At 44.4% G+C, this 243,793-nt stretch overlaps 1 protein-coding gene across 2 annotated transcripts; it reads right to left on the bottom strand.

Annotated features, from left to right (window-relative positions):
- Window positions 1–1,773: 1,773 nt before the first annotated feature.
- PPP1R1A (protein phosphatase 1 regulatory inhibitor subunit 1A) lies at window positions 1,774–178,632 on the bottom strand. Of its 2 annotated transcripts, XM_030198306.1 has the most exons (7): window positions 178,091–178,625; window positions 73,974–74,034; window positions 38,502–38,539; window positions 22,057–22,120; window positions 17,059–17,301; window positions 11,430–11,555; window positions 1,774–2,133 (listed from the first exon to the last, which is right to left on the bottom strand). In XM_030198306.1, exons 1-6 carry the CDS (start codon window positions 178,169–178,171, stop codon window positions 11,434–11,436), a joined length of 609 nt encoding a protein of 202 aa, XP_030054166.1. In that variant the 5' UTR covers window positions 178,172–178,625; the 3' UTR covers window positions 1,774–2,133; window positions 11,430–11,433. The 2 variants fall into 2 exon arrangements, with proteins under 2 accessions (XP_030054166.1, XP_030054167.1); XM_030198307.1 differs by lacking the exon at window positions 11,430–11,555 and having other exon boundaries at window positions 178,091–178,632.
- Between the last annotated feature and the right edge of the window lie 65,161 nt (window positions 178,633–243,793).

Here is a 243,793-nt window from a genome sequence, read left to right as displayed (position 1 = left end):
TATGCACCTGGGAGCAATTTGTGAAGTCCACTGCAGTGTCCAGTTGGTGTCCTGGCATGTCAGGGGGACCAGTGCACTACAAATTCTGGCTCCTCCCACGACCAAAGGGCTTGGATTTGGTTGTTTTTGAGATGGGCGTCTTCGGTTTCCATTATGGCTGAAAACCGGGGACGACCATCTCTAAGGTCAACCATCTCAACATTTAGATTGACCATCTCTTAGGTCGACCTAAATGTTGAGATTTGGGCATCCCCGACTGTATTATCGAAACGAAAGAAGGACGCCCATCTTAATTCGATAATACGGGTTTCCCTGCCCCTTTGCAGGGACATCCTGCGAGGATGCCCTCATGAAAACTTGCACGCCCCATTTGATTATGCCCCTGTATGTCATGCACTAACCAGTCTTTCCACAAAGAAGTGTTCTCTGTTGCCACTTTTCTTTGAGGTAGTCCTTTTCTGGCCAGATGAACCTGTCTTATGCCTTTTGGAAGTGCACTTTTCAGAACTGGACAGAGCTCAGAGAAGGGCTACCAACATCTCAGTTTCCACCTGAAAAATTGTGCTGTTTCTGTATATCAATATTTTGGACTGTACCAGGATGGGGACCAAATAAATAAGAACAGCCTCCACAATTCTTTTCATTTTCTTTATTTAAAGTAAATGTTCTCATGAAATCCAGAATTAGGAATGCTACTCCCTTTCTGAAATATATTTGCCCATATCAACAATAGGCATCAAAGTCTTAAACAGTAAAATCTACGTAGGAACGACATCAAAGCCAGAACAATTTGAAGAGGATGAAAATTATGCTGGTTTGTTCTTAGCATAGGGGCAATGTTCAAAAAGCTTTTACCTAGGAAAATTAATGTTTGCCTGTGTACAAATGTGGTCTGAAAGTTGACCCCCTTCCTCCCAGTTGCAGGAAAAAGTATAAGCAATTCTACTTCAATGTACATAAAAGAGTGGGCGGGATGAGGTTGGGGGAGGGTAAGCATGCACAGTTAGTCCATTTGTCAAATCTTCATGTGTATTTCAGGCGCACAGCTTGCACCTGCTTCACTGCAACTGCAGAATACCCAGGGTATGCACACCACCCAAGTTTTCAAAGGGAGACTCCACAGGACACTTATCTTTGAAAATGAGCTTGCACATCCCAAAGTACAAAGTTAACTATGGACATTTTGCTGACTAAAACATGGTGGCTTTGCTTCTTGCACTACATTGCTGGAGTGAAGGTGTGGCCTAATGGTTAGTGCAGTGAATTTGTGACCTTGGGCATGTCACTTAACTTTCCATTGCCCCACATACAAAAACTTAGATTGTGAGACCTCTACGGACAGAGAAAGCACCTACATATAATGTGTACAGCACTGCATATATCTAGTAGTGTTATAGAAATGATTAGTAGTAGTACTCAGCAAGGACGTGGGGGTCAGGTGTTCAAGAAAGCTACAAAAAAAAGTACATTTCATCCTATTCCTCATCTATAAATATACAAATGTCTAAAGCAGACATATGTTATGGAAATAAACAAAAGAATAGGCCAGAAATGTGATGAGACCCCCATTTCTAGAAAGACTTTTATACCCAATCCAAGAGTTCTTGCTCCTGCCAACCTGACCTCAGAATCACAGGTACTGTAATGCACTGGGTAGAGTATCAGATCCTCCTCCCCCCTCCCCAACACAATGGTATTGCTGAAAATGTTTCTTCTGAAAAAGACAGGTACAAATCAAGGTAAGGTATACACAAAAAGTGGCACATATGAGTTTATCTTGTTGGGCAGACTGGATGGACCATGCAGGTCTTTTTCTGCCGTCATCTACTATGTTACTATGTTCTCATGGATTGGATTATATTTGTCCCTCAGGATGTGAAGGCGCTCTCCTGACTGTCCACTGGAATAAACCAAGGCTGAAGGAGAATGGAGGGTTTGCTGTGCTCTGCACACGGCCATTTCCCATACAGGGCATCTCTAAAGAAAAACGGTTACGGACTACACACAGGCACTCAATTACAATGTCTTAAAATCTATTTCCGCAAAACAGGACACGTGTGATCTTCCTTCCTGCTCTGGTGGCGTAGCTTCTGCTGCCCTTGACAGAAAGAGCCTTAGCTTGGGTAATCAGTCCTGGAAAAAGAAGAGAGACAAAAAAAAAAAAAGGCAGAAATGAAAATTAGGAAAGTGAAAGAAGTAGGGTGATTATTAACATTTATTGCTCAATAAATCCATTAATGTGAGACCTTCCAACTGACCTGTGAATTCTCAAGAATAAGACCCCCTCGTTTAATCAATGCCATATTTGCATTAGCAAATGGATCTATTTATTAATAATATATAAGCCACTGCTGTAAAGAACAAATTGATGTGCCCAAGCTCCCTGTATACACTTAAGTAAAAACAGAGGGGTCAAAATTCAAAGCGATTTAAACAGCCAGAAACTGCTCTAGACTTCTTAAATTGCATGTGTAGGGCTACCCTTTGATATTCAGTGAAGCATAACAGGTTGGTGCTGCTGAAATCATCACAGATCACTAAAGTAAAAAAGCCAGATATTTTGGTCTTGGGCCACGTCAGCATTTATGTGGTTAAGTGCCAGTATTCAGCGCTTAACTGTCTAAGTTAAGCAGCATAAAAGTCAATCCTATCTTTGGGCTCCTTTTACAAAGCTGCAGTACTGATTCCCGCTGCGGCAAATGCGACAAAGCGCATTCAACTGCTATGGGCTTCGACAGATTTGCTGTGTGGGAATAAGTACCGCAACTTTTTAAAGGAGCTCTTTATGTGATATTGCTCAGGACGTTAAACACTGACTATTGCACTTAACTGTATGAGAGAGAGCTGGCCACATAAACCTGGATATTCAATGTCAGTGCCCGGACATGGCCTGGCAGTGAATATTTATTTTATTTTGCTTAAGATATCGCAAAAAGGCCTCACAAGGCTTCAATGCTGTTTACAATAAAATAGTAAAAAGAAGGGGAGATTAAAAGGGGGCGGGCAAGACAGTAGAACTGGTGGGGAAAGTAGGGTGAGAAATGAACAGAAGTGAGGCGAAATGCCTCAGAAAATAAATGAACCTTTAGTAACCTCTTAAACAGGAAGGTTGAGGGCTGCTTCTTGATATGAAGGGGAAGTGAGTTCCAAAGTTTAGGTCCTAAATAGCTAAGGGGTCTTTTTACTAAGCTGCAGTAAAAGGGGGCCTGCTGTAGTGTCAGTGCGCATTTTTGATGTGCAATGAGGCCCCATTTTACCACAGCGCAGGGGCATAGCCAGACAACAGATTTTGGGTAGGCCTAGACAAGAAGTGGGTGGGCACCAAGTGTTCTTCCCACCACCACCACAAAAATATCCCAGCTGGTGGGAAAACGCTTCTTTCCACCTTGGCAGTCTGCAGCAGGCATACACTGAACACTGAGCATGTGCAGGTGCCGGTATCATGGAAAGTAGTGTTTTCGTTACCATCAAGGGGAAGTCTTCAGCTGGCGGAGCTTGGGATCCCCATCAGCTACTGCTAAACATGTGCTACTGTTGGGTGGGCCTGAGCCCTTTGTGGGTGGACCCCATAGGCGCCCCGTATAAGAGGCTTGGGGAGGCTAAGCCTCCCCAGCCCAATCATGGACTTCCGTTTGCGATGCAGTCCTCCCGCTGCCTCGCGCGTTTTGACCTTTTATTTCCGTGGCAGTGACGTCAATGAAGAAAAAGACTACAGGCTCGCCGCCAGCTTCTCCCTTCTCTCTGCACAGTGTCCCGCCTTCTTCGGTGATGCATTTCCTGTTTCCACGAGGGCGGGACACTGTGTGCAGAGAGAAGGGAGAAACTGGCGGCGAGCCTGTAGTGTCTTTTTCTTCATTGACGTCGCTGCCACGGAGCATATGGAGGTAAGCTCCGCCCCCTTTAACCTCCCCAAACAGTTGGGCTACCGATCGTCTATGGTGGACCCTGGCCCACCCAGGCACACCTGTGGCTACGCCACTGCCACAGCAGGTAAAAGGCTGTCTTATTTTCTGTAAAAGAAACGGCCATGCGGTAAGTGAACCGCTTGCCGCGCGGCCGTTTCAGGTGGAGCAATTACCGCCACCCATTGAGGTGGCAGTAAGGGCTCATGCGCTAACCCAGCAATACAAAAATAGAAATATTTTTGTAGCGTCGCAAATGGTGCGCACTGGGGATGAGAACTACTGCTGGGCTCCTGCGGTAGCCTGGCGGTAGTTCCAGATTGGCCCACAGCAAGCCTGCTGCCGTTCTCCAACCCTTTAATAAAAGGGCCCCACAATGCAGTTTCACGGGAAATTGTTAGATGGAGGACAGAGAGGGAGGGAAGGGGGGGGGGGGGTTATTGTTGGCAGATCATAAAAAGCAGAGAGAGGTATATAGGATGACAAGGTTGCTTATGTAAGATGGTGCAGATGGAACCTGGCCCTTGCAAACCAGGAGGAGAATTTTGAATTTAACGCAGTAGGAGTAACACCAGTGACAGCTAAAGAAACAGCTCACTGTCACTGGATGAATAGCGACCCCTAACAGATTAATATTCAAAAGTACATATCTGTATAGCAGCAGTCACTATAAAGATAAGTGCCCTATCTGTCAGTCTCCAGGTACATTATCCAGACAGCGCCACTGAAAATTCTTATACATTACCACAGCACTGTTCAGATAGGGCTTAGGCACAGCGAGCGGAATTGCTTACATGTAACGGGGATACTCCACAGAAAGCAGGCAAAGGCAGTCACACCTGTTGGTGATGTCGCCTGATGAAGCCAGAGTGGCTAGAGCTCCCCTTCAGATATAATGAGTTTGTCAGTCCTTCCAGAGCATAGGCGATTGGTAACTCAGATGTTTAGTGAGGCTAAACTGGGGTGGGTCTACGATGGTGTACGGTATGGTAAATTAAAAATCCTCGGTGTGTGGTGGTGGATTGGAACTCATTTCATCAGAAAACTGACAGCGGGGGCACTTTTGAATACAACAGGGAAGGGCCCCTTCAGTGTGTTGCTCTGATGCAGCTGTATCAGCTGCCCCCCCTCCCAGTACCTGTGTCACTGATGATAATATGCACACTGAATACACTTCAGTAAGTTATGTGCCAAAACAATAAAAAAAAAAAAATCAAAACAATACACCAACATAATACAGCACATTAATCAGAACAATATTTACAGTATTCTGGAAATATATACAGGTACTTTAACACTTGGCTCCCAGTCAGTCCTAGCACCACAGTCCAGCATCTTATTGATTATGTGAACAATGATGTTCAGCAGCACTGTAACAGAAATCCTATAGTTACTGGCAATCATAAAATGATTTACCCTGCTAAATGACCACCAGGCTTGGCTTGTGCAGGTTCAGTCCTTGAGGGCTGCAAGCAGACCAGATTATTAGGAGATCCCTAATAAATATACATGTTGCAAAATGTTTTAAAAAACATTTTAGTGCTGTATACAAATCATCCTGGCTGCCTTTGCACTAGTATAGCTTAAACATTTTAAACCACATGGCATTCACACCATCAAGGGATTAGAAAAAGTCTGATCAAACAGTAATGTAATTATCCCAGCGATGTTCCAACAGTCTGTCTTAAAAAATGCAGATTAACTCACATCATGGTGCCGAGATGTAATAATTAAATATCCAAACACTGCTCTGTGGTCACTGTAAGGATTAGATGAATCAACCTTACGAATCGCAATAATTCCCAAGTGTGGTGAAGTGCCACACTGTTCTACTTAAAGCGGACAATCATGTCCAAACTTGAACCTGTTTCTGCAACTTGCCGAACCCAACATGGTCCGTGTTTTGCTCCACTAAGTGTAATCAGGGGTCGGACATCTTATACTACTGTAAAGGCTAACAGGCAGAAAAGAACTCACTCCAAGCCCACACGCCACAAGGCAGGTCTGCTGCAAGACGCCCACACATGCGCAACTTGGGAGTGGAAGAAGTAAGAAGTTAGTTACTTCTTCCATTAAAGGCCTAGTTGAAGAGCCAAGCTTTCACCTGCTTCCTGAAGTACAGATAGTCTTGTGTTAAGCTGAGCCTTTCAGAGAGTGCGTTTGCAGGTATCACATCATGTAATGTCTTTTGGAGAGGGTGTGGTTAGGGATACCCCTTGGGAGGGCCTTAGTGTCCTTGGAGGTATGTAGATAAATCCATTATGTCAATTATCAAAGCAGGTTACATTATAAAACACTCCAACTCACAAATAGAACACAGAATATAATGGATGTAGTAGGTATGCAAATCTTTCTCATGCACATTCATTAGGGATAGCCTGAACACCTGGCCTGTTTGCACCCTCAAGGACGGAACTTGTTCAAGCCTGTGCTAGCCTTTACTTTACTGTTTAGTTACCAAACATGTTTGGACTATGTATTATCTGTATTTGTTGAGACTAATGGTTAAAACAGGAGCCTGAGAACCAGGAAAGTTGAGGTTCAAATCCCACTGCTGCTTGACCCAGTCACTTAATTCTCCATTGCCTCAGGTACACATACAAACTAAGCCCTACTGAGAAAGGCATGATCTAAATCCAGATCCAGTACCAGGCCTATTGTGAATTAATAAAACACCCTACAAAAGACACTCAGAATCAATAAAGAAATTCTACTGTATCATAACATAAACTTTCAGAAGTCACACAAAAAGGGCCTACCTAGGATAAAGGCAGCACTGTAAAATATTAGAACATCAATACACCTATTAGAAAACTAAACAAGATGGATTAATACAAATCGATCCTACAAGGCATTCAAATGCTAACAGAATACCTGGCCTCTTTCACACACTCTGAATACAGATGGATCCTCACCCAGTATATTTAAGTAACCATAAACTAAGAATAGAAATACGTAGACAAAAAATGAACACCCAGAAAATCATACTCTACATATATAGTGGAACACCAGAGAAACAGTGATGCAAGTTCCCTCTACTGTGCAAAATGTACTGTAAAGATGGCAGATGTAAATTTTAAAAAACTGACATATTTCACTCATTAAAAAGTAATAAATACAAATAAAACAAAAAATGGAAAATAAGGTGACACCATTTTACTGGACTAATGTAATACATTTTACTAGCTTTCAGAAGTCAAAAGATATATGAGAAGAGATTTGAAGATCTGAATTTGTATACCCAAGAGGAAAGGAGGGCCAGAGGAGATACAATGCAAACATTTAAATACCTGAAATACTATATTTTTTTTCCAGAGAAGTGGAAGTGGTAGAAGTAGAGAACATGAATTGAGGTTGCAGGGTGGTAGACTTAGGAGTAAGCAGTAATATCAGGAAAAAAATTATTCATAGAGAGAGTGATGGATGCCTGGAATACTGCCCCCCCCCCCCAACAAAAACAGGGATTGATTTAAAAAAAAAAAAAAAAACAACACAGGAGATCCCTATACAGAAACAGGATGGATTCAAAGTAAACCTTAACTGACTTTAAACAGGGCATAGAGAATGTACAGAGTGGATAGATTATATACAGGTCGTTATCTGCCAACATTTACTATGTTACTATAATTCTTGTAAATCAATGGTGCTCATTTTCAAAAGAAAAAAACGTCTGACAAGCGTCATAAAGTGGCAGAAGGACGTTTTTCTTGCAAAAACGTCTAAGTTGCGATGTTCTAAACTTTGATTTGAAATATTTTGCTCCACAGTGCATCTAAATTTCAAGGGGGCCGTGTTGTGGAATGTCTTAGGTGGGAGTTAGACATTTTTTCTGCCATAATGGAACAAAACCAAAATGTCTAGGGCAAAAATTGAGATGGTTTTGTCTACACCTGTTTCAAACACGACTAAGTTACAAAAAGGTGCCCTAAATAACCAGACGACCACTGGAGAGATAGCATGACGCCCCCTTAACTCCCCAATAATCACTGAACCCCCCTCCCACCCCCACCCCCAAAGATGTGACAGTGACAGTATATACCAGGATCTATGACAGGTTCCGATATGATGGCCATTCCTATTACAGCAGCAAGCTGGTCCAAGGAGTAAGCTTGTGCTCGGTGCAGCGAATTGCAGAGAAAGGGACCCAGGGCCATATCCCACTCTAACTGCTACATTTGTGGTGGAAATTGTGAGCCCTCCAAAACCCATTAAACACCTGCTGTAGCTACATATGAGTGACATGTGCAAGCTTGAGAGTATTTGTAGTGGTGCACAGTGAGGTACAGTTGGTTCCTTTCTGTTCCTGGAGGGCTCACAATACAATATAATTTGGTTAAGGTGAAAGTTGTACTTGGGAACATTTATGTGAAGTGCATTGCAGTGCTCCCCTAGGCTGCACCACTGCTCTGCTGGGATGTCTATTTGGCCAATCTACTAAAAATGTTGGCCCCCAGACACCCCAATGGTTTGTTTTTCTGCGTTTTTTTCCTTAGCGCAGATCAGTTGGCACCATCAGTAACTGGGAAGCAAAGCCAGTGCCCTCATCGTGGCTGGACAGGTTCAGCTTCAGAAGTTGGAGAACAAGGCCACTGTCGGGCAGACTTCTACAGTCTGTGTCCTGATCATGGCTGAACAGATTTGGATGGGCTGGAGTGAAGCTCTTCAGATACTTTGATGACAACTTCTGAAGTTTTAGAACAAGGACCGTGCTAGGCAGACGTCTACAGTCTATGCACTGAAAATGGCAAGGACAAATCAAGATCAGGTATATATATGAAGTGTCACATCATACATTATGTAGTGAGTTTATCTTGTTGGGCAAACTGAATGGACCGTACAGGTCTTTACCTGCCATCATCTACTGTGTTACTATGTAGCTAGGACTAAATTCTATAAATAGCATCGAAAAAAAGCGTTAAGCACTATTCTATAAACGGCGCTCAAAGTTAGGCACCATTTATAGACTAGTCGTAAGTGCCAGGACCTGTGACTACATTTAGGCACAACTATTTACACCAATGAAACTTTGGGGTAAATCCCCGTACCTAAATTTGGCACAGATACCCCTTATTCTATAACAATGCGCCTAAACTGCAGGAATGTCCTTGATCCACCCATGATCCTCCCATGGCCGCACCCCCTTTTTTGATCTGTGTGTAAAAGTTGCGCAAGTAGATTTTAATTAATGCCAATTAGCACTAATTGATTATTAAGGCCCAATTATTAGCTCTAATTGGCTTGTTCAATTAAATTGTACATGCAAATTTGTGTGTGCAAGTTGAAGCACCATTTATACAATTTGGGGATAGTGGATGAATATCATTGCTATCCACAGAGCTAGCAGCAGTCACCATGTCCACCAGTTGCTTACTGGACAGCAGTGTTGAATACATAGAATAGATTTAAGCAGTGTGACCAGCATTTTATAAAAATGCTGACCATGCCGTATGAACACGGACCCATAAATCTTGCATTTGTAGCCTGGATTTGGAGGGAGTGTGTAAGACTAAGTGTGTTCACCGTGTGCCTACACCCAAGCTCTCTGATCTCAGAAATGCGGCAGGGTCAGATGTGACCAGTAACTGAAAAGTAGATCTCCATGGAACACAGTGCTGTGGGAAAAAATATGAATGAATCAACAGAGGGTGTGTGTTCTTCTGAGTCTGTACCGCCTCAGCATCTAGCATGCTGTTAGGGGACACTGTTCCCTCTGAGCCAGTGCTGATTCAAAGAACCAGCATGATTTTAGGAGACACTCTTTCACTGCAGTCAACGCTGGTCCAATGCCCCAATCTTCCTACTGAGCCCATACCGATGCAATAACCCAGCAGGTTCTAATAAGATATTACGGTTCTGGATATTATAGATCCTAGGGAGAAAGCTTGCCATACCTCAGAAGTCAAATTTATAGGAAATAAGACCAGATATGGCCATGTTTTGAGCTCTGACTACATCAGAGGTAACATATGACATAATCTTAATAACTCCAGATACTGACAACACAATCACAAAGGTGATAATCAAATTAGACAACAATGTCAAATTCAAGTGGGTGAAGCTGCAAAAACAACCCCCAAATGACTCTTAGCAATTCGTTGTCAGTTTCTGGAGATACTTAGATTATCTCATCTGTTACCCCTTAGAGCTAAACATGGCCACACTGGGTTTTACTTCACAATCAATTTGACTTTTAATGATTCTAAGCAGCTTTGCTGTTGGTCTTGTGATCTTCCTGCGTTGTCCAGCCTCTGCGTGCGTGTGCCCTATTCTAGATCCTAGGACACATTAAGGGCCTTGTTTACTAAGCTGCATTATAGGCGCGTTAGCGTTTTTAATGTGAGTTAACCATGTATGCGCGTTAACCGTGTACACAGCTACAATATCTTTATAGGTGCCTATACGGTTAGCGTTAAAAATGCTAACACACCTTAGTAAACAGAGCCCTAATAGTTTAAAATGCTTGATATACCACTCTTCTAACATAAGCCAGAGTGGTTTACAATCCAAAATAATCAACAAAGCCAGAAAAGCACACCAATCATAATAGGATAATAACCATTCACAAGACCTACCCATCCATTCAATCTTTACAACAACTCTCAGCAATTCTCAACAGTTCTGCAGGATTCCAAGCGAAGCACACATGAGTCAGCTGACAGATCCAAACACTTCCCAGAAAAAAAAATTTTTTACTTCATTTTAAACTGATTAAACTACACTTTCCCCAGTAACTCCACACGGAGTTGATTCCATAAAAATGGAGCATGCCAAAAAAATGCGCTCTCCCGTGTTACCATGAGGAGAGCCTGAGACACAGCAAGAAGGGTCAACAGCAAAGCGTCGACAGACCTCAGAGCTCTAACTGGAACATAAGGGCGTATCATAGGAACCAAATAAGAAGGGGCTCCCTTATGCAATATTTATTCGTCAAAATTAAGATCTTAAATAATGGTCTATATTCTGCTGGTAACCAACAATAATGAACGTACAATGGTGTCACATGATCTCTCCACCCTACACCCCCCAGTAGTTATATTCCTGTGTTCTGCAAAGTCCTTAACCTCTTCCAAAAGAAATGAGAAATTCCCAAACTTACCACATTGCCATAATCCATCTTTGAAATAACCAGAGAATGTAAGAATACAAAGTAGCATTATCAAAATATGGTCTGATCGTGTGTTACATCTGCAGGGTACAAAAACCTGAATGCACCATCTGGGAAACCTGTTGCTCAAATCGCAACCTGGAGTCCAAGAGAACCCTCAAATACCGGAATGTCTACACAGGTGACCGTGACCTTCCAAAAATTGTGGCATCACCGATGGAACAGGCAAATGACCAGACAACCAACAAGCCCTGATGTTGTCCATATTATGAAAAAAGGCTACACTTCAACCCTGGATGAGAAATCCCACTTACACTCAGAAAATTTCTAAGCCCCACTTTTCAGTGCACAGCATTGGATAGCTGCATTATGCCGATGAACGAAAACTAAATTTGGAAAGTTGCCATGATATGACATGTCACCTGCTCAGTCAGCACTTTGCAGGTCTGTGGAATCCCGCCATGGTATGTGCCTTGTCTGCATGTCCTGGCACAACTCCTCTGTCTGATTCTCTTTAGCCTTTTGTAAAGACCCAGCTGATATGTCACCTAAAAGAAAACAAGATACGGGTTTTGAGTCTCTTTTACATTAGAGACGAGGATTTGTGATAAAGTGTGGCACAACTGCTTAGATCTATTCATACAGTGTTTCTAAATATATTTACCAATATTAGAGGGAACTAGAACTTAATTCCATGAGAAGCCAAAGAACATTGTCTTCTCATGGAATTAAGTTCTGGCTTCCAGAAGTTCTCATCCTCTATTATATAGGACTAGGAAAAAATGCCCGTTTCTGAGCGGAATGAAACGGGCGCTAGCAAGGGGCCCCCTCCCTCCGTCCCTCCAAGCTACTTGCCTTGTTCGCTGTGGCGGTTCCGTTTCGGCCCTCGTCGAGTGTCATAGCTCCGCCCTCGACGTCATGACGTTTTGACGCGAGGGCGGTGCAGACACTTCAGTGCACACCGGATATCTCGGGCGCCTCAACTTCCGTGGAGGCTTCAGAACGTTGGGGTTGCCCTTTTATATAGAGAGATAAGTCCCCCTAAATTCCTGTCATCCCTTCTTCATTCCCCTTTATTTGTGCCACGCCAACTCTCTAATTCCTTCCAATATGTTCTTCCTGCAGTACTCTCCTCCTTCCTCCTATTATGCTTTCCTTCCCCTCTTTCAACCCTCCCCGTAACTGCAGCAGCAGGAGAACTGGGGTGCCACTTCAGTGTGTGTCTCAACCCAATGGTGCAGTCTGACAGGTCTTGGTAACACCATGAGACCGACTGAAAAGTTCTGCTGCTCTTTGGCTGGTGGGAGATAAGCAGAACACTTTGGGGTCCTTTTACTAAGCCGCAGTAAAAGGTGGCCTGCGGTAGTGTGAGTGTGTCTTTTAGGCACGTGCTGGACCATTTTTTTTTACCTCATCTAGGAAAAAGGGCCTTTTTTTAAGGAGCTGGAAAATGGACGTGCACTAAAATTGAAACCAGCATGCGTCCATTTTTTGCCTGAGACCTTACTACCACCCACTGACTTAGCGGTAAGGGCTCACGCGCTACACGTGCAGTGGCTGGTTGGTGTGCGCCAACTGTCAACTAATGCCGGAAATGCTGCGTACAGTAGGAAATAAAAAAAATAATTAATTTGTCCTGGTGTTATGGGCACGCACCAAATCCCATTACTACTGCCAGGGGGGCATGCTAGCCTGGTGGTAGCCTCGTTTTGGCGTACGCTGCACGCATGTAGAGCCTATCGGGCCTTGGTATAAGGGCCCCTTTATGAGCAATGGTGTGCAGGGAGGACAAGATGAGAGGGAATACTGAGAGCGTAGCAGGAGAAAAATGATGGCCGCTGGGGGGGAGGGGAGAAGACGATGGAATGAGAGAAGAGGGGAGGATGATGGACAGAAGGAGAGAAGTACACTCTGGGCCCCGACAGCCCAAATGATACTGTGCTATGCTACTGCTCCACTTACCCCTTCATTTTATAACTTGAACCTAAATATAACTGCTATTTGTACACTAAAATTATGTGGGTAAGTATACACTGAAGTGCTGTGTGTGCATTCAGCACTATTCTATAAATAATGCATACAGCTTGCTTACCCCCCCCCCCCCCCCGCTTACTAAGCCATATGCTAATGCAGACACGGCTTAGAAAATGGGGGGGGGGGGGTTAGTGTGAAAAATGCAAGGGGGGTGTACATGGACAGGGTCCCACTAACAGAATACTGTAAGTTACATGCTAAAGGGCTACATTTAGGCACAAACATTTACGCCTGCTATTGACATGTAAAAGTGGGCGTGACTAATTGCAGGTAAGTAGATTCCAATTCATGCCAGTATTCTAGAACAGAATCTCGGTGCTCAGATGCCTTGATAGAATTCATACTCAGCACATTGTATCTAAGCACCTAACACAGTGCTTCATTAAGGCCTTACTGAATCTTTTTAAGGAATGGGCATCCTGTTTTTGGCACGGTGCAGCTGGAAATCCGTATCTGTCTCTCTTATCTTTTGCTATTTTCTTCCCGACTAGTATTTTCTTTTCTAAATTGGGTTGTAGTTCCTTTTCCTGATGTGTTTCTTGAATTTACTGTAAACTGCTTTGGGTTTTTGTAAAGGCAGTATATTAAATTTTAATAAATTAAACAATTGGTGCCTCCTTAATGTCCGATCAACAGGAAGGGAGGAGAGAGGCAGGAAGCTGCTCCCTTGCCAGCAGGCCAGCTCCACTTCACTTGTTCTCTTGCAGCAGGGGAAGTTCTCTCCGGCACACAGAGCACAGGCTACACATGGAGCTTGCTTCCAGCTGCATTAGCACAGGACTCCCCAGGGAAATGCAAACCCTGATTGCTGGACTGCACTAAGCTACCTGGAGCCTGGGGCTCTCTTTCATGCCTTTGGTAGGAGGCTGCTGTATGAGGATTACCAGGTACAGCAGCACCAGGTCTTCAAGGAGAGACCGGGTTACCCATCTTGGTTATGCCTCAGTGCCATCTATAGATGTAAAGTCCTGCATTTGTTGGAAACCTGAAGCTACAAATTTATGGATGGTATATAGTAAAAGAAAGATGGGCTCAACCTGTCCCTGGTGGCCTGGAACCATCTCATTGCCCTAGCTGCAGTTCAGTGGCTGTCTGTTTCAGTGTTGCCCTCTGCTCTTAATGACAGTGGATGTCTGGTTTGAATCATTGAAGGGGCCACAAAAATAGTTAATTTCTGTCTTGTGGAAGGGCAGCTGCCAACAACACTAAAAAGAGTTGTGGTGTGCCTCCTACTGAAAAAGACCAGGACAAGCTCATAAACTGCAGATCAGTCTCTAACATTCCTTTCCTGGCAAAACTGCATTCGTCTCAACTACTGGCTAATTGAAAGTAATTGACCAGACCTATGTCAATCTGGCTTCAAACCTGGGTATGGAACAGAGACAGTTCTTGTTTCTCTTTTTGATGATCTGCACTGAAACGGTGACAGGGGATCTGCCTCGATACTAGTGCTGCTGCCTTCGACACTGTGGATCATAATATCATGCTTACAAGACTGGCAAAAACAGGTATCAGTGGCGTAGTATTTACATGGTTCCTATTTGTCAGACAAACGACAATCAGTTCTCTTCAACAGCAGAACACTATTATCTTGGGCACTGAACTGTGGGGTGCCACAGGGATCCATACTGTCTCCCATTTTATTTAATATCTACTTCAAGCCTCTGGCTGAGCTGCCTTGGTCGATTGACACAAAATTCTATATCTATGCTGATGATGTGCAACTTACTCATGCCCATTGAACCGGGTCTATTTACAGCTTTGAATAAACTGACTGCAATTCAGGAATGAGCAAAACACAATAAACTCTGCCTGAACACAAGCAAAACAGAGATTCTTGGGTACCTAACACAAGTGGACAAATACCTGACTTCAAAATACCTTTTGAGAAGCATGAACTCCTCCCCCTAAAATCACAGGTCAGGAATCTTGGGATACTGCTAAATTCATCCCTTATCCTGATCCTACAAATTCAAACAACTTTTAAAAATTGTCTCCATCACCTGCAGTAACCATGAAATCTTTCTCCATATATTGAAAAGACGAGTCTGACCACAGTACTTCATGCCATGATAATGTCACAACTAGACTACTGTAATGCCCTAAACATTGGTCAAACCAAAAAGAGTTTGCATCAGCTCCAAATAATTCAGAATGCTGCAGCATGACTAATTGAAGGCTGCAAGCGGCGTGACCACAGCACACCCTTCCTGCAAAATCTACCCTGGCTACCAGTACCTCAAAGGGCTAATTACACACACACACACACACGACATGTTTATCCACTCCTACCTTAGCTGACATAACATTTCATTCTCTCTCTGACCTCATGTGCAACTTTCTTTAAATTAGTCACCTCTCTCTTACCTATCTATATGTTCCATCTTTGCTTATACCCTACGCTGTCTATTAAAATGTTCTATTACGTATTACCTTGACACTGTAAGTGGTATACTATGCCATACTTTGTAGTGATAGTTGAATATTTTTACTGCTGTAATTGTCTATTGCTTATGTTTGATTTATTTTTACTGTACACTGACGAGTGAATTCTTTCAAAAAGGTGGTAAATAAATCCAAATAAATAAATAAATAAAATGTGCCAGAGTACTTAAGTTAGCCCTCTACACACCTTTCAGACCTCTAAGGCCCTCTCAAGGAGCATCACTATCTGTACTCTCATCAAAAGAAATTGTACAATGAAATACCCGCCAGCAAGCCTTCTCAGGAGTAGCTCCCACACTCTGGAATTTACTCCCAGAGGGACTATGTCTAACTTGACACTACCTGTAATTCAGGAAGCAGGTGAAAGCCTGGCTCTTCTCCCAAGCCTTTAATACATAGGGTGACTAAATACACACTCACTCTGCACCTGGACTAGCTTGCTGCACACCATGCAACCTAGACCATTTCCAGAACTGGTCTAACTGTAAAAAGATTTTGACTTCAGTTTAGCCTCCCATCTATTTATCCCAACTGACTCTGTACAGCCCATCTTGTCCCCATCTATATATCTGCATTTGGCCCCTCAGCTACATAAACAAGCATTAGCATCGTATCTATGTTATTTGAATGTTCTATTGTGTTGCTTATTAGGTGTTTCATTGGTGTTATACCTGTTACATACCTATGTTATTTGAATATTCTTCCATGCTGTTATGGTATTGTTTGTATTGTGCTGACATATTTCCAAGTTTTCCTCATTTATTGTATTTATATTTAGTCATTTTACTATTGTTATGTTGTTAACAAAACTGTAAGTTCTATGATAAACTGGGCCTGCTGTACACCACCTTGGGTAAATCTGTTCATAAAGTCAATGAATAAATCCCAATAAATAAACAAACAAACACTGACATCTGGTGGTTGTATTTAGAGCCCATTATCGCAGGGTCCTGGAATGAGCCATGATGCATATTAATTTATTACTAATAATTATATGCCACCTCCTTTAAGAAGCTTGACATGATTTACAGCATAGAGTAAACAATAATCAACAAAACAATTATCATTGTAGTACTTAACCTCTTTAACCACACCATATTTAGCCTAGGCTAGTGAATGTGTGGAGGAGTGGCCTAGTGGTTAGGGTGGTGGACTTTGGTCCTGGGGAACTGAGGAACTGAGTTGATTCCCACTTCAGACACAGGCAGCTGCTTGTGACTCTGGGCAAGTCACTTAACCCTCCATTGCCCCTGGTACAAATAAGTACCTGTATACAATATGTAAGCTGCATTGAGCCTGCCATGAGTGGGAAATGTAACAAAAATAAATAAAAATAAATGTAATATATCACTATTGTCAGCCTTAGTAAAGAGCCTTGATTCACATAATTTTCAAAAGCCTTGGCAGAAGGCTGTCACTGCAACGACAGGATAACAGTCAATGGGAAAGGGATATAACAGAAGGGATGTAATCCACAAGTAGTTGTGAATAAAGGTTCACAGTACCAGATCCCAGCCTTAGTTTCTATTTAACATGTCAGGTCAAAAAAACCATTCGCATTTATTTACACACATTTCAGAGGTCCCAGTTCTCCAGTTTCTGTTGCAGTCAGTCTGTTATCTGCTTCCGCATGGCCCTGCACAATTTGGCTGTGTACATCAGCCTTGGTGGGGACAGGGCTGGGATCCAAGTGACCCTGGCAGCAGCTCTCTGGGCTATGTATTTCCGTCAAGCTGTCCTGGGGCTCTGAGCACCCATCACCTTCGAGGTCCTGCTGTTGTTTGCACAGGTGGTGCTCCACCAGCAGCTGCAGCTCTGCAGAGGACAAAGACAAGGTAGAGAGATTCTTAGTATTAAAGTAGCTTCTTACAACCTGTGGAACCTTCCACATAATATACAGCAAAGGCACATGGCTACTCACACAAATAGAAAGTAGTAGTTAACTCAATCTTGGAAGATAGTTAGCAGCTGCTCAGGAGCACATGGGGGGGGGGGGGGTAGGTGGTTGGAGGGTGATCCCTTCTCTGATTTTTGCCTATCTTTCCTGGTTTGGTACTGGGTTTGCTCTTGCTCATGAGGTGTTGTTAATGCTACAGTTTATGAGGAGGACAGGTTGTTATCTGTTCAACAGATAGTTTTGATAAAATGAATGTTGGAAAAAAAATGTCCTGCTCATTTTCTGTACCTGAACAAATATTTAAGGAACTGCAGTACTGGCCTTTACTACGAGGTGGTGCCCTCTAATCTACTAAAAGCAGGTTTCTGGCTACAGATTAGAGCTGGAACTGCAGCAAATTCCTAAATTGATATAGTAATTCAATTAAAGGTATAGTTTTAAACTTTATTTTTGTTGTAGTTTTATTTACAACAGTAACCACTATACAACATTGCAGGCTACACTCAAGAATGTTATTCTTCATACAATGTTGCGCTGTAACAAAATCCTTGCAATACAATTGAATGTAACATAGTAACATAGTAGATGACGGCAGATAAAGACCTGTATGGTCCATCCAGTCTGCCCAACAAGATAAACTCATTGTATGTGATACTTTATATGTATACCTAACCTTGATTTGTCATTGCCATTTTCAGGGCACAGACAATAGAAGTCTGCACAGAGCTGGCTTTGCTTCCCAATTACTGGTGTGGCCACCAAATCTCTGCTAAGCTTCTGTGGATCCATTCCTTCTAAACAGGATTCCTTTGTGTTTATCCCATGCAGTTTTGAATTCCATTACCGTTTTCATCTCCACCACCTCCCACAGGAGGGCATTCCAAGTATCTACCACCCTCTCCGTGAGAAAACATACCGGCAGGACAATGTTTAATGTTTAAAGCACAAGCAGCTGTGAAGGAATAAACAATTCCATACCTATCACTGATATAATATTATGTTGGATTGTTTGATACCCAGTGCCCACATCATCATAGTTACAATTGCCAACTGGATCCAGATTCTCCCAATAAGGTTAATCCAGTCCTGGGTTTACCCCATTGCATGCAGGGACTTGTAGTCTTGCTATTCTTGGGGACTTCTCTACATATATATAATAGCAAGTTTGACTGATTGTATGTAGAGAATTCTTTTTAGCAAGATATATGCCATATAGTGTTTTCAATATTTGTTGGGGAATGCAATATGAAAATCAGGAACTACATGTCTGCAGAGACTTGTAGTTCCTGATTTTCATACTGCATTCCCAAAGAATATTGAAATATGGTTGACTTGCTTTTATAATTTTATTGACAGACAACTAAAAAACTATAAAAACACAACCAAATTTCCCTTTGCGTTTCCGATAACATTAGCCAATTGGGAATTATTGGGTATAGGACTGAGCTTTAAGATGTTTTAGTGGGAATTAAACCAGCCTAAGACAGATAAAAGCCTTTTTATTGAGACAATTCTCCATGATCTGTGTGATATTATAAATTACAATAGGCTTGTCCAGCCTACATCCTGCAGGCCAGAATCCCGTCCACGAAGTGCTTTTTTTCTGGCCCACGGAAGCTTGGCAGTTCTTGTGCTTATAAAGCAGGATTCCTGCTTCCCCACCACAACTCAGCTCTCTGTAAGCTTGAGCCATGTGGTGTCGGAAGTTCAGATTGGTCTCGTGGTTTCAAATCTTGTGAGACTTGAAACTGTGAGATCAACCCAAACTTCTAGCACAATGCAGCTCAAGCTTGCAGACAGCTGTGTCACAGTGGGATTTCCCCACTGTATCTTCTGCAGCTGAAGCCAGGTGAGAGACTGGGTGAAGACTGGGGGTGGGGTACATGAGAGCAAGAGTGGGTGAAGGCTGGGGGGTATATCAGAGAGAGCGAAAAAGACTGGGTGAAGGCTGAGGAGGGGACAATGCACTGTCATATTTTGCCATTACTTGATGAAACATGCAGCAAAATACGATGGTGCATGTTTTGGCCTGCCGAATGTTATAAAATATAAAATGTGTCCCCCGCTAGAAAAAGGTTGAACAAGCCTGAATTATAGGGATTAGGACTTATATAGGAAGTCAGAGTTGTATTCATTCAATGAAAAGTACTCTCCTATACTGAGAGGGGTTAAGGTATGGAATATGTAGTTGACTGAGACAGGCTTTAGAATTAGACTGAATGGGTTCCCTGAAGCTAATGGTGCAAAGCAAGAGACACAACAGCACTTCACCACTTTGCTACCCCTCAGTTTGCCCAGTTGCTTTTACCTATTGAAAACTATTTCATCTCCAGTCATTTTGCTCTCTCCCCTTTACCACCACCAGCCTGCGCAGTTCTCCCAGCTATGCTTACATTCTGCAGTGAGATTATCTTTGGAAGGAGTTGGTGCAAGGCCGTTGCTTCAATTGTTCCTTGCTTAGGATCAGAAACATGTTTCTTTTTTTTCCTACAATGTATCACAAATTGCTGAATTTCTACAGGGATGATTCCTTCACCTTCATCACTATTGACACAAAAATTTGCCCAAATATGGAAAGCCAAGGAAGAGTTAGACTGAACAGACATCTTCTCACAAACATACTGTTAAAACACTGGAAAACTGAAAGAGCAGGTACAATGCAATGTTCTAATACAGAACACCATAGGTGTAGTTTGACTGTTTCATTTGGGGGGGGGGGGGGGGGGGGGGGGCAAAGAATGGACGGAGCATATTAGCATATCATTTGCATATATACATATGCAAATGAATATGCTAATATGGAGGAAGGAATTGAAATTTACAGGCAAAACATCACAGATGCACATTTCAAAAAGCTGACACATTTCAATTAATAAATTATGAATAAAATACTTTTATCTACCTTTGTTGTCTGATCATTTAGTTTTTCTATTCGTTTTGGTCTCAGTGTCTTGTTTTATGCAGTGTCTTCTTTCCAGTAGGCTTCCCTCTGCTCCCCACCCTCCCAGTCCCATCCATCTCTTGCTCCTTCCCTCTGCTCCCCACCCCTCCCAGTCCCATCCATCTTCTGTTCCTTCCCTCTGCTGTGCCTGACCTCTCCCAATCCCATCCATCTCCTGGTCCATCCCTCTGCTCCCCACCCCTCCCAGTCCCATCCATCTCTTGCTCCTTCCCTCTGCTCCCCACCCCTCCCAGTACCATCCATCTTCCCTCTGCTCCCCACCCCCCCCGCGAGGTCCAAGATGGTGACTCCGTTTACCCCCTCTCTTCCTCCCTCCCTCCGGCGCAGGCAACAGTCTTCAGCTTTTTCAGCATTCCTGGCAGCGGTAGCGATGTACACGCTGCCTTCGGTCTGCCTCGGAAGCCTTCTCTTCAAGTTCCTGTTCCCACCTATGCGGGAACAGGAACTTGAAGAGAAGGCTTTGGGGCAGAGCCGAAGGCAGCGTGTATATCGCTACCGCTGCCAGGAACGCTGAAAAAGACTGCTGCCTGCGCCGGAGGGAGGGAGGAAGAGAGAGGGGTAGACGGACATGCTCCTCTCCGTCCGCTTGGCTTCCCTGCCCTCTCTGTCTGTGTCCCGCCTTCCTCTGACATCAGAGGAAGGCGGGACGCAGACAGAGGGGGCAGGGAAGCCAAGCGGATGGAGAGGAGCGCGTGCCTGCATGTGTTTTTTTTTTAACTAATGGCGCGGCGGCACCTCGTAGTCGTTTGGGGGGGGCATTGCCCCCCCTCGCCCCCCCCAGTCTACGCCTATGGAGAACACTGACATTTTTGCAGGTCTGTGACACCTTTTATTGGACCAGCATAAGAATCATTCAAAGATGGTGATGGGTCGTAAGAGCACATAGGGCCAATTCCATAACTTGGTACCTATGCTTCAGTGCTACGCGCTGAGTGCCATTTCTATAACAGCATCTGGGCACCAAAATGCCAGAGGTTCTCATCTCAGTCGTTGGGACACACCTAGCCATTCAGGATATCCACAATGAATATGCATGAGATATATTTGCATAGAATAGAGGTAGTGCATGCAAATTTATCTCATGCATATTTATATCCTGAAAAACCTGGGAGTGTCCTGAGGCCTAGGTTGAGAACCCCTGCATTATAGAATAATAGTGTAAGTTAGCATTGGTGGTGCCTAAGTGCGCCAACTGACATACTCAACTTACAGTATTCTGTAAGTTATGTGCATTACAGGGAGAACCACCCATGCTTCTCCCATATGTACGTCTCCTTGCATGTATGAACAAGCGATTTGTGTGTATAAGTTAAAGAACAGCACCTAGAACATATAAATACAAGTGATAGTATTCTAAACTTTACACACACAGGCATTAATATTCTAGAACTTACACACACAAGTGATAGCATTCTAGAATTTACATGCACAAGCGCTTAGCATTCTAGAACTTACACACACAAGTGTTAGTATTCTAGAACTTATACACACAAGTGTTAGTATTCTAGAACTTATACACACAAGTGTTAGTATTCTAGAACTTACACAAGCAATTGGTGTCTAACTTTAGGTGCCAGGTTATAGAATGAAGGGAGACAGGTTGCATCTGTAATCTGGGGAAAGCCCTGTGGTCTCGCCGGTTCATACCAATGTTAGTGCCAGAAAAGATTTGGCATGAGATAAAATACCTTTCCCATTGGTAGCTCTTTACCTTTCATGGTTGGCGTGATCCGGGACACTTTTGTTCTTTGTCTAGGGGACATCATCAGGGTGGACTGCAAGAAACAGAGAAGGCGTTATAACTGAAACTCCAAGCGGTATCATGCTGACCATGAGATCTGATACTAAACTGGATCTGGAGTACACCACTTTTCATAAAGGCAGTTAATAAATCCCAAATAAATGAATAAAGCAGGGCTACTGAAATTATTTATTTAGAAAAGATTAATATTACTCTCGGCTGAGGAAAATATCCCACTCTCAGCAGGATTACACAACATTCAACAAAAGATACAACATAAAATACAAAGGACAGATACAAACAAACTACATATTACATCTACTAAAAACACCCCTAAAACCCATCCTGAGAGAGAATGTTCCCAATCAACCTCCACATCCAAAGGCTTCAGTAAACAGCACAGCTTTAACCTTCCTGCAGAAAGACATGATTTCACACTCTTCTGTTAGGAAGACAACCAGCTCCTCAGACAGAGCTGGCAGCTGAAAAGACCTTCGCCCATACTGAAATCAGTCTCAACTCTGCATAAAATGGGACCAGGCACAAGTTCCCATCAGCTGACCAAAAGGAATACCAGGAGACATGCGGCTGTATGGAATTCTTCAGCAGGCATGGCACTTCTCCTATATAGAGCCCAAAAAATCAACAGTGTCTTAACTTCTACCCAGTGCAAAACTCGCAGATAGACAGAAACATGCTCCTGCTGCCACCTCCACTCCATAATCGTTTATGCTGTTGAATTCTGATTAAGTTCAACCAAAGCAGTTGGCAACCCCAAAATACAGCGTTACAGTAATCTAGCCCCCCCAAAACCCAAAGCAACTCTTCTCGTAGTAAATCATACCACAACTGTGGAACAGCCATAGCTTAAAAAACAGTGCCTGTGCTACGTAACCCATAGGATTGTTCAAAATGAGAGTGGAATCGAATATTACTGTCACATGTTCTACCTGCTCTTGAACCACTCAATCCCTTAATTTGATAGAACTAAGATTAAAAGTGCTGTTTAACTCCAGGAGAAGCCCGATTCTGAAGAGCTCAAGCCTAAACAGACTGCTGAATGTGATTAGCCCTGTGTAGGTAAACCCCCCCCCCCCAAAAAAAAAAACAATAGACAGGATTATCAGCCTGCTGACTCAGCCCATGTAGGGTTAAGTATGCCCAAGTCCTCTCATGAGATGGGAAACAGCTTTCAGGCGATTCTTCAGTTGAGAAACCTGTGAAATAGGTATGTCCAGCCCCCCCCCCCCCCCCCCGTAACCCATCAGAAATTGGAAGTAGCGTCAGGGGGGCAAGGCATGTCAGAAGGAATGCTGTAGGGCTGGCCGCAGGCAGCATATGTGAATTGCTGACGCTGCTGGGGACCTCTAGAGGTAAAGACAAGTTTTAAGGTACCGGGGTGGGAGGGGGAGAGAAAAGGAGAGATAGCACATTTTGGGCAGAGGGATTGAAAAGGGGAAGGAGAGATGCTGTACAAGGGGTGGAGGGGAGAGAGAGAGAGAGAGATGCTGGATAATGAAAGGGAGAGAGGAAATTGAGAGAGAGATGCTGATTCCAGGGGCAAAATGGAAGAAGGGACAAATTCTGGACAACAGAAGGGAAGACAGGACAGATGTTAGACCACAGGGGGCAGAGAGGGAAGGAAGACAGAATAGAGATGCTGGGGCAGGAGGGAAGAGAGTGTGAGAGATGCGGGACCATGGGGGAGGAGGTGAAGAAGAGAGAGAGAGATGCAACTCTCCTCACCCTTGCCTTCATGGTCCAGCAACACTGCTATCGTCTATGCCAGGTTGTCATGAGGATCTGGAAGTCACAGGGCCAATGCAAAAAGGACAATGGCTCGAGTAGGTGGTAGCATCAAGACGTGCAGAGGCAGAAGACAGGGTAAACAAGCCCCAGATGTCACCACCGCGGCTAAGGTGCTGTCCGACGCGGCAGCCTGGACGACTGGTGTGGCACCAGTGCGGCTCCTTCCCACTTGACTTCCAGGATCGGTGCGGCGGCGTTGGCAGCTGCTGCAGCAGTTATGCAGGTCCCAGGCGACTCCTCTATGGCGGCGGGGGTGGCTTGCGGCATTGATTCGGGGTTCTGGGCTGCTCTTCTCTGGTGGCATGGTTAGCTCTCTTGGCTCCTCGGCGACACTCCTGGCTCCTCCCCGTCTTCAGACAACTCCTTTCCGGTGGGGGCATCGCTTTGCCTTCTTAAGGGAGAGCCATATGGAGATTCGGGGTCTCAGCTACTTTCCTGTAAGTAGCATTGGTGCACTTCTGCTTCCTTTTGGAATCACTGTTTGCCCATCTGACCTGTAAGCCTGAGCCGGACCTAACACTGTCTATTTGCCTGCCTGACCTGTAAGTCTGTACCGGACCTATACATTGTCTTCTTATCTGCCTGACCCTTAACCGGACCCTGACCTTTCTCCAAGCGGTACCTGGATCTGATCATGCTCCTATCCTGCCCAGGTAACATAGTAGTATAGACATAGTAACATAGTAGATGACGGCAGAAAAAGACCTGCACGGTCCATTCGGTCTGCCCAACAAGATAAACTCATATGTGTATACCTTACCTTGATTTGTACCTGTCTTTTTCAGGGCACAGACCGTATAAGTCTGCCCAGCACTATCCCCTCCTCCCACCAGCCCCGCCTCCCACCACCGGCTCTGGCACAGACCGTATAAGTCTGCCCACCACTATCCTCGCCTCCCAACCACCAACCCCTCTACCCCCTACCGGCTCCGCCACCCAATTTCGGCTAAGCTCCTGAGGATCCATTCCTTCTGCACAGGATTCCTTTATGTATATCCCACGCATGTTTGAATTCCGTTACCGTTTTCATCTCCATCACCTCCCGCGGGAGGGCATTCCAAGCATCCACCACTCTCTCTGTGAAAAAATACTTCCTGACATCTTTTTTGAGTCTGCCCCCCTTCAATCTCATTTCATGTCCTCTCATTCTACCGCCTTCCCATCTCTGGAAAAGATTTGTTTGCGGATTAATACCTTTCAAATATTTGAACGTCTGTATCATATCACCGCTGTTCCTCCTTTCCTCCAGGGTATACATGTTCAGGTCAGCAAGTCTCTCCTCATACGTCTTGGAACGCAAATCCCATACCAATCTCGTAGCTTTTCTTTGCACCGCTTCAAAGACGCCAGAACCCAGCTCAACTGCTAGGGAATGGTGTGTTTCATCTCCTGCTGCATTAGAGAGGGGAGATGCTGCACTTTAGGGGTGAAGTAGAAAATGGAGATGCTGTTGGGGGAAGGGAAGAGGGTAAAGACAAATGTTGGACGAGTGGGAAAGGGAAGAGAGATGGGACATGGAGATGTCAATCTACAAGAGCTGGGGGGGGGGGGTGATATAGTGGTAGAGGGAGGGAAGATGCTGAGAAAGGTGGAACCATATTGGAGAGGCCATGGGGGTTGCAGTGAAAAAAGAATAGCAAGTACAGAGGGTAGAAATGTGAAGGCCACAAAAACAATGGAAGACCTAACTATCTTCCGAAGGCTATTGAAAACTGATCTGTTCAAAAAGGCATACCATAAACATCCATCTTAAATACTATATAATAAGACTCTACACGATCTAGATAATAACGAAATCTTAACACTTCCTCTTCGCTACTAATGAACAACCATCAATAATTCAATCCCTATACTGACTATGATATCTATAGTCGAAGACCTAACATATGTTACAATCCAATATACCATTCAGGAACCTTCTTGCTCTACCATAATGTATTCTTCTTTGCCATGTATGTATGCATATGTTATATACATATATTATGATCTGTTCCATGTAAGTTACGTTCCGTGTATATTACCGTGTATGTATGCACCTTAACACAATACCATTTGTAATTCTGCTACCCGGAAATGGCAACAGCCATTACGGCAAATGTAAGCCACAATGAGCCTGCAAATGGTGGGAAAATGTGGGATACAAATGCTACAAATAAATAAAATAATGCGAAGTAGATGAAAGACAGAAGGGAATGCGAGGCTAGAGAAAGAGTGAAATGGAAAGTGAGAGAGTTAGGGGATAAGAGAAGGAAAAGGTGGGTGAAAAATAAGGAGATGGAGGACTGGAAGGTGAGAAAGAGGGTGAACTTTTAGTGGCAGAAAATAAAGAGAGTAAAGAGCTAAAAAGGGAAAGATCAATATTTTAGAGACAGATGTAGGTTGGGAATGGAACAAGGGAAGAGTCTGAGGTCAGGGGCTACAAATTTATTAGTGGTTCCAGGGAATGCTCAAGCTAGGTTAATAGTTACCAGAGAAAATGCATTTTACTGGAAAGCACCAGTATTATGGAATCAACTCCCTCTGGAATTAAGGCAGGAGAAATCATTTTTATAGTTTAAGGGGAAATTGAAAGCCTATTTCTTCCAAAAGGCTTTTAAAAAAATAAGAATTGTAATATTTTAAGGGTTGTCTTGTGCTCCCTCTTTATAGTTTGTCGAGTGTGGAGTGCTTGGTCTTGTTTGATTGGGTTCTTTCCTATTTTCTTTTCTATCTGTTTTTATATTGCTATTGTAAACCACTTTGATAATTGTTGAAAGGTGGTATATCAAGCTTTGATAATTGTTGAAAGGTGGTATATCAAGTTCTTTTAAACTATTAAGAGAAGAGAAATAACAAATGGACAGCAGCCACTGGAAAGACTTACAGAAGACAGACAGGACAGTAGACAAGAGAAATTGGGAACAAAATGATGGAAAAATAAATTGTCCAGACAACAAAGGTAGAAAACAAGTGTCCTATTCTGAATGTATTAACTGAAAATTAGCATTGGGAAATGTCATGGAAGTCTTTGCATTCTGTTCAGTACAAGAAGAAATGCATTTTTCTCCAGTGTTACAGAACATACCAAGTTTGACTCCTTGGAGTTCCCAGTTCAGTTTTTGTGTTCATATTTCTATTTCTAATTTGTTGTATATTTGGTGAGGGTCTGTCTGTGTTTTGTGTGTAATTGAAGTGTAGTATTCTATTTGCATGTAGTTTATTTGTAGAATTATGTAGCTGTCCCACTTGTTCTGTTTTACCTGTAGTAGTGTTACTACAGGTATTTACTGGTGTTCTAGGACCCTGTGTAATATTTATAGTGCTGCCTATTAATAGGTAGGATTCTTGCTGTTTGAATCATAGGGTTAGTCCCTCTGTTGTTTGATATGCTTACTAGTGTTGGATTATTTGTAGTAAATAATTAGCAGATTTTAGTACACACAGCTTCAGCTTTAGAAATGTTAATTTCTTTCTTCATCTCTCTCTCATTCACCCCTGAATAATTCACTGCTGAGTCACTTTAAAGTTGAAGTAACAAAACATCTGTTTACTCACAGTTTGCAGTTAGATTATAATCAGACAGGCTTATATATACATATTACTATACATTTGTATTATCAGCTCCTTCCATGTGCTTAGATGGTAATGGATGCTCACACCACCATAGATCCTCTCAGGTTAGGAGAGATCATGAGCTCCATGTGCTCCATGTGCTGCATGTGCTGCATCTGATGTGTCTAACCCCCACAGGAAGTTGCATAGCTGTGTGACCTCTCTAAATAATTCACATCAGAGGTCACAGAGTAATCACAGAGAAATAATAGGTGACAGGCAATGCATGTAAAATACAATTACATTCCAACAAACCCCTTCTCATGCATAACTGTCATGCAATTATTTATTCATACAAAGTCCAAGCTTTATACGCAGATTCACAAAATGTTCTCTGGGTAACGGTTTGGTCATGATGTCAGCTGTCATCTCACTGGTGTGACAATAGTGTAGACTGATGACCCCTTCTTTCACCAACTCTCGCACGTTGTGGTATTTCGTTGCGATGTGCTTGGTGCGTGACTGAACCTTGTCATTCTGTGACAGTCGGATGCAGCTCTGATTATCTTCCATTATCTGGATTGGTCTCTTTTCAGCTATTCCGAAATCCAGCAAAAGTTTTTCAATCCACATCAGTTCTCTGCACGCTTCCGATACGGCCACGTATTCAGCTTCTGTAGAAGACAGACTCACAATACTTTGTTTATGACTGGCCCATGAAATTTGTACATTTCCATACATAAACACATATCCACTTGTGGATTTATAATCAGAATGATCCCCTGCCCAATCTGAATCACAGTAACATATTAGTTTTGGATTACTATTGGCTGAAATCTTTAATTTACAATCAATGGTACCCTTTAAATACCTTACCATCCTTTTAACTGCAGTCCAATCTGATTTGGTAGGTGAGCTGACCCTTCTGCTCAAAATTCCTACTGCATTTGCTATATCAGCCCTGTATGTGGTAGCTAGATATAAAAGCTTACCTATGGCTGATCTATATTGGATGTTATCTGGTAAAGGTTCTCTTACTGTTTCATCCTTCAGAAAATCAGTGATCATGGGAGTGCTTACAACTTGGGCATCTTGCATACCTAAACTTTCAATAAGCTCATTTATTTTCTGCTTCTGGCTTAGAAGATAAGAACCATCATTTTGTTTCTCAATTTCTATACCAAGATAGTATGACACATTACCAAGTTCTTTTATCTCAACATTGTGGTTTAAACATTTTACAATGTCCTTGTACTCTTGCTCACTTTTGCTTGCAATGAGCAAATCATCAACAAAAGCTAAAATGTATGCATATTGTCCATTTGTGCACCTAGTGTACAAGCATTTATCTGCTTCACCTTGCTTAAATCCTAAATTTGTCAATATTTCATGCAATTTATCATTCCAACATTTTGCACTTTGCTTTAATCCATAAAGACCTTTGTTTAATTTACACACTAGCTGTCTTTGTTTTGTATTTATGAAACCTGTTGGTTGTTCCATATACAAGTCTTCAGTTATATCTCCATGAAGAAACGCTGTTTTCACATCAATGTGGTTGACTTGCATGCCTTTTGAGACTGCAATGCTCAGAAGTGTTCTAATTGTCGTGTGTTTCACTACAGGTGCAAACACTTCATCAAAATCTTCTCCATATTTTTGAAGATATCCCTTTGCCACTAATCTGGCTTTATACCTTTCCACTTTTCCTTGTGCATTCCTTTTTAACTTGAATACCCATTTGCATCCTATAGCTTTCTTGCCAGGAGGTAATTTTGTAAGAATCCAAGTATTATTTTTATCCAATGCATCAATTTCTTCTTGTGCAGCTTTACGCCATTCAGCAGCTTCTTCTGCTGGCATTTTCTCAATCTCATCCCATGTTAAGGGCTCTTGAGCTTCTGCTGACTTTGTTAGGTAAGACAGTCTTGGGGGTGGAACACCTTTGTTTTCCCTGGATGAGCGTCTGACAACAGGTTGGTCTGACCTTTCCGCATCCTCTAAATCTGAGAGTTCTTCTCCAATTGATTCCCCTTCTCCAACTGTACTGTCTTCTTCAATGATCCTTTCTGTGTCTGCTTCCTCTGCCTGTTCCTCGTTAGATACAGATGAGTTGCTTTCAGACATCTGCCTTGGTATGGCATTTATATACACTGGCATGTCTATTATGGTTCTAGTTTCATATTCTGGATGATAAGGCTCATCTGGGATAATCCAGCCTTTATCAACCCTTTTGTTTTCATCAAAATATGTAACATGTCTTATGCCAACAATGCCAGTTTTCAGATTTAAAATTCTATATCCTTTGTGTCCTGGAGTATAGCCAACTAAAATGCCCCTTTCTGTTGTGGAATCCAGCTTATGCCTTCTTTGCTTTGGTATATGAGCATATGCTGTACTTCCAAATGTTCTTATGTGTGACAGGTTTGGCTTCCTACCATGCCATGTCTCATGTGGTGTGCGCTCAGCGCCTTTAGTTGGCATTCTGTTTTGTAGGTACACTGCTGTGAGAATGGCTTCCCCCCATAGTCTTTTAGGGAGATTGCTATCTGACAGCATACATCTGGTCATTTCCACAAGTGACCTAAATTTTCTCTCTGCAACAGAATTTTGCTCTGGTGTATAAGCTACTGTTGTGATATGCTGAATGCCTTCTTGTTCTAGAAATGTGCGCATGCTTTGTGAAGTGAACTCACCACCATTGTCGGTCTGAAGAACCTTTGGTTTTCTTTCAAATTTATTGCTCACCATGGCTACGTATTTCTTCAGCATGTCTATGACTTGACTTTTCTCTTTCAGCAAATAGGCCACACAGTATCTAGAGAAATCATCCAAGAATATTAGCACAAATCTGTTATTTCCCAATGATGGGATATTAAACGGTCCACATAAGTCACTGTGTATTAAGTCCAGCACTTTATTACTCCTATTTCCTGTGTATGCAGGAAATGAGGGTCTCACACCTTTTTGAGTAACACAGTCTATGCATTTCTCCATTTTACCAGCATCTGCACTTATCTGAATGCCGGTGGCCAGTTGCTTACTGTAAAGATCCTGGATCACCTTAAAATCACGATGTCCCAGGCGGCGGTGCCAGATTTCCAGACTACATTTACCATCATTCTTCCTTACTTGCGCCATATGTGAGGCTTCACCTGAAATGCTCAGTTTATAAACATCATTATGCATAAAAGCTTCAGCATACACTTCATCATTTTTAGAGATTGTGCACTTACTGTTTTCAAAATGAATCACAAATCCCTTCTTATCTAATGTAGATACACTAAGCATATTGCAAACTGCTTGGGGAATATACAAGACATCACTTACAGGAATTTCTTTAACTTCATTAGACACTTTGCATTTTAAGAATCCAATACCTTTTGCTTGGATCTTAGCAGTCCCTGCGTTTGCAGTTTTAAGAATACCTTCCTCTGGACACATTTCCTGAAAGAAATTCTTACAATTGGTTAAATGGCATGTGCTCCCCGAATCCAAAATCCAAGTACTTTCATTTGAATTATTATTTACCATAGTCAAAGATTTTTCTGCCATTAGAAAGCCCTTGTGTTTATCTTTGTCCTTCATACATTTCCTGGTTTGAAAATTCTTTAGTTCCATTGGCTTAGGTGAGCTAGAGGGAGTGTTTTGTGTTTCCTTACACCATTTAGATACATGTCCCTCCTTTCCACATGAGTAGCAAATCAGCTTGCCCTTGGGTGGAGTTTTCCCATAGCTCCGCCTTCCTCTGTTCTTTGCCAAGAAATTTGTTTCATTTCTCTCTGACTTGCTTTGAGAACACATCTCCTCAGAATCATTTATTATGCATTCCTGCCTTAGTTTTGATGTTGTCTGTTCAAAAGATTGCCCTTCAATGGCCTCATTTACAGACCTAAAAACATCAAACTTCTTTGATAGTGAGGTAAAAAGAAATGCTCTTTTCAATGCATCACACATGGGAATTCCAGAAAGTTCTAACTTTTGAAATGAAGACATAAGATGCATAATGTGATCATTACATTTACTTTTATCCCTTAATTTGGTTTCATTCAACTCTGCCAGCCAAATTGGTTGCTGCTTTGCATATGTAGTTGCATACATAGTTCTCAGTTTATATAAAATGTCCTTTGGTGTATCTTTTCCCTCCACTAATATGGCTTGTTTCTCTGAGAGAGCTTCCAAAAGCATGCACTTCACATAATAGTTTGCATTGTCCCATTCAGCCATATTTTCAGCTGTTCTGTCTTGGTCTAAGCATATATTTAATCTTTTTGCTCGAAGGAGACATATGAATCTTAGTTCCCACTGCCGATAATTAAACTCAGTTAATTTAGGCACCTTGAGAGAATAGAAAAATGGTGAATTTCTTCCCTCAGCCATTTTCTTAGCCTTCTGTCTGCTGTGTGGGGGGAGAGAGAGACAGACTGAATCTTTCCTTTAAAACTTAAGAGAAAAAATGTGGCCTTTTTTTTTCTGCCTGGTAATATTTCTCTTCTTTTTCAATTCCTGGCCTGGGCCCATAACCCTTTTGTTGGATTATTTGTAGTAAATAATTAGCAGATTTTAGTACACACAGCTTCAGCTTTAGAAATGTTAATTTCTTTCTTCATCTCTCTCTCATTCACCCCTGAATAATTCACTGCTGAGTCACTTTAAAGTTGAAGTAACAAAACATCTGTTTACTCACAGTTTGCAGTTAGATTATAATCAGACAGGCTTATATATACATATTACTATACATTTGTATTATCAGCTCCTTCCATGTGCTTAGATGGTAATGGATGCTCACACCACCATAGATCCTCTCAGGTTAGGAGAGATCATGAGCTCCATGTGCTCCATGTGCTGCATGTGCTGCATCTGATGTGTCTAACCCCCACAGGAAGTTGCATAGCTGTGTGACCTCTCTAAGTAATTCACATCAGAGGTCACAGAGTAATCACAGAGAAATAATAGGTGACAGGCAATGCATGTAAAATACAATTACATTCCAACAACTAGTTGTATGTTGAGGTAGGATTTTTTTCAGGTTTTGCATTATTTCACAATGTGCCTGGTAGAGGAGAGATTTGTGTTGCTATTGCTCAAATTATATGAATCAGAATGTTTGTTGTATGATGACTTCCATGGAGAAATGTGCTAGTTGTTATCTGTACCTGTTTTTGAGGGGATGTTGGAGGAGTGGCCTAGTGGTTAGGGTGGTGGACTTTGGTCCTGGGGAACTGAGGAACTGAGTTCAATTCCCACTTCAGGCACAGGCAGCTCCTTGTGACTCTGGGCAAGTCACTTAACCCTCCATTGCCCCATGTAAGTTGCATTGAGCCTGCCATGAGTGGGAGAGCGCAGGATACAAAAATAAAATAGATACTATTAGAGATTCTACATGGAATGTTGCTACTATTGGAGATTCTACATGGAATGTTGCTATTCCACCAGCAACATTCCATGTAGAAGGCTGCGCAGGCTTCTGTTTCTGTGAGTCTGATGTCCTGCACGTACGTGCAGGACGTCAGACTCACAGAAGCAGAAGCCTGCGCAGCCACATTGGTGATCTGCAAGGGCCGACTTCTACATGGAATGTTGCTAGTGGAATAGCAACATTCCATGTAGAATCTCAAATAGTAGCAACAGTGGAGGAGTGGCCTAGTGGTTAGGGTGGTGGACTTTGGTCCTGAGGAACTGAGTTCAATTCCCACTTCAGGCACAGGCAGCTCCTTGTGACTCTGGGCAAGTCACTTAACCCTCCATTGCCCCATGTAAGCCGCATTGAGCCTGTCATGAGTGGGAAAGCGTGGGGTACAAATGTAACAAAAAAAAAAAAAAAAAACAACCAACGGTCCACAATGGTCATGTAAGCAATGTGCCACATATGCAAGCATTGTCTTTATGGTGTACCCAATTGAAAAAATGTTGAGACCACTGCCCTAAAGCCTCAGTAGCATTTAGAAAGCAAAACAGTGCAACTTTTTTTTTTTTTTTTTTGCAGTCTAATTTGGCTGCTTAACTTAGGTTGAATATTGGCATTTAACTGCATAAATGCTGATGTTATTTTCCCAGACCCACCACAAAATCATAGGGTTAGTGCTTCTGTTGTATGATATATTTACTAGTTGTATGTTGAGATAGGATTTTTTTTTCAGGTTTTGCATTATTTCACAAGGTGGAGTGGAGGAGTGGCCTAGTGGTTAGTGCACCGGTTTTGACATCCAGAGCTGGCTAGTTCAAATCCCACTGATGCTCCTTGTGATGTTGGGCAAGTCACTTAACCCACCATTGCCTCAGGTACAAAATTAGATTGTGAGCCCTCCAGCAACAGGGAAATACCCAGTGTACATGAATGTAACTCACTTTAAGCTACTACTGAAAATGGTGTGAGCAAAATCCAAATAAATAAATAAAATAGACAGCCTTCCCTTTAGTGGTCTGTGGTGATACTCAGTGGCACTAACCAGTTACATGCCCCACACAAGTGATTTAACTGGCCTGCAGCCTCTCCTTGCTGCTTAAATCACTTTTAACTTCCACACACATGTAAATATTATAATATTGCTATACCAGAAAAAGTACTGGGTCACAACCCAAAGAAAACTGTGGAGATGAAAGAGTTACAATCACCTGATACTTTCCTATTCTAACTGATGAAAATCTTAATGCAAGAAAACAGAACATAGCAGCAGTTTCATCAATAGAAATGTCAGCATCCAGCAACTGTTCTGTACAAATTGTAGCACGAGCTCAGTTTGGGTATGCACCTAGGCGGCTGCCTAATCTGTAGTATTGAGCATAAGCATGGCATGGTACACAATAATATTTGTTTAGGGACATGGGCTGGGATTTAAGATACTTTCAGGAGGCCGAAAAGGCAATGCCATACACTAGTTCTCCACACTTTCCAGAAATAATATACATTACACCACTGCATTTGCTCTGAGCCACTTTACTTGAAACTTCAAAAATCAATGCAAATGGCCTGGGACAGTACTTTAGCAGAGGCAGCACTAATTACAAACAAAATTTAGAAAGTCCGCAACTGCCCTTTGATGACTTTACTTTTAGTGAGAACAGAGTGTTCTCCACATCTCCTCTTCACTCAGTACAACATTTAACATCAGCAGTGCTTAAGATGAAATAATGGAACACACTTAAAGTCTGATGATCTCTCTCTCTGGTGTGGGGATTCAGGGTTATTAAGTCTCCCTTTCATAGGCGGTGGCACCAGTGACGTACGCACGGTGGGAAGGGGAGGGGCAGCACCTTCTGGTTTGGGATCAGGCCCCCTCCACAACCCAAATAAATCCCAATAAATAAATAAATAAAAGTACCTGTTCAATGGCTGGTGGGGGGTGCCCAATTCCCCCGCCAGCGGATGAGATCCGCTGCCTAGAATTGCCCCAGTGCTGCCTCAGCAGCAAAGAAGTTGGTGGCCTCCTTTTCAGTTTGTGCATGAACTGAGCATGTGCAAGGAGTGCTGGTGTCAGTGGCTTGAAAGGAGTCCACTGACTTCTTCACTGATGAGGTAGCACTGGGGCAGATCCAGGCATCGGATCATCAGCTGGTGAGGATGTGGTAAAATTATTAATGCGGCCGGGTGTGTGTGTGTGTGCAATGCATTGCCCACCCCTGGACACCCCCAAAAATTGAATGCTAGTTATGCCCCTGCATGGCATAGATGTCCTCTAGGATGGAAATGCCAGGGCTCTGTGGTAGGGTAAGTGTTCCTCTCCTCAGCCTCAAGGTAGCACCAGGGACCAGTAAAAAGGTAGCTAGGATCCCTAGATTTCACCCAGATGGAACTACCAGTGGAAACAGCATTTTTTCTATTTCTCCTTTAGTCTGGCAGAGAGGTGAGGGGGCTTCTGGTTCCCAAATACCCAGGGCAGGCAGAGGTTTCTATGGCTTTTAGTTCCTGTCGGGCTTCTGTAAGGGGTCCTTTTACTAAGGTGCACCAAAAAATGGCCTGCGCTAGTGTAGACGTGTGTATAGGATGTGCACAGGTCCATTTTTTAGCGTGCCTGCAAAAAGGGGCTTTTTCTTTTAGGCCGAAAATGGACATGTAGAAAAATAAAAATTACCGCGCGTCCATTTGGGGCCTGAGACCTTACCACCACCCATTGACCTTGCAGTACAGTCTCACGCATTAACCGGGTGGTAATGGTCTACACGCGTACAATACTGATTACTGCCCAGTTAATGATGTGCCGGAAATTTTCCGGCATGCCTAGTGGATGCTCATAAAAAATGAAATTACTGCTCGGGCCATGCGGTAGCCGGCCATTAATTCAAAATTGATGTGTGTAGGATGCTCATGCGTACGCACCTATGTGGCTTAGTAAAGGGGCCCCTACATTTGTTAGTTTTAATGTACTTGCTGGGTTAGCAGAGCAAAGCTAAATATAAATGTTATTTCTAGCTGGCTAGGGCATAAGACATGAGAGTCCTCCCTCACAAAAAGGGTCCTGGCCAGGAGGATAATCCAAAAGAACAAGGATTTGAATTTTGCTTCTGGCTTTATAGTCTTACAAAATTCCCTCCAAGAACTAACTCCTCTCTTAATCTGAATACTGGTCAAATTGAACATTTCCCCTTCACAGGGATAGAATAGGGCTTTGAGAGATCACCAGGGCACTGCTTTACTTAGTGACCAGTGATGTCACTGCATACATAATTCACATTTCTATTGGTTAAGACTGTGGGGTTTTTCCAGCACACAGCGGAAACGATGTGAAAATCCCACAGACTCTACAATAGCATGGGACCAAAAAGAAAAATGGCAGAATTTTTTCCAATCGTATTGGGTACAAAGCAGACTTGATTAAAAGCAATTTATAAGCACAACTTGCAAGTTCCATATACATACTAGTGCTAGTTTTTAAAGCACAGACTTACCAAGTTACGTTACAAAGTTACGTGGCGGGGTGTTTTCTTTACAATGTCTAAGTCCGACTTTGGACGTTTTGCTCAAAACATCCAGAATCCGAATAGTAAATATTGTGATTTTCAAAACAGCAAAACGTCTACCTTTTTTTTTTTTTCCTGAAAATGGTTACTTGCTAGACGGCATTTATCCTTTTGGTCCATTAAAAAAAAAAAAAGTCCTAGTGAAAAACGCACAAGATCAAGCCATAGTAGAAGGAGCCAGCATTCTTAGTAGCCTGGCCACACAGACATCCCAGCAGAGCTGTGGGGCACCCTAGGGGGCACTGCAGTGGACTTCACCTAAAACCTCCCAGGTACACATCTTACCATTGCTCCCTTATACTGTATAGTAAGCCCTCCAAAACCTACCAAAAACCTACTGTACCCCACTACAATAGCCCTTATAGCTGCAGGCAGTGGCGTTCCTAGGGGGGCGGACACCCGGGGTGGCGCCCCACCCCCTGGGTGCAGCGCCCCCCCCCGATGCAGCATGGACCCCCCCTGGCGAAAGAGCCCCCCCCCGGGTGCATGCCGCTGGGGGGGGGGGGGGTGCCGCAGCGCACGCCTGCTGCGAGTTTACTAACTTTGCTCGTTCGCTGCAGCTCCCTCTGCCCCGGAATAGGAAGTAACCTGTTCCGGGGCAGAGGGAGCTGCAGCGAACGAGAGAAGTTAGCGAACTCTCGCAGCAGGCGCGCACCGCGGCACCCCCCAGCGGCGTGCACCCGGGGCGAACCGCCCCCACCGCCCCCCCCCCTTGGTACGCCACTGGCTGCAGGCATTACCTATATGTGGGTACAGTAGGTTTTTGGTGGATTTTGCAGGGCTCACACTTTCCACCACAAGTGTAACAGAGTGGATTGTGGGCATGTGTCCCTTTCTCCACAATGCACTGCATTGACCACTACGCTGCTCCAGGGACTTGTCTGCTGCTCAAATAGGATTGGCTATAACATCTGAGGCTGGTATGTACTGTTTCTTTCACATCTTTGGGGGGATCAGTGACCACTGGGGGAGTAAGGGGGGGTCATTCCTTTATTCCTCTAGTGGTCATTTAGGGTACTTTTTTGTGGCTTATTCGTTCTAAAAACAGGTCAAAACATATTAGTTTTAGTCCTGGACATTTCTGTTTTGTTCCATTATGGCTCAAAATGTCCAAATTCTGCCCTTAACATGCTCCCAACATGCCCCCTTGAGATTTGAACACACTGCAGATGAACAACATAGAAAAATATCTGGAAAATGGGTTTCAAAAATACCAATTTGGACATTTTGGCGAGAAAAACGTTCAAATGCTGCTTTATGCCACTTTTTAAATGTCTGTCTCTTTTGAAAATTAGCCCCTTACCGGCTCATTTTCAAAAGAGACATAAGTCAGCATTTGGACATTTATCTCACAGAAACATCCAAATCAGTATTATCAAAACCTCTTTTTGGATGTCTTTCTCTGAAGTCCATGAGAAGGACGTCCAAATCTCAAAGGGGTGTGCCGGGGCGTGTTCAAGGTGGAATTGGGCGTTCCTAAGACATGGACATCTTTCAGCAATAATGGAACAAAACAAAAACGTCCAAGACTAAAACTTAGACATTTTGAGCTAGACCTGTTTTTATAAAAAAATAGCTGTAGTGGGAATTGAACCCACTTCCCCAGGATCAAAGCCTGCTGCACTAACCACTAGGATACTCCTCTACTCTACATAAGAGGTACCCCAAATGCCCAGATGACCACTGGAGGGACATGGGGATCACCTCCCCTTACTCCCCCAAATCACAGAACATTTTTCCAAACAGCACTTTCAAAAGGAAAAGATTTTTTTTTTTTTAGAAAATGACCTTTCCTGTTTTGATTTTGGACTGCGCACAGAAAAAATAATACACCTAGGCGTATTCTCTAAAGTCTACCTAAATTTTATAGAATAGGCTTAAATTTTCACACTGTATATTGAATATGCCAAGCGCCTCTCCACATGACCAAATTTGCTTGCAGCCATTTACGCCATGTTTTACTTGGCGTACATCCTGATGCCTAAATTAGGCACAAAGTGGGTATATTCTATAATACTGCGCATAGATTTTAGAAACACTCATGCTCCACCCATGGTCACACCCCCTTTTCAACTATGCGACTTTTTGATTATACTACTAGAGGGAATTTGGCTTACCTTGTGTAAAGGGTTACACATCCTGTCTTCATCAATCTCTGAGGGAAGAGAAATAAATAATTATTATTCAAAACTGTGGTGATGATTTAAATATCGATGCATTGGCTTTTGATCCACTTTATTCCTGTCTTCCCACTTTTCCCTGCATTGTGCAGAACGTACTATAGCTAAAACCAATGAAAGACCAGACATGAAAGCTTGAGAACTCCAATCTAAGTTCTACTGCTATGTGTGACCTTAGTGCAGTGGTCTTCAGGATATCCCTGATAAATATGCATAAGAAAGATTTGCATTAAGTGGAGTTGGTAGGCATGCAAATCACTTTCATGCATGTTCATTATGAAGTTGAACTATGAACTATTAAGGATACTCTTAGAACCTGACCTATTGATGGATGGCCTTAGAGGACTGAGAGTGAATACCAAGGCCTTGGTGAGTCACTCTAGCTTTTTGTACATCAGTTCTAATCCCTGCTTTGTCACTGGCTCTCTGGGCAAGCTAATTTATCTCTCGGCGCTGCATTTCTAATTTCAGCTTTGTCCTTGGGTTGGTCACTTTACCTTCCTGTGCTTCCATTATAAACCCTTCACAAGACAAATTATCCAGCTAAGAAAAGTAAGGAAATATCAAAAATCAATATCCAAACAACCCCACTCTCAAACTCTCTAAACCAAACTATTTGGAAAAAGTTTTTTTTAAAGGATCAACCGTGTCCTGTATGAAGCAAATACTTATTTTATCATTATTGCTTCTTCAGTCCAATTGTAAGTCCAATTTTTCTTCTGTATTATTTGGCATCAAAAATTCATTTGAGTTTAAAAATGGGATTGTTTGGATATTGGTCCTTCATAAACCTGACTCCGCTACTGGTTTGTTCAGAAGGCGTGCACTGCTATGTGTCAAGCTATAAGGGTTTTACTGTATATGTGTCTTATACACTGGTTGCTGCATTTTTATTTTTTTTTTACTATTTTATTTATAGAATTTAACATTATATTCACTTGTTGCTGCATTGTGATGCCGCATGTTGGCGTCTCTTATGTCAATCATTACCTAAGCAGGATTCTTATAAAATTGTGACTCCTGACACAGGTGGCGCCATGTTGAGTCCCTTAATGATCTGCTCCTATAGAATTCTGATAAGGTTGATATTTGCCAATAAAGCCATTTTTGACGTTTAAGTGTATCCCTTGTATCCTACTGGAAGACCACTCATCCATCCTTACTTTTTTCTGCCTCTATGGACAAGTCATCATATTTCACTATGCTTCAGTTCTAGGCCCAGCTCTGTCAGTGAATCTCTGTTTTGTCCTTGGGTGAGTCATGTGACGGATCATTTTACACAGAACATTGAAAATGCCTTTTAAAAAATACATGTAAGGACACATTGACTTCTGGTTCACTCGCATATTAAATTTAAAATAGCTTGTATGGCTTTTAAAACTTTAGTGAGACAAAATTCAGTCTGTGTATCAAAATATTTGATTTTATGTCTGTTGGATGAGATTTTTGTTCTAGAATTTGAGAATTCAAGCTTAAGAGCTACTGGAGTAATTCTTTTCAATATTTAGCTGAAAACATTTGGAATGGTATTCCTTATCAGATTAGATATATTTTCTTTTATTTATTTGTTTAGAAAACAGTTGAAGGCTTTTTTTGTTTTCAGATATAGACTCAGTTCAATTTAGATTGAATTACAAAATAACACACTAAAGTAGTACAATCTGATTGTGATGCTTATTTTCTTGTAATCCGCAATGAATCCTGTGGAGATATAGCAGAATATAAGTTATGAATAGGATAGAAGTTTCACACGCAAATACAGAATACAACTGTATTTGTGCGTGCAACTTGTCGCACTATATAGAATCCAGGGGATTGTCCTTAAATCTCACTCTTTTGGGCAGTCTGTCCTTGGTATCTCTAGTTTGTATCAGAGGCAACTGAGAATGACAGTGACTTGCCCAGTTTCCCTGGTTCTCAGCCCACTGCTGCACAGCTGCCAAATTAACCAGGTCCAGGAGGAAGACTTTTGGGCAAGTCCTATTTTTGAACTTATATCCCATTTCAGTGCTCTATTTGTAATTCCTGATACCACCACTGAAATCAGCATTTCAGGTCCCATAATGTACCAGGACAGGATTGCAGAAAATCCAGGACTGGCTCAAAATTTCACTTTTTGGAACTGGGTTACTTGGCAGCTCTCCAGCTCTAACCATTAAGCATGTGCTTACATAGTCCCCATGCTCACTCACAAACTATAATGTTATCATACCCACAGCTAGGCTGTGTACTTTTTGCTGCTACTTCTGTAGAGGTGAAATGATGATGGGGGATGGAGTCCCTCGTAGATGGGAAGGGGGCCCAAATATATGTTTGTTAGGGAAACCAAACCAACACACACACAGAGTTTGTGAGAATACAGAGGGGCTCATTTTCAAAGCACTTAGACTCACAAAGTTCCATAGGTTACTCAGCACTAGGTTTTGCATTTCCTCCATTAGGAGGGGATCGGTGGTGGTGGTGGTGGTGGTGGGGGGGGGGATGTAAAGATAGCTGGGGGTGTCTGTGAAGGGGGGAGGAGTCTCAGCGGGTGACTGGAACAGGAATCAAGGTAAACAGGGTACCTATGGCTGGTCCTGTCAGGGCCTTTCCTCTGCCTTATCCATCCACAGGAAATACATAACAGGAAGCGGGACACCACAGATGAAAGGCCCTGGCAAGACCATTCGCAGATGACTTGTTTTAACTTGCTTCCTCTGCTGGTCACTCGCTGGCACTCTGGATGACCGTGGTGGTGGTGTGGGGGGAGGGGGGGGCAAGAGAGACCCTGAACCTACAGGGAAGGGGGGAAGGGAGAGAGTGATACTAGACACCGAGGTGGGGTTGATGATGGGAGAGAGAATCACTACAGCGGGCACAGAGAGCAGAGGGCAGCAGCCCTTGGTATTTTGCCGGGCTCGCTCATGGTAGCTATGCCCCTGGCTTAGAAATAGCTCAGCAGCAACTCCATGGCTAAGATGATTGGCTCCATCTCAAATATGCAAAAGAATAAAAATGGGCTGTGCTATAATTGTATCTTACAAGTCCCAGCACAAAAGGCCATGATTTATGTTTTAAACTTGATTCACCAAGCACAACTGATCTGAGGTCTACAACAGGCAGTTAATTACCTGAAACCTTCATTTACATATAAGCCATTAATTAAAGTTTAAAGTAATGGCTTGCAAGGACAAGTGATTGATGAGCGGGAAAAATGTATGCTCCCTTCTGAACTGTGAATGATGTAGGAAGCACTATAAAATTTCAAACTTATGTTGACAAGCTCTTACAATCAGTCTGAGCACTCTAAAGATACATGGGTTTGTTAAGGTCACAGCTCTAAACTTTAATCACTTAGACTACACTGTCTACACAGCCAGGACTGGAAATTGCTGGGCATGGTGCAACCATATTGTGACAGTGATTATGTTAGCAATTCCACTGGGTAAACTATTTCTTTTTTAACAGAATTGTGGCCTTAATGGGTGAAAAATTACCAAGCATCTAAAATACCCATTATAAGTAGATTAGCTTTAAAATGTTTTCAGCTGCACCCTGGACCTGGAGTTGACTGGGAAGGCGCAACCAAGAGCCCAAGACACCCCAAATTGTCATACTTCCCAATACCTAGGCTGCAGTGAGCCTTGGAACTGCACAGATCATTGTACCCACCAGGACATGATTGGGCAAGTCATAAGAAAACCATCTGGATATACTGAAACTGTTATAGAGAGGGAGATGTGATAAGTCATGCTGGCTGTTGTGTAAGTCTCTATGATCTCTCTAGGAAGTGGAAGGCACACCTGGGTAGAATATCACTTCTTGTTGTTACTGTGAGTTATAACCATGGAGGTTTAATGACAGGAGATGGCATGAGTCTATCTGGCCCCTTATCTGGGCTGAAGGCAGTGGGCGGGGCTTGCCGCCATATGGAGCAGATATAGCAGCGTTAAAGGAAGAGAGTGTGTATGAACAACTTGAAAATCTAAAGGTGGACAAAGCCATGGGACTGGACGGAATCCACCCCAGGATATTGAGGGAGCTCAGAGAGGTTCTAGTGGGTCCTCTTAAAGATTTGTTTAATAAATCCGTGGAGACGGGAGAGGTTGCGTGGGATTGGAGAAGAGCTGATGTGGTCCCTCTTCACAAACGTGGTGATAGGGAAGAAGTTATTAGAAAAGTAATGGAAGCGATGCTGAAAGAAAGGATAGTGAATTTCCTGGAAGCCAATAAGTTACAAGATCCAAGCCTACATGGTTTACCAAAGGAAAAGCTTGCCAAACAAATCTCAATGAATTCTTTGACTGGGTGACCAGAGAATTGAATCAAGGATGTGCGATTGATGTAATCTACTTAGATTTCATCAAAGCTTTTGACACGGTTCCCCACAGGAGGCTCTTGAATAAACTTGACAGGCTGAAGATAGGACCCAACGTGGTGAACTAGATTAGGAACTGGTTGACAGACAGATACCAGAGGGTGGTGGTTAATGGAATTCACTCGGATGAGGGAAAGTGAGTAGTGGAGTGCCTCAGGGATCGGTGCTGGGGCTGATTCTGTTCAATATATTTGTGAGTGATGTTGCCAAAGGGTTAGAAGGTAAAGTTTGCCTTTTTGTGGATGATGCCAAGATTTGTAATAGGATGGACACCCTGGAGGGAGTGGAAAACATGAAAAAGGATATGCAGAAGCTAGAAGAATGGTCTAAGGTTTGGCAATTAAAATTCAATGCAAAGTGATGCACTTAGGGAGCAGAAATCCAGAGGAGATGTATGTGTTAGGTGGTGAGAGTCTGATATGTACAGACAGGGAGAGGGATCTTGGGGTGATAGTATCTGAGGATCTGAAGGCGACGAAACAGTGTGTCAAGGCGGTGGCCGTAGCCAGAAGGTTGCTAGGCTGTATAGAGAGAGGTGTGACCAGCAGTAGAAAGGAGGTGTTGATGCCCCTGTGCAAGTCGTTGGTGAGGCCCCACCTGGAGTATTGTGTTCAGTTTAGAGGCCGTATCTTGCTAAGGATGTAAAAAGAGTTGAAGTGGTGCAAAGAAAAGCTACAAAAATGGTATGGGATTTGCGTTAAAAGACGTATGAGGAGAGACTTGCTGATCTGAACATGTATACCCTGGAGGAAAGGAGAAACAGGGGTAATATGATAAAGACATTCAAATATTTGAAAGGTATTAATCTGCAAACAAACCTTTTCTGGAGACGGGAAGGTGGTAGAACTAGAGGACATGAAATGAAGTTGAAGGGAGGCAGACAAGAAAAATGTCAGGAAGTATTTTTTCACGGAGAGAGTGGTGGATACTTGGAATGCCCTCCTGCAGGAGGTGGTGGAGATGAAAACGGTAACGGAATTCAAAAATGGGTGGGATAAACATAAAGGAATCCTGTTCAGAAGGAATGGATCCTTGGCAACTTAGCGGAGATTGGGTGACCGCACTGGTGGTTGGGGGGTGGGGCTAGTGGTTGGGAGGTGGTGCTAGTGCTGGGCAGACTTCTACGGTCTGTGCCCTGAACATGGCAGATACAAATCAAGGTCAGGTATACATATAAAGTAGCACATATGAGTTTATCTTGTTGGGCAGACTGGATGGACCGTACAGGTCTTTTTCTGCCATCATCTACTATGTTACTATTACTGTTAGTAGGAGCAAAACAATAGCAAACTTGTGAGGTTTATATTATTTTATTAAACCTCCTAGGCTTTGCATTCTCTCTGTTAGGACAGGATCGGGGGTTGGGGGGAGGGTTATATTCAAACTGTATTTGTTAGTGCTCCAGAGCTTGCTTTGTAGATTTCAGTGCTGCACTATATGCCTTTATTTTTGCTTATGATGACAATAAAAATATCTCTCTATATAAAAAAAATAGAGAACGCTTATGACTGCCTATGTGTGTGTGTTTTTTTTTACAGGTTTCTTGTTTATTTGAAAGCTTCCCATATGTAGATATATATCATGAAATAAAATTGAAAATCAGAAACAGCATTAAAAATGATTGTACTGGTAGAAACAGCAATAATAAACTCTGTATTTTGAGCTCATTTTTCTACACTGTTATACAATACAGTAATGCATGGCCAAATCTCAGTGAGGATATCCTGTTTCCTGATGGGCTCATCTTAATTTATGTAATCTGCCTTGGGAAGCCTGGTGTTATTAAGATGGAATATATTGAAATTAAATGGAAGTAAAATTAAACTCTCCTTTCACTGGGGTACATGGAATCATATCTCACTTCATCTCTTTTGTAGAAGTTTACATTTTAGATACACAAATGGATTTTTCTGTTTTGAGCATGTTTCAGGGACACATGTTTTTATAAGTCAAAATAATAAAAATAAATATTTGGTTTCATGCAGATCATCTATTTGTTGAAACAAAACTAAATGGGCTATAATGCAGTCCATTGGTTTTCTGATGTTTTGTTCTTGTGATGACTTGTGTAGTGTACCAAAACTGAAAACTCTTCTCTCTTATTTCTGGATGATAACAACATCATGGGAGCAAGTCAATGGATATGTCTGAAACATTTAACAATACTGAGATTAGTATATATACCCAAGCGGGCATTTAAAAGCCTGTCCTTTAATGATGCTGCATGTTCAGAAATCATAGCCATAAGTATAGAACACACATTGGAAAAGTAAACATCAGCTTCAACAGAGTACATCCAAAATGTATTTTTTTATTTCCTCTTTTCCATCTTCCAAAATTCCAGACAGCAGTTGTACAGATCAGTAGGACCCAAGGCAGTCAGAAACAAAGTCAGAAACAACACAGTTTATACTGTGAGAATCAGAGAAGCCACAGAGCCCAGAATGCAGGGGGGAAGAGAGAAAGGCCAGAGTGGAAAAACTACAGATCCCAGAATGCATTGCGGGAGGGGAGGAGGCAGGAGCGTAGAGAACACAGATTTCAGACTGCCTGGAAGAATAGGAGAGAGGAGGACAAACGAGTACCTGAGCCACATGAGAGGAAAGGAGAGGGGGCTGATTGGGAGATGGAATCAGCTGAGGAGAGGATGGAACACCTGAGGGAGGGGGTGGAGAATGGGGGGATGGAATGGGAGGAGTTGGAGCAGGTAGGAGGAGAAGGTGTGGAAGAGGAAATGGAGGTGGGAGAGGAAGTGGCTGGAGAAGAAGAGTGACTTCTAGAGGAGCCCAAAAGTATCAGAAAAGAGTAATAGTCAGGAGAGATCCGGCGGGTGGTTGTCAAGAGGTAAAGTGTTGACAAATGAGGGTGGTGGATCTTTAAGGCCTGGCTAAGCCGTGCTGTGTAAAAAGCCTAGCTAAGCTGAACTGTTTGAGGCCTTGCTGAAGAGGGCGGTGTTTGAAAGCTGGGCTAGCTGAACTTTGGAGAGAAAGCCTGGCTAAGCAGGGCTGTGTTTAAAGCCTAGCTAAGTTGAACTATTTTGAGGCCTTGCTGAAGAGGGCGGTGGGGGGAAAGCCTGGCAAGCCAAACTGTGTTGGAAGCCCGGCTAGCAGAACTGTGTTTGAAGCCCGGCTAGCAGAACTGTGTTTGAAAGCTGGGCTAGCTGAACTTTGGAGAGAAAGCCTGGCTAAGCTGGGCTGTGTTTAAAGCCTGACTAGCTGAACTTTGTTTAAAAGACTGGCAAGCTGAACTGTGTTGCCCCGCCTTGCTAGCGGAACTGTGTGGTAGTGAGAGCGAACTGCACGGACGAGTGTGGAGTCGGAAGCAGACAGCACAGATAAGGGAGAGAGACAATTACGCGGCCGAGAGGAGCGGCTGACAATACCCAATTGTTCAACCACTCTTAGGTTTCGTCTTTGGGTTTAAAAAGCAATACCGTGTGCATGCAGGTCTGGATAAACGAATTAAAACCATCACATTTTTAAGCAAAATGCTCCAAATATGTAATACTTGTAGCAATAACAAAACGGTGATGGAATTTCATATAGGAGGCAGCCAACAGATTTATTTTCCATTGAAAATAATTAACTTTGTATTAACTTTGACAGCTTAGGCCATTATTCAATCTACTTCGTTGTTCCTCAAAAAGGAGGTTCTTTCAGGCCCATTCTCGACCTCAGGAAGGTGAATGAGTGTCTGCAAGTTCGTCACTTCCACATGGAGACAGTGAGGTTGGTGATCGCCTCTGTTCAGTCAGTGGAGTTTCTCACAGCTTTGGACTTGAAGGAGGCGTACTTGCATATTCCCATTTGGCCTCCTCATCAAAAGTATCTCCGTTTCGCTATGTTGGGGCGCCATTTTCAGTTCTGTGTACTTCCTTTCAGCCTTGCCACGGCGCCTTGCACCTTTTCCAAGGTGATGGTGGTGGTGGCGGCCTCCCTCAGAAAAGAGGGCATCAAAGTTCATCCGTATCTCGACGATTGGTTGATTCGGGCGGATTCTGCCCAGGAAAACGTTTTGGCCACCTCTCGGGTCCTGGAGTTTCTGCAGTCTCTCGGTTGGGTGATCAACTTTTCCAAAAGCTTGTTACTTCCCTCCCAGACCTTGGAATATCTGGGAGTTCTGTCCGATACAGCTCGGGGACGCGTTTTCTTACCAGAAAGCAGAAGGGTCAAGCTTTGCTCTCAGATTCACAACCTGTTGCATTCCCCTCATCCCCGGGCCTGGGGTCGATGACAACCACTCTAGAAGTTGTTCCTTGGGCGAGAGCTCACATGCGCTCCCTTCAACGAGCCTTGCTGAGTCACTGGTCTCCAGTGTCCCAGGATTATTGTTGCCGTCTGATGTGGCTTCTGTTGGCGAGAGACAGCATGCGCTGGTGGCTGTGTGCCGACAACCTTCACAAGAGGATGGCTTTCGCATCCCCTCTCTGGATAATTGTAGTGACAAATGCCAGTCTCTCGGGATGGGGAGCCCATTGTCTTCAACGGGTGGCGCAGGGCCAGTGGTCTCTAATGGAGACGAAGTGGTCCATCAACCATTTGGAGTTGAGGGCAGTCAGTCTGGCTCTCAGGAAGTTTCAGGATCTGCTAGAGGGGCAAGCAGTTCGAGTTCTTTCAGACAACACCACTGCGGTAGCATATATCAATCGCCAGGGCGGCACTCAGAGTGCAGCCTTAGCTTCGGAAGTGACCGATCTTCTGCAATGGGCGGAGGCTCATCTGCTTTGTCTCTCAGCGGCTCACATTGCAGGACAGAGCAATGTGCAAGCAGACTTTCTCAGCCGTCATCACTTGGATTCGGCGGAGTGAGAATTGGCGACGGAGGCCTTCAGTCAAATTTGCCTGCGGTGGGGCACTCCAGTTATAGATCTGATGGCGACCAGACAAAATGCAAAAGTACAAAAGTTCTTCAGCAGAAGGCAGGAAGCAGAGTCTGTAGGTCTAGACGCCCTGTTACAGCCTTGGCCAATGGTCGGTCTTCTTTATGTCTTCCCGCCTTGGCCTCTCATCGGACGTCTGCTGCATCGGATCAGGCTTCATCGCGATCTCGTGGTAATGGTAGCTCCAGACTGGCCACGTTGACCATGGTATGTGGATCTAGTGCAGCTTCTCAAGGAGCCCCCTCTTCAGCTTCAGGTCTTTCCCGGGCTGCTTCATCAGGGCCCGGTTCAGATGGAGGATGTCTCTTGCTTTGGTCTTACGGCCTGGCTCTTGAGAGGGCGAGTTTGAGGAAGAAGGGTTAAGAATATTCTGTAATTGCCACCTTTCTTAGGGCTCGTAAGTGTTCCACAACCTCTACTTATTCCAGGGTTTGGCGTACGTTTGAGGCGTGGTGCGCTGAAGTGTGCCTGGTCTCCCTTTAAGGCTTCTTTTTCACAGATTTTGGCCTTTCTGCAGGAGGGTCTTCAAAGAGGGTTGTCTAACTCTCTTTGGGTACAGGTCGCAACTCTTGCCTGTTTTCGGGGGCATCTGGCTGGTGCTTTCCTCACTGCCCATTTGGACGTGGTGCATTTTTTGAGAGGCTCCCTGCACCTTCGTCCTCCCCTTTGGCGTCCTTGTCCTTCTTGGAAGTTGAATTTGGTCCTTAGTGCATTGCAAATCCCTCCTTTCGAACTGTTGCGTTCTGCTTCGGTTGAAGATCTCACGTTGAAGACAGTGTTCCTGGAGGCTATTTCCTCTGCTCGAAGAGTTTTGGAATTGCAGGCTTTGTCATGTCGAGAGTCTTTTCTTCAGTTCTCTGAATCTGGTGTCTCTTTGAGAATGGTTCCTTTTTTTTTGCCCAAGGTGGTGTCTGCTTTTCATCTGAATCAGCCTCTTTTTCTTCCCTCCTTTCGGAGAGCGGATTTTCCTGAAAATTTTGCTCATTTGCATCTTTTAGATGTTTGGTGTTCGCTGCTCCAGTTTCTTCACGTGACTAATGAGTTCCGCGCGTCTGATCATCTTTTTGTTCTGTTTGCTGAACCTAGAAGGGGTTGCGCAGCATCCAAAATGACCATTTCCTCTGCGTACCTGGTGAAGGGCTTGGTTCCTCCGGAGGGTTTGCTAGCTCATTCGACTTGGGCTCAGGCTGCTTCTTGGGTGGAGACAGGAGTGGTTTCCTTGGATGACATTTGTCGAGCAACTACCTGGGCCTCTCGCCATTCGTTTGTTAAACACTATAGGTTTAATGTGGAGGTGAGATAGGATGCGCGTTTTGGGGCTACGGTGCTCTCTCGGGGAGTGGTGGCTTCCCACCCTATTTAAGGGATTGCTTTGATACATCCCACCAGTTCCTGGACTCATCTGCTGCTTATGCTAAGGAAGGTAAAATTATGTCCTACCTGATAATTTTCTTTCCTTTAGTAGCAGCAGATGAATCCAGGATCCCTCCCTTAGTCTTTTGATAGCTGGATTTCTAGCCTTATTTTCTGATTTTTGCAGGGGATCCTTTAAGAAACCAAGAGGAATTTCCTTTTACACAAGTTGATGGATTCCGATGTTTGACTCCTTTGTTTTGTTGAGTCATTATTGTTTGAGTTTCGAGTTATTTCTTTGGCTGTTCACTTGTTGTTGTGAGGAGAGTATTTTCTTCTCTTTATGACTCCTTTCATCTGCTTTGGAATACGATCTATACTGAGGAGACAAGGAGCTGGGCGTCCAGTGTCACTTCTTTCGGTTCAGTGTTCTCTATCTCCACCTGCTGGTAGGTGGATACAACCCACTAGTTCCTGGATTCATCTGCTGCTACTAAAGGAAAGAAAATTATCATTAGGTAGGACATAATTTTACCATAATGCATAAGAAAGTAATTTGTTATAAGAATCCAATTTTACAATACAGTATCAAACATACTGGGATAGCTATGGATGTTTAACATTTAGAAAATCTATTATGAATTAGAAATTGTACATGAAGCAAAGAGAAAGTAAACAGGGCCCTTTAAACAGGACCCTATGTTTGTGAATGTGTTAAGTAATTTTTATTCTTTATAATAGTTTCAACTATACTGCCTGATATTCATATCAAGCTCACTGGTCTGTAGTTTCCTAGATCACCCCTAGAACCCTTTTTAAAAATTGGTGTTACTTTGGCTATCCTGTAAGCCTCACATACCATAGACGATTTTAATGATAGGTTACTAATATCTAATTTCATTTTTGAATTCTTTCAGCACTCTGGGATATATATCATCTGGTCCAGGTGATTTGCTGCTCTTTAGTTAGTCTTCCAGGTTCACTGAGATTTGTTTTCAGTTTCTACAAATCATCACCATTAAATACCATTTCTGGCATGGGCAGTCCAGTAAAGATTGAAACATAAAATTCATTTATGAGTCCATATTCAGCCGGTGATCACCATTTTAAGCCCAGAACTGGCATGGCAGGAGTGAATGGGGTTCGGGTAGGGGCCTACAGGTAGGTGGGTGACACAGGTGTCATCAGGAGGAGGGCTGCTCCTTGGGGGGTCTGGGAGGGGTCTGAGGAGCATAGGCAGGGCTCCTATTTATACATGTAACTTACTAAATGGCAGATGACGTTTAATGTGAGCAAGTGCAAGGTGATGCATGTGGGGAAAAAGAACCCAAATTATAGCTACGTCATTCAAGGTTCCACGTTAGGAGTTACGAACCAAGAAAGGGATCTGGGTGTCGTCGTCGATAATACACTGAAACCTTCTGCTCAGTGTGCTGCTGTGGCTAGGAAAGCGAATAGAATGTTGGGTATTATTAGGAAAGGTATGGAAAACAGGTGTGAGGATGTTATAATGCTGTTGTATCGCTCCATGAGTATTCAATTCTGGTCGCCGCATCTCAAGAAAGATATAGTAGAATTGGAAAAGGTGCAGCGAAGGGCGACTAAAATGATAGCGGGGTTGGGAAGACTTCCCTATGAAGAAAGACTAAGGAGGCTAGGGCTTTTCAGTTTGGAGAAGAGACGGCTGAGGGGAGACATGATATAGGCATATAAAATAATGAGTGGAGTGGAACAGGTGGATGTGAAGCGTCTGTTCACGCTTTCCAAAAATACTAGGACTAGGGGGCATGCGATGAAACTACTGTGTAGTAAATGCAAAACAAATCGGAGAAATGTTTCTTCACCCAATGCACAATTAAACTCTGGAATTCGTTGCCGGAGAACGTGGTGAAGACGGTTAGCTTGGCAGAGTTTAAAAAGGGGTTAGACGGTTTCCTAAAAGACAAGTCCATAAACCACTACTAAATGGACTTCGGAAAAATCCACAATTCCAGGAATAACATGTATAGAATGTTTGTACGTTTGGGAAGCTTGCCAGGTGCCCTTGGCCTGGATTGGCTGCTGTCGTGGACAGGATGCTGGGCTCGATGGACCCTTGGTCTTTTCCCTGTGTGACAAGGCGGGGGCCGTAGCTAGAAGGTTATTAGGCTGTATAAAGAGAGGTGTGACCAGCAGAAGGGGGTGTTGATGCCTTTGTATAAGTCATTGGTGAGGCCTCCACCTAGAGTATTGTGTTCAGTTTTGGAGGCCATATCTTGCTAAGGATGTAAAAAGAATTGAAGCGGTGCAAAGAAAAGCTACGAGAATGGTATGGGATTTGCATTACAAGACGTATGAGGAGAGACTTGCGGACTTAAACATGTATACTCTGGAGGAAAGGAGAAACAGGGGTGATATGATACAGACATTCAAATATTTGAAAGGTATTAATCCGCAAACGAACCTTTTCCGGAGATACGATGGCGGTAGAACGAGAGGACATGAAATGAGATTGAAGGGGGGCAGACTCAAGAAAAATGTCAGGAAGTATTTTTTCACGGAGAGAGTAGTGGATGCTTGGAGAACTCTTTTATTTATAGAGACGGAAATCAATAGACAACCGTACATTAAAAATACATAAATACAAATCAGCCCACTATATACATATTCACAAGTCCCCCCCCCCTACCCGGGAACCCTAATAAAACCAATACCCATCTGAAACCAAAAAATCATGACAGTTTTAACTTAACATGCTTCCACCAAATAAAAAATTTACCAATCCCTACCTCCGCCCTTTCCCACCGTGCTACCTCCTGGACCGCCCTTACTATATCCCAACTGACCCCCTCAACAGACCTGTACTCCTGACGCAGGGAAACCCCGCAGCGCGCCATCCAAAGACAGAACCTGACAATGACAGAGATCAGAAACCCCGTTACCGGCTCCAGCTGCCCTTTCCCCTGCTGTCTCCCATAAACCCAATCCGCGTAGGTGTAAGATCGAAAACTAGGAATTTGTAACAGAGAAGCCACTCTGTCACACACCTGAATGGAAAAAGGGCATTCCTTTAAAAAATGGTTCATGGTTTCTACCTTTCCAACACATTCCCCCCTCGGACAGTCACGGTCCTTCATGTTCCTGTCCTTCAGATTTCCCCTTACATATAGCTTTCCATGCAAGGACAGCCAAGCAATGTCCCTGTACTTGTGTGGGATCCTTTCTGATGACACTAACCGCAAACCCCGCTCCAATACCGGCCCAGGAGCATCCCTAAGTACCAGTGGAGAAGAAAATCTCTGAGTGCGCACCCTTTCCACCCAATCCTCCCTCCTCCCTTCCTTTATTTCCTCTACCATAACACCCCACAACCGTACTAACTTGACCAGGGTCCGATAATACCCTACCCCCTCCGGAAAACCTTTCCTCAAAACCCTCACCCTCCCCCCTCCCAGCCAGGGGACCCAATATTCCTTCCACCACTGAATAACACTCTCTGCCCACCCCGGGGGTTCTTGATCTACTGCCCGACCCAAATTAAATTGAAGAAACAAAGAACTGAAAACTAACACTGGGTTAACCATACCTACCCCTCCCTCATTCCTTGGCAAGTATGTGATGTTTCTTTTGACTGGATTCATCCGGTTACCCCATAACATTTGAAAAAACACACTGTAAAGTGCCGTGTAACAACGCTCTGGTAACAGACAGATGTAACTTAAAAATAAAAACATTGGCACTACATGGGATTTGATCAAACGAACCCGATCTGCCATCGACATCCTCCAGCCCTTCCACCTCTCTACCTTTGCCCTTGCCTCTTCAATCTTCTGATTCCAATTAATCAATCCATAGTCCCCTGCCTCAAACTGTATCCCCAGAACCCTTATCCTCTCTGTAGCCTGTGGGAACCCACCCTCCAATTCAAACCTTGCCCCTGCCGGTCCCACCCATAAGCTTTTACATTTCTGATAATTCACCCGCGATCCTGACGCCTGCGAATACCTTGAAATCATCCCTTGCAATTTCCTGCCTTCTGTCTTATCTGCTACCCAGACCGTAATATCGTCCGCATAGGCCACCACCCGTAGTTGCTTCCCCTTGCTCACCTCCACCCCTTGCAATCCCTCTTCACCACTCAACTCCAAACGCCGCACAAATGGGTCAATGGCGAAGGTATACAGCAGAGAGCTCAAGGGACACCCTTGTCGCACTCCTGCCGTAATCCCAAAATCCTTCCCCTTCCAGCCATTCACCAATGGAAAACACCGCACATTGGTATACAATAACCGAAGCTGTTCTACCCATCCCCTTGGAAACCCATAATGAATTAACACCTCCCATAAAAAATCCCACTGTACCCTATCGAAGGCTTTGTCCTGGTCCAGGGCTACCAGTAACCGCCCTTTCTGATCCTCCCGACTGCGCTCCAGACCCTCCCGTACCCATGCCACTGCCTCCAACACCCCCCTGCCCGGAACCCCACAACCTTGTGAGATCGCCAGCACCCCCCCAGATACCTGTCTCATCCGTGCTAAGAGCATATGCGCAAAGACCTTCCGGTCGCTATTTAACAATGCTATAGGCCGCCAATTAGCCATAAGCCGAGAATCTTTGCCTTTACTAAGGAGAACCAGTGCTGACTCTGAAAAAGACTTTGGCAAGGAACCCGTCCTCCGTGCCACCTCCCAGACCTCCAACAAAATCGGAGCCAGCTGGTGTTTGAATGCCTGATAAAACTCCGCTGGGAGCCCATCAGGTCCCGGCGAGGTCCTGCTCCGCAAGGCCCCGATGGCCTCCTCCACTTCCTTCAACGTCCAGGGCTGTTCCAGAACCTGGAGATGAGGCCCCCAGTTTCCCACCCCCGGGGTCCCTTCTACATACTTCTTCATGACTTCCTTGTCCAAATTCTGATCAGAAAAAAACTGCTCAAAATGATCCCCCACCACCCCCAGGATCCCTTCCCTTGAATCTCTGATGACCCCCCTTTCATCCCTTAACCCCTCTATTATCCTATGTTCCCTTCTCTCCTTGCAGCATACGAAAGGATCTGGGCTCAACAGTTTCCCAAAATCCCTTTCGTACACCAAAGAGGCGTACCTGTTATATTGCACCTTCTCCATTTCTGACTGCACCACCTCTATATCCTCCCTCCTCCCCCCTCTAGAAATTAAATTATCTCTCCTCTTCTTTAATGCCATCCCTAGCCGGGTTACCTCCCGTCCCTCCCGTCTCGCCTGACGTATGAAAAAGACCTTCGTGCGCCGTTTCACTTCCTCCCACCAATCCCCTGGAGATGAAAAAATACCCTGTAAAGACGATTGATCTATCAGAAACTCCAAAAATTCCCTCTGTACCGGCCCCTCCCTTAGCCATTTTAAATTTAGTCTCCACATACCCCTTCCTGACCTGTGAATTCCCGCACCTCCTAACTTAATTAACACCAACTTGTGATCTGAAAAATCCACCTCCACCAGTCTAGGCCCCTGCCCACATGCCCCTCCCCGAACCAAAAACCTATCTATCCTACTTCTACAACTACCCCTGGAAAACGTAAAACCCTCCCTTCCTGCAAAATGTTCCAAAAACACGTCCACCAACCCTGCTCCCTTCATGATCCCTGCCAACCTCACCCCATCATAACGCACCTGTGCTGACCTACCCCCACTATCTTCTTTCCTCAGGATCGTATTAAAATCCCCTCCCCACACCAACTGACGGGACGTATACAGATATGGCCTGATTTTCCCGAACAACAGTGACCTCCCCCTCTTACTCTGGGGCCCATAGATATTAATAATTCTTAAAGCCACCCCGTGCAATAACACATCCACCACCAAACACCTCCCTACCCCTAACTCCACCACCCGTTGAATTACCACCTTATGTGTCTTGAACAAAATACCTACCCCCCCATACCTTTCCCCTGCCAGCCCCCAAACTGAAGGACCCCATCTCCATGCCTGTTTCGCCCGCCTGACAGCATCCAATGTTTGCAATCTCGTCTCCTGAATCAAGAAACAATCTGCCTGTATAGCAGAGAGGCCATCGAAGGCCACACATCTCGCCCTCTGGGAGGAGACACTAGCCACATTAAGCGTGGCAAAGAATAACAGCACTCCCGCCATCACCTCTATCTAGAGAAACGCCTCCCCTGCACAAACTTCTCCTTCTTCCCTTCCTTCTGCTCTAACCCGCCACCTAAATCCTGTACCTTACCATCCCCCACATCTTCCTCCTCCGCCCAGTCCCTCACTCCAAATTCAAAAATCCTCTCTTTCCTTCCCCCCTCCCCCCTTATTTTCTTCCTCCCCTTCTTCTTCTTCTCCTCACCTACAACCCCTCCTCCCCCTAAGGCACAACCATCTCCCCGCTCCCCCTCCTCCCCACCCTCCTCCCCCTCTCTTTCGTCCTCCGACCCTTCCCCCCCCATATCTACTGCTTGAAAAACACTATTTCTTCCAGATTTCCTCTTCCCCCCTTCTCCCCTTCCTATACCCCCTTCCCCCCTCCCCCCTCCCTCCTCCACACTCTCAACTTCCATATCCCCCCCTCTTCCAAGCAACCCTCCTCCATCCTAACCTTTCCCCCCTTCTTCCTACCCCTCACCTTTCCCCCTCCCTCCCTCACTGCCTCCTGCCTGCTTCCTTCCCCCTCCTGCCATCCTCTATTATCCCCTCTTCCCTCCTCTACTATCTCTTCCTCCCTTCCTTCTACTTCCAAACCCCCAAATTTATTCCCAACCTCTATCCCTTGCTCTAACCCCCTCCCAGCAGCTACCCGCATCCCCATCCCCCTTCCCTTTCCCTTTTGTTTCTTTGAGACCCGTAACCATCCTTCGTCCTCACCCTCCTGCCTCTGAGCTCCCCCCCGTTTCTCCCCCCCCTGACTTGTCAACTCTTCCTCCACACCATCCGTACCCTGGACCCCTGTCCCCTGTCCCTCCTCTCCCCTCCCCCCCTCCTGCATTTGACTATCCCTTCCCGTGCCATCCTCTCCCCCATTATGAGAAGCCTGCGGACAATCTCTAAATGCGTGCCCCAGACCCCCACAAAGATTGCATCTAACGGAGGTACAATCCTCCGTGGAATGCTCCTTGGCCCCACATTTTGCACACTGCATTACTGGGCAGGACATGCTAAAGTGCCGAAAGGACCCACACTTAAAACACTGCCTCGGCTGTCCTTTATAGAAGCACAAAATTCTGTCCCTCCCTATGAACGCCGCTGAGGGAATGTGCTGTATCACCTGGTCCACTTGATTTAATTTAACCAAAGCCCCCCATCCACCCGCCCATACCCTACTGGGGTCCGGGAGTTTAGTCAACGGAGTTCTCAACTCTGCATACCTCTGTAACCAGAAAGCCAGGTCTGCCCCTGAAATGGACTCGTTCCGCACCAACAGAGTCACCTGCACCAGGTCAGGTCTGCTGATCGGGACCACTTTATAATTTTTCCACTCCCCTCTCCCCCTTACCCCTTCATACCTCTCCCAGAAGACCTCCATTCCTCTCTGTGTCAAGAAACTGACATCGTACTCCGGGATGTTCACCGGATGTATGCATGCATAAAGGTCCTCTGGGATAAACCCTAGCCCCAAAACCAACCTCAATACTGTGTCCCTGGAAGGCATCCCCCCCTCCCCCACCCATCTAACTTGTACCACATTCCGCCTCCTGGGTACTTGCCCACGACCTCTCCCCTCTTCCCCAAAACCTGCCCCCGCCCTACCACCCCATGGAAACCCTCCCCCCTCTCTTCTCCCCCCACTACCTACTACAGCAGCAAAGGACTTAGCCCCCTGCTCCCACCGCCCTCTCCCACCTTTCCCTGAACTCAGTGCATCCTGCCCATCTCGTACCGTCCCCCCCTCAGATTGCCCCCCTGCTATCCCTTCACTTGCCTCCCCCTCCCCCCCCTGCCGTGCCGTGCCCCCTCCCCCTTGATCCCCACCTCCCTTTTCCCCAACAGACAAATGTATCAATTCAGAAAATACCCCTTCACCCCCCTCCCCCCTCTTATCAATACACATATTTATCACATCAGATATGCCCCCCTCCTTCAAACATTCTCTATCCATAGCAACCCTCCCCCCCAAGTCCAAACTCAATCCCCCTACAGAGCTGTCCTTATCCTGCAGCAAAACCCCACAGGCCTGGGCTGAAGATCTGGTGTTTAGTTCTGTCTGCAGAGCATCTTCTGACCCCTGCTGGCTGTCTGTATGCTGTCCTCTCCACACAGGCAGGTCTTGCAGGAGACTGGTAGTTGGTTTCACCTCAGGCTTTCCCCCTTCTCCCTCCTGATTGGATGGGAACTCCTGTCCATCCAACCCTCTGGGGCATAGCTCCTCAGAACCTGGCTGCACAGCAAGCTGAACTCCTGCAATCAGAGAGTCAACTGGCTGCCAGGGTTGCCAGGTAGAAATTTTTTTTCCAGCCCAATCCGGGCCAGAAACCAGCCCAAAACCCGCCCAAACACAAACCCCGCCCCTGACACCCCCACCCCCGCGTCACCGGCCCCGCCCCCGCCGTCACCGGCCCCGCCTCCCACGTCATCGGGCCCGCCTCCCCGTCATCAGCCCCGCCTCCCACGTCATCGGGCCCGCCTCCCCGTCATCAGCCCCGCCTCCCCGTCATCGGCCCCGCCTCCCACGTCATCGGCCCCGCCTCCCACGTCATCGGCCCCGCCCAAAACGTCACTAACCCCGCCCAAAAACGTCACTAACCCCGCCCCCCGCGGCCGAAAAAAATCAAAAAGCCGCCCAAAAAGCCGCCCGGAAGCCTAAAAAACCGCCCAAAAAACCGCAACCCGCCGCGGGCAAAAATTTCCCGCGGCGGGGCGCGGAAAACCGCCCAATTGGGCGGTAAAACCGCCCACCTGGCAACACTGCTGGCTGCACCTGAGCCAGCCTTCCAGAGTACTGCAGTCCTCCTGCCATCTCTGCACAAGCTGTATCCATTCCTTTAACATGTAAACTGCTTTCCTCCTCACTGGATGTTGCTACTAACACCTGCTTGGAAAGCAGACTGCCTCCCAAGTCTCCTTTCTCAGTTTCTACAATGTGCAACAGTTTAGGAATCAGTCTTGTTTCAGATTCTTGTCCCTTAGGTGGTATCACAGGTTCTGAAAAGACACCAGAACCAAGTCCAACCACCTCCTGTCTGGAGTCTTTTTCCACAGTGAGTACATCTGGCTGGCTTGCCAAAGCCTTCATAAAAGTTAAAGTAGCTTGATTATCAGACCCTGACAAGTCCTCTGTTACAGGCTGACGTTTAAACATACAAGCAGAGCCAGACTCTGCCTTTTCTCCTGCTTTCATAGACACTGTAGCCTCTTTCTGGCACACTTCTCTCTCAGGACACAAATGTTCAGAAGCAGAGGCCATTCTTTCCTGATTCAAATAAAGCTCCCTCAAGGGATTATCACTGCCCTTTTTTAAGGAGCCCAACAGCTTCTCTTTCTGCTGTAGCTGTTTTACCAGTCGGACTTCCTCCTTCTTGTAAGCCTTCCTGTGTTCAGCTGGGGCTAACTTGCTCAAAGCCTTAGCCATTTTTTGCTTCTTCCCCAGCTCTGCACACTCCTTTTCCAGGGCCTTGATTTTCCTGACCCTCTCTACCACGCCTTTAGCCGTGTCTTCTGGATCACAGCTTTCTAACTGGACCTCCTCCTCTTCCTCCTCCTCTGACCAGCCATCCTCGCTCTCTACCTGATCAGGAACAGGCAGAGGCTCCTGGCTCACCTCCATTCCCTCCTCTCCAACCATCCCCTTAGAGAGTTTTTCAGGGGTCTTTACCAACTTCCTCCCCTCTCCACATTCTTCACGCTCACCTTCCATGAGCAGCTGAGTCGTGGAGGGGGTAACGATCCGGCTTCCACCCCTGGACTTCTGCACTCTGCGGTCCACAGGACTCCTTTCCCTCCTCTCTGGGGCTGATCCAAAAAGAGAGCTACTCCTCCGGGCCTTCTGGTCCCTGGCCCCAGTAGGCCCCATGGCCTGGGACCTTCCTGAGGACTTCTCCCCAGGGACCCTCCTCATTGCTGGGGAAGGAGCTAGGCCCCGCTCCCCTCCCTCCTGGTACTGGCAGAGCCTCCGGCAGCACTTCCTCCTCTGTCAAGGACTAGCCAACAACTGAGCTGGAATGCCCTCCCGCGGGAGGTGGTGGAAATTAAAACGGTAACGGAATTCAAACATGCGTGGGACAAAAATAAAGGAATCCTGTTCAGAAGGAATGGATCCTCAGGACCTTAGCCGAGATTGGGTGGCAGAGCCGGTGTTTGGTGGCGGGGCTGGAGGTTGAGAGGCGGGGATAGTGCTGAGAGAGACTTATACGGTCTGTGCCAGAGCCGGTGGTGGGAGGTGGGACTGATGGTTGGGAGGCGGGGATAGTGCTAGGCAGACTTATACGGTCTGTGCCAGAGCCGGTGATGGGAGGCGGGGTATACACATATGAATTTATCTTGTGGGCAAACTGGATGGACCATGCAGGTCTTTTTCTGCCGTCCTCTACCATGTTACTGTCCAGCTTATAATCGAAAGTGATCGCCGGCCATCTTCCGACACAAATTGGGAGATGGCCGGCGATTTCGGAAAAGTGGTGAAATCGGTATAATCGAAAGCGGCATTTTTGACAGCATCGCTGCTTTCCCGTCGCTTCACCGGCGAAAGTTCAAGGGGGCGTGTCGGTAGATTAGCGAAGGCAGGACATGGGCAGGCATGGGCGTGGCTACCAGATGGCCAGCTTTTGCCAATAATGGAAAAAAAAAGCGGCGTTAAGCAGTATTTCGTCGGCTTTACTTGGTCCTTTTATTTTCACGACCAAGCCTCAAAAAGGTGCCCCAACTGACCAGATGACCACTGGAGAGAATGGGGTATGACCTCCCCATACTCCCCCAGTGGTCACCAATCCCCTTTCAAACTAAAAAAATAAAACTAAAAACCTTTTTGCCAGCCTGTATGCCAGCCTCAAATGCCGTACCCACCTCCATGACAGCAGAATGTGTTGTATCCTCCGACAGCCTTTTCCTGGTTGCAATGTGGCTCTCGGGTGAGTGTGACACCTTTTCTGTTAGGTGCCCTGCAGAGTCACATTAGCAATGCATTGTGGTGTGTGTAGGGTACTGGGCTCTACTCCCATGGTGCTTTTTCCTCTGCTTACTGGGTCAGAGTGTGCCCTGTTTTGTTTCCGGTAGTCCATGAGGTAGTGGCCATTTGTGTAAGACACTTTTAGATCCCTTTCATGTGTTAGCCACGTTACAGCACTTAGTTCTTACCTTGAATGGTGCTGAAAGAGGGCATTGTACACCGTTGTGCCAGCTCTGACCTACTGCTAATCTTAGTACCAGGGGACTCTTTGTACACCGTTGTGCCAGCTCTGACCTACTGCTAATCTTAGTACCAGGGGACTCTTTGCCAGTGGGGCACAAACTCTGATCTGCAGTTAAGTGTGAGTAAACGTGGTTATTTCAAGAAAGGACTTTTTTTTAGAGAGATTAGTCTTCAGGTGTGAACTGGTGTGCCAAAGTTATACAGCAGCAATAAGTCCTAGAGGCTGTATGCAAGTCCCTGGAGCAATTTTAGTGGGTGCAGTACATTTGTGGGTAGTGGGTTTGGGGGGGCTCAGCTCCCAAAGTAAGGGAGCTATGAATGTGGGAGCTTTTCTGAAGTCCACCGCAGTGACCCCTAGGGTGGCTGGTTGGTGTCCTGGCATGTCAGGGGGGCCAGTGCACTAAAAATGCTGGCTCCTCCCACGGCCAAATGCCTTGAATTTGGCCGGGGTTTGAGATGGCCGACATAACTTTCCATTATCGCTAAAAAACAAACCTGGCCATCTGAAACCCGGCGAACTCCACGGCATTTGGCCGGGCTAAACCGTATTATCGAAAAAAAAGATGGCCGGCCATCTTTTTCGATAATACGGTTCCGGCCAGCTGTAGCACCGCCGCCAACATAGATCTGTTTGGCTGGCGACGTTCGATTACGCCCCTCAATGTTACTTATGTACTTATGTAGAATACTGTAAGTTACATGCTAAAGTGCCAGATCTAGGTACATGCATTTATGTCTGCTATTGATATGGTATAAGTGGGGCCCCCTTGCATTTATATGCTAAGCAAAATTGTGTGCCTAAATTATAAAAAATATTGCTTAGCGCTCAGCTAACACATATAGGTGCAAATGTACATTCATCTTCTTAAGTGCCAGTGTTCTATAATTTTAACGCAAAAATGGCACTTATATTTAGGTGTTAAATATAGAATGAGGGTAACTACTTAGCTAACTTTTTGGGCCTCAAATCGCCAAAAGGAACCGATTTTCCTCTGCACATTTGTTCCCAAAATGACCAGTTACACAGTGTATTACAAGTTGTTGTTTACAGTATACAGAGACCTCACTGAAGATTCAACAACAGGATTTATTACATTTTTTAACAATGTTGAAGATTCATTTGTTTACGTTGGCCTCTCTAAGTTGCTCTTGAAATCAGATTTTAAATGTTAAATCTGTACTAATTTAATATTTTCTTTTGTGTTTTTGTGTGAGCTGAGTGATTTTATTATTGATGTTAACTGTAACTTATTTAGAAGCATAGGAGGTAATATTCAGCCCGCAGCAGTTGGCAGTTTTTTTTAAATGCTGACATTTGCTGGCAGAATTAGCCCCAGGTATTCAGTACCGGGCAATGTCTGGGTACTGGCACTGAATATCTGGGGCTAATTTAAGTGGGGGAGGACGCTGGAGCTTATTCAGGTCCCGGCCGATATTCAGCCAGGGCCTGCATAAGGTGGTTACGCAATCCCTGGCTGAATATTGGCCGGGACCCTCATAACTAAAAGATATATGGAGCTGTGGGAGCAAAGCCCACTCACTTCTGTCCAGTATGGCTGCCTGCAGAAAATGGCTGCCACGACCTCTCACGGCAGCTTTGCGGTACTGGGAGGATGGGTAAGAGAAGCAGGGGTGGCTGTTTTGGGGGCCTGGAGGGGGGGGGGGCTCCCAAAGCTTAAGGCATCTTTTCAATAATTATGCGGGTCCCAGCCAAAATTCAGTAGCAGGGCCCGCATAGCTTTTGAGCTGTCCTAATTTTGGTTGCTTAGTCACGTGGGTCCCCGCACCGAATTCTGCCGGCACCCGTATAAACTGCGTGCTTCTTCCCAACGCTGTCCCCTGTACCACCCTGACCTGCCCACTTATCTTTGGGCCGGTCAGAGTTGATTTTCAGTGGCACTTCCCAGTTTAATGTGTTGCTGAATAATGGCAGTTGGGTGACCTCTGGCGATTTAAGCGGGCAGGAGCCTCTTCTACCTGCTTAAATCACTTTGAATATTGGCCGGATAGTGTGATTGGCATGCTTTTTAAATGGGAAAAAATAAAAAGCAAACTACTATGGAAGAATAAAGGTGGTTTGATTGGAACCTAGGGTGGGCACAGCAAGCAGGACAACATTTTAATTGATTCTCAGTACCTGGTGCAAATGGCAATAGCAGAGATTTTCATGCTCTCAATAGCTCCATAATTTTCTGGATGTTCTCTGATTTCTGTCCCATACTTTCTGCACCTTGGTCGGGATCGCTGGCATTGTCAACATTTGAATTCTCCATTGCACCTGATTCCCTACCTCTGTCGACATCATCATTCTTTTCAAGTTACCCCAGTGATTTTAAATGCCTAAACATTCTTCATCATGTATGTGAGTCTCCATGATAATCAGCAGTTCTCTGCGTTTTCAACAGATCCTGAAAAGCCTGGGGAGTAACTTGACAGAGACGACAATGTGTTAACCACAGCACCATTTTCTGTCTGACTTTCTTAGTGTTTTTGGAGGTCATTGGATGCTTTGAAAGATTCGCAGTGCACACTAGAGTAATAAGAGAAAGACACAGCTTCTGTGTGGATGCAAGATAACCGGATCAAAGAACAACAGGGATGTAAGAGAGATGAGAGAGGATCAGGAACAAACAGGAGGATGAGAGGAACAGAGATTGAAAAAGAAGAAAGAAATGCCTGTCTGAGAGTATAACAGCAAAGGAGAGAAAGGAAAAATGTGGAAAAGAAATCCACAAAATACCCACAAAATACCCAGGGAAAACAGGGTCAGCATTTTAAGACCCGCAAATTAGTAAAGACATTTTAAAAGTAATGTTTCCACCTGTTTTTTCAAGACAAAGCCTGAAATGGAAAGAGCCATCATAGTGGGGGAAGATTGGGACATGCATTGCATATGTAGGTGGGGGTACAGGGAAGTACGTGTATCTGTGTGGTGGTGGTGGTGGTTAGAGGTGTGGGGGGATATGGTGTAAGTCAATAAATATACAATTGTTGGTATCCTCATCCACTCTCCTCACTTTTTGTTTTATATCCCACGGTTTCGTGAGGGTTTTCACCTCCTTTTTTGTTTTTGTTTTGTTTGTTTTGTTTGTCAATATCTTCCTTCATCCTTTCTCCATTCCTTCCCTTCTCTTCCTTCCTCCATTCCTCCCTGCCCCTTCCCTTCCTTCTTGCTGTCTCTCTCTAATTCAGCTTTTCTCCCTCCCTTTACTCTTTCCCTTTTCCCTACAGAATGCATCATCACCACTGGGAGCTGGGGACTCACTATGCATCTTCACTGCACTGAAGTCTGGCCCTGATCTTTATCAGTGGGGACTGAGGACTTCCCTGGCTCTTACTGGTCTGTGCCAAACTTTGCCGGTGGGAACTGGGTATTCCATAAGAACATTAGTGCAGCAGGCTTTGATCCTGGCAACCTGGGTTCAATTCCCACTGCTGCTCCTTGTGACCTTGGGTAAGTCACTTAACCCTCCATTGCCCCAGGTACAAAACTTAGATTGTAAGCCCTCTACGGAAAGGGAAAATACCTGCATATAATGTGTACAGCGCTGCGTATGTCTAGTAGCGCTATAGAAATAAGTAGTAGTAGTATAAGTGTTGCCATACTGGGACAGACCGAAGGTCTATCAAGCCCAGTATCCTGTTTCCAACAGTGGCCAATCCAGGTTACAAGAACCTGGAAGATCCCAATACAGTAAAATAGATTTTATGCTAGAAATAAGCAGCGGATTTTCCCCAAGTCCATCTTAATAATGGCTTATGGACTTTTCTTTCAGGAAGTTATCCAAACCTTTTTTAAATCCTGCTAAGCTAAACTGCTTTTACCACATTCTTTGGCAACGAATTCCAGAGTTTAATTACACAATGAGTGAAGAAATATTTTTCTAGTTTGTTTTAAATTGTACTACTTAATAGCTTCATTTCATCCACCCATTCCATTTCACTCATTATTTTATAGACCTCCATGATATCTCCCCTCAGCCGTCTCTTCTCCAAGCTGAAGAACCCTAGCCGCTTTAGCCTTTCCTCAGAGGGAAGTTGTCCCATCCCCTTTATCTTTTTCGTCACCCTTCTCTGTACCTTTTCTAATTCCACTATATCTTTTTTGAGATGTGGTGACCAGAATTGCACACAGTATTCACGCTGCGGTCACACCATGGAGTGATACAAAGGCATTATAACATTCTCATTTGTGCTTTCCATTCCTTTTCTAATAATACCTAATATTCTATTTGCTTTCTTAGCTGCCACTGCACACTGAGCAGAGGGTTTCAAAGTATCATCAACGACGACACCTAGATCCTTTTCCTGGTCGGTGACTCCTAATGTGGAATCTTGCATCACGTAACTATGGTTTGGGTTCCTCTTTCCCACATGCATCACTTTGTGCTTGTTCATGTTCAGGGCTAGATTCTATATATGGCACCTGAAAATTATGCACAGAAAAAAAAAACACGTCTAGGCGTATTCTCTAAAGTACACCCATATTTTATAGAATAGGCTTAAATTTTCACATGGTATATAGAATACACTGAGCGTCTCGCCACATGACCAAATTTAGTCGTGGCCATTTACGTCACATTTTACTTGAATAGGAACAGAACGGGTGTAGTCTATAACAACGCCAAAGATTTTAGAAATGCCCACACCCCTCCCATGGCCACACCCCATTTTCAACTATGCGACTTATAGAATACGCTTAGCGAGTTGTGCGCATAAATGTTAATTCCAATCAATGCTGATAATTGCTTGTTAACATCCAGTTGACTGCGCTGATTAGCTAGTTAACCAATTAAGTTACTCGCAATGCTATAGAATACGCTTCGATTTCCATGCAGATATTAAGGCGCGATATATATACAATCCGGCAGCAAATGTCATCTGCCATTTGGATGCCCAGTCTCCCAGACTTATAAAGTCCTCTTGCAAGTTTTCACAATTCTCTTGTGATTTAACAACTTTGAATGTGTCATCAGCAAATTTAATTACCTCATTAGTTATTCCCAAGCAGCAGTCCCAGCACAGACCCCTGCAGAACCCACCATCTACCCTTCTCCATTGAGAATACTGACCATTTAACCCTACTCTCTGTTTTCTGTCTTTTAACCAGTTTTTAATCCACAATAGGACACTACCTCCTATCCCATGACTTTCTAATTTCCTCAGGAGTCTTTCATGAGGTAAGCTGTCAATATCGACCAGCTCACTTTTAACCACATTCCAGTCAGTGCTTGAATCTCAGCTGTCATGGACCTAGCCCCAATCTTTGCCAGTAGAAACTCCCACTAGAAACTGAATCTTTGTCACTGCAGATCCAGCTGCGGGGATCCTAGTCAGATTTTTGTTCAGCCTCACTGCCTCAAGAAGTGAGGAGTAATGTCAGGAAGTATTTTTTCACAGAGAGGGTGGTGGATATACAGAATGCCCTCCTGCGGGAGGTGGTGGAGATGAAAACGGTAATGGAATTCAAACATGCGTGGGATAATCACAAAGGAATCTTGTTTAGAAGGAATGGATCCAAGGAATCTTAGCGGAGATTGGGTGGTAACGCCGGTAATTGGAGAGTAAAACCAGTGCTAGGCAGACTTCTACGATCTGCGCCCTGATCGAGGCTGAATAGATATGGGTGGGCTGGAGTGTAAATTTTAAGGGGCTTCGATTAGCTTCAGAAATTTTAGTACAAGAGTGCTGGGCAGACTTTTACAGTCTGTGCCCTGAGAAAGGCAGGGACAAATCAAACTCGGGTATGCATATAAAGTATCACATACCATGTAAAATGAGTTTATCTTGTTGGGCAGACTGGATGGACCATTCAGGTCTTTATCTGCTGTCATTTGCTATGTTACTATGCAAGTTTCATTTCCGTTTTGTCTGCTTTTTCTCATATTTCAAACCTGTGAAGCCGCCAGCCACAGACAACGCTGAGGAACACACAGCAGCAGAGGCGACTGTGTCCACTATTAATGACAGAGCTGGGAGCAAGAGGTGAAAGGGAGCTGATGTGGGGGCTGGGAGCTGAGAGAACAGGGCTGATTCTGATACTGGGGTTGAGGACTGATGCTGGAGTTGGGAGAAGGGGGCTAATACTGAGGTGGAAGAATGTAGAAGAGGACAAAGTATGTGTGTTGGGGAGAAGCAGGGACACATGCAGGGAGAGGACGGGGAGAGGGATGGATGCTGGGCTAAGGAGAAGGAAGCATAACACAGAGAGGCTTCAAAGTACAGAACAAGGTCCAAGTATCAAAAAGAAAGCTTCAAGGGCCTCCAAATGCAGGGCAAAAGTTCCTTTAATCACATAGCTTTTTCTTTTGAAGATTGTTGTCTAAGCTGTGTGATTAAATGAAGTTTTGCCCCATATTTGGAGGCCCTTGATGCTTTCTTTTGATACTAAGGAGAAGGAAGAAAGGGTCAATGAATATTGAAGAAAGAAGTATATGGATGGATGGTAGGGTAGGGGAGAAAAGGGTATGGGGGTTATCGGAAGGACAATGGATGCTTAACAAAGGGGAGAAAGAGGCAAGAAAGCACATACTGGGATTTGGGGATGTGGGAGAGCAGGGACTGAAGTATTTGCAGTAGAGGCTGACTAGATTTAATCCAGGCCTTCAATGCAATTACAAAGCTACCAAGGGGGGCCTGATTTTTTGACAGGGAAATTTTTAGGACATGTCCCATCCCACCCAGCCCCACCCATTCCACCTCCTGCCTCCACTCCCAGCACACCAACAAGCTACATTCACCTCCGGCAGCGGGAGACACCCTAATAAACCATCATCTCATGCTGCCATGGAACCAACTTTGTGATCATAGCTGCAAGAGTTTGCAGCTCTGATCGCGAGACTGGTCTTGTGGCAGCAAGAGATGACGTCTTATCAACACATCTCCTGCTGGGTTGAGGGTTGGGGTATTTTTGGAAAAATGAATTTTTGCTACTGTCTCTGTTGTATTATGTTGTTTGACTTCAATAAATATTATTATTATTAAAAAAAAATCTCCTGCTGCTGATGGAGGGGGAGGCTGCTGAGCAGTTCTTAGTTCCCCAGCAGGAGTATGGGAGATGACCTGCAAAAGTGGGAGTCTGACTGAATACGAGAAACTTGGCATGTCTGCATTCGGTGCACAGCAAGAATACTTTTAAGAATGGCCTTACACAGAATATCAAACAGATTATGACAATAGGTAAAAACCATGGAACTGCCATGTAATCTGACCTGCCAAGCCCTTTCCCACCCAAAATCAGGAAACTCTTGCAGAACATGGGAGATTTGGGAGCCACCTAGTCAGTTTTTTCTTTGCCTGCACACAGCCACAACCAGCTTCAAATCTCACAGTTTACACCCTCTGCTGCCAGATTAACAGGCAGGAAGTGCCAACTGCAAGATTTAAAGCTGTTCACATTCGCAGTGCTGACAGTTTTGTTGGGGTGGGGGGGAGTGGTGGAGTGGCCGCAGGGTCTGGTATATTCCAGAGTTGACTGATACGGCACCTAGGCTAACTTGGATTTGTCCATATTTTCTGCTGTTGGATTTGATTTACAAAGAATTCTTCAGCAATTCTTCAGTAAAGCAGCTTTTGTTTTGAATAACCAAAATCTGTCTCTGCAGGAATTTCTGTTTATTGATTTTGGATTTTGTTTTGGCAAGATGCCCTGAGCCAGGACCCTGGAAGAGTGCTTACTCCTTTCCACTATCCAGGAAGGGGGTGCAATATTTATTTGTTACATTTCTTGTATCCCACATTTTCCTACCTATTTGTAGGCTCAATGTGGCTTACATAGTACCGGAGAGGCCTTTGCAGGCTCCAGTGTGAACAAATACAGGGTGATGTTGTGGCAAGATCAAGTTCATGTGGCACAGCCACATTAGGGAATTGGAGAACGGAAGAGTTGTGTTATGTCCATTACGTGCTTTAGTTTGGTTGTGTTGCAGAGATTAGGCATTTAAATTGGATCGGCAGGGTATGCCTTTTTAAACATGGCCTCCTAAACCCCCAAGTGGGCCCAGTGGCATCATAAGGAGGTGCCCCAGGGGATTTCAAGATTCAATCTGTGCACTTAGTTTACTCCCCCAACCTAAGCTCCTCTCCCGAAGCATCCGTTTTTGAGCAGTTAAATATAGCCACTTAGTAGAACTTGATGGCTTTATATAAGGAGGAATAAAGTGTTTTATAGCCACTTAGTGGTATTTAATGGCTTTATATAGGGAGGAATAAAGTGTATCAGAAATATAACTGCGTCATTGCATTAAAACTGTCTGCATCCCTCAGGGGTACAAAACTGTTATTCCCAGCGATGGAGTAACAGGTTACATGGTTAACAGTAGATGTGATATTTCTGTTTAGCCAGCAGAGGGCAGCATATAAACGTACATAAGGGCCAGGAGGTGTTCTTGGCTCCTAAAAAAGGAAAGAAAAAGGGGATGAGAACAGAATGGTAACCTCAGTTATCAGAGCCTGGTTTAGGCCTCAGATCCTCTGAAAAGAGACAAAGTGGAAAGAGGTAGTAAAAGAGCCTGAGAAGTCCAAGACTGAAAATATTCATCAGTGTTCTTGGTTCCATCAAGGAGTGAGAGGCTACGTAAAGAAGGGCCTGGCAGTGACAGAAGAAGGATAGACCCTTTTGCAGAGACTGTAATAAATTTTCTGGGTTCCCCAAGATAAGAGAGAAGCTTGGGAGTGGGGGGAGTTTAGAACCGTGCTACACATTCCAAGTTCAACTATACACCTTTAAGACCTATAAGGTCCTTTCAAGGATCATCACTATCTGTACCTTCATCAAAAGAAACTGTACAATGTGATACTACTACTACTTGACATTTCTAAAGCGCTACTAGGGTTACGCAGCACTGTACAATTTAACATAGAAGGACAGTCCCTGCTCAAAGGAGCTTACAATCTAAAGGACAAATGTACAGTCAGTCAAATTGGGGCAGTCTAGATTTCCTGAAAGGTATAAAGGTTAGGTGCCGAAAGCAACATTGAAGAGGTGGGCTTTGAGCAAGGATTTGAAGATGGGTAGGGAGGGGGCATGGCGTAAGGGCTCAGGAAGTTTATTCCAAGCATAGGGTGAGGCGAGGCAGAATGAGCGGAGCCTGGAGTTGGCGGTGGTGGAGAAGGGTACTGAGAGGAGGGATTTGTCCTGTGAGCGGAGGTTACGGGCGGGAACGTAAGGGGAAATGAGGGGCTGCAGACTGAGTGCATTTGTAGGTAAGAAGGAGAAGCTTGAACTGTATGCGGTATCTGATAGACTACCTTTACTTCAGGAAGCAGGTGAAAGCCTGGCTCATCTCCCTGGCCTTTAATACAAAGGGTGACTGACTATAACTTATTCTGCACATGGACTAGCTTGCTACACACACTGTAACTTTGATCAGTTCCTTATTTCTTGCTTAACTATACAACGAACTTGCCTCGAGTTTAGCTAACCATCTAATTACCCCAATAACTCGGTACCACACATCTTGTTCCCATCGTATATCTGCTCTTGGTCGCTCAGCTATATGGTAAGCCGTATTGTAGATAATCTTTAGCATCATATCTATGTTAATTGAATGTTCTAATGCATGCTTATTAGGTGTATCATTAGTATTATGCTAACATTGTATTATATCTCTGGTATTTGAATTTCAGTGCTGTTAAATATGCATATTTTTGATACTGTTTCATGCTAGATCTATTATTAGGTTTCAATTTACTGTTTTCAAGTTTACCTAATTTATTGTATTTTATGTTTATTCTTGGTTATTTTACTATTGTTATGCTGTTAACAAAATTGTAAGTTTTATGTTAAACTGTACCTGCTGTACATCGCCTTGGGTGAATATCGCCATAAAGGTGGTTAATAAATTCCAATAAATAAATAAATAAATAAATGCATAACTAGATTTAGGTACAGCAGAGCTGCCAAGTCTCCCACATTGTTTGGAAGACATCCACTTTGGAAGGCCATCTCCTGCCTCAAATCAAGAAACTCCCACAGAACACAGGAGACTAAGAGCCAATCAGACAATGTATTCTCTGTCTCTACTTGTAGGAGGAGTAGCCTGAGAACCAGGGGAATTGGGTTTGATTCCCACTGCAGCTCCTTGTGACTCTGGGCAAGTCACTTAACCCTGCATTGCTCCATGTACAAAATAAGTACCTACATATAACATGCAAACTGCTTTGATTGTAACCCAGAAAGGTGGTATATGAAATCACAAATCTCATAACTGACACTTCCTGCTGTAAGATCACCACAGGTGTGGCAACCAGATATAAAGCTGGCAAAGAAGTGTTTGAATGGGGGTGGGACATAAGCTGGGTAGGAGTGTGGCCCAAAACTTCCTGCTTAAAAATTGCTTCCCCTTGACATCTTTGGTATAGGTAATCACACACTAACTCAGTCAAGAAATTTTATTGGACAGACCTGACAGTCTGCATCAGCAGGCCCGTGCCAAGGGTCTGTGCCGCCCCCCCCGCAGACGAACAGTTGGCGCTCCCCCCCCGCAGATGAACAGTTGGCGCGCGCGCCCCCCCCCGTGAAGATGATCGCGGCGCGCCCTGGGGGCCTTTAAATCTTTTACTTGCAGTCGCAGCAGCGTCTGTGAAAGTGGAGCGCTGCCGACGTCTCCCTTCCCTTCGCGCTGTTGGTTCCCTCAGTGTCCCGCCTTCTTCTGACGTCAGAAGAAGGCGGGACACTGAGGGAACCAACAGCGCGAAGGGAAGGGAGACGTCGGCAGCGCTCCGCTTTCACAGACGCTGCTGCGACTGCAAGTAAAAGATTTAAAGGCCTCGGCGGCGCGGGGCGAGGGTAAGCACCGCGGCGGCGCCCTCCAGAGGTGGGCGCCCTCCTGCGGTGCTTCCCCCGCTTACCGCATCGGCACGGCCCTGTGCATCAGATGTATAGTGTTCTAGACTGTGATTATTTATTTATTAAAAAAAATTATAGACCACCTAAAACTAGGTAGTTTCTAATAAAACATTCATAATCCATTACACTTTATAGCACAAAACAATACATAGCAGAACACACCACAACAAGGTCCCCACAATATCAGAAAAATAGTCAAAAAATGCAGCCTTAAAAAGCCTAGTATTCAACAATTTTTTAAACTGCACAAGACTATCACAAAGACGAAACTGTACAGGGAGAGCGTTCCATAATGAAATTTCCGCCAACACAAATGTAGAAGCCCTTGTATTGAGCCCTAGAACATCAGTGCACCTAATGGGAAAATTGAACTACTACAAATCTATACAGACACTCAATACCAACAGAATACCTGACTGGTCACACATGCAGAAAACAGATAGACCCCTCTTGTAATACAGGATAGATCACCACAAACTAAAATTAGAAATACACAAACAAAATTTAACCTGAAACCCAAGGTGCCAGACTTTGCATGCAGTGCAACACCATTTCTTTTCTCTCTTCCTGTCTTCTTTATTTCCTCCCTTACATTCATCTCTGACTGATCTTTCATGCTCAGCTTGCTTCTATTTATTTTTCTACTCTCAAGCCACTCTAATATCATTAGAGTCGAGGGAGGTGAGTCCCACTGCAGAGGAGGTCGGAGGAGTGGCACCTCTGCTGGGACATGAAACATCTCTTTCCCCTCCCTCTGGTTCCAACATTCCTCCGTGTCCAGCGTTGGCTGCTTCACTGGGTGGGGGGCCCCACAGGCTTCCAGAAGTGTAGCAGGTGAGGCTCCCAGCGAGGGACCAGCGTTACAGCAAGGCAACCTAGACAGTGGGACTCTAGGGGTGACTGGAGTCTCTGTTATTTCATCAGAGGTGAATTTGGAGAAAATTTGGGCGATGCTTCAGAGGATTGACTCAACACTTGTGATATCCTCTGAAGCGTCGCCCAAATCTTCCCAACACTTGTTAAGATTTTGTTAAGACTGTTGAGTCAGTTAAAGAAGATCTTCCCAGTCGGGTCAAGCAATTCAGGAAGATGTGAAACAGCTTCAAGAGTTTAAGTTTGCTTCAGTTAAAGATAAATTAGCTCGCCATAAAAAGATTGAGCAGGTAGAGAATGTTAATAGGCGTTTAAATCTCTGCCTTTTGAACTTTCCTAAAATCCCCAGGATTTTGCCTTTGGATTTGTTCAAAAGATACTTGATAGAAAATTGGAAAATACCACAAGACACTATTCTTCCTCTTAATAAGATATACTATTTACCTAAGAGTTCCCGGGGGGAAAAGGAAGGTGAAGGTGGGGAGGATATAAATAATGGTGTGAATAATATATCTTCTATTCTGGAACAATCTATAGAAAATGCTACTGAGAGAGCTACACTTCTTGTTTCCTTTGTTTTTGAGCAAGACTTGAATGCTGTTCTAAGACTTTATTTTAAACATTCAAATATATTTTTTGGAGGGAAAAAAATTTGGATTTACCCAGATGTTACCAAGTCAACCCAAGAATGGAGAAATCTGTTTTCAACTATGAGACAGGAAACGTTGAATCTAGGTGGGACTTTTCTCCTTGCATACCCTTGTATATGCTTGGTCCGATATGGGGAGACTAAATATGCATTTCATTCCCCTGAGCAATTAAAGGCTTTTCTAGAGTTAAAAAAAGATAACTTGACAACGTTGGAAATAAAAGTTTAGGAAAGGAGATAATCACACGAAGCTTTTACTTTATTTATATGGCTATGCTAATTTTGTATTAGTATATTAATCTCCTATATTTAAGGTGACACTCCCTGATCGATCGTGGTCTAAGAAAGTTTAAACATTTGCCTTTATGATATTATTGTTTTGTTTCTTACTGTGTTTCTAAATAACAAGAGTTTTTCCTGTGAAAAGGTTGTAAAATTAAAAAAAAAAAAAAAAAAGAGGGATATCAGCTACATAATCTTGCAAATTTCAGCATCAGGTATGGACTAATTACATCTTTAAAAAACGTGAAACGTTTAAGAATAAAGAAGTAACTGACCCCAGAAATCAGATCTTCCACTTTAGGTATCTGCAGGTTTTAGGCTGTAGAACATAAAAAGCTGATGTTGTAAAAGCAATTACGTATTCCTATTCGACTGACCCTGTAGTAGACAGAATGAACGTTGGCCCTCCAAACTTTTATAGCCTTTATCTCTGTTATTTGTAACCCCACTTTTGGTACCTTTTCGCTCACAGGTCACATATTTAAAGAAAAGTATATAAGTACATATCTGGCATGTAGACACGTATGTGCGTGCATTTTGCACATTTATATATAGAACTGGCATATAATGTTAACACCTACTTTATAGAAGTATCTCCAAAATGCACATAATGGTCTTGAAAATTGTTCTCCCTAATTCTGCAGTTGCACATCCTACAGACACAAACCTATTTAGCAACACTCGCACACAGTTTGGTTTCATCGTATTAGTTTCAGGCTCTAATGTATAAGGGGTCCTCATCACAGGGGTAAAGGAAGACATGTGCACAAGCCACATTTCCTACGGTTTACCTCACCAGCCAGTGCTGGTACAAGGTACATGGCTTGAATCATTGAGAGCAGGCCGCAAATGTGTGTCCTTACCTGGTGAGGATTGGTCTCCGCTGAGCACTAAGGTGGCAGGTGTTGGGCGACGTCTTCGAATCTGCAGAAATAAGAAAGGGACATTTTAGATCAATCTCTACCTTATGGGGAAAAAATCTTTTATTTATTTACTTATTACATTTGTGTCCCACATTTTCCCTGCATAGCAGTAGGCTAAATGTGGCTTACAGGTTCCAGAGAGGAGAGTACCAACTCCGGGAATATATACAGAGTGGAAAATAGAGTAACAGTATGTGCAAGGAAGCTGATAAGGTTCCGGAAAAGAGAATACAACTCTGGGATGAATATATAGTAGCATATAGAGAGAAGTAATCCCAATGAGGCTGATAAGTCTCCGGGGATGGGACTACAGCTTCTAGTGAGCAATACAGAGTAGGATAAGGGTAGAAGTACACTTAATTATAACTGGAGTGGTAAAATTCGTACAGTATGAAGTAATATGATTATGTGGAAGGGGTATTGTTCATTTCTTAATTCGACAGATGTGATGCATTGTTCATGAATTAGTTCATGTCTGCTGGGTAGGCTTTCCGGAAGAGGCGAGTCTTGAGGTCTTTTCGGAATTTTAGATGGGTGTTCACAGTTCTAATGTTTCTAGGTAATGCGTTCCAGAGCTGAGTGCAAATATAGGAAAAGCTGGATGCATATGTTGATTTGTATTTTAGTCCTTTACAGTTTGGGTAATGTAGATTTAGAAAAGTACTTGATGATTCGATGATGTTTCTAGTTGGTAAGTTGATAAGTTCGGTCATGTAGATTGGGGCCAGGCCATGGATTATTTTGTGGACCAAAGTGCAAATTTTGAAGGCTATCCATTCCTTGATTGGTAGCCAGTGCAGTATTTCACGTAGGGGTTTAGCACTTTTGAATCTTGTCTTTCCAAAAATGAGTCTAGCTGCCGTGTTCTGCGCGGTCTGGAGTTTCCTCAAGATCTGTTTTTTGCATCCCGCAAATACGGCGTTACAGTAGTCAACATGTGATAGTACCATTGTTTGAATTATGTTAAGGAAATTTTCCCTTGGGAAGAATTGTTTGATTTGTTTGAGTTTCCACATTGATTGGAACATTTTCTTCATGGTGGCAGAGGCTTAGGTTGGTGTCAATAGTAATTCCAAGGATCTTCAGTTTGTCCTATATTGGGAGAATATGTTCCGAGGTTTTTATGGATGAAGGGAGGTTTGTTTTGTGGTAAGAAGAGAGAATAAGGCAGTGAGTTTTTTCCTTGTTGAGTTTCAGAATGCCCATGCCCAGGCATCCATTAAGCTTAGTCTTTATTGCAACAGAGATTTCTGTTGGATTAGCGTTGAACGTGGTGGGAGGCGGGGCTGGTGGTTGAGAGGCGGGGATAGTGCTGGGCAGACTTCTATGGTCTGTGCCAGAGCTGGTGGTGGGAGGTGGGGCTGGTGGTTGGGAGGCGGGGATAGTGCTGGGCAGACTTATACGGTCTGTGCCAGAGCTGGTGGTGGGAGGCGGGACTGGTGGTTGGGAGGCAGGCTGGGCAGACTTATACGGTCTGTGCCAGAGCCGGTGGTAGGAGACGGGGCTGGTGGTTGGGAGGCGGGGATAGTGCTGGGCAGACTTATACGGTCTGTGCCCTGAAGAGGACAGGTACAAATCAAGGTATACACAAAAAGTAGCACATATGAGTTTATCTTGTTGGGCAGACTGGATGGACCGTGCAGGTCTTTTTCTGCCGTCATCTACTATGTTACTATGCAAATGGTGATGATATCCACATACAGAAAAGGATTAAGATTTTGCTTGTGTAGGGCATGAGCAAGGGGGATCATCATCAGATTAAATAATATGGGGTACTCCGCAGTTGGTACTCCATGATAGTGATACGTTTGAGTTTGCTTTTACTTGATAAGATCTTGTGGTTAGGAAACCTTTGATCCATTTGAGTATATTCCCTCCTATGCCTATCTTGTCGAGTATTCTTACCCCTTCCACATAATCCTATTACTTCAAACAGTACGGATTTTACCACTCCAGTTATAATTAAGTGTACTTCTAGCCTTATCCTATTCTGTATTGCTCACTAGCAGCTGTAGTCCCATCCCTGGAGACTTATCCGCCTCATTGGGATTACTTCTCTCTATATACTACTATACAGTGGGGGAAATAAGTATTTGATCCCTTGCTGATTTTGTAAGTTTGCCCACTGACAAAGACATGAGCAGCCCATAATTGAAGGGTAGGTTATTGGTAACAGTGAGAGATAGCACATCACAAATTAAATCCAGAAAATCACATTGTGGAAAGTATATGAATTTATTTGCATTCTGCAGAGGGAAATAAGTATTTGATCCCCCACCAACCAGTAAGAGATCTGGCCCCTACAGACCAGGTAGATGCTCCAAATCAACTCGTTACCTGCATGACAGACAGCTGTCGGCAATGGTCACCTGTATGAAAGACACCTGTCCACAGACTCAGTGAATCAGTCAGACTCTAACCTCTACAAAATGGCCAAGAGCAAGGAGCTGTCTAAGGATGTCAGGGACAAGATCATACACCTGCACAAGGCTGGAATGGGCTACAAAACCATCAGTAAGACGCTGGGCGAGAAGGAGACAACTGTTGGTGCCATAGTAAGAAAATGGAAGAAGTACAAAATGACTGTCAATCGACAAAGATCTGGGGCTCCACGCAAAATCTCACCTCGTGGGGTATCCTTGATCATGAGGAAGGTTAGAAATCAGCCTACAACTACAAGGGGGGAACTTGTCAATGATCTCAAGGCAGCTGGGACCACTGTCACCACGAAAACCATTGGTAACACATTACGACATAACGGATTGCAATCCTGCAGTGCCCGCAAGGTCCCCCTGCTCCGGAAGGCACATGTGACGGCCCGTCTGAAGTTTGCCAGTGAACACCTGGATGATGCCGAGAGTGATTGGGAGAAGGTGCTGTGGTCAGATGAGACAAAAATTGAGCTCTTTGGCATGAACTCAACTCGCCGTGTTTGGAGGAAGAGAAATGCTGCCTATGACCCAAAGAACACCGTCCCCACTGTCAAGCATGGAGGTGGAAATGTTATGTTTTGGGGGTGTTTCTCTGCTAAGGGCACAGGACTACTTCACCGCATCAATGGGAGAATGGATGGGGCCATGTACCGTACAATTCTGAGTGACAACCTCCTTCCCTCCGCCAGGGCCTTAAAAATGGGTCGTGGCTGGGTCTTCCAGCACGACAATGACCCAAAACATACAGCCAAGGCAACAAAGGAGTGGCTCAGGAAGAAGCACATTAGGGTCATGGAGTGGCCTAGCCAGTCACCAGACCTTAATCCCATTGAAAACTTATGGAGGGAGCTGAAGCTGCGAGTTGCCAAGCGACAGCCCAGAACTCTTAATGATTTAGAGATGATCTGCAAAGAGGGGTGGACCAAAATTCCTCCTGACATGTGTGCAAACCTCATCATCAACTACAGAAGACGTCTGACCGCTGTGCTTGCCAACAAGGGTTTTGCCACCAAGTATTAGGTCTTGTTTGCCAGAGGGATCAAATACTTATTTCCCTCTGCAGAATGCAAATAAATTCATATACTTTCCACAATGTGATTTTCCGGATTTAATTTGTGATGTGCTATCTCTCACTGTTACCAATAACCTACCCTTCAATTATGGGCTGCTCATGTCTTTGTCAGTGGGCAAACTTACAAAATCAGCAAGGGATCAAATACTTATTTCCCCCACTGTATATTCGTCCCAGAGTTGTATTCTCTTTTCCGGAACCTTATCAGCTTTCTTGCACCTACTGTTACTCTATTTTCCACTCTGTATATATTCCCAGAGTTGGTACTCTCCTCTCCAGAACCTGTAAAACACATTGAGCCTACTGCTATGTGGGAAAATGTGGGATACAAATGTAATCTCTCTATACAAAAGGCACCACCAACGTTCTATGAAGCCTCCAGCCGGAAGTGTGAAGGGGGAGAGATATCTGGTCTCCCCATGAGTGTCTGTCCCGCCCTCTCTGTAACACAAACAGTCAGTGAAGGAAAACACAGCAAAGCACGATCAAATTGCTCTCTCTGTAACAGTGAAGGACTCAGAGGGGGGAGGGGAGAGAGGGCAGAAGCCCTCACTATCTCTGTAACATAAACACAGCACAGCAGGAAACTTAACACTGAAGGACTCGACTCCGAGGGGTGGAGGGGACAGAGAGGACAGACAGCACAGGGGAAGGGAGAGAGAGCAGAGGGCAGGGACACACACACTCCCACATGCACACAGAAGAAAACCTTGCTAGCCCCCGTTTCATTTGCATCAGAAACGGGGCTTTTTTACTAGTAAATAAATAAATAGTATAGTATCATGTGAGCCACATTTGCTATTTTAACGTACTCATCAAAATCTTCAAGAACTGCGATTGTCCAAAGGTCAAATGACAATGACTAACCTCTTGGTAATTCCTTAAAATTTCCTAGCAAAGGTAAGATTTGAGAGATAAATGATTAATTCCTTGTCCATAACAGGCAGTTTCCACTTGTTCCTTTATACCTCCAAGTCAGTGAGAACTATGGCTGGGATCTGGTGTCATTATCCTTCCTTTGGTATACCCAGGGTCTCCCCCCTCCAACATACCAAATTGAGGGGCCCTTTTACTAAGCAGCGGTAGGGCTAATGCGCGGGTAGTGTGCAACAAACTGGCACTACCGCAAGGCTAGCACAGGCACCCTGCGGTAGTTTTGAAGTTGGCGCACAATGTTTCCCGCGGTAGAAATAATTTTCTATTTTCTACTGCAGGGGGCGTTCCCGGCGGTAATTGGCAGCGCAGTCACATTGATGCATGCTGCCTGATTACCGCATGAGTAGCATGTGAGCCCTTACTGCTAGGTCAATGGGTGGTGGTAAGGGCTCAGGCAGTAAATAGTTGTGCGCTACTTGAAATTTAGCGCATGGCCATTTACTGCCCTGTTAAAAATGCCTTTTTTTTCCCAGCCATGGTAAAAAAAAATGGCCCAGCGCATGCCAAAAACACACGCTCACACTACCACAGGCCACTTTTTATAGCAGCTTAGTAAAAGGACCCCTAACTGCAGTAATTGTTCAAAGCCAGGAGCTATACACCATGGTTCCTTCTGGGACTGTGCAACATGAAATCTGGCCACTAGGTGTCACCGTCAAGCAATAACCATGACTCATTCCTCCACCAGGAGCTGTGAACACCGAATCCACAGCATCCCATCCCTAGCAAATCTGAGGAGCAGCTCAGGAAGTGAATCATGTAACTTCTGCATGGTAATGTACTGCAATTGCTACCTGAGCCACTATGCTGGCCTAAGAAGGCAATGTTCAAACACTGCAGACCAATAAGTGCATCTTTGAAAATCTGGGTGGTGCACTAACGTGGATATTTTTGTACAGGGAGCAGGTACGATGTTTGTCCCATAACGTATGGGTAATGATTTGAAATGGAATTACAATGTGTACTTTCCCTCCCCAGAAAACTCTACCCACTTTTTTAATGCATGTAAAAGTACTTATTCACCACAAAAGATGGGCTAGAATGGGGACAATTGAACCCAAGATCATAAGGGTTGTTCTACTGGGTCAGACCAAGAGCCTACTAGCTGAGAATCAGGCTGCAAAACTTGCTAGCCAAGTATCCTGTTTCCAACAGTGATCAGTCCAAGTACGTGCCACAGACTCAGGAATAAGCAGTGAGTTCCCCAACTCTATTTTAATAATGAATTTATAGACTTTTCCTCCAGGAATCTGTCAAACCCTTTTTTAAATCCAGCTACATTAACTGCTTTTCCTCTGGGAAAGAGTTCCAGAGCTTAACTATACCCTGAGTGAAAAAACAGATATCCCTATTTGTTTTAAATATGGTACTATGTCACTTCACGGAGTGTCCCCTATTCCTTGTATTTTTGAAAGATGTTATGTCAGTAAATTTACTCAAGTAGAATGTTTTCAGTATGTCCCTAAGTCCCCGATGATCAGAAGCAAATGCAGGCACTACAGTCCATTAGCCACGGACTCTAGCGCCCGTGTTTGACTGCAGTCTAGGATCAGAGCCGGTGTGCATGTGAAACAATGCGCTCGCCGGATCTGACTGCTAATTGCATACAAATGGGCATTGTTCCCGCTGCAAACCCCACACCAGCTTGGAGTTTGCGTTAGGGTTTGGAGCAATGAGGGAGATCAACAGAAGAGGTTTGAGAGGTCTGAGATTTTCTCCCAGACCTGTCAAACCTAATCCCACCCCCCCTCAAACACAAGGCCAGGAGCTCCAATGGACCTCTAGGCCCCTCGCCCTCTAAACACTAAAAAGAGCTTGAACTTAAACAGTAACATTGCATGGTCTACTGCTTCAAATGCAGTGGAGATGTCAAACTGAAGGATTGTCTAAACCAACCTCTCCTCCTCCCCCATTCTCTATTTCTGTGGATAACACTCTCATCCTTCCTGTCTCATCAGCTCATAACCCTGGGGTCATCTCCGACTCCTCCCTCTCTGCACAGTCTCCCACTTAGCCATCTCTCTCTTCAATCTGTTCAAAATTCTGCTGCACGACTAATATTCTGCCAGTGTCGTTATTGTAGTTCCGCCCCTCACGCCTGGGTGCGATGCATGATAAAAACTGGGTTCCGGTTAGCCTGATGTTAGTAGTCGTGGCAGCTTTTCCAGAACACAGTAACCAGGAATGAGGAGAGGACAACAAAAACTAACCTAGTCTTTAGTTCTAAGAACCAAAGAGGAAAAATAACTAAATTCAGGATTTATCCCTAGTACTTTGAGACAATAAGGCAACTTAGATTTTCTGAAACAATGTAACAAATTTATTTAACACATTGTTATGTCTTGTAAAGTAAGCAACAACTGTATTCCTCTTTACATCAGAACCCCCAAATGTTAACTTTGAATCCTTACAAACATGTACTCCATTCACAACTTTAATTTACTTATTTTCTCTCTGCAGGAGCCTCCTTTATCCTTAAAGAATACTTATTAGATAAGTATCCTCTAAACAGTTCATTCATAACTGTCTCAAACTTAACATGAAATATATTTTCTTTTGCTATAACCTTTAAGAATTGATTCTTTGGGTATTATTTCTTTTAGTCACAGATATCTCCAACAGCTCATCCACTTTCACTGAAGAACAAGGTAAGTATTATTTTCTTTCGACTTTCCCTTTTTCCCTTCTTGTCTTTTCCCCTTTTAGATTTTCCCTGCTTTCCCAAAGTCACTTAGCTGATGCAGGTTCTCTCTCGTGGGGGCCCGTGTTGTTTTCCGGAAATCCGACAGTCCGGTCCAGTATAAAGCTTCTTCCTAAACCTTTCACTTAAATAACTAAGATGAAAGCAAAACCCTGCCTATCCTGTATTTTGAACTGCCAATTTAAAACTATTGGGAAGTATTACCAAATACTGTGACCAATGTAATCTAACAAAATAAAATTAACCAAAATTCCCTCTCTCTGTAGGTCCTTGCTATTTTTTTTATTTTCCTAAGCTGTGAAAGAGTAACTGACAGCCTTTACTCATATGCACCACTCTCAACATTCCGTCATCAGCTCACTGTGTCAACATTCCATCACCTTTCTCCACTTTACTTCCCTAACATTTACCTAGTTTACCAAAATTCTTTCCCTGTTTCCTATTATTTAATTCATTTAAATATTCCCTTACCACAATCACCCTGTTCTCATCTGGCTTTCATTTAAACACTTCAACTTATTTCCCCCTGCAATTCATTCAGCAGTTACCCAAAATTCCCAAAGTAAGCAGAAATCAATTTAAACCTCTCCCCAGTCACACCTTCACTCACCCACTCTTCCTTTAATACCTTTACTGTCACCCAAACTCACTCCAATAACTCTTATTTTCCTCAAATTCACCTCTGCCTCTCCCACTCAGAGCAGCACCTCCACTCACTTCAGCTGTCAGACCCACTCTGCCAACTGCCAGCTGCTGTTACCAAGCCAACAGAAGCTCAGGTCTCAGCCAATTCCAAGGACCTATGCTGCTGGCCACAACGGAACTCTGGGACTCAGGTAATTTTATTTATTTTATTAACCCCTAGGTTACATTATGCTCATATTAGCCCTCTCCTCAAGTCACATCACTGGCTTTCTATCCGTTTCCGCATACAGTTCAAACTCCTCTTATTGATCTATAAGTGCATTCACTGCAGCTCCTCAGTACCTCTCCACTCTCATCTCTCCCTACATTCCTCCCCGGGAACTCCGTTCACTGGGTAAAACTCTCTTATCTGCACCCTTCTCCTCCACTGCTAACTCTAGACTCAGTTCCTTTATCTTGCTGCACCATATGCCTGGAATAGACTTCCTGAGCCAGTACGTTAAGCTCCATCTCTGGCCGTCTTCAAATCTAAGCTAAAAGCTCACCTTTTTGATGCTGCTTTTAACTCCTAACTTGTTCACTTGTTCAGAACCCTTATTTTATCATCCTCACTTTAATATTCCCTTATCTCTTGTTTGTCCTGTTTGTCTGTCCTAATTAGATTGTAAGCTCTGTTGAGCAGGGACTGTCTCTTCATGTTCAAGTGTACAGCGCTGCGTATGTCTAGTAGCGCTATAGAAAATGATAAGTAGTAGTAGTAGTAGTAGTAATTTTGAGGAGGCACCCGCAGATAAGGGGGCAGGGCTAGCGGTTCCACTGGACCACCAGGTCTTTTTAGTATTTGGGGGGGTGGGCTTAGGTTTGACAGGTCTGGGAGAAAATCCCAGACCTGTCAAACTTCTTCTGCTGTTTGACAGGTCCGGGCTTTTTTTTTTTTTTGACAGCCCGGATCTGTCAAACAGGCTGTACATACTGCAGCAGGACATGTTTATCCACTCCTACTCTAGCTGAGATAATATATAATCACCTCTCTGACCTCATGTGCAACTTTCTTTGAATTAGTCATCTTACTTTCTAACTTCTCTTACTCTCCCTGTCTGTATGTTCCATCTTTGCTTATACCCTGCACTGTCAATTAAAATGTTCTATTATGTATTGTGTTGACACTGTAAATATGCCATACTTTGTCATATTATTTGAATATTTTATTGCTGTAATTGTCTATTGCTTATGCTTGATTTATTCCTACTGTACACCTTCTTGAGTCAATTCCTTCAAAAAGGCAGTAAATAAATCCTAATATAAAAATAAACAAACAACTTTTGCGGGAGGATTGTGCCTTCCGACAGAACTACCCCTATGATCAAAGGTGATAACGCGCCTAAATTTGCATGCTATTAGTTCTGATCATAGTGGTTTTAATGCCCTGCTCTGTTCCAGCACTAATTTTAGAGAGCTGTTTGGAACAACACAGGGCTTCTGATCACCTGCACCGAAATTGGCAACAGGCCTAAATCTTTCCCACCTGTAGCTGTGGTTGGGAAAGATAGGTGTGTGGTGTGTGTGTCAGGGCTGCCGAGAGAGACAGTCGGGCCCCGGGCAGAACCGGACCTCTGCCAACCACCTTTCCCCACTTGCACTGCCCCTTCCCCTTCACATCGCCACTCCCACATGCCTGCCCCCTTACCTCTCCGTCTTTGCCTCCAAGGGGGGGGGGGGGGCCCAGGCCGGCAAACCATTTCCTACGTGCCTACTCCCACGGTCTGTCCTCTTCTGCTCCCGTCTGTGCCTGGAGTCAGGACCAGGATGATTGCATTAATGCGATGTTGTGCTAATGCAATATCCTGGTCTTAGGTGGCACAGAGGAGCAGGGGAGGATAGACCTGAAAGCAGTTAGCAAGAAGAAGATTGCCAGCACCAGGCACCTCCCCCCCTCCTTGGAGGCTGGGCCCGGGGAATTTTGCCCCCCCCCCCCCGGCCCCTCTCTCGGTGGCCCTGCTGTACCTGTTCTGTAGTGGGTCAGAGTTTGTGTAGGGAATGTGTATTGCTGTTGCCTGTGCTGTGCTGGATCTGTTCCATCTCTCTAAACACTAATATTTATTGTAGAGTTTATTTTGGCTGTAAACATGCCATTTTATCTAATTTGATTTTTCAACAATAAACTGGATATTTTCACTGCAAATAAGTTAATTGATGCAAATACTGTGGATATAGTCGTTTAGGTGCAAGCTGAGAGTAAGTAGGTTAATTGAGATTTAAACCTTGCATTATTGCAGCAGGGAGCTTTCTATTAGAAGCTGCCAATCTAAAGAGAATTGGCACACAGTTCCTAATCCATCACATGGTGTCCCATTAAAAAAGACCAAGTCCCATTCCAGCCTTTTCCTCAGAGTGCAACAGCCGTGCTCTCTCCCCCCCCCCCCCCTCCCAACCCCAGTTGTTTTGGCTCAGTTCATGTTGCCCCAGGTCACTGGGATTGAAGCCAGTGTGTGAGGAATGAATCCTGTCAGCATGTTCAGAAATATTCCAGGGTGCAGGAAGACTCCCACTGAGCAGCTGGTACAAAGTGTTTACTTACAGTTAAGCCAAACAAGGAAGGTGGGCTAGAGGGGAAGAGGACACGCCGTTTGGAAGAAGACCCAGGTCTTCAAACAGCATGCCATCTTCCCCACAACGAATTCGAACTAAGCCACGCATTAGACAGTGCACTGAGTTTCAGTGTAGTATTCTAATGCACATGCTAAAAAGATCGCTTACTCTCAATGCAGTAAACTTATGACTTGCAAATTATCACTTTGTTAGTAAATATATACTAACAGAAAAAAAATGAGCACGGTTGAGCACAGTTTTGAAGGACAGAGCACAAGGCTACTTGGTCCAGGATCCCTCTGGCTCAGGCAGGGGCGTATCTGCGTGGGGCCACAGGGGCTTGGGCCCCCGCAGATTTCGCCCTGGACCCCCCTACCTTTGCTGGCGGGGGACCCCAACTCCCTGCCAGCCGACGTCTGCTTCCTCCTGCCTTTAAAAATATTCCTTCAGCTGGCGGGGTCTTCTGTTCTTCTTCGTCCTCCGTGGCGTGCTATTCATTCAGAGAGCTGCAATCCAGTTTTGGAGTCTGACGTCGCTGCACGTTGTACGTGCAGGACGTCAGACTCACAGAAACAGAGTCTGTGAGTCTGACGTCCTGGAAGTACAACGTGCAGTGACGTCAGACTCCGAAAGTGGATTGCAGCTCTTTGAATGAACAGCACACCACGGAGGACGAAGAAGAACTTGAAGACCTCGGCTCAGTTGGCGGGGGTTGGGGTCCCCGCCAGCTGAAGGAATATTTTTTAAGGCAGGAGGAAGCGGACATCGACTGGCGGGGGGTTGGGGCCCCCGCGCCAGCAAAGGTAGGTGACGGCGGCAGGGGGGTCGGTAAAGGCGGCAGCAGGGGGGGCTATAATGTGCCCCCTCACTCTGGCCCTGACAACCCCTACCGCTGAACCTCAGATACGCCCTTAGGCTCAGGCAACCCAGCTCAGGGAGGTCCTCAACTAAAGAACCTCTAATGCAGTGGCACTCCCTTGTGAACAAAGAATATTAGATCCTGAGGGTGTGCCCTCCAGCAGCATCCTCTTCCTCAGGTCACCATCTTGCAAAATGGCAGCATCTGGCCCCTACTGGTTCATTAGGACACACTGCTAAGGTTTAGTTTGCCCAACAGGAGAGTTCTTCCCTTATATGTTAGGGGTCATGCACCGAGTCCTGAGCTGGAGTAAATATTCAGCACTGCAAAGAAAGTAAAAGACCACACCTGAATTTACATCAGAAAGAATTACAGATTTGGCCTTTTGCATACCCACCGTGCTACCTTTTGGTGTAGTGGTTTTTCTTCAGAGTTTTCTGTGCTATAAAATCTTACTACATTGAAGATTAGTGTGCTATCATGCCAGTGGATATTACAGCTCATAACATTGCCCCAATTGTCAAAATAGGGCTCAATATAAGAAATATATATAGGGAAGAACCAATGAATGCAGCTAAAAAAGCTTTCCATCCTACAAATATGCCTGTGTTTCATTTCCTTCTCTTTCAGGACGTGGAAAAGTAGCCTAGTGGTTAGTGCAGTGGGCTGAAAACTTGGGAGAACTGGGTTTGATCCCCACTGCAACTCCTAATGACTCTGAGCAAGTCACTTAACCCTAAATTGCCCCAAGTACAAAAAACTTAGTTTGTGAGCAGGACAGAGAAAGTACCTGCAAATAATATATGTAAACCACTTTGGTTGTACCACAGAAAAGCAGTATATCAAATCCATGATCCATTTCTCTCCATCCCCTTTCCTCAGATGCTTTATTATGTAACATAGTGACGGCAGATAAAGACCTCAATGGTCCATCCAGTCTGCCCAACAGTCACATTCATTCTCAATTCTAGAGTATATCAACAATGAACATGATATTATATACAGTACTTGATCGCGGTGTTTCTGGGTCATAGACCATAGAAGTCCACCCGGCTCTGTTCTTATTCTTTATAGCATTTTCTATACTGCCTAAACTGACACACAGAGCTAAGCAGTTTACATTAAAAGTATTAAATGTAAGAGGACCCCAATAAAAGATAGGAAAGAGGGGAGAAGTAGACAATGTTCAAAAAAAAAAAGACAAGGGAAAAACCCATAGGGTAATTAGAAACTAAAGCAGAAGAGAGGTTAAAAAGGAAAGGAAAAAGGGCACCAGGACTCTGTCATCACCCCATCATCACAGTCCTAAAGCCTACTTGAACAACCATGTCTTGATTCCAGTTTTAAATTTGGGAAGGGGAAAACTCACTACAGATATCTAACGGATGGGCAGCCCAAAATTTGTTGTTTCATTTTGTTTTTCATGTTGTGTGCTTTGTTCGCTTTGTTTTTTTTTTTTTGTGGTTAGGCATCATTTTCGTTTTGGGAGCAATGTTATTAAGTGGGTGAGCTCTTTGCAAACAATGCGCCCTTTGTGTACTGAGTGTGCACTATTATTAGTGAATGAATAACAAAACTGTTGTGTTTTTTTTTCTGCTTGTTCTTGTTTGTTAACGACATGCAGCAACATGGGATATGTTGTTGCAAACAGCCCATCCTAAAAGTAAGACCTTCAGGATAGCAACAGAGTGGGGTAATGGAGCTGAAGAAGTGAAAGTTGTAAATGGAAAATGAACAGAGCAGATCGTTAACAAGCAAAAAAAGGTTTATTATTGGAAAACAAATTGCACAATATGTATACACACAAACAGCCCGACACAGGCCGTGTTTCGCCCAAAAGGGCTGCTTCAGGGGCTATACGATAGTCCTTCGTTATCAAATGTAAGGACAAATACGAAAAGTCCTACCTATGGAATATAGAGAAGACCTCTTTGATCTGAAAAAAACAGCTGGATCAGAGATTTCGGAGATATGTGACTGAAGTATTGACTCCAAGTCAGCAGTTTATGTTTTGGCATCTCTGATCCAGCTGTTTTTTTCAGATCAAAGAGGTCTTCTCTATATTCCATAGGTAGGACTTTTCGTATTTGTCCTTACATTTGATAACGAAGGACTATCGTATAGCCCCTAAAGCAGCCCTGTTGGGCGAAACACGGCTTGTGTCGGGCTGTTTGTGTGTATACATATTGTGCAATTTGTTTTCCAATAATAAACCTTTTTTTGCTTGTTAACGATCTGCTCTGTTCATTTTCCATCTTGGAGTTTGCAGACCGTCTGCCTTTGTGCTTTCTTGGACCCTCCCTTTTGGGCATTTTTGAGCCTGAAGTGAAAGTTGTGACAGAAATTAAAAATATTTCTTTTGGTTGGAAAATTCTAGACAAGCGAGTTCCCATCCACCAACAGCGGCATTAGGAAATCAATGTCTTAAGCCATAGTCACAGGCACTGCATGAGTACTGAGCACCCTAGATGAATCTTCAGCCTTCCAATCACCTCAATGATCCTCTAGGCTCTGAGCCTCCCCCCACCCTGTGATTTTGATTAACTCAATAATCATAATTACCCCAGTAAGAACCATTCCAGAATGACATAACTGGACCTCACGCTTTTAAACTTTGTTTTCTGGTAGTGTATATATAGATATATTTGTACCTGGCTATGACTTATTTGAAGACTGTATGTTGTCCCTTTGAGTAAAAGTATAGGTTGATGGTTCTTGAGTTTGTGGAACTGTCAGAATCTAATGGTTTACTTTGATTACAGCAGCTCTTGGCCTCCCCCCTGGAAGGTGACACCTCATGCTAACTGCCGTGTCTGCCTAATGGTTAACACCAACTGATTGTTAACCAGGAGATAATCTTTTATAACAACCGGAGTAATTAAATCTACTCATACAAAAAACTCCAGTATTAAAGATAAGTACCACTATATTTTTTATTGCTTCCGTATGAATTCATACAGTAAGCAATCCCAATATATACTAAAATCTAAACTGATTTTAGGGGAACTGATAGTAGGAGCAGTAGATCTGGCCTGAAGGTGTTTTTTGACTACCTGTTCACTCATCACCTATACTTGGACATAAAAGAACTTATCCGCTAGTGTCTTCGGTAGCGATATCTGGTTCCGGGTTAGCGCCTAGGTGTATCCAGCATAGTATTGCTGTACGGCGCTAGACAACAAGAGGATTTTGTAAGCTGGAACAGCTGAGTTTAACAACTGTAAAGTGTATGAACATTTATGATAGATCATTGGGACTTTCAGTTTATGTTCCAGTACTATAACAGTGTATGAAATTATAAGAACATGTGAGATGGAAATATAGGTTTTGTAAATGTATACAATGTTGGAGTTCAGGGGGTAGGTGTTTCAGTGAATGGGTATGAATGAGTAAAAGGTTTAGATTTTGGGATTGCTTACTGTATGAATTCATACGGAAGCAATAAAAAATATAGTGGTACTTATCTTTAATACTGGAGTTTTTTGTATGAGTGCCTAATGGTTAAGCCAGGTGTGACCATTACCACATATGATGGTGGTGTTACATGAGAACAGTGAGGAAATGACACCGACAACTGGCATTCCTCTCCATTCTCACTGATCATTGTTAACTCTAGCATCCTACAGTATGTCACATCATTGTACCACAATTAGCATCTACAATATAACAGCAAACAAAGGAAAGATATGATTTCTCATATAATCAAACAACCACACTGTACTGTTGTTTCCAATCACAGTCATAGTTCTTTACTTCAGTCACTATATTATCACACAGATACTAGATATAAAAAAATGACTTTTCATTACTTAATTCCCTACACCCCATCTTGAACCTTATGGTAATCTCAATCAAATATGCTACATATTCCATCGCTTCGGCAATTAAATTTTGTCTCCATCTGCTCTAAAGCATTCAGTGTCATGGGGGCCAACTCTTTGGAATGCTCTTCCAACACATTTACAATTAATGAGCTCATATATGTATTTCTGTTCAACCCTCCAAAACTTTTCTGGGATGCCTGTAATACATGACTGCAGTGATCTGGGTCCTACCCGAGGATTCCTGCACACTCCAGCTTTACAAATTTGTTACTAACTAACCTTTGTACTTCCCTCACTGTCCTATTTTGAATGAAAAATTATGTCCTACCTGATAATTTAATTTCCTTTAGTTGCAGCAGATGAATCCAGAGATTTGTGGGTTGTAACCATCTACCAACAGGTGGAGATAGAGAGCGTTAAACTGAACTGTCTTATACAATATAATATGTTCCTTGGTCAGTCAGTATGTCTCATAACAAAGTAGAAGGAAATAGAATTATAACATTTCTCCTTCCCCCACAGGGAAAAGTGATAAAGCAAAAACTGCAAACACATAAACCGATCACAACAGTCCATCTAAAATGTAAAAATGCAGCAACAAGTTCCAACAGAGAGAACTAATCGATAGGAACTGCCGGTAAAACAGGGTGAGCCTCTGGATTCATCTGCTGCGACTAAAGGAAAGAAAATTATCAGGTAAGACATTATTTTTCGTTCCTTAGCATCAGCAGCAGATGAATCCAAAGACTTGTGGGATGTAGCAAAGCAGTCCTTAAGTAGGGTGAGAACATGAAGTTCCCGTGTATTTCACTGATATTCCAAGAGATGCATCCGACCAAGCTGAGACATCCAAATGGTAGTATCTGGAGAAGGTGTAGAAGGAAGACCATGTCACTGCCCCATATATTTCTTCCAGGGAGAACAGATGGGCTTCTGCCCAGGAAGTCACAACAGTTCAGGCAGAATGCGCCCAAAATCTGTCTGAAAGTGGGCTGCCTGCTAGTAAAGACGCGGACATGATAGCCTCCTTGACCCACTGAACAATTGTGACTTTAGAAGCATTACCTTTTGGGATCCCAAGCAAAGCATGACTAACGGAACCTGTTGGTCACTTCCAGATAGTGCAGGAGAACACAGCTGGAGACCCAGAATAGGAGCTGCATCCAGATGAAACCAGGAGCTTGTGAGAGATCATCCATCTGTATGCTGGAGACAGAGAATACTGACTTACCAAGGAGCATTCCGTCCTATAAGACAGTTCAGTTCAGCGCTCTCTATGTCCACAACCCACAAGTCTGGATTCGTCTGCCGCTGACGCTAAGGAAATGGAGTTCCTTGTACCCCCTTCTCTTTCATTTTTTCTTCCATTATTTTATTAATTTTAAATTGTAAACTGCTCAGAAAGTTCCTTACTCCAGGGCAGTATATCAAGTTTTTAATAAACCTGAAACCATTGTACTACGTCACCATATCTCTCCCTAATATTCCTAATGTCCACTATCAACTTAACTGTCCCTAGATTCAATTTACAGAATTTTGGCCCAATATTTAAAGGAATTATGCTCCTAACTTCGGGAAATTTTACTGAAGCATGTAAACTCCTTGATGGGTGTTTAGCACATGCTAGCAGGCTACCGCAGAAGACGTTAAAGTGTTTTGCAGTAACTTGCCTTTTTGCACACACTAACCAGCACATGACCTATTTTTCAAAAATATTTTTTGAAGAGGGTGTGTTATGGGTGGAGAGTGGGTGTTCCCATGTTATCCAGCTAATGCATCATGATTAGTGCGCGATAACTGGATAACACAGGAGTTAAGGCGGGAGTGCCTAGCGCCTCATAAATAGGATACAATAACTGCTCCCGTGTTAACTGTGCAGCTTCTGCTCGCTAATGGCAACATTAGTGCATGACTTGTATTACAACATTAAAACACCTTCCAGTCCTGCATGTCCTTCAACACTATACCCCCTTCCACTGGCAGGGTAGTTTCATGGTGACTGTCACCACCTAAGTGTCTACTTAGGCAGCTTCAACTTCTCCAAGTACTCTGGAGGAACAGGATACAGGCAAGATATTGCCTTCGCCACCCACAGACCCCCTGGATGTAGCAAACAATAAAGGAGGAAAACTCCTCCTTCTGAAAAATCCTACCATCGGATCATCCAGCTCCAAGGCCAGGAGTTCACTTTCCTCCAACTTCCCCTCCAGGGCAGAATGTCCCACTCTGCCAGACAGGGCCGGCTCAGAGCAAGGAGGGGAAGGGAGGGTGGGGGGTCCAATGGCTTATGTGGAGCCCAGAGCAAAACTGAATGTGGGGGAGGCCCAATACAATTTCAATTCAAGGATAAAGAGCAATTTTATTAGTCAGACTCAGTGTAGATCTGTGTTTCGGCACAGAGGCACCTGACTCAGGAGTCGTCAAATCAGTCCAATGCTGTTCCTTGTGACCATGATTCTTTGAAACTTGCAATTTAATTGCAGTACACAATATTATGGTCTGTTGGTATTTGCATTACCAAGGACACTATTTTTTAAAGTTTTTTTCACATGCCTATAAAGTGTCTGCTTGAGTTTATGTACACTGATATCCACATCCATCTGGATTTGTTGACTCCTGAGGCAGGCACCCCCTCACCGAAACGCAGATCTGCGTTGAGTCCAGCTAATAAAATTGCTTTTTATCCTTGAGTTGGACTTGTAATGGTCCTCTCCTACTTTCATTTTTGCTCTGTGCCTTGATTCATAAGGGTATTCTTTTCTTTTTTTTGTTTACGTGAGATCCCAACAGCTCCCAAACATAGCTGGTGAGACAGTGGAAGTGGATTATACAGGGAAGCCTGCAGAAGATTAGTGAGAGGAAAATGAAGAGGGCGTACATCTTAAGATGTCACAGCAGCTCCCTTGGAAAGGCATGATGCTCTGACAGAGCATGCTGTCCATGTCCACTTGCAGAGTCCTGGTCCAGGAATCACACAGGTTCCTAAGACTGACACCACATAGAACTGCCACTGAAACCCTGCTGGCCCACCAAAGATTCTTAAGCAAGCTGAGAAAACATTCTGATCTTAGGAGTGCCCCTGAAATTGTTGTTGACAAGTTGTTTTCTCAGCATGCACTTACACCACATTTTTGTTCTTGATGTTTGATGGCCTTTTGTACCGTGAATTATTTATCTTTATTCTCTAATGTCACAACAGCTGCTAATGTTAGCAAGAACAAAAAAACCTTGTTTGCTCCTTTCCTCCATAAAATTACTATTTTTCTGCCAATTCTGTCTTCTAAAATGCAGTACCGGAATTTAGTGGCACGTAGGAAGTGACCCAGAAGCTGCAGTTAGATGACTGAGCAGCAGAAGAGGAGTGCAAGAGCACTTGAATCTAAGATGCTAGAAAATTAAAGCTGAAGGCTAGATTTATGAAAGAATGCTATCAAATTAACATGCATCATTTTACAACAAATCCCATATTATATATATACTAGCCATTAAGCCCGTAAAAACGGGCGAGTATTGCAGCCCTCCTCTCTCCCCTGGCCTCACCCCATCCACCGATCCTCCCCCCCATATCCAGCAACCCTCCTCTTTCCATTGGCCTCCCCCCTCCCCCCATGTCCAGCAACCCTCCTCTCTGCCCTGCTCTCACCCCATGTCCAGCAACCATGCCCTCTCCCCCCTGCCCTCCCCCCATGTCCAGCTACCCTCCTCACCACCGCTCCCTCCCCTCTCCGTGCCGGGCCCCCTGCACTGACCTGACAGCACCTCTCAACTCCGTGTTAAAGCGCTACAGGCAACAGCAGATCGCTCTGCTGCTGCCTGCAGCACTTCCACACGGAGGTGAGAGGTGCTGTCAGGTCAGAGCAGGGGGCCCGATACGGAGGGGGCTGGGAGCAGCAGCGGGGATGGGGGGAAGGTGGAGGTTGGTTCGCGCGATGTTTGTTTCCAGGCGGCGGTGGCCAACAGTCTGACTCCGTTTCCCTCTCTGTTCGGCCCTCTGACGTCATGACGTCTTGACGCCAGGGCGGGACAGAGAGGGAAGTCTGTACTGCGCATTTGCAGGTGAGTCGGTCACTTGCCGTTTATATGTTTCATATATATATATATATATATCTTTATTGAGACCTAGTTAATTATAAGGTATGTTAACTGTTAGCATGTGCTAACGTGGTGGCGCAGTTTGGTAAGTCTAGCCCCGAGATGTCTTCCAGAGGATTTATTTTTTCTTTTCTGGCCTCCTTTATCCTTCTGGTACAATTGGACCTAGCCTCTACTAGGCTCCAGTGCTACAGGTTAGGGGCGTAGCCATGGGTGGAATGCTTTGCACTGGTGCTAGCAGGGCTTCGGCGGCCATTTTGCTAGCGCATGAGTCAGGGCTGGCAGGACTCTCTTTTCCCCTGGCTCTCTGTTTGGCGCTTCTCTTCCCCGTTCAGCTGATTGGGGGGGGGGGTTCCATCTGCATTGGGGGTTTCCCCTGTTTCTTTGGCAACGGCTCTGCTTCTGCAGGGGGGGGGGGGGGAAGAAGGAAGAATGTAACAGCATGGGCAGGGGTTGCTCCTGCCTTCCGACCTCTTCACCCAGCTCCTGACTCGCAGAAAAATAGTCGTGGTGAACCCATCCCCAGTGTGTTTCACCAGTACATCCAGAAAAGGTAATTCAAAATAATCCATGTGTAAGGTGAACTGGATACAAGGATGGCATCCATTCAAAACGGAAACGTACTGGTGCAGCTCTGATTCACCACCCTCTCAGAGTAGAAATATGTCATCAATATAGCGGACCCACAGGCACATATTTTTATAAAGTGCAGCAGTATACACATATCTTTGTTCAAAAGCCCACATGTAAAGATTAGCCACCGAGGAAGCCATTGTGGCTCCCATCGCAACTCTGGAGGTCTGTTGGAACAGGGTATCCCTGAATTTAAAAAAAAATTTCATGGCAAGACTTGCCAAGGCTATGATAAAAGAGGTAGGGACCTGGCAAGGCACCTAGTATCAAAAAAAACAAAACAAAAACCTAAGACTTCCAAGGCTTCATCCTGTGGAATGAGGGTGTAGAGTGACATCACATCAAGGGTTGCCAAGATGGAACAGTGGGCTTTAGAATCATGAGCCACTAATTTCTGCAAAAAGTGTTGTGTGTCCTTAAGATAGGATGCTCCTTCCATTACCAAAGGCTGTAAAAAAACAGTCCACAAACCTAGACAGGGGTTCCAAAACAGATCCTCGACTGGAGATGATCGGTCTTCCAGGAGGATGAATTAGAGTCTTGTGGATTTTAGGAAGAGTATAGAAAACAGGAACCTCGGGGTGGGAGGTGTTAAGAAAATGGAATTCCTTCTGAGTTAACACACCACTAGCATATGCTCCACTGGTTAAATGAAAAATACGTTCCTGCAAATCAGGCGTCGGGTCAACAGTCAATTCTCTGTAATCCGACTTGAAGTTGTCTGTTGATTTCAGCAATGTATTGAACCTGTGACCGTCCCAAGTACTGTGATTGTGTGCACTCTCTGTAGGGGGGTTTGGGGTGTTTTTTGCTAGTAACTGTATGTTTGTTTGTCTTGCCCGCAGAAATAGGCCTGTCACCAAGACCCTGAAGCAGCAGCGCGAAACGCTGGCCACCGTCGGCTTGGGACAAGAGGGTGAAGATAGTAATGGCACAGCACATGATCTCGTAGTGCTTACAACAGAAAGTACCGACTTTAAAAGATAAGTGTCTGTATGATACTACCATTTCGACATTTGGGGTATATATATGCTTGCTGTCCCTCCGGTGAAATACAGTAAAGCAGGAAAGATTGTAGTTTCGAGTAATGTCTCAACACAGATTATATTAACAACTAAAGAAGTAACATCAAATTAAAAGAAGAGTAAGAAGGTTTTTTTGGCCGCCGATATGGATCTGTTTAGGCTGCTCTGGTAATATCTGATTATCTATGAGCTCTTTGAGGCCTTTTTTCCTTCCAGGTCTGAAGCCGAGTACCCATATATAGTGGGAGCCATAGGCCATATATATAAACCAATCCAGACATTTTTGGTCTGTGGAAGTTTTTGTATACTGTAAACTTAAGTATTGGACATTTTTAATAAGAACTTGGAATAAATCTTCTTGTAAAGAAACTTGAGTAGAAGTGCTAGGCACGTGTTCTGGTTGTATAGGTTGAATGGAATTTGTTATAGATTGTGGAGACAAATTTGGTGAATTTAAAAGAAGAACTTCCTCATTCCTAGAATGAGAAGATGAAATGAACCATGAAGTCTGTCTATTTAATGACCTTGAATTAGATGGTAATCTAGATGGTGGAGTTGGAGGTGGAGTGCCATGTTGATTTTTGGCAGCATTGAAATGAACTTTATCTGCGCTTTCGAAGGTGAGGCGCTTAAGTTCAATGCCAGGGAGTGACGGAGGGCGGTTCCGGGACCCCCCCCCCCGGAGGCCTGGGCCCGGGGAATTTTCTCCCCCCTGGCCCCTCCTCTCGGCAGCCCTGGGCTTCTGGGTCAGCCAGCAGCAGAGCAGCAATTCTCTCTTACATGCTGCCAGCAACCTTTTGAAACGTGCTGCGGTGCCATGATACTCCTGATGCTGCATGGGGCGGGGGGGTTGGAGAGAAGATAAAATTGTTGGGCTGCTTGGGCATGGGAGTGGGGGGGGAGGGAAAGAAAAGAGATGCTACACAGGGGGGTGTAGGAGTGAAGGAAATTGTTAGGGAGTGGAAGGGAGGAAGACATGCATGGGCGAGTAGAAGAAAGGGATCATTAATGGGATATGGGGGAAGAGAGAGGGATAGTTGTTGGATGTAGGGTAGGGTGGGGAGGGAAGGGAAGAAGGGGTGAATGACAAAAGAAGGAGAAATGTTGGACCTGGGAGGGAGGGGAGGAAAAGGTACTGCACAGGGGAGAGAGGGATAAGGGAGAAATGTTACATGGTGGTGTCGGGAAGGGAGAGATGCTGCAAGGGGGAAACAGATGTTAGACTTGGGATGCAAAGGTGAGAGAGAAGAGGAAAATAGAGAACAATATTGAACATGAGGGAAGGAGAGATGCTGCACAGCAGGGGCGTAGCCACAGGCGGGCCTGGGCCCACCCAATTTCGGGTCAGGCCCGCCCAGCAGCAAAGTTCCTGACGGCGATTACAGGCGCAGGCTCCGCTCGCAGTCGCAGCGATTCCCACACACTGCCTGCCAGTGCCAGCTGCCGCTCAATCTCCTTGCGCTACTAAGCGCTAACCCGGAAGTCTCTCCTCTGCAGGAGAGACTTCCGGGTTAGCGCTTAGTAGCGCAAGGAGATTGTTGAGCGGCAGCCGGCAGGCAGCGTGTGGGAATCGCTGCGACTGCGAGCGGAGCCTGCGACTGGAATCGCCGTCTGGAACTTTGCTGCTGGGCGGGCCTACAAGGAGGATGAGATGCTGCAGCTGCACAGGGGGAAGGGAAGATGGAAAGAAAGATGCTGCACAGGGGGGAGGGAAGATGGAAAGATGAGGCTTGGTTGGTGGGTGAGGGAGATGCACGGGGAAAAAGGGAGAGATGCAGCAAAGGGGTGGAGGGGTGAGGAAGGGAGAAGTCTTGGCTGTGTATGAGGTGGAGGGGAGGGACACATGCTGCATACAGAGGGGATAAGTGGGGAGGGGGAGAAATGGTACGCAAAGGGGTGGAGAGGAGGGAGAAATGGTGGGTATAGTGGTAGAGGGAGGGCGGAGCAGAGAAACTTTTGTGCCCACCCACTTTGGGCTCAGGCCCACCCAAAACTGGCTGTCTGGCTACGCCACTGCTGCACAGGTGGAGGAAGAAGGAGGGAGATGTAGGATCCAGGGGTAGAAGACAGCGAGGGAGAAATGCTGGAATGTGGGTAGGAGGGAAGAGGGGGAGAAATGCTGGCCCCTGGGGGAAGGGGCAAGAGGAAAGAGAGAAAGGACAGGAAGATGCTAGGAGGGGATAGAGGGTGGGGAGAGGAGAAAGAGGGAGCAGATGCTGGGCTAGAAGGATTGGAAGGAGGCAGACACTGGGATGGTGGAACCATATGGAAGGCCAAGGGTGGTGGTAAGGAAATGAACGAGAGGATGATAGTGATTACGGGGAGTAGAAATATGATAATGGGGAATAGATTGAAGATGGAAAGCTTGAGAAGGAGTGAGATGGGGAATAGGAGAGCTACTGGGTGAAAGGAGATGGAAATCTGATAGGTACCTGAAAAGTAAAAAGGAAAAGGATTAGAAGATGAAATTTCAGTGGACAGAAAGCAGGAAAGAAAAACAAGATAGGAAAGAGATAAAATGAAACATCAATATGTCCAGGGCTGTGCCTAGGGTCTCCGGCGCCCCCCTGCAGTTGGCTCCGCCGGCGCGCCCCCCCCCCCCCGAAAACGATCGCTACACTACCCGCCCTCTTCTCCCCAGATCCTTTTCCTTTTTGTTTAAATGTACCTCTCCGGCGCGTGGCAGCGTAGCGTTAGTGAGGAGGCGGCGCTCCCCCGCCCCGACGTGTCTTCTTCCCTTCGCTCAGTGTCCCGCCTTCTTCTGATGTCATTTCTGACGTCAGAAGAAGGCGGAACCGAGCGAAGGGAAGAGACTGACACGTCGGGGCGGGGGAGCGCCGCCTCCTCACTAACGCTACGCTGCCACGCGCCGGAGAGGTAAATTTAAACAAACAAAAAAAAAAGGACAAGGATCTCGGGAGAAGAGGGCGAGGTAAGCATGGTGCGGCGGGGCGCCCCCCAGAGGATGGCGCCCTCCTGCCATGCTTACCTCGCTTACCGTGTCGGCACGGCCCTGAATATGTCAGTGTAGTGAGGGAATGGAATGAGAGTGGAGAAAAGATAAATGAATAGCAGCTGCTTGAAGGAGAATTAACAAAGACAGGAAAGTGGAAAAGAGAAACTTGACCCAACATAATGGAAAAAAATAAAATGACCAGACAAAGATAGAAAAGGCATTTTATTTTGAATTTAATAACTGAAATTTGTTAGCTTGAGAAATGTGCATAGCGGATATCATTTTATTGTGTTCAGTAGAAAAAAGAAATACATTTCTGATTTTATTTCTCCACTGTAACATGCCGAGGTTCAGAGTTCAATTTTTGTCTACATATTTTTATTTCTAATTTGTGATCCCTTGTTCTGTATTTGGTGAGAGTCTGTCAGTGTGATTGTAATGTTAGGTGGAAAGACTGGATAGCAGGCAGTGAAGAGAGACAATTGGGGGAGGGGGGGGAGGGTCTTCATTTTCTGTCCTGGGCCCTGGCATGTCTAACACTAGTCCTGACCCTTGCTGTAACTGGTGGGGATCCCCAACCTACATCAGCTGAGGCCCTCCTCTAAAAGCAGCCAAAACTCCCTTCTACTAAGCTTGGCAGATGGCGGCAACATCCTTGAGCCACCGATAAGTAAGCATGCATGGGGTGCCAGCATCGGTGACTCAAGGCGTTGTTGCTACTGCTGCCTGCCAAGCTTGGTAAAAAGGATTTCTGGCTGTCTTCGGAGGAAATTTTCAGCTGACAGAGCTTGGGGATCTTTATGAGCTAAAGTATATTTTGAATTGGGAGGTGCTGGGGGAGATATGCAGAGTGCGGGGAGGAAGGGGGCAGGGACTGAGAGAACATTTTGTGCCCACCCACTTTGGGCTCAGGCCCACCCAAAATTGGCTGTCTGACTACACCACTGCTACAAGACTTCATTCACTCTCAGCATTTTTTTTGTCACTAAAAAATATATCACTACTCACAAGGCCAGGCTTAAGAGGTGAAGATAATACAACCTGCCCTTACAATAGCCACATCTCCTGCAGCCTGTCACAGAGGCTGTGAAAGGGCAAATATTACTCTTGGTGGAATCCTGCGCTACTACACAACGCAGAATTTGCACTGAATTCCCCAGCTCCGCAGACTGCACATAATTCTTCCTTTCCTGTGCAGAATTCTGTGCAGTCTGCCTTTGCAGCACAGATCGGCAGCCGGAAAGTGACTCTCAACCTCCCTATCACTCACCGGTCCAGCGCGGTAGGAGGAGGTGCTAACTACCGCAGGTTGGGCTGTTTCCTCCTCTGCTGTCTTGGTCCCTGGCAGTTCCTTTAAGCCACGCAGCTGTATGGGGGCCTGCATAGCTCAAAGGAAAAGTTGGGCCTGAGATGGCAGAGGAGCACAAAGCAGCCCAAGGGGTGGTTCTGCAGTTCCTCCTCCTACTACATACCATGCTGGATCGGTGTGTGTGTGTGTGTGTGGGGGGGGGGGGGGGGGTCTGGAAAAGGTGTATGGAGTGTGGGTGCAGGGACAGAAGGCTGAAAAAAAGCTGTAGGGAGTGTGGGTGCAGAGGGGGCATCAAAAAGGTGGATGAGGGGTGTGGGTGTGTGTGTCATGGGAATGGGGTGGAGGTCTGCATGAAAGTACATGGGAAACTGTGGTGGTGGTGGTGGTGGGGGTATTTCATGCTTGGGAGAGATGCCAGCCCTTATAATAGGGAAATTCTGCTAATTTTGTGTGCAGAATTTTGAATTTTTTTGCGCAGAATTCCTCCGGGAGTAAAATATTACACCAGTCCTTAGAAAATACTGTTTGTTGGGTAAAGAGAGCAAACTGGACTGCTACAAATCAACACAAAAACTACATGCTCACAAAATATCTCACATTGATCATCCTTGCAGAATATGGATTGAGATTTATCATTAATATTTGGGGACCATGGGTCAGTTTTAGATAGATGCCTTACTCAGTAGCACCAAATACCCCTTAAAAAAGCTTTGGGTATTTCTTCCTTATTTTTATACCCTTCTTCCTTTTTACATTATCCATTGTAGTACTAATGATAGGTGAAGGTTTGAGCCACTGTTCCCTCTAAGCTGAGCAGGAGTCCTCCAACTGCACTTCTGGTAGCGGGAGGTGGTGCTTCAATATTGTGTTTTCAGTCACTAGGGACAGGCAGGTTCCCTGGAGTCCAGCAGAGCTTGCCTGTCACACACTATTGAAACAGCACCCTCCACTGGCAGGACTGTAGGTGGAAGACTCCCACACAGCTTAGAGTAGTATAAATGCACCAGCACACTTCCTTCAGGAAATTGAATCATGGCTACTGTCACTTCTGCGCCATATCTGAGACATTTCTTTTTCCGGGGGCTGTAACTATCGTCTCACAAGCACCTTCAACAGACTAGTGCAGAGGACTTAAATACAAATCTATACATGTATCTAACTTCTCTTATATCTGCACGCAACTATGGAATGAATTACCAACTACCATAAAAACAACGCACGATTTGACAACCTTCCGGAAACTACTGAAGACAAACTTGTTCAAAGAGACTTATAAAAATGATCCTCCATAATGAATTAGCTCCTAAACTACACCAGAACTACCTTTATTGTACTCTCCTAATTTGACTACTTTAATCGCATTCTCATTATTGAAGATTATATTTATTTATTGTATTTGTATCCCACATTTTCCCCACCTATTTGCAGGCTCAATGTGGCTTACAGAGTTCTGTTATGACATTGTCATTCCAGGATAGCAGGTACAATTAGTGATATACAAAGATTAAGTAAGGGGAAAAAGAAGAGAGTTGGGTGGGTAGGTATAGAAGGTAGATTTTCTTGACTGGTTGGGTTGGGTTGTCCATCTATCTACTGCTAGTTTTACTTTATTTTCTTATGCACCTTGTAATATACTTTGAACTTCTTATTCCGTTAATGTGATTGCTATTGCAACATAATGTAAGCCACATTGAGCCTGCAAATAGGTGGGAAAATGTGGGATACAAATGCAGCAAATAAATAAATAAACAGTGGAGCAGATAGTCTTGGTGGCAAAAAATAAAGAACAGGAGAGTGGTGTTGTTCACTGGCACAGGCCAATAGGGTGATAAAATTTGGCCTGTGTGGGTTCGGGGGGGGGGGGGGGGGGGCAGGACCTGTAGTGGAATTGTTGACTGACGCTAGAAATCGATGTGAGTTGAGGCAGAGATGAAAGACGTAGGGCTGGGATCGTGGGAATGAATGAAGTCTTGGCTGTAAAAAGTTTGAGAAGCACTGTCTTAACTACAAAAATATCATTGGGCAGAGAGATGTATATGGAGCAAAATGTGTGGCTAAAAAACACAGAAGAGGGTTGGACATAATGAATCTGTGCCTTTATTCAGGCTAACAAGTGGCTAAAGGGTAATTACGGTACAGGAACAGAAAAGAGTTCAGGCAACATAAGAAGCTGACTCAAATCTTATTTTGGGGTACATTATGGTGACATGGAAAAATGGGAATCTGGAACATGTCTTAAAGCATCAATGGTAAGAGTAAGAGAAGCATGACTAGTCTTTCTCACAGTGAGTAAGGAACAGCCTCTCCAATTGATAATCCTTAAAAAGGAAGAGTCATGCCACAGCAATAGCAATTTCAAACATTTCTCATATGGAGGATACCCAGCACATCTTCAGTTAGAGCAGCATGTTCCTGACACCTGGACTGCAACTGCCTGATAACTCACTTGGGCAAGAGGAGAAAATAATGGATCAAACCCCTACTCCCTTAGTCTGAAGGTCTCAGAATAGACATAGCAGGCAACCTTCATGATCTGCTAATGTGCGTCTACAATTACGTATTGCTAAAATTAGAGGGAGAAGCAGAAAGGGAGAAAAAGGTGAGAGAACTGAAAGAGGCAGAGAAAAAAAAAATGGCTAGGGCAGGGGACAGGGTGAAAAAGAAAAAGAAACGGTGTGAGAGAAAGCGGGGGAGAAGATGACAGAAGAGAACCGGAAGAGAGGCAAGGCTTCTAAATTGCCTCCTGATATCTAGGTTGTGTAAAATCACAGTTTTGTGCATTGTTAATGTAGTTGGTGCGTAATGACTGACAACAGAAATGTCAATACACCATACACACTGGCTGCCTTGTTGTGGTGTGTTTCCCTGGTAATTACAGTAATTGTCTCTAATGGCTGCCTTGCTTACCACAGATATTTTCAGAGAAAGGAAAGCTGCTAATATGCTGAAAGAAAGAGAGGGGGAACAGAGAGTCCTCTTTTGTGTGGCAGTGTCTGAGGGAGGGGGAAGAAGAGGAGAGACAAGGCAGCAAGGGGGAGGGAAGGTACTCAAATGATAAGCAAAGATAATGAGAAGAGAAGCTACAGCCAGTAAGATATGGGGGCAGAGGGGAGGAAAGAAACCACAGGGGAACCAGTATTGAAAATTAGAAAATACAAGAGTGAGGGGAAAGACATGTTTATGTTAAAAATGGAAAAAGAAGGAGTACAAAGGAAAGTCTGTAGACTAGCTGTACGAAAGTAACAAAACAGGCAAATGATTCTAGCTCTCAGTGGTGGGGTGTAAAAAGTGGGGACTCCTTTGGCAGCATTGTCTTGGACCTGGACATCAGTGGTATAAAGGAAGATGCAGAAATGAAGGGCAGCAAGGTTTGTGGATGAAACCAAACTAGGAGGCAATGTGCATAACCAGAGAACCAGATGTCCAATCAAGAGAATGTGCCCACAGTTAGAAAACTTGATAGGACAAATCAATAAAATCAGTATATTAAAATCATAACCACTATGACAGACGTATTCACTTTACAGAGTTTTGTCTCGCTTAATTGCTGGCAGAGAGTTATGGAGATCACTAATAAAGGCTGTTTTAGTCATGATCTCTGTTGGTAAAAGTTTCTTTGTAGATGTTAACTTTTCATACACACATGTTCATATTTGCTCTGCAAGGTGTAAGTGGTCTCTCATTGATGAGGCACATACTGTATATACTTGACAAGTCAAACCTATGCATAATTTGAGGGTAGTTTTAGACTTCCCTCCAGCCCCCACCTGAGCCAGCACCTCTCTCCCCCCCTCCCTTTCATTTCTGGAGTCCACAATTGCCTCCCCTCTCCTCCCTCTGCCAGCCCACAGGTTCAGCATGTAATTCCCCACTGCCCTCCTTGTATACCTTTGAAAGCAGCTTCTAGAGAGCTCTGGCAGTGCAGTGATCTTCCTAGGCTGCTTGCAGCTTGCCCTGGAGTACCCTCTCTGATTTAACTTCCTGTTTGGTGGGACGAATCAGAGAGTGCCCTGGAGCAGGCGGTATCATAGCCGGTTAGGTGTGTATATTCAGTGCCATTGCCAAACCAGCTATGTTTAGGGGTTAAAACAGGTTGCATAAATAGCAGGCCTATATTTGACCGCTAAAAAGTTAACTGGTTAGCGCTGTATATCAGCTTAAATTTTAGTGGCTAATAAACTCCCGGATATTCAATGCTGATCCCCGGAAATGGCCCAGCATCGAATATCAAGGTTTAACGCTGGCAGCAGACAGCAAAAGCACTGCCTGCTGCTCGCTGAATATTGGGGGGAGTGTTTCTTAACACTCTTAGTGCTCAGCCCATTTCTAACATGGCAGAATTTTAGGCATTTTCCATTTATTTTTTCAGGTTGTGCGCTAATGTTCTCGTTAGTGTACATTACCTGAAAAAATATTACTGCTTCCTGTTTAGGAGTTGTAAGTGCTCCTGGGTTAAGTCCCTGTTATCCAGTTAGCACATTAATCAGAATACACTAGCTGGATAACACTTCCACACCCATAGCCTGCCCATGCCACATCCCCTCCCAAAACATATTTAAAAAAATAAAGAACGCACAGTTAGCGTGCATTAAGAAGCAGATTACCACAAAACGCTAGCACATTACCACGGTTTAGCAAAGGGGTCCACATACGTATTCTTTTTGAACACAAACAATTTTAAATGTTATTACATTTTGTTGAGAAGACTCACAATAAAATTGCATTTAGTCATAAAACTAAAATGGTTGTTTTATTGTGTCTGACAATGTTTATCTTTATAGCCTACATGAATCTGAAAGAGTTATATTTTTATTCTATAATGAACCACAGTTATTTTTGTACCTTAGATATAATTAATTGTCTGTGGTACAGTGCTTGCACAATCATTCAGAACATTTCTTTATTAATATCCTATATAATAAAACGCACCTCCAACATTCTGAAGCCGAGAAACTGAAGCCTTCAAGCCTTGAAGCATTCCTGCAACGTTCCGGAACTACGTGTCGTCGATTGAGGAGATGGAGCCTTACAGAGCGCACGAATGCTTGAAGGCTTCACTTTCACACACACACACACACTCTCTCTCACACAAAGACTCACACACACACTCTCTCTCTCTCTGACACAAACACACACACTCTGTCTCTCTCTCTCACTCACTCATTCTCTCACATACACACTCCATCTCTCACCCACACAATCTCTCTCAAACATACACACCCCAAGGAGAGGGGGGCATGGAACACGGAGGGAAGGGGGGGCCAAGAACTTGGATGGGTGGAGAGAGAGGGAGGGAGGAGAGGAGAGGAGAGGAAGGAGGGGGTCATGGAACTCGGAGCCCCCCCCCCCCCCACACACTCTCTCTCTCTCTCTCTCTCACACACACACTCTCTCTCTCTCTGACACAAACACACTGTCTGTCTGTGTCTCACTCATTCTCTCTCTCTCACTCACACACACACACACACACAAACCATCTCTCACACACACACACACACACAAACCATCTCTCACACACACTTTCTCTCTCACACACAGGGGCGTAGCTACGGGTGGGCCTGGGTGGGCCCAGGCCCACCCAATTCCAGCCCAGGCCCGCCCAGCGCCAGCTCCCATTGCCGGCCACTGCTGCTTTTCCTGATGAGCAGCAGGGCCGGCGCCTGGCGCTACAAAAAGAAGAGGCACTCAGCTGACTGAGCTGAGCGCCAACGCATCGCTAAGGACAAGAAAAAATGTTTTTTAAAAAATGCGGCACCGCAGGCAGCCTCGAAGCATTGGCTGCTGGCTCTGTGCAGGCTCCTCCCGTCTCTTACATCACTGCCCCTGTAGCGAAGCAGGGGCAGTGACGTAAGAGACGGAAGGAGCCTGCAGAGCCAGCAGCCAATGCTTCGAGGCTGCCTGCAGTGCCGCGTTTTTTTAAAAACATTTTTTCTCGTCGGGTTAGCGACGGGTTGGCGCTCAGCTCAGTCAGCTGAGCGCTTCTTCTTTTTGTAGCGCCGGCCCTGCTGCTCATCAGGAAAAGCAGCATTGGCCGGCAATGGGAGCTGGGGCTGGTGGGCCTGAATGGGAGAGGGAAAATGGAAGGATGGGGAGAGAAAGAGGGAAAACAGATGGGAGGATGGCAGAGAAAGAGGAAAAATGGAAGGATGTAGAGAGAAAGAGGGAAAACAGATGGGAGGATGGCAGAGAAAGAGGGAAAATGGAAGGATGGGGAGAGAAAGAGGGAAAACAGATGGGAGGATGGCAGAGAAAGAGGGAAAATGGAAGGATGGGGAGAGAAAGAGGGAAAACAGATGGGAGGATGGCAGAGAAAGAGGGAAAACAGATGGGAGGATGGCAGAGAGAGGGAAAATGGAAGGACGGGGAGAAAAAGAGGGAAAACAGATGGGAGGATGGCAGAGAAAGAGGGAAAACGGAGGCTGGGGAGAAAAAGGGGGAAAACAGATGGGAGGATGGCAGAGAAAGAGGGGAGATGGATGAAAGGATGCAGAGAAAAAGGGGAGAGTCGAAGGATGTGGAGAGAGAAGGGACACTGAACAGAAAAGGGTAGAGAGATAGAAGGAGGGAGAGAGACATTAGATGGAAGGATCAGGAGAGAGGGTAGATGGGTAGAAGGATGGGGAGAGAAAGAGGGAAGACGCTGGATGGAAGGGTAGGGAGAAAGAGGTGACACTGGATGGAAGGATGCAGAAAGAAAGAGGGGAGACTATTGGAAGGATGGGGAGAGAGAGGGGAGACACTGGAAGGATGGGGAGAGAAAGAGGAGAGCTGCTGCATGGAAAAGGGGAGTAGTGAAAGATTGGAGAATAAGAGGAAGGGGCATGGGGAGAACAAGGGTGAGAAAAAGATGAAAAGCCATAAGTAGATGAAGGAAATTAAAGAATGGATAGTAAGAATGAATTAAATCTGGACACAGAGAGAGGCAGAAAAATATTGAAGAAAGCAAAGAAAAAGGAGAGAAAAATGACAAATGGCCAGGAAACCCTGGCAGAAGAGTCAAGCGAAAACGAAGGAAAGCAGAATCTAGAGACTGGGAGCAACACAATGAGAAAAAGTAAATGGCCATACAACAAAGGTAAAGAAAATAATTTTATTTTTAATTTAGGATAAAGTAATATGGTGTTAATAAAGTTTCAGAGACCAATACTTCCTTCCTTAGGTCAGGAGAGGATACCGTAACAGCATTATACTGACCTGAGACAGGAGGTTTTGGCCTCTGAAAGCTCACTGAAAAGGATTAGGCTATTAAATAAATTGTCTGAAATCTGATGCACTGAAAAGCAGCACTTTACCCTGTGTGACAAATGCATGAGTGTGACTACATTTTGCTGGGGGGGGGGGGGGGGGGTAGAGAAAAAATTTTGTGCCCACCCACTTTGGGTTCAGGCCCACCCAAAATTGGCAGTCTGGCTACGCCACTGCTCACACACACACACACACACACACACTCTCACTCTCTCTCTCTCTCTCTCAAACATACACACTCCGAGGAAAACCTTGCTAGCCCCCGTTTCATTTGTGTCAGAAACGGGCCTGTTTTACTAGTTCCATCATATTACATAAATAATTATGGGTGTCTTTTATTAAAATGTGTTTGTGTTTTTAGCTCACACTGAAAATCAGCTGGCGCTAAATGTTGAGATGCCCATAGGAATATAATGGGCATCTTAGCGTTTAGTGCCAGCTGATTTTTAGCGCAAATTAAAAACACTAGCACACCTTAGCAAAAGACCCCCTATGTGGGTGTTGTCATAAGACCCTGTGCTCTACCCAGCGATATGGGTTATTCAAAGAAAATTCCATATCTAAGTACTTTTCACCAGACTTGCCTGTCCAACGAGTGTTTCACCTATCCAAGCCAAGTAATGCAACTGTAGAGGAATCAATTATAAAAATGGCAAGGAATATACAAATCAGTTTAATCTGAAAACAAGCTAAAAGCCACCAAATGCCCTGTATTTCATAGGTTTACCCTTTTTTTATCTAGTTATTCTCCTTTATTATAGTTCTTATCAGGGGCGTATCTGCGTGGGGCCACAGGGGCCTGGACCCCCCTACCGCCGTTAACTCTCCCCGCCTACCGCCAACCCTTTCCCCGCCTACTGCCGTCACCTACCCCGAGGTCCGCTCCTGCCGGCTTTTTAAACTATTACTTCAGCTGGCGGGGGACCTCAACCCCTGCCAGCCCAGCCGAGGTCTTCTTTAACTTCTTCATCCTCGTGCTGTTAAAGCTGCATGATGCATCCTTCCAGTTGGACGGAGTTTGACGTCGCAGCACTCCGTCCAACTGGAATGATGCATCATGCAGCTTTAACAGCACGAGGATGAAGAAGTTAAAGAAGACCTCGGCTGGGCTGGCGGGGGTTGGGGTCCCCCGCCAGCTGAAGTAATAATTTAAAAAGCCGGCAGGAGCGGACCTCGGGGTAGGTGACGGCGGTAGGCAGGGAAAGGGTTGGCGGTAGGCGGGGGAGGGTTAATGGTGGTGGGGGGGAGGGTTGACGACGGGCGGGGGTGTCGGTAGAGGGGGGTTATAATGTGCCCCCTCACTCTAGCCCCTGCCCCCCCTACCGCCGAACCTCAGATACGCCCCTGGTTCTTATTCTCCCTTTTATTATGGGTTTATAAAGTTCTTTTTAAAGATACTGGTAACATAGTAGATGACGGCAGAGAAAGACCTGTACGGTCCATCCAGTCTGCCCAACAAGATAAACTCATATGTGCTACTTTATGTGTATATCTGACGTTGATTTGTATCTGCCATTTTCAGGGCACAGACAGTAGAAGTCTCCCCACCACTAGCCCCGCCTCCTAATCTCTGCTAAGCTTCTGAGGATCCATTCCTTCTGAACAGGATTCCTTTATGTTTATCCAACGCATTTTTGAATACTGGTGCCAATATTCAGACTACAGGAGGCAGCCTGGCTAATTCCCATGGTTGAGCCACTAAACACCTTTTTTGTTATCACACAGTTTGACTTTTCCATGATTCTGGTATTAAATAACTATCTCAATATGAGATTCTTGCTCTTTTACATATTTTCTCAAAGCACTTAACTGGATATTTTTTGTAAGTGTTCTGATAGAATTAAATGATGTCATACACCCTGCAGTTGTCAGTGTTATGAGCACATTAATTAGGGCTTTAAAGGTTCACCCTCACATAATCTTTAGTTTTTCGGACTTAATTGTCCAACCTAGCTTCTGCTCGCATAAACCACATGGAGTGAACCAGAAGCTCTAACCACCATGGTGCTCTGTGGTGAGTGTCAGGGCTGACTTGGGGCAAAGCCAGGATTCTTCTGGGCATCTGCGATATTCAGTGTCGCTTCCAGTATAGCTAACTGTTCAAGGTGGACTGCACAAAACACAGTCCTAAATTTGCCTGGTTAGTTTTCCAGGTTCACCACTGAATATCAGCTGTACCCAGATAACATTTGGCTACTGCCAATGACCCGTAAATACTGATTACCACTAGCTGAATATTGACCCATGAGTCTACTCATTGCTCAGGGGAAATCCTCAAGCACTAGGTAGGGGGACCATATGCCAGATGGGAGAAGAGGCCCAGAGGAGTATTAGGAAGTATAAAATAAGGAACTGCTTACACAGTGGACAAGCTATGGGTCTGAATGGGATTCATCCCATGATACAGAGGGAGCTCAGAAAAATTCTGGTGGGACCTCTTAAGAATTTATTTAATAGATCTTTAGAGACAGGAGAGGTTCCGCAGGATTGGTGACAAGCAGATGTGGTCCTTTGTCACAAAAGCGGGGACAGGGAAGATAAAATAATGGAGTCACTGCTGAAGGAAAAGATAGTTAACTTTCTAGAATCCAACAGGTTGCAGGATCTAAGGCAACATGGCTTTACCATAAGAAAATCCTTTCAAATGAATCTGATTGATTTCTTTGACTGGGTGACCAAAGGAATGGATGAAAGACATGTGCTATATTTAATCTATTTGGATTTCAGCAAAGCCTCTGATATGGTTCCTCACAGAAGATTCGTGAATAAGCTGAGAGGGCTTAACTTAGCAAGTGGTGAGCTGGTTTGGAAACTGGTGGCAGAGGGTGGTAGTAAATGGAATCCGCTCGGAGGAAAGGAAGGTGAGTAGTGGAGTGCCTTAGGAGTCGGTACTGGGGCCGATTCTGTTTGTTTGTGAGTGACATTGCTGAAGGGTTAGAAGGAAAAGTTTGCCGTTTTGTGGATGACACAAAGATAGCCAATACAGTGGATATCCTGGAGTAAGTAGAAACCATGAGAAGAGATCTCCAAAAATTAGAACAATGGTCAAAGATCTGGCAGTTAAAATTTAATCATTTACACCAGGCACATTATATGACAAAATATTTTATGAAAATGAATATCAATAAACTTGAAAATTGTATAAACCCCTTTAGAATAAATGCCTCCAAAGCGAACAGTTATACTCAAACACTCATCTTTATTAAATACTATTATACCAAAACACACACTTATCTTTAAAATTCCATTAGAACATGAAACTCTCAATCACAGTCTCCAATCAGTCCATAGCAATTACTTGCTTGTAGTTCCCATGTTCAATGCCCAACGGTAATCTGACAGCCAAATGAGTCTTGAAGGATCCTCAGTGATATGTACCAATACTTTAACTCACCTCAATTGAAACTGGTGTTTCAAAAATCTACTGATCAACCGCAACCGTTGCAGTATAGCCTGTGCCACTGAAAATACATGCCTAATCTGTGTGTCCACCTATGTAGGTGCAGATATCGAGTGCCTTTATGTTTAGCCCATAAGTTTGGGATGGACATGCCAAAACCAGATTAGTCCTGGTGAGTACAGCCCAGACATATATGCTAGATGTATAGGTGTCCACTATCTGTGCCTATGCATATGGAGCAGATGCATAGGTGGACACACAGATTAGGCATGTATTTTCAGTGGCACAGGCTATACTGCAACACTGCTGAAAATCTACCTAATCCAGGAATACATTTTAGGTGCATATCCGGATGTTCAGTTTGAAAATTATCTGGATCTGGTTTCAAATGCTGCTGTTTCTGCCCTTTCAAGAAGTCAGCAGTAAAATTCTACTGTCCTTTGAACAATCAAACCTAAGCGAGTCTGAATTTTCTTGGGAGGGTTTGGCTTGACTGAGCTCTGGTATGATAAGTATCATAAAGGGGGATAGTTATGAAAGTTTCTACCTGAGGTGCCCTGGTGGTCTACTGTAGCGCACACAAGAAACGATCCCCAAATGCTCCTATGTTAACTCTGGGTTCAAAATGGTACCCATGACCTCTAAAGGTAGTCTTGCAGTACTACTTCTAGGGGTCATATCCATGTATGGTAGCTATACCCCTAGTGGTAGTACCATGAAACTGTTGCTATATGTCATGGCCGCCATTTTGAACCGATAGCTAGCAGAGGCAGGAGTGACCATCAGCAAACCCTTCTGGTAGGCCTGAGGGCCCACAGGGGAGTGAAAGGATCTTTGAGGGGAGGCCGTTTGTGAATGTGGAGAGCATTATGGGATGGGGTCATGCGCTGGGAAGGCTGAAGATCTCTGGGGGTAATTAATGCACGGGTGGGTGGATTGAAGCTCTTCAGGGTTGGTGAAGGTCAGGTGAGCCTCTCAATTCAGAGGGATTGAGCAGCTTTGGTGGGAGGGGGAACTAGGGGTCTTTCAATGCCTCTTTAAGGTGCTGCCCAGAAGCATTGGGTCATGGCTTAGTGGCCCGATACTCCAGGAAGTTTGAAGAATGCAGCTTGCAAGGTTTATCACAAGTTGCATTCTTCATGTAGAGCAGGAGTTGGTAAAGTGCAGTACTGAGATACCACAGGTTGGTGAAACCTGTGGTAAATTAAGGTGTAGTAAAAGGCCACCTTAATAACTATCCCTTTAAGTTAGGCACTGGAAGATTTCTTCCTCCCTGTCCACCCACACTGTGCCATGAAGAAATCACTTCAGGGCTACACAATAAAATCACATTCTTCCATGATATTAACTTTAACAGTAACAAGTGTCTTGCCATCAAATCAAGATATGATTCAGTTTGTGCATCAGGGGAAAAGGTACATCAAGCCTCCATTCTCTTAATCCCAAGAGATAAGAATAGCTGTAGCATATAACCTGAACAATCTGTCAATGTGCATCTAAAATTAAATACTGCTGGAAATAGAAACAAAGGGGGGAGATGAAAGGGAGTGGGCTGCTGCTCCTTTCTTGAAAGTGCTGAGTTCAATTGTGAATCCTTTAGGCCATATAGAATGACTGTGAATGCCAGAATAAGCTACAGGCCTCCAACTTCTTTCCAATCCTTAGGCCTTGGAGGTAGAGTTTCATAGGTGAATGGAGCACACCTACCCGATTGATTGACTTAATATACCATTTATCACACACCCAGTATGCTCCTGCATTCAGGACCATACCAGGAGGTATGTACCACTTGATTATAGCATCCCCTTCTGCCTACCCATGTAGAAGTCAAAGATTCCTAGAGAGTGTGTGGTCTTCTTTGTAGGATGGTGTGGTGTAAATTTCAGTGCAAACTGCAGTGTGTGCTTAAAGCTTGGCTTTTGGGCCTATATAGTTTGGCTTTCTCTAGGGGCAATTTCTCCAAATGGGTTAATTTTGCACATAGAAAAGAAACAGGTGGAAAAAACAACTTCAAGAGATCAATCCAAGGCAAGAGGTGAGATGCTCCAGAAAAATGGACTCTATGTAATTAAATTACATAGAGTCCATTTACCTTTTATCTTTTACCTACTTGGTTGTTTGTCTGATGGTATAGTAATAGTATTGTTTTTGGTAATATATCAGATTATATGTCAGAAAATTTAATCTATATTAGGCATAACTAATTTTTTAAAATATTTTTAATATTCTAATAATTTTTAATATTTTTAATATTTTGTTATATCTTTATATTATATTGAAATTTGTTGTAATACATTCGATTTAATTTGTTTCCATTCATTTCTCATTTTATTTTATTATATATGTGTTTTGTTTTTCTGTTCTTTTGTTGTTATGTTATAGACCCCTGATGAAGGTTTTTTTAAAAACCGAAACACGGACCGTGTTGGGTCCTTAATAAAGTTTTTCTGGAGCATCTCACCTCTTGCCTTGGATTGATCTCTTGAAGTTGTTTTTTCCACCTGTTTCTTTTCTGTGTTGGATTTTTGTGGAAATTTTTGGACCTTTTTTGCGGTTGTTAATTTTGCACATACCATGCCAGGAATGAACCTCACTCCTAAGTCAGGGTATGTAGAGTATGATCTCAGTATCTCAAATTTACTGCTAACACTTGCTGTAAAACTTGCATCATGCCAAAGAGAGCTTCCCTCTGGAGTTCATAAGAGGTAATGTGAATAGGCAACTTAGTCTGAGGCCTCCCTTGAGTTTTGAGTTTGTGACCAGTGTGAAGTGAATGTAAAAGACAGAGGTTTTACCCACCCTTCTGCCTGCTATTTAATTAGAGCAGAGCAGCAGTTTGACCTGCAGTCTGAAGGGACAAGGAGAAAGAAGCCCCAATCAGGAGCTGGACTACTGAATGAGGTAACGTGTATAATCAGTGGTGTGCTGGAGCTGGCTTGCGCTTGTTAAATTTTGACTGCTCTTGCGAGCCGGTTGTTCTTTGGGGCAAGCCGGCTCCATTACGGGAGGTAAGCATGGCAGGAGGGCGCCATCACAGGCCATGCTTATCTCCCCTCCCGCTCCCAAACATGTCCAACGATGTCCTTCGCCCCCACCCTCCCCTCCCGCTCCCATCCGTATTTTTGTATTACCTCCGTTGAAGCGCCACGTTATTTAAAGCCCTGCTGCCCATCTCCAGCCTTCCCTGCTTGCGTCTGATGAGTTTGTGCCCTTAGTCCCGCCTTCTGACGTCATTCTGACATCATTTCCTTTTTCCGCGGCGGTACTGAGGGAACGAACATTATCACGAAGCAAGCAGGGGAAGGCTGGAGACGGGCAGCAGGGCTTTAAATAACGCGGTGCTTCGACGGAGGTAATACAAAAAGATGGATGGGAGCGGGAGGGGAGGGTGAGGGTGACGGAGAATCGCTGGACATGGATGGGAGCGGGAGGGCAGGGGAGGGAGGAGAATTACTGGGCATGGATGGGTAGAGGGGGGCATGGGAGAGAAGAAAATTGCTGGGCATGAATGGGTAGAGGAGGGCAGGGGAGAGAAGAGAATTGCTGGGTATGGATGGATAGAGAGGGGCAGGTGAGAGAGGAATAGGTGGGAAGCATAGAGAGAGAAGATGTAGGGAGGGTGCGAGCAGTGCATATGAAGTGCTGCTGATTGCTAGCAGTCTGTAGAAACAAAAACAACTTTTAAAAGGTACATGTGGGGGGGGGGGGGGAGGTGTTTGAGGGGCCACCTGGAGAGGGAATTGTTGGCTGGGTAGGGGACAGGAAGAACAAATGCTGGACCTTTGGGGGGGGGGGGAGGAGGAGGAGACAGGAGACATGCTAGACCATTGAGGGTGGCTGGGGAGAGAAGGAGGCATGCTGGAGCATTGAGGGGGGTGAAGGAGAAATGTTGGACAGGGAGGAGAGAGAAGAGACAATGAGTTTCTGGATGTGAAGTAGGAAAGAGTTGGGAGATGCTGACTATGGGGGAATAAGAAGAATGGGAGGGGGATGCCTATGGGGTAAATGAGAAGTATGGGAGGAAGGAAATGCTGACTATGGAAGAAGGAGAAGTATGGGAGTGGGAGATGCTGACTATGGCGGGAAGTAGAAGAATAAGAGAGGGAGATGCTGGCTGTAGGGGAAAGAAGAATGTGAGGGGGAAATGCTGACTTTATGGGAAGGGAGATGCTGACTATGGAAGGAAGGAGAAAAATGGGAGCCTCAGTGCTTTAATCCATTGTTTTGGTTACAAGAACCTTATTGTGACCCCTGACTGTAGCAGGCGGTTTGAATTGCCAAAACACAAACCATGTCAGGTCTTCCCTTTCAAGCAGCGAAATAAGCAGTTTTAAGCACCATTTCCTGTGCTGGATCATCCTTTGGCCAGCCTCTACTCTTTTCTGTTTTTAATGTGGGAGAAGCCACTGGGGGCTGTTAAGGAGATGTGAGAAGAGGATGGTGAGAACAAAGAGTAAAAATATGGTAATAAGGAGTGGGTGACAGAAGGGAATAGGAGACTGGGGAAGGATTGAGAGCAGAAATGGGAGAGCTAGGGACAGAGTAGGACATGGAAAGTTCATAGATAGGTGAAAAGTATAAAGAAAGAGGTGGAAAACTGGGGGGGGGGGTGAGAAAGAGGGTGAAATTTAAGTGGACAGAAAGGCAGAAAAAGGGAGGAGAGAGCTGAATGGGAAAGATTAATATGTTAGAGACAGATGTAAGGGAACAGAAGAAGACAGGTGTGAGGAGAAAGGACAAATGGACAGTAGCCACTGGAGAGTTAGCAGAAGACAGAAAAGCAGAAGAGAGAAGCTCACTAGCACCAACATTATTGGAAAAATAAAATGGCCGGACAGCAAAAGTAGAAACATGCTGTTTTTATTCTGAATTTATGAAGTGCAATGTATTAGTTTTGGAAAATGTGCATCGTGGTTGTCCTTCTATTGTGTTCAGTACAAGAGGAAATTAATTTATTTTTCTCTCCCCAGTTTTGTGGTAAATGCCAATTTTGACTTCTTGGGGTTACCGGTTCAATTTCTGTTTTCATATTTTTAATCTGTGATCTGTATTTGAGGGGCTATCTTTGCACCAATGGGTCAAAATAATTGGAGGTGCCAGACAATACAAATATCCCCTCCCCCACTGCCCACAGCGAAGGAGCTTGCTCAGTCTTGGGAGTTCCAAGAACCCAGTGGATCCATCGTGCTGGCTCCTATGTGGCTGTTTTGCATGTGACCAAGGTGTGGTATTCTGTTTGCATGTAGTTTATGTAGAGATCTAAAGAAGTCCTACTTGTTCTGTTTTACCAGTAGTAGATGTATTGATGTTCTAGGGTCCAGTGTAATATTCATAGTGTTGCCTATTCATAGGTAGGGTTCTTGTTGTTCGAATCATGGGTAGGGTTCTTGTTCTATGACAGGTTTGCTACATGTATGTTGAGTTGGTATTTTTTCGGGTTTTGTATTTCATAGTTTGCCATTCAAGCTGAACGGGCTGTGTTGACATTAGTGCAAGGCAGCTGCTAGTGTGGCTTAGTAAATAGGGGGGTAATTTTGCTATTGCTCAGAAGACGTGAGAATTACAAGATTTTTTGTATTGTGACTTCCAAGTAGAATTGTTCTGCCTGTTGGGGGAGGTTAGATTTTTGTGGATGCACATATGTACAATATTAACAATATTTCTTTTTGTTTTCATTTATCATGTATGTAGATATCATTAAATCAGTGAGTTAAATTGCACAATCTTTGCCCTGAATTATGCATTTACTTTAAATGACTATGTGTTTGCAGAGACAGAGTGGTTGCACTTATAAATGACAGAATATTTTATAATGCTATGCCGTTTACCTCCATCCTCACCCAGCTACTCCTTCAAGCCACTAGGCTGCTAAAAATTTCTGGGGAGAACACTGTGGTATCAAATGTTGATTAGTGCAAGATTTTGTTCATAATGTCGCAAAACTGTACTACTGTTGGTGATATTCTTTAAAATTCTTTAATATGTATATACACTGGGAAAATTCATATATCAGCTTTCTTTCAATAAACAAATGCAGTATTGTGTGTAGGAGTAAGTTCACTTTTGGACCTGGCACTGCCCCCAGTCCCACTTCCTTTTTGTCTACAAATTAAACCCTGCCTGCGAAACCCTTCTCTGAAAGGACTGGTGATGTCAAAAGGGATCACAGACACAGAAAAGAAAGTGTTTAATTAATGCTGTACAACCTTAGGAGCACCCCCGTACCTGTCTCTGAGTAGTTGTTTTGAGGAGGAACTTCTACCCCAGGCCTCCAAAGGGAAATGTGTTCCTCTCCCTCTCCCCCCCCCCCCCTCCCCGGAGAGAACCTGTTCCCTTGCATCCAAACCAAAGTTTCAGCGTGCTTGTCTGACATTGCTGTCTGGATGTCTCAACGCCACCTGAAATTAAATATGACCAAAACAGAGCTTCTCATTTTCCCCCCCAAAACCACCTCCCCGCTCCCCCCGTTTTCTATTTCTGTTGATGGCTCTCTCATTCTCCCTGTCTCCTCAGCTCGAAACCTTGGGGTCATCTTTGACTCTTTTCTCTCCTTCTCTGCTCATATCCAGCAGATTGCCAAGACTTGTCGTTTCTTTCTTTATAACATCCGTAAAATCCGCCCCTTTCTTTCCGAGCACTCTACCAAAACCCTCATCCACACCCTTGTCACCTCTCGTTTAGACTACTGCAATCTGCTTCTTGCTGGCCTCCCACTTAGTCACCTCTCCCCTCTCCAGTCGGTTCAAAACTCTGCTGCCCATCTCATCTTCCACCAGGGTCGCTTTACTCATACTACCCCTCTCCTCAAGACCCTTCACTGGCTTCCTATCCGTTTTCGCATCCTGTTCAAACTTCTTCTACTAACCTATAAATGTACTCACTCTGCTGCTCCCCAGTATCTCTCCACACTCGTCCTTCCCTACACCCCTTCCCGTGCACTCCGCTCCATGGATAAATCCTTCTTATCTGTTCCCTTCTCCACTACTGCCAACTCCAGACTTCGCGCCTTCTGTCTCGCTGCACCCTACGCCTGGAATAAACTTCCTGAGCCCCTACGTCTTGCCCCATCCTTGGCCACCTTTAAATCTAGACTGAAAGCCCACCTCTTTAACATTGCTTTTGACTCGTAACCACTTGAAACCACTCGCCTCCACCTACCCTCCTCTCTTCCTTCCTGTTCACATTAATTGATTTGATTTGCTTACTTTATTTATTTTTTGTCTATTAGATTGTAAGCTCTTTGAGCAGGGACTGTCTTTCTTCTATGTTTGTGCAGCGCTGCGTATGCCTTGTAGCACTATAGAAATGCTAAATAGTAGTAGTAGTAGTAGTAGTTAAGAGTGTGCATGTATTTGAGCAAAGAGGGGAGAGGACAGGGAGTAAATAAATGCTCTGTGGAAGTCCCAGGCTATAAATCCATTGATGGACCACCCTGCAACTGGGATACTCCCCCTTACACATAGTTAGTATTAAAGGTGTTTACAATCTTCAAGACAGCAGACTAGTACAGAATAAACTTAAAGAAAAAAACAAAACAAAAAAAAAAACACACAAAAACAAAATAACACAATAAAATCCAGCACCTGTCTATACTCACTCGGTAGAACACCAGACACACGAAGTCACATGTATTTAGGTCCCCTCTCCAGGTCAGACACAAACTCCCTTTTCACACACATTGGTAGCCAGCGTAATACCCACCCCACAGACTGTCTGTCTTTCTCCCTTTAATTTTGCCCCCCCAGAGAAGGAGGGACATGGTAGAAAGAAAGTACCTGCACGGCTGAAGACAGTGTGGCTGCGACGGTAACGGCTGTATACGAAAGATTTGAGGTTTGCTGTCCAGGGGGAAGGGGGGTGAGAGACGCCATGCTGGGCCTGAGCAAGCTGGGTGAGGGACAGGGCGTAGCCATGGGCGGGCCTGGGCCCACCCAATTTGGGGTCAGGACCGCCTAGCAGCAGTGTTCCTGACAGCGATTCCAGTCGCAGGCTCCGCTCGCAGTCGCGATTCCCACACGCTGCCTGCCGGCTGCCACTCAACAATCTCCTTGCATTACTAAAGCGCTAACCCAGAAGCCTCTCCCCTGCAGAGGAGAGACTTCCGGGTTAGCGCTTTAGTAATGCTAGGAGATTGTTGAGTGGCAGCTGGCAGGCAGCGTGTGGGAATCGCTGCGACTGCGAGCGGAGCCTGCGACTGGAATCGCTGTGGAACACTGCTGCTAGGCGGGCCTGCAAGGAGGGTGAGGGAAGATGAGGTGAAAGTTGCTGCAGCTGCACGGGGGGAGGGATGATGGGGAAAAGATGTCGCATGGGGGAGGGAAGACGGGGGACAGCAGCTGCACAGGGGGAAGGGAAGATGGAAAGAAAGATGCTACACAGGGGGGAGGGAAGATGGAAAGATGAGGCATGGTTGGTTGGTGGGTGGGTAGGTAGGTGGGTGGGAGAGAGGGGGAGATGCATGAGGAAGAAGGGAGAGATGCAGCAAAGGGGTGGAGGGGTGATGAAGGGAGAAGTCTTGGCTGGGTATGAGGTGGAGGGGAGGGAGACATGCTGCATAGAGAGGGGATAAGTGATGAGGGGGAGAAATGGTGGGCATAGGGGTGGAGAGGAGGGAGAAATGGTGGGCATGGGGTGGAGGGAAGGCAGAAATGTTAGACATGATGGTAGAGGGGAGGAAGGGAGAGATGCATTGGAAGGGGAGAGAGATGCTGGATCAGAACACAAGGGAGAGGAATGTTGGACATAATGGTAGAGGGGAGGAAGGTAGAGATGCTGTATGGGAAGGGGAGAGAGATGTTGGACCCAGAACACAAAGGAGAGGGAGAGAGAGATGGTGGACAGTGGGAATGAGAGGGGGAGATAGACATGGGGGTGGATGAGAGGGAGGGAGAGGTACACAGTAGGTGGTGAGGGGGGAAAATGGGCCATGGGGAGAGGACAGGAATGGAGAGAGAAGGGGCAGAAAAATATAAAGCTACCAGGGTGGGGTGGGGAGGCGATCAGATGCTGGTTAGAAGGGTGCAGGGAGGAAGACGATGGGAATGGTGGAACCCTGTGGGAGAGGCCAAGAGGGGGAGGAGGGGGTGGCAAGGAAATGAATGAGAGATAGTGATTACAGAGGGTAGAAATATGGTAATGGGGAGTAGTTTAAAAATAAAAGAGAAAGTAGGGTTGGGGAGGAGTAAGATGGGGAATGGGAGAGCTAGTGGGTAAAAGAAGAAGATGGAAATTTGATAGGTAGTTGAAAAGTAAAAAGGAGACGAAGAAGGGTGAGAGAGAGGCAGAAAAGAGCTAAAAAGGAATGATCAATATGTCAGAGGCAGGAATAGTAAGGGAACAGACAGGAGAGAGGAAAAAACACTCAATTCTACATGAGTCTCAATCAGGATTTAGATCAAATCATAGTACTGAAACTGTACTTGTGTCTGCAATGAATTCATTCAAAAAAAACGATTGCAACCGGTAAAAACATACTTGTACTACAATTCGACATGTCTAGTGCTTTCGACATGGTAGACCATGGAATATTACTACACCTGTTAGAATATTTTGGAATTGGAGGCCCAGTTCTCAACTGGATCAAAGGCTTCCTCACCACCAGGTCCTACCAAGTAACAACGAACAATGACAGATCACCGCCCTGGACACCGGAATGTGGAGTTCCTCAAGGAACCCCCCTCTCACCAACTATTTTCAACCTGATGATGATACTACTAGCCAAACTACTAGCCAATCAGAACCTTAACCCCTACATATATGCGGACGATGTTACGATCCACAACCGTTCAAAAGTAACCTAAACGACATAACCAACGAGATCAATCAGAGCCTCCAAATCATGCACTCTTGGGTGGACTCATTCAAGTTAAAACTGAACGCGGAAAAAACTCAATGTCTGATTCTCACTTCCCAATACAACACAAACAACTACCCTACCATAACCACACCTTACTGCACACTCCCCATCTCAGAAAATCTGAAAATTCTGGGAGTCACTATTGATCGAAACCTCACACTTGATATCCACGTGAAGAACACAACAAAAAAAATGTTCTACTCTATGTGGAAACTCAAAAGAATAAAACCTTTTTTCCCAAGATACGTCTTCCGCACCCTAGTACAGTCACTAGTGATAAGTCACCTGGACTATTGCAATGCTCTGTACGTAGGATGCAAAGAACAGACCATAAAAAAACTCCAAACAGCCCAGAACACCGCAGCCCGTCTCATTTTTGGAAAAACCAAATACGAAAGCGCAAAGCCCCTAAGAGAGAAACTGCACTGGCTCCCACTCAAGGAACGAATTGAGTTCAAGATCTGCACGACCGTATACAAAATCATTCACGCAGAGGCCCCACTCTACATGCTGAACCTAATAGACTTACCACCCAGAAATGCCAGAAGATCAGCCCACAAGTTCCTCAATTTGAACTTCCCCAGCTGTAAAGGAATTAAATACAAACAGGCATAAGCTACTACCTTTGCGTACAAAAGCACACAGTTATGGAATGCACTACCCATGACCCTGAAAACCACGGACAACTTAACCAGCTTTCGCAAATCTTTGAAGACATATCTCTTCAACAAGGCCTACAAAAATAATCCTTGATGAGACAAATTACTCCGTATACCACCCAAACACTTCAAAACACCTCTAACACGACCTTACCTAACACCTTCTAACTAATTCCTCTTCTACCTCCAGTTTATTACCGATTATGTAATGACTATACCATATTAACACCCTGTAAGCCACATTGAGCCTGCAAAAAGGTGGGATAATGTGGGGTACAAATGCAATAAATAATAAATAAATAAAAGACAAATGGACTGCAGCCGCTTGAAGAAGAATTAGCAGATGACAGAGAGGAAAGCAGAAAAGAGAAATTGGAACCAGCAAGATAGAAAAATTAAATGTCCAGACAATGGAATGTGTTAGCTTTTGGAAATGTGCATAGCAAATGTCTTTCTATTGTGTTCTGTAGAAAAGGAAATGCGATGGTTCAAGATGGCGTCTGACATGGACGTGCATTGTTGCACCTCCTGATCTCTAGTAAGAAACCTGGAACCTGGGACTTTCCCTATACTTGTTATGGGGAAAAAAGAAGGGAAAAACTAACGTGCTCACCTCCACGAGCCGTTCTGAAACTTCCACCATGAGACAGGCGACCCTAGAGGAGATGGGGTTGCGAGCGCTGGGATTCCCGATGGGCACTTTGATAAACCCATTAGAAGATCGGGAACATAGTGTCGAGGGAGCCACGTTGAGTCCGCCCTCGAATACAGCCCCTCCAAGACCCGGAGATGTTAGAATTGCTTCGGAGGAGCAGAGCTTCGGTGCACCTGACGATGGACAGACCCTGGTTGCTGCAGGAGAAGGCCACGTAGCAACTTCCTCTCCTGTGGAAACAGCTCGTTTGCGAGGACAGGAGGTACATTCCCTCTCCTCGCACTCACAGGAGAATGCACCCGGAACAAACGGAGGATATCAGAGACCGGCTGTTGTGACTATAGAGAGTCTTTGGGATGCAATTCAGGGTTTGAATTCTACCCTGCAGCAATTTTCCAACTCAACGAGAGGAGAGATGGCTGAGATCAAACAAATCCAGGGAGATTTTTTCTGGCAAGCTCGAGGGCCATGCTGCCAAGATTGAGGTACTTGAAAATGAAGTTAAAACTTTTAAGAACTTTACCTCGAATGTTTCTAAGGATAAAAACTTTCAGTATCGCAAAATTTAATATCTGGAAAATCAGATTAGGAGGAACAACCTAAGACTCTTAAATTTCCCTAAGTCACCTTTAATGTCACCATTAGAAATGTTTAAGAAATATCTTACAGAAGTTCTACTTATACCTTCTGAACATATTCCACCTATAACAAGAATTCAGTATATTTCAGGTATAAGAAATGCTAGGAATTACTCTTTACCTAATCTGAATGTGACTCAAATTCTTGAAAACTCATTGGAAATAATAACGGAAAGGAACACTGTAGTGGTGACGTTTGCCCTTGAGATTGACCGTAATAATATTCTTAAATTGTATTTTAGCCATATAAAAGACAATTTTCTAGGTTCAAGAATTCAAATGTTTCCAGACCTATCGAGGGAAACACAAAAAAGAAGGAAAGCATTTTTGCAATTAAAATAGAGAATCCTTAATTTAGGTGGAACCTTCTATTTGATGTTTCCCTGTAGATGTGTTATTTCCTTAAATTCCTTGAATTACATATTTTTTGAACCGGGGAAACTGTCAGAATTTATTTCGAGTAAAGAGTAGAATAAGAACACCTGATTGTCTAACTATGTATCGGCTGTGCTTATCGTTTGATCCTTCCGTTTCTTATTATTGACTAATTCTAATTTAAATTTTCTTTGTTCTTGAACCAAATTGTGGACAAAAATTAGAAATAATTTTTCCTATCTTTCTTTGTTAAGAATATTATATTTCAAAATTGCCATTTGTTTGTGTTATTGCATGAATGTAAAATGAAAATTCATAAATAAAAAAATTAAAAAAAAGAAAAGAAAAGGAAATGCATCTCTGTTTTATGTCTCCAGTGTTGCAGTAATGAGGAAGAAGGGCAACCTTCGAAAGCTAATCAAGAAATGTATTAAGTTATGTCCAATAAAAAAGGTATCATCTTATTTTCTTTTCCATATTTTATTTTGTTTGATTTCTGTTGATAACCTAACAGAGACAGGGAACCAATGCAGAGCTGTGAATATAGAAATAATGTCATCAAATTTCTTTTTTTCTAGTTACCAGCCTTGCATCTGTAATCTTTGTAGGCTATTTCTGGATAATCCGTGATACAATGAATTACAGTAATTCAAGTGGCTATTTACAGTTACATGGACTATTTTTATCAGATAGTCGTGAGTGAAAAAAAAAAAAGGTTTTAGTTACAAATCATCTGCAATTGCTTAAAACAAGAATGAACTACAGCGTTAGTGTGAGGTGAAAATGCCAAACCTTTTTTAGAGTGAATTCCCAGAATCATATTATCACAGGCTTGTATAGTATCTTCCATCAAAATAAGACTTACAACCAACAGGTTGTCTTTCCTGGAAGTTCGGAGCGCAACACTTTTTGCAATTTAAGTGGTGTTGATAGCACTAATCCTCAATCTTCTTCAAAACTGAACTGACGGGCATTACAACTAACTGGATGTCATCAGCAAAAACATGAAATTCAAGATCATAATCCTCAAGAGGATTTGTCAGTAGAACCAAATACAGACCGAACAACATAGTCGATAGTGGCTTAAAGCCAACAAGGCTAATACAGTAATTAGTTAATTAGCTAATAATTTCTCAGGTTACAGTTTGTGGCTTGTCTCTGGAGTATGATTTTGCCCTAAAATGGTCCCAAAACAAAGAAAAGGGTTCTTATGAAGGTTTTGCTGGGAATATGAGAGAAGAATGCCACACTTTGGAAATATATTACAGTTTATTGGTAATATAAAAAATATATATGTATATATAAAATAGAAGGATAGATATATTAGTATGGCAAAGCAATAAGGAAAACTTAGCAGCAAGACTTACCAATACATTGTAGAGCAGTAAGGTAATAATATCAGTGCAACTAATAATTATTCCTGAGACATAACTATCAGTGCTACCCTCAGACCACATGCCAAAAGGTTCTGACTCACTTGGAACTGGGCTATCTCACCCCCACTATAGGAAGGATAACTGACCTCAGCCTGTACACTGCCTGGAGAAGTCATTTGGCTCCCTCTGTGTAGCAGGTCTCTCCTTTTTCCCTTGGACTCCAAGCTGAAGTTTCCCAGCCAGCCCTTGAACAAGGCCGTATAGATAGCCTGCTTGCTTCGTTGTGTCTTCAGTCTGGGTTCATCGTGGAAGGCTATTAGCAATGAAGTTGAAATGCACACAGCTCTTCTGTGGAACTAAGTTGCTACCCAGTACTGGTTCTTACTCAGTATGACACACATTCGTAGTTCAGTTCCTTTATGAGCACTGAGGGCTTTAGCCCCTCAGTGATGCTCAGAGGGACTACATGTCGGTTAATGAAATAATACCCATCAGAGAAAGGTGTTTGTCTCCCAATCTAACAGCCTGTGTAGCTCTTATGTCTAACTCCTTCAGTAGACTCCCCTCCTATAGACTAGCTCCATGTGTGCATGATATAGAGGACATTGTATTACGTCTAGAACAGTTCTCTGATTGGATGAGCTGGGCACACAAAGACTTGCTTCCATAAAGGTGTGCACATGGACAGTATGATAAAACTTTGATCCACTAGGATCATGGAGCTAACCAGATATTAATTGTCATTAGCTTGGCATAGGAATTCCTATGCAGATGATATAATGAGGCCCTTGGCCTTGGTGATGGTCCCCTTTATCAGAGCTGGTACTGCTGGTGCCTCAAGAGATGGTCAGCTAAGATTACCACATACCAGCCTCAGTGTAAATCATTTTCTTCAGCTTCACACTAGGCAGAGAAAACACAGATGTCCCTTGGAATATCAGTGTCCAGAGCTGCAGGAAGTCTTGTAAAAGACATGAAAATCAGAGTTTGGTTCACAGGCCTCAGTTCGGCAATGCAGGCCCTATGCATACAAACAGATATGAGCAGTTTATCCCCCTATAGAATAGTATCCCGGCAGCAAATCAAAAGAGAAAGAATTTAGGGAGGCCTAGAATAAGCACAGATGGTCCTTGGATGGGAGGTTAAAGCCCGAGGTTGCATAGGCTCTGTGGTACAGAGCCTATGCAGGAATGGGCAGACTAGATGGGTTTTGCAGGTCTTATCAGCTGTCATTTTCTACATAAGATTTTACATTGGCAATTCAGCAGACTTTCTACTTCTTCATCTGCATAGCTAAACTACAAAGCAGTCAATTTACCCCATCCCAGATGGGAGAATTTTGGCCAGTTATGGTTTTGAACTTCTACCCCATAGCAGTGTGTGGTACTTGTAATCCCTGATTTTACTCACTGAAATCAATGCAGCCAGCCCATAATGCACTACGATGGGGACATTAGAAATCTAGGACTGGCCCAAAATCTATTAACTTGGCAGCTCTAAAATTATGATATCCTGACTGGCCTTAAAAACAGCCACCTCACGGGTATCCCAGCTACAGCAGACATGCCAAGAAATTACCCAGTTCAAGGCTGGAGACCTTTTGGCCAGTCTTGATTTTGAACTTGCATTCTAAAGCAGTGTAGGATTTGTAGTGCCTGATCCTGCCCATTGAAATCAGAGTTACAAGTCCCATAACGCATTAGGATGGGGTAGTCAGAAATCCAGGACTGTCCCAAAATCTCCAGCCTGGAACTGGATAACTTATCATTTCTGCTACGGTATCTAGACCAAGAAGTGACTAGCATACTGAAGGCAGGTAAGGTTTGTTGGTTGTTCTTACAGGCAACCTAAATTAGGGTTTTATAACAAATGAAAAAAAGCTGTACGAAACCTAGTAATTATCTCTAAGAAAGAGTCTGGGTTAGATCTCAAATAGAGAAAATAACTTGGATGGTATGGAATGTGAATCATCCTTTTAACAATCAGACTCTGTTTTGCTTGAGTCAAACCCAGTTCTCAGACAGCTGTGATACCCCCAGCAAGTCCCACTCTTCAAAAGTAATACAGCTGTACCCTGTGGGAGCTGCATTCACAGCACAGTAGGAGAGGGGTCATGTACCAGTCAAATTCTATGTTCAAATCACACGTAATCTTGCTTCAGCCCAGCCAATCTGTGATGTTGCTAATGCATGTGATTTCTGAAGTTTTCACGTCTAACTATGCACACATATGGGGTGGAAATTTTGTGATATAATAACATATTTTCACATCTTTTTATTTCTTAATGTAGTCTTATTTATCATCCTTTTTATTTCATTTAGATTCATATTCACTTTATCTAGGCCTTCCTTGTTAATTCATTTTATCTTTCTCCACATTTCCTCTCCTTTGTCTTCTATTACTCATTTAATTCTCTCAGCATTTCTTCTACACGTTTCCATCTTGTTACCTTCATTCTTTGGCTTATGTTATAGGATTACATTACATTTCCTTGTCCCTTTTTCTTTATTCTACCTATACTACTCCATTCTTCTCTCTCCCTCCCCTTCTAGTCTCTCACATACATCCATTGCTCCTCACTGCCTCATTCACTCACCTTCTGCTTGTCTCCATAATTCCCTCATCTTTCATGTATCTCCTCTTTCATCCCTCCCTCCTTGCTCATTTTCCTCCACACCACCCTCTCTCTTCTCTCTCCATTTTTGCCCTTTCCCACTCTTCTCCCCTCCTCACCTCTCAAATCTTCTTCCTCTACTCACATCTCTCCTTTCCCCTTTCCCTCACCCTCCCTCTAGCCTTGCTTTTACAGTCTTCTCCCTCTTCAATTTCTTCTCTCTTGTTCCTCTCCGTCATCTTCCCTTCCCCCACACTCCAGTGCCATGACAGCCCTGCCCTTCTGCTCCTTACTGCAATAGGAAGTGACATCAGAAGGCTCTGCAGTGCTTGATACTGTTTTAAAATCACCTGTTGCTGTGCCAGATCAGCTGTTGCTGTGCCAGAGGAAGGGAAGTTTGAAAGGGGAGACACGCTGGGCTGTGGGGTAGACGTAGAGCTTTTTTTGTGACAGTACGCGCCGGTACGGCGTACCGGCACCTTTTTTCACCTGTCCTGACTTTGAGCTGTGCTCTCTCTTTCTCTCTCTCGCCGCTGCCTCTGCCAACAATGGTAGCTGTCCTAAGCTTCTCAACCCCCCTCCCATACCTGTTACAATTCAACTTTGGAGCGCTAACAGAAGCAGCGTTTCACATTCAGCTGCCTATCCTGCATCAGCCCAGGAATCTTTCTCTCTGCCGCGCCCCTGCAGAAACAGGAAGTTACAGTGAAAGGGGGAGGAGCGCAGCACGTCAGAGAGAAAGGACTCCTGAGACAACGCAGGGCAGGCAGCTGAATGTGGAACGCTGCTACTGTTAGCGCTCAGAGAGGGAAAATCATTTCGAAATGTATGTGGTAGGGGGATGCATGGGGAAATGTTTAACGATGCTGGCAAGGGAGGAGGAGCAGAAGAGAGACATCCTGGACTCTGGAGGTTAGAAAAAGCGGGAGACTGCTGACGGGGTGAGTCTATCACACTGCTTCACCCAAAAGAATTCCAAACGCTATTGAAATGTTCACCTAAGAGATGTTAGCTTTTTAGTTAATTGTGGACTAATAATAAGAAAAAAATACAAATGGGTGGGATCATTATAGTGTACATTGTCCTGAAAGAGAACAAGCCATATAGCAGAACATTAATACTAATACACTAGCTTTTCCTGGGATTCTTTTGAGCTTTCCCTACTGTGTGTGTGTGTGTGGGGGGGGGGGGGGGGGGGGGGGGAGATGTGTTTGGGGATTATGAGGTTTGTGGGGCAAGGTACCCAAGAAATAAGGGAGAGTTGAAATACTTCTATTGCTTTGGTTAATTTGAGTGATATCATTGTGGTATTGTTAGTGTTGACACCTATCGCTCTGTTCACTTTAATCATTGTACACTAATAATGACAGGTGAGGGGGGAGGAGGTTGGCTTATATGTAATTAAAATTGAACAACTCACTGTTTCTTATTCAAACTGTAATTTCTTTATTCGTTCAATAAAAGTTGTTGAAACATAATACTAATACACTAAGAAAGACATCATCTGAGAAAGCTCTACTTCAGGAGTCCTATAGAAGGAAAGAAATTAGTATGTTTAATGGCATAAAGCATGGATGCCGGCATCTATGCTGTTTTAACCCTGCAGCCTACAACATTTTCATACCACAGACCAACCCTAAGTCTGATGCACTCTTTAGTTTTCTGACGTATGGCAATAGTGCTATTGATGCACTTGGTCAGTTGTGGGTTACGATCAAACAATAGAAAACCAGCGTTGTAAGACATAATTTTAAAAGTTACAGCAATACTGGACCATTTATTTAAAATGATTTCAAATCCAGAAGAGTGAGCTTAATCCTTTGGCAAATGGCGGAAGTCAGAAGATTATACTTCTCTTTGGCTCTGCAACCCTAATTCAAGTGAGCAACAGAGTGTATGTTCTGGCAGGCAGGACAAGATTTAAAATTTCAGTCAAGGCCATAGATCCTCCCTTGCAGCTCAAAAACAGGGGTGAAAGTGTTGGGCCAGAGTGTCATAGTTGTGCCTCTTTGAAGTGGCATTAGAAGGTGACCCTAAAGTTAGTAGAAGACTACTCCTTTTAGGCCTGGGTACATAAGAACATAAGAATAGCCATACTGGGTCAGACCAATGGTCCACCTAGCCCAGGATCCTGCTTCCAACAATGGCAAATCCAGGTCACAAGGACCTGGTAGAATCCCAAATAATCGTAAGATTCCATGCTACCAATCCCAGGGACAGCAGAGGCTTCCCCCATGTTTATCTCAGTGCTTTCTGTATTTGGCACCTTAGGCAGCTGCCTATGATACTAATTTTCAAAGCAGACGGATATCTCAAAATAGTCAAAAAAACTTCCATCTGCCGAAAATGTACAAGTCATGATTTTTGAAAGGCAGAATCTGGACATTTTCCACTACAGTTCATCCAAACAGCAAGGGGGCACATCGGAGGCATGTTTTGGGTGGGACTAGGTGGGCCCAAAATTAGGGCATCTTTCAGCCATAATGGAATGGGAAGAAACAACAAAGGCAAAAAAGAAGGGAGTTTCTATCTACACCTGTTTCAAACACGTGGAATCACAAAGAGTTAGCAATTTGCATGTACTCAATCCACAGACAAAGCAGAACAGACCAACAAATGGTAGAGAAAAATGTTTATTATTCAAGGTTCCTGACCTGGTCACGTTTTGCCTTCAAAAAGGCTGCATCAGGGGAAAAACTGTTTTAGGCTTTGTCTAGAGAACTATTAGGGGAAAGGGTTGTTGTTGTTGCACTTGTTTAGGTATATTTCGATTGCCGTGCTTTCCCTTGGAGGATAATCTGAAAGGCTATAAAGAGAATAGTCAACAGACCTAAATTATAGCATAAAACAAATCATCACGGTCAACGAGATGTACACTTCAGGATAAGCAAGAAAAATGGGGGAAGTAGGTTAGCTCCTGTAGCATCTCTCAGAAAGCTAAAGTGATGGACATTATTTCATAGACTTCCCACTAAATTTGATTTTTACTCGTTTTGCAAGGCAGTTCTACCTAGTATTTCTTTCCTTTGTTGAGTGTGGGGTTGATCGGTATAAACCCATTTAAAATTCTCCCTAATAACTCTGTTGCCCATGCTTTCCTGCTGGATCCACCAGCACACAAACCTGTCACCACCAGTATAACGCACATAATTAGGGCCAGGCTTTATATAACTGACGTACACCTAAGAGGCAGTACCAAGAGGTGCTGGAGACTGGAGGCAGCTCGGAGTGAGAACACAGCACTGCAGCAATGGCGCTAGAGGGCTGACTTCCATTCTGACCCGGATTCTTACTAAACAAATTTAGCAAGTTACTGAAGGTAAGAGAGATGCTGTCTGTTTTTGCTGCCAGCTGCCTAAATAGATGTAGCTGAGCTGTAGCAAAACTGACAGGCCACTGCAGTCTAACTAGCACCTAGAAGATCCTCCTGATTGGAAGATCAGGACAAAGTGGGTGAGCCTGAGCCGAGATTGGGTGGGCCGGGGCCCACCCGTAGTTACGCCCCTGCTCAACGTGTAATTAAATTCTGGAATTCATTGCCAGAGAATGTGGTAAAAACAGTTAGCTTAGCAGGGTTTAAGAAAGTTTTGGACAAGTTCCTAAATGAAAAGTCCATAAGCCATTATTAAGATGGACTTGGGAAAATCAACTGTTCATTTTTACGATAAGCAGCATAAAATCTGTTTTACTGTTCTGAGATCTTGGCCACAGTTTGAAACAGGATACTGGGCTTGATGGACCTTCGGTCTGTCCCAGTATGGCAACGCTTATCTTATCTTAAGTGCAAAAATGATGCTTTATGTGAGTGACTGGGACTGCATACTGTAGCTCTCTTCCTTAGGTGTCTGCTTTAATGACTGCAACTAGTTAATCCCACAGTTCTGAATCAATCATATTTGTGTGTAATGGAGGGGGGGGGGGGAGGAGGGCAGGCAAAATTTGTCTTCATTGCCACACAATTGACTACTCACACAGGGTATTTATCACTGTCCCCTGGCAGGGCCGGTCTTAGGCAGAGGCGACCAAGGCGGCCGCATAGGGCCCCGCGCCTAAGGGGGCCCCGCTCAGCGTGCCTCAACTCTGCCTCGTGCCTCTGCTCCGACCCGGATCGGGACCGCATTGAGTCACTCAACCTCTCTCCAGCCATAGGCAGATAAAGCATTCCTGGCATACCTTGTACACTGTAGCACTGTGCTGGATCTTTTCTTAATATTTTTCCTTATTTTCTCCTTTGTTATGAGAATTGGAACTACTAATTGTAGTGGACTTGAACTGAATAATTTCTGGGGAGGGGAGGTTTCATGATGATAGCATTGTGCTTATTATTTCAATCAGTTTTTTGTACAAGTTTAGCTTCATTTGTCTTTATTTGAAATTTCATAAATAAAAAAATTTTCTAAAAATGGAATAATCTTATCAATGTGGTGCAGCTAGGGTGGGGGGCGGGGCTAGGATGGGGCCCCACCAAATTGGTCTGCACAGGGCCCCGCACTTGCTAAGACCGGCCCTGTCCCCTGGTGTACCAGATTGAGCGAGCTGATAGGCAGTGTGAAGAAGGATGAATCAGAAGGACCTCTAGTCTCCTCTCCACCTAACTGTGTAAAGCTTCTATCCAAGCAAACTGACTTACCTAAAAATTATTTTGCTAGTGCAGTTTCTTTTGAAATGCCCTCATGTGCACTTCTTCCTAGTTCCTGAGAGATCATTGGTACACGCATTACGGAAAAGAGCTGAAGCAGGCTCCTTGAGCCTAGAGCATGAAAGTCTACTTACTTTAGCACAGAAATAACCTAGTTAAATTTGACTGCTTTGGCAAAAAGGGCTCGGCAAAGACAGAATGTAGAGGAGATCCCAGAGAAGCTTGTGTGCTTGTCCCTGCCCTCTCTGCCGTCTCAATCTGCTCAGTGGTACGCAATTCTCTCGGGAAGAAGCCAGTTCTGACAAGGCCTCGGCAACAGCTCAGCCTTTGCAGCTGTATGCTTTTATTTATATAAATGTCACATCTACAGAAGGTAGTATGGCACTTACATCTGAAGATGATTAGGGAATGAGAGGTGCTTGAAAATGAGACAGAAATCTACTTTCAAAACAGATGAAAAGCGTATTAAAAACGAAATCAGAACTAGCCAGTGAGCCAGTCTCTGCACAGAGACTTCCTGGCCAACTTTGGCTTTTGAACTTTCAATCTCAGTACACTGTGGGGTCTCTAGTTGTGCTGCCTCCATTTAAAAACAGGACTACAGGTCCCAAAGCACATCAGGCAGTGCCTCCACTCTCCCTCCCTAAAGTGATGAGTGCAGCTGTGGTTCCCAGGTCAGTAAATAGGCTTACGTTGCTTCTTCCCACTGCATTCTTGTTTAACTTTGCATTTTATCACTTTTCAAAGAAAAATACATACATAAAAACAATATAAGACCCCTCCAACAAAGTTACTACAAACATTCAATAAGAAATAAACACTATAAACACATTCACATCTACTACATACAAACTCATAGGGAAGCGATGGTAAGCCCACCATGGGCTTACCGCATGCCAATCTGTGGCTACCACTGGCCCAACATGGGCGGTGGTGGTAGTTCCACCTAGCGCTTGGCATTTCAGATGCTAGCAGGAATATTTAAAAAATATTTCTGCAGGGGTTACCCAGTGGTAATCGGGCACCTCAATGGGTAGCAGTTAAGTGCTCCCTCCGCATAGCCAAGTGGTAAGAGCAATTTTACTGCATGGCCATGTCTTTGTTTTGGCCTTTCTACCCGCTGCAGTAAAAAGGGCCACGGTGAGTGTCAAAAATGGCCCCCGACGCTAGCGTAGGGCCCTTTTTACCACAGCTTAGTAAAAGGGCCCCAAAGTGAGAACAAACAAGAAAATGGAGAGGAGAACATAAGCAAAAATAAGAACATAAGAGTAGCCATACTGGGTCAGACCAATGGTCTATCTAGCCCAGTATTCTGTTTTCCAACAGTGGCCAAGCCAGGTAACAAGTACCTGATAGAACCCCAAATCATGGCAACACTCCATACTATAAATCCCAGGGCAAGTAGTTGCTTCCCATGTCTGTCTTAATAGCAGACTATGGACTTTTTCTCTAGGAATTTGTCCAAACCTTTTTTAAACCCAGATACAGTCTACCTAACTACTACAAAGCCCTATTTCCCATCAACTACCTGAGTCTCAGGGTAGACAATTTCCATTCTGAGTTCTAATTGTTCCCTCCTGTACTTGTATCAATGCAGCCAGCTGTAAAGGATCACTTGCTTTGAAATGTTATCAAATACTGCCTATGAAAATGTAAAAACAACAATAAAAATAGACACTCTCAGAGCTACCACTCTGGTTCTTAATTTAAGAAATTTTCAATAAACCCCCTGGGTTCTGGGAGAAACATCAGAAAACATATTTAAGAAAATAAGAATAGCCATACTAAGTCAAGCCAATGGTCCATCTAGTCCAGTATCCTGCTTTCAGCAGTGGCCAATCCAGGTCACGAGTGCCTGACAGAATCCCAAAGACTACAGTGGAGGAGTGGCCTAGTGGTTAGGGTGGTGGACTTTGGTCCTGGGGAACTGAGGAACAGAGTTCGATTCCCATTTCAGGCACAGGCAGCTCCTTGTGACTCTGGGTAAGTCACTTAACCCTCCATTGCCCCATGTAAGCTGCATTGAGCCTGCCATGAGTGGGAAAGCACGGGGTACAAATGTAACAAAAAAATAAAAATAGCAGGATTCCATTCTATCATCTTTCGGTGATGGGAAAAAGGATCCTTGGAGAGAAATTCAGATAGTATGTTTCTAGACATTTAAACAAGAGGGTGGGGGTGACAAAGGAAACAAGGGATTTCAGAAAGTCACCCCCAGAATAAATATGATGGCAAAGGAAAAGGTCATGTAAATATAGAAAACCACCTAAACTCACTAAGTACATGGAAGGCAATGAGCACAAATTTATTTATTTATTTATTTATTTGTTACATTTGTAAACCACATTTTCCCACCCATTTGCAGGCTCAATTTGGCTTACATGTTATCGGAAAGGTGATTGCCGATTCCGGTAAGAAAACAAATACAAAGTAGTGTCCGGTAAGAAAGACAGATTCAGTGAGAAAAACAGAATACTGTTCGTAGTCTAAGTAAAAAGGTTCAAGACTTGCAAGCCCTGATGTTTGTTGCTATTACGGAAACATGGTTCAATGATTCCATGAATGGGATGTGAACGTACTGGGCTATAATCTTTTTAGGAAGGATAGAGAGGGCCGAAGCGGTGGAGGAGTAGCGCTGTATGTGAGAGACAATATCAGAGCGGCTGAAATGTGAGGAACCTGGGGAAAGGAAGAAGCTTTATGGATCATCCTGGAAAGAGAAGACGGAACCTGTATACACACGGGGGTTATCTACAGACCTTCTGCACAAACGGAGAAGTTAGACAAGATATTCAAAAGATTGGTATGAAAGGGGAGGTGCTACTGTTGGAAGATTTCAATTTGTCTGATGTGAATTGGAACGTCCTGCCTGCGGAATTGGAAAGAAGTAGGGAGATTGTGGATGCCTGTCGAAGTGCCTTGCTCAGACAAATGGTGACAGAACCAACGAGCGAAGGGTCGATGCTGGATCTAGTGCTCACGAATGGAGGAAGTGTTTCTAATATCCGGGTGGGTGCCCATCTATGTAATAGTGATTATCACACCATATGGTTTGATATAAGGGCGAAGGCGGAGTGCGGATGCACAAAACTCAAAGTACTGGATTTCAGACGTACTGATTTTGATAAAATGGGGGAATACATGAAGAAGGAGCTGTTTGCGTGGGAATGCATAGGAGATGTGGAAAAACAATGGTGCAAGCTAAAGGCTGCTCTAAATATGACAACTGATCTTTATGCGAGGAAAGTAAACAAAAACAAGAGAAGCAGGAAGCCTATATGGTTCTCCAAACAAGTAGCTGAAAAAATAAGAGCAAAAGAGGCTTCGTTCAAGAAATACAAAAGAACGCAACGAGAGGATCACGGAAAAGATTATCGAAGTCAACTCAAAGAAGCGAAGAGGGAAATATGGCTAGTGAAAGCGCGAGCAGAAGAAAAAATGGCTAAAGGTGTAAAGAGAGGTGGCAAGACTTTTTTCAGATATATTGGAGAAAGGAGAAAAGATAGGAATGGAATTGCGAGACTGAAAGATAATGAGAATGGCTATGTGGAGAGTGATGAAGATAAAGCAAACGTGCTAAACAATTATTTCTCTTCTGTGTTCATGGAGGAAAATCCTGGAGAAAGACCGCGGTTGGCTGCCAAGGGAACATCTGGGAATGGAGTGGATACTGCGCCGTTTAAGGAAGAAAGAGTTTATAAACAGCTTGAGAATCTGAAGGTGGACAAAGCTATGGGGCCGGATGGGATACATCCCAGGATGCTAAGGGAGCTTAGAGAGGTCCTAGCGGGACTTCTTAAAGATTTAATTAATAGATCTTTAGAGACAGGAGTAGTACCGCGAGATTGGAGACGAGAGGTTGTGGTCCCTCTCCACAAAAGTGGAGACAGGGAAGAAGTGGGAAAACTACAGACCGGTAAGTCTCACGTCGGTGGTAGGAAAAATAATGGAGTCGCTGCTGAAAGAAAGGATAGTTAACTTTCTAATGGGTTACAGGACCTGAGGCAGCATGGCTTTACCAAAGGAAAATCCTGCTAAACGAATCTCATTGACTTCTTTGACTAGGTGACCAAAGAACTGGATGAAGGACGTGCGCTAGATGTAATCTACGTGGATTTCAGCAAAGCCTTTGATATGGTCCCCCACAGTAGGCTCGTGAATAAGCTGAAAAGGTTGAACTGGATAGGAAACTGGTTGACCGACAGGTGGCAGAGGATGATGGTAAATGGAATCCACTCAGAGGAAAGGAAGGTGAGCAGTGGAGTTCCTCAGGGGTCGGTGCTGGGGCCTATTCTGTTTAATATATTTGTGAGAGACATTGCTGAAGGGTTGGAAAGAAATGTTTGCCTTTTTGCAGATGACACGAAAATAGCCAATAGAGTGGATACCCTGGAGGCAGTAGAAACGATTAGAAGGGATCTCCAAACGTTAGAAGAATGGTCGAGGGTCTGGCAGTTAAAATTTAATAATAAACTTTAGGGTTCAAAGGTGTTACAAACTGGTATTTGGTATCTTGAATTTTAAATCACAATTAATGCCAGGATTCTGAATAATCAAAATTATACACAAAAATTGTTTTTGTTTTTTAATATGCAGTGCTCAGTGTGTTGCTGTGCCCTTTTACCATTTGTCACGGTAACAGCTGATAGCACACCAACTTCAAACCATCATAGCACTGGGCCTGCCTACCCTTCCTTTTTCATTCAATGCTGTTAAACATTGAACGATATCATTGAACACAGAATCGCTTTTAAAGCACTAATGCGCACAGACACAAGAGGATGAGAGTCACAGTAACAGAACACACAACCGCCCAGGACTTGCCCAGGATAAACTACACAGGATTTATCTAAGATAAGTCAAGCAGCTTGTGTTCATTCAACACTGAATGTTTAAATTGATAAAGACAGCGAGTTTAACAGCATTGAATGAAAAAGGAAGAGTAGGCAGGTCCAGTGCTATGATGGATGGACCATGCAGTTCTTTATCTGCTCTCATCTCCTATGTTACTATCAGGCTTATTTTCGAAAGAGAAGGACGCCCATCTTTCGACACAAATCGTAAGATGGGCGTCCTTCTCATAGGGTCGCCCAAATCTGTATAATGGAAAGCCATTTTTGGGCGTCCCCAACTGCTTTCCGTCGCGGGGACGACCAAATTTCTCAGGGACACGTCGGAGGCGTAGTGAAGGCGGGACTGGGGCCTAACACATGGGCGTCCTCGACCCATAATGGAAAAAAGGGTGTCCCTGACAAACACTTTGACGACTTTACCTGGTCCTTTTTTTCTTATGACCAAGCCACAAAAAGGTGCCTGAACTGACCAGATGACCACCGGAGGAAATCGGGGCTGACCTCCCCTTACTCCCCCAGTGGTCACTAACTTCCTCCCACCCTCAAAAAAATTTTTTTAAATATTTTTTGCCAGCATCTATGCCAGCCTCAAATATCATACCCAGTTCCATCACAGCAGTATGCAGGTCCCTGGAGCAGTTTTAGTGGGTGCAGTGCACTTCAGGCAGGCAGACCCAGGCCCATCCCCCCTACTTGTTACACTTGTGGTAGTAAATGTGAGCCCTTCAAAACCCACCAGAAACCCACTGTACCCACATCTAGGTGCCCCCTTCACCCATAAGGGCTATGGTAGTGGTGTACAGTTGTGGGGAGTGGGTTTTGGGGGGCTCAGCACACAAGGTAAGGGAGCTATGTACCTGGGAGCTTTTTCTGAAGTCCACTGCAGTGCCTCCTAGGGTGCCTGGTTGGTGTCCTAGCATGTCAGGGGCACTACGAATGCTGGCTCCTCCCATGACCAAAGGGCTTGCATTTGGTCATTTCTGATATGGGTGTCCTTAGTTTCCATTATCGCCGAAAATCAGAAACAACCAAGTGTAAGGATGACCATCTCTAGGGACAACCTAAATTTCAAGATTTGGACGTCCCTGACCGTATTATCGAAACGAAAGATGGACGCCCATCTTGTTTCGATAATACGGGTTTCCCCGCCCCTTCGCCAGACTTTCTGCGAGAACGTCCTCAGGAAAACTTGGGTGCCTCTTTCGATTATGCCCCTCCACGAAAGTATTACCATGTAACTTCATGGAATGTCCCCTAGTCTTTGAACTTTTTGAAAGAGTAAACAAGTGATTCACATCTACCCATTCCACTCCACTCAGAATTTGTAAACCTCAATCATATCCCCCGTCAGCTGATTCTTCACAAAGCTGAAGAGCCAGAACCTCTTTAGCCTTTCCTTATGAGAGTCCTTTCATCCCCATAATCATTTTGGTCACTCTTCTCTGTACCTCTTCCAGTTCCACTATATCTTTTTGGAGATACAACGAATAGAATTGCACATAGTATTCAAAGTAAGGTCTCACCATGGAGCAATTTGTTTTTAAGGATCCATGAAAAGGAGTCAGCTTTTTCTTAAAATAAGCTTGTGTTGCTTCTGCCTACTATATTCTTTTTATTTTATATTATATTTACTTGATCTACATAATTCCTTTAAGCACAAAGCTCACAATAATCATAAAAATATTCCATTACCATAAAATATATACAATCAAACAATAAAAACAAATGTAAACAGATAGCAACCAAACTACACCTCCCCTTTGATTTTCTTATGAGGTGCAGAAGTAAAATCATATGACCTGGAGCTGGCTGGTAACACTAGCATGCAGCATGATGAGCTGGTGTTTTACTATCAAGCAGGGGCCTGAGTTCCATTCCCAGCTCTTACTTGTCAGTGACCTTTGGCTGGGAGTAATGCCAAAGCAAAGCACATTTCATGGGGGAGGGATAGCTTAGTGCAGTGGTCACACAGGTATCTGTTAGATCAAACAGCACCTTGGGCATCCTGCCTTCTTAGCTACAGAGGCCACTGCAGAACATGAAACTGTATACACTACAGGAACAAATGTGAAAAGTACACAGGGAGAATGCTGGACACAGAACAGGATGATTGTCAGATGGGGGAAAGCTGTGTTTATCAGTTTCCTGATGACAGCCAGATGAGACAAAGTAAGAGAGTTCCCATATGATAATCTCCTGATGAGATGGATAGTAGGGTGTAATACAAGAGGGCATGCTCCAAGCTGAAGAGAGAAGCTGTGCATGATGGCTCCCTGATAAGAAATAGATGCTAGGGACTTATGGGGTCCTGATAACTTATATACAAGAATATTCATGTCTTACATTTAGGTTATTAATGTAAATTAATATTGTAGTCTCTATTGTATCCTAAATATCAGTTCTGTTGGAGTTGGTCTTCCAATGATCACCTTATCTGACGCAAAAATTAGTGAAAATTCAATCTTCCAACAAAGAATGAAAAGAAGTACAACTCCCTACAATATATCATGCTGCAAACCGTAGCAGTACAAAGCAGGGAACCCCACAACCACCCACATGAGAAAGACAATCTGCATAATGAGAGGGTTCTTCTCTTGCTCTTCCTTTAACCTAGCATATATTACTCAAAGCAGAACTACTCTGAGAAAGTCAGATATTAAAGACATGAATCAACTCATACAGAAGTAAGATCACATGTTACAGCCTAAGGTGACAGTGACACCTCAGTGAGGAAGCACTTTTCGAACCAGACAACTTTTTCAGTCAATTCTGATAGAAACATAAATTTGAGATAGGAAGATAGCGTGAAGGGCTAGTGGTATCTAAAGGCCCTTTTAAAAGTATCAGTCTAATCATGACTTGTGTCTATAGATCTGGGACCTTGCCTGTATTGAGACTGTGAGGTATTAGAATTAAGGCCTGAGGCAGGAGGCCACGTTCAGAAAGTCTGAACCATGAGGAGGGAAGAGGATCAAGACCACGTGTTGTGATAAGTAGGGAAGACAGCAAAGTGGAGAGCACTGTATGAAATAGGATTGAGAAACTGCTCCAAGTTGAATTTAGGGGCCGATGTGTTGACTCATTTGAAATGAGGCTTTGTGAAACATCAGTTGAGACCTCTTGAAAAATTAGGGACAGATAACAGCTGAAATACATGACTCACGTATTTTGTCCTGAAAATAATTTCCAAGAGTGTCTGCAGAGGGAGCCATAGGGGCGGTAAAAGATGAATGGCGAGTAAGTTGTCTACTTGAGTTAGTCAAGGTGTTCATCATATGACTATAGTAATTCTTCTTTGCCTATTTGACCTGTTATTGTACGATTGATTGCATGCCTTAACCAAAGGTTTCTTTGTGGAATTCTCTCCCAAAATCTTTACAGGAAGCACAGTCCTTGCCACATTTTAAGCTTCTGTTGAAGGCATATTTCTTTCCCCTGGCTTTTGATGTGGCCCTCCCAGGGGATTGGGGGTGGGGGGAATTCAGCCTAAGGGTCTGTCTGGGATTAATCATTTTTTGTTATTTGTAGTTGTGGTTGAGTGTGCGCGATCTTGTCTGAGTGGATCTGTCGTATCTTTTATTGGAGTTCTTTTCTAGATTGTTTTGTTATGTTTTATTGGATTATAAACCACTGTGATTTTATTTGTTTTTAAGCCTAGCAGTATAGTAAGTGTAATAAACTATAACTATAAAGGCAAAGACGCAGGCATTAGGCGCTCAGCTCGCCTTAAATGTTGTTTAAGAAGTCACAGTCCTTTGTGGTACCAAGGATGTTGTGGGTGGAGGAACATTTGGAAGGGAGTAAAGGGGCAAATGCATCAAACTGAGTGCTTAATATATCATCCCAAATAGATGCCTCTTCATTTAAAGTGAGTGAGGCAAAATCAGAGGGGAAGACAGTCTAGGGGATTTAAAGTGTACAGTCATCTTGTAAGGTAGTTGTGGCCGATGTCTTTGGTCGGTAGGCACAGCGGAGAAAGAAATGAAGAAATAAATAATCAGACCCAGAAACAGTGTGTGAAGAAAAATTATTTAGAGAAAAGTATCAGCATTACTAAACATAACCAGATCGCGCGTGTGTCTGGTTCAATGTGTTGGTGTACATAAGTACAGAAGTAATGCCACACTGGGAAAAGACCAAGGGTCCATCGAGCCCAGCATCCTGTCGACAGCGGCCAATCCAGGCCAAGGGCACCTGGCAAGCTTCCCAAACGTACAAACATTCTATACATGTTATTCCTGGAATTGTAGATTTTTCCCAAGTTCATTTAGTGGTGGTTTATGGACTTATCCTTTAGGAAACTGTCTAACCCCTTTTTAAACTCTGCCAAGCTAACCACCTTCACCACGTTCTCCGGCAACAAATTCCAATAATATATTGATGAAGACCAAGGTAATTTGTAATAGAAAGAAAAGAAGCAGCACGGGCAGAAGTGAAGTCATCAATATGGATGTTAAAAATCTCCAACAATAATCAAATCATGAAATTTAGTAGCGATGTCAGCTAGAGATTGTTGTAAGGAGGACCAGAGTTTAGACATAACCAAAAAGGGACAGTAAAAGACTAGATGGTACAAAAGAGATTGCAAGGCTATTCTGACTGCAAGCATTTCAGGATAGGAGAAAATGTCTACTGAAATCTCAGAAACAGGGAGATGATCAGAGAAAATAAGAGCCATGCTACCCCCTCATCAGGAGGCACAGGAGGAGGAAACTACAGAGAAACCCGGTGGCAGACACTGATAGAGATAGGTCTCTTCACCATTACATAGCCAAGTTTCTGTAAGACAAAGCAGCTGGAGGTGATGGTCTGAATCGAGTTTTGAATAAAAGCATGTTTTGATCTCATAGATCAACCATTAAGAAGCCCCACTGAAAGAGTGTTGGGCAGAGTCTGTCGGGGACTAATCGACCTCTATGGTACGAGAAAGAGAGGCATTGGAGTAAATTGATTGAGCTGATAGGGGTAAAGGGTGAGTGCGCCAATAGGAGGGAATAGGTTGTACATGGGAGATTAGTCATACCTGCTGTTGGAGAGATAATATTCAGCATGGAAGGACACAGACTTGAACACAACAGCATCAGAGGAATCAAAATGGACATAGCAGAAAGATAAAATTGGTTCCAAGGAGTTCGCCCCAAGAGGCTTGCCAGTGAAAGGGCTGGTATGCTTTACATTATCCCCTGGATTCTATATAGCGCGACCGAAATTGTACATGCAAATCAGGCCATATTCTGGATTTGTACACACAATTTAATTACTTACCTAGTCAATCAGTGCTGATAATTGCCACTTAACAAGCAATTATTGACACTAACTGGCATTAATTAGAATTTACGTGCACAACTTGCTAGGCATATTCTGTAAACATGTGCATGTAAATTGTAAATGTGCGCTGCCAAAAAGGTGAGCGTTCTGAAAATCTACGAGCACGGTTACAGAATACACCTGCTCCACATCTAACTTAAGCCAAGAAAAGGAACACATGGAGGAATACCGGATGAAAATGAAAGAAGCCAAGAGAGAGATACGACTGGCAAAAGCGCAAGCGGAAGAACAAATGGCTAGAAATGTAAGGAGGGGTGACAAAAGTTTCTTCAGGTATATTAGTGAAAGGAGAATGACTAAAAAGGGAATTGTGAGACTAAAAGATACTGCGAACCGCTATGTGGAAAATGATGAAGAAAAAGCAAATTTGCTAAATAGATACTTTTGTTCTGTTTTCACAGAGGAAAATCCTGGAGAAGGACCGCGATGGACTGGAAATAATACAATTGAGAATGAAGTGGATAGAGCACCGTTCACGGAAGAAAGTGTGTATCAACAACTTGAAAAGCTAAAGGTGGACAAAGCCATGGGACCGGACGGGATCCACCCCAGGATATTGAGGGAGCTCAGAGGTTTTGGCGGGTCCTCTTAAAGATTTGTTTAATATATCCTTGCAGACGGGAAAGGTTCCGAGGGATTGGAGAACGGCGGAGGTGGTCCCTCTTCACAAAAGTGGTGATAGGGAAGAAGCTGGAAACTACAGGCCAGTAAGCCTCACTTCGGTTATTGGAAAAGTAATGGAAGCGATGCTGAAGGAAAGCATAGTGAATTTCCTGGAAGCCAATAAGTTGCAAGATCCGAGACAACATGGTTTTACGAAATGGAAATCGTGCCAAACGAATCTCATTGAGTTCTTTGATTGGATGACAGGAGAATTGAATCAGGGACGAGCTATGGACGTAATCTACTTAGATTTCAGCAAAGCTTTTGACACGGTTCCCCACAGGAGGCTCTTAAATAAACTGGAGGGGCTGATGATAGGACCTGAAGTGGTAAACTGGTTGACAGACAGTCGCCAGAGGGTGGTGGTGAATGGAATTTGCTCGGAGGAAGGAAAGGCGAGTAGTGGAGTGCCTCAGGGATCAGTGCTGGGGCCGATTCTGTTCAATATATTTGTGAGTGACATTGCCAAAGGGTTAGAAGGTAAAGTTTGCCTATTTGCGGATGATACTAAGATCTGTAACAGAGTGGACACCCGGGAGGGAGTGGAAAACATGAAAAAGGATCTGAGGAAGCTAGAAGAATGGTCTAAGGTTTGGCAATTAAAACTCAATGCCATGAAATGCAAAGTGATGCACTTAGGGAATAGAAATCCACGAGAGACGTATGTGTTAGGCGGGGAGAGTCTGATAGGTACGGGCAGAGAGAGGGATCTTGGGGTGATAGTAGCTGAGGATTTGAAGGCGACGAAACAGTGTGACAAGGCGGTGGCCGTAGCTAGAAGGTTGTTAGGCTGTATAGAGAGAGGTGTGACCAGCAGAAGAAACGGGGTGTTGATGCCCCTGTATAAGTCGTTGGTGAGGCCCCACCTGGAGTATTGTGTTCAGTTTTGGAGGCCGTATCTTGTTAAGGATGTAAAAAGAATTGAAGCGGTGCAAAGAAAAGCTACGAGAATGGTATGGGATTTGCGTTACAAGACGTATGAGGAGAGACTTGCTGAACTAAACATGTATACTCTGGAGGAAAGGAAAAACAGGGGTGATATGATACAGACGTTCAAATATTTGAAAGGTATTAATCCGCAAACTAACCTTTTCCAGAGATGGGAAGGTGGTAGAACGAGAGGACATGAAATGAGATTGAAGGGGGGCAGACTCAAGAAAAATGTCAGGAAGTATTTTTTCACGGAGAGAGTAGTGGATGCTTGGAATGCCCTCCCGCGGGAGGTGGTGGAAATGAAAACTGTAACGGAATTCAAACATGCGTGGGCTAAGCATAAAGGAATCCTGTGCCGAAGGAATGGATCCTCAGGAGCTTAGTCAAGATCGGGAGGCAGGGCTGGTGGTTGGGAGGCAGGGATAGTGCTGGACAGACTTGTACAGTCTGTGCCAGAGCCGGTGGTTGGGAGGAGGGGCTGGTGTTTGGGAGGCAGGGATAGTGCTGGGCAGACTTATACGGTCTGTGCCCTGAAGAGCACAGGTACAAATCAAAGTAGGGTATACACAAAAAGCAGCTAATATGAGTTATATTGTTGGGCAGACTGGATGGACCGTGCAGGTCTTTTTCTGCTGTCATCTACTATGTTACTATGTTTACTTGGCATAAATGGACGCACCTACAGTTAGGCACAGACATGGCCACTAGGCATATTCTATAAACCAGCTAGGTGTATTCTATAAACTGCGCCTAAATCTAGGCGCGGCTTACAGAATGCGCCTAAGCAGAAATATTTTGCGGAGCTAATTTTTCAGGTGTCATGTACAGAATCTAGTCCTATGTGCACAAGTAGATCGTAAATGTGGGTGCAGTTATAGAATTGTCCTTCATGTGTATGGTCTATGTGGTTTACTTTAGTAGGCTTAAAGTAAACTGTATGGTGGCTAAATATTGCTGCTGTACATATAGTTCTGTGTTCCCACCCTCACTCTGCCCTAACTCCACCTGGGCACTATCCCCCTCATTCTATAACAACTTGCCTAAAGTTATGTGCCAATTGTGCAGCTAATTTAAAGAATACTAGCACTTACACATGTGATTGCCACAAATATGTATGTAAGTGCTGGTCACACTCTAAGGCAGTGGTCTTCATTCATTTTTAAGCTGGAGCCACTTTAATGAGTTGAAAGAGAGCCGCCAAATATCTTTCCATGTGAGGCCATGACAAGGAAAATGTGGTAGGGAAGTTCTGGAAGCCAAATTTAGGCTCTTAGATAGAAAGCTCAAATCCAGAACTTCTAGGAAAGCATTTTCAGAAGTGCTCCCCATTCCATGTGCAGGGCCCAAGAGACAGGCAGAGCTCCAGAGTCTCAATGTGTGGATGAGGTGATGGTGCAGGGAGGAGGCTTTTAGAATTGTAAGGAACTGAGCAACATTCAGGGGAAGGGAAGCCTATTCCAGAATGATGGGCTCCACCTTAACCAGGGTGAGACCAGGCTTCTGGCACCTACATTTAAAAAGGAGATAGGGCAACTTTTAAACTAGAAACTGGGGAAAGGCTGACAAGTCATTCAAAAGCACATGGTTCGGAACAAGGTATCTTTCAAAGATATCACCAAAACAGGGAAGAAAGGGTGTTCTGATAGCGAGGTTGCAATAGAAACCATAGTAGACCAGGTGTCTTTAAATAAAAAGCAGACAAAATATTGCAAATTATCACTGTCAACAGCTGAGCAAGATGTAAATAGGAACAACAAACATAGTTTGAAATGTTTATATGCGAATGCCAGAAGCCTAAGAAATAAGATGGGAGAGTTAGAATATATTGCACTAAATGAAAAATTAGATATCTCTGAGACCTTGTGGAAAGAAGATAACCAGTGGAACACTGTCATACCAGGATACAAATTATATCGTAGTGACAGGGTGGATCAAATTGGTGGAGGGGTAGCATTATATGTTAAGGAGGACCTTCAATCAAATAGTTTGAAAGTTCTGCAAGACACAAAACACATCTTGGAATTCCTATGAATTGAAATTATAAGTACATAAGTACATAAGTACATAAGTAGTGCCATACTGGGAAAGACCAAAGGTCCATCTAGCCCAGCATCCTGTCACCGACAGTGGCCAATCCAGGTCAAGGGCACCTGGCACGCTCCCCAAACGTAAAAACATTCCAGACAAGTTATACCTAAAAATGAGGAATTTTTCCAGTCCATTTAATAGCGGTCTATGGACTTGTCCTTTAGGAATCTATCTAACCCCTTTTTAAACTCCGTCAAGCTAACCGCCCGTACCACGTTCTCCGGCAATGAATTCCAGAGTCTAATTACACGTTGGGTGAAGAAAAATTTTCTCCGATTCGTTTTAAATTTACCACACTGTAGCTTCAACTCATGCCCTCTAGTCCTAGTATTTTTGGATAGCGTGAACAGTCGCTTCACATCCACCCGATCCATTCCACTCATTATTTTATACACTTCTATCATATCTCCCCTCAGCCGTCTCTTCTCCAAGCTGAAAAGCCCTAGCCTTCTCAGCCTCTCTTCATAGGAAAGTCGTCCCATCCCCACTATCATTTTCGTCGCCCTTCGCTGTACCTTTTCCAATTCTACTATATCTTTTTTGAGATACGGAGACCAGTACTGAACACAATACTCCAGGTGCGGTCGCACCATGGAGCGATACAACGGCATTATAACATCCGCACACCTGGACTCCATACCCTTCTTAATAACACCCAACATTCTATTCGCTTTCCTAGCCGCAGCAGCACACTGAGCAGAAGGTTTCAGCGTATCATCGACGACGACACCCAGATCCCTTTCTTGATCCGTAACTCCTAACGCGGAACCTTGCAAGACGTAGCTATAATTCGGGTTCCTCTTACCCACATGCATCACTTTGCACTTGTCAACATTGAACTTCATCTGCCACTTGCACGCCCATTCTCCCAGTCTCGCAAGGTCCTCCTGTAATCGTTCACATTCCTCCTGCGACTTGACGACCCTGAATAATTTTGTGTCATCGGCGAATTTAATTACCTCACTAGTTATTCCCATCTCTAGGTCATTTATAAATACATTAAAAAGCAACGGACCCAGCACAGACCCCTGCGGGACCCCACTAACTACCCTCCTCCACTGAGAATACTGGCCACGCAATCCTACTCTCTGCTTCCTATCTTTCAACCAGTTCTTAATCCATAATAATACCCTACCTCCGATTCCATGACTCTGCAATTTCTTCAGGAGTCTTTCGTGCGGCACTTTGTCAAACGCCTTCTGAAAATCCAGATATACAATATCAACCGGCTCCCCATTGTCCACATGTTTGCTTACCCCCTCAAAAAAATGCATTAGATTGGTGAGGCAAGACTTCCCTTCACTAAATCCGTGCTGACTTTGTCTCATCAGTCCATGTTTTTGTATATGCTCTGCAATTTTATTCTTAATAATAGCCTCCACCATCTTGCCCGGCACCGACGTCAGACTCACCGGTCTATAATTTCCCGGATCTCCTCTGGAACCTTTCTTAAAAATCGGAGTAACATTGGCTACCCTCCAGTCTTCCGGTATTACACTCGATTTTAGGGACAGATTGCATATTTCTAACAGTAGCTCCGCAAGTTCATTTTTTAGTTCTATTAATACTCTGGGATGAATACCATCAGGTCCCGGTGATTTACTACTCTTCAGCTTGCTGAACTGACCCATTACATCCTCCAAGGTTACAGAGAATTTGTTTAGTTTCTCCGACTCCCCCGCTTCAAATATTCTTTCCGGCACCGGTGTCCCCCCCAAATCCTCCTCGGTGAAGACCGAAGCAAAGAATTCATTTAATTTCTCCGCTACGGCTTTGTCCTCCTTGATCGCCCCTTTAACACCATTTTCGTCCAGCGGCCCAACCGACTCTTTGGCCGGTTTCCTGCTTTTAATGTATCTAAAAAAGTTTTTACTATGTATTTTTGCTTCCAACGCTAATTTCTTCTCAAAGTCCTTTTTTGCCCTCCTTATCTCCGCTTTGCATTTGGCTTGGCATTCCTTATGATCTATCCTGTTACTTTCAGTTGGTTCTCTTCTCCACTTTCTGAAGGATTGTTTTTTGGCTCTAATGATTTCCTTTATCTTACTGTTTAGCCACGCCGGCTGACGTTTAGTCTTTTTTCCCTTTTTTCTAATACGTGGAATATATTTGTCCTGAACCTCCAGGATGGTGTTTTTAAACAGCATCCACGCCTGATGCAAGTTTTTTACTCTGCGAGCTGCTCCTTTCAGTCTTTTTTTCACCATTTTTCTCATTTTGTCGTAATCACCTTTTCTATAGTTAAACGCTAGCGTACTTGATTTCCTAGTTTCACTTCCTTCAATGCCAATATCAAAACCGATCATATTATGATCACTGTTATCAAGCGGCCCTCGTATCGTTACCCCCTGCACTAGATCATGAGCACCACTAAGGACTAAGTCTAGTATTTTTCCTTCTCTTGTCGGCTCCTGAACTAGCTGTTCCATGAAGCTGTCCTTGATTTCATCAAGAAATCTTATGTCCCTTGCGTGTACAGATGTTACATTACCCCAGTCTATATGCGGGTAATTGAAATCCCCCATTATTATTGTGTTGCCCAGTTTGTTTGCGTCCCTGATTTCCTTTAACATTTCCGCATCCGTCTGTTCGTCCTGGCCAGGCGGACGGTAGTACACTCCTATCACTATCCTTTTCCCCTTTGCACATGGAATTTCAATCCACAGTGATTCCAAGGAGTGTTTTGCTTCCTGCAGAATTTTCAATCTATTTGATTCAAGGCTCTCGTTAATATACAATGCTACCCCTCCACCAATCCGATTCACCCTATCACTACGATATAATTTGTACCCCGGTATGACAGTGTCCCACTGGTTATCCTCCTTCCACCAGGTCTCAGAGATGCCTATTATATCTAATTTTTCATTTAGTGCAATATATTCTAACTCCCCCATCTTATTTCTTAGGCTCCTGGCATTCGCATATAGACATTTCAAACTATGTTTGTTGTTCCTAAGTACATCATGCTTAGTACTTGACAGTATTAATTGGCAATCTTTTGTCTGATTTTTATTGTTATTTAAAGATACCCGATCTACTACAATCTCTTTTGCAACCTCACTATCAGGATACTCTATCTTCCCTGTTATGGTGATATCTTTGAAAGATACCTTATCCCGAACCATGCTCTTTTGAGCGACTGTCGGCCTTCCCCCCATTTCTAGTTTAAAAGCTGCTCTATCTCCTTCTTAAACGCCGATGCCAGCAGCCTGGTCCCACTCTGGTTAAGATGGAGCCCATCCTTTCGGAATAGGCTCCCCCTTCCCCAGAATGTTGCCCAGTTCCTAACAAATCTAAAGCCCTCCTCCCTGCACCATCGTCTCATCCACGCATTGAGACTCTGGAGCTCTGCCTGTCTCTTGGGCCCTGCGCGTGTAAAGGGGAAAAGGATTGTGATAGCAGTGTACTACCGTCCGCCTGGCCAGGATGAACAGACAGATATAGAAATGTTATCAGAAATTAAGGAGGCTAACTGGGGAACACAATAATAATAATGGGTGATCTCAATTACCCCGATATTGACTGGGTAAATGTAATATCAGGGCTGACTGGATAGCAGCGAACAAGCAATTTAACCAATCGGCAGCCGTTTCCAGCTGTTAAAAATAATTTTGAATATCGGCCGAACTGTGTTTAGTTTAGCCCCTTCACTTTTTCAAGCAGTATCTTGTGTCTGTGTCTTCCTCTGGAGCATTATATTGTGGATGTATTTCCCTGGTAAATGTGTGTCACTAATTAAAATCATAGGCGGGCTCCTTAGGTCCAGTGGCCAGGGAGGTAGAAACCCAGGAGTGGAGCAAAAAATCATGTTGACATGGAGCTAAGTCCAAGCCCTCAGGGACACTGGAAACCGACCTGGTTTTAAAACGGTCTTTGTTGGGCCAGTGCTGTGCAGGGTCTTGCAGAAGACCTGAGTTTGATTCTGAGCCTGGCTTCTTTGCCTTGGGCCGGCTTGCAATGCAGCTAAAGTAGTATCCATAGCCTCTGCCATTGCTCAATGATGTTAACTATGTATCATAACACAGTAACATAGTAGATGATGGCAGATAAAGACCTATACGGTACATCCAGTCTGCCCAACAAGATAAAATCATAGCATAAGGTATGATGTGATACTTTGAGGGGCATAATCGAACACGAACGCCCATTTGTAAAAACATCCATCTCCGAGAACGGGTCCGTGAAGGGGCGGGCTGAACTGTATTTTTGAAAAAAATGGACGTCCATCTTTTTTTTCGAAAATACATTGGATTAGGGCGTTTTTTGAGCTGGGCGTTTTTGTTTTTTAGCGATAATCGAAACCGAAGCGTCCCAGCTCAAAAACGACCAAATCCAAGGCATTTGGTCGTGGGAGGGGCCAGCATTCGTAGTGCACTGGTCCCCCTGAGATGCCTCTATGCCAGCCTCAAATATCATACCTAGCTCCATGACAGTAGTATGCAGGTCCCCAGAGCAATTTTACTTTAGTTGGTACTGCGCGGGACCCATGCAGAGAGGAAAAATCGGAAGAAAAAAAAAAAAAACAAGCAAGCAAGTGCAGTCAGGGACGTCCAAATTAAAAGATAGTAAAAGGGGGAATTGAACCAGCAACCTTTTGATTACAAGCTCAGTGCTCTAGCCAGTGCACCACTGATTAGATGTCCTTCCCTTTCCATTAAGTCTCTCCAAGTTTCTGTCAGCCAATCACAGCTCATTTAGCTGACATCTGTGTCAGCTAAACAGCGGTGATTGGCTGACAGAAACTTGGAGAGACTTAATGGAAAGGGAAGGACATCTAATCAGTGGTGCACTGGCTAGAGCACTGAGCTTGTAATCAGAAGGTTGCTGGTTCGATTCCACTTTTTACTATCCTGGTAATTTAGACGTCCCTGACTGCACTTGCTTGTTTTTTTTTTTTTTTCTTCCGATTTTTCCTCTCTGCATGGGTCCTGCACAGCACTAACTAAACTAAAATTACTTCGGGGACCTGCATACTGCTGTCATGGAGCTGGGGATGACATTTGAGGCTGGCTTACAAGTTGGGAAAAAAGTGTTTAACATTCGGTTTCTTTTTGTGGGAGGGGGTTAGTGACCACTGGGGGAGTCAGGGGAGGTCATCCCCGGTTCCCTCCGATGGTCATCTGGTCATTTAGGGCACTTTTTTGGGACCTGTTCGTGGAAAAAACGGGTCCAACAAAAGTGACCTAAATTCTCTCTGAAAACGCCTTTCTTTTTTCCATTATCGGCCGAGCACGCACATCTCTGCTCAGCCGATAACCACGCCTCAGTCCCGCCTTCACCACGCCTCCGACACGCCCCCGTCAACTTTATGCGTTCCCGCGACGGAGTGCAGTTTTGAAACGCCCAAAATCGGCTTTCGATTATACCGATTTGGGCACCCACAAGAGAAAGACGTCCATCTCCCGATTTAGGTCGGAATTTGGACGTTTTTCTCTTTCGAAAATAAGCCTCTTTGTGTGTATACCTGATTTGGATTTGTCCTAGCATGTTTATGAAATGGGCCAGTCACCCCCCACAGCATTATGAATAATATTTTAAACTTTGCCCTGTTGCTTGCCCAACATAGCAAATACCCGAATTCCAACAATGATAGTGTCCTGGATTTCTTGTCACTCCTCCAAACAGCCAGATGTCCACTTCTTCCACCAGCAAACAGGAAGGGCATACTCTTACGTAGCAAAGTTGGTTCTTCTTGATGATGTAATATGCTCCGTCCTGTGTCTTGCAGATGTTCCGGTATCTGCTACTCTCTTCTCCCCAAGACCAGCCTGGTTTTAGCCACAGTGCATGCAGGGGGATGTAGTCCTTCTTTTCTACGTATCCCTATATACAATGGGATTTTTACAAAAAAAACAGTACTGGCTCGGCCTCTGCTCCTGAATATGGAGCTATTTACCCTACAAAAATAAGAGTAGTGCAACACAGCCCAAAAAAAAAATAATTTTGGACTACTGTAAAGTGGTGTTTTTATATAGCAACTTTCAGTACATGGCCCCCCGGCCAATGACTGTGGCAGACATTACCAGGCTAGGAAGATGGTGAAAAAAAGAAATGGAAAACATATATTTGTGAATGAAGTCTGAAGACGCTGTAGCCTAACAGAGGCTGCTTCAGCAGAAAAAAATACCCTGTCAGGTCAAAACAATACAAATCTCACCGCCACTGTAGGTTTTATATTCGTGCATTCATTGGTACAGAATGCAATACTGCAAATCCCAGAATGCTCGGAGGCAAAGGACAAATCCTAGAATTGGCTCCTCATCAGATGTCACAGCTTCATATCCTTCTCTGCAAAACTTGCTTGCTGCACAAGGTGATAGCAGAGGACAAATTTTCTGCTGACTGGTGCAGAGTTAAAAATAATCATGTGGTGTGCAGGAGTGAGGCATCCTTTGTGTCTGACAATGTGCACTGCCGACCCAGTTGCCTTAGCAAAGATACTAACTCCCTCATTTAGAAAGAAGCATCTCTGGGTATATGTTTCAATCTGTATCCTTCCCATCGAGCATCTCTCCTATAATCTTTTCAAATCGGAAGCATTTTTGTGGAAGGGTATGCCGTGCCTTCCTTTTCTCCTCTGTTGTTCTCCTGATACACCCCAGGGAGTTACGTGCCAAATAATGCAAAATTATGCAGAAGTAATGCCCATAATGTTTGTACAAAATACATTAAATAGAATTGTATTTTGAACATTTTCAGAAAAATATGCAGGTACTTTAAAACACTAGAACATTGTAATAATGCTTATATGATTACAAATGAACAAATGTATCCCTTTTAGGTAGTGACTGATCCTCACAGAGGTTAACAAGTCCACCGTCAGAGGCTTCAGCAAAACCTCTCCATGGACTGTAGTGTCTGGCAAACAGGGTCTTGGGATGGGACCATGAGGGGCTGAGCAATCACTCATCTTTCACATCTCTAAATAAAATACAATCCCAGATATTTGTTGTAAACCAGAGCAGTTTACTGATAAAGCCAATATCAAGCAGTAGGAAAGATTACAAATGGTACAGCAAAAACAAGTCTAGTTTCTACAGTTTCCTGTCTCCAGAAATTTCTCACATCTGAAGTAAGAAAAATGTATAAAATCTGCTACTTAACCAAACTCTAATGTCTTGAACACTCACTGAATGGAAAAATGTCATGTACCTCCTCACCCCCCCCCCCCCCACACACACACCCCCCCGGGGCCTTTTTTCTTGACCATAAGAAACTGAAAAAAGTCCTCTTATCCTTCTTCAAGTATAAAAATTACTTTTGGATAAACAGTGTGCCAGGACCGGCTTCCTACTCTTATGACATGGGGATCCTCAGCCTCTGGGTTGCTGCTTCCAGGCCAACTTAACCATTAAGTGAACTAGGCAGTTGCCTAGGGTGGCAGCTTCTGGGGGATGGCAAGGTGCAGATGCGGACAAGGCAAAATAGATCCTGATGACCACACAAACTCAAATACTACCAGCCTGTACATTTACCCACAGAGGGGATGGGCAGTTATCAAATTGCCTGCTTACCTGAATAAATGGTTTTTTGAAATTGTTCTCATTATAGGAATATATACAAAGAAAAGTATTGGTCTGCTTTGTGCAAGATTGTTTCAGAAAGGGTGATGCTGGGGTAATTATGATTGCTGAGTTTAATTTTTAAAATCTCTGGGGAGAAAGGCTAGGAACTTCACTGTTAGTTGGGGGAGGGGAAGTTACCTCACCCTAAAATCGAACTGGAAAGAAAAACCCTCTATATTACATCACTAGCCAAGAACTCTTCTATGCCTAGGGACTTACATATATATATATATATATATATATATATATATATATATATATATATAAGCTGAAATGCAATAAGAGCTCTAATCACACACTGCGATGAAGCCTCATTTATTTCTATTATTATTGACCTCACACACTGTGGCAGACTCTATTTCTCACCTCACACAATGCTATGGAGTCTCACTCATTTCCCACATTTCCTACATCACTGACCTCACACACTGTGATGGATTCATGGATTCTTCCTCATTCCTCATGTCACTGAGCTCACACACTGTTACGGAGCCTCACTCATTCCCTATATCACCAATCTCACACATAGCAATAGTGTCTCACTCATTCCCCTCATTAGTGACCTCACATACTGCGATGGAGTCTTCCTCATATCACTGACCTGAGATATTGTGATGGAGTCTCATTTATTCTTCATATCACTGACCTCACATACTGCAATGGAGTCTCCCTCATTCCTCATATCACTGACTGACCTCATGCACTGTGATAGATTCTCATTCTTCCCCTCACTGTCCTCTCAAACTCTGATGAAATCTTGCTCAATTATGACTTTGATTCATAACATCAGTTGATACAACTCTTCCCCTCAAGCTCCTGAGTTTAGAAACGGTTTGACTCAAACACGGAACATCTGATCCTGTCATGTTTCTATTGATTACTATGTAAATTCAGTCAAGAATCCTACCACAACAGCCATGACACTCATTGTATTTTACTGCACGTAGTGCTACCTTTTATCCAAAAGACAATGTTGTGCATGATGTTGTGAGAACTTGTTCCAGAGGTGCCAGCTCTTGATTGCAGTGGGTTGAGCAAGCCCTTTCACTACGTCTAGGGAGGGGTAATGTGTGCTGAGTTTAACATTCTCAGTCATTGTGGAAACTATGCCTTGCAGGTCCTCTTCTTGTAGGTTTCTTGCACATATTATAGGTATTATAGGGTAAGAGGAACCCGAATTACAGCTATGTCATGCAAGGTTCCGCGTTAGGAGTCACGGACCTAGAAAGGGATCTGGGAGTCATCGTTGATAAGACGTTAAAAACTTCTGCTCAGTGTGCTGCGGCAGCTAAGAAAGCGCACAGAATGTTGAGTATTATTAGGAAAGGGATGGAAAACAAACATGAGGATGTTATATTGCCGTTGTATCGCTCCATGGTGCGACTGCACCTCGAGTATTGTGTCCAATTCCGGTTGCCACATCTCAAAAAAGATATAAAGGAATTAGAGAAGGTGCAGAGAAGGGCGACAAAAATGATAAAGGGAATGGAATGACTTCCCTATGAGGGAAGGCTGAGAAGGTTAGGGCTCTTCAGCTTGGAGAAAAGGTGGCTGAGGGGTGATATGATAGAAGTCTACAAGACAATGAGCGGAGTAGAGCGGACAGATGTGAAGCATTTGTTTACATTTTCAAACAACAACAAAACCAGGGGACACAAGATGAAGCTAGAATATGGTAGATTTAAAACAAATAGGAGAAAGTTTTTCTTTACTCAGCGTGTAGTTAGACTCTGGAACTCATTGCCGGAGAATGTAGTGACAGCAGCTGGCCTTACGGAATTTAAAGGGGGTTTGGACAGATTCCTGAAGGAAAAGTCCATTGAACATTATAAAACAAAATTGGCGGGGGGGGGGGGGGTGTTTGCCAGGTTTTTGAAGCCTGGATTGGCCGCTGTCGAGACAGGATGCTGGGCTTGATGGACCCTTGGTCTTTTCCCAGTATGGCGGTGCTTATGTACTTATGTTCTCACCCAGCAACACAGGTAAGTGAATTACAGGGCAGTGTTCCACTGAGAAAATGAAGAATGAAGAACAAGGCAATAATATCACCGCTCAGCCTTTCCCTAAAATCAGGTTCTGAGTTTGAGTCATAAGCTGAAACAGCTCCTTTTTGTGGCAGAGACTGGGACCCCCATACAATATGGGGGCTGGGGGGAGTGGGGATTAACACCTTGCCTCTTGACCCGACAGGGGACATGATTTTCATCACAAAAATTGCCACAACAGGAGGACTAAACCTCGTTACAAAAAAAACCTCACCTTAATCTCACTGTGAGAGACGCACTCTCCTACTGACATCATCCACTGACATCTCAGAGCATCATCTTCGTATTACAAGCACTGAGTCACTACACTCCCACTCACCAGTGGCTCAGAGGTGGGACAGTCTAGACTACAGTGAATTTTTCTGTTATATATATATATATATATATATATATATATATATATATATATATATATATATATATATATATATATATATTGTAAAGAGTATGTAGGAAAGGCCCCAAAGGAACCCGGGGATAGGCCAGAATACCCCCGTTATAGGCCGGCATTCCCCAGGAAAAAACTAGAAATAAAGAACTACAACTCCCAGCATGCCCCAAGGGAGCCTGGGGATAAAAGAAACTATGTGCATTCCCAGGAGTCACCAGAGGAGGGCCGCAGGGGAAGGAGTAAGGCTGATTCTCCAACCTGGTGGAAGAGGTGGTGGAACAAGTGGGTGGAGAAAGAAGGGACTCCAAAGAACTTTAATGAAGAAAAGGGTGAGCAGCTGGGAGAAGGAGGGGGTGAAGAGAATATAGATTGGGCTCCTGAGGGGAGAGAAGAGGAGAGTGAGCCTTGCCCTAGGGAGTTGTCTGAATCAGAGAACACCCTGGAAGAGCCGATGGACTTTTCAGCTCTGGCTCAGAGAAAGCCAAGGCAGTAGCGTGGCCAAGCCGGGTCAGGCGGGAGGAGGTCAGGTAGGAGTATGACTGACCAAGAGGGTGGGACCCTAGGCTTTGAGCCCGCGCAAAGCCATTGAACTGTGTTTTGAAAGCCTAGCTGGACTGAGCTGTGTTTTAAAGCTTGGCTAAAATTGAACTGTATATACAGTATATATTGTAAAGTGGTTCCTCTTTTCTCCCGGGGTTGCAGCTCTTCAAAAAACAAAAAACCCCAAACAACACAAAACACACTCCTGTATAGCTCCCCTTTTTCTCAAACAAAACAAAAATAAGGATCTCTCCCGGTCCCCTGGAGAGTAGCAGAAAAAAGAAAAAAAAACATATATATATATATATTTTCTAATACCAAAAGAACGAGATTGCCTATGCTATGACCCCCCAACAGCTGCCACTGCTGGGCCAACCGAACTGTCAGGTTTAGTACCATCTACAGGCTCGGATCACTACTGGAAGATTGCAGTGAGCTGAAAATGTTGTTCTGAAAAATATTCTCAGGGCAGAAGGCAGAAGCTAGGATCAGCATAATATATTAGCAAGATACAGCCACTGCAAACGAGAACTATGAGACAGGAAACTTATTAATCCATCAGCCACCACACCAAGATGGCAGCACTGCAGCAGCCACATCACTGCTGGCAGAGCTTCCATCGCAATCATTCTACTGATACTGAATCCTTCATATTATCCTACAGGACAGCATTTCAAGCCATACAGGTGACCATGACCACATCAGTGATTTCCATTTGCTCGTGTGGCATTTACTTTGGTCCTGTATTTGGATCTCCGGACCAGACAAGATACTGTATGGTCTGACGTTAGCCAGTGTTACTCTGATGCATGCTCTAGCTGTTAAAACCTGTTTTCTCTATTTACATCCCTGGCCCCATTATAAAATGGCATTGATTAATTTGTGACATCCCATTTTCTGGTTCTCTAGAGAGAGTTTGGGACTGTGCAGCAACTGAGCCATGAAGAAGTGACATCTGGTGTGTGTCACAGGATTTATTTCAATAAGCATACTGAAATAAACTGCAATGAAACTTGGCAAACTATAATATTTGCTTTTTTTTGTAACTTTAGGGTCTCATTTTTGAAACAGAAAGACGTGCAAAAAATGGCACAAAGTGGCAGATGGACATTTTTTTTCACAAAAATATCCAAATTGCTATTTTCAAAACTCATTTAAAAGACGTTTTTCTATGCAGTTTGGGCAGGACTAGGACAGGCGTACGATTTGGACATCTTTGTACGATAACGTAACTTTGTAAAAACGTCCAGGGCAAAAAATAGTCATTACTGAAACAGGTCTAGCGAAAAACCTTCTAAGTACCAAAATGGTGCCCAAACTGACCAGATGACCACTTGAGGGATAAAGGCATGAACCTCCCTTAATCCCCCAGTGCTTACTGACCCCCTCCCACCCCCCTAAGAGATGAGTGACCGTACATACCGGCTGCAGATATAATGGTCATTCCTCTTACAGCAGCAAACAGGGGTCCCTGGAGTAGCCTAGTGGTTGGTGCAGTAGAATGTAGAGAAGGGGACCCAGTCCCATATCCAACTCTAACTGGTACACTAGTGGTGGAAAGTTTGAGTGCCCCAAAAACTACAGAATATGTACTGAGCCAACGAATAGGTGACACCTGCAGGTATAAGGGCTATTGTAGTGGTGTACGGTTGGGTGCAGTATATATTTTGCTATTCCTGGAAGGGTTACCATACAATATAAGGGGGTCATGATGTGATGTGTACCTGGGACTTTTATGTGAAGTTCACTACAGTGCTCCCTAGGCTGCCCCCACTACTCTTCTGGGATGTCTATGTGGCCAGTCTAGAATGACTGCTGGACCCAGACATCCCAATGGCTTGTTTTTGTGCGTCTTTCCCTTGGGTGTTTTTTGTTTGAAAATGGCCCTTAAAGAAAGACAAACTGAGCAGAAAACCATCTAAAATAGAGCGATTTTCAAACCTAAAAGATAGACTTTTTCTGGTTCAAAAATGGAGTGGAGGAGTAGAGCGTGATTCCCTTGCAGTTCCTTATGACTCTAGGCAAGTCACTTAACCCTCCATTGCCCCAGATACAAAATAAGTATCTGTATATAATATGCAAACTGCTTTGATTGAAACCACAGAAAGGCAGTATATCAAGTCCCATCCCCTTTCCCATGTTTGGCACTGAATTTTTGGATATTTTTTGCAAAATGTCCAAAATTGGAAATATTGTCTTATTGAAAATGCCCCTCCATGTGTCTTTAACCTGCCCTCTGCACAGCCCCTTCAAATAATTGCACAACTTCAGCCCTCAATCTCCTTTCTCCACAATGAATACCCCCAAGTTTATCCAGTCTCTCGTGACATAAAAAGTGTTCCCTATCCTATTATGATCTTTGCCACTTTTTTCTGAACTACCTTATCAATATCATTGCAGTATGAAGGTGTCAGAGCCACTGCATCAAAGTTTTACCCAGTGGCAATATCAACATCCCACCTTCTGTCTCCTGCTGATTGTCCATTGCAGGCAGACACTTTGATGCCTTGCCAGCTACTGCAAAGCCCTGCAATGTCCTCTAAGCCGACCCTAAGAGACAGTCCTATAATGAAATGTAAAGTCATGGCACACAATTGCTGGAAAAAATCCTTGCAATGCAATTGACTGCCGGAGGTTCCAACTCATTCTGTATATTCTACCATGGACTTAGTGCAAGTCTGTGGCACCTTTAATTGAATTCTCCAAACACAACACTGCCCATGACTTGTCCAGACCACAGAGATCCTTTCTTGGGGATAATTATTGTGGTAGTCTCATAAAAGGTAACACACCATGCAAAGAATCCAGTTTTCTCACTGACATGCTAGGATAACTGTTTTTTTAATTCTTTCAAAGCTTTGTTGCAGGGATGCAAGACAGAATTGCACAAACATAATACCTGCCTCTTGCCTTTTCTCAAATATTTCAGAGCTGCAAGGGGACAATTCTCAAAGGTTAATGCTTTCTTCCCAAGAAAAGGCAAGCAATCAGAGGTGCCAGATGTGACAGAATCTTCACACCTCCACAGCTGGTTATTGTGAGGAGATAGTGTGTTATGTCTGGATGTCAGAAAGCAAGGACTAGTATTTACGGCACAGAATAATATTTCCTTTTAACCCACTTCCATTTCCCTATGCCACCCGCAATACACATAAACACATCCCCTCCCCATAACCCCTTTCCCCTCCGGCTGCCAGAGGGATGTTGCTGTAGCTATATTTAGAACCACAGCAGTCTTGCCATGATCAGCTCTGTGGGAAAAAAATTAATATTTTAAAGCAGAAAAAATGACATTCTTCTTTTAGGAAACACTGAATCCCAAACACAGTTTATCTTTTTTTTTTTTTTCTGGTAGCTTTGCACGTGACTCTACGAGGGCAATTTTCAAAGCACTTAGATTTACAAAGTTCCATGGGTTGCTATGTAACTTTATAAGTCTAAGTGCCTTGAAAATATGCCTCTATGAACCTAACTCTCACCTCCCCCTCACCCCACACCCATCTGCTACAGTCCACCCCTCTCCTTCGAGCCTGTCTATTGGTAGGGGCAATGCTTGGCTAAGAGCTATAGATTGCTGCTCCCTTTATAATCCAGAATTCATGCATCTGGCTATAAGGTGCCAACAGTGAGCAACAGCAGGGATAGCCTCTTCCCTGAAGGCTACTTATGTAAACTCCCCAGTTCTGGCTGGCTCAGGGAGCCAAATCCAGGCTGAGGAACACAGATCTCCCACATATCAGCGCATAATTTATCAACTTGAGTTTCTTTCACTGAGAATGTAGGTCATACTGAATTCCTTAAGGATATGTGCCTGCATATATAGTACCTTTTCCTGTGTACATTCATCTCTCAATGATGTCTATGTTTGTGCATGTTTTCTGATACATTTTGTCTGCAGGCGCATTATAGACTTGTTCTTGCTGCTTTTCTTAGAGACACCAAATATATAAGTCCACTTGGTCAAATGGAAGTAAAACCAGCACTGGTGGGCCAACAAGATGACTCTGTGATGGACACTGCTATGTGGAGGGACTGGAGTTCGATTCCTGACTCAGGTTTTCTGATGCTGGGTTGCCTGGGACTGGGGATGCTGCAGAGACAGCACTGACAACATCCCTGGACAAAGGATTCCTACTCATTTTGCAATGGTGATACCTAAGAGTCAGTTCATAAGTATTGCTACACTGGGACAAACCAAAGGTCATAAAGCCCAGCACCCTGTTTCCAACAGTGGCCAATCCAGGTCACAAATACCTGGCAAGATCCCCAAAAAGTTCAATACATTTTATGCTGCTTATCCCAGAAATAAGCAGTGGATTTTCCCCAAGTCATTTTAATAATGGTCTATGGACTTTTCCTTTAGGAAGCCGTCCAAACCTTTTTTAAACCCTGTTAAGCTAACCACCTTTACCACATTCTCTGGCAACAAATTCCAGAGTTTAATTATACGTTGAGTGAAGAAACATTTTCTCCGATTCGTTTTAAATTTACTACTTTGTAGCATCATCATATGCCCCCTAGTTCTAGTATTTTTGGATAAACTAAACGTCTACCCATAACCAGGCACCTAGAATTAGGCATCAAAAGGGTGCACAGTAGGCCCTTTTTTATGAAAGAAAGTGGGCCTATTACAGAATACAGAATGCCTTCCAATAGCCACCTAATTTGAAACACAAATTAGTGAAAAGCAAGCTTCCACTACAAGCTCAAAAAGAAGAGAATGGCACACGTCCCTGCAACATACCAAGCTGCAAACTGTGCCAACACATTTCACAGGATCCCACAATCACTCACATGGGAAAAGCATTCAACATAAGGGGATCCTTCACATACTCATCTTCAAATGTAGTATATACAGTGGCGTACCAAGGGGGCGCGGTGGGGGCGGTCCGCCCCGGGTGCACGCCGCTTGGGGGGTGCCGCGGCGCGCGCCTGTCAGCTGAGTTTGCTGACTTCGCTAACTTCGCTGCAGCTCCCTCTGCCCCGGAACAGGTTACTTCCTGTTCCGGGGCAGAGGGAGCTGCAGCGAAGTTAGCAAAGTCAGCAAACTCAGCTGACAGGCGCGCGCCGCGGCACCCCCCCCCCCCCAAGCGGCATGCACCCGGGGGGGGGGGGGTCATTTCGCCGGGGGGGGGGGTGCACCACAGTTAGGTGCTCACACACCAGCTCTATGGCTGGTACAAGTACTTATGCCTAAATGTTAAGAATCAGTCTATTTCAAGAGACTTTCAAATTCTTAGTGTGGGGATTCCCTTTATATAAACTTGGTCAGGTTTTCAGGATAACCGCAATGAATATGCATGAGATATCCTGAAAACCTGACCAAGTATGTCCCGAGAAATGGGTGGAGAAGCACTAAAGGATTGCTCCTTTCAAACTGCTTCTCCCCTCTTCGATACAGACACATATAGAGCCAACAGAAAAACACACACACACATAACACAGACAGACATACACAGAGAAACACACATAGGGGATTGAAAATAATTCCATGAGACATGCTCCACATGCTTTATCCAACATATACTCCCTCCAGTGCTGCCACACCGCTATAATTGAAGGCTGCCTCTTATTGATTCAGATATGTATTTTAGTTTCTTTGCTGTGAATTTTACTAGTGACTCAACTATAGCGCTTTCGTTATGGTTGGTATGTGTACTGCCAACTAATACCTGTTGCCATCACATAGTGACAACCTATGACTAAACTGTAAAATATCTTTTGAAATCTATTAATAGTTTACCTAATGATTCGATTGTATTATTCTTTCCAAAATAAGAGTGTTTGAGTACCACTACATCCAATCCATTCCTCTCCGCTTCAGGTAAAATAAGCACAGAGATAACACAGAAATATACACACATACACAGAGGTTGGAAGAACTGCATGACCCATGCTCTGCATGCTTTCCCCACTTGTTAAGATATATATCACAGGGCCATAGCTAGGTATGTGCAGCCAGTATAGCCACACAGGGAACAAGGGAAACTGTGGTGCCAAACTTGCACCCCATCCATTGCCAGTGTGACACAAGTGGGCAAGAATATTTGGGGGCATGCGGCACAGAGTGCATTTCCGCCTTGCGATGCTCCTGGTGTATCAATATATTTGCATGTAATGGAAACAGCGTGAATATTCTGGAGATTTGGTTAGCTAGCCAGCTTATTTTTGAAAGAGAAAGACGCCCATATTTCGACCCAAATCGGGAGATGGGCGTCTTTCTCCCGTGGGCGCCCAAATCGATATAATCGAAAGCCGATTTTGGGCGTCTTCAACTGCAATCTGTCGCGGAAATAGCCAAAGTTGACAGGGGCGTGTCGGAGGCGTGGTGAAGGCGGGACTGGGGCGTGTTTATCAGCCGAGGAGAGATGGGCGTCCTCGGCCAATAATCGAAAAAAGAAAGGCGTTTTTAGCGCGAATTTGGGTCACTTTTTTTTCACGAACAAGTCCCAAAAAAGTGCCCTAAATGACCAGATGACCACCGGAGGGAATCGGGGATGACCACCCCTGACTCCCCCAGTGGTCACTAACCCCCTCAAACCCCAAAAAAACAACTTTAAAAACTTTTCTTTTCCAGCCTGTATGCCAGCCTCAAATGTCATATCCAGCTCCATCACAGCAGTATGCAGGTCCCTGGAGCAGTTGTTAGTGGGTGCAGTGGACTTCAGCCAGGTGGACCCAGGCCCATCCCCCCTACCTGTCACAATTGTGGTGGTAAATGGGAGCGCTCCAAACCGCCCCCAAAACCCACTGTACCCACATCTAGGTGCCCCTCTTCAGCCATAAGTGCTATGGTAATGGTGTAGAGTTGTGGGGAATGGGTTTATGTGGGGGGGATTTGGGGGGCTCAGCACCCAAGGGAAGGGAGCTATGGACTTCAAAGGTAGCTAACTTTTTTTTTTTTATTGTTACAAGCAGTGGCGTAGCCAGACAACCAATTTTGGGTGGGCCTGAGCACAAAGTGGGTGGGCACAAAATTCTCTCTCTCCCCCAACACTTCCCAACTCAAAATATAAATACTTTAGCTGATGATCCCCAATCTCTGTCAGCTGGGGACCTCCACTAGAGATGGTCACAACTCCTCTCCGCCAAGCCCAGGAGGCAGCAGCAAGTCCTTGAGCCACTGATGCCAGCACCCCATGCACACTTAGTTGTCAGTGGCTCCAGGATGCTGCCTCCATCTGCCAAGCTTGGTGGAAGGCAGCTCTGGCCAGCTTAGGAAGAGATCCCCAGGTGGTAGGGCTTGGGTATCCCCACTAGCTACAGCAAGGGTCAGGGCTGCTGTTAACCATGCTGGTGACCAGGGCAGAAAATAAAGAGGCCCCTCCCCCAATTCCCTCTCCTCTCCAATCTCTTCATCTGCCGTTACAGTCACACTGACAGACCCTCACAAATTACAGAACAAGGGATCACAAATTAGAAATAAAAATATGTAGACACAATTGTATTGGGAACCTCAGCATGCACTGCAACACTGCAGAAAAAAAACAAAAGTGCATTTCCTTTTCTACTTAACACAATAAAAAGACATCCACCATGCACATTTCCCAAAGCTAACATATTCCATTTAAAACATTCAAAATAAAATGATTTTTCTACCTTTGTTGTCTGGACATTTTATTTTTCCATCATGTTGGTTCCAATTTCTCTTTCCCGCTTTCTTGTCTGTCTTCTGCTAATTCTTCAAGCGGCTGTCCATTTGTCTTTTTTCTCCTGTCATTTCATTTCCTCACTACACCTGCCTCTGAAATATTGATCTTTCCATTTTAGGTCTTTCCTTTCTTTCTTTTCTGCCTCTGTACACTGAAATTTCATCCTCTTTCTAAATCTTTTCCTTCTTTTTACTTTTCAGATATCACATTTCCATTTCCTTTCACCCACTAGCTCTCCCATTCCCCATCTCTCTCCTTCCCAGCCTATCATTCCTTTCCATCTTCAATTTACGTACCATTACCATATTTCTACCCCTGTAAACACTGTTCTCTCATTTATTTCCTTGCCATCTCCACTCCCTGGGCCTCTCCCCCATACTTTCCACCATTCCCAGTGTCTCCCTCCCTCCACCCTTCCAGCCCAGCATCTGTTCCCTCTTTCTCCCATCCTCACCCTCGTAGCCTGATATCTCCCTATCTATTTTACCTCTCACCACCAGCATCTTCCTGTCCCATCTCTCTCCTCCCCCATTGTTCAGCATTTTTCCCCTCTCTCTTCCCTACCATCCATTGTCCATCTTCTCTCCCTGGAGCCATCGTACCTCTCTCCCCTCCCCCACTTGTGCATCTCTCCTTTCCTCTCCTCCACCTTCATGTCCAACTTTTCTCCCACTCCCTGCCTTGAGCCCCTGGTCTAACATCTCACTCCCCCCCCCCCCCTCCAAACAGCATCTCTCCATCCTTCCTTCCCCTCACCTCAATGCCATGTTCAACATTTCCCCTCTCAGCTTTCCCTCCTTTTCTTCCACTTCCATGTCCAACACTTTTTTTCTCTCTGGTCCTTTGCCACTCCTATGCAGCCTTTCCCTCCCTCTCCCATCCCATCCCATATCCAACAATTCTCCCTCTCTTTCCCCTTGCAGCATCTCTCCCCCCACATCCAACAATTATTCCTCCACCCCACCTAGCAGTACCTTGTCTCACTCCCTCATCCCAACAGTGCTCCTGTCTCTCCCTCTCTCCTTGACCCCTCAAGCCACCTGCTAGCATGCTGTAGGTTTTTCTCTCTCTCCCTCCCTCCCCCCAGCCACCCACTGACATGCTGTACATCCCCACCCCCCCACTAGCCACCTGCACATTTTCCCCTCTCTCCCCCCCCTCCTCCACCAGCCACCCACTGCAGTTTGTTCTCTCCCACCTTTCAGTCACCTATCGGAGTGCTGCAGGCCTTCTTTCCCCTCCCACCTCCATCGGGCAGTGCCGCGGTCTAGCTCTGCATCTGCACATCTGCAGCGGAGCCGCTACATGACTGCTTCCTGTTCCGGCCGGCTTCACATTCTGATACTTACTCTCTGAAGAGGAGGCGGGGCCAGCGCAGAGGAAGCATTCCTAGCGTGCGGAGGCCCTGGCGCTGCACGGCTCTGCTGAAGCAGCGGAGCTAATACAACTGGCAGTCCGGACGGGGATGATGACAGGGGAGGGAGCAGGGAGGTAACAAATGCCTGCGGCGTTCTGTTGGGTGGCTGGGAGGAGGGAAAACTGAAGTGAGCAGCAGTTGAGCAGCAAGGGAAAAGTCACCCAAACATAATTTAGCCAAGTGGAAATGGAGAATTTTGAATGGGTAAGATTTATCAGGCTAAAGCCTGGTTTCTGGCAGTGTGAGGGCTGCTAAGAAAAATGGAAGCAATATATCGATTGCTCTGCCCAGCAAAGATGAAACCTAATTTTAGCTGGTTAAACCTGTTGAATATCGTCCTCCTAGTGTTCAGATTAAAACTCATGAGTACAAGGGACTGGGAAGAGCCTCAGCTCTCAGCTGAAGACTGTTACTGCAACGATTTAGGAGATTTGGAAGAGAACTTAATATCCCTGGGTAGTTGCAAATGAAAGCTCATGGTGCTGAATCCCAACTCAAGGTCCTATTGACCTGGAAGCCCAACAGAGCAGGAGTAAACTGCCAGCCCTCCCCACCCCCCACACAAACAAACATAAATACAGTAAAATACTTCACACCCTTGTAGATTTTTCACATTCTGCTGTCTAAAATATGCAGTTCTAAATGCATTGAAACAAGAGTAACTGATGTACACAACACTTTCAATGTCAAAGAGCAATTATAGAAATATATTTTAAAAAATTATGAATAAGATACCAAGACAATTAATGATGATTAATAAATCCCAATAAATAAATAAATAAATAAATACGTTCTTCATACTCCTTGACTCAATAACTGGTGGAAGCCCCTTTTGCTGCAATAACAGCCATGATGTCACTCTCTAGTAGCAGTACTAGTAGTAGTGAGCCCTTGTGCCACCACCAAGCAGTGGTGATCAATGGTCAACGAGCCCCGGGGTCTTCACCTAACCAACCACTGCTCCCCGAGAATTGAACCCTCAGGTGTGGGTGGCCAGCTTGACTTGGAGGGTTCTCAGATGGGTAGAGGGGGCCCTGAAAGTGGCAACGTCTGCCCCGAGAGAAAGTGGCAAGAGCTTAGGGCCGGCAGAGTGGAGCGAGGCCAAGTCCAGGCCAAGATTAGGTCAGGCAGCAAATAGGCAGGGTCAGAATCCAGCGTCTAGGGATTTCCTAGTTTTATATTATCCAAATGCAAGGAAAATTATTTATAAAACAATTTTTTCAGTGATGTTCTCCTATCAAGCTTCTAAGTGGTGGAATAAACTTCCCCACCTGACAAGATGTCAAGCTTGTTATATCTGATTTCATATGTTGTTAAAGACTTAGGGTTTTTAGCGCAACTAAAAACGCTACTGCGCCTTTGCAAAAGATAGACAACATTTAACAATTAGCTGTGTTATTGTTTCAGTAATGTAGCTCCTGGGTAATGCGCAGTTTCTTAGTTCTTGAAGCGAGTGTGGGACATAAGGGGCTCTTTTACAAAGGCGCGCTAATGTTTTTAGCATGCGCTAAACGCTAGACACACCCATATATACCTATGGGTATCTCTAGCATTTAGTGCATGCAAATTTTTACTGTGCACTAAAAACGCTAGTGTGCCTTTGTAAAAAGGACCCCTAAATGTCCTTCCTAATGTAATGTAATATTACCATAGGATATGAAAGTTGGTCTGTAACTGGAAGTATCACACAAATTCTTCTTCATATGACCATCCAATAGCCCTGAAGATTTGGACAGACGCAACATGTGAGAAAGTTTGCAAGACCAACATTTATTGTTCTGGTCTTGAAGGCTCTTGGCGCATTTTATTTTGGATTGTTTGTACCCCTCTCTGTTTGGCTTTGCTCAATATTTATTGTCTCCAGAGGCAGTGAATTTAGCTTTTTCAATTGGAGTTATTAAAGCTCTATGTGTTAGATAATGGTGTGTGTCATGGAAGCAGAGCAGGAAATAGGAGCAATCTGTTCCCAAAAAGATTTTCCATCACTTTTCTGAGAAGTCATGAGACAAATCGGTGTCCCCAAACTCTATGTACTCCTTAATCAGTAGCTCTCTCTACATAACTTACATCAAATTGTATCTGTTTCCATACCGGTCTAGGCGATCGCCTTACGGTAAGATGTAAGCCACATTGAGCCTGCAAATAGGTGGGAAAATGTGGGATACAAATGTAACAAATAAATAAATAAAAAAAATAAACTCGGATGCTGCTTTAGGTTGGGTGGCTAAACAACATGATCTATTTTCTATTAACCGGTTTTCTTCATTTTGCTCCAGACCTGGGATTACCAATATTATAGAATGCTGAAATTGTACCAAAAAAAGAACTGGTTTGGAGGAATTTGAAATTCTGCAAAGGTTGCAAACTGAAAGTTCACTATAAGTTGTTGTAGTCTCCATATATTTTTAAACTACCTGTCAGAATGACTAATTTGGACACGTGTACCGGAATTGTACAATTATTCCAAATGAGTTCACACTTTTTCTAAATCATCAAAAGCTCAAAGGAAAACATGATGACAGATGATCATTCCCCTTTTTCAGTTAGAACATCTCTGGGAGGAGACTCAGTGCTAATAAACTTTCTTCTAAGGTAAACCAAATAGGTTTTATCTTGATCCAATTCTGGAACAAACCATGAGTAGCTATCTTTAAGAATGAAAGCTGTGTGGTATCTCCTAACGTCTGGAAATTGGACTCCCCTTCTAGCCTTTGCAATCTGAATTTTGCTAAGGTGATATGAACGGGGTGGGAGGGGAGGGCTTCTTAATCCACAGAAATCAGTAATAATGGATGTTAGCTTTCATTGTCTCTGGGAATGTTTTTACAGACTGAGCACCTATTTCATAGTATCTTGTTTCCACAGGATGGGATAATAATCTAAATCCTCTTTAAGTGCCAGATCATTCATATGGAAGGCTTCCATCTTCATCTAGTTTGCTGAATAGCCCGACAGAGATTAGAAAATTCCTCTATTTATTGTAAAAGCGACAGTATTGAAAATGGATTAAGGAATAGTGTGACATTGTCTGCATATACAGATTTGTATTCCTGCCTTTATAACCAGAAGAAAGGAGGTGCTGATGCCCCTCATTGGTGTCATTGGTGAGGCCCCACTTGGAGTATTGTGTTCAGTTTTGGAGGCTGTATCTGGCTAAAGATGTAAAAAGACTGGAAGCGGTGCAAAGAAAAGCTACGGAAATGGTATGGGATTTGCGTTGCAAACCGTACAAGGAGAGACTTGCCAACCTGAAGATGTATACTTTGGAGGAAAAGAGAAACAGGGGTGACATGATACAGATGTTCAAATATTTGAAAGATATTAATCCTCGTATGAACCTTTTCCGGAGATGGGAAGGTGGTAGAACTAGAGGACATGAATTGAGGTTGCAGGGAGGCAGACTCAGGAGTAATGTCAGGAAGTATTTTTTCACGGAGGGTGGTGGATACGTGGAATGCCCTCCTGCAGGAGGTGGAGGAGATGAAAACGGTAATGGAATTCAAACATGCGTGGGATAAACACAAAGGAATCCTGTTTAGAAGGAATGGATCTATGGAATCTTAGCGGACATTGGGTGGCGACGCCGGTATTTGGAGAATAAAACCGGTGCAGGGCGGATTTCGATGGTCTGTGCCCTGAGAAAGGCAGGGACAAATCAAACTCGGATATACATATGAAGTATTACATACCATGTAAAATGAGTTTATCTTGTTGGGCAGACTGGATGGACTGTTCAGGTCTTTATCTGCCGTCATTTACTATGTTACCATGTTACTATAAAGCCATTCAATATTTAGGGAGTCATATCGCACTAGCGAAAGTTAACAAATCAAAGAGGTGAGAAAGGGCAGCCTTGCTTGGCACTGCACTGCAAAACAATTGAGTGAGACAACTCAGGGTAATATATACTTGAGCTTTATTCGAGGTGTACAAAGCTCATAGCATTCACAAGAACTGCCTTCTAAAGCCAATTCATTCCATCATTGTAAAGACTATTCAGCCTGATCAAACTTTTTTTCTGCAGTTTTCAGAAGGTTACAAAACAGCCTAGAGTTATCCAAAGTTCTCCATCCTGTACTGAGTCTAGTTTGATCCTAATGGATGATCAATGGGATGATTTTACTTAATCATAACATCAACATTTTTGTGTAAATTTTACAGGCTATACTGAGAAGGGAAATTGGCTTTGGTATAACAAATATTTTACCGTCAGCGAAGTTACCATCCAGCACTGTATCATCTGAAAAAAAACGATATAAATTTAGCATTTTCAGATTTAATACTGATGAAAATGCTCAGTAACCATTGGTTTATGGAGTCTTTTACAATATGAAGACTTTAATCACTACAGCAATTTCTGCTTCCATGATAAGAGAATCGAACCTGTTCCACAGAACACACGAGTAGACATACTGGGCCAGAATGATGGTTCATCTAGCCCAGTATCCTGTTTTCCAAACAATGGCCAAGCCAGGTCACAAGTACCTGGCAGAAACCCAAATTGCGGCAACACTCCATACTACAAATCCCAGGGCAAGCAGTTGCTTCCCATGTCTGTCTCAATAGCAGACTATGGACTTTTCCTCCAGAAATGTGTTCAAACCTTTTTTAAACCCAGATACACTAACCACTGTTACCACATCCTTCCACACAGAGTTCCAGAGCTTAACTATTCGTTGAATGAAAAAAATATTTCCTCCTATTTGCTTTAAAAGTATTTCCATGTAACTTCCTCGAGTGTCCCCTAGTTTTTGTACTTTTGGAACGAGTAAAAAACCAATTTACTTCTACTCGTTTTACACCACTCAGGATTTTGTAGGCCTCATTCACTGTTCTACTGAATGCCGTAGCTTCTATGGGTCTACCAGCACCATAACCCAATTATGGACTGTGGCAGATGACAGGATTAAAGAACATATCTACATTTTAACTGCTGATCCAGGCATAGTGAAATCCCTCCCAATTAGAATGGGCCACAGTAACCCTTGTAATAGTGTTTTTTGCCACGTTCTTGAACAACTTCAGGGTATCTATAGCAGGAACATAAACATGGAGATGGATATTTTTGATGCTATCCAGATGCATAAATACCCAGACCTATTCACCTTTCTGATCTGTAGGTTGGACACTGTTCCCTCTAAGCTGAGCAGCAGTCCTACAGTCCTGCCAGTGTGAGGTGCTGGTTTCACTGTTTCAATAGAGAGGGCCAGGAAAGCATTGCAAGATTCCAGGGAACCTGCCTGTCCCCAGCAATGGAAAATACAGTATTGAAACACCAGCAATGCAGTTGGAGGACTCCTGCTTAGCTTAGGGGGAATAGTGAGGTTGGGATAGTACAGTATAAGACAGAGTTCTTCATGAGAATTGCTACCCTATTTTTATAATGTATAGCCTGGTAGAAGGCTAATAATACAGTATAACCTATTTCTGATCATTTTTTTAAAATTCTTTATTATTCAAATTAGTTTCTTGACAAAAAATATATATATTGAGGTTTTCTTTTCTGAGCTACAATAATGGTTTTTGTTTTCTTTTTAATAGGGTTATTTAACCCTTTAGTGTTTAAAGAAAAAAATGATATTTCCCCATCATTGCATACAATTCAAACAGTTGTTTTATAATACCTGAGTATAAGAAGGACTATGCAAAATAGAAGCCATGATACGAGTCTGATATTCTGTAACAATTCCAAATTGTTTTGTTTTTATATACAGTTTTATTGGTGATGTAAACCTCTCTAATACATATAGTGAAGGGCGGCATAACAAATGCTTTTAAATAAAAATAAAATAAATAAATGTACCAAAACCACAATGGCAACCTGACAAAAGTATCATCTGCACAGTACCCTGTTAAGGTTCTAGTGATATCTAAAGGATGGGAAAAATAATAATTCTACAACACAATAAAGAACCAATACACACAAACCATGGCAGTAATGAGTAGCCTTGATGGCAACTGCTCTAAGCCTTCCATACCGACCAAGTCATAGCAGAATGTCAGCACAAAGACAGGCACTGCTAACCTTAAATGATTCAGCAGTAAAAGAAGGTCACAAAAAAGGAAAGTAAAGATAGCTTCAGGTGAAACATTATAAACTTTGGAGGAAGCTCCCAGTAAATAGGATCTCCAGCTCAAGTCCTACCTTCCCCTGACAATTTGAGAAATCATACATTGGCAAGTGCTATTTCCAGTGTTTCACCACACTAAGTGAGCCCTTGCAGAAACAGGAAATGAGGGCAGGACCAGAGCTGAGAGAGAGAGAAGGGAAAACGGAACTAAGCGCCAAGCCGAGCCTGCATGCTTTTTACCGCTGCTGCCACCCTAACCCCGACGAGGTAAGATAGATGACTTTTAAAATTTGGAGGGAGGGGGCCTGGAACTTGAAGGGAGGGAGGGAGGAAGGGAGGGACAACGACCCTGGAACTGGGTAGGAGGAGGGAGGGGGAGACCCTGAAACTGGTTGGGAAGGAGGGGAGGGGGAATGCACCACCTGTAAAAAAAAAAATTCAGCATCCCCAATCATTTTGAAAAGTTGGCTCCTATGATGTCACCTGACATAATATTCTGCACATTGCCCCCAGCTGTTTTACACACATGCAAAAGGCCAACAAATTGCTTCTTACGATGCGGGGTTGTTTTATTCAAATCTGGGTATACTGAGATAAACCTACCTTCCAAATGTAGTGCAACTTTTGAATGGCTTGCGGATGGCACAAGATTTTAAGCACAATTGGCCAAGGGAATTTTGCCGACACCGCACAATGAGTGGGAGGCATTGTACACTCAGTTTCAAAAGGCCTTTCAAAAGAGAGTTCAAGGAGTTGTGAGAGTAACTGCTCCAGAAAATAAATTGTATTGTTGTCCTCCACACCTTCAGGAATCCCAACACTCATAAGCTATTCCATCACAACCTGTTATGTAAATCCTCTAAATTTTGTCCAATATGCATATTTTCTTGATGACATACAGCAGAAATATTAGCTGCTGTGAATGGGCCTCAAGGCATTGCTCAGCCGCAGCCTTCTACTTTATATAAAGAAATGGCTCCTTAAGGACTGTATCATTGCTTTGGCCTTCAGATTGTAATAGCTCCTTCATTTGAAGGTGTTCAATAGTTTGTAGTGTTATCTCGGATCAGCTGAACTTGCCACTTTTTGTAGGGTCAGAAAATCTCATTTAGGTCTCTTGACTCCTGAAGCAACTGGCTGGAAAAATCCAGCTTGGTAGGCTTAGGTGCTGACATCTTAGATTACAAAATTATACTCTTTTAAGTCAGTTTAATTCAGTGTGTCAATGTCTATCTGGAATTGTTATTTGCAAACTATCTCCCACAAAGCAAGAAGTGCAGTATTGAACAGGTTTCAGAGTGTTTCCTAAGTTGGTACTATTATATTAGGGGTTGTTTTGGGGTTTCTCTGCTTGGGTAGAAGAGGGCAGATTGGGAACATTAGAAGTTATCCTTTCAAAGATGGCCTGGGGTCATAAGAGTCCAGACGCTGGGTCATCTCGGTGTATGTTTAAGATATGGGTTAGAGTAGGGTTGGGGAGAGGGGGGTGATCTTGTATACAACCGTTATATTTAAACGGAAACTAGGGTAATGAGAGGGGAGGGTGTGGGAGTCTTCTCATAAAACAAAGATGGCATCATGTGTTATCCAGTTTTTTGCTGTTTGATGATTTTGCCTATTCTTCTGTTACGTTTGATTGCTGTCATGTAATCGCTTGACGTTTTTGTCTAGATTTGTTGTTTAATTGTTAGATGTGGGATTTGTTTGATCCTGAATAAAAATTGTTAAATCTTAATTCAGTGTGTCAGGTAGGACTCCAGAAAATCTTGGAGTGAAGGACAGAGCTTCACCAATTTGCAGCCTTGTTGAAGACAGCTCACTAGTGGCTCTGTAATAAAAATTTTTCTTATTCTTATTTCTTATTCTTAGGGGGAAGTTATCGATGTGGACTGCCGTTAAGACACGTGAAGGGACGTTTTTGATATGACACCTAAATCCAATTTTGGATGTTTTGCGAAAAATGTCCAAAAATCCAGAAGCAAACATGGCCATTTTCAAACCAAAAAACAATGCCCAGCTTTTTGTTTTGAAAATGGCCATTTGCTAGACATTTTTATGTTCAGTGCGTCTATCTTTGAGGACCATTTTCAAAAAAAAAAAAAGTCCAAGGGAAAAACGGATAAGAATAAGTCATTGGGATGTATGGGGAGCCAGCTTACTTAGTAGACTGGCCACAAAGACATTCCAACAGAGCAGTGGGGCACCCTAGGGGGCACTGCAGTGGACTTCACATAAAAGGTCCCAGTTACACATCTTACCGTTACCCCCTTATTTTGTACGGTGAGCCCTCCAAAACCCACCAAAAACCTACTGTACCCAACTGTACACCAGTGGCTTACCAAGGGGGGGGGCAGTGGGGGCGGTCCGCCCCGGGTGCACGCTGCGGAGGACGGGGGTGCCGCGCGCCTGTCGGCTCCGCTTGTTCTGTGCTCCCTCTGCCCCGGAACAGGTTACTTCCAGTTCCGAGGCACAGGGAGCATTGAACGAGCGAAGCCGACAGGCGCGCGGCACCCCCCCTAGCAGGTAAAAATGCACCCGGGGGGGTGTCCTTTCACCAGGGGGGAGGGGGTGTCAGCCACCCTAGGAACGTCACTGCTGTACACCACTACAATAGCCTTTATGCCTGAAAGTGTCATTGGTGTCATTGGTGTAGTAGGTTTGGGTGAATTTTGGAGTGCTCAACTTTCCACCACAAGTGTACCAGTTAGAGTGGAATATGGGCCTGGGTCCCCTTCTCTACAGTGCACTGCACTGGCCACTAGGCTACTCCAGAGACCTGCTTGCTGCTCTAATAGGACTGGTCATAACATCTGAAGCTGTTATAGAGGTTGGTAGGTACGGTTTCTTTTCCAGCTTTGGGGGATGAAAGGAGGTCAGTGACCACTGTGGGAGTAAGGGGGGGTCATACCTTAATCCCACCAGTGGTCATCTGGTCATTTAGGGCACTTTTTTGTGACTTACGCGTGGTTGAAACAGGTCTGGACCAAAACATCTAACTTTCAGCCCTGGATGTTTTTGCTTCATTCCATAATGGCAGAAAAATGTCCACGTTTTGGGAATGCCCAAATCCCGCCCCCACCACATCCCTTTGTGATTTGGATGCACTGCCGAGAAAAATGTCTGAATTTCAAAAATCACAATGAAAAACATCCAAATGCCACTTTATGCTGTTTTTTTTAGACATTCTTCTACGTTTGAAATGAGCCCCTTTATGTTACTGTTAACCCTAGTTATTAGTAATTAGGTTTCATTGCATAAAATGGGACCCATGCTAAAACAGCACGGGTTAGTGGTAAAATAACATGTCTTAACGGTAGCCCACGTTGATAATTTCCCCCTTTAATTACTTTTTCAATACTTCAAAAAGGCCTACCCCAACGACCCCACCTAACCCTCTTCACCTTCCAACACAGCATGATTATGATCGAACAGGACAACACGCAATCTTCATCCATTCCGACCCTCCACTTATACCTCATACGATCACTATACAACTTTGTATTTGTTAACCACCGACTGGGCAAACGCCTTTGACGGTACCATGTAAGCCACATTGAGCCCGCAAATAGGTGGGAAAATGTGGGGTACAAATGCAACAAATACATAATAAATAAATAAAATTTCTATAATTGTTTTCTCATGTTGAAAGTACAGAATATGTTGTGCAGATCAGTGAAACAAGTCTCCTGCTCTAGTGCATTTTGAATTGTATATTTTTAGAAAGCACAATGTGAAAACTATACAAGGATGTGAAGACATTTACAAGGCACTGCAAATGCCCCATAGATATCCACTGTAGATATTCATAAAACATGACTAAATGGAGATCCTTGAGGTAAGGTTTGAGAGCCCCTGCCTTTAGGGGACACCAAAGGGCAAGTCTATAAACTGTCACCTTATTTTAGATGCCATAAAGGGATGCGCTTAGTGCCAATTCTGTAACAGCTTAAAGGTGCTAATTGTTGTCTTGCTGTATCTCAGACAACGGCAACAAACATTACACCAGCCACGGAAACCTAAGAGAACATTTTACAGCTGCACCTAAATGGTTTCAGAATACTAGTGTAGAGAGGTGTGGAAGCCGTGTTAGTCCACCTTTAAAGGTAATCAATAGAAATAAAACAAAATAAAACATGGAAAAGAAAATAAGATGATACCTTTTTTATTGGACATAAATTAATTCATGTCCAATACATGTATAAATACAATATAATACAATATAGTATAATATATAATGCAAAGCCACTTTGGTATGCCAAAAATTAGGAATACCAACTTAAGTCATGTCAATGTCTGGTGTAAGTTGTAAGGCGCACAGCCTTCAGGGGAAAGCAATTGATGAATGTTTCAGCAAGGCAAGATAGTTCTGCCAGGGAGACAAGAATTTGTTAAGAGAAGTGCACAGTTTTCACCTAGTATATACATTTTAAAAGTGATAAGCGATTTTATAGCACTGAGGTGATTGGGAAGCATGAAAAAATGAGCATGTTGCTCCTCCCAAAAAATGTGTTAGAGTTACCCGATGAAAGAAGTGCTATGCCACCTTGTAGCAGCATTATTGACTGCAGTAATAGTGGTAAATATCTGAGGATACTCTACATACATAAAAAATTTCTATTATATTATACTGGTGTGAATTGTTTCAAGCACTCTCTTTGAGTTGGTGGCTACAAGTCCTGGTTTGTGTGTATATCTCATTGAATGTTGCCAGAGACACTGATATTGTGGATTCGTTTCCAGTATTGTATACGTTGCATGCATCGATTGGTGACATGCCCATGACGCACCCATGATAGAGGTATATAAAATAATGAGTGGAGTGGAACAGGTGGATGTGAAGCGTCTGTTCACGCTTTCCAAAAATACTAGGACTAGGGGGCATGCGATTAAACTACAGTGTAGTAAATTTAAAACAAATCGGAGAAACTTTTTCTTCATCCAACGTGTAATTAAACTCTGGAATTCATTGCCGGAGAATGTGGTGAAGGCGGTTAGCTTAGCAGAGTTTAAAAAGGGGTTGGACGGTTTCCTAAAGGACAAGTCCATAAACCGCTACTAAACGGACTTGGAAAAATCCAAAATTCCAGGAACATGTATAGAATGTTTGTACATTTGGGAAGCTTGCCAGGTGCCCTTGGCCTGGATTGGCCGCTGTTGTGGACAAGATGCTGGGCTCGATGGACCCTTGGTCTTTTCCCAGTATGGCATTACTTATGTACTTATGTACTCCTTGCAGATGCAAACTATGTGAATTCACTGCATGGTTCATAGAACAGTGCCTGGCACTTAGGTGTGGAACTGCCAATTACTGGCACCAATCACACAAGTATTTGCTGTGCTATTGGAGCTGCTATTTTGGTGCCAGTTTATAGAATAGGGCAAGTCTTGTAAAAAAGAGAAAAACAATTAATTTGCTTCTATGGCTATGTGCTGCTATTGCTAGACACTACCTGTAGTCGTAGGCTGCAGGAAAATCAGGTCCTACTTAGAAACATAGGAACATGAAGGCAGATAAAGACCATATGACCTATCCAGTCTGCTTATCCATGCCATCTACTAACCCTTCCTCTCCCCTAGAGGTTTTCAGGATATCTAAAATGAATATGCATGGAAGAGGTTTGCATACAATGGAGGCAGTGTATGCAAATGAATCTCATGCATATTTATTGTGGATATCTGAAAAGCCTGATTGGCAAGAGGGTACTCCAGGTCCGACTTGTGAAACGCTGCCCAAGAGATCCCATATACTTGTCCTAAGCTCTCTTGGATTCAGATACAATTTTCATCTCTACCACCTCCACTGGGAGGCAGTTCCATGAATTCACCACCCTTTCCATAAAGAAGTATTTCCTCAGGTTACTCCTGAGTCTGTTCCCTCAACTTCCTCCTATGCCCCCTCATTCCAGTGCTTCCTTTCAACCGAGACTAGTCTCCTGTGCATTTATGCAACGGAGGTATTTAAACCTCTCCATCATATCTCCCCTCTCCCGCCTTTCCTCCAAAGTATACATATTGAGATCTTTAATCCTGTCCCTATACACTTTATGACAAAGACCCAAGGGCATAGCCAGCCCTCCAAGTTTGGGGGTTCCAAGGGATGAACAATGGATTCCTCCCTCCTCCTTTCTCCCCCCACCCCATCCCTTTTGCTGGAGAGGATGCCGAGGCCCCACCATCCAAATAAATACAGTGCCCGAACCACTCCCCTCCTCCTTGCACTGTTTCCTTAACCCAGAAGTCCTTAATGCCAGGATTTCTTGCACATGCTCAGATCATGTATGAGAAGTCCTGGTACGGCGCCAATTTCGGCACTGTATTTATTTAGCTGGTGGGGCTTCAGCGTTCCTGCCAGCAAAGGTAAAGGGATGCAGCAATTCTGCAGGGGTCTGAGCTCAAAGTGTGTGTTGGGGGGGGGGCAGAAGGCCTCCCCCCCGTGGCTACACCACTGCAAAGACCACTGAGCACTTTAGGAGCTGTTCAATAGATATGCCAGCTCCATAGTGCACAGCTAGAATCAACAATTGGAGAAAAAAATCTGGACTGCATTGAGTCCAAATCAAGTCTCAACACTACCTGCCTCTGAAGCAAGAATAAAAAGTATAGCTGTGAAAGGAGAGGAAGTGGTTAGAAGTAGATCACCACTCTACCACATCGTTGGATTTACAGTTCCTGCCTTTTCTTGAGAAACTGGACCTATAGGTGAGAGACCCAAGTGAAGTGTCAAGTCTAGTCTGAAGTGTATCAGTTGACTCCATTTTGCTAAGAGCATAATGAACTGATCCCAGTTTTACTACATTAAAGATGGAGTCCTAGCCTGTAATGGGCCACTCCAATGCCTCGCAATGCTGCTGTGGAAACTCCATATTTGATTTCCAGGCCCAGTTTCCGCTCCTTAAGGCATTGCTTAATGGTGACATCTACTAGCCACATTCAGGTGCAAGTGAAGAAGTCATGATTTGTGGTCCCTGGCCAAGGTACCATCACTGCAATAGTTTATCCAAACAAGCCTGGGATTATTAAAAAAAAATAGCTAGAAAAATCCCGAGGTAGCTGTGAATGAAGGTTTATGGCACTATAGCCCAACAGTGACCTTCTGCAATTGAGGAGACCCAAAAGAGCAGAAGAAAACTGTCAGACTACAAAAAAAAAAAAACATTGGAAAGAAAAATTAGAATCATGCTTCTTGGCATAGATTGGGTGTAAAACCAGTACTGGATCAACCTACCTTATGCAAGACAATATGAAATACTTCTTGCCACCTCACTCTGGTCAACTCTGAGAAGCTGCAATTCCTGCTTCTCATAGAGAAATTCTACCACACCTCTCTACATAGAGAAATTAAAAGATCTGCAAATCCAGATACCCTGCCTGGGGCAACAGCCTCTCAGGGTTGATCTGAGATAGGCAAAATGCCCTAAATGCCACTTCTCCAATAATCTGATTGTGATTATGCTTTAAAAATGAATAGATTCCATGCTGCAGCCCCAAATTTATATTATCATATTTTTAGAAGAAATTCAGTAAGCAAGTAAACAGGAATTTCACGATTTTTTTCTCTTTCTTTGGTTGTCTAATATTGCAGATTTAATAGATCATTTTTTCACCCATTGCAGAAGTAAAACTGAGTTTGCTGGTCATGGTCTATTTGCTTTGCTACAGAGAGCAGAGAATGGAGGCCGGCTGGAGAAGGCACATTTTCTTTCTCAAACTTTTGCCCTCTGCAGATGCCCTGTGTCCTTCTCTGTTCTGCTCGTTAACAGCTTCGCTTCTCGAGGGGGAACGACAGCAAGTTTCCAAATAAAGTCTGGCTGTGGCCCGGAGACAGGTGCATAACGCACTGCACAGCGGGAGTTCTAACCTTCCCCCTGGGTTTTTAGACAAAGACCTGCAATTTCGCAACGCTGGACTGCAGACAGCCGGGACCGGACCTTATTGTCCGATGATCCCTCTGTCCGTCTGCATACGCGGATCTCTCACTTACCTGCTCCGCCGCCTCCGGGTCCAGATGCGGCTCCAGCAGCGGGACGGTGAACTGTATTTTCCTGGGGCTGTTTGTGTCCATTCCGAGCACTGGATCTTGGCCGCGACGGCTTTGTGTCGCCTTCCACGTCCCCTCAGGGGAGAATTATTTATACAGTAATCAGCAGAAGATGAAATGAATATGTTCACACCGTTCTCTTCCACCCAGCTCCCTTCTCCCTCTCTCCCTGCCGGAGCTTTCACTGAGCCTCTGCTGCTCCCGATGCTGCAAGCGGTGACTATTGGCTGATCAGATCTTATTCTGTCACTCTCCCCCCCAGCCGCCCCCCAACACACCCTTACTACAATAATTAACTCTTGCTGCACCGCCTGCCTAATGCAGTGAGAGGAAACTACTGGGAGTTAGAGAGGGAAGACAGGGAGAAGGCTGCAGGAATTAAATGCTGGGAGAAAGAGAGGCAGAGAGAGGTGAGGGTGCTGTGAATATCGCTGCATTCATTCCCCTGAGGTTTCTGCTGCTCCTATGATGCAAGTAATAGCGCTCATTACCTCAACTGTGTTCACCTAAGGGGGAGCAAACGTAGTCACACCCCTCAGTTTCCTGTGGTAGGTGAGAGGCAGATGGACAAGAGGTAACAAATTCGGATATCCTGTGGCATATTTACATATAGTTGCTTAGGCAGTGCAATAAGGTGGAATTAGAAAAGGTGCAGAGAAGGGCGACGAAAATGATAAAGGGGGTGGGACGACTTCCCTATGAGGAAAGGCTAAAGTGGCTAGGGCTCTTCAGCTTGGAGAAAAGGCGGCTGATAGAGGTCTATAAAATAATGAGTGGAGTTGAATGGGTACTACTACTACTTAACATTTCTAGAGCGCTACTAGGGTTACGCAGCGCTGTACAATTTAATAAAGAGACAGTCCCTTCCCAAATCTAATAGATGTGAAGCATCTGTTTAGGTTTTCCAAAAATACTAGGACTAGGGGGCATGCGATGAAGCTACAATATAGTAAATTTAAAACGAATCGGAGAACATTTTTCTTCACTCAACCTGTAATTAAACTCTGGAATTCATTGCCAGAGAATGTGGTAAAGGCGGCTAGCTTAGCGGAGTTTAAAAAAGGTTTGGATGGCTTCCTAAAGGGAAAGTCAATAGACCATTATTCAATTGGACTTGGGGAAATTCCACTGTTTCTGGGATAAGCAGCATAAAATGTTTTGTACTTTTTTTGGCATCTTACCAGGTATTTGAGACCTGGATTGGTCACTGTTGGAAACAGGATGCTGGGCTTGATGGACCTTTGTCCAGTGGCGTAGCAAGGGGGGCGGGAGGGGCGGTCTGCCCCGGGTGTCAGCTCGGGGGGGGGGGGTGTGCTCCCTGCCAGCTCCCCCCCCCCGGGTTCAGCACGATGACACCCCCCGACCAGGGCAGTGCCAAGGGTCTATGGCGCCCCCCTGCAAGGGATCGGGTGCCACCCCCCCCCGTGAAGATGATCGCTGTCCTCTCTCCCCAGCCCTCCCGCTCCCATGTCCCAACTGCCCACCCTCTTCTCCCCCCAACAAAATCTCTTTTAAATTTACCTCCGTCCAGCTGGCAGGGCAGCGAACGGCGCAGCGTCAGTGAAGGAGGCGGCGCTCCCGACGTCTCTACTAGTCTTCCCTTCGCTCAATGTCCCGCCTTCCTTTGGAATATGATGGTTCCAGCTGGGCTAAATAAGGAGATTGATTGGTTAAGTGTATAGAGTATTTAAATGCCCTGATAGCCAGCTACCGGTCATGCGCAGGGGTGAGGTGCCCTTTGGGAGGCCTCGCCGGCACATCGTTGGTAGTCGTGAGCCCCACCACCTGGTTGAGCCAGTAAGTATAGTTGATTCTGTTTGACGACTATGTAAATTAATGTGTATAAGTTTTGTATGAATGGTGTGTAGTGAGTTAACCCATTGTGATTATGTTTAGAAGTCAAGACCCCGACGACGCTTCATATAGCGAAACATGATCATGTCGGGTCCTGTTGGTTTGGTGGAGCGACTACATTAAAGAAACACTGCTGATGTGTAATGGTATTATAGACGCTTGCAGCATTTATGACTATACCTGGAATGGCTTGTATTCAGGCATATTGAGGATCTCAACTTGCAATTGGGCTCAGGCTAATTGGACATAGAATACAGAGACTGAGTTGGAAGAATTTGCAAAATACGTATAATGGTTTATTGATGATGATGTGAATGGCAAAGCTGACCTGATGAAGAACGTTCATTTCATTTCATCACATCAGAGGATGTTAAGGGACTGCTGATTTTGTATTGTATATTTGGGATTCGCATTATAAGTATGTAAAACGATATATTGAGATCGCACTTGTTGCCATCAGATATTTGTCATAGTATTGGATGCTGTACATGGGGAGTTTGAATGTATGGTTGAATGAATGTATGGTGGTATGAATGCATGGAGTACTTTGGGTTAGCTTTGATTTAATTTAGATTTTAGTGTTTTAATATATTGAAATAATAAAGGAATTCTTGTATTTTCAAACAGTTGTCATGTGTATTATTCATATTTATTAAGGATATCCTGAAAACCTGACCTGTCTGCTGCTCTCAAGGCCTTAACTCCTGCATCCCCGTGCTAGATGTTCTAGCACACCAGTCCTGATCTTGAACTTACACCACTGCAACCTGTAAATTGAAACCCACTTCTCCTCATGCTTATCAATACACCTAGTGCAAATGCCATGGTCACCACAGAGATAAGGAGCCAGTACCAGAACGGGTTCATCCCATTGTGGGACAAGTAAAAAGCGGAGGGAGGCAGCAAAGCGCAAGGGGTTTTCATCTCTTTCAGAGGAGGAGTGCTAAGCTATGGTCCCGGCAGTGGCAGCAGAGCCCAAGAGGCTGCAGATGATCTGCATTTTGGTGCCCCTCCAAATGTGGATGCCCCCTGCCATGCTTACCTCACAATGTTGCACCAGCCTTAGCTCAGCCAAGCGTTTGCTCTCCACAGTCATTGCAGATAAGGGGTAGAGGTTATCTTTTTCTGCCTCTTCCCACCCAACCAAAATGGTGTTTCATTGCCCCTTAATTATTTTGAAGAGCATTTTAGAAAGAATGTTTAAATGAGAAATTAGATGTCCAAGTTGGGATGTCTGAAGTTCTCCTATAATTCTAGAACAGGATCTGCTGACATGGAACCTGTTACATTACATATAACATAGTAGATGATGACAGAAAAAGACCTGTATGGTCCATCCAGTTTGCCCAACAAATTCATAGTATAAGGTATGATGTGATACTACATATGTATACTTGATCTTGATTTGTCATTGCCATTTTCTCAAGCATATTCATTTTCAGGGCACAGACCATAGAAGTCTGCCTGGCACTGGCCTTGTTCTCCAACTATTAAAGCTAAAATTCATGGCAAAATGGACATCTATGTGCAGCAGGACTGTCCATTTTAGACACAAACCAAACCAAAATATGGAAGTGGAAACAGCAGGTACAGACACATCCATTTCACAGCGCATGAATGTCTATGTTGTGCACTAGCAACGTAGATGTTCATATTGCTGTCACCCAACCCCTCCCTCATGTCCAATCCCCATCCCACCCATAACTTCCAATCCCCCCCACACACATACAACCTCTCACCAGAACAAAGAGCCACAACACTCTCAAGCCCTGTTCTAATCCACCCCATATCCTCCCCGTCTCACCGGGACCTAACCGCATGGTAGATGTTCTCTCCACTGCTGCCCAGGAGGTCACCAGGATCCTCTCCACTGCCACTCAGGGACACTGTAATGGGACATCTACTATGTGGGTAGGTCCTGGTTGGTCAGAGAGGTTTGGGAGTGGGGCTTGAGGGTGTTATGCTTCTTTGTTCTGGGGTGGGGTTGTATTGGGCGGGATTGGAAGGCATGGGAGGGGTCAGAAAGGGGATCGGACATAAGGGGGGGGGGGGGGTTGAGAGGGATTTGAAACTCTTGGTGGGGTGGGGATGGGATGGGATTTTGGACCTGCTGGGCAGCAGGAGGCAGGGACATGGGTTGGAGGGGCACCACCACAGCCTATTGGGTTATGGGGGCTTCACATATCCTGTGCAATATTCGCAGGGCAGATGGTAGGCACACACTTTCTTCATGTACCAAACAGGCTGTGTAGTTAGCGCTGTGTCTTGCTTTGCAGAGAATACAGGGTAAGTTCAAACAGTTACTGCCCCTTCCACCAAGGGTCCCCTGGACATTCCAGGTAGCACGTCTAACTCCCGACAACGACCTTTATGGACATAGATGTTCCTTCAGCTTCTCAATGAGCAATGAACATCCATATGTTTAGCCCACCCAAGTCTTACCCACAACACACTCAAATCACACCCCCTTCCAGATGCACCTTCTTCAGTTTTAGACATTCCTGTACTGGCTTTGTAAAATCAGGCTTTGGATATCTGTGGAATATGGATGTCTTAAGTACCAGTTTATGATCTCTAAAAGACAAATAATGCTTCTGAAACAGGCACCTTTGCATATTAAAAAATGTTAATGTATTTCAATTTATAAAAGTAAAGTCATTTTCCAGCCTTGATTTGTGTCTTTTATCATTTGTGTTGCTCCTTGAGAGTTTTATTGGTGCAGACATTCAGGGATCAGCAATGAGCAAGGAGGAGAGCGATGGGAAGAGAGTGAGGATCAAGGAGGGAAGGAGATTGAAAAAAATATTGGAATGGAGGGGGAGAAGAGGAGGGCAGGTAGGCTCTGGGATCTTAGAAGAGTGGCTTTCCTCTGGCCCCAGCACTGCTCTGCCTCACATCACTTCTCCCTTATCCTCTCCCATGCTGGCCTAGATCACCGTGGGAAGGGGAAAGTAGGTCAGCAGAGAACAGAAGGAGTTAATTGTGCAGCTGGTAAGTTTCTACCTTTTCCATTCAACTCAGTCCTCATTTCCCATGACAATTCCATGAGAATAAGGAATTACGTGGGAAAGGGAGAATATATGGTGACACTTCTCACAGTTGTGGAATCACAGGCGACCCGGGCCTTACCTATAGCTCTAAGTAGATGGCCTCTCCTCCCCATTCTCTGTACCCTCCATTTTTCTCTTTCATGTTCCCTATCTTTTCAATCACTCAAATGGTACAACTCCTTTGACTTCTCCTTTTGACCTTTGAGTTTCCAGCTAGCTCCATCATTTCTCAGTTTTACTCTAATGGATGCAGAGAGCTGTAGTGTTGATATTTTTAAGAAGAGCAAAATTACAATCCAGAGAGGCCAGAAAGGAATCCCCAAACCAACTTAATTAAGGAACTAAAAGACTATCCCTACATGGCCATGTTTCAGCACAATGGTGGAGGAGTGGCCTAGTGGTTAGAGCACTGGTCTTGCAATCAAGAGGTAGCCAGTTCAAATCCCACTGCTGCTCCTTGTGATGTTGGGCAAGTCACTTAATTCTCCATTACCTCAGGTACAAACTTAGATTATGAGTCCTCCTGGGACAGAGAAATATCCAGTGTACCTGAATGTAACTCACCTTGAGCTACTACTGAAAATGGTGTGAGCAAAATTTAAATAAATAAACCTTCATCAGGGTAAAAATTGAAGGTATAGTATGTGCACTGTGTGTCCAATTATTTATGCCCAATGGAACAAAGGCTTAACTAGTAAATGGGAAAGGTTCTAACAATTGCAAAAAGGTCCCTGAAGTAACTTTGTCACCAAACACTGGATATTGCTCACATCTTCTATTTATTTATTTTTATTTAGCTCACACTTTTTACAGTAGTAGCTCAAGGGTGAGTTACATGCAGGTACACCGAGCATTTCTCTGCCCTTGGAGAGCTCACAATCTAAGTTTGTACCTGAGGAAATAGTTAAGTGAATATTGCCCAAACTCACAAGGAGCAGCAGCAAGATTTGAACTGGGCTTCCCTGATTGTCAGCTGCCAAACTGAATGTAAAGTGTAGCTCTCCCTGGACACTATGAAGGCACTTGCTCAACATTAGGAGTGCTCAGCATCCATTGACATCCACAGAGCTGTCTCCTATGCATTAGGCTACTCCTTTTATTCCTAGAGCCCCATCTTAATCCACTGCCTTCATCTTTCCTCCCCATCTCCCCCTCTGTTTCCATGTGCCCTCATATTCCCCTCCTTTTTCAACTGATGTCTCCATTTTTCAGTCTCCCTTGTCATCTCCACTCATTCATCAGCCCTATCTCAGTTCTGCCATTTTCCCTTAGGCTCCCACCACCCCAAATCTCAGTCCTCCGTTTCACTTTCTCATCTTAACACGTGAATCAAGCATGAGTCTTCTGGAACAGCAGTACCCAAGGCGCCATGATGCCAATAAACATCAATTAATATGATATCAATTAATAAATAATCAATTAAAGGAGTATGTGTGCTCACTGTCCTGGTGTCAGCCACTTCTCCTTCTCTTCCTTACTCTGAGCCAGATGCAGAAAACCTAACAAGCCCACAACTTGCGTTTTAAACTGGTTCCAGGCAGTTTAAAACGAAAGTAGTTTACCGGGGGCATGCACCAAGGGCATTTTTCCTGTCACGGTAGCAGGCAACGAAACAGAATGCAAATTATCCAAAGGCTATTATAATGAGATGCACTACCGTTTTTCCGATTCCCTTACCGTGGAAACCCTAACGTGAGGTCTGCACCTCTCGTTAGGGCTCCTGTGAGGGAATCGGAAAGGAAAAGGGCCCCAAAAAAAGGTAAAAAAGAAAACAAAAGCAGCGAGCGCACGTGAGGGGCGTCCTTTATGGACGTACTCTGCCTGCACTTGTGAGGGATGTCTTTTCGCGGTTTTTTTTTTAGTTTTGTCTCCCCGGCGCTGCTCACCTTCTGTAGCAGCGAGGAGAAGTGAATCGGGGACCTGTGAGTCGATCCAGAGTTCGGGACGTCCCTTTCCATTATGCGCCTCTTCCAGGTCTCTTCAGCCAATCAGAGTGCGTGTAGCTGACACCAGGAAGCTAGATGCACTTTGATTGGCTGAAGAGACCCAAGAAGAGGAGCATAACCGAATGGGATGTCCCGATTCTCCGACTGGCTACCAAGGTAATGGTGAATGCAACGGAGCTACAACGAGTAGCTCATTTGCATTCCCTTTCCTTAGTGAATTCCCGTTCCCTACCGATTCGCTATGGAATCGGTAGGGAACGGGAATTAAGGACGACTTTAGTGCATCGTCCTCACTGTGTCTGTCATCTGCATGGATTTCTTTTCTGACCTGGAAACAGGCACAATAAGGTGGGGAGGGGGGAAGGGGCTGACATGTGGAGCATTGGTGCCCTTTCAGAGCTCCACCAAATGCATTATGTAATTGTTTACACTGCCCAGGGGTAGATTGCGTCATTCAAGGTGCCCTGTTGTGTCTAGTTCTGTCAGTATTGGGAAGCACAATGGCATGTACATGAAAACTGTGCTGCTTCTAAAGAAGCAAAGAAAAAGTAATAAATACAGAGATTCTGAGCTGTTGTAGGGCTCAAGGCCCTGCCATGTTCCTACCCCCTCCTTTGGCAACACCCATGCATGACATAGATCTCACAGATCTCTGTTAGCATTTAACCAAAGGTCTTTTTTAAAACCAGTTTACTCCATTGTCACTCAAGCATGTTGTATATTAGAGTTTTTGTACACCAAACCAAGTTTTTTGAAGACTCCTGAAACAGGCCTGTAGCCAAAACACAGTACTGTGTCGAGTCTCCAACTAATAAACTTGTGTTAAGAAGCTTCACATCGCTGTCCTTGAGTTCATGGTCTACTTCCCACTGTCATATACTCCTTTGGCACAGACTTCCTGACCCCACATTTATGTTTTACTTCCTTGGTGTAGGATGGGCCACTTGGAATCTTTCTGGCCACTGGTGTCAATGAAGCAAGGGGAAGTGAGATGAGAGGATAGGAAAGGAACTGATGAGGTGGGTGAGCTGGTATGGAAAGAAAAATCCCCAGGCCAGTATAGGTATAATCTGCCCCTTGTACTGCTGCTCCAGGAGACCCAAAAATGGATCTGAGATCTGATAACCTGGCAGATGTGTTGTCTGTCTGTAGAAGTCTGTAGGTTCACGAACCATCATGCTTTGCCGATCTTGAACTAGTGGACCTAAGGAGCTGCAGGTTCCATATCCTTTGTTGCTAGTTGATTGGTCCAGCCCTATTTGACTGCCACATTTAAACCCTTCTGCCGCACAGGCTCCCTACTGGTACAGTGATCTTGAACCTCATCACTTAATCTCTCTTCCTGTGTGGTTACAAACCTGTCCCTGCTTTCCTGCCTGCTCCCCTCTGTTATTGCTGTGTCTTCCTGTGTTGACTCCTGTTACACTTCATTTATCCTTGGACTGACCTTTTGCCTTTGACCTTGACCAGGCATCTGACCATATCTCAGCCTTTTGACTTTTTCTCTGATGGGCCATCTAGTTTGAGTCCTGCTTGCCTATGGCAACTCTCTTCTGCCAGTTTTTGATTTGTAATCTCAGATATGTTCCAGTTCGTCTGGCCTAGGTGGCCTACATCTTGACTAGTGCCCAACATTATTTTCTGTTAGCATCAGTACAGCCAGATAACCTCTCTGCTCAAGATCTCACATTGGCTTTCTATCTACTTCCGTATTCTGTTCATGCTTCTCTTATTCTGCAGCTCCTGAAATCTTTTCATTAAGAAAGCTGCTCTTATCTATGCCCTTCTATACTGCTGACTCCACACTTTCCACCCTGCTGTGCATGGGAACAAACTTTCTGAATTGGTGTGTCATGCTCCCTCTGTGGCCCTATTCAAATTAGTATATAATCCACCTTTTTGGTGCAGCTTTTAAAATGATCATAGTATAACTCAGATCACTTCTGGGAGCGGGTTTGGCTTGCCACTCCTCAGAAAGTACACAAAGAGTTTATAAAAACTATAAAAAGCCGTTCTGTTGGGGAGAGAGAGGCCTGTGTCCCAAGGACATGACTGCTTAATCATTATGGGAAAAGTAGTTTATGCTACACCACAGCTTAAATAATGTTGTCCAGTCCAGAGGATATTATCATAAAAGCAACTGTGATAGGTAGATTTCTAAAAGAAGGTATTTACAAGCAGAATAAAGAAAAGCTCAGAAAAATTAAAAGGATACGGTACATTTCACACAAGCAACTCAAAATGAAACAGCAGAATCAGTGGCTTTAAATAGTGTCAGGTTTCTCTGTGAATCTGCTGGTAGTATTTCTTCCTCCTGACTTCACTGCCAACTGGCTAGCCTTTCACCTGTTTTCCCCATTAGCTTCTCTCCTTTAGGCTTCAAGGTGGGCACCCATTCTTCTGTCTGGAAAACATTTGAAACAATACAGTTCCACAAAAGTATAATAAAATCCATTTGATACATGTGTTAAGTATGCTGTGCTGTTACATGCTGGACTCCTGATAGAAAATCTACAACTAAATAGCACCTCTGGGGGAGGCACACAATCAAACTCCATCCTAAAGGCTCAAAAATGCCTCATTGGGTGCTGGAGATTTCCTAGGCTTCGATCCCTCACACCACAATCTGGATGTCCCAGGATCGTTAAATAGTATGCACCCTCCAAGTTCCACTAACCTTATGAGGGCCACAAAAAATATTACTCCTGCAGCTAGATTCCTACAAGAACACTTGGCTAAGTATCTTCACACCTGGCTGCTTCAGTAGCTGTTCAACTGGTACTCCACTTCAGACCCTCTTTAGATCTGCTTCTTTCAGTTAGGCCAAACACAAAGGCGTCAGCTCTGTGGGTGTTGAGCACCCTCCATATTAAGCAAGCTCCTTCATTGTGTCCAAGGAGGGGGGGGGTAAATAAATTATTTATTTATTTATTTATGCATGAATGCATTCTTCTTGTATCCCACTATTATCCAAAAACAAATTTTGGTTCAAAGTGGCTTACAGTTTACATTTTGGTGGTGTTACAATAGTGTTCTAATGCCACCAAAATGTGCAATGTGGAGAGGGCATCTATAGTGTGTGTGTGTGTGTGGTTATTCATAGAGTTTTTGAAGAGACAGATTTGAAGAGGAGAAGGTAGTGGTAGCTTTTGTGTTCAGTTGTAGAATTTTGGTGATGTTTATTCATATAGTTTTTGAAGGGTAGATTTGAAAGGAAGGCGACAATATCTTTGTGATTAGCTCTACAGTTTTTTGAAGAGATAGGTTTTCATTTCTTTTCTGAATTGGAGGAGATTTGTGATGCTTCTTATGGTTTTTTGGTATTGAGTTCCACCATTTGAAACATTGGTAGCTAAATCCTGCTGTGTAGATAGTTTTGTAGATGGTGTTTTTGCAGTGCAGTAGATGTAGGAGTAGGTAGTTTCTGTTTACTGGGCTGGCATTTCTTGAGGATATTGTGACTGGCACCCTGAATCATTTTGAAATGTTGGTGCCTATGACCACACACCCTAGGGAACCTCCTCTTCTTTTCTCAAGGCCTTGCTGGCCATACTGAGAGGCAGCTATCTTTGCTGGTTCACTGCAGCCCTGGGCCCCCTAAGCTGAGCTAGGCACTGCCCAATATTGGCAGAGGACTCCAACCAAAAGACACCTAGTCCTAAAGTATAGGTCCTTCATAGTTCGCTCCAAAACCAAGAAAATGTGCTTTCATTCAGATCAGTCAGAAATGGCTTTAAACTTGTGAATATATGTGGACTATAACATATGGATGATCAGAAGCAAACACCAGTGCCAGAGGCTGTTAGCGCCATACTAGCACCTGCGTTTGCTACTGCCCCATGATCAGAGTCTCCAAGCGTGAAACAACACGCTTGTGGGCTCTGAACACAACCAGCATGCAAATATATGCAAAACAGGGCTCTTAGGGCAAATAGCATGCAAATGCATGCTAAACCTATTCATCCCTAATAATCAGTGACCAGCACACCAGAGATTGGGTCGCTGGCTGCGGCAAACTCTACGCCAGCTCCGAGCTGGCGTTAGGGTTTGCAGACCATTGGGGAGGAATGGTGAGCTCTGTCCAGTATGTATTTGCATGCTAGCAGGCCCCCATTCCCCCCATCGAAGCAACCCCCCCCCCACAGGAACCGACGACCCCACCCAGCTATAGGGGTCTGGAGGTCTGGTGGACCTGTGATCCCCCTGATGATCCCCCACCAGGTTCAGGGAGGGCTGGAGATCCGGTGAGCCTCCAGCCCCCCCTAACTCCCCTCAGCATTTCTAAAAAGTCCCTGGTGGCCCAGTGGGTGACTGACCCCCCCCCCCAGAGACAGGGGGGCTGGAGGTCCTCATGACACCCCCCAACACAGTTCAGGGAGGGTTGGTGATCCGGAGGGTCTCCAGCCCCCCCTAACCCCCCAGCATTAGCAAGGGGTCCATGGTGGTCCAGTGTCAATCCCCCTACCCCCCTACCTTGAGTTGGAGGAGGGAGGTAGCCTGCCTCCCTCCTCTTCCTTCGATGCCACCTGCAAAATTGCGGTGCCCAGCCCTGCCTAATGTATCCTGGGATGTGCTGGGCGGGGCCTCACACCACACTAGGCCACCAGGGACTTATTAGAAATGCTGAGGGGAGTTGGGGGGGGGGGGGGCTGGAGACCCACCGGATCTCCAGCCCTCCCTGAACTTGGGGAGGGGTCGTTGGGGGGGACCAGAGGTCCGCCAAACCTCCAGCCCCCATTTTGCCTTGCTCAGGGCAGGGGTAGTTGGGGTCTGGTGGTCCCATGGACCTCTATTCCCTGCTTTTGACAGCCCAGACCTGTCAAACAAGTGCGGGAGGATTGTGCTGAGCGCATGCTCAGGCACAATTCTCCCGTACTTCTACCCCAAGATCAGAGATAACTGCGTGCTTAAATTTGCATGTCATTATCTTTGATCATAGGTCTAAAAAAGCCCTGCGCTGTTCCAGCGCTACTTTTAAAGCGCTGTTTGGAACAGCATGGGGCTTTTGATCATCTGCCTGTAAGAGATCAAGAAATATCTAGGTAGTTAGGACTGAATGGGCCCCAGGCAAATATGGTGGTAGATGGCCCCCTATAACATCCTGTCTTCCAAGGTGGTGGAAACCAGGGGGTGGGGGCAGATGAGAAACCCTTTCACAGCTCCAGTAAACAAACCTTACAAAAAGCAAACACATTCCAGCCCTACATAGAAAACCCGTCACAGTATTAGAAATAGAAATTGAAGTGCAATATATCAGAGATGCACATTTCCCCAAAACTGACATACTACAATTAATAATTACAGAACCAAAAAAATACTTTTTTTCTACCTTTGTTGTCTGAGCATTGCTTTGGTCCTAGTGTCTCTTTCTTGCTTTTTTGTGTTTTTTTCTTAACTTTTGTCCAATGGTTTTCTGTCTTTTTGACATTTCTTTCCTCTTTATCTCCAACATCCACCTTTCCTCTGTGTTCCAGGGTCTCTCTCCCCCCCCCCCCTCTCCCTATGTCTCTTCCCTATGCACCCAACCTTCCAGGGCAGCCGAGAGACTGAGCCGGGTCTGGGGTAGGGCCACCGCTGCTGGGCCCCCCAGGACCACCGCTGTTGCCCCCCGCCGGACCACCTCAAATATTAGGGGGGCTGCAGCCCAATGTGGGGGGGGGTGGGACATTTTGCCCCACTCCCTTGCCCCCCACAGCAGCTCCACATACCTTGGCTGGTGGGGGTCCCCAACCCTGTCAGCAGGAGCCTTCCTCCACATTGCCTGCCCTGCAGCAGCTTTTCCCTCACGTCGCATATCCCCTTGCCTCACTGACACCAGTGGTCAGAAAGATTCCAAAATTACCTAGCTGAGGTAAGCCAAACTTTCATTTGGACAATTTGTGAAATCTTGTTCTTGAGATCTGGCTGCAGCCAGACTAGGGTTGGCAAGCCCGAGAGAGAAAGAAGGACTATACAGACTATGGTTTGGGCCCTGTCATCTACTGGCACATGTGATGACTTTTCCATTTGAACCTAAGAGACTTTCACCTTTGTTTTCCTGACCTTGTGAAGTAACAGGCCTCAGTTTTGGATTAATGAAGTGCTTACCTTAATTTTGCAACCTTGTTCGGCTGTGCTATTTGAAGGCCCACCCTCAACCCTTGCTCACAGTATCCTAGAGTCTTGGGCCTTGGATGCATTATTCCTGTTAAAGTTTCCTTGTAAATATATCATTAAGTGTCAGAATTCCACTTACATATTCTTTGAACCTTCTGAATTAGTTATGTTTTTGATTAACAAGATAGCTGAGGGGCAAAATCAGCCATCTCAGGAAGTTGTAGGTCTTCAGTTAGGGCTAATTATCCATGATTATAATGTTTTTCTCATGAGTCTGAGGATTTCCTTTTTTCTTCATATTGTTTGATCTCTTGGATTTTCTATCACTGTGGACTTGAGTTAAGCTGTCAATTAATTTTTCTTTATATATATATATTTTTTTTTTCTATAATTACAATTCTTATTTGGCAATGTTGATTTCTGAATTCAAGATTTTTCTTGATGCTATTATTATGAAACCCTTATTTAAAAAAAAAAAAATGTCCTCACTCTGGAAACACAGAGGTACATTTTGGTGTTCCTGCTACAATAGCCTCGTTGATTTTAACCATTTGTTTTAAATAAATGAAATTCTTAAAGTCTCAATTTTTCTTATATATTTGTCTTAACTGATGATAAGCAAAAATATCCTGTAGTCCTATTAAGTTCTACTAAGTAGTAGTAATGATATTGGTGGACAAAAAAACAAACAAACTTCTGCAATGCAAACAGTAGGAGTCAAAGAAACAAAAAAAAAAAAAAAAATGGGGGGGGGGGGGGGGGGGTTCCATAAAGATTGAAATTTATGAAAATAGTTCCACCAAAGTTACTAGAAATTGATTTAATTTAAGCACTTGTATTCTGCTTAACCAAAATAGTTCAAGGCAGATAACAACACAGTCAGTGTTATGCACATCCTGATGTAACTTCAGCTACTGGAAATCCTGAAAAAAGTCAAGATAGTGGTATTTGTATTGTGAAGAGGAAAACCGATTTTGATTACTGCAGAACTAAGTACACTCACAGTAGAAAAAAGAAGGAGATTTCTGGCCATGTATCAGCAACTAAAGCAGTGGCGTAGCCAGACTGCCAATTTTGGGTGGGCCTGAACCCAAAGTGGGTGGGCACAAAATTTTCTCTCTACCCCCCCTCCCCCAGCAAAATTTAGTCACACTTTTCAGTGAGCTTTCAGAGGCCAAAACCTCCTGCCTCAGGTCAGTATAATGCTGTTACGGTATCCTCTCCTGACCTAAGGAAGGAAGTATTGGTCTCTGAAACTTTATTAACACAGGTACCATATTACTTTATCCTAAATTAAAAATAAAATTATTTTCTTTACCTTTGTTGTATGACCATTTACTTTTTCTCATTGTGTTGCTCCCAGTCTCTAGATTCTGCTTTCCTTCGTCTTTCTCTTGCCAGGGTTTCCTGTCCATTCTTCACCTATGACTTTTCAACTTTTCCTCACCCTTGTTCGCCACATGCCCCGTCCTCTTATTCTCCAGTCTTTCCCTACTCTGTCCTCTCCCTCTTTCCATCCAGCAGCTCCCCTATTTCTCTCCTCATCCTTCCAGTGTCTCCCCTCTTTCTTTTGCATCCAGCGTCTCCTTTTTCTCCCTACCCTTCCATCCAGTGTCTTCCCTCTTTCTCTCCTTATCCTTCCACTCATCTACCCTCTCTCCTGATCCTTCCATCTAGTGTCTCTATCTCCCCTCTCCTTCTATCCAGTGTCTATCTCTCTACCCTTTTCTGTTCAGTCTCCTCCCTCTCTCCACATCCTTCTAGTTTCTCCCCTTTCTCTCTGCATCCTTTCATCCATCTCCCCTCTTTCTCTCCCTATCCTCCCATGTCCAGCAGCTCTCTTCCCTCTAGTCCCTTCTTCCTCTTCCTTCCTTGTCCAGCAGCTCTCCAGCCCCTTCCTCCTCTCCCTCCCATGTCCAGCAGCTCTCTCCCTTCCATCCAATCCCCTCCTCCTCTCCATCCCATGTCCAGCAGCTCTCTCCCTTCCCTCTAGTCCCTTCTTCCTCTTCCTCCCTTGTCCAGCAGCTCTCCAGTCCCTTCCTCCTCTCCCTCCCATGTCCAGTAGCTCTCTCCCTTCCCGCCAGTCCCTCCCATGTCCCAGCAGCTCTCCCTTCCCGTCAGTCCCTTCTTCCTCTCCCTCCCATGTCCCAGACGCTCTCTCCCTTCCCTCCAGTCCCTTCTTCCTCTCCCTCCCATGTCCCAGCAGCTTCTCCCTTCTCTCCAGTCCCTTCTTCCTCTCCCTCCCATGTCCCAGCAGCATCGCCCTTCCCTCCAGTCCCTTCTTCCTCTCCCTCCCATGTCCCAGCAGCTCTCTCTTCCTTCCCTCAAGTCTGTTCCTCCTCTCCCTCCTATGTCCCAGCAGCTCAGCCACTTCCCCCCCAGGCCAGCGAATCCACATCCCGCGCTGTCGCTGCCCTTTTGTCCCGCGGAGGCAGCGTTCAGCATTTCCTTCCTGCCCTGTCTTCTCCCCAGGCTCCGCTGCATCGTCCCTGCAAGTGGAATCCTTTTCCTTTTTGGTCGTTGCGCTGCGCTGCCATACACACAGGCAGCTTCGCTCCTCCCCCGCCGCATCCATTCTGGCCCTCTCTGATGCACTTCCTGTTAGGGCCGGATGAACACGGTGGGGGAGGAGCGAAGCTGCCTGTGTGTATGGCAGCACAGCGCGACGGCCGAAAAGGAAAAGGATTCCACTTGCAGGGACGATGCAGCGGAGCCTGGGGAGAAGACAGTACAGGAAGTAAACGCTGAACGCTGCCTCCGCCGGACAAAAGGGCAGTGACAGCGTACGAAGGATGGACGGGCCTGGAGGGAAAATGGGTGGGCCTGGGCCCGACCAGGCCCGACCAGGCCCACCCGTGGCTACGCCCCTGAAGTAAAGAATATGAAAGCAAGATTCATATAGTTCTACCCAGAAATTATGAAAATATTTGTAGGACCAAAAGATTTGAGGATACTATTCTGCTTATAATCGAAAGAGAAAAAAACGCCTATATTGCGACCCAAATCGGGAGATGGGTGTCTTTCTCCCGTGGGCGCCCAAATCGGTATAATCAAAAGTCGATTTTGGGCGTTTCCAACTGCAATCCGTCGCGGAAATGGGTAAAGTTGACGGGGGCGTGTCAGAGGTATGGTGAAGGCGAAACTGGGGTGTGGTTATCGGCCGAGGAGAGATGGGCGTCTTTAGCTGATAATCGAAAGAAAGGCGTTTTTACCGCGATTTTGGGTCACTTTTTGTGGACCCTTTTTTTCACAAACATGTCCCAAAAAAGTGCCCCAACTGACCAGATGACCACTGGAGGAAATCGGGGATGACTTCCCCGGACTCCCCCAGTGGTCACTAACCCCCTCCCACCAAAAAATCCCCACTTTAAAAACTTTTTTTCCAGCCTCTATGCCAGCCTCAAATGCCGTACCCACCTCTATAACAGCAGAATGTGTTCTATCCTGTGACAGCCTTTCCCTGGGTCAGATGTGGCTCTTGGGTGAGAGTGACACCTTTTCTGTTATGCGCACTGCAGAGTCACATCAGCAATGCATTGTGGTGGGTGTAGGGTATTGGGCTCCGTGATTCCACTAGCTTGTGTTAAATGCTCACGATGTTGGTAGTTGGTAGGCTCTACTCCCATGGTGCTTTTCCCCCTGCTTACTGGGTCAGAGTGTGCCCTGTTTTGTTTCTGGTAGTCCATGAAGTAGTGGCCATTTTTGTAAGCCAGTTTTAGATCCCTTTCACGTGTTAGCCACGTTACAGAACTTAGTTCTTCCCTTGAATGTGGCTGAAAGAGGGCATTGTACACCATTCTTCCAGCTCTGACCTACTGCTCATCTCAGTACCAGGGAGACTCTTTGCCAGTGGGGCACAACCTCTGATCTGCAGTTAACTGTGAGTAAGTGTGCTTATTCCAATAAAGGACGTTTTCGGAGAGATTAGTCTTCAGGTGTCAACTGGTGTGCCAATGTCCTAGAGGCCTGCGTGTATGCAGGTCCCTGGAGCACTTTTAGTGGGTACCGCAGTGCACTTCAGCCAGGCAGACCCAGCCATCCCCCCCTACCTGTAACACTTGTGCTGGTAAATGGGAGGTCTCCAAAACCCACTGTACCCACATGTAGGTGCCCCCTTCACCCTAAGAGCTATGGTAGTGTTGTACATTTGTGGGTAGTGGGTTTTGGGGGAGGGGGGTTAGGGCTCAGCACCCGTGGTAAGGGAGCTATGCATGTGGGAGCGTTGTCTGAACTCCACCGCACTGACCTCTAGGGTGTCCAGTTGGTGTCCTGGCATGTCAGGGGGGTGAGTGTACTACGAATCATGGCCCCTCCCACGACCAAATGGATCGGATTAGGACGCTTTTGAGCTGGGCGTTTTTAGTTTCCATTATCGCTAAAAAAAACAAGCCCAGCTGAAAAACATCCATTTTTTCTAAAATACGGTCTGTCCCGCCTCTTCATGTACCCGTTTTCGGACATAGACGCCCATGGAGATAGGCGTTCGCGTTCGATTATGCCTCTCCACGGAACTACAATGTTATTTTGATTCACTTTCAGAAAACAAAGTGGAGATTCATTGATTCTGCTCTTCAGAAGAAGGAGACAAATGGAAAATATAAGAGTAAGACAATGAGATTTATGTACTGTAATCTTGACAAAGAGACGTGAATTTTTGATTGGCTGCTCACTGTGGATGAGGCTGCATGTGCTGTGCATATCTACAGAGTTCCTGTGTATTCCCAAAGGGTTATAAATACTTATTTCTCAATCTCCTGTTGTTTGTTTTGCTACAAATAAAACCTGTACCTATCAAATAATGTAAAAATGTTTTTTTTTAACTAAGATGCTCATTTTATAAGCCAATAAATGAAATAGTTTTGCACTCTCTCTCTTCTAACTGTTTCATTGTTACTGTTCCCGGGCTGTGCAGCAATCAAGGCCAGTGTTAGACATGCTGGGACCTAGGACAGAAATTTGTGAGGAGGCCTCAAAGTCTGCCAGGAGGCTGTATCTACTTTAGCTTCAGGCAGGCATGGGGCCCCTGTTGCATAACGGCCCAGGGCAGTTGTCCTGGTTGCACTGTATCAAAGCCAGCCCTGGCAGCAAACACTGGGAATAGCAATACTGTGTGAAACTATTAACACACTTACAAGGGCAATTTTACAGTTGATGTGCATGTGTAGAACAAGTGTCTAATGTGCTCAAGTAGGCAATTATAAAAATTATGGTAGTGTATACAATCATAAATGTAGGCATTCAGAAAATATAGGCTTGGATATTCAAAAGGACTTATGTATATATTGGGAGCTCCTATATGGAAAAATCCTCTATCAGGGATTTTTCAGCAGTACTAACCGTACATAGAGCAGGGAACGTGATAGGATTCTGTTCTTTAAAGGAATGAAGGTGCCTGCTTTCATGTATAGAATATTAGCCTCACTGTATATTTGCACCTAGAATTTGGCTGTGGGCACTTACACCAGCCATAGACCTGATTAATTGCCTAAATGCTAAAGGTACACACATACTTTACAGTATTGGAGTGGAGGAGTAGCCTGAGAACCATGGGAACATGGTTCAATTCCCACTGCAACTCCTTGTGACTCTGGGCAAGTCACTTAACCCTCCATTGCCCCAGGTAGAAAATAAGCACCTATATATAATATTTAAATGCTTTAATTGCATCCACAGAAAGCCAAATCCTATTCCCTTTATTCTATGCAGTGTTTGCATGCCACCATGCTATGCCCAGGTGTATTCCCCCTTGCAAATACATATTATACGAGATAGGCACATATATAGAGAATACTGCTTAGGTACATATTCAGCATATATACGTGTATGCACATATGTGCTAGTTTTCTTTTCAGTGCATTAGATGTTGACTGTAAGGACCCAATCAACTATTCTGGTGTCTAATTTATGATTGAGATTCCCTAACACAGATGCTACTGCCAAAAATTATCCACGGTTTCCCCAGAAAAAGGCACATATATGAGATAGACAATAATGTTCTCCATCTTGGCCATTAAGGGGTGTCTATAACGGGGCACCTACAAATAGGCAGCTGAAGAGTATGTGGTTAATATAACACAGTAACATAGTAAATGATGGAAGATAAAACCTGCATGGCCCATCCAGTTGGTCCAACAAAATTAACTCATAGCATATGGTATGGTGCGATATAATATATGCATACTTGATCTTGATCTGTCCTTGTCATTTTTGGGGCACAGATCATAGATGTCTGCCAGCACTGCTCTTATTCCCCAACTGTGGGAGTGGCCGTCGAAGCCCCAGTCCAGCCATCCAGATTTTTGTAATCATAATCAGGGCTCAGACCGTAGAAGTCTGGCCTTATTTCCCAATTGCTGGAGTTGCTGTCTAAGCACCACTGTTTGTTTTGTTTTGTTTCCTTTCTCTTTCCATATAGGGATCCTTTGTACTGATCCCATGCATAACCCCACTCCAGCCATCCAGATGTGTTTAGCCATAATCAGGACACAGGCCATAGAAGTCTGGCTTTATTTCCCAATTACTGAAGTTGCCTTCTAAGCACCATTAAGTTTGTTTTGCTTCCATTCTCTTTCCATATAGGGATCTTTTGTGTTTATCCCATGCATGGCCCTACTCCAGCCATCCAGATCTGTGTAGCCATAATCAAGGCACAGACTGTAGAAGTCTGGCCTTATTTCCCAGTTACTGAAGTTCCCTTTTAAGCACTACTAAGTTTGTTTTGTTTCTAGCCTCTTTCCATATAGGGATCCTTTGTGTTTCCAATGCAATTTTCATCTCCATTACCTCCTGCGGGAGGGCATTCTAGGCGTCTTACCACCCACTCCATGAAAAAGTACTTCCTGACTCAACTTCCCTGCAACCTTGATTCACGTCCTCTAGTTCTACCACTTTTTCTCTGGAACAGGTTTGTTTGTATATTAATGCCTTTCAAATATTTAAATGTCTATATAATATCACCCCATCCCTCCTTTTCTCTAGGATATACATATTCAGGCCATCAAGTCTCTTCTCATATATTTTGAGATACAAACCCCATACCATTTTCATTGCTTTTTTCTGAGCCACTTCAAGTTTCTTTTTTAAATTTCCTTAGTGAAATAGTCTCCAAAACTGAACACAATATTTCAAGTGGGGTCTCACCATTGATTGGTACAGGAGCATCAACACCTCCTTTCTTCTGCTAGTTATACTTATTTCTGTGCAGCCTAGCATCCTTCTGGCTGTGGCCACCACCTTGTCACGTTGTTTTGCCACCTTGAGATCCTCGGACACTATCACCCTAAGGTCTCTCCTGAAATATGCTTATCAATCTCTTGCCTCTTATTTTGTACATCTCCTTTGGATTTCTGCACCCCAAGTGCATCACTCTACCCTTTGTTGCATTAAATGTTAAGTGCAAGACTTTAAACCATTCTTCTTATTTTTAGCGCTCTGTTCTCACGTTTTCTACTCTGTTGGCGATCTTCGTGTTATTTGCAAAAAGGCAAACTTTTCCCTTCAAATCCTTCGGTACTGTTATTCACAAATATATTAAGGGGTTCATTTTCGAAACAGAAAAACATCCAAAAAATGGCATAACGGGCAGATGGACATTTTTCTAGCAAAAAAAAATGTCCAAAGTGCATAATCGAACAAAGGAAAAAAATGGCCATAACTGCTAGTCGTTTATAAGAAAATGTTTCCAGAGGGGGCATTTCATGGGTGGTCTTATGTAATGAACATCTTCAGCACATAATAGATAGCAAAATGACTTCCTAGAGGTGGGAAGAAAAATGTCCAGCATTAGATCTGCTTTAAAAATGTCTAGGGTGAGGACAAACCTATCTTTAGACCCATTTGTGATTTTGCTGAGTTAGAGGGTGGAGAGGTGGAAGTGATTGTGTGGGAGTGGAAAGTTGCTTAGTGCTTTCTTACCTTTGTCTGTTTGCCCCAGTCTGAACCTTTTCACCTTTATATTTGCTGACCTGCCTCTTCTGTGTCTCACGCCCATCCCTTCCTTTGTATCTCGCCCCTTCCCTCACTAACTCTTACTGTCCTCAAATTCCCACACCTCCCATTCTACATTCCTACCTGCTTGTCTTCTGTCTCTCAGTGTTGCTGTGTTTGCTTAGTTCCAGTTTGTCACTGTGCTCTGTGCTGCTGCTGTTTGTGTGGGGGCTCTGTGTGTGCTGTTGCTGAGAAAGTGAGTGCTTTGTGCCAGAGGTGTAACCAGACCTTGATTTGGGGGGGCGGTGGCCTGAGCCCTAAGTGTGTGTGTGGGGCTGGTGGGTGTCCCCAAGCCCCACCAGCAGAATCCTTCCTATGGTGATACTTGGTGCCACACTGTCTGCCCTGCTTTCCTGCCCCGGCATGCATGCTTGGTTTTAGCGAAGTTCACGTATGCTCAATTTCATTTAAGCATGTGAGCGAAGGAGAGGGAGGAGGAAGCAGGGCATGCAGTGTGGCTATGAATGTTGCCATAGGAAAGCTTCTGCTGGCAAGGCTTGGGGATCCCCGCCAGCGAAACCAGTAGACTTTGGAGGCCTGAACCCAAATTGGGGAGGTCCAGGTAGAAAAGGCAACGGTCAAAGCCAGAAGGATGCTTGGGTGCATAGAGAGAGGAATGGCCAGCAGGAATAAAGAGGTGATAGTGCCCTTGTATAAATCTCTGGTGACGCCCCATTTAGAATACTGTGTGCAATTCTGGACACCGCACCTACGAAAAGATATAAACAGGATGGAGCTGGTCTAGAAGGCGGCTACAAAATTGGTCAGTGGTCTCTTTCATAAATCGTATGGGGACAGACTTAAGGCTCTCTATATGTATACTTTGGAAGAAAGGTGGGAGAGAGGGGGTATGATAGAGACCTTTAAATACGTCTGTGGCATTAATGTACAGGAGGACAGCCTCTTTCAAATGAAGGACAACTATGGAATGAGAGGGCATAGGATAAAGTTAAGAGGTTATAGGCTCAGGAATAATCTAAGGAAATACTCTTTCACGGTTGGTGGATGAGTGGAATGGCCTCCCAGTGGAGGTGGTGGAGACGAGGACTTTGTCCAAATTTAAGAAAGCATGGGAAAGGCACGTGGTATCTCATAGGGAAAGGAGGAGATAGTGGATGCTGTGGGTGGGCAGATTGGTTGGGTCATTTGGCTCTTATCTGCCATCGTGTCTGTCAGTGCTTTGGGGATATCCTTTGGATTGAGTTGCGTCCTTTGTCACTGCTCCACCTCAGTACTTCTTTTCTGAGCATCATGATTCTCCAGTGCAGCAAAGGAATTATATAGGGCAACAGTTGGGAGGGAGAATGCCTCTGCAAGGCAGGTTGTAATCTACCTGAGCCTATTGTGACCCATCTATTCTTGCATTGATTTTCTTTTTCTCTGTGGCAGTGCTGGTGGTAAATTGGTTGGGAATTGTGCAGACCTGGAAGCTCCTTTAATTGCAAACAATTCCTTTTTGAGTTTGTTGAGTTCCTCTTTCATAGCTGAGAGCTGGAGACAGATGGGACAAGCCCTAAGCTACCAGATGGTTTGCCTCAGGACTAAGACACAACAAATATTGAATTGAATGAAAGAAAGACATGTTGATTGGTTATAATGAGTGTGAAGAGGTGCACTATAATGAGGGATAACAATGAGCAAGATTATTTAAGAGAGGGTTTATTGAGGAGCCTTTTCTTTAAGGGAAAGAAGCCACCTACTTTCCTTTATAGAATACCAGCCTAAACAGCTATATACATGCTTCATATTTAGGCATCAGTCCTTATGCCAGCTATACAGCTAAGTGTTAGCTACTAGGTGCTGCAGATATCCTCATAACTTACAATATTCTAAAAGATACATGCGTATGTGGGAGTTCCACCGCTGCTCCATCTGTATGTCCCCTTAGAAATATGCGCTATGGAAGTTAAGTGGGTATTTGCCCCCAATATTCAGCCGGCAGTGGTCAGTGTTTTTTTTTTTAACGCTTACTGTGCCAGACCATATCCAGGCACCAGCACTGAATATTGGGGGCTAAGTGTAGGTGGGCAGGCTGCTGGAGTTCATGCTGAATATCGGACGGAACCCATATAACTTTTGTTTTTTTACTAAAACCCCCTCCTGGCCTCCCTCCTACCCCCTGCCATGTTACTAAGCCCCTCCCGTCCCCCCCAAACAAACCTCCCTGCCCCCGCACCCTTCATCTCGCAATGTCTAGGTAGACCTCCCTCCCGGGGTCTATCTGTCTCCCTGGTGGTCCAGTGGAGATCTTTGGGGGCTTTTGGGGGCAAGAGTGCAGCCCCCTCGCTCCTGCCCCTCATTGTTAAGTGCCACTGAATAGCCCCACTTAGGCGATCAGAAGCAATTTAAGCAGGCAGGAGAGGCTCCTGCCTGCCTGAATTGCTTTGAATATTGGCACTTTGGAGAATAGCACCTAGGTGGCATGTTAGCATATAGATATAGGTACATATTTGCTAGTATTCTAAACATTTGACTGCATATTGTGCATGCACATTTTTCTGCCTAGTTTATAGAATTTTCCTCAATTGCTATATCTCCACTGAATGTCAGGGGAAAATTTAGCCGGCAACGATCAGTGTTTTAAAAAAACGCTGACCGCCATTGGCTGAATATTGGGGTGGGGGGGGGGTAGAGTTTTAAATTTAGCCCTGTAATGAACTGGTAGCCAGTCAAGTTTTTGCAAAAACAGTGTGATGTGGTCACGTCACTTGCAACCTTCGATTAGTCTTGCTTTATCATTCTGACTCAACTGGAGCTGTTGCAGACCCTTTGTTGCCAGACCAATGTAGAGTGAATTACAGTAATCCAGTCTTGATGTTATCATGGCATGCACAACTGGGATAAGATTTGCCTTCTCAATGTAAGGAGAGAGGTAGCATAGTTGTCGCAAATAGCAGAAGCGGTTCTTGAAGGTTGCTTGGATTTGGAGAATCAGTGTTGAATCTAACTGTATTCCAAGGTTTCTGACATGATTTGAGGTGGAGTTCGTACTTCCAAGAAGAGATTTTGAAGTCAGGTATGTGTCCACTTGTGTTAGGGACCCAGAGAAGCTCAGTTTTACTTAGGTTCAGGCAAAGTTTGTTGTGTTTAGCCCATTCTTGAATTGATGTTAGACAGACAGAAGCAGGAAGTTGCAGCACTGAGGGTTGGATGCATCATAGGGAAGGCCTGAAGCTCTGAGGCAGGCTGATTTAATTGATACAGTGCTGCTACGGGTGGTGAGGGGAACAAGTGAGAGGGACTGCGGGGAGAGAGAAGGACAGACACTGGAACTGGGAAGGAGGTGGAGGGGAGGGAAAGGAGAGAGACACTGGAACTGGTATGGAGGAGGGAAGAGAGGTGCTGGCCACAGGGAGAGTGATGCAGGCACCTGGCACAGCCCAGTGAGAGTTGGGGGCTTATGGCTGGGGAGACTTAGCCTCCCCAAGTCTCTTATACCAGGCGCCTATGGTGTCAGTGCTCATTCATGTAAGTCAGGCTTTTATAGCTTATATGTATACAAATCTACACGTATGGCTTGTTTCGTCCTGCTGCATGTGCCACACATACACATGCATTCCTGCATGTATTTTAGAAACGGCTCTACAATGGCAGATCCCGTTGTAAAATACCATTGGAACTGTACACATCTTGACTTGGATGTGTCAATTGCATCTAAAATGTGCCTTAATGCGTATTCATTGCATTGGTAGCACACATTAAGAAATGTAGTAGGGATGTGCAAGCAAAAAAATAAAAAGCATTTTGTTTAGTTTCATGGGTCATTTTCCGGTTTTTTCATTTTGTTTTCATGGATTTTTGTTTTGGGGCAATTTTGCTAATTTAGAGGTGGCTATCCAGCTTATAATCGAAAGACAAAAACGCCTATATTGCGACCTAAATCGGGAGATAGGCGTTTATCTCCCAAAAACGAATAATGCGGTATAATTGAAAGCCGAACTTGGACGTTTTCAACTGCACTCCATCGCGGAAGCGTACAAAGTTGACGGGGGCGTGTCGGAGGCGTGGTGAAGGCGGGACTGGGGCGTGGTTTTCACCCGAACAGAGATGGGCGCCTTTCGCCGATAATGGAAAAAAAGTATGCGTTTCTAGCTAGAATTTAGGGCACTTTTCCTAGACCCTGTTTTTTCATGAATAAGGCCCCAAAAAGTGCACTAAATGACCAGATTACCACCAGAGGGAATCGGGGATGACCTCCCCTGACTCCCCCAGTGGTCACTAACCCTCTCCCACCACAAAAAATGAAGTTTCTCAACTTTTTATTTTCACCCTCAAATGTCATACCCAGCTCCCTGGCAGCAGTATGCAGGTCCCTGGAGCAGTTGTTAGAGGGTGCAGTGGACTTCAGGCAGGTGGACCCAGGCCCATCCTCCCCCTACCTGTTACAATTGTGCTGCTTAATGCTTAGTCGTCCAACCCCCCAAACCCACTATACCCACATGTAGGTGCCCCCCTTCACCCCTTAGGGCTATAGTAATGGTGTAGACTTGTGGGCAGTGGGTTTTGAGGGGGATTTGGGGGGCTCAACAAACAAGGGAAGGGTGCTATGCACCTGGGAGCTCTTTTACCTTTTTTTTTTTGTTTTTGTAAAAGTGCCCCCTAGGGTGCCCGGTTGCTGTCCTGGCATGTGAGGAGGACCAGTGCACTATGACTCCTGGCCCCTCCCATGAACAAATGCCTTGGATTTATTCGTTTTTGAGCTGGGTGCTTTCATTTTCCATTATCGCTGAAAAACAAAAACGCCCAGCTCACAAACTGTCGAATAAAACATGGACGTCTATTTTTTGCAAAAATACGGTTCGGTCCGCCCCTTCACGGACCCGTTCTCGGAGATAAACGCCCATGGAGATAGATGTTTTCGTTCAATTATGCCCCTCCACGGCTATTGCCCAACAAAAAAAGAAAAACCCACTCATGGAAAACAACAACCTCCATGATCACAATGACCATCACCTAACCCACCCTTGACCCCTTCAATCCCCCCGGCACTAGCATTAGCAATGTATTATTGGGGTTATTTTTGGTAATGTTGTGGTGGTGCAGTTGCGATATCCCTCCATTAAAGCAAAGGTAGGTGTAGCCCCTAGACTCAAATATCAACACCATGAAAAAGAGGTACCCCGACATTTCTGTTGCTGAGATCAATTCAGCGGGCATGCGGTTGTGTCTTTCAGCAGTTGTTTACAGAATGATGATGGTAGACCATCTCATCAGAAATCAGTTGGGCATAACATAAAAGGCTGACATTGGATGAAGGGCACTATGTAGTCTTGAAAGCACATGAGCTATGTACAGCATATTTAAATAATACTTTCATCACTAGAAGATATCACGCAGGAAGTCAAATATATTAGTGTTTAACTTTAAAAAAGGAGACTATGATAAAATGAGAAGAACGGTTAAGAAAAAACTTAGGGGGGCAACTGAGAGGGTAAAAACTGTACAACAGGCATGGACGCTGTTCAAAAATACCATCCTGGAGGCCCAGGCCAAACATATTCCACGAATTAGAAAAGAAAGACGGAAGTCCATAAGACAGCCGGCATGGTTGAAAAGTGAGGTCAAGGAAGCTATTAGGACTAAAAGAAACGCCTTCAGAAAATGGAAGAAGGAACCATCTGAAAATAACAAGAAGCAGCATAAGGAGTGTCAAAGAAAATGCAAGGCGCAGATAAAGAAGGCAAAGAGGGATTATGAAAAAAAGATAGCATTAGAGGCAACAAAACATAGGAAATTTTTTTTTCGGTATATTAAAAGCAGGAAGCCGGCAAAAGAATCAGTTGGGCCGCTGGATGACAGAAGGGTAAAAGGGGCGATCAAGAAAGATAAAGACGTAGCGGAGAGATTGAATGAATTCTTTGCTTTGGTCTTCACCGAGGAATATTTGGGTGGGATACCGGTGTCAGAAATGGTATTTCAAGCGGACGAGTCGGAGAAACTTACTGACTTCACAGTAAACCTGGAGGACATAATGGGGCAGTTCAGCAAACTGAAGAGTAGCAAATCTCCTGGACCGGATGGTATTCATCCTAGAGTACTGATAGAACTGAAAAATGAGCTTGCGGAGCTACTGTTAGTGATATGCAATTTATCCTTAAAATCGAGCGTGGTACCAGAAGATTGGAGGGTGGCCAATGTAACGCCGATTTTTAAAAAAGGTTCCAGGGCAGATCCAGGAAATTATAGACCGGTGAGTCTGACGCCGGTGCCGGGGAAAATGGTAGAGGCTATTATCAAAAACAAAATTACAGAGCACATCCAAGGACATGGATTACTGAGACCAAGTCAGCACGGCTTTTGTGTGGGGAAATCTTGCCTGACCAATTTACAATTCTTTGAAGGAGTAAACAAACATGTGGACAAAGGGGAGCCGGTTGATATCGTGTATCTGGATTTTCAAAAGGCGTTTGACAAGGTACCTCATGAAAGGCTACAGAGGAAATTGGAGGGTCATGGGATAGGAGTAAATGTCCTATTGTGGATCAAAAACTGGTTGAAGGATAGGAAACAGAGAGTGGGGTTAAATGGGCAGTATTCACAATGGAAAAGGGTAGTTAGTGGGGTTCCTCAGGGGTCTGTGCTAGGACCGCTGCTTTTTAATATACTTATAAATGATTTAGAGATGGGAGTAACTAGCGAGGTAATTAAATTTGCTGATGACACAAAGTTATTCAAAGTCGTTAACTCGCGACAGGGTTATGAAAAATTACAGAAGGACCTTACGAGACTAGAAGACTGGGCAGCTAAATGGCAGATGACGTTTAATGTGAGCAAGTGCAAGGTGATGCATGTGGGAAAAAAGAACCCGAATTATAGCTACGTCATGCAAGGTTTCACGTTAGGAGTTATGGACCAAGAAAGGGATCTGGGTGTCATCGTTGATAATACACTGAAACCTTCTGCTCAGTGTGCTGCTGCGGCTAGGAAAGCTAATAGAATGTTGGGTATTATTAGGAAAGGTATGGAAAACAGGTGTGAGGATGTTATAATGCCGTTGTATCACTCCATGGTGCGACCGCACCTTGAGTATTGTGTTCAATTCTGGTCGCCGCATCTCAAGAAAGATATAGTAGAATTGGAAAAGGTGTAGCGAAGGGCAACTAAAATGATAGCGGGGATGGGACAACTTCCCTATGAAGAAGACTAAGGAGGCTAGGGCTTTTCAGCTTGGAGAAGAGACGGCTGAGGGGAGACATGATAGAGCTATATAAAATAATGAGTGGAGTGGAACAGGTGAATGTGAAGCGTTTGTTCACGCTTTCCAAAAATATTAGGACTAGGGGGCATGCGATGAAACTACAGTGCAGTAAATTTAAAAGAAATCAGAGAAAACTTTCTTCACCCAATGCATAATTAAACTCTGGAATTCGTTGCCGGAGAACGTGGTGAAGGCGGTTAGCTTAGCAGAGTTTAAAAAGGGGTTAGACGGTTTCCTAAAGGACAAGTCCATAAACCACTACTAAATGGACTTAGGAAAAATCCACAATTCCAGGAATAACATGTATAGAATATTTGTACGTTTGGGAAGCTCGCCAGGTGCCCTTGGCCTGGATTGGCCGCTGTCGTGGACAGGATGCTGGGCTCGATGGACCCTTGGTCTTTTCCCAGTGTGGCATTACTTATGTACTACTTTAAAGTTTGCCCTCAGCCTGGGGTTGTACAGAGAAACAGTTGAAAGCTAAAAGAGTTCAGTCAAGGGAGAAGGTATTGTGGCCTAGTGGTTAGGGTGCTGGACTTTGGTCCTGGGGAACTGAGTTCGATTCCCTCTTCAGGTACAGGCAGCTCCTTGTGACTCTGGGCAAATCACCTAACTCTCCATTACCCCATGTAAGCTGCATTGAGCCTGCCATGAGTGGGAAAGCGCGGGGTACAACTGTAACAAAAAAAAAATATATTAACTTGCCCACCCAGTTCACTGGCCACCACTGCTTTGTGATGTTATCAGCCAGAGTGAAAACTATTGTCCTGAAACAATCATAGTTGGCCACAAATGGGCTTTTGCAACAATGACTCACATATCAATTAAACTAATTTTTGGATGCATTCATTTTTGGTTGCATTTAATACACTTCAGGCCAGATTCACTTCTGCGCTAAACAAGTATTCTATGAAGGGTACTCCATGCAGAAAAGATCAGCCACAGAAAGTGGAGGAACGGTCTATCCCTTCAATCGTGATACTGACAAATCAAAGAGTAGCATGCCAGTTCAGGAGACAATAAAGTTTAAATGGTTAATTCACCCTACACTTTGATTTGTGTGCTCCATGCAGAGCCATTTGTAGAATACTAGCTTAGTGTGGATTTTGCGCCTAACTTTGGGTTCCAGCATTTACGCCTGCCCTAACCTGGTGTAAATGCCAACGCTCAATTTACAGCAGTTTGGCATGCAAGTTATAGGATCCTGTAACATCACATCTAACTTCTGGGATCACCCCCTGATCCACCCATGCTCCTCTTATAGGTACACCCCTTTTGAGTTGCACGCTATGAAATTTAGGCGACTAGGGCAGATGCATTTGCAGATCCAAATTATTGCTAATTAACTCCAATTATTGATTGCTGGCGCCTTGTTAACTAATTAATTTGTGCATGCATCTGCCACCAGCACCCTAATTTGGGCACCCAACCATGGGTGGCCTATGTAGAATCTAGGAGTTCATGTACTGTGCCCTCCTAACTTGCTTTTGTGCAGTCACCTCATGCTTTTGTGGCCTTTGCACTAAACCAGGTAGAGCAGGCAGACTGGGCTCCCTTTCTTCTGCTCTCTCTCCCCTTCTGCAGTGTCTGCGTGTCACTGAGCTCTGCTTCAAAATCTTGGATCCTCTGACTGATGATAAAGACACCAACCCTCTGTGAACTCACTATTTATGCTCACTTAAGATTTTTCCAGAGGTGGAGGCAAGGGGCTGCTGCTAACTCAAAGCTATTGAAAGGGGGGGCATACGATGATGTTAAGAGGGAATAAGCTTAGGAGTAATCTAAGAAAGTATTATTTCACGGAAATGGTGGTGGAGGCATGGAATGGCCTCCCGGTGGAGGTTGTAGAGTCGAGGACTGTGTCAGAATTTAACAAGGCATGGGCAGTGGTGTGCTGGAGCCGGCTCGCACCGGCTCACAAGAGCCAGTTGTTAAATTTTTTGGCATCTTGCAAGCTGGTTGTTCTGGGAGGGCGAGTCGGCTTGCCATTCCCCCCCCACCCCCCCCAAAGCTGCAGGGTTGCAGCCTCCCAGCACATACCTGAAGGCAGCGTCCCCTGGTAGTATAGTGGATTCTTTGGGGCAGGAAAGATCCCCAGTATTTCCTGCCCGCTGCCGGCGCTGACCCTCCTGCAGCCACATCGCTCTTTAAAAATGGCTGCTGAAACTTCCAGGGGCGGCCTCGCGAGACTTTCGCTGAAGTCTTGCAAGGCCACCCTTGTAAGTCTAGGCAGCCACTTTAAAGAAGATGTGGTAGGAGGAGGGTGAGTGCCGGCAGTGGGCAAGAAAGAATGGGTATCTTTCCTGCCCCGAAGAATCCACTAGACCACCAGGGATGCTGCCTTCAGGTATGCCCTGGGAGTGGGACCCTGCGACTTGGGGGAGTGGGGAGGAGGTCTGTAATAGGTAGGTGGGTGGGGTGGGGAGGATACTGGAAAAACAAAAAAGTTAAATTTTTAAACATGCCGCCGGCTTGTGCATAGGGCTGTACACAGAGGAAGTATAATAAGGGAACAACTTTTCATAGGTAGATTAGTGATTTGTTATAAATCGTAATCAGTGTGTCATTTGGAGGGGCTGGTTATAGGGAAACCTAACCTTGTTATTGGTGCAGAGATTTTTTTTTTTCTCCTGGTAAAGGGCTTCTAAAACAGACATCATGTTATGGGAATCAGGTGCTCAATGTTCAGAGTTTCTAGCTATTTATTTACTTATTTTTGGCATTTTATCCTACATTAAACATGAATTAGATTAGAACCTAGGAGCATTAAAAAAATTTTTCCCGGAGACAGTAATGCATTGCCCCCCCCCAGTCTCTCTCCCCAGGTTTAGCCAGCTCTACAATCTGGGTGGGGGTGGGGGGGGGTAGGGGCACAGAGGTGGATGGGGGGGGGGGGGGGGGTGTGTGCAGAAGTGGACCGGGGAGAGAGCCTGTTAAAAATCTACCAGTACACCACTGAGCAAGGGACAAGCATGTGGGATCGCTTAGGAAAAGGAAGAGTTGGGGGTTACAGAGGATGAGCAGACTGGATGGGCCATATGGCTTTTATCTGCCATCATGTTTCTATGTTTCTAGACGTGAGGTATTTTTTTTTAACCAAAGTTTTTGTCTTTCTTTGGAGTAGGTAAGTGAATGGCAGATAGTATGAGAGAATCAAAGTTATTTAGAAACACACTAGTGGAACAAAACCAAAGACAGATAACCATGATGAACAAGTTGAAGAAAATATTACTCTTACTTTTCCGCTGTAATTTGTAACAGCACCAGTCAAATTCCTGCATGTTCAAGTCCCTGTCAAATAACCCTTCCCAACTCTCTGAAGAAAAATATTTGCCAGTGGGTTAGCTCTTACAACCCAAATGTATGGGTCACCTCCCTTTGTGCACCTGTCTCCCAGACCCTGAGACATCCCAGAATTTGTTGCCCCTCTGGTGTTATTTGAGCTCAATTAAGCTAATGATCGGGCCGGTTATATAGTAGTGCGGGCTTCGATCTCACTGCTGGGCACCTTGGCAAATGGTCTAAGATGCCTAGGTGGTGGATATCCTGAACCAGATGACGACTTGGGATCCTACAAAGATAGTTGCTGCTCCCATACTGGAGGCCAATATACTCTCTTGTCCCTTGGTGCACCTAACTGGCTACAAAATTAACAAAACACCTCTCTAGGCCCTAACCAAAAAAGTGGACCTGCTTTGAAAAGTGTACACTATGCTGAACTGGAAATAAAACAGAACTTACATTTTCTGATTAGGGATTCTATTAATTAAAGTCCTAGCAAGCAGGAAACTTACAGTTCTTTCAGAAGCTGTCCTTCTGAGTGTCAGGGGACGCTACAGCCCACCACAGCTCAGAGGATCTGCAACAGCTGCTGTCTCTCCTTGACTTTGCAGGGTAGCTGCTTCTGTTGGCTGGCTGGCTCTGCTGTCAGGCTCTGGCACTTGCTGATTAAGTGCGAGCTGTGGCTGCCTTACAAGAGACTAGCCCTGGGGGGGGGGGGGGGGGGGGGTATGCATCTCACAGCCCTTTTCTTCTATTCTGCAGGGTTCAATTTCTGGATCCAGTTCTTCCCTAGGCTCTCTACAGCTTGCCTTTGCCATTTCATGGATTAAAATGGCTATATAAGTACATACATACATAAGCATCGCCACGCTGGAACAGACCAAGGGTACATCGAGCCCAGCACCCTGTCTCCGACAGCAGCCAAAAGAACAAACAATTTGTCCCGCACATCCCAGAAATAGTGTACTTTTCCTACGTCCATTCAATAACAGTCTATGGCCTTTTCCTCCAGGAAGCCGTCTAACCCTTTCTTGAAATTCTGCTCAGTCAACCTCCTTAACCACTTTTTCCGGCAATGAATTCCAGAGTCTAACTACGCATTGAGTGAAGAAAACTTTCCTCCGATTCGTTCTAAATTTACTACACTGCAGCTTCATCGCATGCCCCCATGTCCTAGTATTTTTGGCAAGTGTAAACAGACGCTCCACATCGACCTTTTCCATTCCACTCATTATCTTATAGACCTCTATCATATCTCCCCTCAGCCGCCTTTTCTCCAAGCTGAAGAGCCCCAGCCTCTTCAGCCTTTCCTCATAGGGAAGTCGTCCCATCCCCTGAATCATCTTTGTCGCCCTTCTCTGCAACTTTTCTAATTCCACTATATCTTTTTTGAGGTGCAGCAACCAGAATTAATGTCAATCAATTTTTTTACAACATAAAAAATTTAAAAGGACTCATCCATTAATATCAGGTTCCTTCCTAACACATACAAAGCCAAACAATTTAACCATACAACATTACAGCGGACTCAGCCAGTAATTAAAGCCTATATTACTGAAGATTCACATTCCCCTCAAGACTTACCCGAGAACAGGGCTTAATTTTTAGACAAAAAAAAAGTGGGACTGTGGAACCAGAAAAGGGACATAAGTGCAAGGGGCTGGATTAGGGGCAGAGTAATTGTTCTCTGCTCTGTCTGGCTTTCACCCTTTCCCTGTCTCTTCCTTGCAGGACCCATGCAAGAGAAAGGCTGGAACAGAACACCCCTTCTGCTCTGGAGTCTGAAAAGAAGCGGCAAAATTGTGTTCCAGAATGTTCCCCTAGAAATTATGCTTTGCCTAGGAAAGAGCATAGTTTTATATAATTTCTGAAATGTCAACAAAGTATCTTCCAAGCATAATTAATCTAGAAACTTATTCCAAATTTTGGGAGCTGCCACTGAAATGTCTACTACCATTACTTATCATTTCTATAGCGCTACTAGACGTACACAGCACTGTACACGGAACATGTATGAGGCAGTCCCTGCTCAACAGAGCTTGCAATCTAGTCAAGACAGACAAACATGACAAATAAAGGATAAGGGACTTACTTAAGGTAGGAATGATAAAACAAACATGGGTACTGAACAACTGAATAGGAGTTAGGAGTTAAAAGCAGCCTCAAAAAGGTGGGCTTTTAGCCTAGATTTGAAGACGGCCAGAGATGGATCTTGACATACTGATTCAGGAAGTCTATTCCAGGTGTACAATGCAGCAAGATAAAAGGAATGGCGTCTGGAGTTGGCAGTGGAGGAGAAGATGATGAACAGAGTTCCTGGGCAGGAGTATAGGGAGAGAAGAGAGTGAAGAGGTACTGAGGAACTGCAGACTAAATGCACTTGTAAATCAATAAGAGGAGTTTGAACTGTATATGGAAATGGATAGGGAGCCAATGAAGTGACTTGAGGAGAGGGCTAATATGAGCATAACGACACTGGCGGAATATAAGTCATACAGCAGAATTTTGAACAGATTGCAGGGGAGATATGTGGCTCAGTAGGAGACCTGTGAGAAGCAAGTTGCAGTAGTCTAAGCAAGAGGTGTTATGAGTGTGATAAGAGAAAGGAAGGGACAAATTTTGATGATGTTATAGAGAAAGAAATGACAGGTTTTAGCAGTCTGTTGGATATGTGCAGAGAAAGAGAGAGAGGAGTCAAAGATGACTCCAAGGTTACAAGCTGATGAGACAGGGAGGATGAGAGTGATATCCACAGAGATAGAGAATGGGGGAAGAGGTGAGCTGGATTCAGGGGGAAAGTTGGCGGTGAGACGTCCAGGCAGCAATGTCAGACAGGCAGGCTGAGACTTGGGCCTGGATTCCTGCATAAATTTCTGATGATGAAAGGCTGATTTGGGAGTCATCAGCATAAAGGAGATAACTGAAAACCATGGAATGAGATCAGAGCACCAAGGGAAAAAGTACAGATGGAGAACAGAAGAGATCCCAAGACAGATACCTGAGGTACACCAACTGATAGTGGGATAGAAGTAGAGGAGAGTCCACCAAAGCATACATTAAAATTGCAATGGGATACATAAGAACAGAGCCCTGAAATCTAAGTGAGGACAGTGTATCAAGGAGTAGGTGGTGATCAACAGTGTCAAAAGCAGCAGATAGAACAAGAACAGTGGCGTTCCTAGGGGGGCTGACACCCGGGGTGGATCGCCGATGCGCCCTGCCCCCCGGGTGCAGCACCCCCCCTGGATGCAGCGCGACCCCCCCCGGCGAAAGGACACCTCCCTGCGAAAGAACCCCCGCCCGGGTGCATGCCGCTGGGGGGGTGCCGCGCGCGCCTGTCTGTCATTCGTTCCATGCTTCCTCTGCCCCCGAACAGGAAGTAACCTGTTCCGGAGCAGAGGGCACATGGAACGAATGACAGACAGGCGCGCGCGCGGCACCCCCCCCCAGCGGCGTGCACCCGGGCGGACCGCCCCCCCCCCCCCCACTAGGAACGCCACTGAACGAGAAGGATGAGGATGGAATAGATGCTTTTGGATCTGGCCAGGAACAGGTCATTCGAGACTTTAGCAAGGGCAGTAACAGTTAAATGTAAAGGGTGAAAGCCAGATTGAAGTGGATCAAGAATAACTTGAGACGAAAGAAAGTCAAAACAACAGCGGTGAACAGCACATTCAAGTATCTTGGGTAGGAAAGGGAGGAGAGTAATGGGGCACATGAACCCAAGGGGAGGAACAGACATCAATCTACCTTGAGCCACACACAGACAATATTTTAGGTTTCTGAGTGTTCAAGGCTTTAAAAGTCAGAATTAACCATTTAAACTTTATTCTCTCCTGAACTGGCAGCCAGTGTAACATTATCAAGACAGGACTTTCTCTCCTTCTAGTGCCTGTAGCAATATGGGCTGCACAAGCTGGATTTCCAGGCTCTGCAGTTAACACCACTTCTCTCTCTTTTTCTGCTTCTTAGTCTATATTCTCTCTCTGCTTTCAGCTCCTGCCTCTCACAGTCTGATTTCTGCTGCAGTTGTTCATCTCTTTTCTATCCTTTCCTGGATCTCTCCTCAGGAGGTGAAGGGCTCCTTAACTGCTGTTTTTCATCTTCTCTCAGCTCCACTGGCTTGTTCTCTTCAGCACTTTGATCTTGAATTTTGATTTTGCTGCTTTTGCCTCTCTCTGCAGCAGATGCTTTCTGTGCTCTGTTGCAGGAATTGGAACTCGTGCTTGTCACTCCTTTTCTTTCTTTTTTGTTCTAGTAAATATAGGGAGGGATCTTTTCAGAACCCTCACAAGCCCAGTATGCTGTTGCATTCAGGAGGACCATACCAAATCAGAGTAGAGAGGACATTTACCATTTGGTTACAGCACCCCCTTCTGGATGGCTGCAATGGTACTGCTTGTCTCTATAAAAGCCAGAGACCCTTAGCGTGTGGTGTGGATTTATGGTGATGGATTGTGTAGTTTAGAGAGTGTGTTAAGGCTCAGCCTTTGGGCCTATTTATTTATGTCGGGGGCAATTTCTCCATGTAGGTTACTTTTGTGCATACCATGAGAGAAATGAACCTCACTCCAAAGCCAGGACATGTGGAGTATGATCTCAGTCTCTCAAATTTACTGCTAATTAGAGAATGACTCGGGGATGGGGACAGAGCCTGTGAGGACAGAGACAAACTATGTCCCCATGTCATTTTTTGCTTTGAAGCCTGTTAATGAACTGGACTGTTTGAGTAATGCAGACAACGATATTTTGATTTTTTTGGAAAAACAAGCAAACATGCTGGCCACAACTAGCAAAATTTGCATGGAGGATCCTGTACATTCCTGCTACCAGCACATCTTCTATTGCGGGAAGGACTGTAGAAGACAGGAGAGCTAGACTGAATCCTGAGATTGTTGATGACTTATTCATCCACAGATTTAAAAAATCATAACAGCGCTTTATAGGGCATATTTCTCCCCCGCTAGGGCCTACAAAACTGGTTGTATTTTGTACCCCTGGACATTTTAACAGGGTGGATTAGGATTCCTTGTGGTAGTAGAAGTCAGTCATTGTTGGAGTTGGACGGGTAGAAGGTGGTGGTGGTGGTGGGTTATTATATTTGCTCGTTGTTGTTATTATTGTTTTCTATTTGTGATTTATAAACAGCTGCACAGCATATTGTTCCTTTTAATACTTTAATAAGATTTAAATATAAAATCATAAGTGTTCGAGGCTTCTGTAGATGAGGATAGAGCCCATGGGGATGGGGCGGGGACGGGGACAGAACCTGTGGAGATGGGGCGGGGACAGTGAGAGGGCCCACAGGGCCGGTATGGGGACAGAGACAGAACCCACAGGCACAGGGCCAAACTTTGTCCCTGTGTTATTCTCTACTGCTAATGCTCACCAAATGCATTGTGCCAAAGAGAGCTTTTTTTCTGGAGTTCATAAGATGTAACATCTATACACAACTTGTCCAGGTGAGCTTGGAAGTTCTTTTGATCAAGCCTGTGGTTCCCAAAATCATGGGAAATAATTCTGTATCTTTCTGCCACATTTTCTTAGTCTCAGACTGTATTTCTTGGTAGTTGAAGATCTTCACTCCACATGACTCAACGAGTAATTGCTTGTGACTGACATATTTATAATCAATGCCGTTCTGGTATTTTTTTTCTCTTTCCACTATATCCAGGTGTTCATAACCTCTTCATTTTCCACAATTCTCTTAGGGCCATGATCCCAATGAGTTTCTGGTACACCTATGTAATGCTCACAGAGTTTCCAGTGAATGAGACATGCAACCTTGTTGTGCCTTTCTGTATAAAAGTTTTCCGCCATCAGCACTTCACAGCCAGCCACGACATGGGTAACTCTTTCTAGCTCTTTCTTACAGAATCTACAGATGTCTGCTGCACCAGTTTTTTCAATGCATGCTGTAAATCATCTCATCCTTAATCTGCTGTCCTGGGCTGCAACTATCAATCGTTCATTCTTAGGTTTCAGTTCACTTCCTCTTAACCATTTATGTGTCCAATGTTGATCCACAAATTACTCCTGGAGTAACATTTTTGGGCTCATTTTCGAAAGAGAAGGACACCCATCTTTTGACACAAATCGGAAGATGGGCGCAGTGGCGTTCCTAGGGGGGCTGACACCCGGGGCGGATCGCCAATGCTCCCCGCCCCCCGGGTGCAGCGGCCCCCTGGAACAGTGCGACGTCCCCCCGGCGAAAGAACCCCTGATCCCCCGGTGAAAGAACCCCCCCTGGGTGCACGCCGCTGGGGGGGGGGGGTGCCACATGCCTGCCGGCTCTTCGTTTTCATGCTCCCTCTGCCCCGGAACAGGAAGTAACCTGTTCCGGGGGAAAGGGAGCATGAAAACAAAGAGCCGACAGGCGCGCGGCACCGCCCCAGCGGCGTGCACCCGGGGCGGACCGCCCCCACCGCCCCCTTGGTATGCTACTGGATGGGCGTCCTTCTCACGGGGTCATCCAAATCGGTATAATCGAAAGCTGATTTTGGACGTCCCCAACTGCTTTCCGTTGCAGGGACGGCCAAAGTTCAAGGGGGCGTGTCGGAGGTGTAGTGAAGGCGGGACTTGAGCGTGCCAAACACATGGATGTTCTCGACCCATAATGGAAAAAAAAGGGCGTCCCTGATGAGCACTTGGACGACTTTACCTGGTCATGTTTTTCTTATGACTAAGGCAGAAAAAGGTGCCTGAAATGACCAGATGACCACTGGAGAGAATCGGGGATGACCTCCTATTACTCCCCCAGTGGTCACTCACCTCCTCCCATCCTCAAAAATATCTTTCAAAATATTTTTTGCCAGCCTCAGATGCCATACTCAGCTCCATCACAGCAGTATGCAGGTCCCTAGAGCAGTTTTAGTGGGTGCAGTGCACTTCAGACAGGTGGACCCAGGCCCATACCCCCCCTACCTGTTATGTTTGTGGAGGAAACAGCGAGCCCTCCAAAACCCACCACAAACCCACTGTACCCACATCTAGGTGCCCCCTTCACCTGTAAGGGCTATGGTAGTGGTGTACAGTTGTGGGCAGTGGTTTTTTTTTGGGGGGGGGGTTGGGGGGCTCAGCAGACAAGGTAAGGGAGCAATGTAGCTGGGAGCAATTTATGAAGTCCACTGCAGTGCCCCCTAGGGTGCCCGGTTGGTGTCCTAGCATGTCAGGGGGACCAGTGCACTACAAATGCTGGCTCCTCCTATGACCAAAGGGCTTGCATTTGGTCGTTTCTGAGATGGACGTCCTTGGTTTCCATTATTGCCGAAAATCAAAAACAACCAAGTCTAGGGACGACCATCTCTAGGGACGACCTAAATTTGGACATCCCTGACTGTATTAACGAAACAAAAGATGGACGTCCTACTTGTTTCGATAATACAGGTTTCCCCGCCCCTCCATCGGGACGTTTTGCGAGGACGTCCTCAACAAAACTTGGACTTCCCTTTCGATTATGCCCCTCCACGTATTTCCTGCTGTACTCATGCATTTGCCATCTTGAGTTACTACTGAAGAGGTGTGAGCAAAATCCAAATAAATATTCAGTGCTATTTAACCTGGCATGAGAGCCTCCTGCCCAGTTAAATAGCACTGTGCAGGTCAGGAGCAGATTCAGGTGGAATAAAGGGGATTACAGTCGAGGTAGTTTACATATTATATGCAGGAACTTGTGTGTGCAATGGAGGGTTAGGTGACTTGCCCAGAGTCACAAGGAGCTGCAGTGGGAATTGAACCTGATTCTCCTGGTTCTCAGTCCACTTCCCTAACCACTGAATATCTGCTACTGTTCCACAGAACATCTACTCTGACTGCTGTTGCACTCTCTAGCTAGTGATGGGTTGGTCTAGAGGCAGAGTCAGGGCAGACCAGAAAGCTATCTATTGACGGTGTCCCCGTAACTAACAGGACCTCAGATGTAGCAGTCCTTGTTGGCCCAGATACTTATATCTGTGTGCCAGCACTGAATATCAGCTGGACCTGGACAACTTCTGGTGGCCTCAAAGTCCTGGATATTCAGTGATGGTACCTGGATTAGGCTTGACACTGAATATTGGGAACGCAGCACTTTAAAAAACACCGGCTGCCAAGGGCTAAATACTGATTGGAGAGATTTTACCCACTCCTCTGCCTGTCATTGAATTAAGGAGTGGAGCAGCAGCTTGACCCTAAATCTGAAGGGACAAGAAGAGAGAAACCTCACTCAGGAGCTGGATTACTGGAGGAGGTATTGTGTACAAGATCATTCCTGTCTACAAAGATCTGTGTGGAGAGGGATCCCTGAGATGAGAGACTGTGACTAAGTTAGAAGGGATTAGATTTACCCTGTAGCTGGGAAACCCTTGGCCCAAAAGGGCTGTCGATTTTGAAAAGACTCACAGACACTCAGGACCACATTCTGACTTTTGTGGGCCCTCAGCACTTTGCCTTTGTGGGCCCCTCCTTCAGTGGCATTTAATATATGTGTATGACTGAGCTTTAAATTTGAATTGGATGTATATTTTATTTATATTTCATGTATTTGTATTCTATTTATTGTATATATTTTCAAGGCCTAAAGGGGAGGCATGAAAATAAATATCTTCTACTTTATTTTTTATTCTTTCTGCTTAAAAAAAAAAATAAGAAGAAGACAAGCAAAACAGTGGGAAGGACAAAGGGCAACAAAATGCTTCAAAATCTTTTATAGTAAATCTTGACTCAACTTGACATGGGCCATGTTTTGCTAAAGGGCTTGCATCAGAAGTCTGGAAAATAGCTCATAGAGATGAAAAAAAGGTAGAGCACAGGCCTACACTCTACCTTTTTTTTTTTCCGTTTCTATGAGCTATTTTTCAGACTCATGATGTAGGCCCTATAGCCGAAACACAACCCATGTTGAGTTGAGTGAAAGTTTTTGAAGCATTTTGTTGCCCTTTGTCGTCCCCACTGTTTTACTTGTCTTGGACTTTTTGTGGAGGATTTCTCTTCTGTATTTTCTGGTCATTAAAAAAAATTAAAACATTTTCATGGGCCCTAGGTACTGTGCCTATTGGGCTTAATGGATAACTCTGCCCTGCAGACACAGCTAAAGGAAATGTGTGGATTACTATCATGTTTAATTAATGTTGTACCACCTTAGGACAGAAAGATTGCCCAAAAGTGGTGTTTGGCTTGTGCTTGTCTTCAGTAAAGTGAGCTGGAGCACTCCATAACCTATCTCAGAGTGACTGTTTTGGGGGGCCTATATGCCAGGGTCTTGAATGGAAATCCCTTCCCCCAGCCAGAGCCTGCTCCCTTGGAAAAGAGTGTGCATGCAGTGAGTGAAGAGGGGGAGAGGACTGGGATTAAATAAATAATTTGTGGAGGACCTAAGATTTTATTTATTTATTTATTTATTTATTGCATTTGTACCCCACATTTTCCCACCTATTTGCAGGCTCAATGTGGCTTACACAGTACCGTAAGGTGTTTGCCAAATCCGGTAGAGAACAGATACAAGATTATGTTGTGTTCAAATAAGGTAGATGTATTCCAAGCTCCATTAGGGTTGAAAGGAGGGAGGTTGTATATTGTCCAGTACGGTCTTTGGTTTAGTTGTGTGGCCGGATGTGGGGATTTACGTTGGCTCTCTAGTGTAGGCCGTTTTGAAGAGGTTGGGTTTTAGTGGTTTTCTGAAGTTTAGGTGGTCGTGGATTGTTTTCACAGCTTTTGGGAGTGCGTTCCATATTTGTGCGCTTATATAGGAGAAACTTGATGCATAGGTTGTTTTGTATTTGAGTCCTTTGCAAGTTGGGTAGTGAGGGTTTAGGTACATGCGAGATGATCTGGATCTGTTTCTGGTTGGTAGGTCTATGAGATCTATCATGTATCCAGGGGCTACACCGTAGATAATTTTGTGGACAAGGGTGCAAATCTTGAAGGTGATCCGTTCTTTGATTGGAAGCCAGTGTAGCTTTTCTCGGAGGGGTTTGGCACTTTCGAAACCTATTTTACCAAATATCAGCCTGGCCGCTGTGTTTTGGGTGGTCTGGAGTTTTTTTTGTGAGTTGTTCTTTACATCCCGCGTAGATTCTGTTGCAATAATCTGCATGGCTTAGAACCATTGATTGTACTAGGTTTCGAAATATTTCCCTCGGGAAGAAAGGTTTTACGCGTTTGAGTTTCCACATTGAGTAGAACATTTTCTTTGTTACGGAGTTTATGTGGATCCCCTCGCAAGCTGAACAGCCTCCTCCCCTTAAACAAACACTACTATGTGACACCACACAGCAGGGTCTTTGCCTGCCTGCTTACTTCACATGACATTGCTGAGCTGAGACTGAGTCATTTATAGTTTCACACAACACAACACAACAGGTGGCAAAGATGAACAATTTCCTGATCCGGCTGTGCTTGCAAGAGCAAACTGCTTGCAGACACAGTAGGCATCCAATCCCCCCCCCCCTTTTCCCCTGTGTCCTGGCAGCTGTATGTAATGTATGAGCTATGATGCCTAATGAACCAGAAACTTCCTGGGAGTAGCACCAGCAGTAAATATCTGCCTCCTCATATGCACCATCTGGTACTGCAGTCAAAGTTGCAGTTGTAGCAGCAGTGTGGGCCACCGTCTACCTCCTGCACTCCTTGCCTGCCTCACACAGGTATCGCTTTGTGCCACAGTCCATGCTAACTTGCCTGACTGAGGTGAAGGCAGACAGAAAACTGAAGAGGTAACCCCCCCCCCCCCCCAAAACCTTAAGGAAAATCTTTTTTATTTATTCAGCCCTATTAAATCCTATGGGATAACTTAATGGGAGTGGGAAGACTTATGACATTTTTTAAAAATTACATTTGTACCCCGCACTTTCCCACTCATGGCAGGCTCAATGCGGCTTACATATTATATACAGGTACTTATTTGTACCTGGGGCAATGGAGGGTTAAGTGACTTGCCCAGAGTCACAAGGAGCTGCCTGTGGCTGCAGTGGGAATTGAACCCAGTTCCCCAGGACCAAAGTCCACCCCTCTAACCACTAGGCCACTCCTCCATTCCATCTGTTGTGCAGCTCCATTCTATTCTCTGAGAAGAAGATTTACAATATCTACTTAGAAACACAGAAACAGAGAAAAATGTAATTAGATAAAGACCATATGGCCTATCCAGTCTGCCCACCCATGCCTCTACTTTCCCTATCACTCCCTTATAGATCCTATGTACTTGTCCCAAGCTCTCTTGAATTCAGATACTGATTTTGTCTCCACCAAAGCAGCAGACTTTTCAGAATTATCGGGGGTGCTAAGCCCAATGAAAATAAACCCTCCCTCGACATGTACAAGGAATTATTTCAATATTGGGGGTGCTCAAGCATCCACAGAGCCAACTCCTATGGTCTCCACCACTTCCACTGAGAGACCGTTCCACAAATTCACCACCCTTTCCGCGAAGAAGTATTTCCTCAGATTACTTCTGAGTCTATCCCCTTTTGCCTTCATTCTATGCCCCCTCGTTCCAGAGCTTCCTTTCAATTGAAAGAGGCTCACCTCCTGTGAATTTATGCCATGTAGGTATTTAAATGTCTTTATCATATCTCCTCTCTCTCACCTTTCTTCCAAAGTATACATATTGGGATCTTTAAGTTTGTCCTATATGCTTTATGACATAGTCCACTAACTATTATAGTAGCTGTCCTCTGAACAGACCCCATCCTGTTTATATCTTTTTGAAGGTGCGGTCTCCAGAATTGTAGACAATATTCTAAATGAGGTCTCCTACTGTTCATTCCTCTCCCTATGCACCCAAACATCCTTCAAGATTTTGCCGTCACCTTTTCTGTTTGGCCGCCTTAAGACCATCACAAGTGATCATATCCAAGTCCCGCTCCTCTTTCATGCACAAAAGTTCTTCACCCCCTAAACTACCATTCCCTCAGATTTTTGCATTTTTTAGCATTTAGTTTTAGCTGCCAAATTCCAAGACCATTCCTCTAACTTTGCTAAGTCCTTCCTCATGTTATCCACACCATCAGACGTGTTTACCCAGTTGCAGATTTTGTTATCATCTGAAACATAGGAGCCAACTTTTCAAAATGATTGGGGGTGCTCAATTTTTTTTTTACAAGTGGTGCATTTCCCTCCTCTCCCCTACACCCCTCTCTCCATCCTCCTCCACCCCCTCTCCACCCCCTCCCCTCCCTTCATCCATGTCCAACAAGTCTCATCTCTCCCCTGCCCTTCCCTCCATGTCCAGTGATTTCTCCTCCCTCCCCCTCCATGTCCAGTAACTCGCCCCAAGCACCACCTGCCCCTTTTCAGCAACTCCTCTCCTCCGAGTTCCAGGCCCCCCTCCCTCCTCCAAGTTCCAGGCCCCCTCTCCTCCGAGTGCCAGTCCCAACCCCAGCCTGACCTCTTCTCTCACAACAGTCCTCCGTCCTCGCCTTCCTGCCGCCCAGAATTTAAAACTCATTTACCTCGGGTCCCGGCAGCAGTGAAAGGCAAGCAGGCTCGGTGCTTCAGCCTTCCCTTCTCTCTCAGCTCTGGTCCCACCCTCATTTCCTGTTTCCGCAAGGGTGGGACCAGAACTGAGAGAGAAAGGAAGGCTGAAGCGCTGAGCCTGCTCGCCTTTCACTGCTGCCGTCCAGGCCCCCCTCCCTCCTCCAAGTTCCAGGCCCCCCCTCTCCTCCAAGTGTCAGTCCCAACCCCAGCCCGACCTCTTCTCTCACAACAGTCCTGTGCTTTTTGAAAGAGTAAAACATTGTTGCACACCACTCAGGATTTTGTAGACCTCAATCATATCTCCCCTCAGTTGGTGCCGGGCAAAATAGTGGGAACTGTTATAAAGAATAAAATTACAGAACATGTAGACAAACATGATTTAATGGGACAGCATGGGTTTAGCTGAGGGAAGTCTTGCCTCACCAATTTGCTTCATTCTTTGAAGGCATGAATAAACATGTGGATAAAGATGAGCCAGTTGATGTAGTGTATCTAGATTTTCAGAAAGCTTAAGATAAAGTTCCTCATGAGAAACTCCTGAGAAAATTAAAGAGTAATGGGATAGGAGGCAAGTCTCTTGTGTGGATTAGGAATTGGTTATTGGACAGAAAACAGAGGGTAGGGTTAAATGGTTATTTCGCTCAGTGGAGGAGGGTGGAGTGCCACAGGGATCTGTACAGGTACCGGTGCTTTTTAGCATATTTATAAATGATATGGAAATCAGAACAATGAGTGAGGTGATCAAATTTGCAGATGATACAAAAATATTCAAGGTCGTTAAAACACGTGTGGACTGTGAAATATTGCAGGAAGACCGTAGGAAATTGGTAGACTGGGCATCCAAATGGCAGATGAAATTTAGTGTGGACAAATGCAAGATGATGCACATTGGAAAGAATAATCCGAATCATAGTTTCTTGATGCAAGGGTCCACCTTGGGGGTCAGCACTCAAGAAAAAGATCTGGGTGTCATTGTAGATAATACACTGAAATCTTCTGCTCAGTGCGTGACGGCAGCCAAAAAAGCAATCAGGATGCTAGGAATATTAGGAAAGGGATGGCGAATAAGACCAAATATACCATAATACCTTTGTATCGCTCCATAGTGCGTCCGCACCTTGAGTATTGCATTTAATTCTGGTTGCCATATTTCAAAAAAGATATAGCAGAATTAGAAAAGGTTCAAAGAAGAGTGGCCAAAATGATAAAGGGGATGGAACTCCTCTCGTATAAGGAAAGGCTAAAGAGGTTAGGGCTTTTCAGCTTGGAAAAGTGACAAAATAGGGGAGATATGATTGAGGTCTACAAAATCCTGAGTGGTGTAGAACGAATAGAAGTAAATCAATTTTTTTACTTATTCCAAAAGTACAAAGACTAGGGGACACTCAAGGAAGTTACATGGAAATACTTTTAAAACACATAGGAGGGAATATTTTTTCACTCAAAAAATTGTTAAGCTCTGCAACTCTTTGCTGGAGGATGTGGTGACAGCGGTTAGCATATCTGGGTTATAAAAAGGTTAGGACAAATTTCTGGAGGAAAAGTCCATAGTCTGCTATTGAGACAGACATGGGAAGCAACTGCTTGCCCTGGGATTTGTAGTATGGAGTGTTGCCACGATTTGGGTTTCTGCCAGGTGACCTGGCTTGGCCACTGTTTGGAATACAGAATACTGGGCTAGATGGACCATTGGTCTGACCCAGTATGGCTACTCTTATGTTCTTATGTCTCTTTTTCAAGCTGAAGAGCCTTAACCTCTTTAGCCTTTCCTCATATGGGAGGAGTTCCATCCTCATCATCATTTTGGTCGCTCTTCTTTGGACATTTTCTCATTCAGCTAAAATATTTTTGAGATATGGCAAGATCATGGCCGTGGCCATGCCCCCACGTCCCAACTCACCTTGCCTTCCACTGGCCGGCCTCCATGGCTTCTCCGGACCATCTCCCCGTCACTGGGTCCCTCCTACACTGATGTCTTTGTTGCCAGTTTCCCTGTTTGACTATGCTCCAAGCCTCATTCCAGAGATTATCCAAGCCTCACTCTGATGTTCCTGTATTCTAGCCTCATTCTGGTGCTCCTACTGCCTCTTTCAGTGTGTTCCAAGCCTCATTCTGGGGCACCAGCGATTGTGACATCACTAGTGAGGTTCCTTATAAGGAACCATGGGATCCTTATGATTTGCCCCCTTCCCATGGTACTGCATCTCTCTCTCCCTCCCACCTTCCCCTCCCATGATACAGCATCTTTCCCAATCTGCCCTCCCCCATGCATCCCATCGTCCTCTCCCACCCCCTCATCCTAGCATCTGTCTCTCTCTTCTCCCCAGCAGGTCCAGTTTCTTGCCCCCTCTCTTCCCCAGCTCCTCATCCAATCTCTTGCTTCCCTCTCCCCCTTCCACATGGAATGGCATGTCTCTACCTTTTCCCTATTTCCTGTGATCTGGGATCTTTTTAACCTTTCCCCTCCCCATTCACAGGTGCGGTATCTCTCTCTCTCTCTCCTTCTACCATCCCCCAGCAAGATCCAGTGTTGCTCCCCCCAGCAAGGTCCAATGTCACTCTTCCTCCCTCCTTTCCCCCATTCCTTCCTCTCCCCCTTGCAAGGTCCAGTGTTGCCCCCTCTCCCTCCCTCCCTACAAGGTATGGTGTCCCCCATCCCCCTCCCTATAAGATACAACGTCATTCTCCCTCCCTCTCTCTCCCCCACTACAAAGTCCAGTGTTGCTTTCCCTCTCTCCCCCTCCACAATGTCTGATGTTGCTTTCCCTCCCCCACCCTCCCCCCACAAGATCCGATGTCACTTTCCCTCTCTCCTCCTCCCCACAAGGTCCAGTTTGCTTTCCCTCCTTCTCCCTCAGAAGTCCGGTGTTGCTCTCCCACTCTTCCTCCCCCCCCCCAACAGAGTTGGTGTCACTCTCTCTCCCCCCCCCACTTGGTAGGTGTCACACTCCCTCCCTCTCTCCTTCCTTTTCCAGAAGGTCCGGTGTCACCAGCCCTTCATCCCCCACTCCTACAAGGTCCAGTGTCACCCACCCACCCTCCCTCCCTCCCTCCTTACAAGTCTGGTGTTGCTCGCTTGCCTTTCCTCCCTCCCTCCAAGGATCAGTCTTGCTCGCTTGCTCTCCCTCCCTCCCTCCGTCCCTCCCTCCCCCCTATGCCGCCACCACCACCACCACTGCCAGGTTCTGTGTCACGCATTCTCCCTCCCCCTGCAAGCTCTGGTGTCATGCTCTCTCTCTGTCTCTCTCTCTTTCTCCTCCTTGCCCCCTCCCCCCAGCTGCAGTCTTTCCATCTTCTGGGCTGCCGGCAGCGTTAGCAATGTAAGCATGCTGCCTTTGCCCAGCTTGGAAGCCTTTTCTCTGCAATGAGCGACCCACCTACGTGGAAACAAGAAGTCGCAACAGAGAGAAGACTTCCGGGCTGGGCAAAGGCAGCGTGCTTACATTGCTAACACTGCCGTCAGCCTGGAAGATGGAAAGGCTGCAGTGGGAGCAGAGCGGAGAGGAGGAGGATTGACACTGGACCTTGTAGGGAGGGGTTGGAAGGAGAGAGAAATATGCCGGATAAAGAAAATGAAGAGGCAAGATGTTTGGGTGTGGGGGGGGGGGGGGGGCGGCAATGCCCACTTGCTCCCCCCAAACTACATAAGTACATAAGTATTGCCATACTGGGAAAGACCAAAGGTCCATCAAGCCCAGAATCCTGTTTCCAACAGTGGCCAATCCAGGTACCAAATACCTGGCAAGATCCCAAAAAAGTACAAAACATTCTGCACTGCTTATCCCAGAAATAGTGGATTTTCCCCAAGTCCATTTAATAATGGTCTATGGACTTTTCCTTTAGGAAGCCGTCCAAACCTTTTTTAAACTCCGCTAAGCTAACCGCCTTTACCGCATTCTCTGGCAATGAATTCCAGAGTTTAATTACATGTTAAGTGATTTTAAATTTACTACATTGTAGCTTCATCGCATGCCCCCTAGTCCCAGTATTTTTGGAAAGCGTAAACAGACTCTTCACATCTACCCATTCAACTCCACTCATTATTCACTACCTGTTCAACTTCACTCATTATTTTATGGACCTCTATCATATCTCCTCTCAGCCACCTTTTCTCCAAGCTGAAGAGCTCTAGCTGCTTTAGCCTTTCTTCATAGGGAAGTCGTCCCATCCCCTTTTATCATTTTTGTTGCCCTTCTCTGTACCTTTTCTAATTCCACTATATCTTTTTTGAGATGCGGCGACCAGAATTGAACACAATATTTGAGGTGTGCTCGCACCATGGAGCGATACAAAGGCATTATAACATCCTCATTTTTGTTTTCCATTCCTTTCCTAATAATACCTAACATTCTATTTGCTTTCTTAGCCGCAGCAGCACATGAGCAGAAGGTTTCAACGTATCATCAACGATGACACCTAGATCCCTTTCTTGGTCTGTGACTCCTAACGTGGAACCTTTCATGACATAGCTATAATTCGGGTTTCTCTTTCCCACATGCATCACTTGCTCACATTAAACGTCATTTGCCCATTAGATGCCCAGTCTCCCAGTCTACGCCCGTGGGTCTTGGAAAATTTAATAACCTTAGGGCCCTGTTTACTAAGCCGTGCTGTAGGTGCACTAACATTTTTAGCCTGGGAGGCATACAGGAGGGAGTCTGCACAGAAATGAAATGAGATGTAGAAGTTATGTAAATAACAGGGATGTGTCTTATGTATAGACCTATTATTCAGGTTCAAACTGGTTTTGGGCAGAATTAATGTGAGAGGTCAGACATTGACCTCTTCAATCTACCTGTTGACTGATTTTTGCATACTACGCATACCTGGTCTCTATCATTTTATGCATTTTCTGCCAAAATAGGTAGTGCTATAGGGCATCACTCATTATTGAGAGGCTTCTGGGTCTGTCCCTTAGTTGATCTGGGACAGCCTGCCACAAGGACTGATCGACAAGGCTGTTAAGAACTTCCCAAAGTGACTGAAAGGTCTGTGTTAAAGCTGGTGATTGACACTTTGAACATTCACAGTGACTACAAAATTCTGACACACGAAGTCCTGTTACTAAAGTGAGCTAATGGATTTAACAGGCACCAAGTGATAAGACGCCCATTATATTCCTTTGGACATCTTATCATTTAGCATGCGCAAAGAGGCCCTTTTACTAAGCTGCAGTAGGATCTATGCTCTTGCAGCGTGTGCCCAAATGAGACTACCGCTAGGCCAGCGCACCCTCCTGGCAGTAATTTCAGATTTGGTGTGCGCCCATAACGTGTAGATGAATATTTCCTCCTACACACGCTGGTTCCAGTGGTAATTGGCACTTGGTGCGCGCCAACCGGTCACCATGCGTGTAGCATGTGAGTCTTTATTTCTAGATCAATGGGTGGCATTAAGAGCTCAGGCCAGTTTTGGGCGCGCGCTGGTTTTATTTTTTTTTGTCTTAGTATTTTTATTAATTTTGTGATAAAAGAGAAAAAATTAACAGAAGTGAATAAACATGGTAATACAGAACAATACAATGCAATGAATACAAATCATTATTACCAGCAATGGGAGAACAGAGAAGAGGGGGGAAAAAGGGGGGGGGGGGTGAGGATTCACACAAGACTAGCCAAGTAGCAATAGAAACTCTGTTCATTTTGCTTCTGAAAAGTAGGACAGAAGCAAAGACCATTTATCCTTACAGGAAACAAAGCGAGGTGATTTTTTAGCAAGATACAATTCAAATTTATAAGTTTGATATAGTAAATTCCACCATTCTTAACGAGTAGCTTGATGCAAAGCTTTCCAGTGCACAAAATCTACTTTCAAGGCTAAGGTAAGCATGGTGTTAACAAGCATACATGATCCTTAAGTAGCAGATACTTATATAATATTGGACCAGTAAAGTGAAACATCTGTCAGAGTAAGCCAAATGCCACTTCAGAATTCTTGAATACATTTTTCCCGGCCCAATAAAAAAGGATATTTTTTGTAGATGCAGTAAAAATTGAAGTGAAGTGCGTCCAATACATGTGCCTATACTAATGCAGGCCACTTTTTACCATGTGTTAGTAAAAGGGCCCCTAAATCTGTTAGTGCACCTTAGTAATAGGACCCCATTGTGAACTGTATCATTTGAATGACATTATTTTACTGTGTTTTAGCCAGGGGCGTAGCCAGACAACAGATTTTGGGTGGGCCTAGATAAGAAGTGGGTGGGCACCAAATGTTCTCCCCCCCCCCTTCCCCCACCAAAAAAATATCTCAGCTGGCAGGAAAATGCATTGAAAACTGAGAATGCACAGGTGCCAGTATTGTGGAGAGTAGAATTTTGTTACTATCAGGGGAAAGTCTTCAGCTGATAGAGATTGGGATCTCCACCAGCTACCGCTAAATATGTGCTACTGTTGGGTGGGCCTGAGCCCTAAGTGGGTGGGCCCTGGCCCGCCCAGGCCCACCTGTGGCTACGCCACTGCCTGGATCTGCTTAAGAACTTGGAAAGGTAACTGCTTATGGAGGAGAATTGCCACCCCCCCCCCACTGGCGCCCATTAAAAGCCGAATAATATATCTCCCTCACCCATCCTCTCTTCAACTTTTCATGTTCCACTGCATGTAACTGTTTCAGATAGTTTAGAATATTTGTGCGCTTTATAGGAGAATTGAAGCTCACCACATTTAAAGAGACAAACTTCAAATCAGCCATGCCACAACAGCCACAGCGTGATTCCAAGCAGTCTCAGATATCCATTACCCTGGTAAGGCCCCCCAGCTTGCCCCACCCTTTGGGCATTCCTCACTCTGTACCAACCTCCACAGGCAGCATGTCTCATGGTGCTTTCCATACCACTTTTTGACACCCTCCGCTCCTCCTGCAGCACTCTCCTCCTTTCAGTCACACACACGTCTCTGCAATCCCTGCACCCACACTCCCTCACAGCACTCACAGAAAATGGTCCTCCCCAGTTCCCCCAATCACCCTCTTCCCATCCTCCTGCCCCCACCCCACCCCCCATACAGCAAATGCACTCTACCCCTACATTGAGTACCACTCTCCAGTTCCATTGTGGGATTTTCATGATCACCTCCCTATTCAGGGCAGATGTCCCCCCAAGTTAGGCACTGGTTCAGCCCCTAGGCGGGGTTAAAAGTGTGTAGAATTGGAACCCAGGACACTGTTGTATTTCATAGAGCTCCCCTTCTGGGAAATCCTCCAGTATAGAGAAGTAGAGGAACGGTCCAGTCCTGGCAGCATAAGAAAGAAAACAGCATAAACGTGATAACTGATGAATATTGTGAACTTACCAAACTGGAATAAAATAGCAGTCACTTTGAATAAGGTAGCAGTCACTTGCCACATGGATGAGATAGAATGTGGCTCCACATGATGCTTCATAAACCCAAGAGTCTCACTCAGGTATTCCCAATTCTGCACTGCCATCTCCACTAATGGCATCTCAGCACGTGGTACCCACAATGACAGTCAGCTCTTCAGATCTAATCCCAAGCCAGGCAGGACAATTGAGTCTCTCCAGATAGGCCTTAGCTTCCTCCGGCACCTGCAAAAGTGTGGTTTTCCCATCCTGCCAGAGACGGATCTTGGCAGAGTACACCATTGCAAATTGAATCCCTTTCTTATGCAGTGTAGTGCAGTATGGAGACATAATTTTCCTCTGTGAGGCCACTTTGCTAGAGAAATCATTAAAGAAAAGGATTTTATTCCCCTCATCTTCCACTTGTCCTCCCGCACGATAAGCCTGAAGAATTTGCTCCTTCTCCCAGCAGTTTACATATTGGGCTATAGTGGATCTTGGATGCTTTTCTCCTTGCCCCCTGGCACTGTTACAAGAATTAATTTATACTTGGGGATAGCTCTAGAGCACTCACTAATGTTTATAATTTTTAATATATAAATATATATATATAAATTCTCCACCAGTTGCCGATTAGAGCAACAAGATTAACAATTGCAATGAATTAAGCATTAAGTACATTTATTGGATTACATTAACCTGCATTATCAGGTTTAAGAAAGAACAGGAGCACTGTATATTTAGATTCAAAAGGGTTTATTAAGTTACAGCGATTAATGTTGCAGCGAGAAATAAGTCTTAAGAGATCTTACAGAGAATCTGTGCTTAAGTAAAGTAGCAGGTTTTTAAATCAGAGGTTATAACTTACAGAACAGTCTTTGTTATAGAGCATGCTGTGGTCCAGTGAAGAGCCATGAGGCAGAGGCAGGTCCTCACAGCAGGCAGGTGGGCTAAAGGTCCCCAGAGCAGATTTCCAAGAGCAGATTCCCAAGAGCAGGCAGGTCCCAAGAGCTAGAGAGCTGGGCTTTTCCAGGCTTTTTTCTACAATCTGTTTTCAGGGGAAAATGAGTGCATGTCCTGTGTGCATTTGCTTCCTGGTTTGCACTGGATAATTTGCAAGGCATTATGGTTAATGTAGTCTATTCGCATGATCACATTATAAGTCTTTCCTTTCTGCAGATGTCTTGGCGCCTTCTTGTCTGATAGCTGATGGGAGGGGGCAGATATACATATCTGAGGTAACTAGCAAAGGGTTTGACAAGCAAATGCCTTGTTTATGGTTTTTCTTTGTTTTCAGTATCTGGATTTACACTTTTCCAGACTCTCTGTCTGCTGGTGGAAATGTCTTGATGAGCCTTTAGGTATCCACCTTAGTCATGCTTTTGTTACCAGTCCTTCAAGTGGGAGGGGGAGAGGAAGTTTGAAGACTTCTGAAGTAGTGCCTTTTGTCCTTTTAAATGTTCCCAAAGGGAGGGGGGAAGAGGGGCTTGAACTGAAAGCCAGTTTCTGCTGCAGTTTCAATAAGTCTTTTAAAATTGTATTTTTATATTGTTATATATTTGTATCTGATCCAACACAACATCATGCTACATATATTTCAATAATCCTTACAATTAAACTGATACCATTACAGCACCAATACAGTGTGTCCTTTCACAACAGTACCCTCTGACCATGGGCTCAAGCCCCAGCCTCTCTGGCAACCAATGGTTGAAAATATTATATAAGTCTGCATCTTTTACACTCTCCAGGAGGCCCACAAACCGTAAATTGTTGCAGCGACTTCTATTTTCCTGTTCTTCAAGCTGTTCTGTGAGGGCCCTAGAGGTCGCCTGTAGTTCTGTTACCTGGTGGGTCAGCTAGGCCTCTGTCTTCCTGCTCTGAGACGCGGTGTTCAACATCCACCAAACGCTGCCATGGAGCAGGAGATCTCCTGTACCCACTCCCCAGCTGAGAGGTGAACACAGCCGGAGTATCTGCCACCATCTTGGAAAGGCTGTTCCCAGCTCTATCACGCTGCACCTTCAAATTCTTTGGCGGCATCTCTTAAGGCCCTTCTCCTGATTGCTGCTGGTCTCTGTGGAAGATGCCCAGCAGTCCTCAGTACCGTCAATGAAGAATAAGGGAGTGCTGTTTTATGTGGGGTAGAGAATGACACGGGAGTGGGTAATCGCGGTAAACTGCAGTAATCCGCAGTAAAACCGCAGGAATGAGGAAACTTTTCAAAGTTTTACCGCGGGTGCAAAAAGAGGTTATTTCCCCGCCCCACAGGAGCAGTAATAACCCCTGCACCCACGGTACAACAGACACCTACCCATGGGCGTAGTTTGGGGGGCAAGAGGGGCATTGCCCCCCAAATGCAGGGCTGGCGCAACGCTGCAGGCAGCTCTTCCCGCCCTCAACTCCCGGACAGGCTTCCTCTTCGTTCCTTCCTGCCTGACCCCTCACGCACGTTTAAACCTTTTTTCCATGGACAGGATCTTCTAGCCACATCTCTGAATATATGTCACCGTGACGTGACCAACCCGGCTATTCAATAGAAAATGCTCTAAAAGTTAAAGTGAGTAAATTAGAGGATTCCCGCCCGTACCCATAGTATATATACAAAGTGACATTACAGATAACTCAGTTTTATTTTGTCCACGGAAACGGAACGACTCCTGTCTATTTATTTTAGTCAGTCAGTCAAAATTCGAGAATTCAATTTATCAGATATTTTATTTAATATGTGTAACCAGAAGACAGGATTTAAGTGTTGTGCTACTTGCACACGTAAATTATCTATTACTGACCCTCACATACGATGTCTCCGTTGTTTAGGAGAACATCATGATACACTTAATTGTTTTTCTTGTAGGAGCATGTCACAGAAGTAACTTGAAATTAGAGCTCCAAAGCTGAAGCAATATTTAGCTACTTCACATTCGGAAACTTCATCAGCAAGTTCATCGAAGAAAAATTCTACTGCTCAATGTTTACCTTTATCAGCTGATTCAGCTCCACAAAATGACACTTCAATCCCTGCTCTCCCCCTTGCCTCAGTGCCAGGGGATCAGGTGCCTTCATTTCCTGCTCTCCCCCTTGCTTTAATGCCTGGGGATCAGGACTTCTCTTCACGGAATCTGCAAAGTTTGTCAGTGTCAGCTCAATTGCCTGAGGTAATTTTTGCTGATTCTCTGCCTGACACCGATGCTTCCACCCCTGCTTTTTCATTCTTTGAAATTAGCTGTTTCAACGAGACCAGTTTTTTTCACACAAATCAGCTTCTCGTCATCGACGTTGACATTCCTCGACGTCATCATCAAATACTCTTACTTCAGGTCGACGTCGAGCTTCCTCGACCTCTTCTTCATCATCTGACACTCCCCCAACTAAACGGAGTCGAGCTCACTCTCAGCATCGACACCATAACTGCATGACGTCGACACGCCAGGCATTCATTATCTTGTGCATCTTCTAAATTTCATTAAAGCAGGGGAACTAGATCTTAATCATCTTCCTCTAATGCACAGTTACAGTTAAAAAGGGGTTAGACGGTTTCCTAAAGGACAAGTCCATAAACCACTACTAAATGGACTTGGCAAAAATCCACAATTCCAGGAATAACATGTATAGAATGTTTGTACATTTGGGAAGCTCGCCAGGTGCCCTTGGCCTGGATTAGCCGTTGTCGTGGACAGGATGCTGGGCTCGATGGACCTTTGGTCTTTTCCCAGTGTGGCATTACTTATGTACTTAATTTACTCACACAGGTTCTACAAAATCAGCAGCCTGTTAAAGAGGCTTCTTCTATTCCTTCTAAAGCTAAAGAGGTTATTCCACCTCAGTTGTTTCATCTAAAACATCCTCTCACCATAAATCTCCTCATAGATAGGAATTATGGTCTGTCTCTCATTCAAATTCTAGAGAAGATGTTTTTTCTATAAATTCACCACCAAATGTACCAGTTCCTTCTCAAGTTTCTTTAAATCATACTTTACAATCTATGCAGCCTGTTCATCAAATACCTCTACTTCTAGTTTACACTCGCCTAAACAAGATGTACTTCCATCTGTACAAGATGATTCTTATTCAAAGTTTTTAGTTAAGTTAGCTAACACATTGAATATTTGTCAGGTTCTCAGGTTCAGAGCCCGCAGGGCTGGGCTCTGGAGCAAACGTGAGCCCTTGGGCTGCTGACGAGGAGCGACAGCAGCAGGCAAAACCCACCAACCAACGCTGGGCAAGCATACCGACACCGGCAGGGACTGCAGGCACCGCCCAGCGAGCTGGAACACACGGACTGGAACACTGGACTGGAGCACACCGGACTGGTCCACACAGCTTCACCTGCACTTAGCTACTAAGCCCCCCAGGAGTTGAGCTCCTGGGTTCGAGTAGCCGGCAGGACTTACTGGATACCGGATGACACAGGGACCAGGACTGGAAACAGAAGTGCTCCTAAACCTAAACTGATCTATGTGCTCCCAAGCCCTAAACCAGCAGGAGTGTTCCCAACAGTAAACTGACAAAAGGACTTCCTAAGCCCTATACTAAACATGAGCTCCTAAGCCCTGCTCAAGAAAGGGACTTCCTAAGCCCTAAACTAACAGAGCAGGGAACTAAACACAAATCTAACACAGGTGCTACTAAGCACCAAGCTAGAAGCAGAGCTCTACACTAACAAGCTAAACACAAAACTAACAAGCTACCTAAGCACTGCTCTAGCAAGCTAGAAACAAAACTAACAAGGTGCTTCCTAAGCACTACTCTGGCAAGCAACCAGAAGAGCTCCTAGCACTAAAAGGGAAGACAGGGGATCCACAAGGAAAAAGCAGGGAAGCTAACACATAAGCCAAAAGTGATTCTAAATCACCAAACACCAACAGCAAAGACTGCAATGCTCCCAATAGCACAAACACCAGAAGTACTTCTAACAGCAAACTCTGCAGTGTTCCTAACAACACCAAACCCTGAAGTACTTCTATCAACAACAGAGCTTCCAAAGCCCTACACACAGCAATGCTTCCAAAAACCAAGAGGGAAAAGCAGGGGAACCATAAGGGAAAAGCAGGAAAGCTAAACACACAGTCACCAGTGCACACTGCACTAACACTAACCTGGCCCTTAGCAAAAGCAAGCAGGGAAACTAGACACAAAGTCAGAAGTGCACACTAAACCACCCTACCTAAAGCAAACACCACTGTTGCAAAAGGCTCTGAAGGAAACAACACCACTTCCTTATCAAGGCCCTCCCTGATAATAGTGTGACCTAGGCAAAAGCACACTGACCCAGAGAGGCCCAACCCACACCAATGCAACACCGTGAAGCACTTGAAGCCAGTACACCCAAAGAGAGTTAGAGCTAACTCTGTCCACACTCACAGCTGTAGTAAAGTGAAACAATTAGCCCCATGCTGCTGGAAGCTGCCAGCACAGAGAAACAGAGCCAGCTCAGAAAGGACAGACAAAAGAAACAGAAGCCAGCTAAGAAGCTGACCCCCAGGAAAGAGGTAAGTTTGAGAGGGGTTCTGACCCCAATCATAACAATATTCCTCCATCCTCTCAGACTTGCCTTTCTGATGACAAAAGATCAGTAACCAAATATCTAAATATTGTTAAGGAGTCTATTGCCCTTCCTGTAGCTCAAGTGCTTCAAGACCACCATAAATTAATCTGGACAAATCCTTATTCTATAAGACCTACTCAGAGAGCTTTAGAAAATAAATATAAGGTACAGGACGTTTTAGGTCATGGCAAGAATCAACTTCCTCACGCATCACTGGTAGTTAAATCAGCAATGCATCTGAAATAAGATTCAAAAGGATATAACTAATCATCCTCCTCCAAAAGACTTATGGATGATTTATCAAAGTTGCAGTCCCTCTTGCCTCAGGAAAACATTCCTCTATTTGTATCTATTATGGCAAATTTAGAAGAATGTTCTAAACAAATGATTCGAAGGACTCATGATCATTTTGATACCTCTATAAGAGGTGCAGCAACTGCAATAGCAGCAAGATGTTTATCCTGGTTGAGAGCTTCAGCTTTAGGAGAAGACATTCATGAAAAAGTAGCTGATGCTCCTTGATCAGGTGATTCATTATTTGGGGACAGAGTTAAGTAGTTAATTGAAGGTCTCAAAGAAGATTGTACAACTCTTGATACCTTAGAACAGGATAAACATCAACCATCCAAATCAAATTATAAAAGGTTACCTTACCACGCCTCTAGAAATAGATTTCAACATCGTAAATTATTTTCTAATCAGCGTACATCTTATAATTTTAAATCTCATAATAACTGCTATAATTTTCATAATAGAGGCGGGAGAGACGTGCTCAGAAACCAGTTACTACTCAACAACAACAAAAAGTATCCTCTAGTTTTTGACATCACATCTCAAATTCAGGGTCCAGTGGGGGGCAGAATTCAGAAGTTTTTGGATGCTTGGAGTTCAATAACATCAGACAATTGGATTTTAGAAATAATTCAAAAAGGTTATTCCCTTCCCTTTACACATCCCCCACCATTATGATCACCTACATATCTTCATCTCTCAAGGTCCCAAATTCCACAATTACAACATGAAGTTCACAGACTACTTCAGGAGCAGGCTATAGAGTTTGTTCCTGTTCAGGAGAGAAACAAGGGTTTTTATTCCCGATACTTCCTCATCCCCAAAAAAGATGGGGGCTCGCGAGCAATACTAGATCTAAGAAGACTCACCAAATTTATTCCAAAACAAAAATTTCGAATCACTACATTGCCTGCAATACTTCCACTATTACAGCAAAATGTATGGCACAGCCCTAGACCTTCAAGATACTTATCTCCATATTCCTATCCATCCGTCATCCAGAAGATTTCTTCGATTTGTACTCCAAGGCCAACATTACCAGTTCAAGGTTCTGCCATTCGATTTAACATCAGCCCCCAGAGTATTCACAAAGTGTGTTATGGCACCAGTAGCTCATTTACATCAGCAAAGGATCATGCTATTCCCATATCTCGACAATTGGCTAATAGTAGCTCCATCTCCACAGCAAAATCTTCAGGCTTTACAGCTCACCATTCATCTTCTCAAAAGGTTAGGTTTTCTAATAAATTACAAAAAATCAAATATGATCCCAACACAGAGATTAACATTCATAGGAGCAGACCTTATTTCTCAGGAGCCCAACTGTTGATACATTTAGTACACCATCCGCAATCAGTACAAACAACAACTGCTCGCACTATTGTAACTCTTTTAGGACACATGGCCTCCATAGTCACTGTTCTTCCACTAGCATGACTAAAGATGCGCCCACTACAATGGTATTTAAAGAAAAGATGGATTCAATATCTACATCCACTTTCTGCAAAGATTTTTATTTCCAACCATATAAAACTACAGCTTTTATGGTGGACACAACAGCAGAATCTGTTGGTGGGAGCTCCATTTCAGTCACCTCACCCTACCAAGATTATAACAACAGATGCCTCCAAAATAGGTTGGGGGGCATATCTAGACAATTACATATCTAGACAAAAAGGACATTGGACAGTTCAGGAGAGAACTTATTCCATCAATGTCCTAGAATTAAGAGCAATCAGAATAGCTGTTCAAACTTTTCAGCATCTCCTTCATTCTCTGTTATACAAGTTCGAACGGACAATCAAGTAGCAATGTTCTATATAAACAAGCAGGGCGGCATGGGCTCACATCACCTTTGTTGCAAAGCTGTTAAGTTATGGACTCTAGTTCTGTCTCTGGATTCCACAATTCAAGTGATTTACCTACCAGGGTTCGACAATCAAATAGCAGATTCAGTAAGCAGGAAATTACAACCACACGAGTGGTCCATCAAGACCACAGTTATTCAAAACTTATTTCATCTTTGAGGCATACCACACATAGATCTCTTCGCATCCCCACAGAACAGCAAGTGTCACAGATATTGTTCCAGGTGGCCCACTCAGAACAGGATAGCTGCAGATGCCTTTGCTATCCCTTGGTCAAATGCCTTCTTTTACGCATTTCCTCCAATTCCTCTTCCAAGGATATTACAAAAGGTTATTCATGACAGATCATCTCTAATTCTTATAGCACCATATTGGCCGAGGCAAACTTGGTTTCCAATACTCAAAACATTAGCTATCCTTCCACCACGGACTCTTCCTTTTCTTCCAGACCTCATATCTCAAAACAAAGGTCTACTTCTGCATCCAAACCTAAGGAAGCTTCGTCTCACAGCTTGGTATCTTCAAGCAATACATTAGATACTTCAGTTTTTTCACAACCAGTCATTAATGTATTGTTAGCTTCTAGAAAGCAATCAACTAGTTCTTATTCTTCCAAGTGGAACAGATTTCTGTTATGGTGTAGACCACGTAACATTAATCCAATCTCTTGTTCAATTTCTCCATTATTAGATTATTTTCTATACCTTTCTAATTCTGGATTAGCTTGTTCGTCAGTTAAAGTGCATGTTGCAGCTGTATTGGTTTTTCATGATCCTATTGATAACACAACAGTAATAAGACATCCTATCACCAAACATTTTCTGAAAGGATTACTTAGTCTCAAACCTCCTTTTCAATCACCTCCAATAGTGTGGGACTTGAATTTAGTACTGGAGGTGTTAATGGGGCCTCCTTTTGAACCTTTGCCGTCTGCCACCATCAAATCTTTTACCTGGACGACATTATTCCTAATTTCCATTACTTCAGCTCGAAGAATTGGAGAAATTCAAGCGTTGATGTATTATGCTCCATATACTCAAATTCTGCATGATAAAGCAATAATGCGGCCTCATCCAAAATTTTTGCCTAAGATAGTCTCCTTTTTTCATATTAATCAATCCATTATATGACCAGTCTTCTATCCACCTCCACATCAGGATACCCATCAAAGTTGTCTTCACACTCTAGACTGTACCAGAGCATTATCAATTTACTTACAACGTACATCAAAGGATCATATACCTTCTCAATTATTTCTTTCCTATAATTTGAAGCATCAACAACCAGTCTCTAAACGTACATTATCGTCATATATTACAAATTGTATTAACTATTGCTATTCAATATCATGTCTTCAACATCAGCTATCGACGCCTCATGTCACTGCCCATAAACTACGTTCTATGGCTGCCTCAACTGTATATTTACGTAGAGCACCTCTTACATAAGTACATAAGTATTGTCATACTGGGAAAGACCAAAGGTCCTTCAAGCCCATCATCCTGTTTCCAACTGTGGCCAATCCAGATCACAAATACCTGGCAAGATCCCCAAAAGTACAAAACATTTTATACTGCTTATCCCAGAAATAGTGGATTTTCCCCAAGTCCATTTAATAACTGAGATGTGCCTGCTTTGTGAAATGTACGTCTTTTCTATTTTTATATTTTGTAGAGTGCAGGCAAAAATACATTTCTGTTTCTCTTTTACCAGTGTTTACCTGGCTTTCTTGAGGGAGATCTCTATTTCAGTTTTTCTGTGGTTCCCTGTTTTGTATAGTAAGAAAAGAATTAAATGTGCTTGGAGTTGTAGAATGATTAGAAAAATTAGTGCTCATTATTGCTTGTTATATGAATGAATATTCCATCACTGTTTCATTATTGCTTGCCAGACCAGTCCAGTATTATTACATTTTAAGGGCATTTGTTTTAATTCGTGTATGCAGTCCTTACATGCACATGATTTTGTTTTTAAACCCAAAGGTAAATCTTAAGTGTGGTTAAACAGCGAGGCTTCTGTGGATAGGGACAGAGTTTGTGGGGACAGGGCAGGGATGGGGATAGAGTTCACGGGGATGGGGCGGGGATGGAGATAGAGTTTGCGGGAACGGGGTGGGGACGGGGACAAACGTCCCCGCGTCATTCTCTAATGTGGGGTAACACCGGAACCCCATCTCTGCACGTCCTTCTAGGTAAGATGCATCACGTGACCCCAAATTTTTCCTTATTGATTCTAGAAATAATATGGACTCCCTAGTGGTATGAGATGGTATTATGATTTTTAGATGGATTTGTGTCATGGTTTCTGGTTTTCTGTTTCTATCAACACCACATAGGGAATTCACAAGAAAAATACAATATTGTGAGATGTTTAAAATATTTTATTGCACAAAGATGTTTTAATAAATAAAACAATTAAAAATTTAAAACAAGAATTTTAAAAATACACAGTTGTATTAAAATCAGATAAAGTGCAGTAGATGTTTAAACTGCGCAATCAGTGTAAAGTGTTGTTATAAACTGCACAAATTGGAACAAATTGCACAATTGTTGTAATGTTAACCCAAAGAGATTTTTCTTTCCAACAGATCTAACTATCTTCTCAGTGGTTAATTTGTACATCAGATTTACCAATTAAACTCTTGAAACTTTGAAAAAACAAATGTGACCAAGCATATTTATCAGATAAGTATTCCCTTCTAAAATTAACCCTTCTGCTTTTTATTTTTTACTCTTTTGTTACTCAAATTTCCCTTAAAGGACTGATCCTTTGTAGTTCTATTTTATCTTTCAGGTTTCAGCTGAACCAGGATGTACCAGGACTACAGACCCCCAGGTGTTTGGATTCCTCTCCAGCGCTAAACAAGTCTCCAAGTGATGTTTGCTCTCCTTTTTGAGCTGTGTTGATGTTGTCGCCACTTATCTGAAGCAGTCTCTTAGCTGAGCTTTGGTCTTGTTTGCGTTGGGGTCTGTGATGCTCTCTCCAGCAACCGTGCTGTTCTCTGGAGGTGTGACACTTGGTTTTACTCAAAACTCAAAGGTGATAAAAACCTTACTACCTCACTTAGGGTCCCTTTTACTAAGCTGTGTAGGCACCTACGCACACCCCATGTGCACCAAATTGGAGTTACCACCCGATTACTGCGTGGCCCTTGTGGTAATTTCAATTTTAGTGCACGTCTGCTACGCGCATCTGAAAAATATTTTTTATTTCCTGGCGCAAAGCAGCTACGAGCATGAAGTGAGATTTGAAGCGTGTAGACCATTACCGCCCGGTTACCGCATGAGACCTTACTGCTAGGTCAATGGCGGCATTTTTCATTTTGCCGCACGTCCGTTTTCGGCAAAAAAGGCATTTTTTGTAGGTGTGCTAAAAAATAATTCTTTGTGCGCCCAAAACATGTATCTACACTACCACAGGCCATTTTTCAGCGCATCTTAGTAAAAGGACCCCTTATGTAGGAAATTCAGACTTTCTGGGTATATAGTACTCTGGCCTTCTAAGTAGTTTAAAAATAAAATGTAATTATTTTCCCTATATAGTTTCCTACTCTTCCTATGCTATAAGAGCCTGGCTGTGCCAAAGTCTCGGCCCGCACTTTCAGCTCAGTCACTCATAAACCTCCTGCTCCTGGTTTCAGGTATACTTCGTTTCTCACTGCCAGTGCTTTCAGCATTCAATCTGCAACAATTCAGACAGGTTGCTGCTTTGGACCAGGCCACCTAAGGCAGGAGAGCCTCGGTCTCTGACCTCTAGCACACAGAGCAGTCTCTCACTAGGAGGCCACTCTCACCTTTGGACCATTCCCTTTCCAGCCTGTCACATTAATAAACCCAGCTTAAAGCAGAGCCTTAAAAATCAACTACAATCAGTTAAGGAAACTGTCTCTTTCCAAACTCAGGCTCTTCAATCAGTCACAGCCATTCAATCTGTCAAATAACTTTTTTTTTTCATTCACTTCAGCACTTCTATCACTCTTTGATGCTCTCAAACCACAGAGCTACCCACCCCTGCTTCCACACACATGCTGGGGCTCCTCTGACAAGAGTTACAACTGCCATTAGCCAGGCAAGAGGATCTCAGCTGGGGCTACATGACTCTCCAGAGCCAATTAGATGCAAGTGCATGAAATGTTTACTGTTTTTTTCACTCATGAAACCTTAGCAACATCTCCATCTTTAAACCCATTTTTCCCATTGACTTCAATGGGAAAAATGCATCTCCTTGTAAAACATAGTTACAACTACACAGAATTTCAATAGAAATCACACAGATGCCCATGTCAAATTATTCCAATCCAAACCATGCTTTCAAATGTCAAAAACCAATTTTTGTTGCCACATTATACAATTTATCTCAAAATTAACATTAAAATTCAATGAAATGTTTCCAAACTTTCAGCAAGGGTTAAATCAATTTTATGCTTATGGACACAACCATTGGATTTCAAAAATCCATGTCCCAAGCAGAACTAGACCCTCTGCACCACAACTGGCTAAAATAACCATTTAAAATCATTTTTACAAATCTTAAGCACCTAAGCCCTTCTGAAGAGGACTTCAGGACCCCCCGACTATGAAACAAAGTAATATTTTTAAACAGTTCTCTGGAGCCCCAGAAATTGGTTTCTAAAAGCGTCCCAAATAAAATTAAATAAAATAAAATAAACCTGAGTTCAATAGACCTCTTACCTGGATGTGCAGATCCTCCTCAGGCTGCCCCATCATCGGTCCACCTCCAGGCTGACCTTCTCCGCTGTCGGTGCTCCACCGTAAAAACCCACAAGAGCCTGCTGGGTATGTTTAAAATTTAGGCCCCAGCTTCAGCAAGGCCTACCAGAGCTTTGATGCAGGAAATGCGCATGCGCAGGAGCTCCGGCAGCCAGGCCTGATATGGACCATTTTCCTGCCAGCCTGCCTTTGTTTCTGCTCATTCATGGCAGTGCACTTGGTCACAACTGCCACGTTTTCACTGCCTCCAGCCCCGGGAAAGCACAGGGACAAAATACAGACCCATAATAGGTCCCAGTGTTGGGAACTAGTCCAGGCCAGCCCTGCAACAACTCGGAAATGCCCCAGACCAGCTTGGACAAGCCCAGCAACATCAGGGGCTTCCCATGCCCTCCAAACTGACCACTGGCCATCAAAAAATAAAAAAACTCAGGTCAACAACAGCCCAAATGGAATCAGGACTAGATAGAACCCAAGGCCGGGTAACCCCCACCACCACCACGATCACCACCAGACCGGACAAAATTCTATTTCTTAAAAAAAAAAAAACCCACAAAAAACCTGTCACCCCTTTACAATAAACTCACAGTAGGCACATACAACCAAGTTAATTCTGCTAATCCTGGCCTGGTCTGTTTTTATAATCATTTTACCTGAAAGAAGCCACACTGTCATGCAAAATAGGTGCCTTAGCAAAAGTAAACTAAACAATAGTAGTTATCATTAATGGGCAGAATTCAATTAATTTAACTTCCTTGTGTATTTAATTTATGCCATGAATCCTCTATCTCTAAAGAATCATTTCTTAAACAATTGCCTGTGCATAGTTTAGGTGTTTGAGAAAGAGGACAGGGAAGATTTGAGAGGGCTTATATCACGCAGGATGGTGTCTCTACAATCTGATCAGTTTGCAAAATCTTTAAGTTCTTGGGTCTAACTGAATCAGGCAGCCCTATTAAACCTGAATGAATATAGAGCCATTAAATTCTTTACCATAAGCTTTGTGTACCAAAAATAATGTCATAGGTTTTTCCTACAAGAATCAGAGCTGACAAGTTGAAAACTCTAAAATTGGGCACATATAGACACCCCTATTTTTAGGCGTATTTCACTTATGTGACAGATGGACCCCACTCCAACAGGTGCTGTTTCCATCCATATACATAAGCTTCCAATTGCCAAAACAAAATTATGCAAAGGGATGACTATAAGGATTCTACATAAAAATTCATCAGGTTAGCAAATAAATGTGCAGCTTGTTGCTACCAGGGATTTACCCACCCCCCATCCAGTGGCAGAATGAAAAGCCATGGCCACCACTAAAATATACAAGCTACCCATTAAAGACCGAACACTCAGCAGCAAAAACCACAGCAAAGAAATGCACAGGAAAAGGTGACTTGCAGCGGGTAGGAAAAGGTAGGTGTGAGGATATAAGACAGCAAGGGGGAAAAGAGTTCAAGAGGGGGAGAAAAAAGGAGAGGGAATTGTAGGTGGAGGAGTTGCTGGGAGAAAGTGGAAGGGGGAGAGGAAGGGAAGGGCAAGGAAGAGAATGTCTATACGGCAACACAGGGTGGGTGGCCACGGTCCTCAGGGACCACTGTCCAGTCGGGTTTTCAGGATTTCCACAGTGAAGGTGCATGAGATCCATTTGCATACAGTGGAAGCAGTGCATGCAAATCAGTGCCATACATGTTTCTCATGGAGGTCTTGAGGGCCTGGCTGGATTGTGGCCCTCAGGGACTGGGGTTGCCCACCCCTGCACCAACAGTTAGACACATGCTACCTGGTACATACAAACACAGCCCCCTACACACATTGTCACAAATATAGAAACACACTACAGCACAAACACTATACAGCCCCCACATGCAACCTCACAGTAAAGTGTATCTTGTGTCTGGTAGGGGCTTTCCCCTAGATTCTATATTGTGTGACTAGAGTTGCACATGCAAATCTGGATGTATTCTGATTTAGGTGCACAACTCAATTGATTAACAAGCCAATCAGGGCCGATAATTGGATGTTAACAAGCAATTATTGGTAC

The sequence above is a fragment of the Microcaecilia unicolor genome, chromosome 3 (genome assembly GCF_901765095.1).
Source record: "Microcaecilia unicolor chromosome 3, aMicUni1.1, whole genome shotgun sequence".
NCBI classification, from domain to species: domain Eukaryota; kingdom Metazoa; phylum Chordata; class Amphibia; order Gymnophiona; family Siphonopidae; genus Microcaecilia; species Microcaecilia unicolor.
The sequence above is the reverse complement of the archived record's forward strand: the minus strand, read 5'-3'. Positions and strand labels throughout refer to the sequence as shown.

Bases quoted from the DNA above. Each gene is read 5' to 3' on its own strand.
- PPP1R1A (XM_030198306.1), bottom strand. From the start codon at position 178,171: ATGGACACAAACAGCCCCAGGAAAATACAGTTCACCGTCCCGCTGCTG. The intron at 22,121-38,501 runs GTAAGCCAAATT...TGTTTCTTGCAG, and splicing joins TGTGTAACCCTTTACACAAG to TCCACCCTGATGATGTCCCC. The intron at 11,556-17,058 runs GTGTGTAAATAA...GTTTTCTTTTAG, and splicing joins AGAACTGGGACCTCTGAAAT to GTGACATATCAGCTGGGTCT.